The 232,466-nt window shown below is 47.0% G+C and overlaps 1 protein-coding gene and 1 long non-coding RNA gene across 4 annotated transcripts; one reads left to right on the top strand and one right to left on the bottom strand.

Moving 5' to 3' along the window:
* The first annotated feature begins 60,728 nt into the window (after nt 1–60,728).
* Nucleotides 60,729–66,496, top strand: LOC139264792 (uncharacterized). The gene is made up of 2 exons (XR_011593412.1): nt 60,729–63,082; nt 63,272–66,496. It is a non-coding gene; the product is annotated as an uncharacterized lncRNA (long non-coding RNA).
* Nucleotides 66,497–71,343: 4,847 nt separating this feature from the next.
* LOC139264790 (protein rapunzel-like) lies at nt 71,344–190,191 on the bottom strand. Of its 3 annotated transcripts, none has more exons than XM_070881929.1 (2): nt 189,964–190,191; nt 71,344–75,088 (listed from the first exon to the last, which is right to left on the bottom strand). In XM_070881929.1, exon 2 carries the CDS (start codon nt 75,038–75,040, stop codon nt 73,856–73,858), a length of 1,185 nt encoding a protein of 394 aa, XP_070738030.1. In that variant the 5' UTR covers nt 75,041–75,088; nt 189,964–190,191; the 3' UTR covers nt 71,344–73,855. The 3 variants fall into 3 exon arrangements, with proteins under 3 accessions (XP_070738030.1, XP_070738031.1, XP_070738032.1); XM_070881930.1 differs by lacking the exon at nt 189,964–190,191 and adding an exon at nt 136,256–136,339; XM_070881931.1 differs by lacking the exon at nt 189,964–190,191 and adding an exon at nt 80,798–80,849.
* Between the last annotated feature and the right edge of the window lie 42,275 nt (nt 190,192–232,466).

Here is a 232,466-nt window from a genome sequence, read left to right as displayed (position 1 = left end):
GCTTCCAGTTGAATGTGTTGCTCCCAGTTGAGTGTATTGCCCCAGTTGTCCGAATTGCTCCAGTTGACTTTATTGCCTCAGTTGCATGCATTGTCCCAGTTGACTGTATTACCCCAGTTGACTGTATTACCCCAGTTGACTCTATTAACCCAGGTGACTCTATTAGCCCAGGTGACTATATTTCCCTAGTTGACTGCATTGCCCCAATAGACTGCATTGCCCCAATTGACTTTATTGCCCCAATTGTCTCCATTGCCCCAGTTGACTGTATTGCTTCCAGTTGAATGTGTTGCTCCCAGTTGAGTGTATTGCCCCAGTTGTCCAAATTGCTCCTGTTGACTTTATTGCCTCAGTTGCATGCATTGTCCCAGTTGACTGTATTACCCCAGTTGACTGCATTGCCCCAGTTGACTGAATTGCCCCAGTTGACTGTATTGCCCCAGTTGACTGTATTGCCCCAGTTGACTCTATTGCCACAGTTGACTATAATGCCCCAGTTGATTGTATTATCCCAGTTGATTGTTTTTCCCCAGTTGACTGTATTGCCCCAGTTGACTGTATTGCCCCTGTTGACTCTATTGCCGCAGTTGACTATAATGCCACAGTTGATTGTATTATCCCAATTGATTGTATTTCCCCAGTTGACTGTATTGCTTCCAGTTGAATGTGTTGCTCCCAGTTGAGTGTATTGCCCCAGTTGTCCGAATTGCTCCAGTTGACTTTATTGCCTCAGTTGCATACATTGTCCCAGTTGACTGTATTACCCCAGTTGACTGTATTACCCCAGTTGACTCTATTAACCCAGGTGACTCTATTACCCCAGGTGACTATATTTCCCTAGTTGACTGCATTGCCCCACTTGACTGCATTGCCCCAGTTGACTGCATTGCCCCAGTTGACTGTATTGCCCCAGTTGACTGTATTGCCACAGTTGATTCTATTGCCCCAGTTGAATGAATTGCCCCAATTGACTGCATTGCCCCCGTTGACTGTATTGCCCCAGTTGATTCTATTGCCCCAGTTGACTCTATTTCCCCAGTTGACTGCATTGCCCCAATTGACTTTATTGCCCCAATTGTCTCCATTGCCCCAGTTGACTGTATTGCTTCCAGTTGAATGTGTTGCTCCCAGTTGAGTGTATTGCCCCAGTTGTCCGAATTGCTCCAGTTGACTTTATTGCCTCAGTTGCATGCATTGTCTCTGTTGACTATATTACCCCAGTTGACTGTATTACCCCAGTTGACTCTATTACCCCAGGTGACCCTATTACCACAGGTGACTATATTTCTCTAGTTGACTGTATTGCCCCAGTTGACTGCATTGCCCCACTTGACTGCATTGCCCCCGTTGACTGTATTGACCTAGTTGACTCTATTGCCCCAGTTGACTCTATTGACCAAGTTGACTGCATTGCCCCAATTGACTGCTTTGCCCCAATTTACTGTATTGCCCCAGTTGACTTTATTAACCTAGTTAACTCTATTACCCAAGCTTATTGTATTACCCCAGTTGATTGTATTACCCCAGTTGACTGTATTTCACCAGTTGACTGTCTTTCCCCAGTTGACTGTACTGCCCCAGTTGACTGTTTTGCCCCAGATGACTGTGTTGCCCCAGTTGACTCTATTGCCCCAGTTGACTCTATTTCCCCAGTTGACTGCATTGCCCCAATAGACTGCATTGCCCCAATTGACTTTATTGCCCCAATTGTCTCCATTGCCCCAGTTGACTGTATTGCTTCCAGTTGAATGTGTTGCTCCCAGTTGAGTGTATTGCCCCAGTTGTCCGAATTGCTGCAGTTGACTTTATTGCCTCAGTCGCATACATTGTCCAGGTTGACTGTATTACCCCAGTTGACTGTATTACCCCAGTTGACTCTTTTAACCCAGGTGACTCTATTAACCCAGGTGACTATATTTCCCTAGTTGACTGCATTGCCCCACTTGACTGAATTGCCCCAGTTGACTGAATTGCCCCAGTTGACTGTATTGCCCCAGTTGACTGTATTGCCCCAGTTGACTCTATTGCCACAGTTGACTATAATGCCCCAGTTGATTGTATTAGCCCAGTTGATTGTATTTCCCCAGTTGACTGTATTGCCCCAGTTGACTGTGTTGCCCCAGTTGACTGTATTGCCCCAGTTGACTCTATTGCCCCAGTTGACTCTATTGCCCCAGTTGACTATAATAGCCCAGTTGATTGTATTATCCCAGTTGATTGTATTTCCCCAGTTGACTGTATTGCTTCCAGTTGAATGTGTTGCTCCCAGTTGAGTGTATTGCCCCAGTTGTCCGAATTGCTTCAGTTGACTTTATTGCCTCAGTTGCATACATTGTCCCAGTTGACTGTATTACCCCAGTTGACTGTATTGCCCCAGTTGACTCTATTAACCCAGGTGACTCTATTAACCCAGGTGACTATATTTCCCTCGTTGACTGCATTGCCCCACTTGACTGCATTGCCCCAGTTGACTGCATTGCCCCAGTTGACTGTATTGTCACAGTTGACTCTATTGCCCCAGTTGACTCTATTGCTGCAGTTGACTATAATAGCCCAGTTGATTGTATTATCCCAGTTGATTGTATTTCCCCAGTTGACTGTATTGCTTCCAGTTGAATGTGTTGCTCCCAGTTGAGTGTATTGCCCCAGTTGTCCGAATTGCTCCAGTTGACTTTATTGCCTCAGTTGCATGCATTGTCCCAGTTGACTGTATTACCCCAGTTGACTGTATTACCCCAGTTGACTCTATTACCCCAGGTGACTCTATTACCCCAGGTGACTATATTTCTCTAGTTGACTGTATTGCCCCAGTTGAATGTATTGCCCCCGTTGACTGTATTGCCCCAGTTGACTCTATTGCCCCAGTTGACTCTATTGCTCCAGTTGACTCTATTGACCAAGTTGACTGCATTGCCCCAATTGACTGCATTGCCCCAATTTACTGTATTGCCCCAGTTGACTTTATTAACCTAGTTAACTCTATAACCCAAGCTGATTGTATTACCCCAGATGACTGTATTACCCCAGTTGACTGTATTTCACCAGTTGACTGTATTTCCCCAGTCGACTGTATTGCCCCAGTTGACTTTATTGCCCCAGGTGACTGTGTTGCCCCAGTTGACTCTATTGCCCCAGTTGACTCTATTTCCCCAGTTGACTGCATTGCCCCAATAGACTGCATTGCCCCAATTGACTTTATTGCCCCAATTGTCTCCATTGCCCCAGTTGACTGTATTGCTTCCAGTTGAATGTGTTGCTCCCAGTTGAGTGTATTGCCCCAGTTGTCCGAATTGCTCCAGTTGACTTTATTGCCTCAGTTGCATGCATTGTCTCAATTGACTATATTACCCCAGTTGACTGTATTACCCCAGTTGACTCTATTACCCCAGGTGACCCTATTACCACAGGTGACTATATTTCTCTAGTTGACTCTATTGCCCCAGTTGACTGCATTGCCCCTCTTGACTGCATTGCCCCCGTTGACTGTATTGACCTAGTTGACTCTATTGCCCCAGTTGACTCTATTGCCCCAGTTGACTCTATTGCTCCAGTTGACTCTATTGACCAAGTTGACTGCATTGCCCCAATTGACTGCATTGCCCCAATTTACTGTATTGCCCCAGTTGACTTTATTAACCTAGTTAACTCTATTACCCAAGCTTATTGTATTACCCCAGTTGATTGTATTACCCCAGTTGACTGTATTTCACCAGTTTTCTGTATTTCCCCAGTTGACTGTACTGCCCCAGTTGACTGTTTTGCCCCAGATGACTGTGTTGCCCCAGTTGACTCTATTTCCCCAGTTGACTGCATTGCCCCAATAGACTGCATTGCCCCAATTGACTTTATTGCCCCAATTGTCTCCATTACCCCAGTTGACTGTATTGCTTCCAGTTGAATGTGTTGCTCCCAGTTGAGTGTATTGCCCCAGTTGTCCGAATTGCTCCAGTTGACTTTATTGCCTCAGTTGCATACATTGTCCCAATTGACTGTATTACCCCAGTTGACTGTATTACCCCAGTTGACTCTATTAACCCTGGTGACTCTATTACCCCAGGTGACTATATTTCCCTCGTTGACTGCATTGCCCCACTTGACTGAATTGCCCCAGTTGACTGCATTGCCCCAGTTGACTTTATTGCCACTGTTGACTGTATTGCCCCAGTTGACTCTTTTGCCACAGTTGATTATAATGCCCCAGTTGATTGTATTATCCCAGTTGATTGTATTTCCCCAGTTGACTGTATTTCCCCAGTTGACTGCATTGCCCCAGTTGACTGAATTGCCCCAGTTGACTGTATTGCCCCAGTTGACTGTATTGCCCCAGTTGACTCTATTGCCACAGTTGACTATAATGCCCCAGTTGATTGTATTATCCCAGTTGATTGTTTTTCCCCAGTTGACTGTATTGCCCCAGTTGACTGTATTGCCCCAATTGACTGCATTGCCCCAATTTACTGTATTGCCCCAGTTGACTTTATTAACCTAGTTAACTCTATTACCCAAGCTTATTGTATTACCCCAGTTGATTGTATTACCCCAGTTGACTGTATTTCACCAGTTTTCTGTATTTCCCCAGTTGACTGTACTGCCCCAGTTGACTGTTTTGCCCCAGATGACTGTGTTGCCCCAGTTGACTCTATTTCCCCAGTTGACTGCATTGCCCCAATAGACTGCATTGCCCCAATTGACTTTATTGCCCCAATTGTCTCCATTACCCCAGTTGACTGTATTGCTTCCAGTTGAATGTGTTGCTCCCAGTTGAGTGTATTGCCCCAGTTGTCCGAATTGCTCCAGTTGACTTTATTGCCTCAGTTGCATACATTGTCCCAATTGACTGTATTACCCCAGTTGACTGTATTACCCCAGTTGACTCTATTAACCCTGGTGACTCTATTACCCCAGGTGACTATATTTCCCTCGTTGACTGCATTGCCCCACTTGACTGAATTGCCCCAGTTGACTGCATTGCCCCAGTTGACTTTATTGCCACTGTTGACTGTATTGCCCCAGTTGACTCTTTTGCCACAGTTGATTATAATGCCCCAGTTGATTGTATTATCCCAGTTGATTGTATTTCCCCAGTTGACTGTATTTCCCCAGTTGACTGCATTGCCCCAGTTGACTGAATTGCCCCAGTTGACTGTATTGCCCCAGTTGACTGTATTGCCCCAGTTGACTCTATTGCCACAGTTGACTATAATGCCCCAGTTGATTGTATTATCCCAGTTGATTGTTTTTCCCCAGTTGACTGTATTGCCCCAGTTGACTGTATTGCCACAATTGACTGCATTGCCCCAGTTGACTGCATTGCCCCAATAGACTGCATTGCCCCAATTGACTTTATTGCCCCAATTGACTCCATTGCCCCAGTTGACTATAATGCCCCAGTTGATTGTATTATCCCAGTTGATTGTATTTCCCCAGTTGACTGTATTGCCCCAGTTGACTGTATTGCCCCAGTTGACTGTATTGCCACAGTTGACTATAATGCCCCAGTTGATTGTATTGCCGCAGTTGACTATAATGCCCCAGTTGATTGTATTATCCCAGTTGATTGTATTTCCCCAGTTGACTGTATTGCTTCCAGTTGAATGTGTTGCTCCCAGTTGAGTGTATTGCCCCAGTTGTCCGAATTGCTCCAGTTGACTTTATTGCCTCAGTTGCATACATTGTCCCAGTTGACTGTATTACCCCAGTTGACTCTATTAACCCAGGTGACTCTATTGCCCCAGGTGACTATATTTCCCTAGTTGACTGCATTGCCCCACTTGACTACATTGCCCCAGTTGACTGCATTGCCCCAGTTGACTGTATTGCTCCAGTTGACTGCATTGCCCCAGTTGACTCTATTGCCACAGTTGACTATAATGCCCCAGTTGATTGTATTATCCCAGTTGATTGTATTTCCCCAGTTGACTGTATTGCCCCAGTTGACTGTATTGCCCCAGTTGACTGTATTGCCACAGTTGACTCTATTGCCCCAGTTGAATGAATTGCCCCAATTGACTGCATTGCCCCCGTTGACTGTATTGCCCCAGTTGATTCTATTGCCCCAGTTGACTCTATTGCTCCAGTTGTCGCAATTGACCGAGTTGACTGCATTGCCCCAATTGACTGCATTGCCCAAATTTACTGTATTGCCCCAGTTGACTTTATTAACCTAGTTAACTCTATTACCCAAGCTGATTGTATTACCCCAGTTGATTGTATTACCCCAGTTGACTGTATTTCACCAGTTTACTGTATTTCCCCAGTTGACTGTATTGCCCCAGTTGACTGTTTTGCCCCAGATGACTGTGTTGCCCCAGTTGACTCTATTTCCCCAGTTGACTCTACTTCCCCAGTTGATTGCATTGCCCCAATAGACTGCATTGCCCCAATTGACTTTATTGCCCCAATTGTCTCCATTGCACCAGTTGACTGTATTGCTTCCAGTTGAATGTGTTGCTCCCAGTTGAGTGTATTGCCCCAGTTGTCCGAATTGCTCCTGTTGACTTTATTGCCTCAGTTGCATGCATTGTCCCAGTTGACTGTATTACCCCAGTTGACTGCATTGCCCCAGTTGATTGAATTGCCCCAGTTGACTGTATTGCCCCAGTTGACTGTATTGCCCCAGTTGACTCTATTGCCACAGTTGACTATAATGCCCCAGTTGATTGTATTATCACAGTTGATTGTATTTCCCCAGTTGACTGTATTGCCCCAGTTGACTGTATTGCCACAGTTGACTCTATTGCCCCAGATGACGGTGTTGCCCCAGTTGACTCTGTTACCCCAGTTGACTCTATTTCCCCAGTTGACTGCATTGCCCCAATAGACTGCATTGCCCCAATTGACTTTTTTGCCCCAGTTGTCTCCATTGCCCCAGTTGACTGTATTGCTTCCAGTTGAATGTGTTGCTCCCAGTTGAGTGTATTGCCCCAGTTGTCCGAATTGCTCCAGTTGACTTTATTGCCTCAGTTGCATGCATTGTCCCAGTTGACTGTATTACCCCAGTTGACTGTATTACCCCAGTTGACTCTATTAACCCAGGTGACTCTATTAGCCCAGGTGACTATATTTCCCTAGTTGACTGCATTGCCCCAATAGACTGCATTGCCCCAATTGACTTTATTGCCCCAATTGTCTCCATTGCCCCAGTTGACTGTATTGCTTCCAGTTGAATGTGTTGCTCCCAGTTGAGTGTATTGCCCCAGTTGTCCAAATTGCTCCTGTTGACTTTATTGCCTCAGTTGCATGCATTGTCCCAGTTGACTGTATTACCCCAGTTGACTGCATTGCCCCAGTTGACTGAATTGCCCCAGTTGACTGTATTGCCCCAGTTGACTGTATTGCCCCAGTTGACTCTATTGCCACAGTTGACTATAATGCCCCAGTTGATTGTATTATCCCAGTTGATTGTTTTTCCCCAGTTGACTGTATTGCCCCAGTTGACTGTATTGCCCCTGTTGACTCTATTTCCGCAGTTGACTATAATGCCACAGTTGATTGTATTATCCCAATTGATTGTATTTCCCCAGTTGACTGTATTGCTTCCAGTTGAATGTGTTGCTCCCAGTTGAGTGTATTGCCCCAGTTGTCCGAATTGCTCCAGTTGACTTTATTGCCTCAGTTGCATACATTGTTCCAGTTGACTGTATTACCCCAGTTGACTGTATTACCCCAGTTGACTCTATTAACCCAGGTGACTCTATTACCCCAGGTGACTATATTTCCCTAGTTGACTGCATTGCCCCACTTGACTGCATTGCCCCAGTTGACTGCATTGCCCCAGTTGACTGTATTGCCCCAGTTGACTCTATTGCCCCAGTTGACTCTATTGCCACAGTTGACTATAATGCCCCAGTTGATTGTATTATTCCAGTTGATTGTATTTCCCCAGTTGACTGTATTGCCCCAGTTGACTGTATTGCCCCAGTTGACTGTATTGCCACAGTTGATTCTATTGCCCCAGTTGAATGAATTGCCCCAATTGACTGCATTGCCCCCGTTGACTGTATTGCCCCAGTTGATTCTATTGCCCCAGTTGACTCTATTTCCCCAGTTGACTGCATTGCCCCAATTGACTTTATTGCCCCAATTGTCTCCATTGCCCCAGTTGACTGTATTGCTTCCAGTTGAATGTGTTGCTCCCAGTTGAGTGTATTGCCCCAGTTGTCCGAATTGCTCCAGTTGACTTTATTGCCTCAGTTGCATGCATTGTCTCTGTTGACTATATTACCCCAGTTGACTGTATTACCCCAGTTGACTCTATTACCCCAGGTGACCCTATTACCACAGATGACTATATTTCTCTAGTTGACTGTATTGCCCCAGTTGACTGCATTGCCCCACTTGACTGCATTGCCCCCGTTGACTGTATTGACCTAGTTGACTCTATTGCCCCAGTTGACTCTATTGACCAAGTTGACTGCATTGCCCCAATTGACTGCTTTGCCCCAATTTACTGTATTGCCCCAGTTGACTTTATTAACCTAGTTAACTCTATTACCCAAGCTTATTGTATTACCCCAGTTGATTGTATTACCCCAGTTGACTGTATTTCACCAGTTGACTGTCTTTCCCCAGTTGACTGTACTGCCCCAGTTGACTGTTTTGCCCCAGATGACTGTGTTGCCCCAGTTGACTCTATTGCCCCAGTTGACTCTATTTCCCCAGTTGACTGCATTGCCCCAATAGACTGCATTGCCCCAATTGACTTTATTGCCCCAATTGTCTCCATTGCCCCAGTTGACTGTATTGCTTCCAGTTGAATGTGTTGCTCCCAGTTGAGTGTATTGCCCCAGTTGTCCGAATTGCTGCAGTTGACTTTATTGCCTCAGTCGCATACATTGTCCAGGTTGACTGTATTACCCCAGTTGACTGTATTACCCCAGTTGACTCTTTTAACCCAGGTGACTCTATTAACCCAGGTGACTATATTTCCCTAGTTGACTGCATTGCCCCACTTGACTGAATTGCCCCAGTTGACTGAATTGCCCCAGTTGACTGTATTGCCCCAGTTGACTGTATTGCCCCAGTTGACTCTATTGCCACAGTTGACTATAATGCCCCAGTTGATTGTATTAGCCCAGTTGATTGTATTTCCCCAGTTGACTGTATTGCCCCAGTTGACTGTGTTGCCCCAGTTGACTGTATTGCCCCAGTTGACTCTATTGCCCCAGTTGACTCTATTGCCCCAGTTGACTATAATAGCCCAGTTGATTGTATTATCCCAGTTGATTGTATTTCCCCAGTTGACTGTATTGCTTCCAGTTGAATGTGTTGCTCCCAGTTGAGTGTATTGCCCCAGTTGTCCGAATTGCTTCAGTTGACTTTATTGCCTCAGTTGCATACATTGTCCCAGTTGACTGTATTACCCCAGTTGACTGTATTGCCCCAGTTGACTCTATTAACCCAGGTGACTCTATTAACCCAGGTGACTATATTTCCCTCGTTGACTGCATTGCCCCACTTGACTGCATTGCCCCAGTTGACTGCATTGCCCCAGTTGACTGTATTGTCACAGTTGACTCTATTGCCCCAGTTGACTCTATTGCTGCAGTTGACTATAATAGCCCAGTTGATTGTATTATCCCAGTTGATTGTATTTCCCCAGTTGACTGTATTGCTTCCAGTTGAATGTGTTGCTCCCAGTTGAGTGTATTGCCCCAGTTGTCCGAATTGCTCCAGTTGACTTTATTGCCTCAGTTGCATGCATTGTCCCAGTTGACTGTATTACCCCAGTTGACTGTATTACCCCAGTTGACTCTATTACCCCAGGTGACTCTATTACCCCAGGTGACTATATTTCTCTAGTTGACTGTATTGCCCCAGTTGAATGTATTGCCCCCGTTGACTGTATTGCCCCAGTTGACTCTATTGCCCCAGTTGACTCTATTGCTCCAGTTGACTCTATTGACCAAGTTGACTGCATTGCCCCAATTGACTGCATTGCCCCAATTTACTGTATTGCCCCAGTTGACTTTATTAACCTAGTTAACTCTATTACCCAAGCTGATTGTATTACCCCAGATGACTGTATTACCCCAGTTGACTGTATTTCACCAGTTGACTGTATTTCCCCAGTCGACTGTATTGCCCCAGTTGACTTTATTGCCCCAGGTGACTGTGTTGCCCCAGTTGACTCTATTGCCCCAGTTGACTCTATTTCCCCAGTTGACTGCATTGCCCCAATAGACTGCATTGCCCCAATTGACTTTATTGCCCCAATTGTCTCCATTGCCCCAGTTGACTGTATTGCTTCCAGTTGAATGTGTTGCTCCCAGTTGAGTGTATTGCCCCAGTTGTCCGAATTGCTCCAGTTGACTTTATTGCCTCAGTTGCATGCATTGTCTCAATTGACTATATTACCCCAGTTGACTGTATTACCCCAGTTGACTCTATTACCCCAGGTGACCCTATTACCACAGGTGACTATATTTCTCTAGTTGACTGTATTGCCCCAGTTGACTGCATTGCCCCTCTTGACTGCATTGCCCCCGTTGACTGTATTGACCTAGTTGACTCTATTGCCCCAGTTGACTCTATTGCCCCAGTTGACTCTATTGCTCCAGTTGACTCTATTGACCAAGTTGACTGCATTGCCCCAATTGACTGCATTGCCCCAATTTACTGTATTGCCCCAGTTGACTTTATTAACCTAGTTAACTCTATTACCCAAGCTTATTGTATTACCCCAGTTGATTGTATTACCCCAGTTGACTGTATTTCACCAGTTTTCTGTATTTCCCCAGTTGACTGTACTGCCCCAGTTGACTGTTTTGCCCCAGATGACTGTGTTGCCCCAGTTGACTCTATTTCCCCAGTTGACTGCATTGCCCCAATAGACTGCATTGCCCCAATTGACTTTATTGCCCCAATTGTCTCCATTACCCCAGTTGACTGTATTGCTTCCAGTTGAATGTGTTGCTCCCAGTTGAGTGTATTGCCCCAGTTGTCCGAATTGCTCCAGTTGACTTTATTGCCTCAGTTGCATACATTGTCCCAATTGACTGTATTACCCCAGTTGACTGTATTACCCCAGTTGACTCTATTAACCCTGGTGACTCTATTACCCCAGGTGACTATATTTCCCTCGTTGACTGCATTGCCCCACTTGACTGAATTGCCCCAGTTGACTGCATTGCCCCAGTTGACTTTATTGCCACTGTTGACTGTATTGCCCCAGTTGACTCTTTTGCCACAGTTGATTATAATGCCCCAGTTGATTGTATTATCCCAGTTGATTGTATTTCCCCAGTTGACTGTATTTCCCCAGTTGACTGCATTGCCCCAGTTGACTGAATTGCCCCAGTTGACTGTATTGCCCCAGTTGACTGTATTGCCCCAGTTGACTCTATTGCCACAGTTGACTATAATGCCCCAGTTGATTGTATTATCCCAGTTGATTGTTTTTCCCCAGTTGACTGTATTGCCCCAGTTGACTGTATTGCCCCAATTGACTGCATTGCCCCAGTTGACTGCATTGCCCCAATAGACTGCATTGCCCCAATTGACTTTATTGCCCCAATTGACTCCATTGCCCCAGTTGACTATAATGCCCCAGTTGATTGTATTATCCCAGTTGATTGTATTTCCCCAGTTGACTGTATTGCCCCAGTTGACTGTATTGCCCCAGTTGACTGTATTGCCACAGTTGACTATAATGCCCCAGTTGATTGTATTGCCGCAGTTGACTATAATGCCCCAGTTGATTGTATTATCCCAGTTGATTGTATTTCCCCAGTTGACTGTATTGCTTCCAGTTGAATGTGTTGCTCCCAGTTGAGTGTATTGCCCCAGTTGTCCGAATTGCTCCAGTTGACTTTATTGCCTCAGTTGCATACATTGTCCCAGTGGACTGTATTACCCCAGTTGACTCTATTAACCCAGGTGACTCTATTGCCCCAGGTGACTATATTTCCCTAGTTGACTGCATTGCCCCACTTGACTGCATTGCCCCAGTTGACTGCATTGCCCCAGTTGACTGTATTGCTCCAGTTGACTGCATTGCCCCAGTTGACTCTATTGCCACAGTTGACTATAATGCCCCAGTTGATTGTATTATCCCAGTTGATTGTATTTCCCCAGTTGACTGTATTGCCCCAGTTGACTGTATTGCCCCAGTTGACTGTATTGCCACAGTTGACTCTATTGCCCCAGTTGAATGAATTGCCCCAATTGACTGCATTGCCCCCGTTGACTGTATTGCCCCAGTTGATTCTATTGCCCCAGTTGACTCTATTGCTCCAGTTGTCGCAATTGACCGAGTTGACTGCATTGCCCCAATTGACTGCATTGCCCAAATTTACTGTATTGCCCCAGTTGACTTTATTAACCTAGTTAACTCTATTACCCAAGCTGATTGTATTACCCCAGTTGATTGTATTACCCCAGTTGACTGTATTTCACCAGTTGACTGTATTTCCCCAGTTGACTGTATTGCCCCAGTTGACTGTTTTGCCCCAGATGACTGTGTTGCCCCAGTTGACTCTATTTCCCCAGTTGACTCTACTTCCCCAGTTGATTGCATTGCCCCAATAGACTGCATTGCCCCAATTGACTTTATTGCCCCAATTGTCTCCATTGCACCAGTTGACTGTATTGCTTCCAGTTGAATGTGTTGCTCCCAGTTGAGTGTATTGCCCCAGTTGTCCGAATTGCTCCTGTTGACTTTATTGCCTCAGTTGCATGCATTGTCCCAGTTGACTGTATTACCCCAGTTGACTGCATTGCCCCAGTTGATTGAATTGCCCCAGTTGACTGTATTGCCCCAGTTGACTGTATTGCCCCAGTTGACTCTATTGCCACAGTTGACTATAATGCCCCAGTTGATTGTATTATCACAGTTGATTGTATTTCCCCAGTTGACTGTATTGCCCCAGTTGACTGTATTGCCACAGTTGACTCTATTGCCCCAGATGACGGTGTTGCCCCAGTTGACTCTGTTACCCCAGTTGACTCTATTTCCCCAGTTGACTGCATTGCCCCAATAGACTGCATTGCCCCAATTGACTTTTTTGCCCCAGTTGTCTCCATTGCCCCAGTTGACTGTATTGCTTCCAGTTGAATGTGTTGCTCCCAGTTGAGTGTATTGCCCCAGTTGTCCGAATTGCTCCAGTTGACTTTATTGCCTCAGTTGCATGCATTGTCCCAGTTGACTGTATTACCCCAGTTGACTGTATCACCCCAGTTGACTCTATTAACCCAGGTGACTCTATTAGCCCAGGTGACTATATTTCCCTAGTTGACTGCATTGCCCCAATAGACTGCATTGCCCCAATTGACTTTATTGCCCCAATTGTCTCCATTGCCCCAGTTGACTGTATTGCTTCCAGTTGAATGTGTTGCTCCCAGTTGAGTGTATTGCCCCAGTTGTCCAAATTGCTCCTGTTGACTTTATTGCCTCAGTTGCATGCATTGTCCCAGTTGACTGTATTACCCCAGTTGACTGCATTGCCCCAGTTGACTGAATTGCCCCAGTTGACTGTATTGCCCCAGTTGACTGTATTGCCCCAGTTGACTCTATTGCCACAGTTGACTATAATGCCCCAGTTGATTGTATTATCCCAGTTGATTGTTTTTCCCCAGTTGACTGTATTGCCCCAGTTGACTGTATTGCCCCTGTTGACTCTATTTCCGCAGTTGACTATAATGCCACAGTTGATTGTATTATCCCAATTGATTGTATTTCCCCAGTTGACTGTATTGCTTCCAGTTGAATGTGTTGCTCCCAGTTGAGTGTATTGCCCCAGTTGTCCGAATTGCTCCAGTTGACTTTATTGCCTCAGTTGCATACATTGTCCCAGTTGACTATATTACCCCAGTTGACTGTATTACCCCAGTTGACTCTATTACCCCAGGTGACCCTATTACCACAGATGACTATATTTCTCTAGTTGACTGTATTGCCCCAGTTGACTGCATTGCCCCACTTGACTGCATTGCCCCCGTTGACTGTATTGACCTAGTTGACTCTATTGCCCCAGTTGACTCTATTGACCAAGTTGACTGCATTGCCCCAATTGACTGCTTTGCCCCAATTTACTGTATTGCCCCAGTTGACTTTATTAACCTAGTTAACTCTATTACCCAAGCTGATTGTATTACCCCAGATGACTGTATTACCCCAGTTGACTGTATTTCACCAGTTGACTGTATTTCCCCAGTCGACTGTATTGCCCCAGTTGACTTTATTGCCCCAGTTGACTGTATTGCTCCAGTTGACTGCATTGCCCCAGTTGACTCTATTGCCACAGTTGACTATAATGCCCCAGTTGATTGTATTATCCCAGTTGATTGTATTTCCCCAGTTGACTGTATTGCCCCAGTTGACTGTATTGCCCCAGTTGACTGTATTGCCACAGTTGACTCTATTGCCCCAGTTGAATGAATTGCCCCAATTGACTGCATTGCCCCCGTTGACTGTATTGCCCCAGTTGATTCTATTGCCCCAGTTGACTCTATTGCTCCAGTTGTCGCAATTGACCGAGTTGACTGCATTGCCCCAATTGACTGCATTGCCCAAATTTACTGTATTGCCCCAGTTGACTTTATTAACCTAGTTAACTCTATTACCCAAGCTGATTGTATTACCCCAGTTGATTGTATTACCCCAGTTGACTGTATTTCACCAGTTGACTGTATTTCCCCAGTTGACTGTATTGCCCCAGTTGACTGTTTTGCCCCAGATGACTGTGTTGCCCCAGTTGACTCTATTTCCCCAGTTGACTCTACTTCCCCAGTTGATTGCATTGCCCCAATAGACTGCATTGCCCCAATTGACTTTATTGCCCCAATTGTCTCCATTGCACCAGTTGACTGTATTGCTTCCAGTTGAATGTGTTGCTCCCAGTTGAGTGTATTGCCCCAGTTGTCCGAATTGCTCCTGTTGACTTTATTGCCTCAGTTGCATGCATTGTCCCAGTTGACTGTATTACCCCAGTTGACTGCATTGCCCCAGTTGATTGAATTGCCCCAGTTGACTGTATTGCCCCAGTTGACTGTATTGCCCCAGTTGACTCTATTGCCACAGTTGACTATAATGCCCCAGTTGATTGTATTATCACAGTTGATTGTATTTCCCCAGTTGACTGTATTGCCCCAGTTGACTGTATTGCCACAGTTGACTCTATTGCCCCAGATGACGGTGTTGCCCCAGTTGACTCTGTTACCCCAGTTGACTCTATTTCCCCAGTTGACTGCATTGCCCCAATAGACTGCATTGCCCCAATTGACTTTTTTGCCCCAGTTGTCTCCATTGCCCCAGTTGACTGTATTGCTTCCAGTTGAATGTGTTGCTCCCAGTTGAGTGTATTGCCCCAGTTGTCCGAATTGCTCCAGTTGACTTTATTGCCTCAGTTGCATGCATTGTCCCAGTTGACTGTATTACCCCAGTTGACTGTATCACCCCAGTTGACTCTATTAACCCAGGTGACTCTATTAGCCCAGGTGACTATATTTCCCTAGTTGACTGCATTGCCCCAATAGACTGCATTGCCCCAATTGACTTTATTGCCCCAATTGTCTCCATTGCCCCAGTTGACTGTATTGCTTCCAGTTGAATGTGTTGCTCCCAGTTGAGTGTATTGCCCCAGTTGTCCAAATTGCTCCTGTTGACTTTATTGCCTCAGTTGCATGCATTGTCCCAGTTGACTGTATTACCCCAGTTGACTGCATTGCCCCAGTTGACTGAATTGCCCCAGTTGACTGTATTGCCCCAGTTGACTGTATTGCCCCAGTTGACTCTATTGCCACAGTTGACTATAATGCCCCAGTTGATTGTATTATCCCAGTTGATTGTTTTTCCCCAGTTGACTGTATTGCCCCAGTTGACTGTATTGCCCCTGTTGACTCTATTTCCGCAGTTGACTATAATGCCACAGTTGATTGTATTATCCCAATTGATTGTATTTCCCCAGTTGACTGTATTGCTTCCAGTTGAATGTGTTGCTCCCAGTTGAGTGTATTGCCCCAGTTGTCCGAATTGCTCCAGTTGACTTTATTGCCTCAGTTGCATACATTGTCCCAGTTGACTATATTACCCCAGTTGACTGTATTACCCCAGTTGACTCTATTACCCCAGGTGACCCTATTACCACAGATGACTATATTTCTCTAGTTGACTGTATTGCCCCAGTTGACTGCATTGCCCCACTTGACTGCATTGCCCCCGTTGACTGTATTGACCTAGTTGACTCTATTGCCCCAGTTGACTCTATTGACCAAGTTGACTGCATTGCCCCAATTGACTGCTTTGCCCCAATTTACTGTATTGCCCCAGTTGACTTTATTAACCTAGTTAACTCTATTACCCAAGCTGATTGTATTACCCCAGATGACTGTATTACCCCAGTTGACTGTATTTCACCAGTTGACTGTATTTCCCCAGTCGACTGTATTGCCCCAGTTGACTTTATTGCCCCAGGTGACTGTGTTGCCCCAGTTGACTCTATTGCCCCAGTTGACTCTATTTCCCCAGTTGACTGCATTGCCCCAATAGACTGCATTGCCCCAATTGACTTTATTGCCCCAATTGTCTCCATTGCCCCAGTTGACTGTATTGCTTCCAGTTGAATGTGTTGCTCCCAGTTGAGTGTATTGCCCCAGTTGTCCGAATTGCTCCAGTTGACTTTATTGCCTCAGTTGCATGCATTGTCTCAATTGACTATATTACCCCAGTTGACTGTATTACCCCAGTTGACTCTATTACCCCAGGTGACCCTATTACCACAGGTGACTATATTTCTCTAGTTGACTGTATTGCCCCAGTTGACTGCATTGCCCCTCTTGACTGCATTGCCCCCGTTGACTGTATTGACCTAGTTGACTCTATTGCCCCAGTTGACTCTATTGCCCCAGTTGACTCTATTGCTCCAGTTGACTCTATTGACCAAGTTGACTGCATTGCCCCAATTGACTGCATTGCCCCAATTTACTGTATTGCCCCAGTTGACTTTATTAACCTAGTTAACTCTATTACCCAAGCTTATTGTATTACCCCAGTTGATTGTATTACCCCAGTTGACTGTATTTCACCAGTTTTCTGTATTTCCCCAGTTGACTGTACTGCCCCAGTTGACTGTTTTGCCCCAGATGACTGTGTTGCCCCAGTTGACTCTATTTCCCCAGTTGACTGCATTGCCCCAATAGACTGCATTGCCCCAATTGACTTTATTGCCCCAATTGTCTCCATTACCCCAGTTGACTGTATTGCTTCCAGTTGAATGTGTTGCTCCCAGTTGAGTGTATTGCCCCAGTTGACTGTATTGCCCCAGTTGACTGTATTGCCCCAGTTGACTGTATTGCCCCAGTTGACTGTATTGCCCCAGTTGACTGTATTGCCCCAGTTGACTGTATTGCCACAGTTGATTCTATTGCCCCAGTTGAATGAATTGCCCCAATTGACTGCATTTCCCCCGTTGACTGTATTGCCCCAGTTGATTCTATTGCCCCAGTTGACTCTATTGCTCCAGTTCACTCTATTGACCGAGTTGACTGCATTGCCCCAATTGACTGCATTGCCCCAATTTACTGTATTGCCCCAGTTGACTTTATTAACCTAGTTAACTCCATTACCCAAGCTAATTGTATTGCCCCAGTTGATTGTATTACCCCAGTTGACTGTATTTCACGAGTTGACTGTATTTCCCCAGTTGACTGTATTGCCCCAGTTGACTGTTTTGCCCCAGATGACTGTGTTGCCCCAGTTGACTCTATTGCCCCAGTTGACTCTATTTCCCCAGTTGACTGCATTGCCCCAATAGACTGCATTGCCCCAATTGACTTTATTGCCCCAATTGTCTCCATTGTCCCAGTTGACTGTATTACCCCAGTTGACTATTACCCCAGTTGACACTATTACCCCAGGTGACCCTATTACCACAGGTGACTATATTTCTCTAGTTGACAGTATTGCCCCAGTTGACTGTATTGCCCCACTTGACTGCATTGCCCCCGTTGACTGTATTGACCCAGTTAACTCTATTGCCCCAGTTGACTCCACTGCTCCAGTTGACTCTATTGACCAAGTTGACTGCATTGCCCCAATTGACTGCATTGCCCCAATTTACTGTATTGCCCCAGTTGACTTTATTAACCTAGTTAACTCTATTACCCAAGCTGATTGTATTACCCCAGTTGATTGTATTACCCCAGTTGACTGTATTTCACCAGTTGACTGTATTTCCCCAGTTGACTGTACTGCCCCAGTTGAATGTTTTGCCCCAGATGACTGTGTTGCCCCAGTTGACTCTATTGCCCCAGTTGACTCTATTTTCCCAGTTGACTGCATTGCCCCAATAGACTGCATTGCCCCAATTGACTTTATTGCCCCAATTGTCTCCATTGCCCCAGTTGACTGTATTGCTTCCAGTTGAATGTGTTGCTCCCAGTTGAGTGTATTGCCCCAGTTGGCCGAATTGCTCCAGTTGACTTTATTGCCTCAGTTGCATACATTGTCCAGGTTGACTGTATTACCCCAGTTGACTGTATTACCCCAGTTGACTCTATTAACCCAGGTGACTCTATTAACCCAGGTGACTATATTTCCCTAGTTGACTGCATTGCCCCACTTCACTGAATTGCCCCAGTTGATTCTATTGCCCCAGTTGACTCTATTGCTCCAGTTGACTCTATTGACTGAGTTGACTGCATTGCCCCAATTGACTGCATTGCCCCAATTTACTCTATTGCCCCAGTTGACTTTATTAACCTAGTTAACTCTATTACCCAAGCTAATTGTATTACCCCAGTTGATTGTATTACCCCAGTTGACTGTATTTCACCAGTTGACTGTATTTCTCCAGTTGACTGTATTGCCCCAGTTGACTGTTTTGCCCCAGATGACTGTGTTGCCCCAGTTGACTCTATTGCCCGAGTTGACTCTATTTCCCCAGTTGACTGCATTGCCCCAATAGACTGCATTGCCCCAATTGACTTTATTGCCCCAATTGTCTCCATTGCCCCAGTTGACTGTATTGCTTCCAGTTGAATGTGTTGCTCCCAGTTGAGTGTATTGCCCCAGTTGTCCGAATTGCTCCAGTTGACTTTATTGCCTCAGTTGCATGCATTGTCTCAGTTGACTGTATTACCCCAGTTGACTGTATTACCCCAGTTTACTCTATTACCCCAGGTAACCCTATTGCCACAGGTGACTATATTTCTCTAGTTGACTGTATTGCCCCAGTTGACTGCATTGCCCCACTTGACTGCATTGCCCCCGTTGACTGTATTGACCTAGTTGACTCTATTGCCCCAGTTGACTCTATTGCCCCAGTTGACTCTATTGACCAAGTTGACTGCATTGCCCCAATTGACTGCTTTGCCCCAATTTACTGTATTGCCCCAGTTGACTTTATTAACCTAGTTAACTCTATTACCCAAGCTTATTGTATTACCCCAGTTGATTGTATTACCCCAGTTGACTGTATTTCACCAGTTGACTGTATTTCCCCAGTTGACTGTACTGCCCCAGTTGACTGTATTGCCCCAGGTGACTGTGTTGCCCCAGTTGACTCTATTGCCCCAGTTGACTCTGTTTCCCCAGTTGACTGCATTGCCCCAATAGACTGCATTGCCCCAATTGACTTTATTGCCCCAATTGTCTCCATTGCCCCAGTTGACTGTATTGCTTCCAGTTGAATGTGTTGCTCCCAGTTGAGTGTATTGCCCCAGTTGTCCGAATTTCTCCAGTTGACTTTATTGCCTCAGTCGCATACATTGTCCAGGTTGACTGTATTACCCCAGTTGACTGTATTACCCCAGTTGACTCTATTAACCCAGGTGACTCTATTAACCCAGTTGACTATATTTCCCTAGTTGACTGCATTGCCCCACTTGACTGAATTGCCCCAGTTGACTGAATTGCCCCAGTTGACTGTATTGCCCCAGTTGACTGTATTGCCCCAGTTGACTCTATTGCCACAGTTGACTATAATGCCCCAGTTGATTGTATTAGCCCAGTTGATTGTATTTCCCCAGTTGACTGTATTGCCCCAGTTGACTGTATTGCCACAGTTGACTCTATTGCCCCAGTTGACTCTATTGCCCCAGTTGACTATAATAGCCCAGTTGATTGTATTATCCCAGTTGATTGTATTTCCCCAGTTGACTGTATTGCTTCCAGTTGAATGTGTTGCTCCCAGTTGAGTGTATTGCCCCAGTTGTCCGAATTGCTCCAGTTGACTTTATTGCCTCAGTTGCATACATTGTCCCAGTTGACTATATTACCCCAGTTGACTGTATTAACCCAGTTGACTCTATTAACCCAGGTGACTCTATTAACCCAGGTGACTATATTTCCCTAGTTGACTGCATTGCCCCACTTGACTGCATTGCCCCAGTTGACTGCATTGCCCGAGTTGACTGTATTGTCACAGTTGACTCTATTGCCCAGGTTGACTCTATTGCCGCAGTTGACTATAATAGCCCAGTTGATTGTATTATCCCAGTTGATTGTATTTCCCCAGTTGACTGTATTGCTTCCAGTTGAATGTGTTGCTCCCAGTTGAGTGTATTGCCCCAGTTGTCCGAATTGCTCCAGTTGACTTTATTGCCTCAGTTGCATGCATTGTCCCAGTTGACTGTATTACCCCAGTTGACTGTATTACCCCAGTTGACTCTATTACCCCAGGTGACTCTATTACCCCAGGTGACTATATTTCTCTAGTTGACTGTATTGCCCCAGTTGAATGTATTGCCCCCGTTGACTGTATTGCCCCAGTTGACTCTATTGCCCCAGTTGACTCTATTGCTCCAGTTGACTCTATTGACCAAGTTGACTGCATTGCCCCAATTGACTGCATTGCCCCAATTTACTGTATTGCCCCAGTTGACTTTATTAACCTTGTTAACTCTATTACCCAAGCTGATTGTATTACCCCAGATGACTGTATTACCCCAGTTGACTGTATTTCACCAGTTGACTGTATTTCCCCAGTTGACTGTATTGCCCCAGTTGACTTTATTGCCCCAGGTGACTGTGTTGCCCCAGTTGACTCTATTGCCCCTGTTGACTCTATTTCCCCAGTTGACTGCATTGCCCCAATTGACTTTATTGCCCCAATTGTCTCCATTGCCCCAGTTGACTGTACTGCTTCCAGTTGAATGTGTTGCTCCCAGTTGAGTGTATTGCCCCAGTTGTCCGAATTGCTCCACTTGACTTTATTGCCTCAGTTGCATACATTGTCCCAGTTGACTGTATTACCCCAGTTGACTGTATTACCCCAGTTGACTCTATTAACCCACGTGACTCTATTACCCCAGGTGACTATATTTCTCTAGTTGACTGTATTGCCCCAGTTGACTGCATTGCCCCACTTGACTGCATTGCCCCAGTTGACTGCATTGCCCCAATAGACTGCATTGCCCCAATTGAATTTATTGTCCCAATTGACTCCATTGCCCCAGTTGACTGTATTGCTTCCAGTTGAATGTGTTGCTCCCAGTTGAGTGTATTGCCCCAGTTGTCCGAATTGCTCCAGTTGACTTTATTGCCTCAGTTGCATGCATTGTCCCAGTTGACTGTATTACCCCAGTTGACTGTATTACCCCAGTTGACTCTATTATCCCAGGTGACTCTATTACCCCAGGTGACTATATTGCTCTAGTTAACTGTATTGCCCCAGTTGACTGCATTGCCCCACTTGACTGCATTGCCCCAGTTGACTGCATTGCCCCAATAGACTGCATTGCCCCAATTGACTTTATTGTCCCAATTGACTCCATTGCCGCAGTTGACTGTATTGCTTCCAGTTGAATGTGTTGCTCCCAGTTGAGTGTATTGCCCCAGTTGTCCGAATTGCTCCAGTTGACTTTATTGCCTCAGTTGCATGCATTGTCCCAGTTGACTGTATTACCCTAGTTGACTGTATTACCCCAGTTGACTCTATTAACCCAGGTGACTCTATTAACCCAGGTGACTATATTTCCCTAGTTGACTGCATTGCCCCTCTTGACTGCATTGCCCCAGTTGACTGCATTGCCCCAGTTGACTCTATTGCCCCAGTTGACTGTATTGCCCCTGTTGACTCTATTGCCACAGTTGACTATAATGCCCCAGTTGATTGTATTATACCAGTTGATTGTATTTCCCCAGTTGACTGTATTTCCCCAGTTGACTGTATTGCCCCAGTTGACTGTATTTCCCCAGTTGACTGTATTGCCCCAGTTGTCTGTATTGCCCCAGATGACTGTGTTGCCCCAGTTGACTCATTTGCCCCAGTTGACTCTATTGCCCCAGTTGACTGTATTGCTTCCAGTTGAATGTGTTGCTCCCAGTTGAGTGTATTGCCCCAGTTGTCCGAATTGCTCCAGTTGACTTTATTGCCTCAGTTGCATACATTGTCCCAGTTGACTGTATTACCCCAGTTGACTGTATTACCCCAGTTGACTCTATTAACCCAGGTGACTCAATTACCCCAGGTGACTATATTTCCCCAGTTGACTGCATTGCCCCACTTGACTGCATTGCCCCAGTTGACTGCATTGCCCCAGTTGACTCTATTGCCACAGTTGACTATAATGCCCCAGTTGATTGTATTATACCAGTTGATTGTATTTCCCCAGTTGACTGTATTTCCCCAGTTGACTGTATTGCCCCAGTTGACTGTATTTCCCCAGTTGACTGTATTGCCCCAGTTGTCTGTATTGCCCCAGATGACTGTGTTGCCCCAGTTGACTCATTTGCCCCAGTTGACTCTATTGCCCCAGTTGACTGTATTGCTTCCAGTTGAATGTGTTGCTCCCAGTTGAGTGTATTGCCCCAGTTGTCCGAATTGCTCCAGTTGACTTTATTGCCTCAGTTGCATACATTGTCCCAGTTGACTGTATTACCCCAGTTGACTGTATTACCCCAGTTGACTCTATTAACCCAGGTGACTCAATTACCCCAGGTGACTATATTTCCCTAGTTGACTGCATTGCCCCACTTGACTGCATTGCCCCAGTTGACTGCATTGCCCCAGTTGACTGTATTACCCCAGTTGACTCTATTAACCCAGGTGACTCTATTACCCCAGGTGACTATATTTCCCTAGTTGACTGCATTGCCCCACTTGACTGAATTGCCCCAGTTGACTTTATTGCCTCAGTTGCATACATTGTCCCAGTTGACTGTATTACCCCAGTTGACTGTATTACCCAAATTGACTCTATTAACCCAGGTGACTCTATTAACCCAGATGACTATATTTCCCTAGTTGACTGCATTGCCCCACTTGACTGAATTGCCCCAGTTGACTGTATTGCCCCAGTTGACTGTATTGCCCCAGTTGACTGTATTGCCCCAGTTGACTCTATTGCCACAGTTGACTATAATGCCCCAGTTGATTGTATTATCCCAGTTGATTGTATTTCCCCAGTTGACTGTATTGCCCCAGTTGACTGTATTGCCCCAGTTGACTGTATTGCCACAGTTGACTCTATTGCCCCAGTTGACTCTATTGCCGCAGTTGACTATAATGCCCCAGTTGATTGTATTATCCCAGTTGATTGTATTTCCCCAGTTGACTGTATTGCTTCCAGTTGAATGTGTTGCTCCCAGTTGAGTGTATTGCCCCAGTTATCCGAATTGCTCCAGTTGACTTTATTGCCTCAGTTGCATACATTGTCCCAGTTGTCTGTATTACCCCAGTTGACTGTATTACCCCAGTTGACTCTATTAACCCAGGTGACTCAATTACCCCAGGTGACGATATTTCCCTAGTTGACTGCATTGCCCCACTTGACTGCATTGCCCCAGTTGACTGCATTGCCCCAGTTGACTGTATTGCCCCAGTTGACTGTATTGCCCCAGTTGACTCTATTGCCACAGTTGAATGAATTGCCCCAATTGACTGTATTGCCCCCGTTGACTGTATTGCCCCAGTTGACTCTATTGGCCCAGTTGACTCTATTGCTCCAGTTGACTCGATTGACCAAGTTGACTGCATTGCCCCAATTGACTGCATTGCCCCAATTTACTGTATTGCCCCAGTTGACTTTATTAACCTAGTTAACTCTATTAGCCAAACTGATTGTATTAACCCAGTTGATTGTATTACCCCAGTTGACTGTATTTCACCAGTTGACTCTATTTCCCCAGTTGACTGTATTGCCCCAGTTGACTGTTTTGCCCCAGATGACTGTGTTGCCCCAGTTGACTCTATTGCCCCAGTTGACTCTATTTCCCCAGTTGACTACATTGCCCCAATAGACTGCATTGCCGCAATTGACTTTATTGCCCCAATTGTCTCCATTGCCCCTGTTGACTGTATTGCTTCCAGTTGAATGTGTTGCTCCCAGTTGAGTGTATTGCCCCAGTTGTCCGAATTGCTCCAGTTGATTTTATTGCCTCAGTTGCATGCATTGTCCCAGTTGACTGTATTACCCCAGTTGACTGTGTTACCCCAGTTGACTCTATTATCCCAGGTGACTCTATTACCCCAGGTGACTCTATTAACCCAGGTGACTATATTTCCCTAGTTGACTGCATTGCCCCAGTTGACTGCATTGCCCCAGTTGACTCTATTGCCCCAGTTGACTCTATTGCCACAGTTGACTATAATGCCCCAGTTGATTGTATAATCCCAGTTGATTGTATTTCCCCAGTTGTCAGTATTCCCCCAGTTGACTGTATTGCCACAGTTGACTCTATTGCCCCAGTTGAATGAATTGCCCCAATTGACTGCATTGCCCCCGTTGACTGTATTGCCCCAGTTGACTGTATTGCCCCAGTTGACTGTTTTGCCCCAGATGACTGTGTTGCCCCAGTTGACTCTATTGCCCCAGTTGACTCTATTTCCCCAGTTGACTGCATTGCCCCAATAGACTGCATTGCCGCAATTGACTTTATTGCCCCAATTGTCTCCATTGTCCCAGTTGACTGTATTGCTTCCAGTTGAATGTGTTGCTCCCAGTTGAGTGTATTGCCCCAGTTGTCCGAATTGCTCCAGTTGACTTTATTGCCTCAGTTGCATGCATTGTCCCAGTTGACTGTATTACCCCAGTTGACTGTGTTACCCCAGTTGACTCTATTATCCCAGGTGACTCTATTACCCCAGGTGACTATATTGCTCTAGTTAACTGTATTGCCCCAGTTGACTGCATTGCCCCACTTGACTGCATTGCCCCAGTTGACTGCATTGCCCCAATAGACTGCATTGCCCCAATTGACTTTATTGTCCCAATTGACTCCATTGCCGCAGTTGACTGTATTGCTTCCAGTTGAATGTGTTGCTCCCAGTTGAGTGTATTGCCCCAGTTGTCCGAATTGCTCCAGTTGACTTTATTGCCTCAGTTGCATGCATTGTCCCAGTTGACTGTATTACCCTAGTTGACTGTATTACCCCAGTTGACTCTATTAACCCAGGTGACTCTATTAACCCAGGTGACTATATTTCCCTAGTTGACTGCATTGCCCCTCTTGACTGCATTGCCCCAGTTGACTGCATTGCCCCAGTTGACTCTATTGCCCCAGTTGACTGTATTGCCCCTGTTGACTCTATTGCCACAGTTGACTATAATGCCCCAGTTGATTGTATTATACCAGTTGATTGTATTTCCCCAGTTGACTGTATTTCCCCAGTTGACTGTATTGCCCCAGTTGACTGTATTTCCCCAGTTGACTGTATTGCCCCAGTTGTCTGTATTGCCCCAGATGACTGTGTTGCCCCAGTTGACTCATTTGCCCCAGTTGACTCTATTGCCCCAGTTGACTGTATTGCTTCCAGTTGAATGTGTTGCTCCCAGTTGAGTGTATTGCCCCAGTTGTCCGAATTGCTCCAGTTGACTTTATTGCCTCAGTTGCATACATTGTCCCAGTTGACTGTATTACCCCAGTTGACTGTATTACCCCAGTTGACTCTATTAACCCAGGTGACTCAATTACCCCAGGTGACTATATTTCCCCAGTTGACTGCATTGCCCCACTTGACTGCATTGCCCCAGTTGACTGCATTGCCCCAGTTGACTCTATTGCCACAGTTGACTATAATGCCCCAGTTGATTGTATTATACCAGTTGATTGTATTTCCCCAGTTGACTGTATTTCCCCAGTTGACTGTATTGCCCCAGTTGACTGTATTTCCCCAGTTGACTGTATTGCCCCAGTTGTCTGTATTGCCCCAGATGACTGTGTTGCCCCAGTTGACTCATTTGCCCCAGTTGACTCTATTGCCCCAGTTGACTGTATTGCTTCCAGTTGAATGTGTTGCTCCCAGTTGAGTGTATTGCCCCAGTTGTCCGAATTGCTCCAGTTGACTTTATTGCCTCAGTTGCATACATTGTCCCAGTTGACTGTATTACCCCAGTTGACTGTATTACCCCAGTTGACTCTATTAACCCAGGTGACTCAATTACCCCAGGTGACTATATTTCCCTAGTTGACTGCATTGCCCCACTTGACTGCATTGCCCCAGTTGACTGCATTGCCCCAGTTGACTGTATTACCCCAGTTGACTCTATTAACCCAGGTGACTCTATTACCCCAGGTGACTATATTTCCCTAGTTGACTGCATTGCCCCACTTGACTGAATTGCCCCAGTTGACTTTATTGCCTCAGTTGCATACATTGTCCCAGTTGACTGTATTACCCCAGTTGACTGTATTACCCAAATTGACTCTATTAACCCAGGTGACTCTATTAACCCAGATGACTATATTTCCCTAGTTGACTGCATTGCCCCACTTGACTGAATTGCCCCAGTTGACTGTATTGCCCCAGTTGACTGTATTGCCCCAGTTGACTGTATTGCCCCAGTTGACTCTATTGCCACAGTTGACTATAATGCCCCAGTTGATTGTATTATCCCAGTTGATTGTATTTCCCCAGTTGACTGTATTGCCCCAGTTGACTGTATTGCCCCAGTTGACTGTATTGCCACAGTTGACTCTATTGCCCCAGTTGACTCTATTGCCGCAGTTGACTATAATGCCCCAGTTGATTGTATTATCCCAGTTGATTGTATTTCCCCAGTTGACTGTATTGCTTCCAGTTGAATGTGTTGCTCCCAGTTGAGTGTATTGCCCCAGTTATCCGAATTGCTCCAGTTGACTTTATTGCCTCAGTTGCATACATTGTCCCAGTTGTCTGTATTACCCCAGTTGACTGTATTACCCCAGTTGACTCTATTAACCCAGGTGACTCAATTACCCCAGGTGACGATATTTCCCTAGTTGACTGCATTGCCCCACTTGACTGCATTGCCCCAGTTGACTGCATTGCCCCAGTTGACTGTATTGCCCCAGTTGACTGTATTGCCCCAGTTGACTCTATTGCCACAGTTGAATGAATTGCCCCAATTGACTGCATTGCCCCCGTTGACTGTATTGCCCCAGTTGACTCTATTGCCCCAGTTGACTCTATTGCTCCAGTTGACTCTATTGACCGAGTTGACTGCATTGCCCCAATTGACTGCATTGCCCCAATTTACTGTATTGCCCCAGTTGACTTTATTAACCTAGTTAACTCTATTACCCAAGCTGATTGTATTACCCCAGTTGATTGTATTACCCCAGTTGACTGTATTTCACCAGTTGACTGTATTTCCCCAGTTGACTGTATTGCCCCAGTTGACTGTTTTGCCCCAGATGACTGTGTTGCCCCAGTTGACTCTATTGCCCCAGTTGACTCTACTTCCCCAGTTGACTGCATTGACCCAATAGACTGCATTGCCCCAATTGACTTTATTGCCCCAATTGTCTCCATTGCCCCAGTTGACTGTATTGCTTCCAGTTGAATGTGTTGCTCCTAGTTGAGTGTATTGCCCCAGTTGTCCGAATTGCTCCAGTTGACTTTATTGCCTCAGTTGCATGCATTGTCCCAGTTGACTTGATTGCCCCAGTTGACTCTATTGCCTCAGTTGTCTGCATGGCCCCAATTGACTGCACTGCCCCAATTGACTGTATTGCCCCAGTTGACTTTATTAACCTAGTTACCTCTATTACCCCAGTTGATTGTATTACCCCCAGTTTATTTTATTACCCCAGTTGCTTGTAATACCCCAGTTGACTGTATTACCCCAGTTGATTTTATTACCCTAGTTGACTGTATTTCCCCAGTTGACTGTATTACACCCGGTTGACTGTATTACCCTCGTTGACTGTATTACCCGCATTGACTGTATTACCCTCCTTGACTGTATTACACTCGTTAACTGTATTGCCCCAGTTAACTGTATTGCTCCAGTTGACTGTAATGCTGCAGTTCACTGTTTCATCCCAGATGCCAGTATTACCCCAGTTGACTGTATTACCCCAGTTGACGGTAGTACCACAGTTGACTCTATTTCCCAGTTGACTTTATTACCCCAGGTGTGTATATTTCCACAGTTGACTGTATTACCCCAGTTGACTGTATTACCCCAGTTGACTATATTACCTCAGTTGGCTGTATTGCTCCACTTGACTGTGTTGTCCCAGTTGACTGTATGCTCCAGCTGACTGTATGCTCCAGTTGACTGTATTGTCCCAGTTGATATTGCAACAGTTGACTGTATTGCCCCACTTGACTGTATCGCCCCAGATGACTGTATTGCCCGAGATGCCTCTCTTGCACCATTTGACTGTATTGCCCCAGTTAACATTATTGCCCTCGTTCACTGTATTACCCTCGTTGACTGTATTACAGTATTTGACTGTATTGCCCCAGTTGACTGCATTACCCCAGTTGACTGTATTACCCCAGTTGACTGTATTGCTTCCAGTTGACTGTGTTGCTCCCAGTTGAGTGTATTGCCCCAGGTGTCTGTATTGCTCCAGTTGACTTTTTTGCCTCAGTTGCATGCATTGTACCAGTTGACTTTATTACCCCAGTTGACTGTATTACCCCAGTTGACTGTATTACCCCAGTTGACTGTATTACCTCAGTTGGCTGTATTGCCACACTTTACTGTGTTGTCCCAGTTGACTGTAGACTCCAGTTGATTGTATTGTTCCAGTTGACTGTATTGTCCCAGTTGATATTGCAACAGTTGACTGTATTGCCCCAGATGACTGCATTGCCCCACTTGACTGCATTGCCCCAGTTGACTGCATTGCCCCAATAGACTGCATTGCCCCAATTGACTTTATTGTCCCAATTGACTCCATTGCCCCAGTTGACTGTATTGCTTCCAGTTGAATGTGTTGCTCCCAGTTGAGTGTATTGCCCCAGTTGTCCGAATTGCTCCAGTTGACTTTATTGCCTCAGTTGCATGCATTGTCCCAGTTGACTGTATTACCCCACTTGACTGTATTACCCCAGTCGACTCTATTAACCCAGGTGACTCTATTTTCCCAGGTGACTATATTTCCCTAGTTGACTGCATTGCCCCACTTGACTGCATTGCCCCAGTTGACTGCATTGCCCCAGTTGGCTCTATTGCCCCAGTTGAATGTATTGCCCAAGTTGACTCTATTGCCACAGTTGACTATAATGCCCCAGTTGATTGTATTATCCCAGTTGATTGTATTTCCCCAGTTGACTGTATTTCCCCAGTTGACTGTATTGCCCCAGTTGACTGTATTGCCCCAGATAACTGTGTTGCCCCAGTTGACTCTATTGCCCCAGTTGACTCTATTGCCCCAGTTGACTGTATTGCTTCCAGTTGAATATGTTGCTCCCAGTTGAGTGTATTGCCCCAGTTGTCCGAATTGCTCCAGTTGACTTTATTGCCTCAGTTGCATACATTGTCCCAGTTGACTGTATTACCCCAGTTGACTGTATTACCCCAGTTGACTCTATTAACCCAGGTGTCTCTATTAACCCAGGTGACTATATTTCCCTAGTTGACTGCATTGCCCCACTTGACTGAATTGCCCCAGTTGACTGAATTGCCCCAGTTGACTGTATTGCCCCAGTTGACTGTATTGCCCCAGTTGACTCTATTGCTTCCAGTTGAATGTGTTGCTCCCAGTTGAGTGTATTGTCCCAGTTGTCCGAATTGCTCCAGTTGACTTTATTGCCTCAGTTGCATACATTGTCGCAGTTGATTGTATTACCCCAGTTGACTGTATTACCCCAGTTGACTCTATTAACCCAGGTGACTCTATTACCCCAGGTGACTATATTTCCCTAGTTGACTGCATTGCACCACTTGACTGCATTGCCCCAGTTGACTGCATTGCCCCAGTTGACTGCATTGCCCCAGTTGACTGTATTGCCCCAGTTGACTCTATTGCCACAGTTGACTATAATGCCCCAGTTGATTGTATTATCCCAGTTGATAGTATTTCCCCAGTTGTCTGTATTGCCCCAGTTGACTGTATTGCCACAGTTGACTCTATTGCCCCAGTTGAATGAATTGCCCCAATTGACTGCATTGCCCCCGTTGACTGTATTGCCCCAGTTGACCCTATTGCCCCAGTTGACTCTATTGCTCCAGTTGACTCTATTGACCGAGTTGACTGCATTGCCCCAATTGACTGCATTGCCCCAATTTACTGTATTGCCCCAGTTGACTTTATTAACCTAGTTAACTCTATTACCCAAGCTGATTGTATTACCCCAGTTGATTGTATTACCCCAGTTGACTGTATTTCACCAGTTGACTGTATTTCCCCAGTTGACTGTATTGCCCCAGTTGACTGTTTTGCCCCAGATGACTGTGTTGCCCCAGTTGACTTTATTGCCCCAGTTGACTCTACTTCCCCAGTTGACTGCATTGACCCAATAGACTGCATTGCCCCAATTGACTTTATTGCCCCAATTGTCTCCATTGCCCCAGTTGACTGTATTGCTTGCAGTTGAATGTGTTGCTCCTAGTTGAGTGTATTGCCCCAGTTGTCCGAATTGCTCCAGTTGACTTTATTGCCTCAGTTGCATGCATTGTCCCAGTTGACTTGATTGCCCCAGTTGACTCTATTGCCTCAGTTGTCTGCATGGCCCCAATTGACTGCACTGCCCCAATTGACTGTATTGCCCCAGTTGACTTTATTAACCTAGTTACCTCTATTACCCCAGTTGATTGTATTACCCCCAGTTTATTTTATTACCCCAGTTGCTTGTAATACCCCAGTTGACTGTATTACCCCAGTTGATTTTATTACCCTAGTTGACTGTATTTCCCCAGTTGACTGTATTACACCCGGTTGACTGTATTACCCTCGTTGACTGTATTACCCGCATTGACTGTATTACCCTCCTTGACTGTATTACACTCGTTGACTGTATTGCCCCAGTTAACTGTATTGCTCCAGTTGACTGTAATGCTGCAGTTCACTGTTTCATCCCAGATGCCAGTATTACCCCAGTTGACTGTATTACCCCAGTTGACGGTAGTACCACAGTTGACTCTATTTCCCAGTCGACTTTATTACCCCAGGTGAGTATATTTCCCCAGTTGACTGTATTACCCCAGTTGACTGTATTACCCCAGTTGACTATATTACCTCAGTTGGCTGTATTGCTCCACTTGACTGTGTTGTCCCAGTTGACTGTATGCTCCAGCTGACTCTATGCTCCAGTTGACTGTATTGTCCCAGTTGATATTGCAACAGTTGACTGTATTGCACCACTTGACTGTATCGCCCCAGATGACTGTATTGCCCGAGATGCCTCTCTTGCACCATTTGACTGTATTGCCCCAGTTAACATTATTGCCCTCGTTCACTGTATTACCCTCGTTGACTGTATTACAGTATTTGACTGTATTGCCCAAGTTGACTGCATTACCCCAGTTGACTGTATTACCCCAGTTGACTGTATTGCTTCCAGTTGACTGTGTTGCTCCCAGTTGAGTGTATTGCCCCAGTTGTCTGTATTGCTCCAGTTGACTTTATTGCCTCAGTTGCATGCATTGTACCAGTTGACTGTATTACCCCAGTTGACTGTATTACCCCAGTTGACTGTATTACCCCAGTTGACTGTATTACCTCAGTTGGCTGTATTGCCACACTTTACTGTGTTGTCCCAGTTGACTGTAGACTCCAGTTGATTGTATTGTTCCAGTTGACTGTATTGTCCCAGTTGATATTGCAACAGTTGACTGTATTGCCCCAGATGACTTTATTGCCCGAGATGCCTCTCTTGCACCATTTAACTGTATTGCCCCATTTGACTGTATTGCCCCAGTACACTGTATTGCCCCAGTTGACGCTATTACACCTGTTGACTGTATTCTCCAGTTGCCTCTCTTGTACCATTTGACTGTATTACCCAGTTGACTGTATTACCTCAGTTGGCTGTATTACCCCAGTTGATCGTATGACCCAAGTTGACTGTATTACCCCAGTTGACTGTATTAGCCCCAGTTGACTGTATTTCTCCAGTTGGCTCAATTGCCCCAGTTGACTGCACTGCCCCAGATGAATGTACTGCTCCAGTTGACTGTCATGCCCCAGTTGATTGTATTACCCAAGTTGATTGTATTACCCCAGTTGACCATATTACTCCAGTTGTCTGTATTGCCCCAGTTGACTGTATTGCCCCAGTTGACTGTATTGCTCCATTTGACTGCATATCCCCAGTTTACACAATTGTCCCAGTTGACCTTATTTCCCCAGTTGACTGTATTTCCCCAGTTGACTGTATTTCCATAGTTGACTGTATTTCCCCAGTTGACTCCGTTGCCCCAGTTGACTGCATTGCCCCAATTGACTGTATTGCCCCAGTTGACTCTATTAACTGAGTTAACTCTATTACCCCAGTTGACAGTATTACCCAATTTACTGTATAACCCCAGTTCACTGTATTACCCAAGTTGACTCTATTGTTCCAGTTGTGTGTATTTCCCCAGTTGACTGTATTACCCGAGTTGACTGTATTACCCTAGGACTGTATTGCCCCAGTTGATTATATTACCCCAGTTGTCTGTAGTACCCCAGTTGACTGTATTACTCCAGTTGACTGCATTACCCCAGTTGACTGTATTACCCCAGTTGACTGTATTGCTTCCAGTTGACTGTGTTGCTCCCAGTTGAGTGTATTGCCCCAGGTGTCTGTATTGCTCAAGTTGACTTTATTGCCTCAGTTGAAGCATTTACCTAGTTGACTGTATTACCCCAGTTGACTGTTTTACCCCAGGTGACTCTATTACCCCAAATGACTATATTTAACCAGTTGACTGTATTACCCGAGTTGACTGTATTATCTCAGTTGAGTTGGCTGTATTGCCCCACTTGACTGTGTTTTCCCAGTTGACTGTAGGCGCCAGTTGACTGTATTGTCCCAGTTGACTGTATTATCCCAGTTGACAGTATTGCAACAGTTGACTGTATTGCCCCACTTGACTGTATTGCCCAAGATGCCTCTCCTGCACCATTTAACTGTATTGCCCCAGTTGACTGTATTGTCCCAGTTGACTGTATTGCCCCAGTTGACTGTATTGCTCTAGTTGACTGCCCCAATTGACTTTATTACACCAGTTGCCTCTCTTGTACCAGTTGTCTGTATTACCCCAGTTGACTCTATTATCCCAGTTGACTCAATTGCATCAGCTGACCGTGTTACCCCAGTTGAATGTATTGCTCCCAGTTCACTGTATTGCTCCCAGTTGACTGTGTTGCTCCCAGTTGACTGTATTTCCCCGTTGTTTGTATTGCTCCAGTTTACTTTATTGCCTCATTTGCATGTATTGTTCCAGTTGACTGTATTACCCCAGTTGACTGTATTACCCCAGCTGACTGTATTACCGCAGTTGACTCTATTTCCCAGTTCACAGTATTACCCCAGTGAGTATATTTCCCCAGTTGACTGTATTACCCCAGTTGACTGTATTACATGCATTGCAAGCATTGTCCCAGTTGACTGTGTTACCTCAGTTGGCTGTATTGTCCCACTTGACTGTGTTGTCCCCATTGACTGTATGCTCCAGTTGACTGTATGCTCCAGTTGACTGTTTTGTCCCAGTTGACAGTATTGCAACAGTTGACTGTATTGCCCCACTTGACTGTATTGCCCCACTTGACTGTATTGCCCGAGATGCCTCCCTTGCACCAGTTGACTGTATTGCCCCAGTTGACTGTATTGCTCTAGCTGACTGCCCCAATTGACTCTATTACATCAGTTGACTGTATTCTCCAGTTGCCTCTCTTGTACCAGTTGACTGTATTACCACAGTTGACTGTATTAGCCCCAGTTGACTGTATTGCCCCAGTTGACTCTATTGCCCCAGTTGGCTGTATTACCCCAGTTGACTGTATTACCCCAGTTGGCTGAATTGCCCCACTTGACTGTGTTGTCCCAGTTGACTGTATGCACCAATTGACTGTATACTCCAGTTGACTGTATTGTCCCAGTTGACAGTATTGCAACAGTTGACTTTATTGTCCCACTTGACTGTATGGAGCCAGATGACTGTATTGCCACAGTAGACTGTATTGCCCCAGTTGACTGTATTGCCCCAGTTGACTGTATTGCTCCATTTGACTGTATATCCCCAGTTTACTCAATTGCCCCAGTTGACCTTATTGCCCCAGTTGACAGTATTTCCCCAGTTGACTGTATTTCCATAGTTGACTGTATTTCTGCAGTTGACTCTATTGCCCCAGTTGACTGCATTGCCCCAATTGACTGCATTGCCCCAATTGACTGTCTTGCCCCAGTTGACTCTATTAACTGAGTTAACTCTATTACCCCAGTTGACAGTATTACCCAATTGACTGCGTAACCCCAGTTCACTGTATTACCCAAGTTGACTCTATTGTTCCAGTTGGGTGTATTTCCCCAGTTGACTGTATTACCCGAGTTGACTGTACTACCCTAGGACTGTATTGCCCCAGTTGATTATATTACCCCAGTTGTCTGTATTATCCCAGTTGACTGTATTACTCCAGTTGACTGCATTACCCCAGTTGACTGTATTATCCCAGTTGACTGCATTACCCCAGTTGACTATATTACCCCAGTTGATTGTATTGCTCCCAGTTGACTGTGTTGCTCCCAGTTGAGTGTATTGCTCCAGGTGTCTGTATTGCTCAAGTTGACTTTATTGCCTCAGTTGAAGCATTGTCCCAGTTGACTGTATTACCCCCGTTGACTGTATTACCCCAGGTGACTCTATTACCCCAGGTGACTATATTTCACCAGTTGACTGTATTACCCGAGTTGACTGTATTATCTCAGTTGAGTTGGCTGTATTGCCCCATTTGACTGTGTTTTCCCAGTTGACTGTAGGCGCCAGTTGACTGTATTGTCCCAGTTGACTGTATTGCCCAAGATGCCTCTCCTGCACCATTTAACTGTATTGCCCCAGTTGACTGTATTGCCCCAGTTGACTGTATTGCTCTAGTTGACTGCCCCAATTGACTTTATTACACCAGTTGCCTCTCTTGTACCAGTTGTCTGCATTACCCCAGTTGACTGTATTATCCCAGTTGACTCAATTGCATCAGCTGACCGTGTTACCCCAGTTGAATGTATTGCTCCCAGTTGCCTGTATTGCTCCCAGTTGACTGTGTTGCTCCCAGTTGACTGTATTTCCCAGTTGTCTGTATTGCTCCAGTTTACTTTATTGCCTCAGTTGCATGTATTGTCCCAGTTGACTGTATTACCCCAGTTGACTGTATTACATGCATTGCAAGCATTGTCCCAGTTGACTGTATTACCTCAGTTGGCTGTATTGCCCCACTTGACTGTGTTGCTCCAGTTGACTGTAATGCTCCAGTTCACTGTCTTACCCCAGATGCCTGTATTACCCCAGTTGACTGTATTACCCCAGTTCACAGTAGTACTGCAGTTGACTCTATTTCCCAGTTGACTGCATTAGCTCAGGTGAGTATATTTCCCCAGTTGACTGTATTACCCCAGTTGACTGTATTGCATGCATTGCAAGCATTGTTCCAGTTGACTGTATTACCTCAGTTGGCTGTATTGTCCCACTTGACTGTGTTGTCCCCATTGACTGTATACTCCAGTTGACTGTATGCTCCAGTTGACTGTATTGTCCCAGTTGACAGTATTGCAACAGTTGACTGTATTGTCCCACTTGACTGTATTGCCCCACTTGACTCTATTGCCCGAGATGCCTCCCTTGCACCAGTTGACTGTATTGCCCCAGTTGACTATATTGCTCTAGTTGACTGCCCCAATTGACTCTATTACATCAGTTGACTGTATTCTCCAGTTGCCTCTCTTGTACCAGTTGACTGTATTACCACAGTTGACTGTATTAGCCCCAGTTGACTGTATTGCCCCAGTTGACTCTATTTCCTCAGTTGGCTGTATTACTCCAGTTGACTGTATTACCCCAGTTGGCTGCATTGCCCCACTTGACTGTGTTGTCCCAGTTGACTGTATTGCCCAAGATGCCTCTCCTGCACCATTTAACTGTATTGCCCCAGTTGACTGTATTGCCCCAGTTGACTGTATTGCTCTAGTTGACTGCCCCAATTTACTTTATTACACCAGTTGCCTCTCTTGTACCAGTTGTCTGTATTACCCCAATTGACTGTATTATCCCAGTTGACTCAATTGCATCAGCTGGCCGTGTTACCCCAGTTGAATGTATTGCTCCCAGTTGACTGTATTGCCCCACTTGACTGTGTTGCTCCAGTTGACTGTAATGCTCCAGTTCACTGTCTTACCCCAGATGCCTGTATTACCCCAGTTGACTGTATTACCCCAGTTCACAGTAGTACTGCAGTTGACTCTATTTCCCAGTTGACTGCATTAGCCCAGGTGAGTATATTTTCCCAGTTGACTGTATTACCCCAGTTGACTGTATTGCATGCATTGCAAGCATTGTCCCAGTTGACTGTATTACCTCAGTTGGCTCTATTGTCCCACTTGACTGTGTTGTCCCCATTGACTGTATGCTCCAGTTGACTGTATGCTCCAGTTGACTGTATTGTCCCAGTTGACAGTATTGCAACAGTTGACTGTATTGCCCCACTTGACTGTATTGCCCCACTTGACTCTATTGCCCGAGATGCCTCCCTTGCACCAGTTGACTGTATTGCCCCAGTTGACTATATTGCTCTAGTTGACTGCCCCAATTGACTCTATTACATCAGTTGACTGTATTCTCCAGTTGCCTCTCTTGTACCAGTTGACTGTATTACCACAGTTGACTGTATTAGCCCCAGTTGACTGTATTGCCCCAGTTGACTCTATTTCCTCAGTTGGCTGTATTACTCCAGTTGACTGTATTACCCCAGTTGGCTGCATTGCCCCACTTGACTGTGTTGTCCCAGTTGACTGTATTGCCCAAGATGCCTCTCCTGCACCATTTAACTGTATTGCCCCAGTTGACTGTATTGCCCCAGTTGACTGTATTGCATGCATTGCAAGCATTGTCCCAGTTGACTGTATTACCTCAGTTGGCTCTATTGTCCCACTTGACTGTGTTGTCCCCATTGACTGTATGCTCCAGTTGACTGTATGCTCCAGTTGACTGTATTGTCCCAGTTGACAGTATTGCAACAGTTGACTGTATTGCCCCACTTGACTGTATTGCCCCACTTGACTCTATTGCCCGAGATGCCTCCCTTGCACCAGTTGACTGTATTGCCCCAGTTGACTATATTGCTCTAGTTGACTGCCCCAATTGACTCTATTACATCAGTTGACTGTATTCTCCAGTTGCCTCTCTTGTACCAGTTGACTGTATTACCACAGTTGACTGTATTAGCCCCAGTTGACTGTATTGCCCCAGTTGACTCTATTTCCTCATTTGGCTGTATTACCCCAGTTGACTGTATTACCCCAGTTGGCTGCATTGCCCCACTTGACTGTGTTGTCCCAGTTGACTGTATTGCCCAAGATGCTTCTCCTGCACCATTTAACTGTATTGCCCCAGTTGACTGTATTACCCAGTTGACTGTATTGCTCTAGTTGACTGCCCCAATTGACTTTATTAGACCAGTTGCCTCTCTTGTACCAGTTGTCTGTATTACCCCAATTGACTGTATTATCCCAGTTGACTCAATTGCATCAGCTGACCGTGTTACCCCAGTTGAATGTATTGCTCCCAGTTGACTGTATTGCTCCCAGTTGACTGTGTTGCTCCCAGTTGATTGTATTTCCCCGTTGTCTGTATTGCTCCAGTTTACTTTATTGCCTCAGTTGCATGTATTGTCCCTGTTGACTGTATTACCCCAGTTGACTGTATTACCCCAGCTGACTGTATTACCACAGTTGACTCTATTTCGCAGTTGACTGTATTACCCCAGGTGAGTATATTTCCCCAGTTGACTGTATTAACCCAGTTGACTGTATTACATGCATTGCAAGCATTGTCCCAGTTGACTGTATTACCTCAGTTGGCTGTATTGCCCCACTTGACTGTGTTGCTCCAGTTGACTGTAATGCTCCAGTTCACTGTTTTACCCCAGATGCCTGTATTACCCCAGTTGACTGTATTACCCCAGTTCACAGTAGTACCGCAGTTGACTCTATTTTCCAGTTGACTGTATTACCCCAGGTGAGTATATTTCCCCAGTTGACTGTATTACCCCAGTTGACTGTATTGCATGCATTGCAAGCATTGTGCCAGTTGACTGTATTACCTCAGTTGGCTGTATTGTCCCACTTGACTGTGTTGTCCCCATTGACTGTATGCTCCAGTTGACTGTATGCTCCAGTTGACTGTATTGTCCCAGTTGACAGTATTGCAACAGTTGACTGTATTGCCCCACTTGACTGTATTGCCCCACTTGACTCTATTGCCCGAGATGCCTCCCTTGCACCAGTTGACTGTATTGCCCCAGTTGACTGTATTGCTCTAGTTGACTGCCCAAATTGACTCTATTACATCAGTTGACTGTATTCTCCAGTTGCCTCTCTTGTACCAGTTGACTGTATTACCACAGTTGACTGTATTAGCCTCAGTTGACTGTATTGCCCCAGTTGACTTTATTTCATCAGTTGGCTGTATTACCCCAGTTGACTGTATTACCCCAGTTGACTGCATTGCCCCACTTTACTGTGTTGTCCCAGTTGACTGTATGCACCAATTGACTGCATACTCCAGTTGACTGTATTGTCCCAGTTGACAGTATTGCAACAGTTGACTGTATTGTCCCACTTGACTGTATGGAGCCAGATGACTGTATTGCCACAGTAGACTGTATTGCCCCAGTTGACTGTATTACCCAAGTTGATTGTATTACCCCAGTTTACCATATTACTCCAGTTGTCTGTAGTGCCCCAGTTGACTGTATTGCCCCAGTTGACTGTATTGCTCCATTTGGCTGTATATCCCCAGTTTACTCAATTGCCCCAGTTGACCTTATTGCCCCAGTTGACTGTATTTCCCCAGTTGACTTTATTTCCATAGTTGACTGTATTTCACCAGTTGACTCTATTGCCCCAGTTGACTGCATTGCCCCAATTGACTGCATTGCCCCAATTGACTGTATTGCCCCAGTTGACTCTATTAACTGAGTTAACTCTATTACCCCAGTTGACAGTATTACCCGAGTTGACTGTATTACCCGAGGACTGTATTGCCCCAGTTGATTATATTACACCAGTTGTCTGTATTACCCCAGTTGACTGTGTTACTTCAGTTGACTGCATTACCCCAGTTGACTGTATTACCCCAGTTGACTGTATTGCTTCCAGTTGACTGTGTTGCTCCCAGTTGAGTGTATTGCCCCAGTTGTCTGTATTGCTCAAGTTGACTTTATTGCCTCAGTTGAAGCATTGTCCCAGTTGACTGTATTACCCCCGTTGACTGTATTACCCCAGGTGACTCTATTACCCTAGGTGACTATATTTCACCAGTTGACTGTATTACCCGAGTTGACTGTATTATCTCAGTTGAGTTGGCTGTATTGCCCCATTTGACTGTGTTTTCCCAGTTGACTGTAGGCGCCAGTTGACTGTATTGTCCCAGTTGACTGTATTAGCCCAGTTGACAGTATTGCAACAGTTGACTGTATTGCCCCAGTTGACTGTATTGCCCCAGTTGACTGTATTGCTCTAGTTGACTGCCCCAATTCACTTTATTACACCAGTTGCCTCTCTTGTACCAGTTGTCTGTATTACCCCAGTTGACTGTATTATCCCAGTTGACTCAATTGCACCAGCTGACCGTGTTACCCCAGTTGAATGTATTGCTCCAAGTTGACTGTGTTGCTCCCAGTTGACTGTATTTCCCCGTTGTCTGTATTGCTCCAGTTTACTTTATTGCCTCAGTTGCATGTATTGTCCCAGTTGACTGTATTACCCCAGTTGACTGTATTACCTCAGTTGACTGTTTTACCGCAGTTGACTCTATTTCCCAGTTGACTGTATTACCCCAGGTGAGTATATTTCCCCAGTTGACTGTATTAACCCAGTTGACTCTATTGCATGCATTGCAAGCATTGTCCCATTTGAATGTATTACTTCAGTTGGCTGTATTGTCTCACTTGACTGTGTTGTCCCCGTTGACGATATGCTCCAGTTGACTATATGTTCCAGTTGACTGTATTGCTCCCAGTTGACTGTGTTGCAACAGTTGACTGTATTGCCCCACTTGACTGTATTTCCCGAGATGCCTCTCTTGCCCCAGTTGACTGTATTGCCCCAGTTGACTGTATTTCCCGAGATGCCTCTCTTGCACCAGTTGACTGTATTGCCCCAGTTGACTGTATTGCTCCATTGCTCCAGTTGACTGCCCCAATTGACTCTATTACATCAGTTGACTCTATTCTCCAGTTGCCTCTCTTACCACAGTTGACTGTATTAGCCCCAGTTGACTGTATTACCATAGTTGACTGTATTACCTTCGTTGACTGTATTAACCCAGTTGACTGGATTGCCCCAGTTGACTGTATTACTCAAGTTGGCTGGATTACCCAGTTAACTGTATTGCCCCAGGTGACTGTATTGCCTCAGTTGACTGTATTACCGTAGTTAACTCTATTACCGTAGTTGACTGTATTACCTTTGTTGACTGTATTATCGTCGTTGATTGTATTACCCCAGTTGACTGGATTGCCCCAGTTGACTGTATTACCCCAGTTGATTGTCTATCCCCAGTTGACTGTATTGCCCCAGTTGACTGTATTGCCCCATTTGACTGTATTGCCGCAGTTGACTGTATCACGCCATTTGACTGTATTGCTGCAGTTGACTCTCTTGCCCCAGTTGACTGTATTGCTTCGGTTCACTGTTTGACCCCAGATGTCTGTATTACCGTAGTTGACTGTGTTACCCCAGTTAACGCTATTACCCCAGTTGACTGTATTACCCCAGTTGACTCTATTGCCCTAGTTGACCGTGTCACCTCAATTGATTGTACTCCCCCAGTTGACTGTGTTGCCCCAGGTGACTGTGTTGCCCCAGTTGACTGTGTTGGCCCAGTTGACTGTATTGACCAAATGACTGTATTGCCCCAGTGGACTTTATGCCCCAGTTGGCTGTTCCTCTGTTGAATGTATTGCCCCAGTTGACTGCATTACCCCAAATTGAATTTATTCCCCCAGTTAAGTGTATTCCCCAGTTGACTGTATTCCCCAGTTGACTGTATTGCCCCAGTTGACTGTATTACCCCAGCTGACTGTATAGGCAGTTTACTGTATTGCCCCAGTTGTCTGTATTGTCCCAGTTATCTATATTGTCTCAGTTGCCTGTATTATCCCAGTTGACCGTATTACCCCAGGTGACTGTATTACCCCAGTTGACTCTATTTCCCTAATTGACCGTGTCACCTCAATTGATTGTACTCCCCCAATTGACTGTATTGCCCGAGTTGACTGTATTGCCCCAGTTGACTCTAATGCCCCAGTTGACTGTAATGCCCCAGTTGTCTTAATTGCTCCAGATAACTTTATTGCCTCAGCTGCATGCATTGTCCCAGTTGACTGTATTACCTCAGTTGACTGTATTACCCCAGTTAACTGTATTACCCCAGTTGACTCTATTACCCCAGGTGACTCCATTACCCCAGGTGACTATATTGCCCCAGTTGACTGTATTACTCAAGTTGGCTGGATTTCCCAGTTGACTGTATTGCCCCAGTTGACTGTATTACCCCAGTTGACTGTATTACCGTAGTTGACTGTATTACCATCGTTGACTATATTGCCCCAGTTGACTGTATTACTCAAGTTGGCTGGATTACCCAGTTAACTGTATTGGCCCAGGTGACTGTATTGCCCCAGTTGACTGTATTACCGTAATTGACTCTATTACCGTAGTTGACTGTATTACCTTTGTTGACTGTATTATCGTCGTTGATTGTATTACCCCAGTTGACTGGATTGCCCCAGTTGACTGAATTGCCCCAGTTGACTGTATTACCCCAGTTGATTGTCTATCCCCAGTTGACTGTATTGCCCCAGTTGACTGTATTGCCCCATTTGATTGTATTGCCGCAGTTGACTGTATCACCTCATTTGACTTTATTGCTGCAGTTGACTCTATTCCCCCAGTTGACTGTATTGCTTCGGTTCACTATTTGACCCCAGATGTCTGTATTACCGCAGTTGACTGTGTTACCCCAGTTAACGCTATTACCCCAGTTGACTGTATTACCCCAGTTGACTCTATTGCCCTAGTTGACCGTGTCACCTCAATTGATTGTACTTCCCCAGTTGACTATGTTGCCCCAGTTGATTGTGTTGCCCCAGTTGACTATGTTGGCCCAGTTGACTTTATTGACCAAATGACTGTATTGCCCCAGTGGACCTTTTGCCCCAGTTGGCTGTTCCTCTGTTGAATGTTTTGCCCCAGTTGACTGCATTACCCCCAAGTTGAATGTATTCCCCCAGTTGACTGTATTCCCGAGTTGACTGCATTACCCCCAAATTGAATGTATTCCTCCAGTTGACTGTATTCCCCAGTTGACTGTATTCCCCATTTGACTGTATTGCCCCAGTTGACTGTATTGCCCCAGATGACAGTATTACCCCAGGTGACAGTATTACCCCAGGTGTCTGTATTACCTCAGGTGACTGTATTGCCCCAGGTGACTGTATTACCCCAGGTGACTGTATTACCCCAGGTGACTGTATTGCCCCAGGTGACTGCATTGCCTCAGTTGACTGTATAGGCCATTTAATGTATTGGCACAGTTGACTGTATTTGCCCAGCTGACAGTATTGCCCATTTGACAGTATTACCCCAGTTGACTGTATTACCCCAGTTGACTCTATTGCCCTAGTTGGCCGTGTCACCTCAATTGATTGTACTTCCCCAGTTGACTGTGTTGCCCCAGTTGACTGTGTTGCCCCAGTTGACTGTGTTGCCCCAATTGACTTTATTGACCAAATTACTGTATTGTCCCAGTGGACTTTTTGCCTCAGTTGGCTGTTCCTCTGTTGAATGTTTTGCCCCAGTTGACTGCATTACCCCCAAGTTGAATGTATTCCACCAGTTGACTGTATTGCCCCAGTTGACTGTATTGCCCTAGGTGACAGTATTATCCCAGTTGACTGTATTACCCCAGGTGACGGTATTCCCCAGTTGGCTGTATTGCCCCAGTTGACTGTATTGCGCCAGTTGACTGTATTGCCCCAGGTGACAGTATTACCCCAGGTTGACTGTATTACCCCAGGTGATGGTATTACCCCAGGTGACTATATTGCCCCAGGTGACTGTATTGCCCCAGTTGACTGTATTGCCCCAGTTGACTGTATTTCCCCATCTGACAGTATTGCCGCAGTTGACAGTATTACCCCAGTTGACTGTATTAACCCAGCTGACTGTATAGGCAGTTTACTGTATTGCCCCAGTTTACTCTATTGGCCCAGTTGACTCTATTGGCCCAGTTGACTGTATTACCCCAGTTGACTGTATTGCCCCAGTTGACAGGATTGCCCCAGTTGACAGGATTGCCCAATCGACAGGATTACCCCAGTTGAATCTATTGCTCCAGTCGACTCTTTTGCCCAAGTCGATTCTATTGCCCTTGTTGACTCTATTGTCCCAGTTGACTCTATTGCCCCAGTTGACTCTATTACCCCAGTTGACTCTAATGTACCAGTTGACAGTATTGCACCAGTTGACTGTAATACCCTAGTTGGTGGTATTCCCCAGTTGAATGTATTACCCCAGTTGACACTATTACCCAGTTGACTGTATTGACCAGTGGACTTTTTGCCCCAGTCACAGTTCTAAGAAATCGCATGGAACAGGATGTTCAGCTGCGAGAATGTAAACCGCAGGCATCTGGGACTGCAAGATAAGCAGTTCTCCTTAATTGTCATAATATTGTGATTGATCATAGTCAACGTATTTACTGAGGTGTACAAAAGCATAGGCCTCGTGCTCGGTCGGTCCTTGATGATTTCTTGTAGTTTCCTTCACTACTCCATTTCTTTACTCCCCACCTCCGGCTGCTTGTGTCTGTCTGTGTTTGAGTCTGTGTTCTGCTGTTCGAATCTGTGTCCTGCTTTCTGTGTTCTGTTCCTTGGTAAAACTGGGAATAGATATACCCACCAAAGGCTTCCTTATCTCCCACCAAATCTCGCCCAGCTAACTGAAACTTGATTAAGTGGTTTTAATCTGGCGTTAATAGGCTTTTCGAAGTTGATGAGCTCTCCATTGTGCTAGTCTGGCCTGAGCCAGATATTTCTATGCCTGTTGAAAAGGTGTTGGAATATGTATTGGTTAAATGCTAATTGACCCCACCCCTTTTCTTGCAGACCCAACATACACCTTTTAAAAATCCCAAATTCGATTAAAGTTCATAGTTTCTTCCATGTGCACTTTAGGATTTCAAACTTTCTGGTAGATAGTTCCAAATTCAATTCCCTTTCCTATGAGTCCAAACACTGGGGGGGGGGGGTCTCCATGAATGCAACCCCTTTTATCCCCTGCAGGCCTCGTCTTCATTTGTGTCCCAAAGTTTTCCCTCCATTTTAAAAGTCCAGAAAGGGATTCTTCTCCTCTGCAGGGGAAAGGTATCTGGAATCTTTGTGAGATATTGGTAAATTCTACATTCCCCCCTGTGATACCATATCACTTATGGTATCATTCTTCGAGGTGAGCAAAGCTCCTGACTCCCAAGAAATAACCTTCCCCGTAAATTAGCTAAACTAATACCCAAAATGCATTACACTTATGCAACATCACCATAGATGCACACTTTTCCCTTTACAGGTACAAACTTTTTACATTTATACCCTCCCAGCTTGGAGGGGGTTCAATTACTACAATTGCATTTCAGCACAGTTACATTTTATTTCAGTTACATTATATTCACCAGCATATAGGTAACGTACAACCACATTACAGAAGGGAAAAAAACATAGATTAAAACTAAACAACATCAATTGGTCTCCTGAGGTTTGTCCATCACCCGGTAATGTCTAGATCCTGCCCTTGAGAACTGCTCTCAGGCTGGCTGAGGGGAAAGGTACCTGGAATCTTTGCAAGATATCGGTAAATTCTACAGCAGGCGAGCTGCTAGGCCTGCTAAAGCTGCAAACCACCACGTTGCAGAGAAGGACAGATCCACAGAGGATCACTACGAACCAGAATCTCAGATCGAGGAGGCAGAGGTACATGGGGTGCACACATTCACCATGAATTGTCCCCCGATAATGGTGAATGTTGAACGAAATGGACTCCTGGTGTAAATGGAGCTGGACACAGGCACGAGCCAGTCCATCATGGGCAAAAAGACTTTTGAAAGGTTGTGGTGCAACAAGGCCTCAAGGTCAGTCTTAACTCCAATTCGCATGAAGCAGTGCTACCGTAAAGGTCTCCTATGATGGAGCGGTGCACAAGTTACCACTCTGGGTGGTACCGTGTAGTTGTCCCATGCTGCTCGGCAGGAGCTGGCTGGGAAAGATACGCTGGAACTGGAACGACATCCAAGCACCATCGCCCGCTGACAACACTTCATGTGCACAGGTCTTAAACAAATTTCCTTCGCTATTCGAACCAGGCATCGGGAAATTCCAAGGAGCAAAAGTGCAGATCCACCAAATTCCGGGGCACAACCCATCCATCACAAGGTGAGAGCAGTACCGTACATGATGAGAGAAAGGGTAGAGATCGAGCTAGACTGGCTGCAACGAGAGGGCATCATCTCACCGATCGAGTTCAGCGAGTGGGCCAGTCCTATTGTCCCAGTCCTCAAGGGAGATGGCACCATCAGAATCTGTGGTGATTACAAAGTAACTATCAATCGTTTCTCCCTGCAGGATCAATACCCACTTCCAAAAGCCGACAACCTATTTGCAACGCTGGTGGGAAGAAAGATGTTCACGAAGCTGGATCTGACTTCAGCCTACATGACGCAGGAACTGGAGGAATCATCGAAGGCCCTCACCTGCATCAACATGCACAAAGGTTTTTTTGTTTATAACAGATGCCCGTTTGGAATTCGATCAGCGGCGGCGATATTCCAGAGAAACATGGAAAGTTTACTGAAGTCGGTCCCGCACACCGTTTGTCTTCCAGCACGACATCTTGGTCACACGTCGGAACACAGTCGAGCATCTGCAGAACCTGGAGGAGTTTCTTAGTCGACTCAACCGTGTGGGGCTCAGGTTAAAACTCTCAAAGTGTATCTTCCTGGCACCTGAAGTGGAGTTCCTGGGAAGGAGGATTGCGGTGGACGGCATCAGGCCCACAAACGCGAAGACGGAGACAATCGAGAACGCACCGAGGCCACAGAACGTGACGGAGCTGCGGTCATTCTTGGGACTCTTGAACTACTTTGGTAACTTCTGATCGGGCCTCAGCGCCCTGCGAGAACCACTACATGTTTTAATACGAAAAGGGGGCGAATGGGTTTGGGGCAAAAGCCAAGAAAATGCCTTTGTAAAAGCGAGAAAATTGTTATGCTCAAACAAATTGCTTGTGTTGTATGATCCATGTAAGCATTTGGTACGAGCATGTGATGCATCGTCATATGGCGTTGGGTGTGTATTGCAACAAGCTAATGCTTTCGGTAAACTGCAATCGGTTGCTTATGCATCCTGGAGTCTGTCGAAGGCTGAGAGAGCCTACAGCATGATTGAAAACAAAGCATTAGCATGTGTGTATGGGTAAAGAAAATGCATCAAAATGCAAATTCGAATTGGAAACTGACCATAAGCCATTTATATCCCTGTTTTCCGAGAGTAAAGGGTTCAATACCAATGCATCAGCCCGCATCCAGAGATGGGCGCTCACGTTTTTTTTTTGTTTTTTTTTTTAAATTCGTAGCCAATCGTTCCAATTCTTTGTCAAATCACAAACGCCAGAGGTCACCTTGCACACGCCAAGGATCACTCTGCGCCAATGCTCTTAGCCAAAAGGCCTAGAGCCACTGCACCTTCCTGGAAGTACTGCAATACCAGGTTCGTGCCATGGAGGTGGATGGGTCAGGTCCCCCACACACCTCCGTGGAGGTGGATGGGCACTCACGTTGTCCACATACAGCTACGCCATCCACCACAGGCCAAGCACAGAAAACTGCACCGATGCTCTCAGTAGGCTGCCATTGCCCACCATGCGGGTGGAAATGGCGCAGCCCACAGATCTATCCATGGTTATGGAAGCATTTGAGAGTGAGCAATCACCCGTCACTGCCCCGCAGATCAAAACCTGGACAAGCCAGGACCTATTATTATCTCAAGTCAAAGGCTGTGTGCTTCATGGGGGCTGGTCCAGTGTCCCAGTGGAAATGCAGGAAGAGATAAAGCCGGTCCAGTGGCGCAAAGATAAAATGTCTATACAGGCAGACTGCCTTCAGTGGGGCAATCGAGTAGTGGTCCCCAAGAAGGGCAGAGACACCTTCATCAATGACCTCCACAGTACCCACCCAGGCATCATAATGATGAAAGCGATAGCCAGATCCCACGTGTGGTGGCCCGGTATCGATGCGGACTTAGAGTCCTGCGGTCACAGATGTAAATCATGCTCGCAGTTCAGCAATGTACCCAGGGAGGCACTGCTAAGTTTATGGTCTTGGCCCTCCGAACCGTGGGCTAGGGTACACGTCGACTATGCAGGCCTGTTCTTGGGTAAAATGTTCCTTGTGGTTGTAGACGCGTACTCTAAGTGGATTGAATGTGAGATAATGCCGGCTAGCACGTCCGCTGCCACCACTGAAAGCCTGCGGGCCATGTTTGCTACACACGAATTACCCGATGTCCTGGTGAGCGACAACGGGCCATGTTTTACCAGTGCTGAGTTCAAAGAATTTATGACCTGTAACAGGATCAAACATGTCACATCTGCACCGTTTAAACCAGCGTCCAATGATCAGGCAGAGAGAGCAGTGCAAACCATCAAGCAAGGCTTGAAGAGGGTAACTGAAGGCTCACTGCAGACTCACCTATCCTGAGTCCTGCTTAGCTACCGCAGGAGACCACACTCACTCACTGGGATCCCACCTGCTGAACTGCTCATGAAAAGAGCACTTAAGACAAGGCTCTCGTTAGTTTACCCTGATCTACATGAACAGGTAGAGAGCAGGCGGCTTCAACAAAGTGCATACCATGACAGTGCAAATGTGTCATGCGAGATTGAAGTCAATGATCCTGTATTTGTGTTAAATTATGGGAAAGGTCCCAAGTGGCTTCCCGGCACTGTCGTGGCCAAAGTGGGGAGCAGGGTGTTTCGGGTCAAACTTTCAAATGGACTCATTCACCGGAAACACTTGGACCAAATCAAACTCAGATTCACGGACTACCCTGAGCATCCCACCTTGGACCCTACTTTTTTTGATCCCGCAACATACACACCAGTGGCAACCGACACCACGGTTGACCACGAAGCAGAACCCATCATCTACAGCAGCCCAGCAGGGCCCAACACACCAGGCAGCCCAGCAAGGCCAGCTGCACAGCAGCCCAGCGAGGGCCCAACACACCAGGCAGCCCAGCAAGGCCAGCTGCACAGCAGCCCAGCGAGGGCCCAACACACCAGGCAGCCCAGCGAGGCCCCAACAAATGGCTCAACAACACCAGCTTTCACACCGAGACGATCAACCAGGGCAAGAAGGGCCCCAGATTGACTCACACTGTAAATAGTTACACTATTGACTTTGGGGGGAATGTTGTTATGTATCTGGACTTGTATTTACTCTGTACAGCCACCAGAGGGCTCATTCCCCGGAGTCCCAAGGGATCTCATAATCCCTTGGGAGCACAAGTATTTAAGAGTGCCTCGGAGGTTGGAGAGGCACTCTGGAGACCTGCAATAAAAGACTAAGGTCACACTTTATTTTGAACTCACAGTGTTCAGTCTGACTCTTTCTCCAGACACTACAGTCGGGAATTCCACAGGTTCACAACTCTCTGAGTGAAGCGGTTTCTCCTCATCTCGGTCCTAAATGGCTTAACCCTTATCCTTAAACTGTGACCCCTGGTTCTGGATTTCCCCAACATCGGGAACATTCTACCCGCATCGAACCTGTCCCATCGCGTCAGAATCTGATACGTGTCTATGAGATCCTCTCTCATCCTTCCAAACTTCAGTGAATAAAGGCCCAGTTGATCTAGTCTCTCCTCATATGTCAGTCCAGCCATCCCGGGAATCGGTCTGGTGAACCTTCGCTGCACTCCCTCAATAGCAAGAGCATCCTTCCTCAGATTAGGAGACCAAAACTGAACACAATATTCCAGGCCTCACCAAGGCCCTGTACAACTACAGTAAGACCTCCGTGCTCCTATACTCAAACCCCCTCGTTATAAAGGCCAACATACCATTTGCCTTCTTCACCGCCTGCTGTACCTGCATGCCAACCTTCAATGACTGATGAATCATGACACCCAGGTCTCGTTGCACCTTCCCTTTTCCTAATCTGCCGCCATTCAGATAATATTCTGCCTTCGTGTTTTTGCCCCCAAAATGGATAACCTCACATTTATCCACATTATACTGCATCTGCCATGCATTTGCCCACTCACCTAACCTGTCCAAGTCACCCTGCAGCCTCTTAGCATCCTCCTTACAACTCACACCGCCACCCAGCTTAGTGTCATCTGCAAACTTGGAGATATTACATTCAATTCCTTCATCTAAATCATTAATGTATATTGTAAATAGCTGGGGTCCCAGCACTGAGCCCTGCAGCACTTCACTAGTCACTGCCTGCCATTCTGAAAAGGATCCATTTATCCCGACTCTCTGCTTCCATCCCCCATAGCCCACACAATACATTTGTGCACAAAACAATGAGACATGTCTATCCCAATAAACCGGGTAGAGTGGTCTGAATATTGGCCAACCCCAGCACCAACAACACCAGCCCCACAACAATTGTGTCCTCCCCTCCTCCATTGGAGTCTCCGATTGTTACCGACGGACCACCGAGAGGAGTGGTCTTGTGAGCGGAGGGAATCCAGTTGTATGATAATGTACACCATGAGATACTCCTGGTAATAGTCACTTAACTGACCTGAACTTACCAGAGAACTGTGATCCCAAGGTAAGGGCCCAATATACCAGAATGCTGGATATAGTGCTCAGGGAATCTATGGACGCCTCAGGGGCCTCCCAATACCGAGGACAAACAGGGTTCTGTCGCCACAAGCGAGGATTAGTCAATGACAGACTGACTGGTGTAAATACCAGCACATCCCTCGTTAGTGCCCTGGATATCCAATCGGTGAAAGCAAGCTCGGAGAGTTTGAAGCAGACCATGTGGATCTTGCTCCAGAGATACACGGGTGATGCCAGGATGGGAATAGATTTGGGACCTCCAAGATATTATTACAGGGACTTACGATACTAGAGGTCATGCTGCCAAAATTAACCATTTAATTGTTCAGAATACAAGGACGTCACCGATGGGGTGAAACGGGACATTAGTCACACCTATTGGGAATGGATGATAGGACAAGTCCAACATAACCTGGACCAGATGCAGGCAGGCAGGGTCTCCGATTGGATCAACAGCACCCACCTAATTCAGATAGCACAGCACCCGGGATCATAAGAACATAACATAAGAACATATGAATTAGGAACAGGAGTAGACCATCTAGCCCCTCGATCCTGCTCCGCCATTCAACAAGATCATGGCTGATCTGGCCGTGGACTCAGCTCCACTTACCCGCCCGCTCCCCATAACCCTTAATTCCCTTATTGGTTAAAAATCTATCTATCTGTGATTTGAATACATTCACAGAGCTAGCCTCAACTGCTTCCTTGGGCAGAGAATTCCACAGATTCACAACCCTCTGGGAGAAGAAATTCCTTCTCAACTCGGTTTTAAATTGGCTCCCCCGTATTTTGAGGCTGTGCCCCCTAGTTCTAATCTCCCCGACCAGTGGAAACAACCTCTCTGCCTCTATCTTGTCTATCCCTTTCATTATTTTAAATGTTTCTATAAGATCACCCCTCATCCTTCTGAACTCCAACGAGTAAAAACCCAGTCTACTCAATCTATCATAAGGTAACCCTCTCATCTCCGGATTCAGCCTATAAAATCGTCTCTGTACCCCCTCCAAAGCCAGTATATCCTTCCTTAAGTAAGGTGACCAAAACTGCATGCAGTACTCCAGGTGCGGCCTCACCAATACCCTGTATAGTTGCAGCAGGACCTCCCTGCTTTTGTACTCCATCCCTCTCGCAATGAAGGCCAACATTCCATTCGCCTTCCTGATTACCTGCTGCACCTGCAAACTAACTTTTTGGGATTCATGCACAAGGACCCCCAGGTCCCTCTGGACCGCAGCATGTAGTAATTTCTCCCCATTCAAATAATATTCCCTTTGACTGTTTTTTTTCCAAGGTGGATGAGCTCACATTTTCCGACATTGTATTCCATCTGCCAAACCTTAGCCCATTCGCTTAACCTATCTTAATCTCTTTGCAGCCTCTCTGTGTCCTCTACACAACCCGCTTTCCCACTAATTTTTGTGTCATCTGCAAATTTTTGTCACACTACACTCTGTCCCCTCTTCCATGTCATCTGTGTATATTGTAAATAGTTGTGGTCCCAGCACCGATCCCTGTGGCACACCACTAACCACCGATTTCCAACCCGAAAAGGACCCATTTATCCCGACTCTCTGCTTTCTGTTAGCCAGCCAATTCTCTATCCATGCTAATACATTTCCTCTGACTCCGCGTACCTTTATCTTCTGCGTGGCACCTTATCGAATGCCTTTTGGAAATCTAAATACATCACATCCATCGGTACACCTCTATCCACCATGCTCGTTATATCCCCAAAGTATTCCAGTAAATTAGTTGAACATGATTTCTGCTTCATGAATCCATGTCGGGTCTGCTTGATTGCACTATTCCTATCTAGATGTCCTGCTATTTCTTCCTTAATGATAGTTTCAAGCATTTTCCCCACTACAGATGTTAACTGGCCTTTTGTCTGCCCCCTTTTTTAAACAGAGGCGTTACATTAGCTGCTTTCCAATGCGATGGTACCTCCCCAGAGTCCAGAGACTTTTGGTAGATTATAACGAATGCATCTGCTATAACTTCCGCCATCTCTTTTAATACCCTGGGATGCATTTCATCCGGACCAGGGGACTTATCTACCTTGAGTCCCATTAGCCTGTCCAGCACTACCCCACTAGTGATAGTGATTATCTCAAGGTCCTCACTTCCCACATTCCCGTGACCAGCAATTTTTGGCATGGTTTTTTGTGTCTTCCACTGTGAAGACCGAAGCAAAATAATTGTTTAAGGTCTCAGCCATTTCCACATTTCCCATTATTAAATCCCCCTTCTCATCTTCTAAGGGACCAACATTTATTTTAGTCACTCTTTTCCGTTTTATATATGGTAAAAGCTTTTAATATCTGTTTTTATGTTTTGCGCAAGTTTACTTTCGTAATCTATCTTTCCTTTTTTATTGCATTCTTATTCATTCTTTGCTGTCGTTTAAAATTTTCCCAATCTTCTAGTTTCCCACTTAACTTGGCCACCTTATATGCATTGGTTTTTAATTTGATACTCTCCTTTATTTACTTGGTTTTCCACGGCTGGCTATCCCTTCTCTTCCCGCCCTTCTTTTTCACTGGAATATATTTTTGTTGAGCACTATGAAAGAGCTGCTTAAAGGTCCTCCACTGTTCCTCAATTGTGCCACTGTTTAGTCTGTGTTCCCAGTCTACTTTAGCCAACTCTGCCCTCATCCCACTGTAGTTCCCTTTGTTTAAGCATAGTATGCTCGTTTGAGACACTACTTCCTCACCCTCAATCTGTATTATGAATTCAACCATACTGTGATCACTCATTCCGAGAGGATCTTTTACGAGGAGATCGTTTATTATTCCTATCTCATTACACAGGACCAGATCTAAGATAGATTGCTCTCTTGTAGGTTCTGTAACATACTGTTCTAAGAAACAATCCCGTATGCATTCTATGAATTCCTCCTCAAGGCTAACCCGTACGATTTGATTTGACCAATCGATATGTAGGTTTAAATCCCTCATGATTACTGCCATTCTTTTTTCACATGCCTCCATTATTCCCTTGATAATTGCCCGCCCCACCGTGAAGTTATTATTTGGGGGCCTATAAACTACGTCCACCAGTGACTTTTTCTCCTTACTATCTCTAATCTCCACCCATAATGATTCAACATTAGAGCCAATATCGTCTCTCACAACTGCCCTGATATCATCCTTTATTAACAGAGCTACCCCACCTCCTTTCCCTTCTTGTTTATCTTTCCGAATTCTCAGATACCCCTGTATGTTTAATTCCCAGTCTTGGCCCCCCTGCAACCATGTTTCAGTAATGGCCACCAAATCATACCCATTGGCAATGATTTGTGCCGTCAACTCATTTACTTTATTTCGAATGCTGCATGTGTTTAGCTAGAGTGTTTTAATACTAGTTTTTAAACCATGATTTTTAGTTTTGACCCCTCCTGCAGCCCCTTTATATTCATACATATTGTCCCTTCCTATCACCTTGTGGTTTACACTTACCCCAGTGTTACTCTGCTCTGTTGCCTCCTGCCTTTTGCATTCGTTCTTGGGGTCCTGTTCACCTGAGCTCTCACCCACTCTAACTAGCTCAGAGCCCTCTCCTGGGTTCCGAATACTCCTCGCATTAAGGCACCGAGCTTTCAGGCTTGCCTTTTTATTGAACTTTGACCCTTTAGAGTTTTGCTGCACAGTGGCCCTTTTTGGTTTTTGCCTTGGGTTTCTCTGCCTTCCACTTTTACTCATCTCCTTTCTGTCTTTTGCTTTGGTCTCCATTTTGTTTCCCTCTGTCTCCCTGTATTGTTTCCCTTCCCCCTGCCATATTAGTTTAACTTTTCCCCAAAAGCACGAGCAAACACTCCCCCGAGGGCATTGGTTCCGGTCCTGCCAAGGTGCAGACCGTCTGGTTTGTACTGGTCCCACCTCCCCCAGAACCGGTTCCAATGCCCCAGGAATTTGAATCCCTCCCTGCTGCACCACTGCTCAGGTCACTGGCTGGCTGTATATTAAAGGGCATGACAAGAGTCTACCCTGCGATGGGTGTGTACACTGACTCCCACACCTCATTAGTAGGGATGGTGCTTATGATCCCGGTAATGGCCGGAAACATGAAACCATACCCTCAGTACGAGGTAGAGAATATAGGATTGATCAGGGAAAGGGACGACCTGCAGTACTACCCAATGGATCATTAGGCCATCAAAAGCAATGGAACCATGACAGGGGTCTCATCGATTGGGTACCACGGGGAAGGGAATCTAACAATCTGTCCACACCTGGTGTGGCAAGGCAGTGAGGATGGATACGGGTTCAATCAGACTATCGGATGGAAATAAGTCCAGCAGAACATGAAACGACCCACTCTGCTTACCGGGGAAAGGGCGAGTATTGTGTAGTAACAACCCAGCGGACGTACGACTATGGTAGATTGACATGTAACATCATTAACCTCAACTTCTGCTTTACACCCAACCTGCCCAGGACAATCGGGCATGCACGGATGACGTACATCCACGCACGGAAAACGGACATCAAACGGACGAGATAAGAGCGGGCCTGGGCTATACAGGGGACCTCATCCCACATCTTCCAGAGGATCTAAAGAACTCAGGGATCCTTTACAGGAGAACATTAAACGGTATCAGCTCCTAAAACAAGAATTACAGGAGCTAGACAAAGAGATTGAAACTGAACTCCGTAAGATGCCGTGTTATGAACAAGCTTAGAATTGGGGTTTAAATGTAAACATCTACCCTTGAATTCACATAATCTCACATACATTGGAGCATTTCAGGTGGTTTTGGCATTACGCTGGTTGGTGATGACACGCGCCGTTTGTTCGAGGCAAGGAAATAAAAAGAATGCTGAAGCAATAGTTAAAGATCAGGCGAGGCTACTTAGAGAAGATGTTCTTTGGAGCTTAAAAGGCACTGGAACTCCCCAACACTGCAGTGGCCACTACTCAAAGGGGGCGCGACGTACAAGGCTGAGAAGGCAGTAGGCTGTAGTTGTCTCCTTGGACGGGTTAGCCAAAGGCCAAAATGGGGGATTTAAGTAGGACTTTAGAATCCCACTGTAGTATGACCCTGGTGATAGTCAAAGGATGTCTAGGAACGGCTGCAGAGCATTCTGGAGAGGGAAGGTGAACAGCCAGTTGTCGTGCTACATGTAGGTACCAACGATATAGGTAAGAAGCGGGAAGAGGTCCTACAAGCTGAATTTAGGGAGCTCGGAGCTAAATTAAAAATAGGACCTCAAAGGTAGTAATCTCTGGATTGCTACCAGTGCCACGTGCTAATCACAGTAGAGGGAGCAGGATAGTTAGAATAAATACGTGGCTTGAGCAGTGGTGCAAGAGGCAGGGTTTCAAATTCTGGGACATTGGAACCAGTTCTGGGGGAGGTGGGACCTGTACAAAAGGGACGGTCTGCACTTGGCAGGACTGGAACTGATATCCTCGGGGTAACATTTGCTCATGCAGTTCGGGAGTGTTTAAACTAATATGGCAGGGGGATGGGAACCTATGCAGCGAGATAGGGCGAAATAATATGGAGTCAGAAACAGATGGTAGAAAGGTAAAAAGCAATAGTGGAAGGCCGAGTAAACAAAGGCAAGAAACAAAAAGGGCCACACTACATCATAATTCTAAAAGGACAAAGGGTGTTAAAAAAAACAAGCCTGAAGGCTTTGTGTCTCAATGCAAGGAGTATCCGTAATACGGTGGATGAATTAACTGTGCAAATAGATGTTAATGGATATGATGTGATTGGGATTACGGATACGTGGCTCCAGGATGATCAGGGCTTGGAACTCAACATCCAGGGGTATTCAACATTCAGAAGGATAGAATAAAAGAAAAAGGAGGTGGGGTAGCATTGCTGGTTAAAGAGGAGATTAATGCAATAGTTAGGAAGGACATTAGCTTGGATAACGTGGAATCTATATGGGTAGAGTTGCAGAACACCAAAGGGCAAAAAACATTAGTGGGAGTTGTGTACAGACTCCAAACAGTAGTAGTGATGTTGGGGAGGGCATCAAACAGGAAATTAGGGGTGCATGCAATAAAGGTGCAGCAGTTATCATGGGTGACTTTAATATGCATATAGATTGGGCTAACCAAACTGGAAGCAATACGGTGGAGGAGGATTTCCTGGAGTGAATAAGGGATGGTTTTCAAGACCAATATGTCGAGGAACCAACTAGGGGTGAGGCCATCTTAGACTGGGTGTTGTGTAATGAGAGAGGATTAATTAGCAATCTCATTGTGCGAGGCCCCTTGGGGAAGAGTGACCATAATATGGTGGAATTCTGCATTAGGATGGAGAATGAAACAGTTAATTCAGAGACCATGGTCCAGAACTAAAAGAAGGGTAACATTGAAGGTATGAGGCGTGAATTGGCTAGGATAGATTGGGGAATGATACTGAAGTAGTTGACAGTGGATGGGCAATGGCAGACATTTAGAGACCGCATGGATGAACTACAACAATTGTACATTCCTGTCTGGCGTAAAAATAAAAAAGGGAAGATGGCTCAACCGTGGCTATCTCGGGAAATCAGGGATAGTATTAAAGCCAAGGAAGTGGCATACAAATTGGCCAGAAATAGCAGCGAACCTGGGGACTGGGAGAAATTTAGAACTCAGCAGAGGAGGACAAAGGGTGTGATTAGGGCAGAGAAAATAGAGTACGAGAGGAAGCTTGCAGGGAACATTAAGACGGACTGCAAAAGTTTCCATAGATATATAAAGAGAAAAAGGTTAGTAAAGGCAAACGTAGGTCCCCTGCAGTCAGAATCAGGGGAAGTCATAACGGGGAACAAAGAAATGGCAGACCAATTGAACAAGTACTTTGGTTCGGTATTCACTAAGGAGGACACAAACAACCTTCCGGATATAAAAGGGGTCAGAGGGTCTAGTAAGAAGGAGGAACTGAGGGAAATCCTTATTAGTCGGGAAATTGTGTTGGGGAAATTGATGGGATTGAAGGCCGATAAATCTCCAGGGCCTGATGGACTGCATCCCAGAGTACTTAAGGAGGTGGCCTTGGAAATAGCGGATGCATTGACAGTCATTTTCCAAAATTCCATAGACTCTGGATCAGTTCCTATGGAGTGGAGGGTAGCCAATGCAACCCCACTTTTTAAAAAAGGAGGGAGAGAGAAAACAGGGAATTATAGACCGGTCAGCCTGACATCGGTCGTAGGGAAAATGATGGAATCAATTATTAAGGATGTCATAGCAGCACATTTGGAAAGAGGTGACATGATAGGTCCAAGTCAGCATGGATTTGTGAAAGGGAAATCATGCTTGACAAATCTTCTGGAATTTTTTGAGGATATTTCCAGTCGAGTGGACAAGGGAGAACCAGTTGATGTGGTATATTTGCACTTTCAAAAGGCTTTCGACAAGGTCCCACACAAGAGTTTAATGTGCAAAGTTAAAGCACATGGGATTGGGGGTAGTGTGCTGACATGAATTGAGAACTGGTTGTCAGACAGGAAGCAAAGAGTAGGAGTAAATGGCAAGCAGTAACTAGTGGGGTACCGCAAGGTTCTGTGCTGGGGCCCCAGCTGTTTACATTGTACATTGATGATTTGGACGAGGGGATTAAATGTAGTATCTCCAAATTTGCGGATGGCACTAAGTTGGGTGGCAGTGTGAGCTGCGAGGAGGATGCTATGAGGTTGCAGAGTGACTTGGATTGGTTAGGTGAGTGGGCAAATGCATGGTAGATGCAGTATAATGTGGATAAATGTGAGGTTATCGACTTTGGTGGTAAAAACAGAGAGACAGACTATTATCTGAATGGTGACAGATTGGGAAAAGGGAAGGTGCAACGAGACCTGGGTGTCATGGTACATCAGTCATTGAAGGTTGGCATGCAGTTACAGCAAATGGCATGTTGGCCTTCATAGCGAGGGGATTTGCGTACAGGGGCAAGGAGTTTTTGCCAGAGTTGTACAGGGCCTTGGTGAGGCCACACCTGGAGTATTGTGTACAGTGTTGGTCTCCTAACTTGAGGAAGGACATTCTTGCTATTGAGGGAGTGCAGCGAAGGTTCACCAGACTGATTCCCGGGATGGCGGGACTGACATATCAAGAAAGATTGGATCAACTGGGCTTGAGTTCAGAAGAATGAGAGGGGATCTCATAGAAACGTTTAAAATTCTGACGGGTTTAGACAGGTTAGATGCAGGAAGAATGTTCCCAATGTTGGGAAAGGTCAGAACCAAGGGTCACAGTCCAAGGATAACGGGTGAGCCATTTAGGACTGAAATGAGGAGAAGCTTCATCACCCAGAGAGTGGTGAACCTGTGGAATTCTCTACCACAGAAAGTTGTTGAGGCCAATTCACTAAATATATTCAAAAAGTAGTTAGATATAGTCCTTACTATTCGGGGGATCAAGGGGTATGGCGAGAAAGCAGGAATGGGGTACTGAGGTTGCATGTTCAGCCATGAACTCATTGAATGGCGGTGCAGGCTAGAAGGGCCGAATGGCCTACTCCTGCACCTATTTTCTATGTTTCTATGTTTTCTATGTTTCTATGTAACAGCAAACCCAACTTCCCTAGAAACAGTAGGGTAGAGCAGTAATAATAAAGTAGGCATGTTCACAGTTCCAAGAAATCGCATGGGACAGTATGTTCAGCTGCAAGAATGTGAACCGCAGTCATCTGGGACTGCAAGATAAGCAGTTTTCCTTAACTGTCATAATATTGTAGTTGATCATCGTCACCGTATTTACTGAGGTGACCTGAACTTACCAGAGAACTGTGATCCCAAGGGAAGGACCCTATATACCAGAATGCTGGATATAGTGCTCAGGGAATCTATGGACGCCTCAGGGGCCTCCCAATACCGAGGACAAATAGGGTTCCGTCGCCACAAGCGATGACAAACTGGCTGGTGTAAATACCAGCACATCCCTCGTTAGTGCCCTGGATATCCAATCGGTGAAAGCAAGCTCGGAGAGTTTGAAGCAGACCATGTGGATCTTGCTCCAGAGATACACGGGTGATGCCAGGATGGGAATAGACTTGGGACCTCCAAGATATTATTACAGGGACTTACGATACTAGAAGGCATGCTGCCAATATTAACCATTTAATTGTTCAGAATACAAGGACGGCACTGATGGGGTGAAACGGGACATTTGTCACACCTATTGGGAATGGATGATAGGACCAGTCCAACATAACCTGGACCAGATGCAGGCAGGCAGGGTCTCCGATTGGATCAACAGCACCCACCTAATTCAGTTAGCACAGCACCCGGGATCACTGGCTGGCTGTATATTAAAGGGCATGACAAGAGTCTACCCTGCGACGGGTGGGTACACTGACTCCCACACCTCATTAGTAGGGATGGTGCTTACGATCCCGGTAATGGCCGGAAACGTGAAACCATACCCTCAGTACGAGGTAGAGAATATAGGATTGATCAGGGAAAGGGACAACCTGCAGTACTACCCAATGGATCATTAGGCCATCAAAAGCAATGGAACCATGACAGAGGTCTCATCGATTGGGTACCGCGGGGAAGGGAATCTAACAATCTGCCCACACCTGGTGTGGCAAGGCAGTGAGGATGGATACGGGTTCAATCAGACTATCGGATGGAAATAAGTCCAGCAGAACATGAAACGACCCACTCTGCTTACCGGGGAAAGGGCGAGTATTGCGTAGTAACAACCCAGCGGACGTACGACTATGGTAGATTGACATGTAACATCATTAACCCCAACCTCTGCTTTACACCCAACCTGCCCGTGACAATCGGGCGTGCACGGATGACGTACATCCACGCATGGAAAACGGACATCAAACGGACGAGATAAGAGCGGACCTGGGCTATACAAGGGACCCCATCCCGGATCTTCCAGAGGATCTAAAGAACTCAGGGATCCTTTACAGGAGAATATTAAACGGTATCAGCTCCTAAAACAAGAATTACAAGAGCTAGACAAAGAGATTGAAACTGAACTCCGTAAGATGCCGTGGTATGAACAAGCCTAGAATTGGGGTTTAAATGTAAACATCTACCCTTGGATTCACATAATCTCACATACATTGGGGCAGTACAGGTGGTTTTGGCATTACGCTGGTTGGTGATGACACGCGCCGTTTGTTCGAAGCAAGGAAATAAAAAGAATGCTGAAGCAATAGTTAAAGATCAGGCGAGGCTACTTCGAGAAGACGTTATTTGGAGCTTAAAAGGCACTGGAACTCCCCAACACTGCAGTGGCCACTACACAAAGGGGGCGCGACGTACAAGGCTGAGAAGGCAGTCGGCTGTAGTTGTCTCCTTGGGCGGGTTAGCCAAGGGCCAAAATGGGGGATTGAAGTAGGACTTTAGAACCCCACTGTAGTATGACCCTGGTGATAGTCAAAGGAGGTCAACAGCAAACCCAACTACCCTAGAAACAGTAGGGTAGAGCAGTAATAATAAAGTAGGCACGTTCAGTGTTCCAAGAAATCGCATGGGACAGGATGTTCAGCTGTGAGAATGTAAACCGCAGTCATTTGGGACTGCAAGATAAGCAGTTCTCCTTAACTGTCATAATATTATGGTTGATCACAGTCAACGTATTTACTGAGGTGTACAAAAGCATAGGCCTTATGTTAAACATCCGTAAGACAAAGGTCCTCCACCAACCTGACCCCGCCACACAGCACTGCCCCCCAGTCATCAAGATCCATGGCGTGGCCCTGGACAACGTGGACCATTTCCCATATCTTGGGAGCCTCTTATCAACAAGAGCAGACATTGAGGACAAGATTCAACACCGCCTCCAGTGCGCCAGTGCAGCCTTCGGCCGCCTGAGGAAAAGAATGTTTGAAGACCAGGCCCCCAAAACTACCACCAAGCTCATGGTCTACAGAGCTGTAATAATACCCGCCCTCCTGCATGGCTCAGAGACATGGACCATGTACAGCAAACGCCTTAAGTCGCTGGAGAAATACCAACAACGATATCTCCTCAAGATCCTACAAATGCCCTGGGAGGACAGATGCACCAATGTTAGCGTCCTCGGCCAGGCCAACAGCTCCAGCATTGAAGCACTGACATCGAAAGATAGAAACATAGAAAGTAGGTGCAGGAGTAGGCCATTCGGCCCTTTGAGTCTGCACCACCATTCCACCATTCAACATGATCATGGCTGATCATGCAACTTCAGTACCCCATTCCTGCTTTCGCTCCTTACCCCTTGATCCCTTTAGCCATAAGGGCCACATCGAACTCCCTTTTGAATATATCTAACAAACTGGCCTCAACAACTTTCTGTGGTAGGTGTCATGTTTCTGGACTTGTATATAATCTGTACAGCCACCAGAGGGTTCATTCCCCGGAGTCCCAAGGGATCTCATAATCCCTTGGCAGCACTGTATTTAAGGAGGCCTCACAGGCTGGAGAGGCACTCTGGAGACCTGCAATAAAAGACTAAGGTCACACTTTACTTTGAGCTCACAGTGTTCAGTCTGACTCTTTCTCCATACACTACAACTGGCGACGAGATACATGTCGAGAACCCAAAGCTGCAGGGAACAGTGGGCATCCTGGAGAAATTCTCAGAGGGAGATGATTGGGAAACTTTTGTGGAGCGACTCGACCAATACTTCGTGGCCAACGAGCTCGATGGGGAAGAGAGCGCTGCCAAACGAAGTGCGATCCTCCTCACCGTCTGTGGGTCACCAACGTATGGCCTCATGAAGATTCAGCTCACTCCAGCGAAACCCACGGAGAAATCGTATGACGACTTGTGCAGACTGGTCCAAGAGCATTTGAACCCGAAGGAAAGTGTTCTGATGGTGAGGTATCGGTTCTGCACCTAAAAAAGGTCTGAAGGCCAGGAAGTGGCGAGTTATGTCGCTGAGCTAAGACGTCTTGCAGGATATTGCAAATTTGAAAGACATTTGGAGCACATGCTCAGAGACTTTTTCATACTTGGCATTGGCCATGAAACTATACTTCTCAAACGTTTGACTGTAGAGACCCCAACCTTGAGTAAGGCCATAGCGATAGCCCAGGCGTTCATTGCCACCAGTGACAATACTAAGAAAATCTCTCAGCACACAAATGCTGCTACAAGTACTGTGAACAAAGTGATGTTGTTTTCGAATCGTAATGGACAAGGCAGGTCACACATACCTGCAGCTACACGTCCGCAGATGTCTCAGAGTCCACCATCAAGGGTGATGAATGCAAGGCCATTAACACCTTGTTGGCACTGCGGGGGTGATCATCGTTTCCATTCATGCCGATTCAAAGGATACATTTGCAAGGGCAGCGCAACAATGGGACACCTCCAACGAGTGTGCAGGCGAGCTGCTAGGCCTGCTAAACCTGCAAACCACCACATTGCAGAAAAGGACAGATCCACAGAGGATCACTACGAACCAGAGTCTCAGATCGAGGAGGCAGAGGTACATGGGGTGCACACATTCACCATGAATTGCCCCCTGATAATGGTGAATGTTGAACTAAATGGACTCCTGGTGTCAATGGAGCTGGACACGGGCACGAGCCAGTCCATCACAGGCAAAAAGACTTTCGGAAAATTGTGGTGCAACAAGGCCTCAAGGTCAGTCTTAACTTCAATTCGCATGAAGCTAAGAACTTACATGAAGAAACTGATTCCTGTAATCGGCAGTGCTACGTAAAGGTCTCCTATGATGGAGCGTTGCACAAGCTACCACTCTGGGTGGTACCGGGCGATGGTCCCATGCTGCTCGGCAGGAGCTGGCTGGGAAAGATACGCTGGAACTGGGACGACATCCGAGCGCCATCGCCCGCTGACGACACTTCGTGTGCCCAGGTCTTAAACAAATTTGCTTCGCTACTCGAACCAGGCATCGGGAAATTCCAAGAAGCAAAAGTGCAGATCCACCAAATTACGGGGCACAACCCATCCATCACAAGGTGAGAGCAGTACCGTACATGATGAGAGAAAGGGTAGAGATCGAGCTAGACTTGCTGCAACGAGAGGGCATCATCTCACCGATCGAGTTCAGCGAGTGGGCCAGTCCTATTGTCCCAGTCCTCAAGGGAGACGGCACCGTCAGAATCTGTGGTGATTACAAAGTAACTATCAATCGTTTCTCCCTGCAGGACCAATACCCACTACCAAAGACCGACGACCTATTTGCAACACTGGCGGGAAGAAAGATGTTCACGAAGCTGGATCTGACTTCAGCCTACATGACGCAGGAACTGGAGGAATCATCGAAGGCCCTCACCTGCATTAACAAGCACAAAGGTCTTTTTGTTTATAACAGATGCCCGTTTGGAATTCGATCAGCGGTGGCGATATTCCAGAGAAACATGGAAAGTTTACTGAAGTCGGTTCCGCACACCGTTTGTCTTCCAGCACGACATCTTGGTCACACGTCGGAACACAGTCGAGCATCTGCAGAACCTGGAGGAGTTTCTTAGTCGACTTAACCGTGTGGGGCTCAGGTTAAAACTCTCAAAGTGTGTCTTCCTGGCACCTGAAGTGGAGTTCCTGGGAAGGAGGATTGCGGTGGACGGCATCAGGCCCACAAACACGAAGACGGAGGTAATCGAGAACGCACCGAGGCCACAGAACGTGACGGAGCTGCGGTCATTCTTGGGACTGCTGAACTACTTTGGTAACTTCTGACCGGGTCTCAGCACCCTGCTAGAACCATTCCACGTCTTACTACGAAAAGGGGGCGAATGGGTTTGGGGCAAAAGCCAAGAAAATGCCTTTGTAAAAGCGAGAAAATTGTTATGATCAAGCAAATTGCTTGTGTTGTATGATCCATGTAAGCGTTTGGATCGAGCATGTGATGCGTCGTCATATGGCGTTGGGTGTGTATTGCAACAAGCTAATGATTTCAGGAAACTGCAATCGGTTGCTTATGCATCCTGGAGTCTGTCGCAGGCTGAGAGAGCCGACAGCATGATTGAGAAAGAAGCGTTAGCATGTGTCTATGGGCAAAGAAAATGCACAAAATGTAAATTCGAATTGGAAACTGACCATAAGCCATTTATATCCTTGTTTTCCGAGAGTAAAGGGATAAATACCAATGCATCAGCCCGCATCCAGAGATGGGCGCTCACGTTGTCCGCATACAACTCTGCCATCTGCCAGGCACAGAAAACTGCGCCGATGTTCTCAGTAGGCCGCTATTGCCCACCACGGGGGTGGAAATGGTGCAGCCCACAGATCTAGCCATGGTTATGGAAGCATTTGAGAGTGAGCAATCACCCGTCACTGCCCCGCAGATCAAAACCTGGACAAACCAGGACCCCTTATTATCTCTCGTCAAAAGCTGTGTGCTTCATGGGGGCTGGTCCAGTGTCCCAGTGGAAATGCAGGAAGAGATAAAGCCGTTCCAGTGGCGCAAAAATGAAATGTCTATACAGGCAGACTGCCTTCAGTGGGGCAATCGAGTAGTGATCCCCAAGAAGGGCAGAGACACCTTCGTCAATGACCTCCACAGTACCCACCCAGGCATCGTAATGATGAAAGCGATAGCCAGATCCCATGTGTGGTGGCTCGGTATCGATGCAGACTTAGAGTCCTGCGGTCACAGGTGTAATACATGCTCGCAGTTCAGCAATGTACTCAGGGAGGCGCCGCTAAGTTTATGGTCTTGGCCCTCCAAACCGTGGTCTAGGGTACACGTCGACGCTGCAGGCCCGTTTTGGGTAAAATGTTCCTTGTGGTTGTAGACACGTACTCGAAGTGGATTGAATGTGAGATAATGTCGGCTAGCATGTCCGCTGCCACCACTGAAAGCCTGCGGGCCATGTTTGCCACACACAACTTACCCGATGTCCTGGTGAGCGACAATGGGTCATGTTTTACCAGTGCTGAGTTCAAAGAATTTATGACCCGTAACAGGATCAAACATGTCACATCTGCCCCGTTTAAACCAGCGTCCAATGGTCAGGCAGAGAGAGCAGTGCAAACCATCAAGCAAAGCTTGAAGAGGGTAACTGAAGGCTCACTGCAGACTCACCGATCCTGAGTCCTGCTTAGCTACCGCAGGAGACCACACTCACTCACTGGGATTCCATCTGCTGAACTGCTCATGAAAAGAGCACTGAAGACAAGGCTCTCGTTAGTTCACCCTGATCTATATGAACAAGTAGAGAGCAGGCAGCTTCAACAAAGTGCATACCATGATAGCGCAAATGTGTCACGTGAGATTGAAGTCAATGATCCTGTATTTGTATTAAATTATGGGCAAGGTCCCAAGTGGCTTCCTGGCACTGTCGTGGCCAAAGAGGGGAGCAGGGTGTTCCGGGTCAAACTTTCAAATGGACTCATTCACCGGAAACACTTGGACCAAATCAAACTCAGATTCACGGACTACCCTGAGCAACCCACCTTGGATCCTACCTTTTTTGATCCCCCAACATACACACCAGGGGCAACCAACACCACGGTTGACCACGAAGCAGAACCCATCATCCACAGCAGCCCAGCAGGGCCCAACACACCAGGCAGCCCAGCAAGGCCAGCAGCACAGCAGCCCAGCGAGGGCCCAACAAATGATTCAACAACACCAGCCTTCAAACCGAGACGCTCAACCAGGGCAAGAAGGGCCCCAGATCGACTCACATTGTAAATAGTTACACTATTGACTTTGCGGGGGAATGTTGTTATATATCTGGACTTGTATTTACTCTGTACATGCACCAGAGGGCTCATTCCCCGGAGTCCCAAGGGATCCCATAATCCCTTGGGAGCACAAGTATTTAAGACTGCTTCACAGGTTGGAGAGGCACTCTGGAGACCTGCAATAAGGTCACACTTTATTTTGAGCTCACAGTGTTCAGTCTGATTCTTTCTCCATACACTGCGGCAGGGAATTCCAGGTTCACAATTCTCTGAGTGAAGCGGTTTCTCCTCATCTCGGTCCTGAATGGCTTATCCCTTCTCCTAAGACTGTCGTCCCTGGTTCTGGACTTCCGCAACATCGGGAACATTCTTCTTCCACCTGACCTATCCAATCCCATCAGAATTTGAGATGTTTCTATGAGACCACACTTGATCAGCTCCGCTGGGCAGGCTGCAACGTTTGCATGCCAGACGTGAGACTCCCAAAGCAAGCGCTCTACTCAGAACTCCTTCACGGGAAGCAAGCCAAAGGTGGGCAGCGGAAACGTTACAAGGACACCTTCAAAGCCTCCCTGATAAAGAGCAACATCCCCACTGACACCTGGGAGTCCCTGGCCCAAGACCGCCCTCAGTGGAGGAAGTGCATCCGAGAGGGCACTGAGCCAAGCGCACGCAGAAATCAAGCGTCATCAGCGGAAACAGCGCGCGGAAAATCTGTCCCACCCTCCCTTACCCTCAAAGACTATCTGTCCCACCTGTGACAGAGAATGTGACTCTCATATTGGACTGTTCAGCCACCGAAGGATTCATTTTTAGAGTGGAAGCAAGTCTAACTCAATTTCGAGGGACTGCCTGTGATGATGTGGTTGAGATGTACAGACCACACAATTCAAGCGAACATGTCAGCACGATGTTTTTCAATCCAATGTTCAATGTCATGAACCTTGCGGACGAGCTGAGCAGGTGACTCTCTAACCGAAATAGATCAATGCAGTGATATAATTGAAGGAACAATGTTATGTTCAGTGAGAGTGAGCGGCGGAAAGCCTGGGTAAGGACTCAGCAAGATCGCTCTCCCCTGCAGGTATAGAAATAAATGATTCTTTGACTTTCAACAGACTTCGAGTGGTGTATTCATTTCTTATACTACATAAAAACCCCAACACCAAATACCCGGCTAAACCCAGCCCCAACCCCAAATACACCGCTAAACCCAGCCCCAACCCAAATACACCCCTAAACCCAGCCCCACCCCAAATACACTCCTAAACCCAGCACCAAATCCAAATACAACCCTAAACCCAGCCCCAACCCCAAATACACCCCTAAACCCAGCCCCAACCCCAAATACATTCCTAAATGTAGCCCCAACCCCAGATACACCCATAAACCCAGCCCCAAATCCAAATACACCCCCAAACCAAGCCCCAACCCCAAATACACCCCTAAACCCAGCCCCAACCCCAAATACACCGATAAACCCAGCCCCAAATCCAAATACATCCCTAAACCAAGCCCCAACCCCAAATACACCCCTACATCTAGTCCCAAATCCAAATACACCCCTAAACCCAGCCCCAAATCGAAATACACCCCTAAACCCAGCCCCAAATCCAAATACACCCCTAAACCCAGCCCCAACCCCAAATACACACCTAAACCCAGCCCCAAATCCAAATATACCCCTAAACCCAGCCCCAACCCCAAATACACCCCTAAACCCAGCCCCAAATCCAAATACTCCCCTAAACCCAGCCCCAAATCCAAATACACCCCTAAACCCAGCCCCAACCTCAAATACACCCCTAAACCCAGCCCCAAATCCAAATACACCCCTAAACCAAGCCCCAACCTCAAGTAACCCCCTAACCCCAGCACCAACCCCAATACACCCCTAAACCCAGCCCCAAATCCAAATACACCCCTAAACCCAGCCCCAACCCCAACTACATCCTGACACCAATCCCAACCCCAAATACACCCCTAAACCCAAACCCAAATACACTCCTAAATCCAACCCTAAACCCAAATACACCCTTAAATCCAACCCAAAATACATCTCTAAACCCAACCCCAACCAAAAATACACCCCTAACCCCAACCACAAATACACCCCTAAGCCCCATAATATGGCAGAATTCTTTATTAAGATGGAGAGTGACAGAGTTAATTCGGAAACTTGGGTCCTGAACTTAAGGAAAGGTAACTTCGATGGTATGAGGTGTGAATTGGCTAGAATAGATTGGCAAAGGATGCTCAACGGGTTGACGTTGGATAAGCAATGGCAAACATTTAAAGATCACATGGATGAACTTCAGCAATTGCATATCCCCGTCTGTAGTAAAAATAAAACTGGGAAGGTGGCTCAAACTTGACTAACAAGGGAAATTGAGGATAGTGTTAAAGCCAAGGAAGAGGCATATAATTTGGCAAGAAAAAGCAACAAACCTGAGGACTGGAAGAAAGTTAGAATGCAACAGAGGAAGACTAAGGGTTTAATTAAGACGGGGAAAATAGAGTACGAGAGGAAGCTTGCAGGGAACATAAAAACTGACTGCAAAAGCTTCTATAAATATGTGAACAGAAAAAGATTTGTGAAGACAAACGTAGGTCCCTTGCAGTCGGATTCAGGTGAATTTATAATGGAGAACAAAGAAATGGCAGACCAATTGAACAAATACTTCGATTCTGTCTTCACTGATGAAGACACAAATAAGCTTCCAATTGTACTAGGGGAAAGTCTAATGAGAAGGAGGAATTGAAGGATATCCTTACTAGGCGGGAAATTGTGTTCGGGAAATTGATGGGATTGAAGGTCGATAAATCCCTGGGGCCCGATAGTCTGCATCCCAGAGTACTTAAGGAATTGGCCCTAAAAATAGTGGATGCATTAGTGATCATTTTCCAACAGTCAATCGACTCTGGATCAGTTCCTATGGACTAGAAGGTAGCTAATGTAACACCACTTTTTAAAAAAGGAGAGAGAGAGAGAGAAAATGGGTAATTATAGACCGGTTAGCCTGACATCAGTAGTGCGGAAAATGTTGGAATCAATTATTAAGGATGAAATAGCAACGCATTTGGAAAGCAGTGACAGGACCGGACCAAGTCAGCATAGATTTATGAAACGGAAATCCTGCTTGACGAATCTTCTGGAATTTTTTGAGGATGTAACTAGATGACAAGGGAGAACCAGTGGATGTGGTGTATTTGGACTTTCAAAAGGCTTTTGACAAGGTCCCGCACAAGAAATTGGTGTGCAAAATCACGGCGCATGGTAATGTACTGACGTGGATAGAGAACTGTTTGGCAGACAGGAAGCAGAGAGTCGGGATAATCGGGTCCTTTTCAGAATGGCAGGCAGTGACTAGTGGAGTGCCGCAGGGCTCAGTGCTGGGACCCCAGCTCTTTACAATATACATTAATGATTGAGATGAAGGAATTGAGTGTAATATCTCCAGGTTTGCGGATGACACTAAACTGGGTGGCGGTGTGAGCTGTGAGGAGGATGCTAAGAGGCTCCAGGGTGACTTGGACAGGTTCGGTGAGTGAGCAAATGCATGGCAGATGCAGTATAATGTGGATAAATGTGAGGTTATCTATTTTGGGGGCAGAAACACGAAGGCAGAATATTATCTGGATGGCGGCAGATTAGGAAAAGTGGAGGTGCAACGAGACCTGGGTGTCATGGTTCATCAGTCACTGAAAGTGGGCATGCAGGTACAGCATGCGGTGAAGAAGGCAAATGGCATGTTGGCCTTCATAGCAGGGGGATTTGAGTATAGGAGCAGGGAGGTCTTACTGCAGTTGTACAGGGCCTTGGTGAGGCCTCACCTGGAATATTGTGTTCAGGTTTGGTCTCCTAATCTGAGGAAAGACATTCTTGCTGTTAAGGGAGTGCAGCGAAGGTTCACCAGACTGATTCCAGGGATAGCTGGACTGTCATATGAGGAGAGACTGGATCAACTGAGCCTTTATTCACTGGAGTTTAGAAGGATGAGAGGGGATCACAAAGAAACATGTAAGATTCTGACGGGAGGTGACAGGTTAGATGCAGGAAGAATGTTCCTGATGTTGGGGAAGTCCAGAACCAGGGGACATAATCTTAGGATGAGGGGTAGGCCATTTAGGACCGAGATGAGGAGAAACTTCTTCACTCAGAGAGTTGTTAACCTATGGAATTCCCTGCCACAGAGTTGTTGAAGCCAGTTCATTGGATATATGCAAGAGGGAGTTAGATTTGGCTCTTACGGCTAAAGGGATCAAGGGGTATGGAGAGAAAGCATTAAAGGGGTACTGAGGGAATGATCAGCCATGATCTCATTAATTGGTGGTGCATGCTCGAAGGGCCGAATAGCCTACTCCTGCACCTATTTTCTATGTATGATTCTATGTTACATTGACTGCCATGTGACTGGTTACATTGCCTGCCATCTGATTGGTTACACAGACGGCCATCTGATTAGTTACACTGACTGCCATGTGATTGGTTATATTGCCTGTCCTCTGTCATTGGTTACATTGCCTTCCACGTGATTGGTTTATACTGCCTGCCATGTTATTGGTTACATTGTGTTTCATGTGATTGGTTACATTGCTTGCATTTGACTGGTTACACTGACTGCCATGTGACTGGTTACACTACCAGGCATGTGATTGGTTACACTGATGGCCATGTGATTGGTTACAGACTGCCCTGAATTTGGTTACACTGACGGCCATGTGACTGGTTGCAGTGCCTGCCATGTGTTTGTTTACTTTGCCTGCCATGTGATTGTTTACAATGCGTGCCTCATGATTGGTTACACCGATAACCATGTGATTGGATACTTACCTGCCATGTGATTGGTTACAATGATGGCCATGTGACTAGTTACACTGACTGCCATATGACTGCTTACATTGCCTGCCATGTGATTGGTTACAATGCTGCCATGTGATTGGCTACACTGACTGGCATGTGACTGGTTACACTGACTGCCCTGAATTTGGTTACATTGCCTGCCATGTGACTGGTTACACTGACTGCCCTGTGATTGGTTACACTGACTGCCATATGATTGGTTACATTGACTGCCATGTGACTGGTTATACTCACTGCCATGTGACTGGTTACACTGACTGCCATGTGATTGGTTACACTGACTGCCCTGAATTTGGTTGCACTGACTGCTATGTGATTGGTTACATTGACTGCTATGTGATTGGTTACACTGACTGCTATGTGATTGGTTACACTGACTGCCATGTGACTGGTTACATTGACTGCTATGTGATTGGTTACACTGACTGCTATGTGATTGGTTACACTGACTGCCATGTGACTGGTTACATTGACTGCCATGTGACTGGTTACATTGACTGCCATGTGATTGGTTACATTGACTGCCATGTGACTGGTTACATTGACTGCCATGTGACTGGTTACATTGACTGCCATGTGACTGGTTACACTGATGGCCATGTGATGTGGATTCGCTGCATCATGTGTTACACACAGTGCCTCACCCTCAGTGCGTGAGTGTAGAGATTATGGAAGCAATGTATATAATAGTTTACTCACAACAGCACAGAGAGTAGCAGCCTGTTATCTGACTGAGTTTATTCAGCACATTGCAGTGTACAGTCAGAAGCTTTATTTCAACAATTCCAATCAATTACTTTAAGCAAAAGCCAGTAATTATAATAATTAAGAGTCCCAGATATCAGAGTGTAACTCGGTGAGAGTTCCTATTACAGAGGGACCTTCAGTGTTACAGACTGAGTGATAGAGATCAGATAATTACACGTCTGTTCATCAGAAATCATTGTATTAGTGAGTTATTGCAATACATGTCACTGATCACACAACATGAGGCCGTGTAGCATATAATGTTCAGTTTCATCTGCAGTTAGGGCAATCTGCTTTGTCCATGTAAAAACCTTTGTATCTTCCCTCAGCCACACCATTCTTCATTAGTTTCAGCAGGTTTGGCAAATCTTTGGCCAATGATGGGGGTTAAAATGCATCAACTTCAACAACAACAACAACAACTGACATTTATCTAGCACCTGTAACGTAGTGCAACGTCTCAAGGCGCTTCACAGGAATATTGTGAGATTTTTTTTTTAATTGGCACCGAGTCACATCTGGAGTTAGGCAGCTGGAGGCAGGGCCACCAATGGTACCGTGATTATAATCAGTGATGCTCAGGCGGGCAGAGTTAGAGGGGTGCAGGTGGGTTATGGGGCTGGAAACAGGGCCACCAATGGTACAGTGATTATAATCAGTGATGCTCAGGAGGGCAGAGTTAGAGGGGTGCAGATGGGTTATGGGGCTGGAAACAGGGCCACCAATGGTACAGTGATTATAATCAGTGATTCTCAGGCGGGCAGAGTTAGAGGGGTGCAGGTGGGTTATGGGGCTGGAGGAGATTACAGAGATAGAGAGGGGTGCGGCTAAAACAGTGCAAACGTGATCTGGTCCAAATACTGTGTTTGGTTATGTGCCAGTACACTTCACACAGGAGAAGGAATCTTTCAGATAAAGAACAAACCCCTGCAGTTCCAGGCTAACCCAGACCATGCTCTGTGATTTACAATCCTCCCACAGACTCGTTCTCCATTACACTGTCCCACTGTGGGGTCAGACTAACCCAGACCATGCTCTGAGATTTACAATCCTCCCACAGACTCGTTCTCCATTACACTGTCCCACTGTGGGGTCAGACTAACCCAGACCATGCTCTGTGATTTACAATCCTGCCACAGACATTATCAATCTGTAACTCTTACTGCATTTCTTTGTAACCAGCACGGTAGATAATGGGCAACCAGTGGATGTAGTATATTTGGATTTTCAGAAGGCATTTGATAAGGTGCCATACAGGAGGCTATTACACAAGATAAGGGCTCATGGGATTAGGGGTAATATACCAGCATGGATTGAGGATTGGTTAAAGGGCAGAAAACAGAGTAAGAATAAACGGGTTATTTGTGGGATGGAAGACTGTAACTAGTGGGGTACCGCAAGGATCAATGCTTGGGCCTCAGCTATTCACAATTTATGTCAGTGTAGAATGGGCCCATACTCTCTGTAGTTTGGGAGGATGAGAGGTGATCTCATTGAAACATACACAATTCTTACAGGGCTTGACAGGGTAGATGGTTCCCCGGGGCTGGGGAGTCTAGAACCAGGGGTCACAGTCTCAGGATAAGGGGTCGGCCATTTAGGACTGAGATGAGGAGGAATTTCTTGTGAATCTTTGGAATTCTCTGCCCCAGTCGATGAGTATATTCAAGGCTGAGATCGATAGATTTTTGGACTCTTGGGGAATCGAGGGATATGGGGATTGGGCAGGAAAGTGGAGCTGAGATCAAAGATCAGTCATGATCTTTTTGAATGGCGGAGCAGGGTCAAGGGGTCGAATGGCCTCCTGCTCCTTGTGGGTTTATTTCAGTACAGTATTGAACAGGTAGGGAAGGTGCTGGAAATGGACTGTGAATGAATTGTAACATGGTGTGGGGATTTCTCGTGGAGCAGTGTCATTTAGCAGTGGTGGGCTCTCTGAGCTCTGTCTGTTGTCGATATTCTCCTCACTGACTGACGGTTCCATTAAATGAGAGCTGGGCTGGTTGATGACAAGTGGACCCACCTCAGACACAATCCCCGAGTGTTTGAGCAGCATGTCTGCCATTGAGAACCATTGGCCAGTCTGTCCCCTAACTCCCTGTAGAATGAGATGGCCTGTGTTGGGCTGTGTGCACTAGCCTCCGTGTGCCCATTGATTGCAAGTGATCCCAGTCAGGTCATCAAACGTCTCCTTGCTCAGTGTCCTGAGCTCCGGCTGACCACACGGCACAGCACACTGGAACCACCTGCCTACCCTCACAGTCCCAGACCGTGGCTCTGGTGTGTGAGACTGAGCTGCTTCTGAGTGGGTCTGATTGGCTGCTCAGCTTCCAGTAAAGGCGGGTTCAGTATCAAAATCACATTCATTTGTATTTATTGGTTAGAAGCAGCAGAGACGGTGTTAAACGATAGCGTATTGTATGCAAAAATCAAAAGCACATATCCCCGAGAACAGCAGAATTGACTCAGGGGAAGGTCAGCAGGAGGGTTAGGTAGAGTGGACACACAGGGTGACTCCACTGTAATTCTCCCAGAAATGGCAACTGCTGGGAAAGTTCCAGTTACCCCACAGGCCCTTGAGGCGCCTCACCGTGTGCACAACATGCCCAGAGGGAAGGCCCTGAGCCACATGGACAGCAACTTCTCTTGCATGATCCCAGCCACCCTTCCCATCCATTAACTGCCTGATGCGCCCTGCATCAATTGGCTTTGAATCAATGGCGTAGGACACAACAACATTAACATTATTCTCTCTGAAAAAGTAAAAATAATTAGGACCCATTATACAGTGATTGTCAAAGCCAGCGACATCGTTATAGACCCGCACAGACCATGTAACCCAGTCATATTTCTTGATTAAACTCTCTCTTATGTAAGATACACATTCCTTGTTATCTCTCCCACCTTTTCCCTGTATCAGTTTTTTAACATCTATTTCTGCCTGCTCTGCAAACTCATTTATGCACCGATCTATCATGGATGTCATTTTATCCTCAACTTTGGCCATTTTCTCATTCCATTCTCTCTTTAACGCCTCTACATCATTCCCAGTGAGTGCAGCATGACCCATCAGGGCGATCAGGCCGACACAGAGGAGCTCCTTCAGACGGGAGCAGAGACCTTCCATGAGGCGCCGATTCCTCTGGTCATAGCCCATGGCGGTTTCCAGGATGGGTTTGCCAAAGATGGCAGAATATCCCATCACACCATCAAAGAGAGTGTGAAGGTTCTGGTCACCTTTAGTCACCTCAAAGTGTGTGAGGAACTCTTGTTTCTCCTTCTCCCGGAACTCTGGCGCTGCATTGATGAGTTCCATGTACTTCCTGAACTGGTTTTTCAGGTTCTCTTCAATGGTGAAATATTGATTATTAACCGTGCTTCTCTCTAGCTCCTGAAGCACCTGCTTAATCTGATCAGAAATGATATCTAGCTGGTTCCTGACTACCTGGAACTGCTCCTTCATGTATGCGAGTTCTGGACTGTCCACATTTCCCATGATCAGTTTAACAATTGCTGCCGCTACCCCAATCAAAGCACCGATGAATCCCGCTGAAGCGGCAATTTGTTCTAAACTAGAAACTGCTGACAGGACATTTTTCACAACAACCGCGGCCTGTGACAGCTCTGTGGCACTTTTTGCCAGTTCCAATGCATCGTTGGCAGTGTCAGCCATGTTGGGAATCCGACACTGTGATTGGTCGATTGCTTCCTTCAGTAGTCCCTGGAAAGAAAGCAACAATATCTGATGAAGGAATCTGAATGTTATTATTGGGAATCATCTGTTCATAGCTCTCAAAGCCCCCTCAGAACATGACTGGACCTCATTCCTCTCTCAGTCTGTAACAGAGCACAGATACACACAGCACAGTTTCTAATCAGGCATCAAGTTATCAAGTGTTGTGTATGCAATAACTGTTAGACTGAGTACTGTTTAACTCCAAGAGGTATAACCTTGGCTCTGCTTCATTAAGGACCAAAGTGACAAATATACAAAATGGCTGGCCTTTTATACTTGGGCTGCACACATGTGCGTGCAGCCCAATGGCCTCCAACAGTGATGCCATCTAGTGGCTAGTGAAACCAAAAGTACATACATGACATCAATATGCCAAGCTCAGACAGGCAGCTCTCCATAAACAGCTGAGCCAAGCTTAACACAATGACCCGGGAGTGAGTGACAGGCTGGAATCTAATCGAGGGGTTCGGGTGGGGATTATATAGGGAATAACAGATAACTGCAATTTAATCGAGGGGGTCGGAGGTTTATATATAAAATGACAGATAGCTGGGAGTGAGTTACAGGATGGAATTTAATCGCGGTGTCTGGATTGGTTGAAATAAAGAATAATGGAGACATGTATCAGACTTGGAGCAGAGAGTGTGGAGTCATTAATACTGGATCAGTCCTACAGTAGAGAGAGTGTGGAGTCACTAATACTGGATCAGTCCTGGAGTAGAGAGAGTGTGGAGTCACAAATACTGGATCAGTCCTGCAGCAGAGAGAGTGTGGAATTACAAATACTGGATCAGTCCTGTAGCAGAGAGAGTGTGGAGTCAGTAATACTGGATCAGTCCTGGAGTAGAGAGAGTGTGGAGTCACTAATACTGGATCAGTCCTGCAGCAGAGAGAGTGTGGAATTACAAATACTGGATCAGTCCTGTAGCAGAGAGAGTGTGGAGTCACTAATACTGGATCAGTCCTGGAGTAGAGCGAGTGTGGAGTCACGAAAACTGGATCAGTCCTGGAGTAGAGAGAGTGTGGAGTCACTATTACTGCATCAGTTCTGGAATATAGAGAGGGTGGAGTCACTATTACTGGATCAGTCCTGGAGTAGAGAGACTGTGGCGTAACTAATAATGGATCAGTACTGGAGCAGAGAGAGTGTGGAGTGACTAATACTGGATTAGTCCTGGAGCACAGAGCGTGGAATCACTAATATGGCTCAGTCCTGGATTAGAGAGCGTGGAGTCACTAATACTGGATCAATCATGGAGCAGAGAAAAGGTGTAGTCACAAATACTGGATCAGTCCTGAAGCAGAGAGAGTATGGATTCACTAATACTGGATCAGTCCTGGAGTAGAGAGTATGGAGCCACTAATACTGGAGCAGAGAGAATGGGGAGTGACTAATACTGGATCAGTCCTGGAGTAGAGAGAGTGTGGAGTCACTAATACTGGATCAGTCCCGGAGTAGAGAGAGTGCATAGTCACTAATACTGGATCAGTCCTGGAGCAGAGAATGTGGAGTCACTAATACTGGATCAGTCCTGGAGTAGATAGAGTGTGGAGTCACGAATACTGGATCAGTCCTGGAGCAGAGACAGTGGAGTCACTAATACGGGATCAGTCCTGGAGCAGAGAGAGTATGGATTCACTAATACTGGATCAGTCCTGGAGTAGAGAGAGTGGAATCACTAATATTGGATCAGTCCTGGAGTAGAGAGAGTGTGGAGTCACTAACATTGGATCAGTCCTGGAGTAAAGAGAGTGTGGAGTCACAAATACTGGATCAGTCCTGGAGCAGAGAGAGTGTGGAGTCATGAATATTGGATCAGTCATGGAGCACAGAGTGTGGAGTCACTAATACTTGATCAATCCTGGAGCAGAGAAAGTGTTGTCACAAATACTGGATCAGTCCTGAAGCAGAGAGAGCATGGATTCACTTATACTGGGGAGGTCCTGGAGCATCGAGTGTGGAGTCACTAATACTGGATCAGTCCTGGAGTAGAGAGAGCGTGGAGTCACTAATACTGGATCAGTCCTGGAGCTGAGAGAGTGTGCAGTCACTAATACAGGATCAGTCCTGCAGCAGAGTGAGGGAGTAGTGTCACTAATATTGGATCAGTCCTGGAGTTCAGAGCGTGGAGTCACGAATACTGGATTAGTCCTGGAGCACAAAGCGTGGAGTCACGAATACTGGATCAATCCTGGAGCAGAGAAAGTGTGCAGTCACAAGTACTGGATCAGTCCTGAAGCAGAGAGAGTGTGGAGTCACAAATACTGGATCAGTCCTGGAGCAGAGAGAGTGTGGAGTCACTAATACTGGATCAGTCCTGAAGCAGAGAGAGTGTGGAGTCACCAATACTGGATCAGTCCTGGAGCTGAGAGAGCGTGCAGTCACTAATACTGGATCAGTTCTGGAGCTGAGAGTGTGTGCAGTCACTAATACTGGATCAGTCGTGGAGCTGAGTGAGGGTGTAGTCAATAATACTGGATCAGTCCTGGAGTAGAGAGAGTGTGAAGTCACTAATACTGGATCAGTCCTGGAGCAGATTGAGGGTGTAGTCACTAATACTGGATCAGTCATGAAATAGAGTGTGGAGTCACTAATACTGGATCCGTTCTCGTGCAGTGAGTGTGGAGTCAGTAATACTGGATCAGTCCTGGATTAGAGAGAGTACAGAGTCACTAATACTGGATCAGTGCTGGAGAAGAGAGAGTGTGGATTCACGAATACTGGATCAGTGCTGGAGTAGAGGGTTTGTGGATTCACTAAGACTGGATCAGTCCTGGTACAGAGAGAGTGTGGAGTCACTAATGCTGGATCAGTTCTGGAACAGAGAGCGCGTGGTGTCAGGAATAATGGATCCGTACCGGAGTAGAGAGAATGTGGAGTCACTAATACTGGATCAGTCCTGGAGTAGAGAGTATGGAGTCACGAATGCTGGATCAGTCCTGGAACAGAGAATGTGTGGGGTAACTCATAATGGATCAGTACTGGAGTAGAGAGGGTGTGGAGTCACTAATTCTGGATCAGTCCTGGAGTAGAGAGATTGTGGAGTCACTAATACTGGATCAGTCCTGGAGGAGAGAGAGTGTGGAGTCACTAATACTGGATCAGTCCTGGAGTAGAGAGATTGTGGCGTCACTAATACTGGATCAGTCCTGGAGGAGAGAGAGTGTGGAGTCACCAATATTGAATCAATCCTGGAGTAGAGAGAGTGTGGAGTCACTAATACTGGGTCAGTCCTGGAGTAGAGAGAGTGTGGATTCACTAATACGGGATCAGTCCTGGAGCAGAATGAGTGTGGAGTCACTAATTCTGGATCAGTCCTGGAGGAGAGAGAGTGTGGAGTCACCAATACTGAATCAAACCTGGAGTAGAGAGAGTGTGGAGTCACTAATACTGAATCAGTCCTGGAGTAGAGAGAGTGTGGATTCAGTAATACTGGATCAGTCCTGGAGCAGAATGAGTGTGGAGTCACTAATTCTGGATCAGTCCTGGAGCAGAGAGATTGTGGAGTCACTAAAACTGCATCAGTCCTGGAGCAGAGAGATTGTGGACTCATGAATACTGGATTATCCTGGAGCAGAGAGAGTGTGGAGTCACTAATTCTGGATCAGTCCTGGAGTAGAGTGTGTGTGGAGTCAATAATACTGAATCAATCCTGGAGTAGAGAGAGTGTGGAGTCACTAATACTGGATCAGTCCTGGAGTAGAGAGAGTGTGGAGTCACTAATACTGGATCAGTCCCGGAGCAGAGAGACTGTGAAGTCACTAATACTGGATCAGTCCTGAAGTGGAGAGAGTGTGGAGTCACTAATACTGGATCAGTTCTGGAGTAGAGAGAGTGTGGAGTCACTAATACTGGTTCAGTGCTGGAACAGAGAGATTGTGGAGTCACTAATACTGGATCAGTCCTGGAGCAGAGTGAGGGTGTAGTCATTAATACTGGATCAGTCATGGAATAGAGTGTGGAATCACTAATACAGGATGCGTCCTGGAGCAGTGAGTGTAGAGTCAGAAATACTGGATCAGTCCTGGACTAGAGATAGTACAGAGTCACCAATACTGGATCAATGCTGGAGTAGAGAGAGTGTGGAGTCACTAGTACTGGATCAGTCCTGGTAGAGAGAGAGTGCGGAGTCACTAATGCTGGATCAGTCCTGGAGTGGAGAGAGTGTGGAGTCACTAATGCTGGGTCAGTCCTGGAGTAGAGAGAGTGTGGATTCACTAATACGGGATCAGTCCTGGAGCAGAATGAGTGTGGAGTCACTAATTCTGGATCAGTCCTGGAGGAGAGAGAGTGTGGAGTCACCAATACTGAATCAATCCTGGAGTAGAGAGAGTGTGGATTCAGTAATATTGGATCAGTCCTGGAGCAGAATGAGTGTGGAGTCACTAATTCTGGATCAGTCCTGGAGCAGAGAGATTGTGGAGTCACTAAAACTGCATCAGTCCTGGAGCAGAGAGATTGTGGACTCATGAATACTGGATTATCCTGGAGCAGAGAGAGTGTGGAGTCACTAATTCTGGATCAGTCCTGGAGTAGAGTGTGTGTGGAGTCAATAATACTGAATCAATCCTGGAGTAGAGAAAGTGTGGAGTCACTAATACTGGATCAGTCCTGGAGTAGAGAGAGTGTGGAGTCACTAATACTGGATCAGTCCCGGAGCAGAGAGACTGTGAAGTCACTAATACTGGATCAGTCCTGGAGTGGAGAGAGTGTGGAGTCACTAATACTGGATCAGTTCTGGAGTAGAGAGAGTGTGGAGTCACTAATACTGGTTCAGTGCTGGAGCAGAGAGATTGTGGAGTCACTAATACTGGATCAGTCCTGGAGCAGAGTGAGGGTGTAGTCATTAATACTGGATCAGTCATGGAATAGAGTGTGGAATCACTAATACAGGATGCGTCCTGGAGCAGTGAGTGTAGAGTCAGAAATACTGGATCAGTCCTGGACTAGAGATAGTACAGAGTCACCAATACTGGATCAATGCTGGAGTAGAGAGAGTGTGGAGTCACTAGTACTGGATCAGTCCTGGTAGAGAGAGAGTGCGGAGTCACTAATGCTGGATCAGTCCTGGAGTGGAGAGAGTGTGGAGTCACTAATGCTGGGTCAGTGGAGCAGAGAGATTGTGGAGTCACTAAATCTGGATCAGTCATGGAGTAGAGAGATTGTGGAGTCACTAATACTGGATCAGTCCTGGAGTACAGAGATTGTGGACTCACGAATACTGGATTATCCTGGAGCAGAGAAAGTGTGGAGTCACTAATTCTGGATCACTCCTGGAGTAGAGTGTGTGTGGAGTCAATAATACTGGTTCCGTCCTTGAACAGAGAGAGTGTGGAGTCACTAATACTGGATCAGTCCCGGAGCAGAGATCTATGAAGTCACTAATACTGGATCAGTCGTGGAGTGGAGAGAGTGTGGAGTCACTAATACTGGATCAGTTCTGGAGTAGAGAGAGTGTGGAGTCACTAATACTGGTTCAGTCCTGGAGCAGAGAGATTGTGGAGTCACTAATACTGGATCAGTCCTGGATTAGAGAGAGTACAGAGTCACCAATACTGGATCAGTGCTGAAGTGGAGAGAGTGTGGATTCACTCATACTGGATCAGTCCTGGTAGAGAGAGAGTGCTGAGTCACGAATGCTGGATCAGTCCTGGAACATAGAACGCGTGGTGTCACGAATAATGGCTCCGTACCGGAGTAGAGAGATTGTGGAGTCACTAATACTGGATCACTCCTGGAGTAGAGAGTATGGAATGCTGGATCAGTCCTGGAACAGAGAGCATGTGGGGTCACTCATAATGGATCAGTACTGGAGTAGAGAGAGTGTGGAGTCACTAATTCTGGATCAGTCCTGGAGTAGAGAGATTTTGGCATCACTAATACTGAATCAGTCCTGGAGCAGAGAGAGTGTGGAGTCACGAATAGTGGATCCGTCCAGGAGCATCGAGTGTGGAGTCACTAATACTGGATCAGTCCTGGAGTAGAGAGAGCGTGGACTCACTAATACTGGATCAGTCCTGGAGCAGAGAGAGTGTGGAGTCACTAATAGTGGATCAGTCCTGGAGCAGATAGGATGTGGATTCACTAATACTGGATCAGTCCTGGAACTGAGAGAGTGTGCAGTCACTAATACTGGATCAGTCCTGGAGCAGAGTGAGGGAGTAGTGTCACTAATATTGGATCAGTCCTGGAGTTCAGAGCGTGGAGTCACTCATACTGGATTAGTCCTGGATCACAAAGCGTGGAGTCACAAATACTGGATCAATCCTGGAGCAGACAAAGTGTGTAGTCACAATACTGGATCAGTCCTGAAGCAGAGAGAGTGCGGAGTCACTAATGCTGGGTCAGTCCTGGAACAGAGAGAGTGCAGAGTCACTAATGCTGGCTCAGTCCTGGAACAGAGAACGCGTGGTGTCAGGAATAATGGCTCCGTACCGGAGTAGAGAGATTGTGGATTCACTCATTCTGGATCACTCCTGGAGTAGAGAGTGTGTGGAGTCAATAATACTGGTTCCGTCCTTGAACAGAGAGAGTGTGGAGTCACAAATACTGGATCAGTCCTGGAGCAGAGAGTGTGTGGAGTCACTAATACTGGATCAGTCCTGGAGCAGAGAGATTGTGGAGTCACTGATACTGGATTAGTCCTGGAGCAGAGAGATTGTGGAGATACTAAAACTGTATCAGTCCTGGTGCAGAGAGATTGTGGACTCAAGAATACTGGATTATCCTGGAGCAGAGAGAATCTGGAGTCATTAATTCTGGATCACTCCTGGAGTAGAGAGTGTGTGGAGTCAATAATACTGGTTCCGTCCTTGAACAGAGAGAGTGTGGAGTCACAAATACTGGATCAGTCCTGGAGCAGAGAGATTGTGGAGTCAATAATACTGGATCAATCCTGGAGCAGAGAGAGTGTGGAGTCACTAATACTGCATCAGGCCTGGAAGAGAGAGGGTGTGGAGTCACTAATTCTTGATCAGTCCTGGAGTAGAGAGAGTGTGGAGTCACTAATACTGGATCAGTACTGGAGTAGAGAGAGTTTGGAGTCACTAATACTGGATCAGTCCTGGAGGAGAGAGAGTGTGGAGTCACTAATACTGGATCAGTTTTGGAGGAGAGAGTGTTTGGAGTCATTAATACTGGATCAGTCCTGGAGGAGAGAGAGTGTGGAGTCACTAATACTGGATCAGTCCTGGAGTGAAGAGAGTGTGGAGTCACTAATACTGGATCAGTTCTGGAGTAGAGAGAGTGTGGAGTCACTAATACTGGTTCAGTCCTGAAGCAGAGAGATTGTGGAGTCACTAATACTGGATCAGTCCTGGATTAGAGAGAGTACAGAGTCACCAATACTGGATCAGTGCTGAAGTGGAGAGAGTGTGGATTCACTCGTACTGGATCAGTCCTGGTAGAGAGAGAGTGCTGAGTCACGAATGCTGGATCAGTCCTGGAACATAGAACGCGTGGTGTCACGAATAATGGCTCCGTACCGGAGTAGAGAGATTGTGGAGTCACTAATACTGGATCACTCCTGGAGTAGAGAGTATGGAATGCTGGATCAGTCCTGGAACAGAGAGCATGTGGGGTCACTCATAATGGATCAGTACTGGAGTAGAGAGAGTGTGGAGTCACTAATTCTGGATCAGTCCTGGAGTAGAGAGATTTTGGCATCACTAATACTGGATCAGTCCTGGAGGAGAGAGAGTGTGGGGTCACTAATACTGAATCAATCCTGGAGTAGAGAGTGAGTGGAATCACTAATACTGAATCAGTCCTGGAGCAGAGAGAGTGTGGAGTCACGAATAGTGGATCCGTCCAGGAGCATCGAGTGTGGAGTCACTAATACTGGATCAGTCCTGGAGTAGAGAGAGCGTGGACTCACTAATACTGGATCAGTCCTGGAGCAGAGAGAGTGTGGAGTCACTAATAGTGGATCACTCCTGGAGCAGATAGGATGTGGATTCACTAATACTGGATCAGTCCTGGAACTGAGAGAGTGTGCAGTCACTAATACTGGATCAGTCCTGGAGCAGAGTGAGGGAGTAGTGTCACTAATATTGGATCAGTCCTGGAGTTCAGAGCGTGGAGTCACTCATACTGGATTAGTCCTGGATCACAAAGTGTGGAGTCACAAATACTGGATCAATCCTGGAGCAGACAAAGTGTGTAGTCACAATACTGGATCAGTCCTGAAGCAGAGAGAGTGCGGAGTCACTAATGCTGGGTCAGTCCTGGAACAGAGAGAGTGCGGAGTCACTAATGCTGGCTCAGTCCTGGAACAGAGAACGCGTGGTGTCAGGAATAATGGCTCCGTACCGGAGTAGAGAGATTGTGGATTCACTCATTCTGGATCACTCCTGGAGTAGAGAGTGTGTGGAGTCAATAATACTGGTTCCGTCCTTGAACAGAGAGAGTGTGGAATCACAAATACTGGATCAGTCCTGGAGCAGAGAGTGTGTGGAGTCACTAATACTGGATCAGTCCTGGAGCAGAGAGATTGTGGAGTCACTGATACTGGATTAGTCCTGGAGCAGAGAGATTGTGGAGACACTAAAACTGTATCAGTCCTGGTGCAGAGAGATTGTGGACTCAAGAATACTGGATTATCCTGGAGCAGAGAGAATCTGGAGTCATTAATTCTGGATCACTCCTGGAGTAGAGAGTGTGTGGAGTCAATAATACTGGTTCCGTCCTTGAACAGAGAGAGTGTGGAGTCACAAATACTGGATCAGTCCTGGAGCAGAGAGATTGTGGAGTCAATAATACTGGATCAATCCTGGAGCAGAGAGAGTGTGGAGTCACTAATACTGGATCAGGCCTGGAGGAGAGAGGGTGTGGAGTCACTAATTCTTGATCAGTCCTGGAGTAGAGAGAGTGTGGAGTCACTAATACTGGATCAGTACTGGAGTAGAGAGAGTTTGGAGTCACTAATACTGGATCAGTCCTGGAGGAGAGAGAGTGTGGAGTCACTAATAATGGATCAGTTTTGGAGGAGAGAGTGTTTGGAGTCATTAATACTGGATCAGTCCTGGAGGAGAGAGAATGTGGAGTCACTAATACTGGATCAGTCCTGGAGTGGAGAGAGTGTGGAGTCACTAATACTGGATCAGTTCTGGAGTAGAGAGTATGGAATGCTGGATCAGTCCTGGAACACAGAGCATGTGGGGTCACTCATAATGGATCAGTACTGGAGTAGAGAGAGTGTGGAGTCACTAATTCTGGATCAGTCCTGGAGTAGAGAGATTTTGGCATCACTAATACTGGATCAGTCCTGGAGGAGAGAGAGTGTGGGGTCACTAATACTGAATCAATCCTGGAGTAGAGAGTGAGTGGAGTCACTAATACTGAATCAGTCCTGGAGCAGAGAGAGTGTGGAGTCACGAATAGTGGATCCGTCCAGGAGCATCGAGTGTGGAGTCACTAATACTGGATCAGTCCTGGAGTAGAGAGAGCGTGGACTCACTAATACTGGATCAGTCCTGGAGCAGAGAGAGTGTGGAGTCACTAATAGTGGATCAGTCCTGGAGCAGATAGGATGTGGATTCACTAATACTGGATCAGTCCTGGAACTGAGAGAGTGTGCAGTCACTAATACTGGATCAGTCCTGGAGCAGAGTGAGGGAGTAGTGTCACTAATATTGGATCAGTCCTGGAGTTCAGAGCGTGGAGTCACTCATACTGGATTAGTCCTGGATCACAAAGCGTGGAGTCACAAATACTGGATCAATCCTGGAGCAGACAAAGTGTGTAGTCACAATACTGGATCAGTCCTGAAGCAGAGAGAGTGCGGAGTCACTAATGCTGGGTCAGTCCTGGAACAGAGAGAGTGCGGAGTCACTAATGCTGGCTCAGTCCTGGAACAGAGAACGCGTGGTGTCAGGAATAATGGCTCCGTACCGGAGTAGAGAGATTGTGGATTCACTCATTCTGGATCACTCCTGGAGTAGAGAGTGTGTGGAGTCAATAATACTGGTTCCGTCCTTGAACAGAGAGAGTGTGGAGTCACAAATACTGGATCAGTCCTGGAGCAGAGAGTGTGTGGAGTCACTAATACTGGATCAGTCCTGGAGCAGAGAGATTGTGGAGTCACTGATACTGGATTAGTCCTGGAGCAGAGAGATTGTGGAGACACTAAAACTGTATCAGTCCTGGTGCAGAGAGATTGTGGACTCAAGAATACTGGATTATCCTGGAGCAGAGAGAATCTGGAGTCATTAATTCTGGATCACTCCTGGAGTAGAGAGTGTGTGGAGTCAATAATACTGGTTCCGTCCTTGAACAGAGAGAGTGTGGAGTCACAAATACTGGATCAGTCCTGGAGCAGAGAGATTGTGGAGTCAATAATACTGGATCAATCCTGGAGCAGAGAGAGTGTGGAGTCACTAATACTGCATCAGGCCTGGAAGAGAGAGGGTGTGGAGTCACTAATTCTTGATCAGTCCTGGAGTAGAGAGAGTGTGGAGTCACTAATACTGGATCAGTACTGGAGTAGAGAGAGTTTGGAGTCACTAATACTGGATCAGTCCTGGAGGAGAGAGAGTGTGGAGTCACAAATACTGGATCAGTCCTGGAGCAGAGAGTGTGTGGAGTCACTAATACTGGATCAGTCCTGGAGCAGAGAGATTGTGGAGTAACTGATACTGGATTAGTCCTGGAGCAGAGAGATTGTGGAGACACTAAAACTGTATCAGTCCTGGTGCAGAGAGATTGTGGACTCAAGAATACTGGATTATCCTGGAGCAGAGAGAATCTGGAGTCATTAATTCTGGATCACTCCTGGAGTAGAGAGTGTGTGGAGTCAATAATACTGGTTCCGTCCTTGAACAGAGAGAGTGTGGAGTCACAAATACTGGATCAGTCCTGGAGCAGAGAGATTGTGGAGTCAATAATACTGGATCAATCCTGGAGCAGAGAGAGTGTGGAGTCACTAATACTGCATCAGGCCTGGAGGAGAGAGGGTGTGGAGTCACTAATTCTTGATCAGTCCTGGAGTAGAGAGAGTGTGGAGTCACTAATACTGGATCAGTACTGGAGTAGAGAGAGTTTGGAGTCACTAATACTGGATCAGTCCTGGAGGAGAGAGAGTGTGGAGTCACTAATACTGGATCAGTTTTGGAGGAGAGAGTGTTTGGAGTCATTAATACTGGATCAGTCCTGGAGGAGAGAGAGTGTGGAGTCACTAATACTGGATCAGTCCTGGAGTGAAGAGAGTGTGGAGTCACTAATACTGGATCAGTTCTGGAGTAGAGAGAGTGTGTAGTCACTAATACTGGTTCAGTCCTGAAGCAGAGAGATTGTGGAGTCACTAATACTAGATCAGTCCTGGAGCAGAGAGATTGTGGAGTCACTAATACTGGATCAGTCCTGGAGCAGAGTGAGGGTGTAGTCACTAATATTGGATCAGTCATGGAATAGAGTGTGGAATCACTAATACAGGATCCGTCCTGGAGCAGTGAGTGTGGAGTCAATAATAGTACAGAATCACCAATACTGGATCAATGCTGGAATAGAGAGCGTGTGGATTCACTAGTACAGGATCAGTCCTGGTAGAGAGAGAGTGCAGAGTCACTAATGCTGGGTCAGTCCTGGAACAGAGAACGCGTGGTGTCAGGAATAATGGCTCCGTACCGGAGTAGAGAGATTGTGGATTCACTCATTCTGGATCACTCCTGGAGTAGAGAGTGTGTGGAGTCAATAATACTGGTTCCGTCCTTGAACAGAGAGAGTGTGGAATCACAAATACTGGATCAGTCCAGGAGCAGAGAGTGTGTGGAGTCACTAATACTGGATCAGTCCTGGAGCAGAGAGATTGTGGAGTCACTGATACTGGATTAGTCCTGGAGCAGAGAGATTGTGGAGACACTAAAACTGTATCAGTCCTGGTGCAGAGAGATTGTGGACTCAAGAATACTGGATTATCCTGGAGCAGAGAGAATCTGGAGTCATTAATTCTGGATCACTCCTGGAGTAGAGAGTGTGTGGAGTCAATAATACTGGTTCCGTCCTTGAACAGAGAGAGTGTGGAGTCACAAATACTGGATCAGTCCTGGAGCAGAGAGATTGTGGAGTCAATAATACTGGATCAATCCTGGAGCAGAGAGAGTGTGGAGTCACTAATACTGGATCAGGCCTGGAGGAGAGAGGGTGTGGAGTCACTAATTCTTGATCAGTCCTGGAGTAGAGAGAGTGTGGAGTCACTAATACTGGATCAGTACTGGAGTAGAGAGAGTTTGGAGTCACTAATACTGGATCAGTCCTGGAGGAGAGAGAGTGTGGAGTCACTAATAATGGATCAGTTTTGGAGGAGAGAGTGTTTTGAGTCATTAATACTGCATCAGTCCTGGAGGAGAGAGAATGTGGAGTCACTAATACTGGATCAGTCCTGGAGTGGAGAGAGTGTCGAGTCACTAATACCGGATCAGTTCTGGAGTAGAGAGTATGGAATGCTGGATCAGTCCTGGAACAGAGAGCATGTGGGGTCACTCATAATGGATCAGTACTGGAGTAGAGAGAGTGTGGAGTCACTAATTCTGGATCAGTCCTGGAGTAGAGAGATTTTGGCATCACTAATACTGGATCAGTCCTGGAGGAGAGAGAGTGTGGGGTCACTAATACTGAATCAATCCTGGAGTAGAGAGTGAGTGGAGTCACTAATACTGAATCAGTCCTGGAGCAGAGAGAGTGTGGAGTCACGAATAGTGGATCCGTCCAGGAGCATCGAGTGTGGAGTCACTAATACTGGATCAGTCCTGGAGTAGAGAGAGCGTGGACTCACTAATACTGGATCAGTCCTGGAGCAGAGAGAGTGTGGAGTCACTAATAGTGGATCAGTCCTGGAGCAGATAGGATGTGGATTCACTAATACTGGATCAGTCCTGGAACTGAGAGAGTGTGCAGTCACTAATACTGGATCAGTCCTGGAGCAGAGTGAGGGAGTAGTGTCACTAATATTGGATCAGTCCTGGAGTTCAGAGCGTGGAGTCACTCATACTGGATTAGTCCTGGATCACAAAGCGTGGAGTCACAAATACTGGATCAATCCTGGAGCAGACAAAGTGTGTAGTCACAATACTGGATCAGTCCTGAAGCAGAGAGAGTGCGGAGTCACTAATGCTGGGTCAGTCCTGGAACAGAGAGAGTGCGGAGTCACTAATGCTGGCTCAGTCCTGGAACAGAGAACGCGTGGTGTCAGGAATAATGGCTCCGTACCGGAGTAGAGAGATTGTGGATTCACTCATTCTGGATCACTCCTGGAGTAGAGAGTGTGTGGAGTCAATAATACTGGTTCCGTCCTTGAACAGAGAGAGTGTGGAGTCACAAATACTGGATCAGTCCTGGAGCAGAGAGTGTGTGGAGTCACTAATACTGGATCAGTCCTGGAGCAGAGAGATTGTGGAGTCACTGATACTGGATTATTCCTGGAGCAGAGAGATTGTGGAGACACTAAAACTGTATCAGTCCTGGTGCAGAGAGATTGTGGACTCAAGAATACTGGATTATCCTGGAGCAGAGAGAATCTGGAGTCATTAATTCTGGATCACTCCTGGAGTAGAGAGTGTGTGGAGTCAATAATACTGGTTCCGTCCTTGAACAGAGAGAGTGTGGAGTCACAAATACTGGATCAGTCCTGGAGCAGAGAGATTGTGGAGTCAATAATACTGGATCAATCCTGGAGCAGAGAGAGTGTGGAGTCACTAATACTGCATCAGGCCTGGAGGAGAGAGGGTGTGGAGTCACTAATTCTTGATCAGTCCTGGAGTAGAGAGAGTGTGGAGTCACTAATACTGGATCAGTACTGGAGTAGAGAGAGTTTGGAGTCACTAATACTGGATCAGTCCTGGAGGAGAGAGAGTGTGGAGTCACTAATACTGGATCAGTTTTGGAGGAGAGAGTGTTTGGAGTCATTAATACTGGATCAGTCCTGGAGGAGAGAGAATGTGGAGTCACTAATACTGGATCAGTCCTGGAGTGAAGAGAGTGTGGAGTCACTAATACTGGATCAGTTCTGGAGTAGAGAGAGTGTGGAGTCACTAATACTGGTTCAGTCCTGAAGCAGAGAGATTGTGGAGTCACTAATACTGGATCAGTCCTGGAGCAGAGAGATTGTGGAGTCACTAATACTGGATCAGTCCTGGAGCAGAGTGAGGGTGTAGTCACTAATATTGGATCAGTCATGGAATAGAGTGTGGAATCACTAATACAGGATCCGTCCTGGAGCAGTGAGTGTGGAGTCAATAATAGTACAGAATCACCAATACTGGATCAATGCTGGAATAGAGAGCGTGTGGATTCACTAGTACAGGATCAGTCCTGGTAGAGAGAGAGTGCAGAGTCACTAATGCTGGGTCAGTCCTGGAACAGAGAACGCGTGGTGTCACGAATAATGGCTCTGTACCGGAGTAGAGAGATTGTGGAGTCACTAATACTGGATCAATCCTGGAGTAGAGAGTATGGAATGCTGGATCAGTCCTGGAACAGAGTGCATGTGGGGTCACTCATAATGGATCAGCACTGGAGTAGAGAGATTGTGGAGTCACTAATACTGGATCAGTCCTGGAGGATAGAGAGTGTGGAGTCACTAATACTGGATCAGTCCTGGAGGAGAGAGAGTGTGGAGTCACTAATACTGAATCAATCCTGGAGCAGAGAGAGAGTCGAGTCACTAATACTGGATCAGTCCTGGAGCAGAGTGAGGGAGTAGTGTCACTAATATTGGATCAGTCCTGGAGTAGAGAGAGCGTGGACTCACTAATACTGGATCAGTCCTGGAGCAGAGAGAGTGTGGAGTCACTAATAGTGGATCAGTCCTGGAGCAGATAGGGTGTGGATTCACTAATACTGGATCAGTCCTGCAGCTGAGAGAGTGTGCAGTCACTAATACTGGATCAGTCCTGGAGCAGAGGGAGGGAGTAGTGTCACTAATATTGAATCAGTCCTGGAGTTCAGAGCGTGGAGTCACTCATACTGGATTAGTCCTGGAGCACAAAGCGTGGAGTCACTAATACTGGATCAATCTGGAGCAGAGAAAGTGTGTAGTCACAACTACTGGATCAGTCCTGAAGCAGAGAGAGTGCGGAGTCACTAATGCTGGGTCAGTCCTGGAACAGAGAACGCGTGGTGTCAGGAATAATGGCTCCGTACCGGAGTATAGAGATTGTGGAGTCACTAATACTGGATCACTCCTGGAGTAGGGAGTATGGAATGCTGGATCAGTCCTGGAACAGACAGCATGTGGGGTCACTCATAATGGATCAGCACTGGAGTAGAGAGAATGTGGAGTCACTAATTCTGGATCAGTCCTGGAGTAGAGAGATTTTTGCATCACTAATACTGGATCAGTCCTGGAATAGAGAGAGAGTGGAGTCACTAATACTGGATCAGTCCTGGAGTAGAGAGAGAGTGTTGTCACTAATACTGGATCAGTCCTGGAGCAGAGAGATTATGGAGTCACGAATAGTGGATCCGTCCTGGAGCATCGAGTGTGGAGTCACTAATACTGGATCAGTCCTGGAGCAGAGTGAGGGAGTAGTGTCACTAATATTGGATCAGTCCTGGAGTAGAGAGAGCGTGGAGTCACTAATACTGGATCAGTCCTGGAGCAGAGAGAGTTTGGACTCACTAATACTGGATCAGTCCTGGAGCAGAGAGAGTGTGGAGTCACTAATAGTGGATCAGTCCTGGAGCAGATAGGGTGTGGATTCACTAATACTGGATCAGTCCTGGAGCTGAGAGAGTGTGCAGTCACTAATACTGGATCAGTCCTGGAGCACAGTGAGGGAATAGTGTCACTAATATTGGATCAGTCCTGGAGTACAGAGCGTGGAGTCACTCATACTGGATTAGTCCTGGAGCACAAAGCGTGGAGTCACTAATACTGGATCAATCCTGGAGCAGAGAAAGTGTGTAGTCACAAGTACTGGATCAGTCCTGAAGCAGAGAGATTGTGGAGTCACTAATACTGGATCAGTCCTGGAGCCGAGAGATTGTGGAGTCACTAATACTGGATCAGTCCTGGAGCAGAGAGAGTGTGGAGTCACTAATACTGGATCAGTCATCGAACAGAGAGAGTCTGGAGTCACCAATACTGGATCAGTCCTGGAGCAGAGTGAGGATTTAGTCACTAATACTGGATCCGTCATGGAATAGAGTGTGGAGTCACTAATACTGGATCAGTCCTGTAGTAGAGAGAGTGTGGACTCACTAATACTGGATCAGTCCTGGAGCAGAGAGAGTGTGGAGTCACTAATAGTGGATCAGTCCTGGAGCAGATAGGGTGTGGATTCACTAATACTGGATCAGTCCTGGAGCTGAGAGAGTGTGCAGTCACTAATACTGGATCAGTCCTGGAGCACAGTGAGGGAATAGTGTCACTAATATTGGATCAGTCCTGGAGTACAGAGCTTGGAGTCACTCATACTGGATTAGTCCTGGAGCACAAAGCGTGGAGTCACTAATACTGGATCAATCCTGGAGCAGCGAAAGTGTATAGTCACAAGTACTGGATCAGTCCTGAAGCAGAGAGAGTGCGGAGTCACTAATACTGGGTCAGTCCTGGAACAGAGAACGCGTGGTGTCAGGAATAATGGCTCCGTACCGGAGTTGAGAGATTGTGGAGTCACTAATACTGGATCACTCCTGGAGTAGATAGCATGGAATGCTGGATCAATCCTGGAATAGATAGCATGTGGGGTCACTCATAATGGATCAGTACTGGAGTAATGAGAGTGTGGAGTCACTAATTCTGGATCAGTCCTGGAGCAGAGAGAGCGTGGAGTCACAAGCACTGGATCAGTCCTGAAGCAGAGAGCGAGTGGATTCACTAATACTGTATTGGTCCTGGAGCAGAGAGAGTGTGGTGTCACTAATACTGGATCAGTCCTTGAGCAGAGAGGGTGTGGAGTCACAAATACTGGATCAATCCTGAAGTAGAGAGAGAGTGGAGTCACTAATACTGGATCAGTCCTGCAGCAGAGAGATTGTGGAGTCACTAAAACTGGATCAGTCCTGGAGCAGAGAGATTGTGGACTCACGAATACTGGATTATCCTGGAGAAGAGAGAGTGTGGAGTCACTAATTCTGGATCAGTCCTGGAGTAGAGCGATTGTCGAGTCACTAATACTGAATCAGTCCTGGAGCAGAGAGATTGTGGAGTCACCAAAACTGGATCAGTCCTGGAGGAGAGAGAGTGTGGAGTCGCTAATTCTGGATCAGTCCTGGAGTAGAGAGAGTGTGGAATCACTAATACTGGATCAGCCATGGAGTAGAGAGAGTTTGGAGTCACTAATAATGGATCAGTCAAGGAGGAGAGAGAGTGTGCAGTCACTAATACTGGATCAGTCCTGGAGGAGAGAGAGTTTGGTGTCACTAATAATGGATCAGTCCTGGAACAGAGAGAGTGTGGAATCACTAATACTGTATCAGTCCTGGAGCAGAGAGAGTGTGGAATCACTAATACCGAATCAGTCCTGGAGCAGAGAGATTGTGGGGTCACTAATACTGGATCAGTCCTGGAGGAGAGAGAGTTTGGAGTCACCAATACTGGATCAGGCCTGGAGGAGAGAGAGTGTGGAGTCATTAATACTGTATCAGTCCAGGAGGAGAGAGATTGTGGAGTCACTAATTCTGGATCAGTCCTGGAGTAGAGAGAGTGTGGACACACTAATACTGGATCAGTCCTGGAGGAGAGAGAGTGTGGCATCACTAATACTGGATCAGTCCTGGAGGAGAGAGAGTGTGGAGTCACTAATACTGGATCAGTCCTGGAGGAGAGAGAGTGTGGAGTCACTAATACTGGATCAGTCCTGAAGGAGAGACAGTGTGGAGTCACTAATACTGGATCAGTCTAGGAGGAGAGAGATTGTGGAGTCACTAATTCTGGATCAGTCCTGGAGTAGAGAGAGTTTGGTCACACTAATACTGGATCAGTCCTGGAGGTGAGAGAGTGTGGAATCACTAATACTGGATCAGTCCTGGAGGAGAGAGATTGTGGAGTCACTAATACTGGATCAGTCCTCGAGTAGAGAAAGTGTGGAGTCACTAATACTGGATCAGTCCTGGAGCAGGGAGATTGTGGAGGCACTAAAACTGGATCAGTCCTGGAGCAGGGAGATTGTGGAGGCACTAAAACTGGATCAGTCCTGGAGCAGAGAGATTGTGGACTCATGAATACTGGATTGTCCTGGAGCAGAGAGAGTCTGGAGTCACTAATTCTGGATCACTCCTGGAGTAGAGTGTGTGTGGAGTCAATAACACTGGTTCCGTCCTTGAACAGAGAGAGTGTGGAGTCACGAATACTGGATCAGTCCCGGTGCAGAGAGATTGTGAAGTCACTAATACTGGATCAGTCCTGGTGTGCATAGAGTGTGGAGTCACTTATACTGGATCAGTTCTTGAGTAGAGAGAGTGTGGTGTCACTAATACTGGATCAGTCCTGGAGCAGAGAGATTGTGGAGTCTCTAATACTGGATCAGTCCTCGAGCAGAGAAATTGTGGTGTTATCAAAAGTGGATCAGCCCAAGAGCAGAGAGAGTGTGGAGTCACTAATACTGGATCAGTCCTGGAGGAGAGAGAGTGTGGAGTCACTAATTCTGTATCTGTCCTGGAGTAGATAGAGTGTGGTATCACTAATACTGGATCAGCCATGGAGTAGAGAGAGTGTGGAGTCACGAATACTGCATCACTCCTGGAGGAGAGAGAGTGTGGAATCACTAATTCTGGATCACTCCTGGAGTAGAGTGTGAGTAGAGTCAATAATACTGGTTCCGTCCTTCAACAGAGAGAGTGAGGAGTCACGAATACTGGATCAGTCCCGGAGCAGATAGATTGTGGTGTCACCAAAAGTGGATCAGCCCTGGAGCAGAGAGAGTGTGGAGTCACGAATACTGGATCAGTCCTGGAGGAGAGAGAGTTTGGTGTCACTAATAATGGATCAGTCCTGGAACAGAGAGAGTGTGGAATCACTAATACTGTATCAGTCCTGGAGCAGAGAGCGTGTGGAATCACTAATACTGTATCAGTCCTGGAGCAGAGAGATTGTGGGGTCACTAATACTGGATCAGTCCTGGAGGAGAGAGACTTTGGAGTCACCAATACTGGATCAGTCCTGGAGGAGAGACAGTGTGGAGTCACTAATACTGGATCAGTCTAGGAGAAGAGAGATTGTGGAGTCACTAATTCTGGATCAGTCCTGGAGCAGAGAGATTTTGGACACACTAATACTGGATCAGTCCTGGAGGAGAGAGAGTGTGGAATCACTAATACTGGATCAGTCCTGGAGGAGAGAGATTGTGGAGTCACTAATACTGGATCAGTCCTCGAGTAGAGAAAGTGTGGAGTCACTAATACTGGATCAGTCCTGGAGCAGGGAGATTGTGGAGGCACTAAAACTGGATCAGTCCTGGAGCAGGGAGATTGTGGAGGCAATAAAACTGGATCAGTCCTGGAGCAGAGAGATTGTGGACTCATGAATACTGGATTGTCCTGGAGCAGAGAGAGTCTGGAGTCACTAATTCTGGATCACTCCTGGAGTAGAGTGTGTGTGGAGTCAATAACTCTGGTTCCATCCTTGAACAGAGAGAGTGCGGAGTCACGAATACTGGAGCAGTCCCGGTGCAGAGAGATTGTGAAGTCACTAATACTGGATCAGTCCTGGTGTGCATAGAGTGTGGAGTCACTTATACTGGATCAGTTCTTGAGTAGAGAGAGTGTGGTGTCACTAATACTGGATCAGTCCTGGAGCAGAGAGATTGTGGAGTCTCTAATACTGAATCAGTCCTGGAGCAGAGAAATTGTGGTGTTACCAAAAGTGGATCAGCCCAAGAGCAGAGAGAGTGTGGAGTCACTAATACTGGATCAGTACTGGAGGAGGGAGAGTGTGGAGTCACTAATTCTGTATCTGTCCTGGAGTAGAGAGAGTGTGGTATCACTAATACTGGATCAGCCATGGAGTAGAGAGAGTTTGAAGTCACTAATAATGGATCAGTCCAGGAGGAGAGAGAGTGTGGAGTCACTAATACTGGATCAGTCCTGGAGGAGAGAGAGTGTGGAATCACTAATACTGGATCAGTGCTGGAAGAGAGAGTGTGTGGAATCACTAATACTGGATCAGCCATGGAGTAGAGAGAGTTTGAAGTCACTAATAATGGATCAGTCCATGAGGAGAGAGAGTGTGGAGTCACTAATACTGGATCAGTCCTGGAGGAGAGAGAGTTTGGTGTCACTAATAATGGATCAGTCCTGGAGGAGAGAGAGTGTGGAGTCACTAATACTGGATCAGTCCTGGAGTAGAGAGAGTGTGGAGTCACTAATACTGGATCAGTCCAGGAGGAGAGAGATTGTGGAGTCACTAATTCTGGATCAGTCCTGGAGTAGAGAGAGTGTGGAGTCACTAATACTGGATCAGTCCTGGAGGAGAGAGAGTTTGGAGTCACTAATACTGGATCAGTCCTGGAGGAGAGAGAGTGTGGAGTCACTCATACTGGATCAGTCCTGGAGGAGAGAGAGTGTGGAATCACTAATACTGGATCAGTCCTGGAGTAGAGAGTGTTTGGAGTCACTAATAATGGATCAGTCCAGGAGGAGAGAGAGTGCGGAGTCACTAATTCTGGTCAGTCCTGGAGCAGAGAGAGTGTGGACTCACTAATACTGGATCAGTCCTGGAGGAGAGAGAGAGTGGAATCACTAATACTGGATCAGCCATGGAGTAGAGAGAGTTTGGAGTCACTAATAATGGATCAGTCCAGGAGGAGAGAGAGTGTGGGGTCACTAATACTGGATCAGTCCTGGAGGAGAGAGAGTTTGGTGTCACTAATAATGGATCAGTCCTGGAGTAGAGAGAGTGTGGAGTCACTAATACTGGGTCAGTCCTGGAGGAGAGAGATTGTGGAGTCACTAATACTGGATCAGTCCTGAAGGAGAGACAGTGTGGAGTCACTAATACTGAATCAGTCCTGGAGGAGAGAGATTGTGGAGTCACTAATTCTGGATCAGTCCTGGAGTAGAGAGATTGTGGACACACTAATACTGGTTCAGTCCTGGAGGAGAGAGAGTGTGGAATCACTAATACTGGATCAGTCCTGGAGGAGAGTGATTGTGGAGTCACTAAAACTGGATCAGTCCTCGCGTAGAGAGAGTGTGGAGTCACTATTACTGCATCAGTCCTGGAGCAGGGAGATTGTGGAGGCACTAAAACTGGATCAGTCCTGGAGGAGAGAGAGTTTGGAGTCACCAATACTGGATCAGTCCTGGAGGAGAGAGAGTGTGGAATCACTAATACTGGATCAGTCCTGGAGAAGAGAGAGTGTGGAATCACTAATACTGGATCAGCCATGGAGTAGAGAGAGTTTGGAGTCACTAATAATGGATCAGTCCAGGAGGAGAGAGAGTGTGGAGTCACTAATACTGGATCAGTCCTGGAGGAGAGAGAGTATGGACTCACTAATACTGGATCAGTCCTGGAGGAGAGAGATTGTGGAATCACTAATACTGGATCAGACATGGAGTAGAGAGAGTTTGAAGTCACGAATAATGGATCAGTCCAGGAGGAGAGAGAGTGTGGAGTCACTAATACTGGATCAGTCCTGGAGGAGAGAGAGTTTGGTGTCACGAATAATGGATCAGTCCTGGAGTAGAGAGAGTGTGGAGTCACTAATACAGTATCAGTCCTGGAGCAGAGAGATTGTGGAGTCACTAATACTGGATCAGTCCTGGAGGAGAGAGAGTGTGGAGTCACTAATACTGGATCAGTCCAGGAGGAGAGAGATTGTGGAGTCACTAATTCTGGATCAGTCCTGGAGTAGAGAGAGTGTGGAGTCACTAATACTGGATCAGTCCTGGAGGAAAGAGAGTGTGGAATCACTAATACTGGATCAGCCATGGAGTAGAGAGAGTTTGGAGTCAATAATAATGGATCAGTCCAGGAGGAGAGAGAGTGTGGAGTCACTAATTCTGGTCAGTCCTGGAGCAGAGAGAGTGTGGAGTCACTAATACTGGGTCAGTCCTGGAGGAGAGAGATTGTGGGGTCACTAATTCTGGATCAGTCCTGGAGCAGAGAGATTGTGGAGTCACTAATACTGTATCAATCCTGGAGCAGAGAGATTGTGGGGTCACTAATTCTGGATCAGTCCTGGAGGAGAGAGAGATTGGAGTCACTAATACTGGATCAGTCCTGGAGGAGAGTGAGTGTGGAGTCACTAATACTGGGTCAGTCCTGGAGGAGAGAGATTGTGGAGTCACTAATACTGGATCAGTCCTGAAGGAGAGACAGTGTTGAGTCACTAATACTGGATCAGTCCTGGAGGAGAGAGATTGTGGAGTCACTTATTCTGGATCAGTCCTGGAGTAGAGAGAGTGTGGACACACTAATACTGGATCAGTCCTGGAGGAGAGAGAGTGTGGAATCACTAATACTGGATCAGTCCTGGAGGAGAGAGATTGTGGAGTCACTAAAACTGGATCAGTCCTGTAGTAGAGAGATTGTGGAGTCACTAATACTGGATCAGTCCTCGAGTAGAGAGAGTGTGGAGTCACCAATACTGCATCAGTCCTGGAGCAGGGAGATTGTGGAGTCACTAATACTGGATCAGTCCTGGAGCAGAGAGATTGTGGACTCATGAATACTGGATTGTCCTGGAGCAGAGAGAGTCTGGAGTCACTAATTCTGGATCACTCCTGGAGTAGAGTGTGTGTGGAGTCAATAACACTGGTTCCGTCCTTGAACAGAGAGAGTGTGGAGTCACGAATACTGGATCAGTCCCGGTACAGAGAGATTGTGGAGTCACTAATACTGGATCAGTCCTGGTGTGCATAGAGTGTGGAGTCACTTATACTGGATCAGTTCTTGAGTAGAGAGAGTGTGGTGTCACTAATACTGGATCAGTCCTGGAGCAGAGAGATTGTGGAGTCTCTAATACTGGATCGGTCCTGGAGCAGAGAGATTGTGGTGTTACCAAAAGTGGATCAGCCCAAGAGCAGAGAGAGTATGGAGTCACTAATACTGGATCAGTCCTGGAGGAGAGAGAGTGTGGAGTCACTAATTCTGTATCTGTCCTGGAGTAGAGAGAGTGTGGAATCACTAATACTGGATCAGCCAAGGAGTAGAGAGAGTTTGAAGTCACTAATAATGGATCAGTCCAGGAGGAGAGAGAGTGTGGAGTCACTAATACTGGATCAGTCCTGGAGGAGAGAGAGTGTGGAATCACTAATACTGGATCAGTCCTGGAGAAGAGAGAGTGTGGAATCACTAATACTGGATCAGTCCAGGAGAAGAGAGAGTGTGGAATCACTAATACTGGATCAGTCCTGGAGAAGAGAGAGTGTGGAATCACTAATACTGGATCAGTCCTGGAGAAGAGAGAGTGTGGAATCACTAATACTGGATCAGCCATGGAGTAGAGAGAGTTTGGAGTCACTAATAATGGATCAGTCCAGGAGGAGAGAGAGTGTGGAGTCACTAATACTGGATCAGTCCTGGAGGAGAGAGAGTGTGGACTCACTAATACTGGATCAGTCCTGGAGGAGAGAGATTGTGGAATCACTAATACTGGATCAGCCATGGAGTAGAGAGAGTTTGGTATCACTAATACTGGATCAGCCATGGAGTAGAGAGTGTTTGAAGTCACTAATAATGGATCAGTCCAGGAGGAGAGAGAGTGTGGAGTCACTAATACTGGATCAGTCCTGGAGCTGAGAGAGTGTGGAATCACTAATACTGGATCAGTCCTGGAGAAGAGAGAGTGTGGAATCACTAATACTGGATCAGCCATGGAGTAGAGAGAGTTTGGAGTCACTAATAATGGATCAGTCCAGGAGGAGAGAGAGTGTGGAGTCACTAATACTGGATCAGTCCTGGAGGAGAGAGAGTGTGGACTCACTAATACTGGATCAGTCCTGGAGGAGAGAGATTGTGGAATCACGAATACTGGATCAGACATGGAGTAGAGAGAGTTTGAAGTCACTAATAATGGATCAGTCCAGGAGGAGGGAGAGTGTGGAATCACTAATACTGGATCAGCCATGGAGTAGAGAGAGTTTGGAGTCACTAATAATGGATCAGTCCAGGAGGAGAGAGAGTGTGGAGTCACTAATTCTGGTCAGTCCTGGAGCAGAGAGAGTGTGGACTCACTAATACTGGATCAGTCCTGGAGGAGAGAGAGTGTGGAATCACTAATACTGGATCAGCCATGGAGTAGAGAGAGTTTGGAGTCACTAATAATGGATCAGTCCAGGAGGAGAGAGAGTGTGGAGTCACTAATTCTGGTCAGTCCTGGAGCAGAGAGAGTGTGGACTCACTAATACAGGATCAGTCCTGGAGGAGAGAGAGAGTGGAATCACTAATACTGGATCAGCCATGGAGTAGAGAGAGTTTGGAGTCACTAATAATGGATCAGTCCAGGAGGAGAGAGACTGTGGAGTCACTAATACTGGATCAGTCCTGGAGGAGAGAGAGTTTGGTGTCACTAATAATGGATCAGTCCTGGAGTAGAGAGAGTGTGGAGTCACTAATACTGGGTCAGTCCTGGAGGAGAGAGATTGTGGGGTCACTAATTCTGGATCAGTCCTGGAGCAGAGAGATTGTGGAGTCACTAATACTGTATCAGTCCTGGAGCAGAGAGATTGTGGGGTCACTAATTCTGGATCAGTCCTGGAGGAGAGAGAGTGTGGAGTCACTAATACTGGGTCAGTCCTGGAGGAGAGAGATTGTGGAGTCACTAATACTGGATCAGTGCTGAAGGAGAGACAGTGTGGAGTCACTAATACTGGATCAGTCCTGGAGGAGAGAGATTGTGGAGTCACTTATTCTGGATCAGTCCTGGAGTAGAGAGAGTGTGGACACACTAATACTGGATCAGTCCTGGAGGAGAGAGAGTTTGGAATCACTAATACTGGATCAGTCCTGGAGGAGAGAGATTGTGGAGTCACTAAAACTGGATCAGTCCTGTAGTAGAGAGATTGTGGAGTCACTAATACTGGATCAGTCCTCGAGTAGAGAGAGTGTGGAGTCACCAATACTGCATCAGTCCTGGAGCAGGGAGATTGTGGAGGCACTAAAACTGGATCAGTCCTGGAGCAGAGAGATTGTGGACTCATGAATACTGGATTGTCCTGGAGCAGAGAGAGTCTGGAGTCACTAATTCTGGATCACTCCTGGCGTAGAGTGTGTGTGGAGTCAATAACACTGGTTTCGTCCTTGAACAGAGAGAGTGTGGAGTCACGAATACTGGATCAGTCCCGGTACAGAGAGATTGTGAAGTCACTAATACTGGATCAGTCCTGGTGTGCATAGAGTGTGGAGTCACTTATACTGGATCAGTTCTTGAGTAGAGAGAGTGTGGTGTTACTAATACTGGATCAGTCCTGGAGCAGAGAGATTGTGGAGTCTCTAATACTGGATCGGTCCTGGAGCAGAGAGATTGTGGTGTTACCAAAAGTGGATCATCCCAAGAGCAGAGAGAATGTGGAGTCACTAATACTGGATCAGTCCTGGAGGAGAGAGAGTGTGGAGTCACTAATTCTGCATCTGTCCTGGAGTAGAGAGAGTGTGGAATCACTAATACTGGATCAGCCAAGGAGTAGAGAGAGTGTGTAGTCACTAATACTGGATCAGTCCTGGAGGAGAGAGAGTGTGGACTCACTAATACTGGATCAGTCCTGGAGGAGAGAGATTGTGGAATCACTAATACTGGATCAGCCATGGAGTAGAGAGAATTTGAAGTCACTAATAATGGATCAGTCCAGGAGGAGAGAGAGTGTGGAGTCACTAATACTGGATCAGTCCTGGAGGAGAGAGAGTTTGGTGTCACTAATAATGGATCAGTCCTGGAGTAGAGAGTGTGGAGTCACTAATACTGTATTAGTCCTGGAGCAGAGAGATTGTGGAGTCACTAATACTGGATCATTCCAGGAGGAGAGAGATTGTGGAGTCACTAATTCTGGATCAGTCCTGGATTGGAGAGAGTGTGGAGTCACAAATACTGGATCAGTCCTGGAGGAAAGAGAGTGTGGAGTCACTAATACTGGATCAGTCCTGGAGGAGAGAGGGTGTGGAGTCACTAATACTGGATCAGTCCTGGAGGAGAGAGAGTGTGGAATCACTAATACTGGATCAGCCATGGAGTAGAGAGAGTTTGGAGTCACTAATAATGGATCAGTCCAGGAGGAGAGAGAGTGTGGAGTCACTAATTCTGGTCAGTCCTGGAGCAGAGAGAGTGTGGACTCACTAATACTGGATCAGTCCTGGAGGAGAGAGAGAGTGGAATCACTAATACTGGGTCAGCCATGGAGCAGAGAGAGTTTGGAGTCACTAATAATGGATCAGTCCAGGAGGAGAGAGACTGTGGAGTCACTAATACTGGATCAGTCCTGGAGGAGAGAGAGTTTGGTGTCACTAATAATGGATCAGTCCTGGAGTAGAGAGAGTGTGGAGTCACTAATACTGGGTCAGTCCTGGAGGAGAGAGATTGTGGGGTCACTAATTCTGGATCAGTCCTGGAGCAGAGAGATTGTGGAGTCACTAATACTGTATCAGTCCTGGAGCAGAGAGATTGTGGGGTCACTAATTCTGGATCAGTCCTGGAGGAGAGAGAGATTGGAGTCACTAATACTGGATCAGTCCTGGAGGAGAGAGAGTGTGGAGTCACTAATACTAGGTCAGTCCTGGAGGAGAGAGATTGTGGAGTTACTAATACTGGATCAGTCCTGAAGGAGAGACAGTGAGGAGTCACTAATACTGGATCAGTCCTGGAGGAGAGAGATTGTGGAGTCACTTATTCTGGATCAGTCCTGGAGTAGAGAGAGTGTGGACACACTAATACTGGATCAGTCCTGGAGGAGAGAGAGTGTGGAATCACTAATACTGGATCAGTCCTGGAGGAGAGAGATTGTGGAGTCACTAAAACTGGATCAGTCCTGTAGTAGAGAGATTGTGGAGTCACTAATACTGGATCAGTCCTCGAGTAGAGAGAGTGTGGAGTCACTAATACTGCATCAGTCCTGGAGCAGGGAGATTGTGGAGGCACTAAAACTGGATCAGTCCTGGAGCAGAGAGATTGTGGACTCATGAATACTGGATTGTCCTGGAGCAGAGAGAGTCTGGAGTCACTAATTCTGGATCACTCCTGGAGTAGAGTGTGTGTGGAGTCAATAACACTGGTTCCGTTCTTGAATAGAGAGAGTGTGGAGTCACGAATACTGGATCAGTCCCGGTACAGAGAGATTGTGAAGTCACTAATACTGGATCAGTCCTGGTGTGCATAGAGTGTGGAGTCACTTATACTGGATCAGTTCTTGAGTAGAGAGAGTGTGGTGTCACTAATACTGGATCAGTCCTGGAGCAGAGAGATTGTGGAGTCTCTAATACTGGATCGGTCCTGGAGCAGAGAGATTGTGGTGTTACCAAAAGTGGATCAGCCCAAGAGCAGAGAGAGTGTGGAGTCACTAATATTGGATCAGTCCTGGAGGAGAGAGAGGGTGGAGTCACTAATTCTGTATCTGTCCTGGAGTAGAGAGAGTGTGGAATCACTAATACTGGATCAGCCATGGAGTAGAGAGAGTGTGGAGTCACGAATACTGGATCAGTCCTGGAGGAGAGAGAGTGTGGAGTCACTAATACTGGTTCAGTGCTGGAGTAGAGAGAGTGTGGAGTCACTAATACTGGATCAGCCATGGAGTAGAGAGAGTTTGAAGTCACTAATAATGGATCAGTCCAGGAGGAGAGAGAGTGTGGAGTCACTAATACTGGATCAGTCCTGGAGGAGAGAGAGTTTGGTGTCACTAATAATGGATCAGTCCTGGAGTAGAGAGAGTGTGGAATCACTAATACTGCATCAGTCCTGGAGCAGAGAGATTGTGGAGTCACTAATACTGTATCAGTCCTGGAGCAGAGAGATTGTGGAGTCACGAATACTGGATCAGTCCTGGAGGAGAGAGAGTTTGGAGTCACTAATACTGGAGCAGTCCTGGAGGAGAGAGAGTGTGGAGTCACTAATACTGGATCAGTCCAGGAGGAGAGAGATTGTGGAGTCACTAATACTGGGTCAGTCCTGGAGTAGAGAGAGTGTGGAGTCACTAATACTGGATCAGTCCGGGAGGAGAGAGAGTGTGGAGTCACTAATACTGGTTCAGTGCTGGAGTAGAGAGAGTGTGGAGTCACTAATACTGGATCAGCCATGGAGTAGAGAGAGTTTGAAGTCACTAATAATGGATCAGTCCAGGAGGAGAGAGAGTGTGGAGTCACTAATACTGGATCAGTCCTGGAGGAGAGAGAGTTTGGTGTCACTAATAATGGATCAGTCCTGGAGTAGAGAGAGTGTGGAATCACTAATACTGCATCAGTCCTGGAGCAGAGAGATTGTGGAGTCACTAATACTGGATCAGTCCTGGAGGAGAGAGATTGTGGAGTCACTAATTCTGGATCAGTCCTGGAGTAGAGAGAGTGTGGACTCACTAATACTGGATCAGTCCTGGAGGAGAGAGAGTGTGGAATCACTAATACTGGATCAGTCCTGGAGGTGAGAGATTGTGGAGTCACTAATACAGGATCAGTCATCGAACAGAGAGAGTCTGGAGTCACCAATACTGTATCAGTCCTGGAGCAGAGTGAGGATGTAGTCACTAATACTGGATCAGTCATGGAATAGAGTGTGGAATCATTAATCCAGGATCCGTCCTGGAGCAGTGAGTGTGGAGTCAGTAATACTGGATCAGTCCTGGTTTAGAGAGAGTACAGAGTCACCAATACTGGATCAGTGCTGGAGTGGAGAGAGTGTGGATTCAGTCGTACTGGATCAGTCCTGGTAGAGAGAGAGTGCGGAGTCACTAATGCTGGATCAGTTCTGGAACAGAGAACGCTTGGTGTCACGAATAATGGCTCCGTACCGGAGTAGAGAGATTGTGGAGTCACTAATACTGGATCACTCCTGGAGTAGAGAGTATGGAATGCTGGATCAGTCCTGGAACAGAGAGCATGTGGGGCCACTCATAATGAATCAGTACTGGAGCAGAGAGAGTGTGGAGTCACTAATTCTGGATCAGTCCTGGACTAGAGAGATTTTGGCATCACTAATACTGGATCAGTCCTAAAGGAGAGAGAGTGTGGAGTCACTATTACTGAATCAATCCTGGAGTTGAGAGAGCGTGGAATCACTAATACTGGATCAGTCCTGGAGCAGAGAGAGTGTGGAGTCACGAATAGTGGATCCGTCCTGGAGCATCGAGTGTGGAGTCACTAATACTGGATCAGTCCTGGAGTAGAGAGAGTGTGGATTCACTAATACTGGATCAGTCCTGGAGCAGAGAGAGTGTGGAGTCACTAATAGTGGATCAGTCCTGGAGCAGATAGGGTGTGGATTCACGAATACTGGATCAGTCCTGGAGCTGAGAGAGTGTGCAGTCACTAATACTGGATCAGTCCTGGAGCAGAGTGAGGGAGTAGTGTCACTAATATTGGATCAGTCCTGGAGTACAGAGCGTGGAGTCACTCATACTGGATTAGTCCTGGAGCACAAAGCGTGGAGTCACTAATACTGGTTCAATCCTGGAGCAGCGAAAGTGTATAATCACAAGTACTGGATCAGTCCTGAAGCAGAGACAGTGCGGAGTCACTAATGCTGGGTCAGTCCTGGAACAGAGAACGCGTGGTGTCAGGAATAATGGCTCCGTACCGGAGTTGAGAGATTGTGGAGTCACTAATACTGGATCACTCCTGGAGTAGAGAGTATGGAATGCTGGATCAATCCTGGAACAGATAGCATGTGGGATCACTCATAATGGATCAGTACTGGAGTAGAGAGAGTGTGGAGTCACTAATTCTGGATCAGTCCTGGAGCAGAGAGAGCTTGGAGTCACAAGCACTGGATCAGTCCTGAAGCAGAGAGAGAGTGGATTCACTAATACTGGATCAGTCATGGAATAGAGTGTGGAGTCATTAATACTTTATCCGTCCTCGAGCAGTGAGTGTGGAGTCAGTAATACTGGATCAGTCCTGGATTAGAGACCGTACAGAGTCACTAATATTGGATCAGTGCTGGAGTAGAGAGAGAGTGGATTCACTAATACTGGATCAGTCCTGGAACAGAGAGAGTGTGGAGTCACTAATGCTGGATCAGTCCTGGTACAGAGAGAGTGTGGAGTCACTAATGCTGGATCAGTCCTGGAGAAGAGAGTTATGGAGTCACGAATGCTGGATCAGTAATGGAACAGAGAACGCGTGGTGTCACGCATAATGGATCCGTACCGGAGTCGAGAGATTGTGGAGTCACTAATACAGGATCAGTCCTGGAGTAGAGAATATGGAGTCATGAATGCTGGATCAGTCCTGGAACAGAGAATGTGTGGCGTAACTCATAATGGATCAGTACTGGATTAGAGAGAGTGTGGCGTCACGAATTCTGGATCAGTCCTGGAGTAGAGAGAGTGTGGAGTCACTAAGACTGAATCAATCCTGGAGTAGAGAGAGTGTGGAGTCACTAATTCTGGATCAGTCCTGGAGTAGAGTGATTTTGGAGTCACTAATGCTGGATCAGTCCTGGAGAAGAGAGTTATGGAGTCACGAATGCTGGATCAGTAATGGAACAGAGAACGCGTGGTGTCACGCATAATGGATCCGTACCGGAGTCGAGAGATTGTGGAGTCACTATTACAGGATCAGTCCTGGAGTAGAGAATATGGAGTCATGAATGCTGGATCAGTCCTGGAACAGAGAATGTGTGGGGTAACTCATAATGGATCAGTACTGGATTAGAGAGAGTGTGGCGTCACGAATTCTGGATCAGTCCTGGAGTAGAGAGATTGTGGAGTCACTAATACTGGATCAGTCCTGGAGGAGAGAGAGTGTGGAGTCACTAAGACTGAATCAATCCTGGAGTAGAGAGAGTGTGGAGTCACTAATTCTGGATCAGTCCTGGAGTAGAGTGATTTTGGAGTCACTAATACTGGATCAGTCCTGGAGCAGAGAGATTGTGGAGTCACAAAACTGGATCAATCATGGAGTAGAGAGATTGTGGAGTCACTAATACTGGATCAGTCGTGGAGTAGAGAGAGTGTGGAGTCACTAATACTGGATCAGTCCTGGAGCAGAGAGATTGTGGAGTTACTAAAACTGGATCAGTCCTGGAGCAGAGAGATTGTGGACTCACGAATACTGGATTATCCTGGAACAGAGAGAGTGTGGAGTCACTAATTCTGGATCACTCCTGGAGTAGAGTGTTTGTGGAGTCAATAATACTGGTTCCATCCTTGAACAGAGAGAGTGTGGAGTCACTAATACTGGATCAGTCCCGGAGCAGAAAGACTGTGAAGTGACTAATACTGGATCAGTCCTGGAGTGCAGAGATTATGGAGTCACTAATGCTGGATCAGTTCTGGAGTAGAGAGAGTGTGGAGTCACTAATACTGGTTCAGTCCTCGAGCAGAGAGATTGTGGAGTCACTAATACTGAATCAATCCTGGAGTAGAGAGAGTGTGGAGTCACTAATTCTGGATCGGTCCTGGAGCAGAGAGATTGTGGAGTCACTAAAACCGGATCAGTCATGGAGTAGAGAGATTGTGGAGTCACTAATACTGTATAAGTCCTGGAGTAGAGAGAGTGTGGAGTCACTAACACTGGATCAGTCCTGGAGCAGAGAGATTGTGGTGTCACCAAAAGTGGATCAGCCCTGGAGCAGAGAGAGTGTGGAGTCACTAATACTGGATCAGTCCTGGAGGAGAGAGAGTGTGGAGTCACTAATACAGGATCAGTCCTGGAGGAGAGAGTGTGTGGAGTCACTAATTCTGGATCAGTCCTGGAGTAGAGAGAGTGTGGAATCACTAATACTGGATCAGCCATGGAGTAGAGAGAGTTTGGAGTCACTCATAATGGATCAGTCCTGGAGTAGAGAGAGTGTGGAGTCACAAAAACTGGATCAGTCATGGAGTAGAGAGATTGTGGAGTCACTAATACTGGATCACTCCTGGAGTAGAGAGTATGGAATGCTGGATCAATCCTGGAACAGATAGCATGTGGGATCACTCATAATGGATCAGTACTGGAGTAGAGAGAGTGTGGAGTCACTAATTCTGGATCAGTCCTGGAGCAGAGAGAGCTTGGAGTCACAAGCACTGGATCAGTCCTGAAGCAGAGAGAGAGTGGATTCACTAATACTGGATCAGTCATGGAATAGAGTGTGGAGTCATTAATACTTTATCCGTCCTCGAGCAGTGAGTGTGGAGTCAGTAATACTGGATCAGTCCTGGATTAGAGACCGTACAGAGTCACTAATATTGGATCAGTGCTGGAGTAGAGAGAGAGTGGATTCACTAATACTGGATCAGTCCTGGAACAGAGAGAGTGTGGAGTCACTAATGCTGGATCAGTCCTGGTACAGAGAGAGTGTGGAGTCACTAATGCTGGATCAGTCCTGGAGAAGAGAGTTATGGAGTCACGAATGCTGGATCAGTAATGGAACAGAGAACGCGTGGTGTCACGCATAATGGATCCGTACCGGAGTCGAGAGATTGTGGAGTCACTAATACAGGATCAGTCCTGGAGTAGAGAATATGGAGTCATGAATGCTGGATCAGTCCTGGAACAGAGAATGTGTGGGGTAACTCATAATGGATCAGTACTGGATTAGAGACCGTACAGAGTCACTAATATTGGATCAGTGCTGGAGTAGAGAGAGAGTGGATTCAATAATACTGGATCAGTCCTGGAACAGAGAGAGTGTGGAGTCACTAATGCTGGATCAGTCCTGGTACAGAGAGAGTGTGGAGTCACTAATGCTGGATCAGTCCTGGAGAAGAGAGTTATGGAGTCACGAATGCTGGATCAGTCCTGGAGGAGAGAGAGTGTGGAGTCACTAAGACTGAATCAATCCTGGAGTAGAGAGAGTGTGCAGTCACTAATTCTGGATTAGTCCTGGAGTAGAGTGATTTTGGAGTCACTAATACTGGATCAGTCCTGGAGCAGAGAGATTGTGGAGTCACAGAACTGGATCAATCATGGAGTAGAGAGATTGTGGAGTCACTAATACTGGATCAGTCGTGGAGTAGAGAGAGTGTGGAGTCACTAATACTGGATCAGTCCTGGAGCAGAGAGATTGTGGAGTTACTAAAACTGGATCAGTCCTGGAGCAGAGAGATTGTGGACTCACGAATACTGGATTATCCTGGAACAGAGAGAGTGTGGAGTCACTAATTCTGGATCACTCCTGGAGTAGAGTGTTTGTGGAGTCAATAATACTGGTTCCATCCTTGAACAGAGAGAGTGTGGAGTCACTAATACTGGATCAGTCCCGGAGCAGAAAGACTGTGAAGTGACTAATACTGGATCAGTCCTGGAGTGCAGAGATTATGGAGTCACTAATGCTGGATCAGTTCTGGAGTAGAGAGAGTGTGGAGTCACTAATACTGGTTCAGTCCTCGAGCAGAGAGATTGTGGAGTCACTAATACTGAATCAATCCTGGAGTAGAGAGAGTGTGGAGTCACTAATTCTGGATCAGTCCTGGAGCAGAGAGATTGTGGAGTCACTAAAACCGGATCAGTCATGGAGTAGAGAGATTGTGGAGTCACTAATACTGGATCAGTCCTGGAGTAGAGAGAGTGTGGAGTCACTAACACTGGATCAGTCCTGGAGCAGAGAGATTGTGGTGTCACCAAAAGTGGATCAGCCCTGGAGCAGAGAGAGTGTGGAGTCACTAATACTGGATCAGTCCTGGAGGAGAGAGAGTGTGGAGTCACTAATACAGGATCAGTCCTGGAGTAGAGAGTGTGTGGAGTCACTAATTCTGGATCAGTCCTGGAGTAGAGAGAGTGTGGAATCACTAATACTGGATCAGCCATGGAGTAGAGAGAGTTTGGAGTCACTCATAATGGATCAGTCCTGGAGTAGAGAGAGTGTGGAGTCACAAAAACTGGATCAGTCATGGAGTAGAGAGATTGTGGAGTCACTAATACTGGATCACTCCTGGAGTAGAGAGTATGGAATGCTGGATCAATCCTGGAACAGATAGCATGTGGGATCACTCATAATGGATCAGTACTGGAGTAGAGAGAGTGTGGAGTCACTAATTCTGGATCAGTCCTGGAGCAGAGAGAGCTTGGAGTCACAAGCACTGGATCAGTCCTGAAGCAGAGAGAGAGTGGATTCACTAATACTGGATCAGTCATGGAATAGAGTGTGGAGTCATTAATACTTTATCCGTCCTCGAGCAGTGAGTGTGGAGTCAGTAATACTGGATCAGTCCTGGATTAGAGACCGTACAGAGTCACTAATATTGGATCAGTGCTGGAGTAGAGAGAGAGTGGATTCACTAATACTGGATCAGTCCTGGAACAGAGAGAGTGTGGAGTCACTAATGCTGGATCAGTCCTGGTACAGAGAGAGTGTGGAGTCACTAATGCTGGATCAGTCCTGGAGAAGAGAGTTATGGAGTCACGAATGCTGGATCAGTAATGGAACAGAGAACGCGTGGTGTCACGCATAATGGATCCGTACCGGAGTCGAGAGATTGTGGAGTCACTAATACAGGATCAGTCCTGGAGTAGAGAATATGGAGTCATGAATGCTGGATCAGTCCTGGAACAGAGAATGTGTGGGGTAACTCATAATGGATCAGTACTGGATTAGAGACCGTACAGAGTCACTAATATTGGATCAGTGCTGGAGTAGAGAGAGAGTGGATTCACTAATACTGGATCAGTCCTGGAACAGAGAGAGTGTGGAGTCACTAATGCTGGATCAGTCCTGGTACAGAGAGAGTGTGGAGTCACTAATGCTGGATCAGTCCTGGAGAAGAGAGTTATGGAGTCACGAATGCTGGATCAGTCCTGGAGGAGAGAGAGTGTGGAGTCACTAAGACTGAATCAATCCTGGAGTAGAGAGAGTGTGGAGTCACTAATTCTGGATCAGTCCTGGAGTAGATTGATTTTGGAGTCACTAATACTGGATCAGTCCTGGAGCAGAGAGATTGTGGAGTCACAAAACTGGATCAATCATGGAGTAGAGAGATTGTGGAGTCACTAATACTGGATCAGTCGTGGAGTAGAGAGAGTGTGGAGTCACAAATACTGGATCAGTCCTGGAGCAGAGAGATTGTGGAGTTACTAAAACTGGATCAGTCCTGGAGCAGAGAGATTGTGGACTCACGAATACTGGATTATCCTGGAACAGAGAGAGTGTGGAGTCACTAATTCTGGATCACTCCTGGAGTAGAGTGTTTGTGGAGTCAATAATACTGGTTCCATCCTTGAACAGAGAGAGTGTGGAGTCACTAATACTGGATCAGTCCCGGAGCAGAAAGACTGTGAAGTGACTAATACTGGATCAGTCCTGGAGTGCAGAGATTATGGAGTCACTAATGCTGGATCAGTTCTGGAGTAGAGAGAGTGTGGAGTCACTAATACTGGTTCAGTCCTCGAGCAGAGAGATTGTGGAGTCACTAATACTGAATCAATCCTGGAGTAGAGAGAGTGTGGAGTCACTAATTCTGGATCAGTCCTGGAGCAGAGAGATTGTGGAGTCACTAATACTTGGTCAGTCCTGGAGGAGAGAGAGTGTGGAGTCACTAAAACTGGATCAGTCCTGGAGCAGAGAGATTGTGGACTCACGAATACTGGATTATTCTGGAGCAGAGAGAGTGTGGAGGCATTAATTCTGGATCACTCCTGGAGTAGAGTGTTTGTGGAGTCAATAATACTGGTTCCTTCCTTGAACAGAGAGAGTGTGGAGTCACTAATACTGCATCAGTCCTGGAGTAGAGAGAGTGTGGACTCACTAATACTGGATCAGTCCTGGAGGAGAGAGTGTGGAGTCACTAATACTGGATCAGTCCTGGAGGAGAGAGAGTGTGGAGTCACTAATACTTGGTCAGTCCTGGAGGAGAGAGAGTGTGGAGTCACTAATACTGGGTCAGTCCTGGAGGAGAGAGAGTGTGGAGTCACTAATTCTGGACCAGTCCTGGAGTAGAGAGAGTGTGGAGTCACTAATACTGTATCAGTCCTGGAGCAGAGAGATTGTGGAGTCAATAATACTGGATCAGTCCTGGAGGAGAGAGAGTGTGGAATCACTAATACTGGATCAGTCCTGGAGTAGAGAGATTGTGGAGTCACGAATACTGGATCAGTCCTCGAGTAGAGAGAGTGTGGAGTCACTAATACTTGATCAGTCCTGGAGTAGAGAGAGTGTGGAGTCACTAATACTGCATCAGTCCTGGAGCAGAGAGATTGTGGAGGCACTAAAAGTGGATCAGTCCTAGAGCAGAGAGATTGTGGACTCATGAATACTGGATCAGTTCTTGAGGAGAGAGAGTGTGGAGTCACTAATACTGGATCAGTCCTGGAGGAGAGAGATTGTGGAGTCACTAATACTGGATCAGTCCTGGAGGAGAGAGAGTGTGGAGTCACTAAGACTGAATCAATCCTGGAGTAGAGAGAGTGTGGAGTCACTAATTCTGGATCAGTCCTGGAGTAGAGTGATTTTGGAGTCACTAATACTGGATCAGTCCTGGAGCAGAGAGATTGTGGAGTCACTAATTCTGGATCAGTCCTGGAGTAGAGAGAGTGTGGACTCACTAATGCTGGATCAGTCCTGGAGGAGAGAGTGTGGAGTCACTAATACTGGATCAGTCCTCGAGTAGAGAGAGTGTGGAGTCACGAATACTGCATCAGTCCTGGAGCAGAGAAATTGTGGAGGCACTAAAACTGGATCAGTCCTGGAGCAGAGAGATTGTGGACTCATGAATACTGGATTGTCCTGGAGCAGAGAGAATCTGGAGTTACTAATTCTGGATCACTCCTGGAGTAGAGTGTGTGTGGAGTCAATAACATTGTTTCCGTCCTTGAACAGAGAGAATGTGGTGTCACGAATACTGGATCAGTCGCTGTGTAGAGAGATTGTGAAGTCACTAATACTGGATCAGTCTTGGTGTGCATAGAGTGTGGAGTCACTTATACTGGATCAGTTCTGGAGTAGAGAGAGTGTGGTGTCACTAATACTGGATCAGTCCTGGAGCAGAGAGATTGTGGAGTCTCTAATACTGGATCAGTCCTGGAGCAGAAAGATTGTGGTGTCACCAAAAGTGGATCAGCCCTGGAGCAGAGAGAGTGTGGAGTCACTCATACCGGATCATTCCTGGAGGAGAGAGAGTGTGGAGTCAATAATTCTGGATCAGTCCTGGAGTAGAGAGAGTGTGGAATCACTAATACTGGATCAGCCATGGAGTAGAAAGAGTTTGAAGTGACTAATAATGGATCAGTCCAGGAGGAGAGAGAGTGTGGAGTCACTAATACTGGATCAGTCCTGGAGGAGAGAGAGTTTGGTGTCACTGATAATGGATCAGTCCTGGAGTAGAGAGAGTGTGGAATCACTAATACTGCATCAGTCCTGGAGCAGAGAGATTGTGGAGTCACGAATACTGTATCAGTCCTGGAGGAGAGAGAGTGTGGAGTCACTAATACTGGGTCAGTCCTGGAGGAGAGAGATTGTGGAGTCACTAATTCTGGATCAGTCCTGGAGTAGAGAGAGTGTGGACTCACTAATGCTGGATCAGTCCTGGAGGAGAGAGTGTGGAGTCACTAATACTGGATCAGTCCTCGAGTAGAGAGAGTGTGGAGTCACGAATACTGCATCAGTCCTGGAGCAGAGAAATTGTGGAGGCACTAAAACTGGATCAGTCCTGGAGCAGAGAGATTGTGGACTCATGAATACTGGATTGTCCTGGAGCAGAGAGAATCTGGAGTTACTAATTCTGGATCACTACTGGAGTAGAGTGTGTGTGGAGTCAATAACATTGTTTCCGTCCTTGAACAGAGAGAATGTGGTGTCACGAATACTGGATCAGTCGCTGTGTAGAGAGATTGTGAAGTCACTAATACTGGATCAGTCTTGGTGTGCATAGAGTGTGGAGTCACTTATACTGGATCAGTTCTGGAGTAGAGAGAGTGTGGTGTCACTAATACTGGATCAGTCCTGGAGCAGAGAGATTGTGGAGTCTCTAATACTGGATCAGTCCTGGAGCAGAAAGATTGTGGTGTCACCAAAAGTGGATCAGCCCTGGAGCAGAGAGAGTGTGGAGTCACTCATACCGGATCATTCCTGGAGGAGAGAGAGTGTGGAGTCAATAATTCTGGATCAGTCCTGGAGTAGAGAGAGTGTGGAATCACTAATACTGGATCAGCCATGGAGTAGAAAGAGTTTGAAGTCACTAATAATGGATCAGTCCAGGAGGAGAGAGAGTGTGGAGTCACTAATACTGGATCAGTCCTGGAGGAGAGAGAGTTTGGTGTCACTGATAATGGATCAGTCCTGGAGTAGAGAGAGTGTGGAATCACTAATACTGCATCAGTCCTGGAGCAGAGAGATTGTGGAGTCACGAATACTGTATCAGTCCTGGAGGAGAGAGAGTGTGGAGTCACTAATACTGGGTCAGTCCTGGAGGAGAGAGATTGTGGAGTCACTAATTCTGGATCAGTCCTGGAGTAGAGAGAGTGTGGACTCACTAATGCTGGATCAGTCCTGGAGGAGAGAGTGTGGAGTCACTAATACTGGATCAGTCCTCGAGTAGAGAGAGTGTGGAGTCACGAATACTGCATCAGTCCTGGAGCAGAGAAATTGTGGAGGCACTAAAACTGGATCAGTCCTGGAGCAGAGAGATTGTGGACTCATGAATACTGGATTGTCCTGGAGCAGAGAGAATCTGGAGTTACTAATTCTGGATCACTCCTGGAGTAGAGTGTGTGTGGAGTCAATAACATTGTTTCCGTCCTTGAACAGAGAGAATGTGGTGTCACGAATACTGGATCAGTCGCTGTGTAGAGAGATTGTGAAGTCACTAATACTGGATCAGTCTTGGTGTGCATAGAGTGTGGAGTCACTTATACTGGATCAGTTCTGGAGTAGAGAGAGTGTGGTGTCACTAATACTGGATCAGTCCTGGAGCAGAGAGATTGTGGAGTCTCTAATACTGGATCAGTCCTGGAGCAGAAAGATTGTGGTGTCACCAAAAGTGGATCAGCCCTGGAGCAGAGAGAGTGTGGAGTCACTCATACCGGATCATTCCTGGAGGAGAGAGAGTGTGGAGTCAATAATTCTGGATCAATCCTGGAGTAGAGAGAGTGTGGAATCACTAATACTGGATCAGCCATGGAGTAGAAAGAGTTTGAAGTCACTAATAATGGATCAGTCCAGGAGGAGAGAGAGTGTGGAGTCACTAATACTGGATCAGTCCTGGAGGAGAGAGAGTTTGGTGTCACTGATAATGGATCAGTCCTGGAGTAGAGAGAGTGTGGAATCACTAATACTGCATCAGTCCTGGAGCAGAGAGATTGTGGAGTCACGAATACTGTATCAGTCCTGGAGGAGAGAGAGTGTGGAGTCACTAATACTGGGTCAGTCCTGGAGGAGAGAGATTGTGGAGTCACTAATTCTGGATCAGTCCTGGAGTAGAGAGAGTGTGGACTCACTAATGCTGGATCAGTCCTGGAGGAGAGAGTGTGGAGTCACTAATACTGGATCAGTCCTCGAGTAGAGAGAGTGTGGAGTCACGAATACTGCATCAGTCCTGGAGCAGAGAAATTGTGGAGGCACTAAAACTGGATCAGTCCTGGAGCAGAGAGATTGTGGACTCATGAATACTGGATTGTCCTGGAGCAGAGAGAATCTGGAGTTACTAATTCTGGATCACTCCTGGAGTAGAGTGTGTGTGGAGTCAATAACATTGTTTCCGTCCTTGAACAGAGAGAATGTGGTGTCACGAATACTGGATCAGTCGCTGTGTAGAGAGATTGTGAAGTCACTAATACTGGATCAGTCTTGGTGTGCATAGAGTGTGGAGTCACTTATACTGGATCAGTTCTGGAGTAGAGAGAGTGTGGTGTCACTAATACTGGATCAGTCCTGGAGCAGAGAGATTGTGGAGTCTCTAATACTGGATCAGTCCTGGAGCAGAAAGATTGTGGTGTCACCAAAAGTGGATCAGCCCTGGAGCAGAGAGAGTGTGGAGTCACTCATACCGGATCATTCCTGGAGGAGAGAGAGTGTGGAGTCAATAATTCTGGATCAGTCCTGGAGTAGAGAGAGTGTGGAATAACTAATACTGGATCAGCCATGGAGTAGAAAGAGTTTGAAGTCACTAATAATGGATCAGTCCAGGAGGAGAGAGAGTGTGGAGTCACTAATACTGGATCAGTCCTGGAGGAGAGAGAGTTTGGTGTCACTGATAATGGATCAGTCCTGGAGTAGAGAGAGTGTGGAATCACTAATACTGCATCAGTCCTGGAGCAGAGAGATTGTGGAGTCACGAATACTGTATCAGTCCTGGAGGAGAGAGAGTGTGGAGTCACTAATACTGGGTCAGTCCTGGAGGAGAGAGATTGTGGAGTCACTAATTCTGGATCAGTCCTGGAGTAGAGAGAGTGTGGACTCACTAATGCTGGATCAGTCCTGGAGGAGAGAGTGTGGAGTCACTAATACTGGATCAGTCCTCGAGTAGAGAGAGTGTGGAGTCACGAATACTGCATCAGTCCTGGAGCAGAGAAATTGTGGAGGCACTAAAACTGGATCAGTCCTGGAGCAGAGAGATTGTGGACTCATGAATACTGGATTGTCCTGGAGCAGAGAGAATCTGGAGTTACTAATTCTGGATCACTCCTGGAGTAGAGTGTGTGTGGAGTCAATAACATTGTTTCCGTCCTTGAACAGAGAGAATGTGGTGTCACGAATACTGGATCAGTCGCTGTGTAGAGAGATTGTGAAGTCACTAATACTGGATCAGTCTTGGTGTGCATAGAGTGTGGAGTCACTTATACTGGATCAGTTCTGGAGTAGAGAGAGTGTGGTGTCACTAATACTGGATCAGTCCTGGAGCAGAGAGATTGTGGAGTCTCTAATACTGGATCAGTCCTGGAGCAGAAAGATTGTGGTGTCACCAAAAGTGGATCAGCCCTGGAGCAGAGAGAGTGTGGAGTCACTCATACCGGATCATTCCTGGAGGAGAGAGAGTGTGGAGTCAATAATTCTGGATCAGTCCTGGAGTAGAGAGAGTGTGGAATCACTAATACTGGATCAGCCATGGAGTAGAAAGAGTTTGAAGTCACTAATAATGGATCAGTCCAGGAGGAGAGAGAGTGTGGAGTCACTAATACTGGATCAGTCCTGGAGGAGAGAGAGTTTGGTGTCACTGATAATGGATCAGTCCTGGAGTAGAGAGAGTGTGGAATCACTAATACTGCATCAGTCCTGGAGCAGAGAGATTGTGGAGTCACGAATACTGTATCAGTCCTGGAGGAGAGAGAGTGTGGAGTCACTAATACTGGGTCAGTCCTGGAGGAGAGAGATTGTGGAGTCACTAATTCTGGATCAGTCCTGGAGTAGAGAGAGTGTGGACTCACTAATGCTGGATCAGTCCTGGAGGAGAGAGTGTGGAGTCACTAATACTGGATCAGTCCTCGAGTAGAGAGAGTGTGGAGTCACGAATACTGCATCAGTCCTGGAGCAGAGAAATTGTGGAGGCACTAAAACTGGATCAGTCCTGGAGCAGAGAGATTGTGGACTCATGAATACTGGATTGTCCTGGAGCAGAGAGAATCTGGAGTTACTAATTCTGGATCACTCCTGGAGTAGAGTGTGTGTGGAGTCAATAACATTGTTTCCGTCCTTGAACAGAGAGAATGTGGTGTCACGAATACTGGATCAGTCGCTCTGTAGAGAGATTGTGAAGTCACTAATACTGGATCAGTCTTGGTGTGCATAGAGTGTGGAGTCACTTATACTGGATCAGTTCTGGAGTAGAGAGAGTGTGGTGTCACTAATACTGGATCAGTCCTGGAGCAGAGAGATTGTGGAGTCTCTAATACTGGATCAGTCCTGGAGCAGAAAGATTGTGGTGTCACCAAAAGTGGATCAGCCCTGGAGCAGAGAGAGTGTGGAGTCACTCATACCGGATCATTCCTGGAGGAGAGAGAGTGTGGAGTCAATAATTCTGGATCAGTCCTGGAGTAGAGAGAGTGTGGAATCACTAATACTGGATCAGCCATGGAGTAGAAAGAGTTTGAAGTCACTAATAATGGATCAGTCCAGGAGGAGAGAGAGTGTGGAGTCACTAATACTGGATCAGTCCTGGAGGAGAGAGAGTTTGGTGTCACTGATAATGGATCAGTCCTGGAGTAGAGAGAGTGTGGAATCACTAATACTGCATCAGTCCTGGAGCAGAGAGATTGTGGAGTCACGAATACTGTATCAGTCCTGGAGGAGAGAGAGTGTGGAGTCACTAATACTGGGTCAGTCCTGGAGGAGAGAGATTGTGGAGTCACTAATTCTGGATCAGTCCTGGAGTAGAGAGAGTGTGGACTCACTAATGCTGGATCAGTCCTGGAGGAGAGAGTGTGGAGTCACTAATACTGGATCAGTCCTCGAGTAGAGAGAGTGTGGAGTCACGAATACTGCATCAGTCCTGGAGCAGAGAAATTGTGGAGGCACTAAAACTGGATCAGTCCTGGAGCAGAGAGATTGTGGACTCATGAATACTGGATTGTCCTGGAGCAGAGAGAATCTGGAGTTACTAATTCTGGATCACTCCTGGAGTAGAGTGTGTGTGGAGTCAATAACATTGTTTCCGTCCTTGAACAGAGAGAATGTGGTGTCACGAATACTGGATCAGTCGCTGTGTAGAGAGATTGTGAAGTCACTAATACTGGATCAGTCTTGGTGTGCATAGAGTGTGGAGTCACTTATACTGGATCAGTTCTGGAGTAGAGAGAGTGTGGTGTCACTAATACTGGATCAGTCCTGGAGCAGAGAGATTGTGGAGTCTCTAATACTGGATCAGTCCTGGAGCAGAAAGATTGTGGTGTCACCAAAAGTGGATCAGCCCTGGAGCAGAGAGAGTGTGGAGTCACTCATACCGGATCATTCCTGGAGGAGAGAGAGTGTGGAGTCAATAATTCTGGATCAGTCCTGGAGTAGAGAGAGTGTGGAATCACTAATACTGGATCAGCCATGGAGTAGAAAGAGTTTGAAGTCACTAATAATGGATCAGTCCAGGAGGAGAGAGAGTGTGGAGTCACTAATACTGGATCAGTCCTGGAGGAGAGAGAGTTTGGTGTCACTGATAATGGATCAGTCCTGGAGTAGAGAGAGTGTGGAATCACTAATACTGCATCAGTCCTGGAGCAGAGAGATTGTGGAGTCACGAATACTGTATCAGTCCTGGAGGAGAGAGAGTGTGGAGTCACTAATACTGGGTCAGTCCTGGAGGAGAGAGATTGTGGAGTCACTAATTCTGGATCAGTCCTGGAGTAGAGAGAGTGTGGACTCACGAATGCTGGATCAGTCCTGGAGGAGAGAGTGTGGAGTCACTAATACTGGATCAGTCCTGGAGGAGAGAGAGTGTGGAGTCACTAATACTGGGTCAGTCCTGGAGGAGAGAGAGTGTGGAGTCACTAATTCTGGATCAGTCCTGGAGGAGAGAGAGTGTGGAGTCACTAATACTGGATCAGTTCTGGAGTAGGGAGAGTGTGGTGTCACTAATACCAGATCAGTCCTGGTGCAGAGAGATTGTGGAGTCTCTAATACTGGATCAGTCCTGTAGCAGAGAGATTGTGGTGTCACCAAAAGTGGATCAGCCCTGGAGCAGAGTGAGTGTGGAGTCACTAATACTGGATCAGTCCTGGACGAGGGAGAGTGTGGAGTCACAAATTCTGGATCAGTCCTGGAGTAGAGAGAGTGTGGAATGACTAATACTGGATCAGTCCTGGAGTAGATTGTCTTTGGAGTCACTAATAATGGATCAGTCCTGGAGGAGAGAGAGTGTGGAGTCACTCATTCTGGATCAGTCCTGGAGTAGAGTGAGTGTGGAGTCACTAATACTGGTTCAGTCCTGGAGCAGAATGGTAGTGGAGTCACTAATACTGTATCAGTCCTGGAGCAGAGAGATTGTGGAGTCACGAATACTGGATCAGTCCTGGAGCAGAGAGAGTGTGGAGTCACTGATGCAGGCTTCGTCCTGGAGCAGAGTGATTGTGGAGACACTAAAACTGTATCAGTCCTGGAGCAGAGAGATTGTGGACTCACGAATACTGGATTACCTTGGAGCAGAGAGAGTTTGGAGTCACTAATTCTGGATAACTCCTGGAGTAGAGAGTATGTGGTGTCAATAATACTGGTTCCGTTCTTGAACAGAGAGAGTGTGGAGTCACGAATACTGGATCAGTCCTGGAGCAGAGAAATTGTGGAGTCACCAATACTGGATCAATCCTGGAGCAGAGAGAGTGTGGATTCACAAATACTGGATCAGGCCTGGAGGAGAGAGAGTGTGGAGTCACTAATTCTGGATCAGTCCTGGAGTAGAGAGAGTGTGGACTCACTAATACTGGATCAGTCCTGGAGGAGAGAGAGTGTGGAATCACTAATACTGGATCAGTCCTCGAGTAGAGAGATTGTGGAGTCACTAATACTGGATCAGTCCTCGAGTACAGAGATTGTGGAGTCACTAATACTGGATCAGTCCTGGAGTAGAGAGAGTGTGGAGTCACTAATACTGCATCAGTCCTGGAGCAGAGAGATTGTGGAGGCACGAAAACTGGATCAGTCCTAGAGCAGAGAGATTGTGGACTCATGAATACTGGATCAGTCCTGGAGGAGAGAGAGTGTGGAGTCACTAAAACTGGATCAGTCCTGGAGTAGAGAGAGTGTGGAATCACTAATGCTGGATCAGTCCTGGAGGAGAGAGATTGTGGAGTCACTAAAACTGGATCAGTCCTGGAGCAGAGAGATTGTGGACTCATGAATACTGGATAATCCTGGAGCAGAGAGAGTCTGGAGTCACTAATTCTGGATCACTCCTGGAGTACCATGTGTGTGGAGTCAATAACACTGGTTCCGTCCTTGAATAGAGAGAGTGTGGAGTCACTAATACTGCATCAGTCCCGGTGCAGAGAGAGTGTGGAGTCACTAATACTGGATCAGTACTGGAGTCGAGAGTGTGTGGAGTCACTAATACTGTATCAGTCCTGGAGCATAGTGAGGGTGTAGTCACTCATACTGGATCTGTCCTGGAGTAGAGATAGTGCGAAGTCACTAATACTGGATCAGTCCTGGAGCAGAGTGAGGGTGTAGTCACTAATACTGGATCAATCATGGAATAGAGTGTGGAGTCACTAATGCTGGATCAGTCCTGGAGGAGAGCGTATGGATTCACTAATACTGGATCAGTACTGGAGTAGAGAGTATGGAGTCACTAATGCTGGTTAAGTCCTGGAGCAGAGAGTGAGGATTCACTAATACTGGATCAGGGCAGCAGCAGAGAGAATGTGGAGTCACTAATACTGGATCAGTCCTGGAGTCGAGAGAGTGTAGAGTCACTATACTGCATCAGTCCTGGAGCAGAGAGAGCGTGGACTCACTAATATTGGATCAGTCCAGGAGTAGAGTTAGTGTGGAGTCACTAATACTGGATCAGTCCTGGAGCAGAGAGAGTGTGGAGTCACTAATACTGGATCAGTCCTGGAGCAGAGAGAGTGTGGAGTCACTAATATTGGATCAGTCCAGGAGTAGAGTTAGTGTGGAGTCACTAATACTGGATCAGTCCTGGAGTAGAGAGAGTGTGGAGTCACTAATACTGGATCAGTCCTGGAGTAGAGAGAGTGTGGAGTCACTAATACTGGATCAGTCCTGGAGCAGAGAGAGTGTGGAGTCACTAATATTGGATCAGTCCAGGAGTAGAGTTAGTGTGGAGTCACTAATACTGGATCAGTCCTGGAGCAGAGAGAGTGTGGAGTCACTAATATTGGATGAGTCCTGGAGTTCAGAGCGTGGAGTCACTAATACTGGATTAGTCCTGGAGAAGAGAAAGTGTGTAGTCAGAAGTACTGGATCAGTCCTGAAGCAGAGAGAGTGTGGATTCACTAATACTGGATCGGTCCTGGAGCAGAGAGAGTGTGGAGTCACTAATAATGGATCAGTCCTTGAGCAGAGAGGGTGTGGAATCACTCATACTGGATCAGTCCTGGAGCTGAGAGAGTGTGCAGTCACTAATACTGGATCAGTCCAGGAGCAGAGTGAGGGTGTAGTCACTAATACTGGATCAGTCCTGGAGTAGAGAGATTGTGAAGTCACTAATACTGGATCAGTCCTGGTGTGCATAGAGTGTGGAGTCACGAATACTGGATCAGTTCTGGAGTAGGGAGAGTGTGGTCTCACTAATACCAGATCAGTCCTGGTGCAGAGAGATTGTGGAGTCTCTAATACTGGATCAGTCCTGGAGCAGAGAGATTGTGGTGTCACCAAAAGTGGATCAGCCCTGGAGCAGAGAGAGTGTGGAGTCACCAATACTGGATCAGTCCTGGAGGAGGGAGAGTGTGGAGTCACAAATGATGGATCAGTCCTGGTGTGGATAGAGTGTGGAGTCACGAATACTGGATCAGTTCTGGAGTAGGGAGAGTGTGGTGTCACTAATACCAGATCAGTCCTGGTGCAGAGAGATTGTGGAGTCTCTAATACTGGATCAGTCCTGGAGCAGAGAGATTGTGGTGTCACCAAAGGTGGATCAGCCCTGGAGCAGAGAGAGTGTGGAGTCACCAATACTGGATCAGTCCTGGAGGAGGGAGAGTGTGGAGTCACAAATGATGGATCAGTCCTGGAGTAGAGAGAGTGTGGAATCACTAATACTGGATCAGTCCTGGAGTAGAGTGTGTTTGGAGTCACTAATAATGGATCAGTCCTGGAGCAGAATGGTTGTGGAGTCACTAATACTGTAGCAGTCCTGGAGCAGAGAGATTGTGGAGTCACGAATGCTGGATCAGTCCTGGAGCAGAGAGAGTGTGGAGTCACTGATGCAGGATTAGTCCTGGAGCAGAGAGATTGTGGAGCCACTAAAACTGTATCAGTCCTGGAGCAGAGAGATTGTGGACTCACGAAAACTGGATTACCTTGGAGCAGAGAGAGTCTGGAGTCACTAATACTGGATCAGTCCTGAAGCAGAGAGAGTGCGGAGTCACTAATACTGGATCAGTCCTGGAGTAGAGAGAGTGTGGAATCACTAATACTGGATCAGTCCTGGAGTAGAGAGAATTTGGAGTCACTAATAATGGGTCAGTCCTGGAGGAGAGAGAGTGTGGAGTCACTAATACTGGATCAGTCCTGGAGGAGAGAGAGTGTGGAGTCACTGATACTGGATCAGTCCTGGAGGAGAGAGAGTTTGGTGTCACTAATACTGGATCAGTCCTGGAGGAGAGAGAGTGTGGAGTCACTAATACTGGATCAGTCCTGGAGGAGACAGAGTTTGGAGTCACTAATACTGGATCAGTCCTGGAGGAGAGAGAGTGTGGAGTCACTAATACTGGATCAGTCCTGGAGGAGAGAGAGTTTGGAGTCACTAATACTGCATCAGTCCTGGAGGAGAGAGATTGTGGAGTCACTAATTCTGGATCAGTCCTGGAGTAGAGAGAATGTGGAATCACAAATACTGTATCAGTCCTGGAGCAGAGAGAGTGCGGAGTCACTGATACTGGATTAGTCCTGGAGCAGAGAGATTGTGGAGACACTAAAACTGTATCAGTCCTGGGGCAGAGAGATTCTGGACTCACGAATACTGGATTACCCTGGAGCAGAGAGCGTCTGGAGTCACTAATTCTGGATCACTCCTGGAGTGGAGAGTATGTGGAGTCAAGAATACTGGTTCCGTCCTTGAACAGAGAGAGTGTGGAGCCACGAATACTGGATCAGTCCTGGAGCAGTGAGAGAGTGGAGTCACGAATACTGGATCAGTACTGGAGTAGAGAGTGTTTGGAGTCAGTAATACAGGATCAGTCCTGGAGGAGAGAGATTTTGGAGTCACTAATACTGGATCAGTCCTGGAGGAGAGAGAGTTTGGAGTCACTAATACTGGATCAGTCCTGGAGGAGTGAGAGTGTGGAGTCACTAATACTGGATCAGTCCTGGAGGAGAGAGATTGTGGAGTCACTAATTCTGGATCAGTCCTGGAGTAGAGAGAGTGTGGAGTCACTAATACTGGATCAGTCCTGGAGGCGAGAGAGTGTGGAATCACTAATACTGGATCAGTCCTGGAGGAGAGAGATTGTGGAGTCACTAAAACTGGATCAGTCATGGAGTGGAGAGATTGTGGAATCACTAATACTGGATCAATCCTGGAGCAGAGTGTGGAGTCACTAATACTGCATCAGTCCTGGAACAGAGAGATTGTGGAGTCTCTAATACTGGATCAGTCCTGGAGCAGAGAGATTGTGGTGTCACCAAAAGTGGATCAGCCCTGGAGCAGAGAGAGTGTGGAGTCACTAATACTGGATCAGTCCTGGAGGAGAGAGAGTGTGGAGTCACTAATTCTGGATCAGTCCTGGAGTAGAGAGAGTGTGGAATCACTAATACTGGATCCGTCCTGGAGTAGAGAGAGTTTGGAGTCACTAATAATGGATCAGTCCTGGAGGAGAGAGAGTGTGGAGTCACTAATACTGCATCAGTCCTGGAACAGAGAGATTGTGGAGTCTCTAATACTGGATCAGTCCTGGAGCAGAGAGATTGTGGTGTCACCAAAAGTGGATCAGCCCTGGAGCAGAGAGAGTGTGGAGTCACTAATACTGGATCAGTCCTGGAAGAGAGAGAGTGTGGAGTCACTATACTGCATCAGTCCAGGAGTAGAGAGAGAGTGGACTCACTAATATTGGATCAGTCCTGGAGTAGAGTTAGTGTGGAGTCACTAATACTGGATCAGTCCTGGAGTAGAAAGAGTGTGGAGTCACTAATACTGGATCAGTCCTGGAGTAGAGAGAGTGTGGAGTCACTAATACTGGATCAGTCCTGGAGTAGAAAGAGTGTGGAGTCACTAATACTGGATCAGTCCTGGAGCAGAGAAATTGTGGAGTCACTAATACTGTATCAGTCCTGGAGCAGAGAGATTATGGATTCACGAATACTGGATCAGTCCTGGAGCAGAGAGAGTGCGGAGTCACATATACTGGATTAGTCCTGGAGCAGAGAGATTGTGGAGACACTAAAACTGGATTACCCTGCATCAGAGAGAGTCTGGAGTCACTAATTCTGGATCACTCCTGGAGTAGAGAGTATGTGGAGTCAATAATACTGGTTCCGTCCTTGAACAGAGAGAGTGTGGAGCCACGAATACTGGATCAGTCCTGGAGCAGAGAGATTGTGAAGTCACTAATACTGGATCAGGCCTGGAGGAGAGAGAGTGTGGAGTCACTAATTTTGGATCAGTCCAGGAGTAGAGAGAGTGTGGAGTCAATAATACTGGATCAGTACTGGATTAGAGAGTTTTTGGAGTCACTAACACTGGATCAGTCCTGGAGGAGAGAGAGTTTGGAGTCACTCATACTGGATCAGTCCTGGAGGAGAGAGATTGTGGATTCACTAATTCTGGATCAGTCCTGGAGTACAGAGAATGTGGAGTCACTAATACTGGATCAGTCCTGGAGGAGAGAGAGTGTGGAGTCACTAATACTGGATCAGTCCTGGAGGAGAGAGAGTGTGGAGTCACTAATACCGAATCAGTCCTGGTGGAGAGAGATTGTGGAGTCGCTAATTCGGGTCAGTCCTGGAGTAGAGAGAGTGTGGAGTCACTAATACTGGATCAGTGCTGGAGGAGAGAGATTGTGGAGTCACTAATACTGGAATAGTCCTGGAGTAGAGAGAGTGTGGAGTCACTAATACAGGATCAGTCCTGGAGGAGAGAGATTGTGGAGTCACTGAAACTGGATCAGTCCTGGAGCAGAGAGATTGTGGAGTCACTGAAACTGGATCAGTCCTGGAGCAGAGAGATTGTGGACTCATGAATACTGGATTGTCCTGGAGCAGAGAGAGTCTGGAGTCACTAATTCTGGATCAGTCCTGGAGTAGAGTGTGTGTGGAGTCAATAACACTGGTTCCGTCCTTGAACAGAGAGAGTGTGGAGTCACGAATACTGGATCAGTCCTGGAGGAGAGAGATTGTGGAGTCACTAAAACTGGATCAGTCATGGAGTAGAGAGATTGTGGAGTCACTAATACTGGATCCGTCCTGGAGTAGAGAGAGTGTGGAGTCACTAAAACTGGATCAGTCCTGGAGCAGAGAGATTGTGGACTCATGAATACTGGATTGTCCTGGAGCAGAGAGAGTCTGGAGTCACTAATTCTGGATCACTCCTGGAGTAGAGTGCGTGTGGAGTCAATAACACTGGTTCCGTCCTTGAACAGAGAGAGTGTGGAGTCACGAATACTGGATCAGTCCCGGTGCAGAGAGATTGTGAAGTCACTAATACTGGATCAGTCCTGGTGTCCATAGAGCGTGGTGTCCCTAATACTGGATCAGTCCCGGTGCAGAGAGATTGTGGAGTCTCTAACACTGGATCAGTCCTGAAGCAGAGAGATTGTGGTGTCACCAAAACTGGATCAGCCCTGGAGGAGAGAGAATGTGGAGTCACTAATACTAGATCAGTCCTGGAGGAGAGAGATTGTGGAGTCACTAAAACTGGATCAGTCCTGGAGCAGAGAGATTGTGGACTCATGAATACTGGATTACTCTGGAGCAGAGAGCGTCTGGAGTCACTAATTCTGGATCACTCCTGGAGTGGAGAGTATGTGGAGTCAAGAATACTGGTTCCGTCCTTGAACAGAGAGAGTGTGGAGCCACGAATACTGGATCAGTCCTGGAGCAGTGAGAGAGTGGAGTCACTAATACTGGATCAGTACTGGAGTAGAGAGTGTTTGGAGTCAGTAATACAGGATCAGTCCTGGAGGAGAGAGATTTTGGAGTCACTAATACTGGATCAGTCCTGGAGGAGAGAGAGTTTGGAGTCACTAATACTGGATCAGTCCTGGAGGAGTGAGAGTGTGGAGTCACTAATACTGGATCAGTCCTGGAGGAGAGAGATTGTGGAGTCACTAATTCTGGATCAGTCCTGGAGTAGAGAGAGTGTGGAGTCACTAATACTGGATCAGTCCTGGAGGCGAGAGAGTGTGGAATCACTAATACTGGATCAGTCCTGGAGGAGAGAGATTGTGGAGTCACTGAAACTGGATCAGTCATGGAGTGTAGAGATTGTATAATCACTAATACTGGATCAATCCTGGAGTAGAGTGTGGAGTCACTAATACTGCATCAGTCCTGGAACAGAGAGATTGTGGAGTCTCTAATACTGGATCAGTCCTGGAGCAGAGAGATTGTGGTGTCACCAAAAGTGGATCAGCCCTGGAGCAGAGAGAGTGTGGAGTCACTAATACTGGATCAGTCCTGGAGGAGAGAGAGTGTGGAGTCACTAATTCTGGATCAGTCCTGGAGTAGAGAGAGTGTGGAATCACTAATACTGGATCCGTCCTGGAGTAGAGAGAGTTTGGAGTCACTAATAATGGATCAGTCCTGGAGGAGAGAGAGTGTGGAGTCACTAATACTGCATCAGTCCTGGAACAGAGAGATTGTGGAGTCTCTAATACTGGATCAGTCCTGGAGCAGAGAGATTGTGGTGTCACCAAAAGTGGATCAGCCCTGGAGCAGAGAGAGTGTGGAGTCACTAATACTGGATCAGTCCTGGAGGAGAGAGAGTGTGGAGTCACTATACTGCATCAGTCCAGGAGTAGAGAGAGAGTGGACTCACTAATATTGGATCAGTCCTGGAGTAGAGTTAGTGTGGAGTCACTAATACTGGATCAGTCCTGGAGTAGAAAGAGTGTGGAGTCACTAATACTGGATCAGTCCTGGAGTAGAGAGAGTGTGGAGTCACTAATACTGGATCAGTCCTGAAGTAGAAAGAGTGTGGAGTCACTAATACTGGATCAGTCCTGGAGCAGAGAAATTGTGGAGTCACTAATACTGTATCAGTCCTGGAGCAGAGAGATTATGGATTCACGAATACTGGATCAGTCCTGGAGCAGAGAGAGTGCGGAGTCACATATACTGGATTAGTCCTGGAGCAGAGAGATTGTGGAGACACTAAAACTGGATTACCCTGCATCAGAGAGAGTCTGGAGTCACTAATTCTGGATCACTCCTGGAGTAGAGAGTATGTGGAGTCAATAATACTGGTTCCGTCCTTGAACAGAGAGAGTGTGGAGCCACGAATACTGGATCAGTCCTGGAGCAGAGAGATTGTGAAGTCACTAATACTGGATCAGGCCTGGAGGAGAGAGAGTGTGGAGTCACTAATTTTGGATCAGTCCAGGAGTAGAGAGAGTGTGGAGTCAATAATACTGGATCAGTACTGGATTAGAGAGTTTTTGGAGTCACTAACACTGGATCAGTCCTGGAGGAGAGAGAGTTTGGAGTCACTCATACTGGATCAGTCCTGGAGGAGAGAGATTGTGGATTCACTAATTCTGGATCAGTCCTGGAGTACAGAGAATGTGGAGTCACTAATACTGGATCAGTCCTGGAGGAGAGAGAGTGTGGAGTCACTAATACTGGATCAGTCCTGGAGGAGAGAGAGTGTGGAGTCACTAATACCGAATCAGTCCTGGTGGAGAGAGATTGTGGAGTCGCTAATTCGGGTCAGTCCTGGAGTAGAGAGAGTGTGGAGTCACTAATACTGGATCAGTGCTGGAGGAGAGAGATTGTGGAGTCACTAATACTGGAATAGTCCTGGAGTAGAGAGAGTGTGGAGTCACTAATACTGGATCAGTCCTGGAGGAGAGAGATTGTGGAGTCACTGAAACTGGATCAGTCCTGGAGCAGAGAGATTGTGGAGTCACTGAAACTGGATCAGTCCTGGAGCAGAGAGATTGTGGACTCATGAATACTGGATTGTCCTGGAGCAGAGAGAGTCTGGAGTCACTAATTCTGGATCAGTCCTGGAGTAGAGTGTGTGTGGAGTCAATAACACTGGTTCCGTCCTTGAACAGAGAGAGTGTGGAGTCACGAATACTGGATCAGTCCTGGAGGAGAGAGATTGTGGAGTCACTAAAACTGGATCAGTCATGGAGTAGAGAGATTGTGGAGTCACTAATACTGGATCCGTCCTGGAGTAGAGAGAGTGTGGAATCACTAATACTGGATCCGTCCTGGAGTAGAGAGAGTTTGGAGTCACTAATAATGGATCAGTCCTGGAGGAGAGAGAGTGTGGAGTCACTAATACTGCATCAGTCCTGGAACAGAGAGATTGTGGAGTCACGAATACTGGATCAGTCCTGGAGGAGAGAGATTGTGGAGTCACTAAAACTGGATCAGTCATGGAGTAGAGAGATTGTGGAGTCACTAATACTGGATCCGTCCTGGAGTAGAGAGAGTGTGGAGTCACTAAAACTGGATCAGTCCTGGAGCAGAGAGATTGTGGACTCATGAATACTGGATTGTCCTGGAGCAGAGAGAGTCTGGAGTCACTAATTCTGGATCACTCCTGGAGTAGAGTGCGTGTGGAGTCAATAACACTGGTTTCGTCCTTGAACAGAGAGAGTGTGGAGTCACGAATACTGGATCAGTCCCGGTGCAGAGAGATTGTGAAGTCACTAATGCTGGATAAGTCCTGGTGTCCATAGAGCGTGGTGTCCCTAATACTGGATCAGTCCCGGTGCAGAGAGATTGTGGAGTCTCTAACACTGGATCAGTCCTGAAGCAGAGAGATTGTGGTGTCACCAAAACTGGATCAGCCCTGGAGGAGAGAGAGTGTGGAGTCACTAATACTAGATCAGTCCTGGAGGAGAGAGATTGTGGAGTCACTAATAATGGATCAGTCCTGGAGCAGAGAGAGTGTGGAGTCACTAATACTGCATCAGTCCTGGAGGAGAGAGAGTGTGGAGTCACTAATTCTGGATCAGTCCTGGAGTAGAGAGAGTGTGGAATCACTAATACTGGATCCGTCCTGGAGTAGAGAGAGTTTGGAGTCACTAATAATGGATCAGTCCTGGAGGAGAGAGAGTGTGGAGTCACTAATACTGCATCAGTCCTGGAACAGAGAGATTGTGGAGTCTCTAATACTGGATCAGTCCTGGAGCAGAGAGATTGTGGTGTCACCAAAAGTGGATCAGCCCTGGAGCAGAGAGAGTGTGGAGTCACTAATACTGGATCAGTCCTGGAAGAGAGAGAGTGTGGAGTCACTATACTGCATCAGTCCAGGAGTAGAGAGAGAGTGGACTCACTAATATTGGATCAGTCCTGGAGTAGAGTTAGTGTGGAGTCACTAATACTGGATCAGTCCTGGAGTAGAAAGAGTGTGGAGTCACTAATACTGGATCAGTCCTGGAGTAGAGAGAGTGTGGAGTCACTAATACTGGATCAGTCCTGGAGTAGAAAGAGTGTGGAGTCACTAATACTGGATCAGTCCTGGAGCAGAGAAATTGTGGAGTCACTAATACTGGATCAGTCCTGGAGCAGAGAGAGTGCGGAGTCACATATACTGGATTAGTCCTGGAGCAGAGAGATTGTGGAGACACTAAAACTGGATTACCCTGCATCAGAGAGAGTCTGGAGTCACTAATTCTGGATCACTCCTGGAGTAGAGAGTATGTGGAGTCAATAATACTGGTTCCGTCCTTGAACAGAGAGAGTGTGGAGCCACGAATACTGGATCAGTCCTGGAGCAGAGAGATTGTGAAGTCACTAATACTGGATCAGGCCTGGAGGAGAGAGAGTGTGGAGTCACTAATTTTGGATCAGTCCAGGAGTAGAGAGAGTGTGGAGTCAATAATACTGGATCAGTACTGGATTAGAGAGTTTTTGGAGTCACTAACACTGGATCAGTCCTGGAGGAGAGAGAGTTTGGAGTCACTCATACTGGATCAGTCCTGGAGGAGAGAGATTGTGGATTCACTAATTCTGGATCAGTCCTGGAGTACAGAGAATGTGGAGTCACTAATACTGGATCAGTCCTGGAGGAGAGAGAGTGTGGAGTCACTAATACTGGATCAGTCCTGGAGGAGAGAGAGTGTGGAGTCACTAATACCGAATCAGTCCTGGTGGAGAGAGATTGTGGAGTCGCTAATTCGGGTCAGTCCTGGAGTAGAGAGAGTGTGGAGTCACTAATACTGGATCAGTGCTGGAGGAGAGAGATTGTGGAGTCACTAATACTGGAATAGTCCTGGAGTAGAGAGAGTGTGGAGTCACTAATACTGGATCAGTCCTGGAGGAGAGAGATTGTGGAGTCACTGAAACTGGATCAGTCCTGGAGCAGAGAGATTGTGGAGTCACTGAAACTGGATCAGTCCTGGAGCAGAGAGATTGTGGACTCATGAATACTGGATTGTCCTGGAGCAGAGAGAGTCTGGAGTCACTAATTCTGGATCAGTCCTGGAGTAGAGTGTGTGTGGAGTCAATAACACTGGTTCCGTCCTTGAACAGAGAGAGTGTGGAGTCACGAATACTGGATCAGTCCTGGAGGAGAGAGATTGTGGAGTCACTAAAACTGGATCAGTCATGGAGTAGAGAGATTGTGGAGTCACTAATACTGGATCCGTCCTGGAGTAGAGAGAGTGTGGAGTCACTAAAACTGGATCAGTCCTGGAGCAGAGAGATTGTGGACTCATGAATACTGGATTGTCCTGGAGCAGAGAGAGTCTGGAGTCACTAATTCTGGATCACTCCTGGAGTAGAGTGCGTGTGGAGTCAATAACACTGGTTCCGTCCTTGAACAGAGAGAGTGTGGAGTCACGAATACTGGATCAGTCCCGGTGCAGAGAGATTGTGAAGTCACTAATACTGGATCAGTCCTGGTGTCCATAGAGCGTGGTGTCCCTAATACTGGATCAGTCCCGGTGCAGAGAGATTGTGGAGTCTCTAACACTGGATCAGTCCTGAAGCAGAGAGATTGTGGTGTCACCAAAACTGGATCAGCCCTGGAGGAGAGAGAATGTGGAGTCACTAATACTAGATCAGTCCTGGAGGAGAGAGATTGTGGAGTCACTAAAACTGGATCAGTCCTGGAGCAGAGAGATTGTGGACTCATGAATACTGGATTACCCTGGAGCAGAGAGCGTCTGGAGTCACTAATTCTGGATCACTCCTGGAGTGGAGAGTATGTGGAGTCAAGAATACTGGTTCCGTCCTTGAACAGAGAGAGTGTGGAGCCACGAATACTGGATCAGTCCTGGAGCAGTGAGAGAGTGGAGTCACTAATACTGGATCAGTACTGGAGTAGAGAGTGTTTGGAGTCAGTAATACAGGATCAGTCCTGGAGGAGAGAGATTTTGGAGTCACTAATACTGGATCAGTCCTGGAGGAGAGAGAGTTTGGAGTCACTAATACTGGATCAGTCCTGGAGGAGTGAGAGTGTGGAGTCACTAATACTGGATCAGTCCTGGAGGAGAGAGATTGTGGAGTCACTAATTCTGGATCAGTCCTGGAGTAGAGAGAGTGTGGAGTCACTAATACTGGATCAGTCCTGGAGGCGAGAGAGTGTGGAATCACTAATACTGGATCAGTCCTGGAGGAGAGAGATTGTGGAGTCACTGAAACTGGATCAGTCATGGAGTGGAGAGATTGTGGAATCACTAATACTGGATCAATCCTGGAGTAGAGTGTGGAGTCACTAATACTGCATCAGTCCTGGAACAGAGAGATTGTGGAGTCTCTAATACTGGATCAGTCCTGGAGCAGAGAGATTGTGGTGTCACCAAAAGTGGATCAGCCCTGGAGCAGAGAGAGTGTGGAGTCACTAATACTGGATCAGTCCTGGAGGAGAGAGAGTGTGGAGTCACTAATTCTGGATCAGTCCTGGAGTAGAGAGAGTGTGGAATCACTAATACTGGATCCGTCCTGGAGTAGAGAGAGTTTGGAGTCACTAATAATGGATCAGTCCTGGAGGAGAGAGAGTGTGGAGTCACTAATACTGCATCAGTCCTGGAACAGAGAGATTGTGGAGTCTCTAATACTGGATCAGTCCTGGAGCAGAGAGATTGTGGTGTCACCAAAAGTGGATCAGCCCTGGAGCAGAGAGAGTGTGGAGTCACTAATACTGGATCAGTCCTGGAGGAGAGAGAGTGTGGAGTCACTATACTGCATCAGTCCAGGAGTAGAGAGAGAGTGGACTCACTAATATTGGATCAGTCCTGGAGTAGAGTTAGTGTGGAGTCACTAATACTGGATCAGTCCTGGAGTAGAAAGAGTGTGGAGTCACTAATACTGGATCAGTCCTGGAGTAGAGAGAGTGTGGAGTCACTAATACTGGATCAGTCCTGAAGTAGAAAGAGTGTGGAGTCACTAATACTGGATCAGTCCTGGAGCAGAGAAATTGTGGAGTCACTAATACTGTATCAGTCCTGGAGCAGAGAGATTATGGATTCACGAATACTGGATCAGTCCTGGAGCAGAGAGAGTGCGGAGTCACATATACTGGATTAGTCCTGGAGCAGAGAGATTGTGGAGACACTAAAACTGGATTACCCTGCATCAGAGAGAGTCTGGAGTCACTAATTCTGGATCACTCCTGGAGTAGAGAGTATGTGGAGTCAATAATACTGGTTCCGTCCTTGAACAGAGAGAGTGTGGAGCCACGAATACTGGATCAGTCCTGGAGCAGAGAGATTGTGAAGTCACTAATACTGGATCAGGCCTGGAGGAGAGAGAGTGTGGAGTCACTAATTTTGGATCAGTCCAGGAGTAGAGAGAGTGTGGAGTCAATAATACTGGATCAGTACTGGATTAGAGAGTTTTTGGAGTCACTAACACTGGATCAGTCCTGGAGGAGAGAGAGTTTGGAGTCACTCATACTGGATCAGTCCTGGAGGAGAGAGATTGTGGATTCACTAATTCTGGATCAGTCCTGGAGTACAGAGAATGTGGAGTCACTAATACTGGATCAGTCCTGGAGGAGAGAGAGTGTGGAGTCACTAATACTGGATCAGTCCTGGAGGAGAGAGAGTGTGGAGTCACTAATACCGAATCAGTCCTGGTGGAGAGAGATTGTGGAGTCGCTAATTCGGGTCAGTCCTGGAGTAGAGAGAGTGTGGAGTCACTAATACTGGATCAGTGCTGGAGGAGAGAGATTGTAGAGTCACTAATACTGGAATAGTCCTGGAGTAGAGAGAGTGTGGAGTCACTAATACTGGATCAGTCCTGGAGGAGAGAGATTGTGGAGTCACTGAAACTGGATCAGTCCTGGAGCAGAGAGATTGTGGAGTCACTGAAACTGGATCAGTCCTGGAGCAGAGAGATTGTGGACTCATGAATACTGGATTGTCCTGGAGCAGAGAGAGTCTGGAGTCACTAATTCTGGATCAGTCCTGGAGTAGAGTGTGTGTGGAGTCAATAACACTGGTTCCGTCCTTGAACAGAGAGAGTGTGGAGTCACGAATACTGGATCAGTCCTGGAGGAGAGAGATTGTGGAGTCACTAAAACTGGATCAGTCATGGAGTAGAGAGATTGTGGAGTCACTAATACTGGATCCGTCCTGGAGTAGAGAGAGTGTGGAGTCACTAAAACTGGATCAGTCCTGGAGCAGAGAGATTGTGGACTCATGAATACTGGATTGTCCTGGAGCAGAGAGAGTCTGGAGTCACTAATTCTGGATCACTCCTGGAGTAGAGTGCGTGTGGAGTCAATAACACTGGTTTCGTCCTTGAACAGAGAGAGTGTGGAGTCACGAATACTGGATCAGTCCCGGTGCAGAGAGATTGTGAAGTCACTAATACTGGATCAGTCCTGGTGTCCATAGAGCGTGGTGTCCCTAATACTGGATCAGTCCCGGTGCAGAGAGATTGTGGAGTCTCTAACACTGGATCAGTCCTGAAGCAGAGAGATTGTGGTGTCACCAAAACTGGATCAGCCCTGGAGGAGAGAGAGTGTGGAGTCACTAATACTAGATCAGTCCTGGAGGAGAGAGATTGTGGAGTCACTAATAATGGATCAGTCCTGGAGCAGAGAGAGTGTGGAGTCACTAATACTGCATCAGTCCTGGAGAAGAGAGAGTGTGGAGTCACTCTTTCTGGATCAGTCCTGGAGTAGAGTGAGTGTGGAGTCACTAATAATGTATCAGTCCTGGAGCAGAGAGATTGTGGAGTCACTGATACTGGATCAGTCCTGGAGAAGAGAAAGTGTGTAGTCACAAGTACTGGATCAGTCCTGAAGCAGAGAGAGTGTGGATTCACTAATACTGGATCAGTCCTGGAGCAGAGAGAGTGTGGAGTCACTGATGCTGGATTAGTCCTGGAGCAGAGAGATTGTGGAGACAATAAAATTGTATCAGTCCTGGAGCAGAGAGATTGTGGACTCACGAATACTTGATTACCCTGGATTAGGGTGTCTGGAGTCACTAATTCTGGATCACTCCTGGAGTAGAGAATATGTGGTGTCAATAATTCTGGTTCCGTCCTTGAACAGAGAGAGTGTGGAGTCACGAATACTGGATCAGTCCTGGAGCAGATAGATTGTGGAGTCACCAATACTGGATCAATCCTGGAGCAGAGAGAGTGTGGAGTCACAAATACTGGATCAGTACTGGAGTCGAGAGTGTGTGGAGTTACTAATACTGGATCAGTCCTGGAGCAGAGTGAGGGTGTAGTCACTAATACTGGATCTGTCCTGGAGTAGAGAGAGTGTGAAGTCACTAATACTGGATCAGTCCTGGAGCAGTGTGAGGGTGTAGTCACTAATACTGGATCAACCATGGAATAAAGTGTGGAGTCACTAATGCTGGATCAGTCCTGGAGGAGAGAGTATGGATTCACTAATACTGGATCAATGCTGGAGTAGAGAGAGAGTGGACTCACTAATATTGGATCAGTCCTGGAGAAGAGAAAGTGTGTAGTCACAAGTACTGGATCAGTCCTGAAGCAGAGAGAGTGTGGAGTCACAAATACTGGATCAGTCCTTGAGCATAGAGGGTGTGGAATCACTAATACTGGATCAGTCCTGGAGCTGAGAGAGTGTGCAGTCACTAATACTGGATCAGTCCAGGAGCAGAGTGAAGGTGTAGTCACCAATACTGGATCAGTCCTTCAGCAGAGTGAGGGTGTAGTCACTAATACTGGATCAGTCATGGAATAGAGTGTGGAGTCACTAATACAGGATCCGTCCTCGAGCAGTGAGTGTGGAGTCAGTAATACTGGATCAGTCCTGGATTAGAGAGAGTACAGAGTCACTAATACTGGATCAATGCTGGAGTAGAGAGAGTGTGGATTCACTAATACTGGATCAGTCCTGGTACAGAGAGAATGTGGAGTGACGAATGCTGGATCAGTCCTGGAGAAGGTAATTATGGAGTCACGAATGCTGGATTAGTCCTGGAACAGAGAGCACATGGTGTCACGAATAATGGATCCGTACCGGAGTAGAGAGATTGTGGAGTCACTAATACTGGATCAGTCCTGGAGTAGAGAGTATGGAGTGATGAATGCTGGATCTGTCCTGCAACAGAGAGTGTGTGGGGTCACTCATAATCGATCAGTACTGGAGTAGAGAGATTGTGGAATCACACATTCTGGATCAGTCCTGGAGTAGAGAGATTGTGGAGTCACGAAAACAGGATCAGTCCTGGAGGAGAGAGAGTGTGGAGTCACTAATACTGGATCAGTCCTGGAGTAGAGAGAGTGTGGATTCACTAATACTGGATCAGTCCTGGAGTAGAGACTATGGAGTCACTAATGCTGGATCAGTCCTGGAACAGAGACCGTGTGGAGTCGGTCATACTGGATCAGTCCTGGAGCAGAGAGATTGTGGAGTCACTAATAATGGATCAGTCCCGGAGAAGAGAGACTGTGAAGTGAATAATACTGGATCAGTCCTGGAGTGGAGCGAGTGTGGAGTCACTAATACTGGATCAGTTCTGGAGTAGAGAGAGTGTGGATTCACTAATACAGGAACAGTCCTGGAGCAGAGAGATTGTGGAGTCACTAATACTGGATCAGTCCTGGAGCAGAGAGATTGTGGAGTCACCAATACTGGATCAGTCCTGGAGCAGAGAGAGTGTGAAGTCACGAATACTGGATCAGTCATCGAACAGAGAGAGAGTCTGGAGTCACTCATACTGGATCATTCCTGGAGCAGAGTGAGGATGTAGTCACTAATACTGGATCAGTCATGGATTAGAGTGTGGATTCCCAAATACTGAATCCGTCCTGGAGCAGTGAGTGTGGAGTCAGTAATACTGGATCAGTCCTGGATTAGAGAGAGTACAGACACTAATACTGGATCAGTGCTGGAGTAGAGAGAGTGTGGATTCATCAGTACTGGATCAGTCCTGGTAGAGAGAGAGTGCGAAGTCACTAATTCTGGATCAGTCCTGGAACAGAGAACGCGTGGTGTCACGAATAATGGATCCGTACCGGTGTAGAGAGATTGTGGAGTCACTAATACTGGATCACTCCTGGACTAGCAAGTATGGAGTCACGAATGCTGGATCAGTCCTGGAACAGAGCGCGTGTGGGGTCACTCACAATGGATCAGTACTGGAGTAGAGAGAGTGTGGAGTCACTAATTCTGGATCAGTCCTGGAGTAGAGAGATTGTGGCGTCACTAATACTGGATTAGTCCTGGAGGAGAGAGAGTGTGGAGTCACTAATACTGAATCAATCCTGGAGTAGAGAGAATGTGGAATCATGAATACTGCATTATCATGGAGCAGAGAGAGTGTGGAGTCACTAATTCTGGATCAGTCCTGGAGCAGAGAGATTGTGGACTCACAAATACTGGATTATCATGGAGCAGAGAGAGTGTGGAGTCACGAATTGTGGACCACTCCTGGAGTAGAGACTGTGTGGAGTGAATAATACTGGTTCCGTCCTTGAACATAGAGAGTTTGGAGTCACTAATACTCGATCAGTCCTGGAGTAGAGAGAGTGTGGAGTCACTAATACTGGATCAGTCCTGGAGCAGAGAGATTGTGGAGTCACTAATACTGGATCAGTGCTGCAGCAGAGAGAGTGTGGAGTCACTAATAGTGGATCCGTCCTGGAGCAGAGAGAGTGTGGAGTCACTAATACTGGATCCGTCCTGGAGCAGAGTGAGTGTGGAGTCACTAATATTGGATCAGTCCTGGAGCAGAGAGATTGTGGAGTCACTAATACTGGATCAGTCCTGGAGGAGAGAGAGTTTGGTGTCACTAATACTGGATCAGTCCTGGAGGAGAGAGAGTGTGGAGTCACTCATACTGGATCAGTCCTGGAGGAGAGAGAGTTTGGAGTCACTAATACTGGATCAGTCCTGGAGTAGAGAGAGTGTGGAGTCACTAATACTGGACCAGTCCTGGAGGAGAGAGAGTTTGGAGTCACTCATACTGCATCAGTCCTGGAGGAGAGAGATTGAGGAGTCACTAATTCTGGATCAGTCCTGGAGTAGATAGAGTGAGGAATCACAAATACTGTATCAGTCCTGGAGCAGAGAGAGTGCGGAGTCACTGACACTGGATTAGTCCTGGAGCAGAGAGATTGTGGAGACACTAAAACTGTATCAGTCCTGGGGCAGAGAGATTCTGGACTCACGAATACTGGATTACCCTGGAGCAGAGAGCGTCTGGAGTCACTAATTCTGGATCACTCCTGGAGTAGAGAGTATGCGGAGTCAAGAATACTGGTTCCGTCCTTGAACAGAGAGAGTGTGGAGCCACGAATACTGGATCAGTCCTGGAGCAGAGAGATTGTGGAGTCACCAATACTGGAGCAATCCTGGAGCAGTGAGAGTGTGGAGTCACTAATACTGGATCAGGCCTGGAGGAGAGAGAGTGTGGAGTCACTAATTCTGGATCAGTGCTGGAGTAGAGAGAGAGTGGAGTCACTAATACTGGATCAGTACTGGAGTAGAGAGTGTTTGGAGTCAGTAATACAGGATCAGTCCTGGAGGAGAGAGAGTTTGGAGTCACTAATACTGGATCAGTCCTGGAGGAGAGAGAGTTTGGAGTCACTAATACTGGATCAGTCCTGGAGGAGAGAGAGTGTGGAGTCACTAATACTGGATCAGTCCTGGAGGAGAGAGATTGTGGAGTCACTAATTCTGGATCAGTCCTGGAGTAGAGAGAGTGTGGAGTCACTCATACTGGATCAGTCCTGGAGGAGAGAGAGTGTGGAATCACTAATAATGGATCAGTCCTGGAGGAGAGAGATTGTGGAGTCACTAAAACTGGATCAGTCATGGAGTAGAGAGATTGTGGAATCACTAATACTGGATCAATCCTGGAGTAGAGTGTGGAGTCACTAATACTGCATCAGTCCTGGAACAGAGAGATTGTGGAGTCTCTAATACCGGATCAGTCCTGGAGCAGAGAGATTGTGGTGTCACCAAAAGTGGATCAGCCCTGGAGCAGAGAGAGTGTGGAGTCACGAATACTGGATCAGTCCTGGAGGAGAGAGAGTGTGGAGTCACTAATTCTGGATCAGTCCTGGAGTAGAGAGAGTATGGAATCAATAATACTGGATCAGTCCTGGAGTAGAGAGAGTTTGGAGTCACTAATACTGGATCAGTCCTGGAGGAGAGAGAGTTTGGAGTCACTAATACTGGATCAGTCCTGGAGGAGAGAGAGTGTGGAGTCACTAATACTGGATCAGTCCTGGAGGAGAGAGATTGTGGAGTCACTAATTCTGGATCAGTCCTGGAGTAGAGAGATTGTGGCGTCACTAATACTGGATCAGTCCTGGAGGAGAGAGTGTGGAGTCACGAATACTGAATCAATCCTGGAGTAGAGAGAATGTGGAGTCACTGATAGTGGATCAGTCCTGGAGAAAATACATTGTGGAGTCAATAATACTGGATCAGTCCTGGAGTAGAGAGAGCGTGGCATCACTAATACTGGATCAGTCCTGGAGCAGAGAGATTGTAGAGTCACTAAAACTGCATCAGTCCTTGAGCAGAGAGATTGTGGAATCACGAATACTGCATTATCATGGAGCAGAGAGAGTGTGGAGTCACTAATTCTGGCTCGGTCCTGGAGCAGAGAGATTGTGGACTCACAAATACTGGATTATCATGGAGCAGAGAGAGTGTGGAGTCACTAATTGTGGACCACTCCTGGAGTAGAGACTGTGTGGAGTGAATAATACTGGTTCCGTCCTTGAACATAGAGAGTTTGGAGTCACTAATACTGGATCAGTCCTGGAGTAGAGAGAGTGTGGAGTCACTAATACTGGATCAATCCCGGAGCAGTGAGACAGTGAAGTCACTAATGCTGGATCAGTCCTGCAGTGGAGCGAGTGTAGAGACACTAATACTGGATCAGTTCTGGAGTAGAGAGAGTGTGGAGTCACTAATACTGGATCAGTCCTGGAGCAGAGAGATTGTGGAGTCACTAATACTGGATCAGTCATGCAGCAGAGAGAGTGTGTAGTCACTAAGAGTGGATCCGTCCTGGAGCAGAGATAGTGTGGAGTCACTAATACTGGATCCGTCCTGGAGCAGAGTGAGTGTGGAGTCACTAATACTGGATCAGACCTTGAACAGAGAGAGTGTGGATTCACTAATATTGGATCAGTCCTGGAGCAGAGAGATTGTGGAGTCCCGAAAATTGGTTCAGTACTGGAGGAGAGAGAGTGTGGAGTCACAAATACTGGATCAGTCCTGGAGTAGAGAGAGTGTGGATTCACTAATACTGGATCCGTCCTGGAGTAGAGAGATTGTGGAGTCACTAAAACTGGATCAGTCCTGGAGCAGAGAGAGTGTGGAGTCACTAAAACCGGATCAGTCATGGAGTAGAGAGATTGTGGAGTCACTAATACGAGATCAGTCCTGGAGCAGAGAGAGTGTGGAGTCACTAAAACTGGATCAGTCCTGGAGAGAGAGATTGTGGACTCATGAATACTGGATTGTCCTGGAGCAGAGAGAGTCTGGAGTCACTAATTCTGGATCACTCCTGGAGTAGAGTGTGTGTGGAGTCAATAACACTGGTTCCGCCCTTGAACAGAGAGAGTGTGGAGTCACTAATACTGGATCAGACCTTGAACAGAGAGAGTGTGGATTCACTAATATTGGATCAGTCCTGGAGCAGAGAGATTGTGGAGTCACTAAAACTGGATCAGTCATGGAGTAGAGAGATTGTGGAGTCAATACTACTGGATCCGTCCTGGAGTAGAGAGAGTGTGGAGTCACTAATACTGGATCAGTCCTGGAGCAGAGAGAGTGTGGAGTCACTAATACTGGATCAGTCCTGGAGCAGAGAGAGTGTAGAGTCACTAATTCTGGATCACTCCTGGAGTAGATAGTGTGGAATCAATAATACTGGTTCCGTCCTTGAACAAAGAGAGTTTGGAGTCACTAATACTGGATCAGAACTTGAACAGAGAGAGTGTGGAGTCAGTAATACTGGATCAGTCCTGGATTAGAGAGAGTACAGAGTCACGAATACTGGATCAGTGCTGGAGTAGAGAGAGTGTGGATTCACTAATACTGGATCAGTCCTGGCACAGAGAGAGTGTGGAGTCACTAATACTGGATCAGTCCTTGAGCAGAGAGGGTGTGGAATCACTAATACTGGATCAGTCCTGGAGCTGACAGAGTGTGCAGTCACTAATACTGGATCAGTCCAGGAGCAGAGTGAGGGTGTAGTCACTAATACTGGATCAGTCCTGCAGCAGAGTGAGGGTGTAGTCACTAATACTGGATCAGTCATGGAATAGAGTGTGGAGTCACTAATACAGGATCCGTCCTCGAGCAGTGAGTGTGGAGTCAGTAATACTGGATCAGTCCTGGATTAGAGAGAGTACAGAGTCACTAATACTGGATCAGTGCTGGAGTAGAGAAAGTGTGGATTCACTAATACTGGATCAGTCCTGGCACAGAGAGAGTGTGGAGTGACGAATGCTGGATCAGTCCTGGAGAAGGTAGTTATGGAGTCACGAATGCTGGATTAGACTTAAAACAGAGAGCACATGGTGTCACGAATAATGGATCCGTACCGGAGGAGAGAGATTGTGGAGTCACTAATACTGGATCAGTCCTGGAGCAGAGATTATGGAGTGACGAATGCTGGATCTGTCCTGCAACAGAGTGTGTGTGGGGTCACTCATAATCGATCAGTACTGGAGTAGAGAGATTGTGGAATCACAAATTCTGGATCAGTCCTGGAGTAGAGAGATTGTGGAGTCACGAAAATTGGTTCAGTACTGGAGGAGAGAGAGTGTGGAGTCACTAAAACTGGATCAGTCCTGGAGAGAGAGATTGTGGACTCATGAATACTGGATTTTCCTGGAGCAGAGAGAGTCTGGAGTCACTAATTCTGGATCACTCCTGGAGTAGAGTGTGTGTGGAGTCAATAATACTGGTTCCGTCCTTGAACAGAGAGAGTGTGGAGTCACTAATACTGGATCAGTCCTGGAGGAGAGAGAGTGTGGAGTCACTAATACGAGATCAGTCCTGGAGCAGAGAGAGTGTGGAGTCACTAATACTGGATCAGTCCTGGAGAGAGAGATTGTGGACTCATGAATACTGGATTTTCCTGGAGCAGAGAGAGTCTGGAGTCACTAATTCTGGATCACTCCTGGAGTAGAGTGTGTGTGGAGTCAATAATACTGGTTCCGTCCTTGAACAGAGAGAGTGTGGAGTCACGAATACTGGATCAGTCCCGGTGCAGATAGATTGTGAAGTCACAAATACTGGATCAGTCCTGGGGTGCATAGAGTGTGGAGTCACTAAGACTGGATCAGTTCTGGAGTAGAGAGTGTGTGGTGTCGCTAATACTGGATCAGTCCTGGAGCAGAGAGATTGTGGAGTCTCTAATACTGGATCAGTCCTGGAGCAGAGAGATTGTGGTGTCACCAAAAGTGGATCAGCCCTGGAGCAGAGAGAGTGTGGAGTCACTAATTCTTGATCAGTCCTGGAGTAGAGAGAGTGTGGAATCACTAATACTGGATCAGTCCTGGAGTAGAGAGAATTTGGAGTCACTAATAATGGATCAGTCCTGGAGGAGAGAGAGTGTGGAGTCGCTAATACTGGATCAGTCCTGGAGGAGAGAGAGTGTGGAGTCACTAATACATGATCAGTCCTGGAGGAGAGAGAGTTTGGTGTCACTAATACTGGATCAGTCCTGGAGGAGAGAGAGTGTGGAGTCACTAATACTGGATCAGTCCTGGAGGAGAGAGAGTTTAGAGTCACTAATACTGGATCAGTCCTGGAGGAGAGAGAGTGTGGAGTCACTAATACTGGACCAGTCCTGGAGGAGAGAGAGTTTGGAGTCACTAATACTGCATCAGACCTGGAGGAGAGAGATTGTGGAGTCACTAATTCTGGATCAGTCCTGGAGTAGAGAGAGTGTGGAATCACAAATACTGTATCAGTCCTGGAGCAGAGAGAGTGCGGAGTCACTGATACTGGATTAGTCCTGGAGCAGAGAGATTGTGGAGACACTAAAACTGTATCAGTCCTGGGGCAGAGAGATTCTGGACTCATGAATACTGGATTACCCTGGAGCAGAGAGCATCTGGAGTCAATAATTCTGGATCACTCCTGGAGTAGAGAGTATGTGGAGTCAAGAATACTGTTTCCGTCCTTGAACAGAGAGAGTGTGGAGCCACGAATACTGAATCAGTCCTGGAGCAGAGAGATTGTGGAGTCACCAATACTGGATCAATCCTGGAGCAGTGAGAGTGTGGAGTCACTCATACTGGATCAGGCCTGGGGGAGAGAGAGTGTGGAGTCACTAATTCTGGATCAGTGCTGGAGTAGAGAGAGAGTGGAGTCACTAATACTGGATCAGTACTGGAGTAGAGAGTGTTTGGAGTCAGTAATACAGGATCAGTCCTGGAGGAGAGAGAGTTTGGAGTCACTAATACTGGATCAGTCCTGGAGGAGAGAGAGTTTGGAGTCACTAATACTGGATCAGTCCTGGAGGAGAGAGAGTGTGGAGTCACAAATACTGGATCAGTCCTGGAGTAGAGAGAGTGTGGAATCACAAATACTGTATCAGTCCTGGAGCAGAGAGAGTGCGGAGTCACTGATACTGGATTATTCCTGGAGCAGAGAGATTGTGGAGACACTAAAACTGTATCAGTCCTGGGGCAGAGAGATTCTGGACTCATGAATACTGGATTACCCTGGAGCAGAGAGCGTCTGGAGTCACTAATTCTGGATCAATCCTGGAGTAGAGAGTATGTGGAGTCAAGAATACTGGTTCCGTCCTTGAACAGAGAGAGTGTGGAGCCACGAATACGGGATCAGTACTGGAGCAGAGAGATTGTGGAGTCACCAATACTGGATCAATCCTGGAGCAGTGAGAGTGTGGAGTCACTCATACTGGATCAGGCCTGGAGGAGAGAGAGTGTGGAGTCACTAACTCTGGATCAGTGCTGGAGTAGAGAGAGAGTGGAGTCACTAATACTGGATCAGTACTGGAGTAGAGAGTGTTTGGAGTCAGTAATACAGGATCAGTCCTGGAGGAGAGAGAGTTTGGAGTCACTAATACTGGATCAGTCCTGGAGGAGAGAGAGTTTGGAGTCACTAATACTGGATCAGTCCTGGAGGAGAGAGAGTTTGGAGTCACTAATACTGGATCAGTCCTGGAGGAGAGATAGTTTGGAGTCACTAATACTGGATCAGTCCTGGAGGAGAGAGAGTTTAGAGTCACTAATACTGGATCAGTCCTGGAGGAGAGAGAGTGTGGAGTCACTAATACTGGATCAGTCCTGGAGGAGAGAGAGTTTGGAGTCACTAATACTGCATCAGACCTGGAGGAGAGAGATTGTGGAGTCACTAATTCTGGATCAGTCCTGGAGTAGAGAGAGTGTGGAATCACAAATACTGTATCAGTCCTGGAGCAGAGAGAGTGCGGAGTCACTGATACTGGATTAGTCCTGGAGCAGAGAGATTGTGGAGACACTAAAACTGTATCAGTCCTGGGGCAGAGAGATTCTGGACTCATGAATACTGGATTACCCTGGAGCAGAGAGCGTCTGGAGTCACTAATTCTGGATCAATCCTGGAGTAGAGAGTATGTGGAGTCAAGAATACTGGTTCCGTCCTTGAACAGAGAGAGTGTGGAGCCACGAATACGGGATCAGTACTGGAGCAGAGAGATTGTGGAGTCACCAATACTGGATCAATCCTGGAGCAGTGAGAGTGTGGAGTCACTCATACTGGATCAGTCCTGGAGGAGAGAGAGTGTGGAGTCACTAACTCTGGATCAGTGCTGGAGTAGAGAGAGAGTGGAGTCACTAATACTGGATCAGTACTGGAGTAGAGAGTGTTTGGAGTCAGTAATACAGGATCAGTCCTGGAGGAGAGAGAGTTTGGAGTCACTAATACTGGATCAGTCCTGGAGGAGAGAGAGTTTGGAGTCACTAATACTGGATCAGTCCTGGAGGAGAGAGAGTTTGGAGTCACTAATACTGGATCAGTCCTGGAGGAGAGATAGTTTGGAGTCACTAATACTGGATCAGTCCTGGAGGAGAGAGAGTTTGGAGTCACTAATACTGGATCAGTCCTGGAGGAGAGAGAGTGTGGAGTCACAAATACTGGATCAGTCCTGGAGCAGAGAGATTGTGGAGTCACTAATTCTGGATCAGTCCTGGAGTAGAGAGATTGTGGCGTCACTAATACTGGATCAGTCCTGGAGGAGAGAGAGTGTGGAGTCACTAATACTGAATCAATCCTGGAGTAGAGAGAATGTGGAGTCACTAATAGTGGATAAGTCCTGGAGAAAATACATTGTGGAGTGACTAAAACTGGATCAGTCATGGAGTAGAGAGATTGTGGAGGCAATAATACTGGATCAGTCCTGGAGCAGAGAGATTGTAGAGTCACTAAAACTGCATCAGTCCTTGAGCAGAGAGATTGTGGAATCACGAATACTGCATTATCATGGAGCAGAGAGAGTGTGGAGTCACTAATTCTGGATCAGTCCTGGAGCAGAGAGATTGTGGACTCACAAATACTGGATTATCATGGAGCAGAGAGAGTGTGGAGTCACTAATTGTGGACCACTCCTGGAGTAGAGACTGTGTGGAGTGAATAATACTGGTTCCGTCCTTGAACATAGAGAGTTTGGAGTCACTAATACTGGATCAGTCCTGGAGTAGAGAGAGTGTGGAGTCACGAATACTGGATCAGTCCCGGAGCAGTGAGACAGTGAAGTCACTAATGCTGGATCAGTCATGCAGTGGAGCGAGTGTAGAGATACTAATACTGGATCAGTTCTGGAGTAGAGAGAGTGTGGAGTCACTAATAGTGGATCCGTCCTGGAGCAGAGAGAGTGTGGAGTCACTAATACTGGATCCGTCCTGGAGCAGAGTGAGTGTGGAGTCACTAATACTGGATCAGACCTTGAACAGAGAGAGTGTGGATTCACTAATATTGGATCAGTCCTGGAGCAGAGAGATTGTGGAGTCACTAAAACTGGATCAGTCATGGAGTAGAGAGATTGTGGAGTCAATACTACTGGATCCGTCCTGGAGTAGAGAGAGTGTGGAGTCACTAATACTGGATCAGTCCTGGAGCAGAGAGAGTGTGGAGTCACTAATACTGGATCACTCCTGGAGAAGATAGTGTGGAATCAATAATACTGGTTCCGTCCTTGAACAAAGAGAGTTTGGAGTCACTAATACTGGATCAGAACTTGAACAGAGAGAGTGTGGAGTCAGTAATACTGGATCAGTCCTGGATTAGAGAGAGTACAGAGTGACTAATACTGGATCAGTGCTGGAGTAGAGAGAGTGTGGATTCACTAATACTGGATCAGTCCTGGCACAGAGAGAGTGTGGAGTGACGAATGCTGGATCAGTCCTGGAGAAGGTAGTTATGGAGTCACGAATGCTGGATTCGTCCTAAAACAGAGAGCACATGGTGTCACGAATAATGGATCCGTACCGGAGTAGAGAGATTGTGGAGTCACTAATACTGGATCAGTCCTGTAGCAGAGAGTATGGAGTGACGAATGCTGGATCTGTCCTGCAACAGAGTGTGTGTGGGGTCACTCATAATCGATCAGTACTGGAGTAGAGAGATTGTGGAATCACAAATTCTGGATCAGTCCTGGAGTAGAGAGATTGTGGAATCACAAATTCTGGATCAGTCCTGGAGCAGAGAGAGTGTGGAGTCACTAATACTGGATCAGTCCTGGAGCAGAGAGAGTGTGGAGTCACTAAAACTGGATCAGTCATGGAGTAGAGAGATTGTGGAGTCACTAATACTGGATCAGTCCTGGAGCAGAGAGAGTGTGGAGTCACTAATACTGGATCAGTCCTGAAGGAGAGAGAGTGTGGAGTCACTAATACTGGATCAGTCCTGAAGGAGAGAGAGTGTGGAGTCACTAATTCTAAATCAGTCCTGGAGTAGAGAGAGTGTGGACTCATGAATACTGGATTGTCCTGGAGCAGAGAGAGTCTGGAGTCACTAATTCTGGATCACTCCTGGAGTACCGTGTGTGTGGACTCAATAACACTGGTTCCGTCCTTGAACAGAGAGAGTGTGGAGTCACTAATACTGCATCAGTCCCGGTGCAGAGAGAGTGTGGAGTCACTAATACTGGATCAGTCCCGGTGCAGAGAGATTGTGAAGTCACTAATACTGGATCAGTCCTGGTGTGCATAGAGTGTGGAGTCACGAATACTGGATCAGTTCTGGAGTAGGGAGAGTGTGGTGTCACTAACACCAGATCAGTCCTGGTGCAGAGAGATTGTGGAGTCTCTAATACTGGATCAGTCCTGGAGCAGAGAGATTGTGGTGTCACCAAAAGTGGATCAGCCCTGGAGCAGAGAGAGTGTGGAGTCACCAATACTGGATCAGTCCTGGAGGAGGGAGAGTGTGGAGTCACAAATTATGGATCAGTCCTGGAGTAGAGAGAGTGTGGAATCACTAATACTGGATCAGTCCTGGAGTAGAGTGTGTTTGGAGTCACTAATAATGGATCAGTCCTGGAGGAGAGAGAGTGTGGAGTCACTCATTCTGGATCAGTCCTGGAGTAGAGTGAGTGTGGAGTCACGAATACTGGTTCAGTCCTGGAGCAGAATGGTTGTGGAGTCACTAATACTGTAGCAGTCCTGGAGCAGAGAGATTGTGGAGTCACTAATACTGGATCAGTCCTGGAGCAGAGATTATGGAGTGACGAATGCTGGATCTGTCCTGCAACAGAGTGTGTGTGGGGTCACTCATAATCGATCAGTACTGGAGTAGAGAGATTGTGGAATCACAAATTCTGGATCAGTCCTGGAGTAGAGAGATTGTGGAGTCACGAAAATTGGTTCAGTACTGGAGGAGAGAGAGTGTGGAGTCACTAATACTGGATCAGTCCTGGAACAGAGAACGAGTGGTGTCAGGATCAATGGCTCCGTACCGGAGTAGAGATATTGTGGAGTCATAATACTGGATTACTCCTGGAGTAGGGAGTGTTTGGAGTCACTAAAACTGGATCAGTCCTGGAGCAGAGAGAGTGTGGAGTCACTAAAACCGGATCAGTCATGGAGTAGAGAGATTGTGGAGTCACTAATACGAGATCAGTCCTGGAGCAGAGAGAGTGTGGAGTCACTAATACTGAATCAATCCTGGAGTAGAGAGAATGTGGAGTCACTAATAGTGGATAAGTCCTGGAGAAAATACATTGTGGAGTGACTAAAACTGGATCAGTCATGGAGTAGAGAGATTGTGGAGGCAATAATACTGGATCAGTCCTGGAGCAGAGAGATTGTAGAGTCACTAAAACTGCATCAGTCCTTGAGCAGAGAGATTGTGGAATCACGAATACTGCATTATCATGGAGCAGAGAGAGTGTGGAGTCACTAATTCTGGATCAGTCCTGGAGCAGAGAGATTGTGGACTCACAAATACTGGATTATCATGGAGCAGAGAGAGTGTGGAGTCACTAATTGTGGACCACTCCTGGAGTAGAGACTGTGTGGAGTGAATAATACTGGTTCCGTCCTTGAACATAGAGAGTTTGGAGTCACTAATACTGGATCAGTCCTGGAGTAGAGAGAGTGTGGAGTCACGAATACTGGATCAGTCCCGGAGCAGTGAGACAGTGAAGTCACTAATGCTGGATCAGTCATGCAGTGGAGCGAGTGTAGAGATACTAATACTGGATCAGTTCTGGAGTAGAGAGAGTGTGGAGTCACTAATAGTGGATCCGTCCTGGAGCAGAGAGAGTGTGGAGTCACTAATACTGGATCCGTCCTGGAGCAGAGTGAGTGTGGAGTCACTAATACTGGATCAGACCTTGAACAGAGAGAGTGTGGATTCACTAATATTGGATCAGTCCTGGAGCAGAGAGATTGTGGAGTCACTAAAACTGGATCAGTCATGGAGTAGAGAGATTGTGGAGTCAATACTACTGGATCCGTCCTGGAGTAGAGAGAGTGTGGAGTCACTAATACTGGATCAGTCCTGGAGCAGAGAGAGTGTGGAGTCACTAATACTGGATCACTCCTGGAGAAGATAGTGTGGAATCAATAATACTGGTTCCGTCCTTGAACAAAGAGAGTTTGGAGTCACTAATACTGGATCAGAACTTGAACAGAGAGAGTGTGGAGTCAGTAATACTGGATCAGTCCTGGATTAGAGAGAGTACAGAGTGACTAATACTGGATCAGTGCTGGAGTAGAGAGAGTGTGGATTCACTAATACTGGATCAGTCCTGGCACAGAGAGAGTGTGGAGTGACGAATGCTGGATCAGTCCTGGAGAAGGTAGTTATGGAGTCACGAATGCTGGATTCGTCCTAAAACAGAGAGCACATGGTGTCACGAATAATGGATCCGTACCGGAGTAGAGAGATTGTGGAGTCACTAATACTGGATCAGTCCTGTAGCAGAGAGTATGGAGTGACGAATGCTGGATCTGTCCTGCAACAGAGTGTGTGTGGGGTCACTCATAATCGATCAGTACTGGAGTAGAGAGATTGTGGAATCACAAATTCTGGATCAGTCCTGGAGTAGAGAGATTGTGGAATCACAAATTCTGGATCAGTCCTGGAGCAGAGAGAGTGTGGAGTCACTAATACTGGATCAGTCCTGGAGCAGAGAGAGTGTGGAGTCACTAAAACTGGATCAGTCATGGAGTAGAGAGATTGTGGAGTCACTAATACTGGATCAGTCCTGGAGCAGAGAGAGTGTGGAGTCACTAATACTGGATCAGTCCTGAAGGAGAGAGAGTGTGGAGTCACTAATACTGGATCAGTCCTGAAGGAGAGAGAGTGTGGAGTCACTAATTCTAAATCAGTCCTGGAGTAGAGAGAGTGTGGACTCATGAATACTGGATTGTCCTGGAGCAGAGAGAGTCTGGAGTCACTAATTCTGGATCACTCCTGGAGTACCGTGTGTGTGGACTCAATAACACTGGTTCCGTCCTTGAACAGAGAGAGTGTGGAGTCACTAATACTGCATCAGTCCCGGTGCAGAGAGAGTGTGGAGTCACTAATACTGGATCAGTCCCGGTGCAGAGAGATTGTGAAGTCACTAATACTGGATCAGTCCTGGTGTGCATAGAGTGTGGAGTCACGAATACTGGATCAGTTCTGGAGTAGGGAGAGTGTGGTGTCACTAACACCAGATCAGTCCTGGTGCAGAGAGATTGTGGAGTCTCTAATACTGGATCAGTCCTGGAGCAGAGAGATTGTGGTGTCACCAAAGGTGGATCAGCCCTGGAGCAGAGAGAGTGTGGAGTCACCAATACTGGATCAGTCCTGGAGGAGGGAGAGTGTGGAGTCACAAATTATGGATCAGTCCTGGAGTAGAGAGAGTGTGGAATCACTAATACTGGATCAGTCCTGGAGTAGAGTGTGTTTGGAGTCACTAATAATGGATCAGTCCTGGAGGAGAGAGAGTGTGGAGTCACTCATTCTGGATCAGTCCTGGAGTAGAGTGAGTGTGGAGTCACGAATACTGGTTCAGTCCTGGAGCAGAATGGTTGTGGAGTCACTAATACTGTAGCAGTCCTGGAGCAGAGAGATTGTGGAGTCACTAATACTGGATCAGTCCTGGAGCAGAGATTATGGAGTGACGAATGCTGGATCTGTCCTGCAACAGAGTGTGTGTGGGGTCACTCATAATCGATCAGTACTGGAGTAGAGAGATTGTGGAATCACAAATTCTGGATCAGTCCTGGAGTAGAGAGATTGTGGAGTCACGAAAATTGGTTCAGTACTGGAGGAGAGAGAGTGTGGAGTCACTAATACTGGATCAGTCCTGGAACAGAGAACGAGTGGTGTCAGGATCAATGGCTCCGTACCGGAGTAGAGATATTGTGGAGTCATAATACTGGATTACTCCTGGAGTAGGGAGTGTTTGGAGTCACTAAAACTGGATCAGTCCTGGAGCAGAGAGAGTGTGGAGTCACTAAAACCGGATCAGTCATGGAGTAGAGAGATTGTGGAGTCACTAATACGAGATCAGTCCTGGAGCAGAGAGAGTGTGGAGTCACTAAAACTGGATCAGTCCTGGAGAGAGAGATTGTGGACTCATGAATACTGGATTGTCCTGGAGCAGAGAGAGTCTGGAGTCACTAATTCTGGATCACTCCTGGAGTAGAGTGTGTGTGGAGTCAATAATACTGGTTCCGTCCTTGAACAGAGAGAGTGTGGAGTCATGAATACTGGATCAGTCCCGGTGCAGATAGATTGTGAAGTCACAAATACTGGATCAGTCCTGGAGTGCATAGAGTGTGGAGTCACTAAGACTGGATCAGTTCTGGAGTAGAGAGTGTGTGGTGTCGCTAATACTGGATCAGTCCTGGAGCAGAGAGATTGTGGAGTCTCTAATACTGGATCAGTCCTGGAGCAGAGAGATTGTGGTGTCACCAAAAGTGGATCAGCCCTGGAGCAGAGAGAGTGTGGAGTCACTAATTCTTGATCAGTCCTGGAGTAGAGAGAGTGTGGAATCACTAATACTGGATCAGTCCTGGAGTAGAGAGAATTTGGAGTCACTAATAATGGATCAGTCCTGGAGGAGAGAGAGTGTGGAGTCACTAATACTGGATCAGTCCTGGAGGAGAGAGAGTGTGGAGTCACTAATACTGGATCAGTCCTGGAGGAGAGAGAGTTTGGTGTCACTAATACTGGATCAGTCCTGGAGGAGAGAGAGTGTGGAGTCACTAATACTGGATCAGTCCTGGAGGAGAGAGAGTTTAGAGTCACTAATACTGGATCAGTCCTGGAGGAGAGAGAGTGTGGAGTCACTAATACTGGATCAGTCCTGGAGGAGAGAGAGTTTGGAGTCACTAATACTGCATCAGTCCTGGAGCAGAGAGATTGTGGAGACACTAAAACTGTATCAGTCCTGGGGCAGAGAGATTCTGGACTCATGAATACTGGATTACCCTGGAGCAGAGAGCGTCTGGAGTCAATAATTCTGGATCACTCCTGGAGTAGAGAGTATGTGGAGTCAAGAATACTGTTTCCGTCCTTGAACAGAGAGAGTGTGGAGCCACGAATACTGGATCAGTCCTGGAGCAGAGAGATTGTGGAGTCACCAATACTGGATCAATCCTGGAGCAGTGAGAGTGTGGAGTCACTCATACTGGATCAGGCCTGGGGGAGAGAGAGTGTGGAGTCACTAATTCTGGATCAGTGCTGGAGTAGAGAGAGAGTGGAGTCACTAATACTGGATCAGTACTGGAGTAGAGAGTGTTTGGAGTCAGTAATACAGGATCAGTCCTGGAGGAGAGAGAGTTTGGAGTCACTAATACTGGATCAGTCCTGGATGAGAGAGAGTTTGGAGTCACTAATACTGGATCAGTCCTGGAGGAGAGAGAGTGTGGAGTCACAAATACTGGATCAGTCCTGGAGTAGAGAGAGTGTGGAATCACAAATACTGTATCAGTCCTGGAGCAGAGAGAGTGCGGAGTCACTGATACTGGATTAGTCCTGGAGCAGAGAGATTGTGGAGACACTAAAACTGTATCAGTCCTGGGGCAGAGAGATTCTGGACTCATGAATACTGGATTACCCTGGAGCAGAGAGCGTCTGGAGTCACTAATTCTGGATCACTCCTGGAGTAGAGAGTATGTGGAGTCAAGAATACTGGTTCCGTCCTTGAACAGAGAGAGTGTGGAGCCACGAATACGGGATCAGTCCTGGAGCAGAGAGATTGTGGAGTCACCAATACTGGATCAATCCTGGAGCAGTGAGAGTGTGGAGTCACTCATACTGGATCAGGCCTGGAGGAGAGAGAGTGTGGAGTCACTAATTCTGGATCAGTGCTGGAGTAGAGAGAGAGTGGAGTCACTAATACTGGATCAGTACTGGAGCAGAGAGTGTTTGGAGTCAGTAATACAGGATCAGTCCTGGAGGAGAGAGAGTTTGGAGTCACTAATACTGGATCAGTCCTGGAGGAGAGAGAGTTTGGAGTCACTAATACTGGATCAGTCCTGGAGGAGAGAGAGTTTGGAGTCACTAATACTGGATCAGTCCTGGAGGAGAGATAGTTTGGAGTCACTAATACTGGATCAGTCCTGGAGGAGAGAGAGTTTGGAGTCACTAATACTGGATCAGTCCTGGAGGAGAGAGAGTGTGGAGTCACAAATACTGGATCAGTCCTGGAGCAGAGAGATTGTGGAGTCACTAATTCTGGATCAGTCCTGGAGTAGAGAGATTGTGGCGTCACTAATACTGGATCAGTCCTGGAGGAGAGAGAGTGTGGAGTCACTAATACTGAATCAATCCTGGAGTAGAGAGAATGTGGAGTCACTAATACTGGATCAGTCCTGGAGAAAATACATTGTGGAGTCACTAAAACTGGATCAGTCATGGAGTAGAGAGATTGTGGAGTCACTAATACTGGATCAGTCCTGGAGGAGAGAGAGTGTGGAGTCACAAATACTGGATCAGTCCTGGAGTAGAGAGAGTGTGGAATCACAAATACTGTATCAGTCCTGGAGCAGAGAGAGTGCGGAGTCACTGATACTGGATTAGTCCTGGAGCAGAGAGATTGTGGAGACACTAAAACTGTATCAGTCCTGGGGCAGAGAGATTCTGGACTCATGAATACTGGATTACCCTGGAGCAGAGAGCGTCTGGAGTCACTAATTCTGGATCACTCCTGGAGTAGAGAGTATGTGGAGTCAAGAATACTGGTTCCGTCCTTGAACAGAGAGAGTGTGGAGCCACGAATACGGGATCAGTCCTGGAGCAGAGAGATTGTGGAGTCACCAATACTGGATCAATCCTGGAGCAGTGAGAGTGTGGAGTCACTCATACTGGATCAGGCCTGGAGGAGAGAGAGTGTGGAGTCACTAATTCTGGATCAGTGCTGGAGTAGAGAGAGAGTGGAGTCACTAATACTGGATCAGTACTGGAGCAGAGAGTGTTTGGAGTCAGTAATACAGGATCAGTCCTGGAGGAGAGAGAGTTTGGAGTCACTAATACTGGATCAGTCCTGGAGCAGAGAGAGTTTGGAGTCACTAATACTGGATCAGTCCTGGAGGAGAGAGAGTTTGGAGTCACTAATACTGGATCAGTCCTGGAGGAGAGATAGTTTGGAGTCACTAATACTGGATCAGTCCTGGAGGAGAGAGAGTTTGGAGTCACTAATACTGGATCAGTCCTGGAGGAGAGAGAGTGTGGAGTCACAAATACTGGATCAGTCCTGGAGGAGAGAGATTGTGGAGTCACTAATTCTGGATCAGTCCTGGAGTAGAGAGATTGTGGCGTCACTAATACTGGATCAGTCCTGGAGGAGAGAGAGTGTGGAGTCACTAATACTGAATCAATCCTGGAGTAGAGAGAATGTGGAGTCACTAATAGTGGATAAGTCCTGGAGAAAATACATTGTGGAGTGACTAAAACTGGATCAGTCATGGAGTAGAGAGATTGTGGAGTCAATAATACTGGATCAGTCCTGGAGCAGAGAGATTGTAGAGTCACTAAAACTGCATCAGTCCTTGAGCAGAGAGATTGTGGAATCACGAATACTGCATTATCATGGAGCAGAGAGAGTGTGGAGTCACTAATTCTGGATCAGTCCTGGAGCAGAGAGATTGTGGACTCACAAATACTGGATTATCATGGAGCAGAGAGAGTGTGGAGTCACTAATTGTGGACCACTCCTGGAGTAGAGACTGTGTGGAGTGAATAATACTGGTTCCGTCCTTGAACATAGAGAGTTTGGAGTCACTAATACTGGATCAGTCCTGGAGTAGAGAGAGTGTGGAGTCACGAATACTGGATCAGTCCCGGAGCAGTGAGACAGTGAAGTCACTAATGCTGGATCAGTCATGCAGTGGAGCGAGTGTAGAGATACTAATACTGGATCAGTTCTGGAGTAGAGAGAGTGTGCAGTCACTAATAGTGGATCCGTCCTGGAGCAGAGAGAGTGTGGAGTCACTAATACTGGATCCGTCCTGGAGCAGAGTGAGTGTGGAGTCACTAATTCTGAATCAGTCCTGGAGTAGAGAGAGTGTGGACTCATGAATACTGGATTGTCCTGGAGCAGAGAGAGTCTGGAGTCACTAATTCTGGATCACTCCTGGAGTACCGTGTGTGTGGACTCAATAACACTGGTTCCGTCCTTGAACAGAGAGAGTGTGGAGTCACTAATACTGCATCAGTCCCGGTGCAGAGAGAGTGTGGAGTCACTAATACTGGATCAGTCCTGGTGTGCATAGAGTGTGGAGTCACGAATACTGGATCAGTTCTGGAGTAGGGAGAGTGTGGTGTCACTAATACCAGATCAGTCCTGGTGCAGAGAGATTGTGGAGTCTCTAATACTGGATCAGTCCTGGAGCAGAGAGATTGTGGTGTCACCAAAAGTGGATCAGCCCTGGAGCAGAGAGAGTGTGGAGTCACCAATACTGGATCAGTCCTGGAGGAGGGAGAGTGTGGAGTCACAAATTATGGATCAGTCCTGGAGGAGAGAGAGTGTGGATTCACTCATTCTGGATCAGTCCTGGAGTAGAGTGAGTGTGGAGTCACTAATACTGGTTCAGTCCTGGAGCAGAATGGTTGTGGAGTCACTAATACTGTAGCAGTCCTGGAGCAGAGAGATTGTGGAGTCACGAATGCTGGATCAGTCCTGGAGCAGAGAGAGTGTGGAGTCACTGATGCAGGATTAGTCCTGGAGCAGAGAGATTGTGGAGCCACTAAAACTGTATCAGTCCTGGAGCAGAGAGATTGTGGACTCACGAATACTGGATTACCTTGGAGCAGAGAGAGTCTGGAGTCACTAATACTGGATCAGTCCTGAAGCAGAGAGAGTGCGGAGTCACTAATACTGGATCAGTCCTGGAACAGAGAACGCGTGGTGTCAGGAACAATGGCTCCGTACCGGAGTAGAGATATTGTGGAGTCATAATACTGGATTACTCCTGGAGTAGAGAGTGTTTGGAGTCACTAATAATGGATCAGTCCTGGAGGAGAGAGAGTGTGGAGTCACTAATACTGGATCAGTCCTGGAGGAGAGAGAGTGTGGTGTCACTAATACTGGATCAGTCCTGGAGGAGAGAGAGTTTGGTGTCACAAATAATGGATCAGTCCTGGAGGAGAGAGGGTGTGGAATCACTAATACTGCATCAGTCCTGGAGGAGAGAGAGTGTGGAGTCACTAATACTGGATCAGTCCTGGAGCAGAGAGAGTGTGGAGTCACTGATGCTGGATTAGTCCTGGAGCAGAGAGATTGTGGAGATACTAAAACTGTATCAGTCCTGGAGCAGAGAGATTGTGGACTCATGAATACTGGATTATCCTGGAGCAGAGAGAGTCTGGAGTCACTAATTCTGGATAACCCCTGGAGTAGAGAGTATGTGGTGTCAATAATACTGGTTCCATCCTTGAACAGAGAGAGTGTGGAGTCACAAATACTGGATCAGGCCTGGAGGAGAGAGAGTGTGGAGTCACTAATTCTGGATCAGTCCTGGAGTAAAGAGAGTGTGGAGTCACTAACACTGGATCAGTACTGGAGTAGAGAGTGTTTGGAGTCACTAATACTGGATCAGTCCTGGAGGAGAGAGAGTGTGGAGTCACTAATACTGGATCAGTCCTGGAGGAGAGAGAGTGTGGAGTCACTAATACTGGATCAGTCCTGGAGGAGAGAGAGTGTCGAGTCACTAATACTGGATCAGTCCTGGAGGAGTGAGATTGTGGAGTTACTAATTCTGGATCAGTCATGGAGTAGAGAGAGTATGGAGTCACTAATACTGGATCAGTCCTGGAGGAGAGAGAGTGTGGAGTCACTAATACTGGATCAGTACTGGAGTAGAGAGTGTGTGGAGTCACTAATACTGTATCAGTCCTGGAGCATAGTGAGGGTGTAGTCACTCACTCTGGATCTGTCCTGGAGTAGAGATAGTGTGAAGTCACTAATACTGGATCAGTCCTGGAGCAGAGTGAAGGTGTAGTCACTAATACTGGATCAATCATGGAATAGAGTGTGGAGTCACTAATGCTGGATCAGTCCTGGAGGAGAGAGTATGGATTCACTAATACTGGATCAGTCCTGGAGTAGAGAGATTGTGGAGTCACGAAAATTGGTTCAGTACTGGAGGAGAGAGAGTGTGGAGTCACTAATACTGGATCAGTCCTGGAGGAGAGAGAGTGTGAAGTCACAAATACTGGATCAGTCCTGGAGTAGAGAGAGTGTGGATTCACTAATACTGGATCCGTCCTGGAGTAGAGAGATTGTGGAGTCACTAAAACTGGATCAGTCCTGGAGCAGAGAGAGTGTGGAGTCACTAAAACCGGATCAGTCATGGAGTAGAGAGATTGTGGAGTCACTAATACGAGATCAGTCCTGAAGCAGAGAGAGTGTGGAGTCACTAAAACTGGATCAGTCCTGGAGAGAGAGATTGTGGACTCATGAATACTGGATTGTCCTGGAGCAGAGAGAGTCTGGAGTCACTAGTCCTGGATCACTCCTGGAGTAGAGTGTGTGTGGAGTCAATAATACTGGTTCCGTCCTTGAACAGAGAGAGTGTGGAGTCACGAATACTGGATCAGTCCCGGTGCAGATAGATTGTGAAGTCACAAATACTGGATCAGTCCTGGAGTGCATAGAGTGTGGAGTCACTAAGACTGGATCAGTTCTGGAGTAGAGAGTGTGTGGTGTCGCTAATACTGGATCAGTCCTGGAGCAGAGAGATTGTGGAGTCTCTATTACTGGATCAGTCCTGGAGCAGAGAGATTGTGGTGTCACCAAAAGTGGATCAGCCCTGGAGCAGAGAGAGTGTGGAGTCACTAATTCTTGATCAGTCCTGGAGTAGAGAGAGTGTGGAATCACTAATACTGGATCAGTCCTGGAGTAGAGAGAATTTGGAGTCACTAATAATGGATCAGTCCTGGAGGAGAGAGAGTGTGGAGTCACTAATACTGGATCAGTCCTGGAGGAGAGAGAGTGTGGAGTCACTAATACTGGATCAGTCCTGGAGGAGAGAGAGTTTGGTGTCACTAATACTGGATCAGTCCTGGAGGAGAGAGAGTGTTGAGTCACTAATACTGGATCAGTCCTGGAGGAGAGAGAGTTTAGAGTCACTAATACTGGATCAGTCCTGGAGGAGAGAGAGTGTGGAGTCACTAATACTGGATCAGTCCTGGAGGAGAGAGAGTTTGGAGTCACTAATACTGCATCAGTCCTGGAGCAGAGAGATTGTGGAGACACTAAAACTGTATCAGTCCTGGGGCAGAGAGATTCTGGACACATGAATACTGGATTACCCTGGAGCAGAGAGCGTCTGGAGTCAATAATTCTGGATCACTCCTGGAGTAGAGAGTATGTGGAGTCAAGAATACTGTTTCCGTCCTTGAACAGAGAGAGTGTGGAGCCACGAATACTGGATCAGTCCTGGAGCAGAGAGATTGTGGAGTCACCAATACTGGATCAATCCTGGAGCAGTGAGAGTGTGGAGTCACTCATACTGGATCAGGCCTGGGGGAGAGAGAGTGTGGAGTCACTAATTCTGGATCAGTGCTGGAGTAGAGAGAGAGTGGAGTCACTAATACTGGATCAGTACTGGAGTAGAGAGTGTTTGGAGTCAGTAATACAGGATCAGTCCTGGAGGAGAGAGAGTTTGGAGTCACTAATACTGGATCAGTCCTGGAGGAGAGAGAGTTTGGAGTCACTAATACTGGATCAGTCCTGGAGGAGAGAGAGTGTGGAGTCACAAATACTGGATCAGTCCTGGAGTAGAGAGAGTGTGGAATCACAAATACTGTATCAGTCCTGGAGCAGAGAGAGTGCGGAGTCACTGATACTGGATTATTCCTGGAGCAGAGAGATTGTGGAGACACTAAAACTGTATCAGTCCTGGGGCAGAGAGATTCTGGACTCATGAATACTGGATTACCCTGGAGCAGAGAGCGTCTGGAGTCACTAATTCTGGATCACTCCTGGAGTAGAGAGTATGTGGAGTCAAGAATACTGGTTCCGTCCTTGAACAGAGAGAGTGTGGAGCCACGAATACGGGATCAGTCCTGGAGCAGAGAGATTGTGGAGTCACCAATACTGGATCAATCCTGGAGCAGTGAGAGTGTGGAGTCACTCATACTGGATCAGGCCTGGAGGAGAGAGAGTGTGGAGTCACTAATTCTGGATCAGTGCTGGAGTAGAGAGAGAGTGGAGTCACTAATACTGGATCAGTACTGGAGCAGAGAGTGTTTGGAGTCAGTAATACAGGATAAGTCCTGGAGGAGAGAGAGTTTGGAGTCACTAATACTGGATCAGTCCTGGAGGAGAGAGAGTTTGGAGTCACTAATACTGGATCAGTCCTGGAGGAGAGAGAGTTTGGAGTCACTAATACTGGATCAGTCCTGGAGGAGAGATAGTTTGGAGTCACTAATACTGGATCAGTCCTGGAGGAGAGAGAGTTTGGAGTCACTAATACTGGATCAGTCCTGGAGGAGAGAGAGTGTGGAGTCACAAATACTGGATCAGTCCTGGAGGAGAGAGATTGTGGAGTCACTAATTCTGGATCAGTCCTGGAGTAGAGAGATTGTGGCGTCACTAATACTGGATCAGTCCTGGAGGAGAGAGAGTGTGGAGTCACTAATACTGAATCAATCCTGGAGTAGAGAGAATGTGGAGTCACTAATAGTGGATAAGTCCTGGAGAAAATACATTGTGGAGTGACTAAAACTGGATCAGTCATGGAGTAGAGAGATTGTGGAGTCAATAATACTGGATCAGTCCTGGAGCAGAGAGATTGTAGAGTCACTAAAACTGCATCAGTCCTTGAGCAGAGAGATTGTGGAATCATGAATACTGCATTATCATGGAGCAGAGAGAGTGTGGAGTCACTAATTCTGGATCAGTCCTGGAGCAGAGAGATTGTGGACTCACAAATACTGGATTATCATGGAGCAGAGAGAGTGTGGAGTCACTAATTGTGGACCACTCCTGGAGTAGAGACTGTGTGGAGTGAATAATACTGGTTCCGTCCTTGAACATAGAGAGTTTGGAGTCACTAATACTGGATCAGTCCTGGAGTAGAGAGAGTGTGGAGTCACGAATACTGGATCAGTCATGGAGCAGTGAGACAGTGAAGTCACTAATGCTGGATCAGTCATGCAGTGGAGCGAGTGTGGAGTCACTAATACTGGATCAGTCCTGGAGCAGAGAGAGTGTGGAGTCACTAATACTGGATCAGTCCTGGAGCAGAGAGAGTGTAGAGTCACTAATTCTGGATCACTCCTGGAGAAGATAGTGTGGAATCAATAATACTGGTTCCGTCCTTGAACAAAGAGTGTTTGGAGTCACTAATACTGGATCAGAACTTGAACAGAGAGAGTGTGGAGTCAGTAATACTGGATCAGTCCTGGATTAGAGAGAGTACAGAGTGACTAATACTGGATCAGTGCTGGAGTAGAGAGAGTGTGGATTCACTAATACTGGATCAGTCCTGGCACAGAGAGAGTGTGGAGTGACGAATGCTGGATCAGTCCTGGAGAAGGTAGTTATGGAGTCACGAATGCTGGATTAGTCCTAAAACAGAGAGCACATGGTGTCACGAATAATGGATCCGTACCGGAGTAGAGAGATTGTGGAGTCACTAATACTGGATCAGTCCTGGAGCAGAGAGTATGGAGTGACGAATGCTGGATCTGTCCTGCAACAGAGTGTGTGTGGGGTCACTCATAATCGATCAGTACTGGAGTAGAGAGATTGTGGAATCACAAATTCTGGATCAGTCCTGGAGTAGAGAGATTGTGGAATCACAAATTCTGGATCAGTCCTGGAGTAGAGAGATTGTGGAGTCATGAAAATTGGATCAGTACTGGAGGAGAGAGAGTGTGGAGTCACTAATACTGGATCAGTCCTGGAGCAGAGAGAGTGTGGAGTCACTAAAACTGGATCAGTCATGGAGTAGAGAGATTGTGGAGTCACTAATACTGGATCAGTCCTGGAGCAGAGAGAGTGTGGAGTCACTAATACTGGATCAGTCCTGGAGCAGAGAGATTGTGGAGTCACTGATACTGGATTGTCCTGGAGCAGAGAGAGTCTGGAGTCACTAATTCTGGATCACTCCTGGAGTACCGTGTGTGTGGACTCAATAACACTGGTTCCGTCCTTGAACAGAGAGAGTGTGGAGTCACTAATACTGCATCAGTCCCGGTGCAGAGAGAGTGTGGAGTCACTAATACTGGATCAGTCCTGGTGTGCATAGAGTGTGGAGTCACGAATACTGGATCAGTTCTGGAGTAGGGAGAGTGTGGTGTCACTAATACCAGATCAGTCCTGGTGCAGAGAGATTGTGGAGTCTCTAATACTGGATCAGTCCTGGAGCAGAGAGATTGTGGTGTCACCAAAAGTGGATCAGCCCTGGAGCAGAGAGAGTGTGGAGTCACCAATACTGGATCAGTCCTGGAGGAGGGAGAGTGTGGAGTCACAAATTATGGATCAGTCCTGGAGGAGAGAGAGTGTGGATTCACTCATTCTGGATCAGTCCTGGAGTAGAGTGAGTGTGGAGTCACTAATACTGGTTCAGTCCTGGAGCAGAATGGTTGTGGAGTCACTAATACTGTAGCAGTCCTGGAGCAGAGAGATTGTGGAGTCACGAATGCTGGATCAGTCCTGGAGCAGAGAGAGTGTGGAGTCACTGATGCAGGATTAGTCCTGGAGCAGAGAGATTGTGGAGCCACTAAAACTGTATCAGTCCTGGAGCAGAGAGATTGTGGACTCACGAATACTGGATTACCTTGGAGCAGAGAGAGTCTGGAGTCACTAATACTGGATCAGTCCTGAAGCAGAGAGAGTGCGGAGTCACTAATACTGGATCAGTCCTGGAACAGAGAACGCGTGGTGTCAGGAACAATGGCTCCGTACCGGAGTAGAGATATTGTGGAGTCATAATACTGGATTACTCCTGGAGTAGAGAGTGTTTGGAGTCACTAATAATGGATCAGTCCTGGACGAGAGAGAGTGTGGAGTCACTAATACTGGATCAGTCCTGGAGGAGAGAGAGTGTGGTGTCACTGATACTGGATCAGTCCTGGAGGAGAGAGAGTTTGGTGTCACAAATAATGGATCAGTCCTGGAGGAGAGAGGGTGTGGAATCACTAATACTGCATCAGTCCTGGAGGAGAGAGAGTGTGGAGTCACTAATACTGGATCAGTCCTGGAGCAGAGAGAGTGTGGAGTCACTGATGCTGGATTAGTCCTGGAGCAGAGAGATTGTGGAGACACTAAAACTGTATCAGTCCTGGAGCAGAGAGATTGTGGACTCATGAATACTGGATTATCCTGGAGCAGAGAGAGTCTGGAGTCACTAATTCTGGATAACTCCTGGAGTAGAGAGTATGTGGTGTCAATAATACTGGTTCCATCCTTGAACAGAGTGTGGAGTCACAAATACTGGATCAGGCCTGGAGGAGAGAGAGTGTGGAGTCACTAATTCTGGATCAGTCCTGGAGTAAAGAGAGTGTGGAGTCACTAACACTGGATCAGTACTGGAGTAGAGAGTGTTTGGAGTCACTAATACTGGATCAGTCCTGGAGGAGAGAGAGTGTGGAGTCACTAATACTGGATCAGTCCTGGAGGAGAGAGAGTGTGGAGTCACTAATACTGGATCAGTCCTGGAGGAGAGAGAGTGTCGAGTCACTAATACTGGATCAGTCCTGGAGGAGTGAGATTGTGGAGTTACTAATTCTGGATCAGTCATGGAGTAGAGAGAGTATGGAGTCACTAATACTGGATCAGTCCTGGAGGAGAGAGAGTGTGGAGTCACTAATACTGGATCAGTACTGGAGTAGAGAGTGTGTGGAGTCACTAATACTGTATCAGTCCTGGAGCATAGTGAGGGTGTAGTCACTCACTCTGGATCTGTCCTGGAGTAGAGATAGTGTGAAGTCACTAATACTGGATCAGTCCTGGAGCAGAGTGAAGGTGTAGTCACTAATACTGGATCAATCATGGAATAGAGTGTGGAGTCACTAATGCTGGATCAGTCCTGGAGGAGAGAGTATGGATTCACTAATACTGGATCAGTCCTGGAGTAGAGAGATTGTGGAGTCACGAAAATTGGTTCAGTACTGGAGGAGAGAGAGTGTGGAGTCACTAATACTGGATCAGTCCTGGAGGAGAGAGAGTGTGAAGTCACAAATACTGGATCAGTCCTGGAGTAGAGAGAGTGTGGATTCACTAATACTGGATCCGTCCTGGAGTAGAGAGATTGTGGAGTCACTAAAACTGGATCAGTCCTGGAGCAGAGAGAGTGTGGAGTCACTAAAACCGGATCAGTCATGGAGTAGAGAGATTGTGGAGTCACTAATACGAGATCAGTCCTGAAGCAGAGAGAGTGTGGAGTCACTAAAACTGGATCAGTCCTGGAGAGAGAGATTGTGGACTCATGAATACTGGATTGTCCTGGAGCAGAGAGAGTCTGGAGTCACTAGTCCTGGATCACTCCTGGAGTAGAGTGTGTGTGGAGTCAATAATACTGGTTCCGTCCTTGAACAGAGAGAGTGTGGAGTCACGAATACTGGATCAGTCCCGGTGCAGATAGATTGTGAAGTCACAAATACTGGATCAGTCCTGGAGTGCATAGAGTGTGGAGTCACTAAGACTGGATCAGTTCTGGAGTAGAGAGTGTGTGGTGTCGCTAATACTGGATCAGTCCTGGAGCAGAGAGATTGTGGAGTCTCTAATACTGGATCAGTCCTGGAGCAGAGAGATTGTGGTGTCACCAAAAGTGGATCAGCCCTGGAGCAGAGAGAGTGTGGAGTCACTGATTCTTGATCAGTCCTGGAGTAGAGAGAGTGTAGAATCACTAATACTGGATCAGTCCTGGAGTAGAGAGAATTTGGAGTCACTAATAATGGATCAGTCCTGGAGGAGAGAGAGTGTGGAGTCACTAATACTGGATCAGTCCTGGAGGAGAGAGAGTGTGGAGTCACTAATACTGGATCAGTCCTGGAGGAGAGAGAGTTTGGTGTCACTAATACTGGATCATGCCTGGAGGAGAGAGAGTGTGGAGTCACTAATACTGTATCAGTCCTGGAGGAGAGAGAGTTTGGAGTCACTAATACTGCATCAGTCCTGGAGGAGAGAGATTGTGGAGTCACTAATTCTGGATCAGTCCTGGAGTAGAGAGAGTGTAGAATCACAAATACTGTATCAGTCCTGGAGCAGAGAGAGTGCGGAGTCACTGATACTGGATTCGTCCTGGAGCAGAGAGATTGTGGAGACACTAAAACTGTATCAGTCCTGGGGCAGAGAGATTCTGGACTCATGAATACTGGATTACCCTGGAGCAGAGAGCGTCTGGAGTCACTAATAGTGGATCCGTCCTGGAGCAGAGAGAGTGTGGAGTCACTAATACTGGATCCGTCCTGGAGCAGAGTGAGTGTGGAGTCACTAATACTGGATCAGACCTTGAACAGAGAGAGTGTGGATTCACTAATATTGGATCAGTCCTGGAGCAGAGAGATTGTGGAGTCACTAAAACTGGATCAGTCATGGAGTAGAGAGATTGTGGAGTCAATACTACTGGATCCGTCCTGGAGTAGAGAGAGTGTGGAGTCACTAATACTGGATCAGTCCTGGAGCAGAGAGAGTGTGGAGTCACTAATACTGGATCAGTCCTGGAGCAGAGAGAGTGTAGAGTCACTAATTCTGGATCACTCCTGGAGAAGATAGTGTGGAATCAATAATACTGGTTCCGTCCTTGAACAAAGAGAGTTTGGAGTCACTAATACTGGATCAGAACTTGAACAGAGAGAGTGTGGAGTCAGTAATACTGGATCAGTCCTGGATTAGAGAGAGTACAGAGTGACTAATACTGGATCAGTGCTGGAGTAGAGAGAGTGTGGATTCACTAATACTGGATCAGTCCTGGCACAGAGAGAGTGTGGAGTGACGAATGCTGGATCAGTCCTGGAGAAGGTAGTTATGGAGTCACGAATGCTGGATTAGTCCTAAAACAGAGAGCACATGGTGTCACGAATAATGGATCCGTACCGGAGTAGAGAGAGTGTGGAGTCACTAAAACTGGATCAGTCCTGGAGAGAGAGATTGTGGACTCATGAATACTGGATTGTCCTGGAGCAGAGAGAGTCTGGAGTCACTAGTCCTGGATCACTCCTGGAGTAGAGTGTGTGTGGAGTCAATAATACTGGTTCCGTCCTTGAACAGAGAGAGTGTGGAGTCACGAATACTGGATCAGTCCCGGTGCAGATAGATTGTGAAGTCACAAATACTGGATCAGTCCTGGAGTGCATAGAGTGTGGAGTCACTAAGACTGGATCAGTTCTGCAGTAGAGAGTGTGTGGTGTCGCTAATACTGGATCAGTCCTGGAGCAGAGAGATTGTGGAGTCTCTAATACTGGATCAGTCCTGGAGCAGAGAGATTGTGGTGTCACCAAAAGTGGATCAGCCCTGGAGCAGAGAGAGTGTGGAGTCACTAATTCTTGATCAGTCCTGGAGTAGAGAGAGTGTGGAATCACTAATACTGGATCAGTCCTGGAGTAGAGAGAATTTGGAGTCACTAATAATGGATCAGTCCTGGAGGAGAGAGAGTGTGGAGTCACTAATACTGGATCAGTCCTGGAGGAGAGAGAGTGTAGAGTCACTAATACTGGATCAGTCCTGGAGGAGAGAGAGTTTGGTGTCACTAATACTGGATCAGTCCTGGAGGAGAGAGAGTGTGGAGTCACTAATACTGGATCAGTCCTGGAGGAGAGAGAGTTTGGAGTCACTAATACTGCATCAGTCCTGGAGGAGAGAGATTGTGGAGTCACTAATTCTGGATCAGTCCTGGAGTAGAGAGAGTGTGGAATCACAAATACTGTATCAGTCCTGGAGCAGAGAGAGTGCGGAGTCACTGATACTGGATTAGTCCTGGAGCAGAGAGATTGTGGAGACACTAAAACTGTATCAGTCCTGGGGCAGAGAGATTCTGGACTCATGAATACTGGATTACCCTGGAGCAGAGAGCGTCTGGAGTCACTAATAGTGGATCCGTCCTGGAGCAGAGAGAGTGTGGAGTCACTAATACTGGATCCGTCCTGGAGCAGAGTGAGTGTGGAGTCACTAATACTGGATCAGACCTTGAACAGAGAGAGTGTGGATTCACTAATATTGGATCAGTCCTGGAGCAGAGAGATTGTGGAGTCACTAAAACTGGATCAGTCATGGAGTAGAGAGATTGTGGAGTCAATACTACTGGATCAGTCCTGGAGTAGAGAGAGTGTGGAGTCACTAACACTGGATCAGTACTGGAGTAGAGAGTGTTTGGAGTCACTAATACTGGATCAGTCCTGGAGGAGAGAGAGTGTGGAGTCACTAATACTGGATCAGTCCTGAAGGAGAGAGAGTGTGGAGTCACTAATACTGGATCAGTCCTGGAGGAGAGAGAATGTCGAGTCACTAATACTGGGTCAGTCCTGGAGGAGTGAGATTGTGGAGTTACTAATTCTGGATCAGTCATGGAGTAGAGAGAGTATGGAGTCACTAATACTGGATCAGTCCTGGAGGAGAGAGAGTGTGGAGTCACTAATACTGGATCAGTACTGGAGTAGAGAGTGTGTGGAGTCACTAATACTATATCAGTCCTGGAGCATAGTGAGGGTTTAGTCACTCACTCTGGATCTGTCCTGGAGTAGAGATAGTGTGAAGTCACGAATACTGGATCAGTCCTGGAGCAGAGTGAGGGTGTAGTCACTAATACTGGATCAATCATGGAATAGAGTGTGGAGTCACTAATGCTGGATCAGTCCTGGAGGAGAGAGTATGGATTCACTAATACTGGATCAGTCCTGGAGTAGAGAGATTGTGGAGTCACGAAAATTGGTTCAGTACTGGAGGAGAGAGAGTGTGGAGTCACTAATACTGGATCAGTCCTGGAGGAGAGAGAGTGTGGTGTCACAAATACTGGATCAGTCCTGGAGTAGAGAGAGTGTGGATTCACTAATACTGGATCCGTCCTGGAGTAGAGAGATTGTGGAGTCACTAAAACTGGATCAGTCCTGGAGCAGAGAGAGTGTGGAGTCACTAAAACCGGATCAGTCATGGAGTAGAGAGATTGTGGAGTCACTAATACGAGATCAGTCCTGGAGCAGAGAGAGTGTGGAGTCACTAAAACTGGATCAGTCCTGGAGAGAGACATTGTGGACTCATGAATACTGGATTGTCCTGGAGCAGAGAGAGTCTGGAGTCACTAATTCTGGATCACTCCTGGAGTAGAGTGTGTGTGGAGTCAATAATACTGGTTCCGTCCTTGAACAGAGAGAGTGTGGAGTCACGAATACTGGATCAGTCCCGGTGCAGATAGATTGTGAAGTCACAAATACTGGATCAGTCCTGGAGTGCATAGAGTGTGGAGTCACTAAGACTGGATCAGTTCTGGAGTAGAGAGTGTGTGGTGTCGCTAATACTGGATCAGTCCTGGAGCAGAGAGATTGTGGAGTCTCTAATACTGGATCAGTCCTGGAGCAGAGAGATTGTGGTGTCACCAAAAGTGGATCAGCCCTGGAGCAGAGAGAGTGTGGAGTCACTAATTCTTGATCAGTCCTGGAGTAGAGAGAGTGTGGAATCACTAATACTGGATCAGTCCTGGAGTAGAGGGAATTTGGAGTCACTAATAATGGATCAGTCCTGGAGGAGAGAGAGTGTGGAGTCACTAATACTGGATCAGTCCTGGAGGAGAGAGAGTGTGGAGTCACTAATACTGGATCAGTCCTGGAGCAGAGAGAGTGTGGAGTCACTAAAACCGGATCAGTCATGGAGTAGAGAGATTGTGGAGTCACTAATACGAGATCAGTCCTGGAGCAGAGAGAGTGTGGAGTCACTAAAACTGGATCAGTCCTGGGGCAGAGAGATTCTGGACTCATGAATACTGGATTACCCTGGAGCAGAGAGCGTCTGGAGTCACTAATTCTGGATCACTCCTGGAGTAGAGAGTATGTGGAGTCAAGAATACTGGTTCCGTCCTTGAACAGAGAGAGTGTGGAGCCACGAATATGGGATCAGTCCTGGAGCAGAGAGATTGTGGAGTCACCAATACTGGATCAATCCTGGAGCAGTGAGAGTGTGGAGTCACTCATACTGGATCAGGCCTGGAGGAGAGAGAGTGTGGAGTCACTAATTCTGGATCAGTGCTGGAGTAGAGAGAGAGTGGAGTCACTAATACTGGATCAGTACTGGAGTAGAGAGTGTTTGGAGTCAGTAATACAGGATCAGTCCTGGAGGAGAGAGAGTTTGGAGTCACTAATACTGGATCAGTCCTGGAGGAGAGAGAGTTTGGAGTCACTAATACTGGATCAGTCCTGGAGGAGAGAGAGTGTGGAGTCACAAATACTGGATCAGTCCTGGAGGAGAGAGATTGTGGAGTCACTAATTCTGGATCAGTCCTGGAGTAGAGAGATTGTGGCGTCACTAATACTGGATCAGTCCTGGAGGAGAGAGAGTGTGGAGTCACTAATACTGAATCAATCCTGGAGTAGAGAGAATGTGGAGTCACTAATAGTGGATAAGTCCTGGAGAAAATACATTATGGAGTGACTAAAACTGGATCAGTCATGGAGTAGAGAGATTGTGGAGTCAATAATACTGGATCAGTCCTGGAGCAGAGAGATTGTAGAGTCACTAAAACTGCATCAGTCCTTGAGCAGAGAGATTGTGGAATCACGAATACTGCATTATCATGGAGCAGAGAGAGTGTGGAGTCACTAATTCTGGATCAGTCCTGGAGCAGAGAGATTGTGGACTCACAAATACTGGATTATCATGGAGCAGAGAGAGTGTGGAGTCACTAATTGTGGACCACTCCTGGAGTAGAGACTGTGTGGAGTGAATAATACTGGTTCCGTCCTTGAACATAGAGAGTTTGGAGTCACTAATACTGGATCAGTCCTGGAGTAGAGAGAGTGTGGAGTCACGAATACTGGATCAGTCCCGGAGCAGTGAGACAGTGAAGTCACTAATGCTGGATCAGTCATGCAGTGGAGCGAGTGTAGAGATACTAATACTGGATCAGTTCTGGAGTAGAGAGAGTGTGGAGTCACTAATAGTGGATCCGTCCTGGAGCAGAGAGAGTGTGGATTCACTAATATTGGATCAGTCCTGGAGCAGAGAGATTGTGGAGTCACTAAAACTGGATCAGTCATGGAGTAGAGAGATTGTGGAGTCAATACTACTGGATCCGTCCTGGAGAAGATAGTGTGGAATCAATAATACTGGTTCCGTCCTTGAACAAAGAGAGTTTGGAGTCACTAATACTGGATCAGAACTTGAACAGAGAGAGTGTGGAGTCAGTAATACTGGATCAGTCCTGGATTAGAGAGAGTACAGAGTGACTAATACTGGATCAGTGCTGGAGTAGAGAGAGTGTGGATTCACTAATACTGGATCAGTCCTGGCACAGAGAGAGTGTGGAGTGACGAATGCTGGATCAGTCCTGGAGAAGGTAGTTATGGAGTCACGAATGCTGGATTAGTCCTAAAACAGAGAGCACATGGTGTCACGAATAATGGATCCGTACCGGAGTAGAGAGATTGTGGAGTCACTAATACTGGATCAGTCCTGGAGCAGAGAGTATGGAGTGACGAATGCTGGATCTGTCCTGCAACAGAGTGTGTGTGGGGTCACTCATAATCGATCAGTACTGGAGTAGAGAGATTGTGGAATCACAAATTCTGGATCAGTCCTGGAGTAGAGAGATTGTGGAATCACAAATTCTGGATCAGTCCTGGAGTAGAGAGATTGTGGAGTCACGAAAATTGGATCAGTACTGGAGGAGAGAGAGTGTGGAGTCACTAATACTGGATCAGTCCTGGAGCAGAGAGAGTGTGGAGTCACTAAAACTGGATCAGTCATGGAGTAGAGAGATTGTGGAGTCACTAATACTGGATCAGTCCTGGAGCAGAGAGAGTGTGGAGTCACTAATACTGGATCAGTCCTGAAGGAGAGAGAGTGTGGAGTCACTAATACTGGATCAGTCCTGAAGGAGAGAGAGTGTGGAGTCACTAATACTGGATCAGTCCTGGAGCAGAGAGAGTGTGGAGTCACTAATTCTGAATCAGTCCTGGAGTAGAGAGAGTGTGGACTCATGAATACTGGATTGTCCTGGAGCAGAGAGAGTCTGGAGTCACTAATTCTGGATCACTCCTGGAGTACCGTGTGTGTGGACTCAATAACACTGGTTCCGTCCTTGAACAGAGAGAGTGTGGAGTCACGAATACTGCATCAGTCCCGGTGCAGAGAGAGTGTGGAGTCACTAATACTGGATCAGTCCCGGTGCAGAGAGATTGTGAAGTCACTAATACTGGATCAGTCCTGGTGTGCATAGAGTGTGGAGTCACGAATACTGGATCAGTTCTGGAGTAGGGAGAGTGTGGTGTCACTAATACCAGATCAGTCCTGGTGCAGAGAGATTGTGGAGTCTCTAATACTGGATCAGTCCTGGAGCAGAGAGTTAGTGGTGTCACCAAAAGTGGATCAGCCCTGGAGCAGAGAGAGTGTGGAGTCACCAATACTGGATCAGTCCTGGAGGAGGGAGAGTGTAGAGTCACAAATTATGGATCAGTCCTGGAGTAGAGAGAGTGTGGAATCACTAATACTGGATCAGTCCTGGAGTAGAGTGTGTTTGGAGTCACTAATAATGGATCAGTCCTGGAGGAGAGAGAGTGTGGAGTCACTCATTCTGGATCAGTCCTGGAGTAGAGTGAGTGTGGAGTCACTAATACTGGTTCAGTCCTGGAGCAGAATGGTTGTGGAGTCACTAATACTGTAGCAGTCCTGGAGCAGAGAGATTGTGGTGTCACTGATGCAGGATTAGTCCTGGAGCAGAGAGATTGTGGAGCCACTAAAACTGTATCAGTCCTGGAGCAGAGAGATTGTGGACTCACGAATACTGGATTACCTTGGAGCAGAGAGAGTCTGGAGTCACTAATACTGGATCAGTCCTGAAGCAGAGAGAGTGCGGAGTCACTAATACTGGATCAGTCCTGGAACAGAGAACGCGTGGTGTCAGGAACAATGGCTCCGTACCGGAGTAGAGATATTGTGGAGTCATAATACTGGATCACTCCTGGAGTAGAGAGTGTTTGGAGTCACTAATAATGGATCAGTCCTGGAGGAGAGAGAGTGTGGAGTCACGAATACTGGATCAGTCCTGGAGGAGAGAGAGTGTGGTGTCACTAATACTGGATCAGTCCTGGAGGAGAGAGAGTTTGGTGTCACAAATAATGGATCAGTCCTGGAGGAGAGAGGGTGTGGAATCACTAATACTGCATCAGTCCTGGAGGAGAGAGAGTGTGGAGTCACTAATACTGGATCAGTCCTGGAGCAGAGAGAGTGTGGAGTCACTGATGCTGGATTAGTCCTGGAGCAGAGAGATTGTGGAGACACTAAAACTGTATCAGTCCTGGAGCAGAGAGATTGTGGACTCATGAATATTGGATTATCCTGGAGCAGAGAGAGTCTGGAGTCACTAATTCTGGATAACTCCTGGAGTAGAGAGTATGTGGTGTCAATAATACTGGTTACATCCTTGAACAGAGAGAGTGTGGAGTAACAAATACTGGATCAGTCCTGGAGGAGAGAGAGTTTGGTGTCACTAATACTGGATCAGTCCTGGAGGAGAGAGAGTGTGGAGTCACTAATACTGGATCAGTCCTGGAGGAGAGAGAGTTTGGAGTCACTAATACTGCATCAGTCCTGGAGGAGAGAGATTGTGGAGTCACTAATTCTGGATCAGTCCTGGAGTAGAGAGAGTGTGGAATCACAAATACTGTATCAGTCCTGGAGCAGAGAGAGTGCGGAGTCACTGATACTGGATTAGTCCTGGAGCAGAGAGATTGTGGAGACACTAAAACTGTATCAGTCCTGGGGCAGAGAGATTCTGGACTCATGAATACTGGATTACCCTGGAGCAGAGAGCGTCTGGAGTCACTAATTCTGGATCACTCCTGGAGTAGAGAGTATGTGGAGTCAAGAATACTGGTTCCGTCCTTGAACAGAGAGAGTGTGGAGCCACGAATATGGGATCAGTCCTGGAGCAGAGAGATTGTGGAGTCACCAATACTGGATCAATCCTGGAGCAGTGAGAGTGTGGAGTCACTCATACTGGATCAGGCCTGGAGGAGAGAGAGTGTGGAGTCACTAATTCTGGATCAGTGCTGGAGTAGAGAGAGAGTGGAGTCACTAATACTGGATCAGTACTGGAGTAGAGAGTGTTTGGAGTCAGTAATACAGGATCAGTCCTGGAGGAGAGAGAGTTTGGAGTCACTAATACTGGATCAGTCCTGGAGGAGAGAGAGTTTGGAGTCACTAATACTGGATCAGTCCTGGAGGAGAGAGAGTGTGGAGTCACAAATACTGGATCAGTCCTGGAGGAGAGAGATTGTGGAGTCACTAATTCTGGATCAGTCCTGGAGTAGAGAGATTGTGGCGTCACTAATACTGGATCAGTCCTGGAGGAGAGAGAGTGTGGAGTCACTAATACTGAATCAATCCTGGAGTAGAGAGAATGTGGAGTCACTAATAGTGGATAAGTCCTGGAGAAAATACATTATGGAGTGACTAAAACTGGATCAGTCATGGAGTAGAGAGATTGTGGAGTCAATAATACTGGATCAGTCCTGGAGCAGAGAGATTGTAGAGTCACTAAAACTGCATCAGTCCTTGAGCAGAGAGATTGTGGAATCACGAATACTGCATTATCATGGAGCAGAGAGAGTGTGGAGTCACTAATTCTGGATCAGTCCTGGAGCAGAGAGATTGTGGACTCACAAATACTGGATTATCATGGAGCAGAGAGAGTGTGGAGTCACTAATTGTGGACCACTCCTGGAGTAGAGACTGTGTGGAGTGAATAATACTGGTTCCGTCCTTGAACATAGAGAGTTTGGAGTCACTAATACTGGATCAGTCCTGGAGTAGAGAGAGTGTGGAGTCACGAATACTGGATCAGTCCCGGAGCAGTGAGACAGTGAAGTCACTAATGCTGGATCAGTCATGCAGTGGAGCGAGTGTAGAGATACTAATACTGGATCAGTTCTGGAGTAGAGAGAGTGTGGAGTCACTAATAGTGGATCCGTCCTGGAGCAGAGAGAGTGTGGATTCACTAATATTGGATCAGTCCTGGAGCAGAGAGATTGTGGAGTCACTAAAACTGGATCAGTCATGGAGTAGAGAGATTGTGGAGTCAATACTACTGGATCCGTCCTGGAGAAGATAGTGTGGAATCAATAATACTGGTTCCGTCCTTGAACAAAGAGAGTTTGGAGTCACTAATACTGGATCAGAACTTGAACAGAGAGAGTGTGGAGTCAGTAATACTGGATCAGTCCTGGATTAGAGAGAGTACAGAGTGACTAATACTGGATCAGTGCTGGAGTAGAGAGAGTGTGGATTCACTAATACTGGATCAGTCCTGGCACAGAGAGAGTGTGGAGTGACGAATGCTGGATCAGTCCTGGAGAAGGTAGTTATGGAGTCACGAATGCTGGATTAGTCCTAAAACAGAGAGCACATGGTGTCACGAATAATGGATCCGTACCGGAGTAGAGAGATTGTGGAGTCACTAATACTGGATCAGTCCTGGAGCAGAGAGTATGGAGTGACGAATGCTGGATCTGTCCTGCAACAGAGTGTGTGTGGGGTCACTCATAATCGATCAGTACTGGAGTAGAGAGATTGTGGAATCACAAATTCTGGATCAGTCCTGGAGTAGAGAGATTGTGGAATCACAAATTCTGGATCAGTCCTGGAGTAGAGAGATTGTGGAGTCACGAAAATTGGATCAGTACTGGAGGAGAGAGAGTGTGGAGTCACTAATACTGGATCAGTCCTGGAGCAGAGAGAGTGTGGAGTCACTAAAACTGGATCAGTCATGGAGTAGAGAGATTGTGGAGTCACTAATACTGGATCAGTCCTGGAGCAGAGAGAGTGTGGAGTCACTAATACTGGATCAGTCCTGAAGGAGAGAGAGTGTGGAGTCACTAATACTGGATCAGTCCTGAAGGAGAGAGAGTGTGGAGTCACTAATACTGGATCAGTCCTGGAGCAGAGAGAGTGTGGAGTCACTAATTCTGAATCAGTCCTGGAGTAGAGAGAGTGTGGACTCATGAATACTGGATTGTCCTGGAGCAGAGAGAGTCTGGAGTCACTAATTCTGGATCACTCCTGGAGTACCGTGTGTGTGGACTCAATAACACTGGTTCCGTCCTTGAACAGAGAGAGTGTGGAGTCACGAATACTGCATCAGTCCCGGTGCAGAGAGAGTGTGGAGTCACTAATACTGGATCAGTCCCGGTGCAGAGAGATTGTGAAGTCACTAATACTGGATCAGTCCTGGTGTGCATAGAGTGTGGAGTCACGAATACTGGATCAGTTCTGGAGTAGGGAGAGTGTGGTGTCACTAATACCAGATCAGTCCTGGTGCAGAGAGATTGTGGAGTCTCTAATACTGGATCAGTCCTGGAGCAGAGAGTTAGTGGTGTCACCAAAAGTGGATCAGCCCTGGAGCAGAGAGAGTGTGGAGTCACCAATACTGGATCAGTCCTGGAGGAGGGAGAGTGTAGAGTCACAAATTATGGATCAGTCCTGGAGTAGAGAGAGTGTGGAATCACTAATACTGGATCAGTCCTGGAGTAGAGTGTGTTTGGAGTCACTAATAATGGATCAGTCCTGGAGGAGAGAGAGTGTGGAGTCACTCATTCTGGATCAGTCCTGGAGTAGAGTGAGTGTGGAGTCACTAATACTGGTTCAGTCCTGGAGCAGAATGGTTGTGGAGTCACTAATACTGTAGCAGTCCTGGAGCAGAGAGATTGTGGTGTCACTGATGCAGGATTAGTCCTGGAGCAGAGAGATTGTGGAGCCACTAAAACTGTATCAGTCCTGGAGCAGAGAGATTGTGGACTCACGAATACTGGATTACCTTGGAGCAGAGAGAGTCTGGAGTCACTAATACTGGATCAGTCCTGAAGCAGAGAGAGTGCGGAGTCACTAATACTGGATCAGTCCTGGAACAGAGAACGCGTGGTGTCAGGAACAATGGCTCCGTACCGGAGTAGAGATATTGTGGAGTCATAATACTGGATCACTCCTGGAGTAGAGAGTGTTTGGAGTCACTAATAATGGATCAGTCCTGGAGGAGAGAGAGTGTGGAGTCACGAATACTGGATCAGTCCTGGAGGAGAGAGAGTGTGGTGTCACTAATACTGGATCAGTCCTGGAGGAGAGAGAGTTTGGTGTCACAAATAATGGATCAGTCCTGGAGGAGAGAGGGTGTGGAATCACTAATACTGCATCAGTCCTGGAGGAGAGAGAGTGTGGAGTCACTAATACTGGATCAGTCCTGGAGCAGAGAGAGTGTGGAGTCACTGATGCTGGATTAGTCCTGGAGCAGAGAGATTGTGGAGACACTAAAACTGTATCAGTCCTGGAGCAGAGAGATTGTGGACTCATGAATATTGGATTATCCTGGAGCAGAGAGAGTCTGGAGTCACTAATTCTGGATAACTCCTGGAGTAGAGAGGATGTGGTGTCAATAATACTGGTTACATCCTTGAACAGAGAGAGTGTGGAGTAACAAATACTGGATCAGGCCTGGAGGAGAGAGAGTGTGGAGTCACTAACACTGGATCAGTACTGGAGTAGAGAGTGTTTGGAGTCACTAATACTGGATCAGTCCTGGAGGAGAGAGAGTGTGGAGTCACTAATACTGGATCAGTCCTGGAGGAGAGAGAGTGTGGAGTCACTAATACTGGATCAGTCCTGGAGGAGAGAGAGTGTGGTGTCACTAATACTGGATCAGACCTGGAGGAGAGAGAGTTTGGAGTCACTAATACTGGATCAGTCCTGGAGGAGAGAGAGTGTCGAGTCACTAATACTGGATCAGTCCTGGAGGAGTGAGATTGTGGAGTTACTAATTCTGGATCAGTCATGGAGTAGAGAGAGTATGGAGTCACTAATACTGGATCAGTCCTGGAGGAGAGAGAGTGTGGAGTCACTAATACTGGATCAGTACTGGAGTAGAGAGTGTGTGGAGTCACTAATACTGTATCAGTCCTGGAGCATAGTGAGGGTGTAGTCACTCATACTGGATCTGTCCTGGAGTAGAGATAGTGTGAAGTCACTAATACTGGATCAGTCCTGGAGCAGAGTGAGGGTGTAGTCACTAATACTGGATCAATCATGGAATAGAGTGTGGAGTCACTAATGCTGGATCAGTCCTGGAGGAGAGAGTATGGATTCACTAATACTGGATCAGTACTGGAGTAGAGAGTGTGGAGTCACTGATGCAGGTTAAGTCCTGGAGCAGAGAGTGAGGATTCACTAATACTGGATCAGGGCAGCAGCAGAGAGAATGTGGAGTCACTAATACTGGATCAGTCCTGGAGTCGAGAGAGTGTGGAGTCACTATACTGCATCAGTCCTGGAGCAGAGAGTATGGAGTGACGAATGCTGGATCTGTCCTACAATAGAGTGTGTGTGGGGTCACTCATAATCGATCAGTACTGGAGTGGAGAGATTGTGGAATCACAAATTCTGGATCAGTCCTGGAGTAGAGAGATTGTGGAGTCACTATTACTGGATCAGTCCTGGAGGAGAGAGAGTGTGGAGTCACTAATGCTGGATCAGTCCTGGAGTAGAGAGAGTGTGGATTCACTAATACTGGATCCGTCCTGGAGTAGAGAGATTGTGGAGTCACTAAAACTGCATCAGTCCTGGAGCAGAGAGAGTGTGGAGTCACTAAAACCGTATCAGTCATGGAGTAGAGAGATTGTGGAGTCACTAATACTAGATCAGTCCTGGAGCAGAGAGAGTGTGGAGTCACTAAAACTGGATCAGTCCTGGAGAGAGAGATTGTGGACTCATGAATACTGGATTGGCCTGGAGCAGAGAGAGTCAGGAGTCACTAATTCTGGATCACTCCTGGAGTAGAGTATGTGTGGAGTCAATAATACTGGTTCCGTCCTTGAACAGAGAGAGTGTGGAGTCACGAATACTGGATCAGTCCCGGTGCAGATAAATTGTGAAGTCACAAATACTGGATCAGTCCTGGAGTGCATAGAGTGTGGAGTCACTAAGACTGGATCAGTTCTGGAGTAGAGAGTGTGTGGTGTCACTAATACTGGATCAGTCCTGGAGCAGAGAGATTGTGGAGTCTCTAATACTGGATCAGTCCTGGAGCAGAGAGATTGTGGTGTCACCAAAAGTGGATCAGCCCTGGAGCAGAGAGAGTGTGGAGTCACTACTTCTTGATCAGTCCTGGAGTAGAGAGAGTGTGGAATCACTAATACTGGATCAGTCCTGGAGTAGAGAGAATTTGGAGTCACTAATAATGGATCAGTCCTGTAGGAGAGAGAGTGTGGAGTCACTAATACTGGATCAGTCCTGGAGGAGAGAGAGTGTGGAGTCACTAATACTGGATCAGTCCTGGAGGAGAGAGAGTTTGGTGTCACTAATACTGGATCAGTCCTGGAGGAGAGAGAGTGTGGATTCACCAATACTGGATCGGGCCTGGAGCAGAGAGAGTGTGGAGTCAGTAATACTGGATCAGTCCTTGAGCAGAGAGGGTGTGGAATCACTAATACTGGATCAGTCCTGGAGCTGAGAGAGTGTGCAGTCACTAATACTGGATCAGTCCTGCAGCAGATTGAGGGTGTAGTCACTAATACTGGATCAGTCATGGAATAGAGTGTGGAGTCACTAATACAGGATCCGTCCTCGAGCAGTGACTGAGGAGTCATAATACTGGATCAGTCCTGGATTAGAGAGAGTACAGAGTCACTAATACTGGATCAATGCGGGAGTAGAGAGAGTGTGGATTCACTAATACTGGATCAGTCCTGGAGGAGAGAGAGTGTGGAGTCACTAATACTGGATCAGTCCTGGAGTAGAGAGAGTGTGGATTCACTAATACTGGATCCGTCCTGGAGTAGAGAGATTGTGGAGTCACTAAAACTGGATCAGTCCTGGAGCAGAGAGAGTGTGGAGTCACTAAAACCGGATCAGTCATGGAGTAGAGAGATTGTGGAGTCACTAATACCAGATCAGTCCTGGAGCAGAGAGAGTGTGGAGTCACTAAAACTGGATCAGTCCTGGAGAGAGAGATTGTGGACTCATGAATACTGGATTGGCCTGGAGCAGAGAGAGTCAGGAGTCACTAATTCTGGATCACTCCTGGAGTAGAGTATGTGTGGAGTCAATAATACTGGTTCCGTCCTTGAACAGAGAGAGTGTGGAGTCACGAATACTGGATCAGTCCCGGTGCAGATAAATTGTGAAGTCACAAATACTGGATCAGTCCTGGAGTGCATAGAGTGTGGAGTCACTAAGACTGGATCAGTTCTGGAGTAGAGAGTGTGTGGTGTCACTAATACTGGATCAGTCCTGGAGCAGAGAGATTGTGGAGTCTCTAATACTGGATCAGTCCTGGAGCAGAGAGATTGTGGTGTCACCAAAAGTGGATCAGCCCTGGAGCAGAGAGAGTGTGGAGTCATTACTTCTTGATCAGTCCTGGAGTAGAGAGAGTGTGGAATCACTAATACTGGATCAGTCCTGGAGTAGAGAGAATTTGGAGTCACTAATAATGGATCAGTCCTGTAGGAGAGAGAGTGTGGAGTCACTAATACTGGATCAGTCCTGGAGGAGAGAGAGTGTGGAGTCACTAATACTGGATCAGTCCTGGAGGAGAGAGAGTTTGGTGTCACTAATACTGGATCAGTCCTGGAGGAGAGAGAGTGTGGATTCACCAATACTGGATCGGGCCTGGAGCAGAGAGAGTGTGGAGTCAGTAATACTGGATCAGTCCTTGAGCAGAGAGGGTGTGGAATCACTAATACTGGATCAGTCCTGGAGCTGAGAGAGTGTGCAGTCACTAATACTGGATCAGTCCTGCAGCAGATTGAGGGTGTAGTCACTAATACTGGATCAGTCATGGAATAGAGTGTGGAGTCACTAATACAGGATCCGTCCTCGAGCAGTGACTGAGGAGTCATAATACTGGATCAGTCCTGGATTAGAGAGAGTACAGAGTCACTAATACTGGATCAATGCGGGAGTAGAGAGAGTGTGGATTCACTAATACTGGATCAGTCCTGGAGGAGAGAGAGTGTGGAGTCACTAATACTGGATCAGTCCTGGAGTAGAGAGAGTGTGGATTCACTAATACTGGATCCGTCCTGGAGTAGAGAGATTGTGGAGTCACTAAAACTGGATCAGTCCTGGAGCAGAGAGAGTGTGGAGTCACTAAAACCGGATCAGTCATGGAGTAGAGAGATTGTGGAGTCACTAATACCAGATCAGTCCTGGAGCAGAGAGAGTGTGGAGTCACTAAAACTGGATCAGTCCTGGAGAGAGAGATTGTGGACTCATGAATACTGGATTGTCCTGGAGCAGAGAGAGTCTGGAGTCACTAATTCTGGATCACTCCTGGAGTAGAGTGTGTGTGGAGTCAATAATACTGGTTCCGTCCTTGAACAGAGAGAGTGTGGAGTCACGAATACTGGATCAGTCCCGGTGCAGATAAATTGTGAAGTCACAAATACTGGATCAGTCCTGGAGTGCATAGAGCGTGGAGTCACTAAGACTGGATCAGTTCTGGAGTAGAGAGTGTGTGGTGTCACTAATACTGGATCAGTCCTGGAGCAGAGAGATTGTGGAGTCTCTAATACTGGATCAGCCCTGGAGCAGAGAGAGTGTGGAGTCACTACTTCTTGATCAGTCCTGGAGTAGAGAGAGTGTGGAATCACTAATACTGGATCAGTCCTGGAGTAGAGAGAATTTGGAGTCACTAATAATGGATCAGTCCTGGAGGAGAGAGAGTGTGGAGTCACTAATACTGGATCAGTCCTGGAGGAGAGAGAGTGTGGAGTCACTAATACTGGATCAGTCCTGGAGGAGAGAGAGTTTGGTGTCACTAATACTGGATCAGTCCTGGAGGAGAGAGAGTGTGGATTCACCAATACTGGATCGGTCCTGGAGCAGAGAGAGTGTGGAGTCAGTAATACTGGATCAGTCCTTGAGCAGAGAGGGTGTGGAATCACTAATACTGGATCAGTCCTGGAGCTGAGAGAGTGTGCAGTCACTAATACTGGATCAGTCCTGCAGCAGATTGAGGGTGTAGTCACTAATACTGGATCAGTCATGGAATAGAGTGTGGAGTCACTAATATAGGATCCGTCCTCGAGCAGTGAGTGTGGAGTCATAATACTGGATCAGTCCTGGATTAGAGAGAGTACAGAGACACTAATACTGGATCAGTGCTGGAGTAGAGAGAGTGTGGATTCACTAATACTGGATCAGTCCTGGAGCAGAGAGAGTGCGGAGTCACTGATACTGGATTAGTCCTGGAGCAGAGAGATTGTGGAGACACTAAAACTGTATCAGTCCTGGGGCAGAGAGATTCTGGACTCACGAATACTGGATTACCCTGGAGCAGAGAGCGTCTGGAGTCACTAATTCTGGATCACTCCTGGAGTAGAGAGTATGTGGAGTCAAGAATACTGGTTCCGTCCTTGAACAGAGAGAGTGTGGAGCCACGAATACTGGATCAGTTCTGGAGCAGAGAGATTGTGGAGTCACCAATACTGGATCAATCCTGGAGCAGTGAGAGTGTGGAGTCACTAATACTGGATCAGTCCTGGAGGAGAGAGATTGTGGAGTCACTAATTCTGGATCAGTCCTGGAGTAGAGAGAGTGTGGAGTCACTAATACTGGATCAGTCCTGGAGGAGAGAGAGTGTGGAATCACGAATACTGGATCAGTCCTGGAGGAGAGAGAGTGTGGAGTCACTAATTCTGGATCAGTCCTGGAGTAGAGAGAGTGTGGAATCACTAATACTGGATCAGTCCTGGAGTAGAGAGAGTTTGGAGTCACTAATAATGGATCAGTCCTGGAGGAGAGAGAGTGTGGAGTCACTAATACTGCATCAGTCCTGGAGGAGAGAGAGTGTGGAGTCACTAATTCTGGATCAGTCCTGGAGTAGAGATAGTGTGGAGTCACTAATACTGGTTCAGTCCTGGAGCAGAGAAATTGTGGAGTCACTAATATTGTATCAGTCCTGGAGCAGAGAGATTATGGAGTCACGAATACTGGATCAGTCCTGGAGCAGAGAGTGTCCGGAGTCACGAATACTGCATCAGTCCTGGAGGAGAGAGATTGTGGAGTCACTAATACTGCATCAGTCCTGGAGCTGAGAGAGTGTGGACTCATGAATACTGGATTGTCCTGGAGCAGAGAGAGTCTGGAGTCACTAATTCTGGATCACTCCTGGAGTAGAGTATGTGTGGAGTCAATAACACTGGTTCCGTCCTTGAACAGAGAGAGTGTGGAGTCACGAATACTGGATCAGTCCTGGAGGAGAGAGATTGTGGAGTCACTAAAACTGGATCAGTCCTGGAGCAGAGAGATTGTGGACTCATGAATACTGGATTGTCCTGGAGCAGTGAGAGTCTGGAGTCACTAATTCTGGATCACTCCTGGAGTAGAGTGCGTATGGAGTCAATAACACTGGTTCCGTCCTTGAACAGAGAGAGTGTGGAGTCACGAATACTGGATCAGTCCCGGTGCAGAGAGATTGTGAAGTCACTAATACTGGATCAGTCCTGGAGCAGAGAGATTGTGGAGTCTCTAACACTGGATCAGTCCTGGAGCAGAGAGATTGTGGAGTCTCTAACACTGGATCAGTCCTGGAGCAGAGAGATTGTGGTGTCACCAAAAGTGGATCAGCCCTGGAGCAGAGAGAGTTTGGAGTCACTAATACTGGATCAGTCCTGGAGGAGAGAGAGTGTGGAGTCACTAATTCTGGATCAGTCCTGGAGTAGATAGAGTGTGGAATCACTAATACTGGATCAGTCCTGGAGTAGAGAAAGTTTGGAGTCACTAATAATGGATCAGTCCTGGAGCAGAGAGAGTGTGGAGTCACTAATACTGCATCAGTCCTGGAGAAGAGAGAGTGTGGAGTCACTCTTTCTGGATCAGTCCTGGAGCAGAGAGATTGTGGAGTCACTAATACTGGATCAGTACTGGAGCAGAGAGAGTGTGGAGTCACTGATGCAGGATTAGTCCCGGAGCAGAGAGATTGTAGAGACACTAAAACTGTATCAGTCCTGGAGCAGATAGATTGTGGACTCACGAATACTGGATTATCCTGGAGCAGAGAGATTGTGGAGTCACAAATACTGGATCAGTCCTGGAGAAGAGAAAGAATGTAGTCACAAGTACTGGATCAGTCCTGGAGCAGAGAGAGTGTGGAGTCACTGATGCTGGATTAGTCCTGGAGCAGAGAGATTGTGGAGACAATAAAACTGTATCAGTCCTGGAGCAGAGAGATTGTGGACTCACGAATACTTGATTACCCTGGAGCAGAGAGTGTCTGGAGTCACTAATTCTGGATCACTCCTGGAGTAGAGAATATGTGGTGTCAATAATTCTGGTTCCGTCCTTGAACAGAGAGAGTGTGGAGTCACGAATACTGGATCAGTCCTGGAGCAGAGAGATTGTGGAGTCACCAATACTGGATCAATCCTGGAGCAGAGAGAGTGTGGAGTCACAAATACAAGATCAGTAGTGGAGTCGAGAGTGTGTGGAGTTACTAATACTGGATCAGTCCTGGAGCAGTGTGACGGTGTAGTCACTAATACTGCATCAATCATGGAATAAAGTGTGGAGTCACTAATGCTGGATCAGTCCTGGAGGAGAGAGTATGGATTCACTAATACTGGATCAATGCTGGAGTAGAGAGAGTGCGAAGTCACTAATACTGGATCAGGGCAGCAGCAGAGTGAGGGTGTAGTCACTAATACTGGATCAGTCATGGAATAGAGTGTGGAGTCACTAATACAGGATCCGTCCTCGAGCAGTGAGTGTGGAGTCAGTAATACTGGATCAGTCCTGGATTAGAGAGAGTACAGAGTCACTAATACTGGATCAATGCTGGAGTAGAGAGAGTGTGGATTCACTAATACTGGATCAGTCCTGGTACAGAGAGAGTGTGGAGTGACGAATGCTGGAATAGTCCTGGAACAGAGAGCACGTGGTGTCACGAATAATGGATCCGTACCGGAGTAGAGAGATTGTGGAGTCACTAATACTGGATCACTCCTGGAGTAGAGAGTATGGAGTCACTAATGCTGGATCAGTCCTGGAACAGAGACCGTGTGGGGTCACTAATACTGGATCAGTACTGGAGTAGAGAGAGTGTGGACTCATTAATACTGGAACAGTCCTGGAGAAGAGAGACTGTGAAGTCAATAATACTGGATCAGTCCTGGAGTGGAGCGAGTGTGGAGTCACTAATACTGGATCAGTTCTGGAGTAGAGAGAGTGTGGACTCATTAATACTGGAACAGTCCTGGAGCAGAGAGATTGTGGAGTCAGTAATACTGGATCAGTCCTGGAGCAGAGAGATTGTGGAGTCACTAATACTGGATCAGTCCCGGAGCAGAGAGATTGTGGAGTCACCAATACTGGATCAGTCCTGGAGCAGAGAGAGTGTGAAGTCACGAATACTGGATCAGTCATCGAACAGAGAGAGAGTCTGGAGTCACTCATACTGGATCATTCCTGGAGCAGAGTGAGGATGTAATCACGAATACTGGATCAGTCATGGATTAGAGTGTGGAGTCCCAAATACTGAATCCGTCCTGGAGCAGTGAGTGTGGAGTCAGTAATACTGGATCAGACCTGGATTAGAGAGAGTACAGACACTAATACTGGATCAGTGCTGGAGCAGAGAGAGTGTGGATTCATTAGTACTGGATCAGTCCTGGTAGAGAGAGAGTGCGAAGTCACTAATTCTGGATCAGTCCTGGAACAGAGAACGCATGGTGTCACGAATAATGGATCCGTACCGGTGTAGAGAGATTGTGGAGTCACTAATGCTGGATCACTCCTGGACTAGCGAGTATGGAGTCATGAATGCTGGATCAGTCCTGGAACCGAGAGCGTGTGGGGTCACTCACAATGGATCAGTACTGGAGTAGAGAGAGTGTGGAGTCACTAATTCTGGATCAGTCCTGGAGTAGAGAGATTGTGGCGTCACTAATACTGGATCAGTCCTGGAGGAGAGAGAGTGTGGAGTCACTAATACTGAATCAATCCTGGAGTAGAGAGAATGTGGAGTCACTAATAGTGGATCAGTCCTGGAGAAAATACATTGTGGAGTGACTAAAACTGGATCAGTCATGGAGTAGAGAGATTGTGGAGTCAATAATACTGGATCAGTCCTGGAGTAGAGAGAGTGTGGCGTCACTAATACTGGATCAGTCCTGGAGCAGAGAGATTGTAGAGTCACTAAAACTGCATCAGTCCTTGAGCAGAGAGATTGTGGAATCACGAATACTGCATTATCATGGAGCAGAGAGAGTGTGGAATCACTAATTCTGGATCAGTCCTGGAGCAGAGAGATTGTGGACTCACAAATACTGGATTATCATGGAGCAGAGAGAGTGTGGAGTCACTAATTGTGGACCACTCCTGGAGTAGAGACTGTGTGGAGTGAATAATACTGGTTCCGTCCTTGAACATAGAGAGTTTGGAGTCACTAATACTGGATCAGTCCTGGAGTAGAGAGAGTGTGGAGTCACTAATACTGGATCAGTCCCGGAGCAGTGAGACAGTGAAGTCACTAATGCTGGATCAGTCCTGCAGTGGAGAGAGTATAGAGACACTAATACTGGATCAGTTCTGGAGTAGAGAGAGTGTGGAGTCACTAATACTGGATCAGTCCTGGAGCAGAGAGATTGTGGAGTCACTAAAACTGGATCAGTCATGGAGTAGAGAGATTGTGGAGTCAATACTACTGGATCCGTCCTGGAGTGGAGAGAGTGTGGAGTCACTAATACTGGATCAGTCCTGGAGCAGAGAGAGTGTGGAGTCACTAATACTGGATCAGTCCTGGAGCAGAGAGAGTGTAGAGTCACTAATTCTGGATCACTCCTGGAGTAGATAGTGTGGAATCAATAATACTGTTTCCGTCCTTGAACAAAGAGAGTTTGGAGTCACTAATACTGGATCAGAACGTGAACAGAGAGAGTGTGGAGTCACTAATTCTGGATCAGTCCTGGAGTCGAGAGAGTGTGGAGTCACTAATACTGGATCAGACCTGGAGCAGAGAGATTGTGGAGTCACTAAAACTGCATCAGTCCTGGAGCAGAGAGATTGTGGACTCACGAATACTGGATTATACTGGAGCAGACAGAGTCTGGAGTTACTAATTCTGGATCACTACTGGAGTAGAGAGTGTGTGGAGTCAATAATACTGGTTCCGTCCTGGAGTAGAGAGAGTGTGGAGTCACTAATACTGGATTAGTCCTGGAGCAGAGAGATTGTGGAGTGACTAAAACTGGATCAGTCCTGGAGTAGAGAGTATGGAGTGACGAATGCTGGATCTGTCCTGCAACAGAGTGTGTGTGGGGTCACTCATAATCAATCAGTACTGGAGTAGAGAGATTGTGGAGTCACAAATTCTGGATCAGTCCTGGAGTAGAGAGATTGTGGAATCACGAATTCTGGATCAGTCCTGGAGTAGAGAGATTGTGGAGTCACTAATTCTGGATTAGTCCTGGAGTAGAGAGATTGTGGAGTCACTAATACTGAATCAATCCTGGAGCAGAGAGATGCTGGAGGTACTAAAACTGGTTCAGTCATGGAGTAGAGAGATTGTGGAGTCACTAATACTGGACCAGTTCTGGAGTAGAGAGAGTGTGGATTCACTAATACTGGATCAGTCCTGGTAGAGAGAGAGTGCGGCGTCACGAATGCTGGATCAGTTCTGGAGTAGAGAGATTGTGGAGTCAATACTACTGGATCCGTCCTGGAGTGGAGAGAGTGTGGAGTCACTAATACTGGATCAGTCCTGGAGCAGAGAGAGTGTGGAGTCACTAATACTGGATCAGTCCTGGAGCAGAGAGAGTGTAGAGTCACTAATTCTGGATCACTCCTGGAGTAGATAGTGTGGAATCAATAATACTGTTTCCGTCCTTGAACAAAGAGAGTTTGGAGTCACTAATACTGGATCAGAACGTGAACAGAGAGAGTGTGGAGTCACTAATTCTGGATCAGTCCTGGAGTCGAGAGAGTGTGGAGTCACTAATACTGGATCAGACCTGGAGCAGAGAGATTGTGGAGTCACTAAAACTGCATCAGTCCTGGAGCAGAGAGATTGTGGACTCACGAATACTGGATTATACTGGAGCAGACAGAGTCTGGAGTTACTAATTCTGGATCACTACTGGAGTAGAGAGTGTGTGGAGTCAATAATACTGGTTCCGTCCTGGAGTAGAGAGAGTGTGGAGTCACTAATACTGGATTAGTCCTGGAGCAGAGAGATTGTGGAGTGACTAAAACTGGATCAGTCCTGGAGTAGAGAGTATGGAGTGACGAATGCTGGATCTGTCCTGCAACAGAGTGTGTGTGGGGTCACTCATAATCAATCAGTACTGGAGTAGAGAGATTGTGGAGTCACAAATTCTGGATCAGTCCTGGAGTAGAGAGATTGTGGAATCACGAATTCTGGATCAGTCCTGGAGTAGAGAGATTGTGGAGTCACTAATTCTGGATTAGTCCTGGAGTAGAGAGATTGTGGAGTCACTAATACTGAATCAATCCTGGAGCAGAGAGATGCTGGAGGTACTAAAACTGGTTCAGTCATGGAGTAGAGAGATTGTGGAGTCACTAATACTGGACCAGTTCTGGAGTAGAGAGAGTGTGGATTCACTAATACTGGATCAGTCCTGGTAGAGAGAGAGTGCGGCGTCACGAATGCTGGATCAGTTCTGGAACAGAGAACGCCTGGTGTCACGAATAAGGGATCTGTACCGGAGTAGAGAGATTGTGGAGTCACTAATACTGGATCACTCCTGGAGTAGAGAGTATGGAGTCACGAATGCTGGATCAGTCCTGGAACAGAGAGCGTGTGGGGTCACTCATCATGGATCAGTACTGGAGTAGAATGAGTGTGGAGTCACTAATTCTGGATCAGTCCTAGAGTAGAGAGATTGTGGATACACTGATACTGGATCAGTCCTGGAGCAGAGAGATTGTAGAGTCACTAAAACTGGATCCGTCCTGGAGTAGAGAGAGTTTGGAGTCACTAATATTGGATCAGTCCTGGAGTATAGAGAGTTTGGAGTCACTAATAGTGGATCCGTCCTGGAGAAGAGAGAGTGTGGAGTCACTAATACTGGATCAGACCTTGAACAGAGAGAGTGTGGAGTCACTAATTCTGGATCAGTCCTGGAGTAGAGAGAGTGTGGATACACTGATACTGGATCAGTCCTGGAGCAGAGAGATTGTAGAGTCACTAAAACTGGATCCGTCCTGGAGTAGAGAGAGTTTGGAGTCACTAATATTGGATCAGTCCTGGAGTATAGAGAGTTTGGAGTCACTAATTCTGGATCAGTCCTGGAGTAGAGAGAGTGTGGAGTCACTAATACTGGATCAAGCCTGGAGCAGAGAGAGTGTGGAGTCACTAATACTGGATCAAGCCTGGAGCAGAGAGAGTGTGGATTCACTAATCCTGGATCTGTCCTGGAGTAAAGAGATTGTGGAGTCACTAATACTGGAAAATATCTGAAGCAGTGAGAGGGTGGATTCACTAAAACTGGATCAGTCCTGGAGAAGAGAGAGTCTCGAGTCACTAATTCTGCATCATTCCTGGAGTAGAGAGAGTGTGGATTCACTAATACTGGATCAGTCCTGGAGTAGAAATTGTAGAGTCACTAGTACCGGATCAGTCCTAAAGTAGAGAGAGTGTGGATACACTGATACTGGATCAGTCCTGGGGTAGAGAGATTGCGGAGTCACTAATACTGGATCAGTCCTGGGGTAGAGAGAGTGCGGAGTCACTAATACCTGATCAGTCCTGGAGCAGAGAGTGTGTTAAGTCACTGATATTGGATCAGTCCTGAAGTAGAGAGACTGTGGCGTAACTAATACTGGATCAGTCCAGGAGTAGAGAAGATGTGGAGTCACTAATACTGGATCAGTCCTGAGTAGAGAAAGTGTGGAGTCACTAATACTGGATCAGTCTTGGAACAGTGAGTGTGGAGTCACTAATTTTGGATCAGTCCTGGAGTAGAGAGAGAGTGGAGTCACTTTTTCTGGAACATCCTGGAGTAGATTGATGTATCACTTTGCAGATGATACAATAATTGTCTGTGTGGTTGATAATGAAGAAGAAAGTTGCAAACTGCGGGAGAATATCCCGTAACTGGTCAGGGGGACAGAACAGTGGCAAATGGAATTCAATCCGAATAAATGGGAGACTGTGCATTTGGGAGGTCTAACAAGGGAAGACACATCAAATGTTGGGACACTGAGAGGTATAGTTCAACAGAAGTGTTGGACTAACAAATCTAGAGCCCGTTGGATGTTTAGGGACATACAGGGTAGGATAAAGTAAAAAAGGGAAGCTGATAACAGATACCGAGTGCTAAATACTGCAGAATCTCTCGAGGAGTACAGAAAGTCCAGGGATGAAAAATTCTTGCCAAGTAAAATCAAGTAAAATATATTAAGTGCAAGAGATAACTAAAAGGGCAGGGCCTATTCGAGACCATGAGGGTAATCTGTGTGTGGAGACGGAAGATGTGGGTATGGTCCTTAATGAATACTTTGCGTCTGCTTTCACTAAAGAGAGGAGTGATGCTGAAATTGCTTCCAGGGAGGAGGAGTGTGAAATATTAGATGAAATAAATATAGTAAGAGAGGAAGTATTAAGGTTTGACAGTGGATAAATCCCCAGGCCCAGATGAAATGTATTCCTGCCTGTTAAGAGAAGCAAAAGAGGAAATAGCAGAGGCTCTAACCATCATTTTCCAGTCCTCTCTGGCTACAGGCGTGGTGCTGAATGACTGGAGGACAGCTAACGGGGTACTCTTGATTAAAAATGGAGAAAGGGATAGACTGAGTAATTACAGGCCAGTCAGCTAACCTCGGTGTGGTAAAATTATTGGAACAAATTCTGATTGACAGGATAAATCTTCATTTAGAAAGACATGGATTAATCAAGGACAGACAGCATGAATTTGTGAAGGAAAGTTGTGTCTGACAAGCTTGATTGAATTTCTCGAGGAGGTAACCAGGAGGGTCGATGAGGGCAGTGCGTATATGGACTTTAGCAAAGCTTTTGATAAGGTCCCACATGGCAGACTGGTCATGAAAGTAAAAGCCCATGGGATCCAGGGCAAAGTGGCAAGTTGGATCCAAAATTGTCTCAGAGGCAGGAAGCAAAGGGTAATGGTTGATGGGTGTTTTTGTGATTGTAAGGCTGTATCCAGTGCGGTTCCGCAGGGCTCAGTACTGGGTCCCTTGCTTTTTGTGGCATTTATCAATGATTAAGACTTGAATATAGGGGGTATGATTAAGAAGTTTGCAAATTATACAATAATTGGCTGTGTGGTTGATAATGAAGAAGAAAGCTGCAGACTGCAAGAAGATATCAATGAACTGGTCAGGTGGGCAGAACAGTGACAAATGGAATTCAATTGGGAGAAGTGTGAGGTAATGCAAATGGGGAAGGCAAACAGGCAACGGAATACACATTAAATGGTAGGACACTGAGAAGTATAGAGGAACAGAGGGACCTGGGACTGCATGTCCACAGATCCCTGAAGGAAGCAGGCCAGGTAGATAAGGTGATTAAGAAGACATACGGAATACATGCCTTTATTAGCGAGGCATATAATACAAGAGCAGGGAGGTTATGCTTGAACTGTATAAAACACTGGTTAGGTCACAGCTGGAGTACTGCGTGCAGTTCTGGTCACCACATTACAGGAAAGATGTGATTGCATTGGAGAGGGTACAGAGGAGATTTACAAAATTGTTGCCTGGACTGGAGAATTTTAACAATTATGAGAGATTGGATAGGCTGAGCGGGGACCGTATTGAGGTGTATAAAATTATGAGGGGTCTGGGTAGAGTGGATCGGACGGAATATTTCCCTTAGCAGAGAGGTCAACAACCCGGGGCTATATATTTAAGTTTAAATAGGGGGAGGTTTAGAGGGGATTTGAAGGGAAATGTCTTCACCCAGAGGGTAGTGAGGGTCTGGAACTCACTGCCTGAAAGGGTGGTAGAGACAGAAACCCTCACCACATTTAAACAGTACCTGGATGTGCATCTGAAGTGCTGTAACCTGCAGGGCTACGGACCGAGAGCTGGAAAGTGGGATTAGGCTGGGTAGCTCTTGGTCGGCCGGTGCGGACACGATGGGCCGAAAATGTTGCATGTGCTTAAATTTGTATGAGTCAATGATTCAGTAAGATCACCTCTCATTCTTCTAAATTCCAATGAGTATAGGCCAAACCTGCTAAAACTTTCCTCATAAGATAACCCCTTCATCTCCGAGAAATCAACCTGGTCAACCTTCTCTGTACAGCCGCCAATGCAAGTATATCCCTCCTTAAATACACAGACCAAAACTGTACGCAGTACTCCAGGTGTGGCCTCACCAATACCCTGTACCGTTGTAGCAGGACTTCTCTGCTTTTATACTCTATCCCCCTTGCAATAAAGGCAAACATTCCATTTGCCCTACTGATTATTACTGTACCTGCATACTAACTTTTTGTGCTCCACATACAAGGATACCCAGATCCCTCTGATCCTCATCATTCTGTTATCTCTCTCCATTTATATAATATTTTATTTTCCTATTCTTGCGACCAAAGTGGATAACCTCACATTTCCCACATTATACCGTGTAACCGATTGATCGCGATCGAGGAACAAGAGCGATTGAAAGGAGTTGGACTTCACCTGTCTGCCGTTGGACGCACTGCTCTGTCCTGGGGAAGGTCAGCACGGATCCGGCTCTCGCTCTGCTCCGGCTCCGGGTCTCTCTCGCTCTGCTCCGGCTCCGGGTCTCTCTCTCTCTCTGCTCCGGCTCCGGGTCTCTCTCTCTCTCTGCTCCGGCTCCAGTCTCTCTCTCTCTGCTCCGGCTGCGGGTTCTGTGACCTCTCTCGCTCTGAGCTGAGCCTTTTCTAGCACAGAGCCCCCGCCCTGACATTTAAACAATGATCCTGTCAGCAGCTTCCATTCCAGATAACTCAGTGACAGGAGGTGGAGCCGTACCAGAGAAATATTTGCCGAAAGCAAGAATCAATAGCAGCCCCAGTCTGCATCAAACCTTGACGTAAACCCTAAACCCAACCAGACTCTAACCCTAATCCGCACAATAACCAGCAAAGCCCGGAGCCCAACATAACCCTCAACTCTAATCCCAAACCCAACTTAAATACACACACAAACCCAACCACAACTCCAAGTACACCCCAAAACCCAACTTCAACAGCAAATACACCCCTAAACACAACTCCAACCCCAAATCTACCCCTATTTTCTATTGCCCGAGTTGACTGTATTGCCACAGTTGACTATATTGCCCCATTTGACTCTATTGACCCAGTTGACTGCATTGCCCCAATTGACTGCATTGCCCCAATTTACTGTATTGCCCCAGTTCACTTTATTAACCTAGTTAACTCTATTACCCAAGCTGATTGTATTACCCCAGTTGATTGTATTACCCTAGTTGACTGTATTTCCCCAGTTGACTGTATTGCCCCAGTTGACTGTATTGCCCCAGATGACTGTGTTGCCCCAGTTGACTCTATTGCCCCAGTTGACTGTATTGCCCCAGTTGACTCGATTTCCCCAGTTGACTGCATTGCCCCAATAGACTGCATTGCCCCAATTGACTTTATTGCCCCAATTGACTCCATTGCCCCAGTTGACTTTATTGCTTCCAGTTGAATGTGTTGCTCCCAGTTGAGTGTATTGCCCCAGTTGTCCGAATTGTTCCAGTTGACTTTATTGCCTCAGTTGCATGCATTGTCCCAGTTGACTGTATTACCCCAGTTGACTGTATTACCCCAGTTGACTCTATTACCCCAGGTGACTCTATTACCCCAGGTGACTATATTTCCCCAGGTGACTGTATTACCCCAGTTTACTGTATTACCTCAGTTGACTGTATTATCCCATTTGACTGTATTGTCCCAGTTGACAGTGTTGCAACAGTTGACTGTATTGCCCGACTTGACTGTATTTTCCCAGATGACTGTATTGCCCGAGATGCCTCTCTTGCACCATTTAACTGCATTGCCACAGTTGACTGTATTGCCCCAGTTGACTATATTGCCCCAGTTGACTACATGTGCGGGAAGTGTATCCTCCTCCAGCTCCTGACGGTCCGCGTTACGGAGTTGGAGCTGAGGGTGGATTCACTCTGGAGCATCCACAATACTGAGAATGACGTGAGTAGCACGTGGAGCGAGTTGGTTGTACCGCAGGGAAAGGGTCCACAGCCAGATAGGGAATGGAAGACCAACAGGAAGAGCACTGCAAGGAAGGTAGTGCAGGGGCCCCCTGTGGTCATCCCCCTGCAAAACAGATACACTGCTTTTGGTACTGTTGGGGGAGATGACTCATCAGGGGAGAGCAGCAGCAGCCAAGTTCATGGCACCGTGGCTGGCTCTGTTGCACAGGAGGGCAGGAAAAAGAGTGGGAGAGCGATAGTGATAGGGGATTCAATTGTAAGGGGAATAGATAGGCGTTTCTGCGGCCGCAACCGAGACTCCAGGATGGTATGTTGCCTCCCTGGTGCAAGGGTCAAGGATGTCTTGGAGCGGGTGCAGGACATTCTAAAAAGGGAGGGAGATAAGCCAGTTGTCGTGGTGCACATTGGTACCAACGACATAGGTAAAAAAAGGGATGAGGTCCTACGAAATGAATTTAAGGAGCTAGGAGCTAAATTAAAAAGTAGGACCTCAAAAGTAGTAATCTCGGGATTGCTACCAGTGCCACGTGCTAGTCAGAGCAGGAATCGCAGGATAGCGCAGATGAATGTGTGGCTTGAGCAGTGGTGCAGCAGGGAGGGATTCAAATTCCTGGGGCATTGGAACCGGTTCTGGGGGAGGTGGAACCAGTACAAACCGGACGGTCTGCACCTGGACAAGACCGGAACCAATGTCCTAGGGGGAGTGTTTGCTAGTGCTGTTGGGGAGGAGTTAAACTAATATGGCAGGGGGATGGGAACCAAGGCAGGGAGAAAGAGGGAAACAAAAAGGAGGCAAAAGACAGAAAGGAGTTGAGGAAAAGTGGAGGGCAGGGAAACCCAAGGCAAAGAACAAAAAGGGCCATTGTACAGCAAAATTCTAAAAGGACAAAGGGTGTTAAAATAACAAGCCTGAAGGCTTTGTGTCTTAATGCAAGGAGTATCCGCAATAAGGTGGATGAATTAACTGTGCAAATAGATGTTAACAAATATGATGTGATTGGGATTACGGAGACGTGGCTCCAGGATGATCAGGGCTGGGAACTCAACATCCAGGGGTATTCAACATTCAGGAAAGATAGAATAAAAGGAAAAGGAGGTGGGGTAGCATTGCTGGTTAAGGAGGAGATTAAGGCAATAGTTAGGAAGGACATTAGCTTGGATGATGTGGAATCTATATGGGTAGAGCTACAGAATACCAAAGGGCAAAAAACGTTAGTGGGAGTTGTGTACAGACCTCCAAACAGTAGTAGTGATGTTGGGGAGGGCATCAAACAGGAAATTAGGGTTGCATGCAATAAAGGTGCAGCAGTTATAATGGGTGACTTTAATATGCACATAGATTGGGTTAACCAAACTGGAAGCAATACGGTGGAGGCGGATTTCCTGGAGTGCATAAGGGATGTTTTTTTAGACCAATATGTTGAGGAACCAACTAGGGGGGAGGCCATCTTAGACTGGGTGTTGTGTAATGAGAGAGGATTAATTAGCAATCTCGTTGTGTGAGGCCCCTTGGGTAAGAGTGACCATAATATGGTGGAATTCTGCATTAGGATGGAGAATGAAACAGTTAATTCAGAGACCATGGTCCAGAACTTAAAGAAGGGTAACTTTGAAGGTATGAGGCGTGAATTGGCTAGGATAGATTGGCGAATGATACTTAAGGGGTTGACTGTGGATGGGCAATGGCAGACATTTAGAGACCGCATGGATGAACTACAACAATTGTACATTCCTGTCTGCCGTAAAAATAAAAAAGGGAAGGTGGCTCAACCGTGGCTATCAAGGGAAATCAGGGATAGTATTAAAGCCAAGGAAGTGGCATACAAATTGGCCAGAAATAGCAGCGAACCCGGGTACTGGGAGAAATTTAGAACTCAGCCGAGGAGGACAAAGGGTTTGATTAGGGCAGGGAAAATGAAGTACGAGAAGAAGCTTGCAGGGAACATTAAGACGGATTGCAAAAGTTTCTATAGATATGTAAAGAGAAAAAGGTTCGTAAAGACAAACGTAGGTCCCCTGCAGTCAGAATCAGGGGAAGTCATAACGGGGAACAAAGAACTGGCGGACCAATTGAACAAGTACTTTGGTTCGGTATTCACTAAGGAGGACACAAACAACCTTCCGGATATAAAAGGAGTCAGAGGGTCTAGTAAGGAGGAGGAACTGAGGGAAATCCTTATTAGTCGGGAAATTGTGTTGGGGAAATTGATGGGATTGAAGGCCGATAAGTCCCCAGGGCCTGATGGACTGCATCCCAGAGTACTTAAGGAGGTGGCCTTGGAAATAGTGGATGCATTGACAGTCATTTTCCAACATTCCATTGACTCTGGATCAGTTCCTATGGAGTGGAGGGTAGACAATGTAACCCCACTTTTTAAAAAAGGAGGGAGAGAGAAAACAGGGAATTATCGACCGGTCAGCCTGACATCGGTAGTGGGTAAAATGATGGAATCAATTATTAAGGATGTCATAGCAGTGCATTTGGAAAGAGGTGACATGATAGGTCCAAGTCAGCATGGATTTGTGAAAGGGAAATCATGCTTGACAAATCTTTTGGAATTTTTTGAGGATGTTTCCAGTAGAGTGGACAAGGGAGAACCAGTTGATGTGGTATATTTGGACTTTCAGAAGGCTTTCGACAAGGTTCCACACAAGAGATTAATGTGCAAAGTTAAAGCACATGGGATTGGGGGTAGTGTGCTGACATGGATTGAGAACTGGTTGTCAGACAGGAAACAAAGAGTAGGAGTAAATGGGAACTTTTCAGAATGGCAGGCAGTGACTAGTGGGGTACCGCAAGGTTCTCTGCTGGGGCCCCAGCTGTTTACACTGTACATTAATGATTTAGACGAGGGGATTAAATGTAGTATCTCCAAATTTGCGGATGACACTAAGTTAGGTGGCAGTGTGAGCTGCGAGGAGGATGCTGTGAGGCTGCAGAGTGACTTGGATAGGTTAGGTGAGTGGGCAAATGCATGGCAGATGAAGTATAATGTGGATAAATGTGAGGTTATCCACTTTGGTGGTAAAAACAGAGAGACAGACTATTATCTGAATGGTGACAGATTAGGAAAAGGGGAGGTGCAACGAGACCTGGGTGTCATGGTACATCAGTCATTGAAGGTTGGCATGCAGGTACAGCAGGCGGTTAAGAAAGCAAATGGGATGTTGGCCTTCATAGCGAGGGGATTTGAGTACAGGGGCAGGGAGGTGTTGCTACAGTTGTACAGGGCCTTGGTGAGGCCACACCTGGAGTATTGTGTACAGTTTTGGTCTCCTAACCTGAGGAAGGACATTCTTGCTATTGAGGGAGTGCAGCGTAGGTTCACCAGACTGATTCCCGGGATGGCGGGACTGACATATCAAGAAAGACTGGATCAACTGGGCTTGTATTCACTGGAGTTCAGAAGAATGAGAGGGGACCTCATAGAAACGTTTAAGATTCTGACGGGGTTAGATAGGTTGGATGCAGGAATAATGTTCCCAATGTTGGGGAAGTCCAGAACCAGGGGACACAGTCTAAGGATAAGGGGTAAGCCATTTAGGACCGAGATGAGGAGGAACTTCTTCGCCCAGAGAGTGGTGAACCTGTGGAATTCTCTGCCACAGAAAGTTGTTGAGGCCAATTCACTAAATATATTCAAAAAGGAGTTAGATGTAGTCCTTACTAGTAGGGGGATCAAGGGGTATGGCGAGAAAGCAGGAATGGGGTACTGAAGTTGCATGTTCAGCCATGAACTCATTGAATGGCGGTGCAGGCTAGAAGGGCCGAATGGCCTACTCCTGCACCTATTTTCTATGTTTCTATGTTTCCATTGCCCCAGTTGACTGTATTGCCCCAGTTGACTCTATTGCCCTCGTTGACTTATTGCCCCAGTTGACTCGATTGCCCCAGTTGACTGCATTGCCCCAATTGACTGTATTGCCCCAGTTGACTGTATTGCCCCAGTTGTCTGTATCGCCCCAGTTGACTCTATCTTCCCAATTGACTGTATTACCCCTGTTGACTGTAATGCCCCAGTTGACTGTATTGTCTCAGGTCAATGTATTACCCCTGTTGACTGTATTGCCACAGTTGACAGTATTTCTCCAGTTGACTGTACTGCCCCAGTTGACTGTACTGTCCCAGTTGACTGTACTGGCCTATTTGACTGTATTTCCCAAGTTGACTCTATTGCCCCAGTTGACTGTATTGCCCGAGTTGACTGTACTGCCCCAGCTGACTGCATTTCCCCAGCTGACTGCATTGCCCCAGCTAACTGCATTCCCCCAGTTGACTGCATTGCCCCAGCTGACTGCATTTCCCTAGCTGACTGCATTGCCCCAGTTGACTGCATTGCTCCAATTGACTGTACTGACCCATTTGACTGTATTGCCCCAGATGACTCTCTTGCCCTAGTTGACTGTAATGACCCAGTTGACTATATTTCCCAAGTTGACTCTATTGCTCCAATTGACTCTATTGCCCCAGTTGACTGTCTCCAGTTGATTGTATGTCCCCAGCTGACTGTATTGCTCGAGTTGACTGTATTGCCCCAGTTGACTCTATTTACCCAGTTGTCTATATTACCCCAATTGACTGTGTTACCCCAGTTTCCTCTCTTGTCCCAGTTGACTGTATTATCGCAGTTGACTCTATTGTCCGAGTTGACTGTATTGCCCGAGTTGACTGTATTGACCAAGTTGACTGTATTGCTCCATTTCACTGTATTGCCCCAGTTGACTGTTTATCCCAATTGATTGTATCGCCCCAGTTGACTTTATTACACCAGTTGGTTGTATTGTACCCATTGACTGTACGGTACCCATTGACTGTATTGACCCAGTTGACTGTATTGCCCCAGTTGACTGTACTGCCCCAGTTGACTCTATTGCCCCAGGTGACTGTATTTTCCCAGTTGATTGTATTGCCCCACTTGACTGTATTACCCTCATTTACTGTATTTCCCCAGTTGATGATATTGTCCCAGTTGACTGTATTATCCCAGTTGACTGTGTTGCCCCACTTGACTGTATTGCCCCTGTTGACTGTATTGGACCAATTGACTGTATTGCCCAAGTTGCCTCTATTGCCCCAGTTGCCTCTCTTGCCCCAGTTGCTTCTCTTGCCCCAATTGCCTCTCTCGCCCCAGTTGACTGTATTGCCCCAGTTGACTCTATTACCCCAGTTGACTGTGTTTCCCAAGTTGACTGTATTACCCCAGTTGATTGTATTGCCCCAGTTAACTGCATTTCCCCAGTTGACTGTATTACACCAGTTAACTGTATTGTCCCAGTTGACTGTGTTGCCCCAGTTGACTGTATTGCTCCAGTTGACTGTATTGCCCAAGTTGACTGTGTTGCCCCAGTTGACTGTATTGCCCCAGTTGACTCTGTTGCCTCAGTTGACTGTATTGCCCCAGTTGACTGTATTACCAGAGTTGACTGTATTGCCCCTGTTAACTGCATTTCCCAAGTTGACTGTATTACCAGAGTTGACTGTATTACCAGAATTGACTGCATTGCCCCTGTTGACTGCATTGCCCCAGTTGACTGCATTGCTCCAGTTGTCTGTGTTGCCCCAGTTGTCTGTGTTGCCCCAGTTGACTGCATTACCCCAGTTGATTGTATTACCCAAGCTGACTGTATTACTCCAATTGACTCAATTACCCCAGTTGACTGTATTCCCCAGTTGACTGTATTCCCAGCTGGCTGCATTGCCCCAGTTAACTGCATTGCCCCACTTGACTGTATTGCCCCAGTTGACTGTATTACCCTAGTTCATTGTATTTCCCCAGTTAACTGCATTGCCCAAGTTAACTGCATTGCCCCAGTTGACTGTGTTGCCGCAGTCGTCTGTATTTCCGCAGTTGTCTGTATTGCCCTAGTTGACTGTATTGCCCCAGTTGACTGTATTCCCCCAGTTGACTGTATTGCCCCAGTTGACTCTATTACCCCAGTTGACTGTATTACCAGAGTTGACTGTATTACCAGAGTTGACTGCATTGCCCATGTTGACCGTATTGCCCCAGTTGACTGTATTGCCCCACTTGACTGTATTACCCTCATTTACTGTATTCCCCCAGTTGATGATATTGTCCCAGTTGACTGTATTATCTCTGTTGACCGCATTGCCCCAGTTGACTGTATTGTCCCTGTTGACTGTGTTGCCCCACTTGACTGTATTGCCCCTGTTGACTGTACTGCCCCAGTTGACTCTATTGCCCCAGGTGGCTGTATTTTCCCAGTTGATTGTATTTCCCCACTTGACTGTATTGCCCTCGTTTACTGTATTTCCCCAGTTGATGATATTGTCCCAGTTGACTGTATTGCCCCAGTTGACTGTATTGCCACAGTTGACTCTATTACCCCAGTTGACTGTATTACCAGAGTTGACTGTATTACCAGAGTTGACTGCATTGCCCATGTTGACCGTATTGCCCCAGTTGACTGTATTGCCCCACTTGACTGTATTACCCTCATTTACTGTATTTCCCCAGTTGATGATATTGTCCCAGTTGACTGTATTATCTCTGTTGACCGCATTGCCCCAGTTGACTGTATTGTCCCAGTTGACTGTGTTGCCCCACTTGACTGTTTTGCCCCTGTTGACTGTACTGCCCCAGTTGACTCTATTGCCCCAGGTGACTGTATTTTCCCAGTTGATTGTATTTCCCCACTTGCCTGTATTACCCTCGTTTACTGTATTTCCCCAGTTGATGATATTGTCCCAGTTGACTGTATTGCCCCAGTTGACTGTATTGCCACAGTTGAATGCATTGTCCCAGGCCAATGTATTTCCCCAGTTGACTGTATTGCCACAGTTGACCGTATTTCTCCAGTTGACTGTTGTGGAAAGTATTTTTATCTAAGCTGATACCATACGGTATTTGTGTGCCTTTTGATTAAAATGGAGTCCTGGCCCTTCCAGAACTTTCTGCATTTTAGCAGTCAGCTTGCATAAACAGCTAAACCTGCTGTTAGATGGCTGATGGCCATCAGACAGCTAGGAGACAAGTCATGCTGAGACAAGTAACCTCCCATGGTGCTCTCCTATTGTCTACACTACAGGAGTTCCATGTCACCCCACCCTTATCTTCTAGCCATTATCTCTTTCCGAGACCTCATCCATTTCTGATGCAAACAGATAAACTGACCAGGAAATTGAAACAATCCTGACACAATACAAGACAGGTGATAGCCCATTACCTATGACTCATGGAGTAATGGCCGTTTGGCTTTCTGATAACCCTGACAAAAGGAAATATCTGGACACCATGTCAGGACCAGGATATAGTAATTAACTCTTTATCTGTATTCACTGACTGTGAGACAGAGCAATACACAGGGAGAGGCCAGAACTTTGGTTTTACTGTATAAATATCTTGTTAAACTGAACCATTTCGGAGGTGTTCACTTAGCCCTTGACTGAGTGAAACCTACCCCTTGCGAGCAAGTAAATTAAAAAGGAAACTTCTACCGGAGCTGTAAGTGTCGGAGTCATTCTTTTCGGAGGTCGAGATTTTGACAGTTATTGGAGGTTCCACCGAGATGCATACTCTCTGTTCTGTGAGTAAAACGGATACAGGCATAGTGCCTCTCCAGTGAAAGGCTTTGGTGGCCAAACAAGGTGAGCCTTTGCTCACAAGAGGTTTCTTCACTGTTGAATCGCAGATGTAATCTGTTGTCCACAGCTGTGGTACTGCATCTACAAGACTCGGCATTTAAAAGTTAAAGGTATTTATTTTTATAACCATTTCTTTCTCAGCTCGCCAGCAGAAGAGAACAGGTTCTGGAAAAAACCTCGAGACAGCCCGGGGAAGGTTTCAGTAGGTAAGGGAGCGCTAGTCGATCGAAAAGGGTTCCAGGTTCTTATGTGATAAGATTTTTATTGTTTTTAATTCGGAAGGGGTTCTTATGTGATAAGACTATTAAAAAAAAAAGAAAAAAGAAAGCGCTAATCGATCGAAGGTTCTTATGTGATAAGATTTTTATTGTTTTTAATTCGGAAGGGGTTCTTATGTGATAAGACTATTAAAAAAAAGAGCGCAATCGATCAAAGAGTTTGGGTACGGAACCTTAAGTTTTATCAGCTGTTATTGGGATAAGTTAAGGACTCGGTCTGTAGTGGCGTACAACGCAGACTGAGAATTTGTTTAGAGGTTATGATTTGTGTACTCACGGGAATATTGTTTGTTGTCCTTGCATTACTGTTGGGTGCAATACCTTTGTGAGTCATTGCCATTAGAGAAACGGGAAGAGTCACTAGGGAAAATTGTGATTCGAAAAAAAAAACACAAGGATTGATTAGGAAAAAAAACAGTAACTGATTGATCAACTACGATTGGTTCGTGCCAACATATCTCACACACCCAGACTGAGCCCGAATTAAGAGCCTTTTCAGGCCACGTAACGGCCAGGAGAAGTGGGCGTAGAGAACTCGGTTGGCCGAAAGGATTGTGAGATCAGAAACTGTGGGAAAATCTTAAATCATCCAGAATGGGGGCTGGAGCAAGTAAACCACCACCAAAAGGGACCCCAGCCCATTTTATGCTCCAGAATTGTGGTCAGTCTTCAATTGACCACCTAAGAGAATGGGTAAAATGGACTAAGGGTGAAAACAGGCCATTTCCACTCGATGGTTCATTCAATTTAGAGAGAATAACCTGTCTAGAAGAATGCCTCATAGACAGAGACCCAGGTAGAAGAGGAAAAAAAAAAAGTGAATTGGTCAGCGTTTGGAGATTGGAAAAGGGAAGCTGAGGAACGACACGAGAAGAGCCTAAGAGTTAGCAAGCAGTGTACTAGAGGGAGAAAGCAGGGGGATGAACGGGTAGAGCAGGTGAATCGCCCTCGACATAACAAACACCCATCCGTTATGGTTGCTAAAGAGACAAAGGCACACTCACCTAGGGCTCCTGAGGGTTGGGATAAGGATGAGGATGAGGATTGGACTCCCTACAGCCATCGACCACCGCCGTATGTTCCATCCCCGGGGGGTGCTCCAGGCCAAGGAGGAGACGATCCTCAGGCCGGAGTACAGGGAAACGGGGTAACACCCGCTCCCAACAATACAGGTGCGGCTGCAGGAAATATAAGTCAGTCACAAGGGAATCAATACCGTGACGGCCCTGCAGGGGGCACACGAAGTCTTACCCGTGGACCAGAGCCCGTTGCCCTGGAGCCATCATCATCTGCATACCCAGTAAGTCTTACCCGTGGACCAGGGCCCGGTGCCCTGGAGCCATCATCATCTGCATACCCAGTAAGACTTTTTCCCAGTCCACTCTCTGGGGGGGGGCTCCGGTCCCTATTTATCGACCATGGTCACCAAGTGAATTAAGAATAATTGTGGAAGGATTGGCAGACCCCAAAACCAATATTGAAAAGGCCACAGACCAGTTAAAAGTGATCATCTTGTGCCACGAACCCAGTATATTAGATGGTCAAATCTTACTGAAAGCATGGTTAAAGGACACAAAATTTGCCGAACTTGAGATAAAATTCAAAGATTTTAAAACCCATCGAGAGTCTCCGGATGCAGGTCCCAGCATGAAGCCAGGAGACGGGTTCTGGGGAAGATGTTGGGAAGCCTTACATTCGGTGTTCCCGAGGAAAACGAATTGGTCCAAAATTATGGAAACTACACAAAGAAAGGAGGAGGATGTTGAGGATTATGTAGAAAGAGTACGAGAGATCATGAACCAATGTTCAGGCATGAAAATGGAGGAGGTAGAAGCTCCTATGATCAGCGCCGTGGTAAACGGGCTACGGCCCGAACTCAGAGATCCCTTTAAACTAGTTTGTCTCGGATGGCGACAGGAATTGCTATCCAAGGTTGTATCTATGTTAAAGGACATACAAGAGCGAAATAGAGAATCTAGAAGCAAGGTCACCATGTTTGTAGGACAAGCAGCTCCAATAACACCCACCCCAGCGACACCGTCCTACGCCCCACCCCAGGGTAGAGGAAGAGGGCGAGCCAGAGGAGGATATTACAGGGGAAGAGGGAGAGGAGGTGCAGGGCAGGAACAATATGATACCTGTCACAATTGTGGTCAGATTGGACACTGGGCTAGAACTTGCCGGGCAAAACAGCAACAACCAAATCATGATTGGACTCAACAGGCAGGTAATAGAGCACACCCTCCCCCTTCAGAACCCAACCCGTATGCGACCCAAGTCCAGGTACATGCTAGACCTCAGACTCATTTCTCTGTGCAAGATCCATTTGGATCACAGAATCAAAAGCAATTGGGCCAACCACCAAATTGCCCGTATAATGATCAATGACGCCCAATCCCAGACCCGAGTGCTGCGAACAAACAGCTACCTGTCGTTTCGTTAAATGCCATAGGAGAACCTGAAGTAAAAATACGAATACAAGGAAAGGATGTCCCATTCCTAGTGGATACTGGTGCCACCTATTCGGTCCTTTCAAGGGAGGATACGAGGGGAATTCCCACTTCCACTAATCAAACCTCAGTGATTGGACTATCTGGACAGCAAATGTTTTTCTCCAACCCTATCAATGTACAATTAGAGGATTACGAAGATAGTCATTCATTCCTACTGTCTAAAGAGGTTCCAGTGAATCTGTGTGGACGTGACCTGTTATGTAAAATGAATGCCACGATCCTCTGTTCCCCAGCTGGTCTGGAGGTTCGAGTTACCATAGATAAATGTGGCGCATATCCACTACTTCAACCCACAACTCCCATATTGTATGCCTGGGAAAATTTGGACCCCACACTAAGCAAAACCCTATCCTATTTGGTTGGTTCATATTGGTGTGTAACAAGGTTAATCACAGACTACCTCAAATCTCAAACCTTGGGCAAGTGGTACGAAACATTACACTGCACAGCATATTGTGACAACACGGGATCAGACGCTACAGCACAAATCTTTTATCAACCATTCCTGCACCAGAAACATCAATTGATGATCGAAAAAATCTTTATCGGACCCGAAGGGATAGCGGCAGGGGTTGAATTATTCTCCCACAGTCAGAGCTTGTTTAGGGTTAAAGGGAGCGTTCCACACTGCACCCTTGCGGTTGCAGGCACACATAAACCCCAGGATTTAGGACGAATGGTTAAAAGAATGCAAGGATCCCCAGTACAAGAGGAATGGCACACACGTAATGGAACTTTGGGGCAACATGAAAGGGGGGGAGGCTATTCGGTCAAGTTGAATGGGAAAATATACTTCGATGCTGTCTTAGAAGAAAGGATGCTCTCAGCCATTAGCTTCCCAGTACGACAAAGCACAGCAGAGCTTCTTGCTAAAGTTCCAGAACAACTATGGTCTACACACGCTAATGAAGTAGGAAGGATGCTCACCGCACAACCCTATAAGGTAGCAATCAATTCAACCGCCCTGCTCCCCAAGAAGCCTCAATACCCCTTGTCCCCAGTCGCAGAACAAGGTATTGAGCCAGTCATTAAGTCCCTGCTGGCCCAGGGAGTAATCGTTCCAACTAGAAGTCCATGTAACACACCGATCTTTCCGGTGCAGAAGCCCAATAGTGACAAATGGAGATTTGTCCAAGACCTACGAGCCGTGAATCATTCGGTATTCCCAACTTATCCAGTGGTACCCAACCCGGCAATTATACTTGCCAGTATTCCGGCATCATCAACGTATTACACAGTAGTTGATCTGTGTTCAGCATTTTTCTCAATACCCATTCACCCAGAGTCCCAATTCCTGTTTGCCTTCACGTATAAAGGACGCCAATATACGTGGACAAGACTCCCGCAGGGATTTACCGAGAGCCCTACCATATTCTCACAATGCCTAAAGAGGGATCTGGAAGATGTAATTTTACCAGCAGGTTCTACACTTGTGCCGTATGTTGACGACTTATTGCTCGCCTCACCCTCCAAATTGGCCTGCGAAACGGACTCCCTTGTGTTATTAAAAGCTCTGGCCTCGAAAGGACACAAGGTGTCAAAGGCAAAGTTACAATTTGTCTCAGAAAAGGTTCGGTATCTAGGGCACGAATTGGTCAGAGATACGAGACAATTGACACAAGACCGAGTAAAAGCAATCTGCTCTGCCCCACTACCAGTAACCAAGAGAGAAATGAAACACCTCCTCGGCATGACAGGATACTGCCGGCAATGGGTTACGAGTTATTCCGAGATTGTTAGACCACTGTTAGACATGTCCATGCCCGCACTACCAGAGAAGTTGATTTGGAATGAGGTATCCCGGAATGCTTTTCAGAACCTTAAACAGTCCCACACTTCAGCACCCGCCTTACCAGATTACACTAAGCTATTCAACTTATTTGTGCATCACAAGTCGGGTTTTGCACAATCTGTTTTGACTCAGTTACATGGGGACAGGCAGCGACCGGTAGCGTATTTCAGTACCCAACTAGACCCAGTGGCACGCGGACTACCAGAATGTCTTCCTTCGTTGGCAGCAGCTTATTATGCTATGCAACAGGCTCAGACAATCAAAAATGCAGAACAAGTGGAAAATCTCCTGCGAGCCATTCAATGCCCCTTAAAACTTGCCATTATCAAATGCCAAGCACATACAGGCCAGTCGAATGAGGTGGCACTTGGGAATGCCAGAGCTGATAATGCAGCTAAGTCAGCAGCTCTGTCAAAAGGGGGGATGCAGGTGTCATTGTTCCCACTAAGGAAAGATAATTGCTCAGACCCGCCACCCACTATTAATGACGTGCTGGCCTTTCAGACACAGGCCAGTACGGAGGAGGTGGAGACAGACCCGCCACCCACTATTAATGACGTGCTGGCCTTTCAGACACAGGCCAGTACGGAGGAGGTGGTGACCTGGACGAAGGATCAATGTTATAAAAATCCAGAAGGAATATGGGTTCACCATGACGGCCGCGTGGTGGCCCCTAGATCCTTACTTCCATGGATTGCCCGATGTGTTCATACATTCACACATGCAGGCAAAGGGGGATTGGCAGATTATATTTTGGCAACTTGGTATGCACCAGGTATTTCGGCAATTGCAAAACAAATCTGTGAAAATTGTGTTACCTGTCAGACAATGAATCCGGGTAAGACGGAAAAAGTAGAATCTGCCTCCCACCCAAATCCAGTCGGGCCTTTTGTACATTTACAAATGGATTTTATTGAATTACCTATGTGTATGGGATTCAAGTATGTATTAGTTATTGTAGATGTGTTCTCTAGATGGATTGAAGCCTTTCCATGTAAAAAGGCCGATGCCACTACTGTTGCTAAATGTTTGTTAAAAGAAATTGTACCGCGCTTCGGAATCCCTGTTAAGCTTTCCAGTGATAACGGGTCACATTTCACGGGAACTGTTATAAGAGAAATGTGTAAAGCTTTACAGATTAATCAACGTTTTCATTGCAGTTATCATCCACAATCAGCTGGACTTGTTGAAAGATATAATGGAATGCTTAAAAATAAGCTGGCAAAACTATGCAATGACACTGGACTGAAATGGACAGAACTGCTGCCCTTAGCTTTGATGGTAATGCGATCTGCAACCAACAGAACAACAGGCCTGTCACCGCATGAGATAGTTATGGGACGTCCCCAACGACTACCTTTTACAGCACCATTTACTGCAAAACAGATGGACATCCACAAAATGGAGGAAAATATGTTGAATTATTGTATTGCACAAACCAAATGTATTTCCAGCTTTCATTCACAGGTAAAGGAAGCCCAAGTCAAGCCAGCGGAAGGGAAGTGTCATAACCTGGAGCCAGGGGAATTAGTTTACATCAAGATTTTTAAAAGAAAAAGCAGTCTACAGCCAAGATTCGAAGGACCATACCAGGTCTTGCTGGCGACCAATACTGCAATCAAGGTAAAGGAAAGACCAACATGGATCCACGCATCCCATTGCAAACGGGCACCCGACCAGGAGGAAGGGACGAAGGAATCAGAGGAACAGAAAAAGGAAGACTGAATAAGGAACTGTATGGACTATGGGGACTGATGGTGCTGGGCTTGACAGGGTTTTACTTCACATTATTGATTACACCAGGGGTACAGACCCGCCACCGAAGAGAATTGCACGTAAACGTATTTATGGCACTGAGTCATAGGTATGCTCAAGAAAGAAACTTGTCGAGTTGTTGGATATGTTCCCATGTACCTGTCCACTCCAGGGGGGGTATTCCCTTGAGATCTGTCCCCTTTAACGAATCAGAAATGGTAGAATGGTTGACAGTGCAAAACAGGACAAAACTAACTAAGGGGCCAGAAACGAAGGAGCAAACAGAATGGAGGTCGGCAGGGTATAAACTTACAGTCTTCCAGGGATGGTACCAGCCCAATTATGATAATAACCATCAGCCTCCCTTCCTAAGCATTACTCCCAGAATAGGAAATCCTGAAGGTATAATATGCCTAGTGAGTAATGAAACTAAAGGAAATGGAAATGGAGAGACTGTACAAGATCAGAATGGATTGAGTTGTCCTTGTGAAGGACAAAATGGGGGAATGTGGAAAGTATTTTTATCTAAGCTGATACCATACGGTATTTGTGTGCCTTTTGATTAAAATGGAGTCCTGGCCCTTCCAGAACTTTCTGCATTTTAGCAGTCAGCTTGCATAAACAGCTAAACCTGCTGTTAGATGGCTGATGGCCATCAGACAGCTAGGAGACAAGTCATGCTGAGACAAGTAACCTCCCATGGTGCTCTCCTATTGTCTACACTACAGGAGTTCCATGTCACCCCACCCTTATCTTCTAGCCATTATCTCTTTCCGAGACCTCATCCATTTGATGCAAACAGATAAACTGACCAGGAAATTGAAACAATCCTGACACAATACAAGACAGGTGATAGCCCATTACCTATGACTCATGGAGTAATGGCCGTTTGGCTTTCTGATAACCCTGACAAAAGGAAATATCTGGACACCATGTCAGGACCAGGATATAGTAATTAACTCTTTATCTGTATTCACTGACTGTGAGACAGAGCAATACACAGGGAGAGGCCAGAACTTTGGTTTTACTGTATAAATATCTTGTTAAACTGAACCATTTCGGAGGTGATCACTTAGCCCTTGACTGAGTGAAACCTACCCCTTGCGAGCAAGTAAATTAAAAAGGAAACTTCTACCGGAGCTGTAAGTGTCGGAGTCATTCTTTTCGGAGGTCGAGATTTCGACACTGTACTGCCGCAGCTGACTGCATTGTCCCAGCTGACTGTATTGCCCTAATTGACTGTATTGCCCCAGTTGACTGTATTACCCCAGTTGACTGTTTTATCCAAGTTGACTGTTTTGCCCCAGTTGACTGTATTCCCCCAGCTGGCTGTATTGCTCCATTTGACTGTATTACCCCAACTGACTGTATTACTTCAGTGGACTGTATTGCCCCAGTTGACGGTCTTGCCCCAGTTGACTGTGTTACCCCAGTTGACTGTATTCCCCCAGCTGGCTGCATTGCCCCAGTTGACAGTATTACCCCAGCTGACTGTATTACTTCAGTGGACTGTATTGCCCCATTTGACTGTATTCCCCCAGCTGGCTGTATTGCCCCAGTTCACTGTAATACCCAAGCTGACTGTATTACTCCAATTGACTCAATTAACCCAGTAGACAGTATTACTCCAGTTGACTGTATTACCCCAGTTGATTGTATTACCCAAGCTGACTGTATTACTCCAATTGACTCAATTACCCCAGTTGACTGTATTCCCCCAGTTGACTGTATTCCCCCAGAGGGCTGCATTGCCCCAGTTAACTGCATTGTCCCACTTGACTGTATTGCCGCAGTTGACTGTATTACCCTAGTTCATTGTATTTCCCCAGTTAACTGCATTGCCCCAGTTGACTGTATTGCCCCAGTTGACTGTGTTGCTGCAGTTGTCTGTGTTGCTGCAGTTGTCTGTGTTGCCGCAGTGGTCTGTATTGCCCCAGTTGACTGTATTGGACCAGTTGACTGTATTGCCCAAGTTGCCTCTATTGCCCCAGTTGCCTCTCTTGCCCCAGTTGCCTCTCTTGCCCCAATTGCCTCTCTCACCCCAGTTGACTGCATTGCCCGAGTTGACTGTATTACCCCAGTTGACTGTATTGCCACAGTTGACAGTATAGGCCCAGTTGACTGTATCGCCCCAGTTGAATGCATTGTCCCAGGTCAATGTATTTCCCCAGTTGACTGTATTGCCACAGTTGACCGTATTTCTCCAGTTGACTGTACTGCTCCAGCTGACTGCATTGCCCCAGCTGACTGCATTGTCCCAGCTGACTGCATTGCCCCAGTTGATTGTATTGCCCTAATTGACTGTATTGCCCCAGTTGACTGTATTACCCCAGTTGACTGTTTTATCCATGTTGACTGTTTTGCCCCAGTTGCCTGTATTCCCCCAGCTGGCTGTATTGCTCCATTTGACTGTATTACCCCAACTGACTGTATTACTTCAGTGGACTGTATTGCCCCAGTTGACTGTATTCCCCCAGCTGGCTGTATTGCTCCATTTGACTGTATTACCCCAACTGACTGTATTACTTCAGTGGACTGTATTGCCCCAGTTGACTGTATTACCCAAGCTGACTGTATTACTCCAATTGACTCAATTAACCCAGTTGACAGTATTACTCCAGTTGACTGTATTACCCCAGTTGATTGTATTACCCAAGCTGACTGTATTACTCCAATTGACTCAATTACCCCAGTTGACTGTATTCCCCCAGTTGACTGTATTCCCCCACATGGCTGCATTGCCCCAGTTAACTGCATTGTCCCACTTGACTGTATTGCCCCAGTTGACTGTGTTGCCGCAGTTGTCTGTGTTGCCGCAGTTGTCTGTATTGCCCCAGTTGACTGTATTGCCCCAGTTGACTGTATTCCCCCAGTTGACTCTATTGCCCCAGTTGACTCTATTACCCCAGTTGACTGTATTACCAGAGTTGACTGTATTACCAGAGTTGACTGTATTGCCCCAGTTAACTGCATTTCCCAAGTTGACTGTATTACCCCAGTTGACTGTATTGCCGAAGTTTACTCTGTTGCCACAGTTGACTCTATTACCCCAGTTGACTGTATTACCAGAGTTGATTGTATTACCAGAGTTGACTGTATTGCCCCAGTTAACTGCATTACCCGAGTTCATTGTATTTCCCCAGTTAACTGCATTGCCCCAGTTGACTGTATTGCCCCAGTTGACTGTGTTGCCGCAGTTGTCTGTGTTGCCGCAGTTGTCTGTATTGCCCCAGTTGACTGTATTGCCCCAGTTGACTGTATTCCCCCAGTTGACTGTATTGCCCCAGTTGACTGTATTACCAGAGTTGACTGTATTACCAGAATTGCCTGTATTGCCCCAGTTAACTGCATTTCCCAAGTTGACTGTATTGCCCCAGTTGACTGTATTGCCCCAGTTGACTCTATTGCCCCAGGTGACTGCATTTTCCCAGTTGATTGTATTTCCCCACTTGACTGTATTACACTCGTTTACTGTATTTCCCCAATTGATGATATTGTCCCAGTTGACTGTATTGCCCCAGTTGACTGTATCGCCCCAGTTGAATGCATTGTCCCAGGTCAATGTATTTCCCCAGTTGACTGTATTGCCACAGTTGACCGTATTTCTCCAGTTGACTGTACTGCCCCAGCTGACTGCATTGTCCCAGCTGACTGCATTGCCCCAGTTAACTGCATTGCCCCACTTGACTGTATTGCCCCAGTTGACTGTATTACCCGAGTTCATTGTATTTCCCCAGTTAACTGCATTGCCCCAGTTGACTGTATTGCCCCAGTTGACTGTGTTGCCGCAGTTGTCTGTGTTGCTGCAGTTGTCCGTGTTGCCGCAGTTGTCTATATTGCCCCAGTTGACTGTATTGCCCCAGTTGACTGTATTCCCCCAGTTGACTGTATTGCCCCAGTTGACTCTATTACCCCAGTTGACTGTATTACCAGAGTTGACTGTATTACCAGAATTGCCTGTATTGCCCCAGTTAACTGCATTTCCCAAGTTGACTGTATTACCCCAGTTAACTGTATTGTCCCAGTTGACTGTGTTGCCCCAGTTGACTGTATTGCCCCAGTTGACTGTATTGCCCAAGTTGACTGTGTTGCCCCAGTTGACTGTATTGCCCCAGTTGACTGTGTTGCCCCAGTTGACTGTATTACCCCAGTTGACTGTATTGCCCAAGTTGACAGCATTGCCCCAGTTGACTGTATTGCCCCAGTTGACTGTATGTCCCCCAGTTGACTGTATTGCCCCAGTTGACGCTATTACCCCAGTTAACTCTATTTCCCCAGTTGACTGCATTGCCCCAATAGACTGCATTACCCCAATTGACTTTATTGCCCCAATTGTCTCCATTGCCCCAGTTGACTGTATTGCTTCCAGTTGAATGTGTTGCTCCCAGTTGAGTGTATTGCCCCAGTTGTCCGAATTGTTCCAGTTGACTTTATTCCCCCAGCTGACTGTATTACTCCAATTGACTCAATTAACCCAGTTGACAGTATTACTCCAGTTGACTGTATTACCCCAGTTGATTGTATTACCCAAGCTGACTGTATCACTCCAATTGACTCAATTACCCCAGTTGACTGTATTCCCCCAGTTGACTGTATTCCCCCAGATGGCTGCATTGCCCCAGTTAACTGCATTGCCCCACTTGACTGTATTGCCCCAGTTGACTGTATTACCCTAGTTCATTGTATTTCCCCAGTTAACTGCATTGCCCAAGTTAACTGCATTGCCCCAGTTGACTGTGTTGCCGCAGTTGTCTGTATTGCCGCAGTTGTCTGTATTGCCCCAGTTGACTGTATTGCCCCAGTTGACTGTATTCCCCCAGTTGACTGTATTGCCCGAGTTGACTCTGTTACCCCAGTTGACTGTATTACCAGAGTTGACTGTGTTGCCCCAGTTGATTGTATTGCCCGAGTTAACTGCATTTCCCAAGTTGACTGTAATACCCCAGTTAACTCTATTGTCCCATTTGACTGTGTTGCCCCAGTTGACTGTATTGCCCCAGTTGACTGCATTGCCCAAGTTGTCTGTGTTGCCCCAGTTGACTGTATTGCCCCAGTTGACTGTGTTGCCCCAGTTGACTGTATTTCCCCAGCTGGCTGCATTGCCCCAGTTAACTGCATTGCCCCACTTGACTGTATTGCCCCAGTTGACTGTATTACCCGAGTTCATTGTATTTCCCCAGTTAACTGCATTGCCCCAGTTGACTGTATTGCCCCAGTTGACTGTGTTGCCGCAGTTGTTTGTATTGCCCCAGTTGACTGTATTGCCCCAGTTGACTGTATTCCCCCAGTTGACTGCATTGCCCCAGTTGACTCTATTACCCCAGTTGACTGTATTACCAAAGTTGACTGTATTACCAGAGTTGCCTGTAATGCCCCAGTTAACTGCATTTCCCAAGTTGACTGCATTACCCCAGTTGATTGTATTGTCCCAGTTGACTGTGTTGCCCCAGTTGACTGTATTGCCCCAGTTGACTGTATTGACCAAGTTGACTCTATTGCCCCAGTTGACTGTATTGCCCAAGTTGACTGTGTTGCCCCAGTTGACTGTATTACCCCAGTTGACTGTAGTGCCCAAGTTGACTGCATTGCCCCAGTTGACTGTATTGTCCCAGTTGACTGTATTTCCCCCAGTTGACTGTATTGCCCCAGTTGACTCTATTACCCCAGTTGACTGTATTACCAGAGTTGACTGTATTAACAGAGTTGACTGTATTGCCCCAGTTAACTGCATTTCCCAAGTTGACTGTATTACCAGAGTTGACTGTATTACCAGAGTTGACTGCATTGCCCCAGTTGACTTTATTGCCCCAGTTGACTGCATTGCTCCAGTTGACTGCATTGCTCCAGTTGTCTGTGTTTCCCAAGTTGACTGCATTGCCACAGTTGCTGTATTGTCCCAGTTGACTGTATTACTCCAATTGACTCAATTAACCCAGTTGACAGTATTACTCCAGTTGACTGTATTACCCCAGTTGATTGTATTACCCAGTTGACTGTATTCTCAGCTTGCTGCATTGCCCCAGTTAACTGCATTGCCCACTTGACTGTATTGCCCGAGTTAACTGTATTACCCTAGTTCATTGTATTTCCCCAGTTAACTGCATTGCCCAACTTAACTGCATTGCCCCAGTTGACTGTGTTGCCGCAGTTGTCTGTATTGCCGCAGTTGTCTGTATTGCCCCAGTTGACTGTATTGCCCCAGTTGACTGTATTGCCCTAGTTGACTGTGTTGCCCCAGCTGACTCTATTAGCCCAGTTGACTGTATTACCAGAGTTGACTGTATTACCAGAGTTGACTGTATTGCCCCAGTTAACTGCATTTCCCAAGTTGACTGTATTGCCCCAGTTAACTGGGTTGCCCCAGTTGACTGTATTGCCCAAGTTGACTGCATTGCCCCAGTTGACTGCATTGCCCCAGTTGACTGTATTGCCCCAGTTGACTGCATTGCCCCAGTTGACTGCTTTTCCCCAATTGACTGTATTTCCCAAGTTGACTGCATTGCCCCAGTTGACTGCATTGCCAAAGTTGACTGCTTTGCCCCAATTGACTGTATTTCCCATGTTGACTGCATTGCCCCAGTTGACTGCATTGCTCCAGTTGTCTGTGTTGCCCCAGTTGACTGCATTGCCGCAGTTGCTGTATTGTCCCTGTTGTCAGTATTACCCCAGTGGACTGTGTTTTCTAAGTTGACTGTATTACCCAAGTTGACTGCATTGCCCCAGTTGACTGTATTGCCCCAGTTGACTGCATTGCCCCAGTTGACTGCTTTGCCCCAATTGACTGTATTTCCCAAGTTGACTGCATTGCCCCAGTTGACTGCATTGCTCCAGTTGTCTGTGTTACCCCAGTTGACTGTATTACCCCAGTTAACTGTATTACCCAAGTTGACTGTCTTACCCCAGTTGACTGCATTGCCCCAGTTGACTATTGCCCCAGTTGACTGCTTTTCCCCAATTGACTGTATTTCCCAAGTTGACTGCATTGCCCCAGTTGACTGCATTGCTCCAGTTGTCTGTGTTGCCCCAGTTGACTGTATTACCCCAGTTGACTGTATTGCCCCAGTTGACTGCATTGCCCCAGTTGACTGCTTTGCCCCAATTGACTGTATTTCCCAAGTTGACTGCATTTCCCCAGTTGACTGCATTGCTCCAGTTGTCTGTGTTGCCCCAGTTGACTGTATTACCCCAGTTAACTGTATTACCCAAGTTGACTGTATTGCCCCAGTTGACTGCATTGCCCCAATTGACTGTATTGCCCAAGTTGACTGCATTGCCCCAGTTGATTGTGTTGCCCAAGTTGACTGCATTGCCCCAGTTGGCTGCGTTGCCCCAGTTCCTGTATTGTCCCAGTTGTCTGTATTGCCCCACTTGACTGTATTGCCCCACTTGACTTTATTGCCCCAGTTGTCTGTATTGCCCAAGTTGACTGCATTGCCCCAGTTGACTGCGTTGCCCCAGTTGTCTGTATTGCCGCAGTTGCTGTATTGTCCCAGTTGACTGTATTGCCCCACTTGACTGCATTACCCCAGTTGACTGCATTACCCCAGTTGAGTATATTGCCCCAGTTGACTGTATACTGTATATTGGACCTATCATGTCACCTCTTTCCAAATGCGCTGCTATGACATCCTTAATAATTGATTCCATCATTTTACCCACTGCCGATGTCAGGCTGACCGGTCAAAAATTCCCTGTTTTTCTCTCCCTCCTTTTTTAAAAAGTGGGGTTACATTGGCTACCCTACACTCCATAGGAACTGATCCAGAGTCTATGGAATGTTGGAAAATGACTGTCAATGCATCGGCTATTTCCAAGGCCACCTCCTTAAGTTCTCTGGGATGCAGTCCATCAGGCCCTGGGGATTTATTGGCCTTCAATCCCATCAATTTCCCCAACACAATTTCCCGACTAATAAGGATTTCCCTAAGTTCCTCCATCTTACTAGACCCTCTGACCCCTTTTATATCCGGAAGGTTGTTTGTGTCCTCCTTAGTGAATACTGAACCAAAGTACTTGTTCAATTGGTCTGCCATTTCTTTGTTCCACGTTATGACTTCCCCTGATTCTGACTGCAGGGGACTTACATTTGTCTTTACTAACCTTTTTCTCTTTACATATCTATCAAAGCTTTTGCAGTCCGTCTTAATGTTCCCTACAAGCTTCCTCTCGTACTCTATTTTCCCTGCCCTAATGAAAACCTTTGTCCTCCTCTGCTGAGTTCTAAATTTCTCCCAGTCCCCGGGTTCGCTGCTATTTCTGGCCAATTTGTATGCCACTTCCTTGGCTTTAATACTATCCCTGATTTCCCTTGATAGCCACGGTTGAGCCACCTTCCCTTTTTTATTTTTACGCCAGGCAGGGGTGTACAATTGTTTTGGTTCATCCATGTGGTCTCTAAATGTCTGCCATTGCCCATCCACAGTCACCCCCTTAAGTATCATTCGCCAATCTATCCGAGCCAATTCATGTCTCATACCTTCAAAGTTAGCCTTCTTTCAGTTCTGGACCATGGTCTCTGAATTAACTGTTTCATTCTCCATCCTAATGTAGAATTCCACCATATTATGGTCACTCTTCCCCAAGAGGCCTCGCACAGCAAGAATGCTAATTAATCCTCTCTCATTACACAACACCCAGTCTAAGATGACCTCCCCCCAAGTTGGTTCCTCGACATATTGGTCTAGAAAACCATTCCTTTTGCACTCCAGGAAATCCTCCTCCACTTTATTGCTTCCAGTTTGGTTAGCCCAATCTATATGCATATTAAAGTCACCCATGATAACTGCTGCACCTTTATTGCATGCACCCCTAATTTCCTATTTGATGCCCTCTCCAACATCACTACTACTGTTTGGAGTCTGTGCACAACTCCCACTAACGTTTTTTGCCCTTTGGTGTTCTGCAACTATGCCCATATAGACTCCACATCATCCAAGCTAATGTCCTTCCTAACTATTGCATTAATCTCCTCTTTAACCAGCAATGCTACCCCACCTCCTTTTCCTTTTATTCGATCCTTCCTCAATGTAAGTGCCATATCTAACTCCCTCTTGAATATATCCAATGAACTGGCATCAACAACTCTCTGCGGCAGGGAATTCCATAGGTTAACAACTCTCTGAGTGAAGAAGTTTCTCCTCATCGCAGTCGTGAATGGCTTAACCCTTATCCTAAGACTATGTCCCCTGGTTCTGGACTTCCCCAACATCGGGAACATTCTTCCCGCATCTAACCTGTCCAGTCCTGTCAGAATCTTATACGTTTCTACGAGATCCCCACTCATTCTTCTAAACTCCATTGAATAAAGGCCCAGTTGATCCAGTCTCTCCTCATATGACAGTCCAGCCATCCCTGGAATCAGTCTGGTGAACCTTCGCTGCACTCGTTCAATAGCAAGAATGTCCTTCCTCAGATTAGGAGACCAAAACTGAAGACAATATTCCAGGTGAGGCCTCACTAAGGCCCTGTACAACTGCAGTAAGACCTCCCTGCCCCTGTATTCAAATCCCCTAGCTATGAAGGCCAACATACCATTTGCCTTCTTCACCACCTGCTGTACCTGCATGCCCACTTTCAATGACTGATGAACCATGACACCCAGGTCTCGTTGCACCTCCCCTTTTCCTAATCTGCCGCCATTCAGATAATATTCTGCCTCCTTGTTTTTGCCCCCAAAGCGGATAACCTCACATTTGTCCACATTATACTGCATCTGCCATGTATTTGCCCACTCACCTAACCTGTCCAAGTCACCCTGCAGCCTCTTAGCATCCTCCTCACAGCTCACACCGCCACCCAGTTTAGTGTCATCAGCAAACTTGGAGATATTACACTCAATTCCCATATCTAAATCATTAATATATATTGTAAAAAGCTGGGGTCCTGGCACTGAGCCCTGTGGTACTCCACTAGTCACTGCCTGCCATTCTGAAAAGGACCCGTTTATCCCGACTCTCTGCTTCCTGTCTGCCAACCAGTTCTCTATCCACGTCAGTACATTACCCCCCAATACCTTGTGCTTTGATTTTGTACACCAATCTCCTGTGTGGGACCTTGTCAAAAGTCTTTTGAAAGTCCAAATACACCACATACACTGGTTCTCCCTTGTCCACTCTACTCGTTACATCCTCAAAAAATTCCAGTAGATTTTTCAAGCATGATTTCCCTTTCATAAATCCATGCTGACTTGGACCGATCCTATCACTGCTTTCCAAATGCACTGCTATTTCATTCTTCATGTTTGATTCCAACATTTTCCCCACAGCTGATGCCAGGCTAACCGATCTATAATTACCCATTTTCTCTCTCCCTCCTTTTTTAAAAAGTGGTGTTACATTACCTACCCTCCAGTCCATAGGAACTGATCCTGAGTCAACAGACTGTTGGAAAATGATCACCAATGCATCCACTATTTCTCGGGCCACTTCCTCAAGTATTCTGGGATGTCGACTATCAGGCCCTGGGGATTTATCGGCCTTCAATCCCATCAATTTCCCTTACACAATTTCCTGCCTAATAAGGATATCCTTCAGTTCCTCCTTCTCTCTAGACCCTCGGTCCCCGAGTACATTCGGAAAGTTATTTGTGTCTTCCTTTGTGAAAACAGAACCAAAGTGTTTGTTCAATTGGTCTGCCATTTCTTTGTTCCCCATTATAAATTCATTAAGATGGAGAGGGACAAAGTTAATTCAGAAACTAGGGTCCTGAACTTAAAGAAAGGTAACTTTGATGGTATGAGACGTGAATTAGCTAGAATAGACTGGCAAACGATACTGAAAGGGTTGATGGTGGATAGGCAATGGCAAACATTTAAAGATCACATGGATGAACTTCAATAATTGTACATCCCTGTCTGGAGTAAAAATAAAACGGGGAAGGTGGCTCAACCGTGGCTAACAAGGGAAATTAAGGATAGTGTTAAATCCAAGAAAGAGGCATATAAATTGGCCAGAAAAAGCAACAAACCGGAGGACTGGGAGAAATTTAGAATTCAGCAGAGGAGGACAAAGGGTTTAATTAGGAGGGGGAAAAAGAGTACGAGAGGAAGTTTGCCGGAAACTTAAAAACTGACTGCAAAAGCTTCTATAGATATGTGAAGAGAAAAAGATTAGTGAAGACAAACATAGGTCCCTTGCAGTCAGATTTGGGTGAATTTATAAGGGAACAAAGAAATGGCAGACCAATTGAACAAGTACTTTGGTTTTGTCTTCACAAAGGAAGACACAAATAACCTTCTGGATGTACGAGGGGACTGAAGGTCGAGTGAGAAAGTGGAACTGAAGGATATCCTTATTAGATGGGAAATTGTGTTAGGTAAATTGACGGGTTTGAAGGCCGATAAATCCCCAGGGCCTGATAGTCTACATCCAAGAGTACTAAAGGAAGTGGATGCATAGGTGATAATTTTCCAACAGTCTGTTGACTCTGGATCAGTTCCTATGGTCTGGAGGGTTGCTAATGTAAGTTATAGCAGATGCATCCGTTATAATCTACCAAAATTCTCTGGACTCTGGGGAGGTACCAACAGATTGGAAAGCAGCTAATGTAACGCCTCTGTTTAAAAAAGGGGGCAGACAAAAGGCAGGTAATTATAGGCTGGTTAGTTTAACATCTGTAGTGGGGAAAATGCTTGAAGCTATCATGAAGGAAGAAATAGCGGGACATCTAGATAGGAATAGTGCAATCAAGCAGATGCAATATGGATTCATGAAGGGGAAATCATGTTTAACTAATTTACTGGAATTCTTTCACGATATAACGAGCATGGTGGATAGAGGTGTACTGATGGATGTGGTGTATTTAGATTTCCAAAAGGCCTTCGATAAGGTGCCTCACAAAAGGTTACTGCAGAAGAAAAGGTACGCGGAGTCAGAGGAAATGTATTAGCATGGATCGAAAATTGGCTGGCTAACAGAAAGCAGAGAGTCAGGATAAATGGGTTCTTTTCGGGTTGGAAATCGGTGGTTAGTGGTGTGCCACAGGGATCGGTGCTGGGACCACAACTGTTTACAATATACATAGATGACCTAGAAGAGGGGACAGAGTGTAGTGCAACAAAATTTGCAGATGACACAAAGATTAGTGGGAAAGCGGGTTGTGTAGAGGACATAGAGAGGCTGCAAAGATATTTAGATAGGTTAAGGGAATGGGCTAAGGTTTCGCAGATGGAATACAATGTTGGAAAATGTGAGGTCATCCACCTTGGAAAAAAAAAGTAAAAGGGAATATTATTTGAATGGGGAGAAATTACAACATGCTGCGGTGCAGAGGGACCTGGGGGTCCTTGTGCATGAATCCCAAAAAGTTAGTTTGCAGGTGTAGCTGGTAATCAGGAAGGTGAATGGAATGTTGGCCTTCATTGCGAGAGGGATGGAGTACAAAAGCAGGGAGGTCCTGCTGCAACTGTTTAGGATATTGGTGAGACCGCACCTGGAGTACTGTGTGCAGTTTTGGTCACCTTACTTAAGGAAGGATATACTAGCTTTGGAGGGGGTACAGAGACGATTCACTAGGCTGATTCCGGAGATGAGGGGGGTTACCTTATGATGATAGATTGAGTAGACTGGGTCTTTACTCGTTGGAGTTCAGAAGGATGAGGGGTGATCTTATAGAAACAGTTAAAATAATGAAAGGGATAGACAAGATAGAGGCAGAGAGGTTGTTTCCACTGGTAGATGAGACTAGAACTAGGGGGCACAGCCTCAAAATACGGGGGAGCCAATTTAAAACCGAGTTGAGAAGGAATTTCTTCTCCCAGAGGGTTGTGAATCTGTGGAATTCTCTGCCCAAGGAAGCAGTTGAGGCTAGCTCATTGAATGTATTCAAGTCACAGATAGATAGATTTTTAACCAATAAGGGAATTAAGGGATACGGGGAGCGGGCGGGTAAGTGGAGCTGAGTTCACGGCCAGATCAGCCATGATCTTATTGAATGGCGGAGCAGGCTCGAGGGGCTGGATGGCCTACTCCTGTTCCTAATTCTTTTGTTCTTATGTTCTTATGTCCTACTTTTTAATTTAACTCCTAGCTCCCTAAATTCAGCTTGTAGGACCTCTTCCCGCTTCTTAGCTATATCGTTGGCACCTACATGTACCACGACAACTGGCTGCTCACCCTCCCTCTCCAGAATGCTCTGCAGCCGCTCCGAAACATCCTTGACCCTTGCACCAAGGAGGCAATATACCATCTGGGAGTCTCGGTTGCGGCCGCAGAAACTCCTATCTATTCCCCTTACAATAGAGTCCCCTATCACTGTAGCTCTCCCCCTCTAGTGTGCTCCCCCCTCCCCCACTGCCCCCCTCTAGTGTGCTCACCCCTCCCCCCACTGCCCCCCTCTAGTGTGCTCACCCTTCCCCCCACTGTCCCCCTCTAGGTGCTCACCCTTCCCCCCACTGTCCCCCTCTAGGTGCTCACCCCTACCCCCACTGCCCCCCTCGAGTGTGCTCCCCCCTCCCCCCACTGCCCCCCTCTAGTGTGATCACCCCTCCCCCACTGCCCCCCTCTAGTGTGCTCACCCCTCCCCCACTGCCCCCCTCTCGTGTGCTCCTCCCTCCCCCCATTTCCGCCCCCCATTATGAACAACTTCCTGTCACTGGGAAGAAATGCCAAAGAGCGGAATTTCGCTCAAGAGGCCACCTCAAGCAGCGCGTCGGTGAAATCACCAGAAACAGGGTGCTTGCGCCCCCCTTCAGGCCGAAGGTAATTTCTGCCCCTTGGGGCATATGTCCACAAATCTTTGAAGGTGGCAGGGCAGGTTGAGAAAATGGTTAAAAAAGCTTACGGGATCCTGGGCTTCATAAATAGAGGCATATGCAAAATCAAGGAAGTTATAATGAACCTTTATAAAACACTGTTTCGGCCTCAACTGGGTCTTGTGTCCAATTCTGGCCAATGCACTTTAGGAACATAAGAACATTGAAAATCAGAGCAGGAGTCAGCCATTCGTCCCCTCGAACCTGCTCTGCCATGCTACAACATCACGGCTGATCTCCCACCTCAACCCCACTTTCCTGCACTATTCCCTTGATTCCCTTAATATCCAAAAATCTATCGATCTCGGTCTAATCAACGACTGAGCCTCCACATCCCTCTGGGTAAAGAATTCCAAAGATTCACCATCCTCTGCGTGAAGTACTTCTGCATGGAACACAAAAGGTTAGTATGCAGGCACAGCAAGTGGTAGAAACATCGAAACATAGAAAATAGGTGCAGGAGTAGGCCATTCGGCCCTTCTAGCCTGCACCGCCATTCAATGAGTTCATGGTTAAACATGAAACTTCAGTACCCCATTCCTGCTTTCTCGCCATACCCCTTGATCCCCCGAGTAGTAAGGACTATAGAAACATAGAAACGTAGATCAGGAAGGCCATTGGAATCTTGGCCTTTATTGCAAAGGGGATGGAGTATAAAAGCAGGAAATTCTTGCTCCAGTTCATTATATTCCAGGGTATTAGTGAGGCCACACCTGGAGTACTGCGTGCAGTTTTGGTTTCCATGTTTACGAAAAGATATATTTACTTTGGAGTTCAGAAAAGGTTCATTCGGTTGATTCCGGGAATGCGTAGGTTAACTTATGAAGAAAGATTGAGTAGGTTGGGCCTCTACTCATTGGAATTAAAAAGAATGAGAGGTGATCATATCGAAACGTATAAGATTATGAGGGAGCTTGCCAAGGTGGATACAGAGAGGATGTTTCCACTGATGGGGGAGACTAGAACTAGGGGGCATGATCTTAGAATAAGGGGCCGTCCATTTCTTATGTTCTTATGTTCTTAAAGATATGTTAAAGGTTCAAAGTCCAAGCCGAGCGAAAGGTATTATTTGAGTGCCAGAGATTTGAAGTGTTGACATAAGGAGTTACTGAACAATATCAGTCAGATTGCCAGCAAGGAGTATCTATTAGGGGAAGGAAGATCCCATCTCCTGGACCAAGTGACACATTGATTGAACGATGAGAATTGTTTGCTGTATCCAGACCGGCAAGGCACAGGAATGTTCCAAATTAAAGACTTTTACTTCAATTCAAAGCTGTGGGGAATTGAGTGTAAATCTTGGGTATGGAAAATAAAGAGAGATCAAGGATAGGAGAGGTGTTCGGGTCACATGATCAGAGTCCGAGGGGTTGTATTGGCCGAGATTGGGTCTAAAATCTAATCTCATTGTGTCAAACTTGGCATTGTTTTCGGAGGAACAAAAGAATGGGAAAGCACAGAACTTACAATTAGTTGGACAAAGTGAGTGGGTGAAACAATATTAAAAAGCAGGTGAGAAACTGGGCAACGGACAAACTAGAATTAGATAACAGGAACTTAAGAGCCCCGGGGGCTGAGATTGCCCCTTTCCTGAAGGTCTGTCACCCCTCCCCCCAGTTCTCCCCTCAAGTGTGCTCATCCCTTTCCCCATTGCCCCCCTCTAGTGTGCTCCCCCTCCCCCCACTGCCCCCCTCGAGTGTGCTCCCCCCTCCCCCCACTGCCCCACTCGAGTGTGCTCCCCCTCCCCCCACTGCCCCCCTCTAGTGTGCTCACCCCTCCCCCCACTCCCCCCCTCTAGTGTGCTCACCCCTCCCCCCACTGCCCCCCTTGAGTGTGCTCACCCCTCCCCCCACTGCCCCCCTCGAGTGTGTTAACCCCTCCCCCCACTGCCCCCTCTTGTGTGCTCACCCCTCCCCCCACTGCCCCCATCTCGTGTGCTCACCACCCCCGCATTGAGGGGCCTTGGAGAGGCGGGCAGTGAGGGGCCAGGGTCGGGTGTGGGGCAATGAGGGGCCGGGGTGGGTGTGGGGCAATGAGGGGCCAGGGAGGGGGGGGCAGTGAGGGGCCGGGGTGGGTGTGGGGCAATGAGGGGCCAGGGAGGGGGGGGCAGTGAGGGGCCGGGGTGGGTGGGATAGACCAAGTCGGAGCCAACACGGGGCGGGAAGTTGGGAGGTACTGGGGAATAGACCAGTACTGAGTCAACATGGTGGGGGTAACATAGAAACATAGAAACATAGAAAATAGGTGCAGGAGTAGGCCATTCGGCCCTTCGAGCCTGCACCACCATTCAATAAGATCATGGCTGAACATTCCCTCAGTACCCCTTTCCTGCTTTCTCTCCATACCTCTTGATCCCTTTAGCCATAAGGGCCATATCTAACTCCCTCTTGAATATATCCAATGAACTGGCATCAACAACTCTCTGCGGTCGGGAATTTCACAGATTAACAACTCTCTGAGTGAAGAAGTTTCTCCTCATCTCGGTCCTAAATGGCTTACCCCTTATCCTTAGACTGTGACACCTGGTTCTGGACTTCCCCAACATCGGGGACATTCTTCCTGCATCTAACCTGTCCAGTCCCGTCAGAATTTTATATGTTTCTATGAGATCCCCTCTCATCCTTCTAAACTCCAGTGAATACAGGCCCAGTCGATCCAGTCTCCACTCATGTATCAATCCTGCCATCCCGAGAATCAGTCTGGTGATCCTTCGCTGCATACCATCAATAGCAAGAACGTCCTTCCTCAGATTAGGAGACCAAAACTGAACACAATATTCCAGGTGAGGCCTCACCAATGTACTGTACAACTGCAGGTAGACCTCCCTGCTCCTATACTCAAATCCCCTAGCTATGAAGGCCAACATACCATTTGCCTTCTTCACCACCTGCTGTACCTGTATGCCAACTTTCAATGACTGATGAACCATGACACCCAGGTCTAGTTGCACCTCCCCTTTTCCTAATCTGCCGCCATTCAGATAATATTCTGCCTTTGTGTTTTTGCCATCAAAGTGGATAACCTCACATTTATCCACATTATACTGCATCTGCCATGCATTTGCCCACTCACCTAACCTGTCCAAGTCACCCTGCAGCCTCTTAGCATTCTCCTTACAACTCTCAGTGCCATCCAGTTTAGGGTCATCTGCAAACTTGGAGATATTACACTCAATTCCTTCATCTAAATCATGAATGTATATTGTAAAGAGCTGGGTTCCCAGCACTGAGCCCTGCAGCACTCCACTAGTCACTGCCTGCCATTCTGAAAAGGACCCGTTTAGCCCGACTCTCTGCTTCCTGTCTGCCAACGAGTTCTCTATCCACGTCAGTACATTATCCCCAATACCATGTGCTTTTATTTTGCACACCAATCACTTTTGTGGAACCTTGTCAAAAGATTTTTGAAAGTCCAAATACACCACATCCACTGGTTCTCCCTTGTCCACTCCACGAGTTTCATCCTCAAAAAATTCTAGAAGATTTGTCAAGCATGATTTCCCTTTCATAAATCCATGCTGACTTGGACCGATCCTGTCACTGCTTTCCAAAAGCGCTGGTATTTCATCCTTAATAATTAATTCCAACAATTTCCCCACTACTGATGTCAGGCTAACCGGTCTATAATTACACATTTTCTCTCTCCCACCTTTCTTAAAAAGTGATGTTCCATTAGCTACCCTCCAGTCCATAGGAACTGATCCAGAGTCGATAGACTGTTGGAAAATGATCACCAATGCATCCACTATTTCTAGGGCCACTTCCTTAAGTACTCTGGGATGCAGACTATCAGGCCCCAGGGATTTAATCGGCCTTCAATCCCATCAATTTCCCGAAAACAATTTCCCGCCTAATAAGTATTTCCTTCAGTTCGTCCTTCTCACTCGACCCTCGGTCCCCGAGTACTTCTGGAATATTATTTGTGTCTTCCTTCGTGAAGATAAAACCAGGACTGAGCTAACAGGGTGGTGGGCAGAGGGGAACAGACCACAACTGAGATAACAGGGTGGGCGGGTGGGTGGAACGGGGGAATAGACCAGGACTGAGCTTACACAGTTCGGGGGAGGGACAGAGGGCAGTGTGTCTGGTACAGAGGGCAGCTCCCAATGTGTGTCTGGTACAGAGAGCAGCTCCCAATGTGTTTCTGGTACAGAGAGCAGCTCCCAATATGTGTCTGGTCCAGAATGCAGCTCCCAATATGTGTCTGGTACAGAGAGCAGCTCCCAATGTGTGTCTGGTACAGAGAGCAGCTCTCAATGTGTGACTGGTACAGAGAGCAGCTCCCAATGTGTGTCTATTACAGAGAGCAGCTCCCAATGTGTGACTGGTACAGAGAGCAGCTCCCAATGTGTGTCTGGTACAGAGAGCAGCTCCCAATGTGTTTCTGGTACAGAGAGCAGCTCCCAATATGTGTCTGGTCCAGAATGCAGCTCCCAATATGTGTCTATTACAGAGAGCAGCTCCCAATGTGTGACTGGTACAGAGGGCAGCTCTCAATGTGTGTCTGGTACAGGGGGCAGCTCCCAATGTGTGTCTGGTACAGAGAGCAGCTCCCAATGTGTGTCTGGTACAGAGAGCAGCTCCCAATGTGTGTCTGGTACAGAGATCAGCTCCCAATGTGTGTCTGGTACAGAGAGCAGCTCCCAATGTGTGTCTGGTACAGGGGGCAGTCCCCAATGTGTGTCTGGTACAGAGGGCAGCTCCCAATGTGTGTCTGGTCAACATCCACCGCCTGCTCCACAATGACATGCAGGTCGTGATCTTTACCAACGGATTCATTACAGACCCAATCCACATCCGGACCGGAGTCAAACAGGGCTGTGTCATCGCCCCAACCCTCTTCTCAATCTTCCTCGCTGCCATGCTCCACCTCACAGTCAACAAGCTCCCCGCTGGAGTGGAACTAAACTACAGAACCAGTGGGAAGCTGTTTAACCTTCACCCTCTCCAGGCCAGGCCCATGACCACCCCAACCTCTGTCGTCGAACTACAGTACACGGACGATGCCTGCGTCTGCGCACATACAGAGGCTGAACTCCAGGATATAGTCGATGTATTTACTGAGACGTATGAAAGCATGGGCCTTACGCTAAACATCAGCAAGACAAAGGTCCTCCACAGCCTGTTCTCACCGCACAGCACTGCCCCTGTCAAGGTCCATGGCGTGGCCCTGGACAACGTGGACCATTTCCCATATCTCGGGAGTCTCCTATCAACAAGAGCAGGCATTGACGATGAGATTCAACACCGCCTCCAGTGCACCAGTGCAGCCTTCGGCCACCTGAGGAAAAGAGTGTTTGAAGACCAGGACCTCAAACCTGCCGCCAAGCTCATGGTCAACAGGGCTGTAGTAATACCCGCCCTCCTGTATGGCTCAGAGACATGGACCATGTACAGTAGACACCTCAAGTCGCTGGAGAAATACCACCAACGATGTCTCCGCAAGATCCTACAAATCCCCTGGGAGGACAGATGCACCAATGTTAGCGACCTCGACCAGGCCAACATCCCCAGCATCGAAGCACTGAGCACACTTGATCAGCTCCGCTGGGCTGGCCACAACGTTTGCATGCCAGACACGAGTCTCCCAAATCAAGCGCTCGACTGGGAACACCTTCACGGCAAACGAGCCATAGGTGGGCAGAGGAAACATTACAAGGACACCCTCAAAGTCTCCCTGATAAAGTGCAACATCCCCATCGACGCCTGGGAGTCCCTGGCCAAAGACCGCCCTAATTGGAGGAAGTGCATCCGGGAGGGCGCTGAGCACCTCGAGTCTCATCGCCGAGAGCATACAGAAACCAAGCGCAGGCAGCGGAAGGAGCGTGCGGCAAACCTGTCCCACCCACCCCTTCCCTCAACCACTGTCTGTCCCACCTGTGACAGGGACTGTGGCTCTCGTATTGGACTGTTCAGCCATCTAAGGACTCATTTTTAGAGTGGAGGCAAGTCTTCCTCGATTCCGAGGGGCTGCCTATGATGATGATTATCCAACAGACACATCTACAGTTCCAGAGAGCTGCACTCGGAGCCCACCCTGTGGCGATGGTCCATTTTCCACATGGCGACAGTCCCAACCAACAGGGCCACGGAGAGCAGCACTACCCCAACCGCTACTCCAGGAAGGACACGGGAGGGGGAATCAGCAGCAGTATCTGTGGGGAGAAGCCAGGGTTAGAGGGGATTTTGAAGCCACAATGTTGAGCATGCAGGAAACATACCGAGACCAGCAAACTCCGACATGAGCTGGCACGGGCCAGGGGAAGTAACATCAAGTGATTTGTACAAATCCTACTGAGGGGGAAGAGATTGGTGGAAATTGAGATATTGTCCCTGTGAACATGTTCAACAAGACGAGAACAGGTTATCAGCAGACAGAGCAGTGCATTCAGTACTTGAACAGCAAGAGCAAGAGGGCTGTACACTACATATTCTGCAGCAGGACACAAGTATTTGCAAGGGAAGATGACAATGTGCCCTCTTTAGCTAAATCGGGCAAAATAAAGATCAATACAAGTTAAAGATATTCCAACCGTGGATAGTCAAGGGGCTATAGGGAGGGAGGAACTTAACACAATCACAATCACTCAGGAGGTGGTACTCAGTAAGATAATGGGACAAAAGGCAGATAAATCCCCTGGACCTGATGGCTTGCATCCTAGGTTCTTAACAGAAGTAACGGCAGGGATTTTGGATGCATTGGTTGTAATTTACCAAAATTCCCGGGATTCTGGGGAGGCCCCAACAGATTGGAAAACTGCAAATGTAACAACCCCATTTAATAAAGAAGGCAGACAAAAAGCAGGAAACTATAGACCAGTTCGCCTAACATCTGTAGTTGGGAAAATGTTGGAGTCCATTATTAAAGAAGCAGTAGCAGGACATTTGGAAAAGCAAGATTCGATCAGGCAGAGTCAGCATGGATTTATGAAAGGGAAGTCATGTTTGACAAATTTGCTGGAATTTTTTGAGGATGTACCGAACAGGATGGATAAAGGGGAACCAGTGGATGTGGTGTATTTGGACTTCCAGAAGGCATTTGACAAGGTGCCACATAAAAGGTTACTGCACAAGATAAAAGTTCACGGGGTTCGGGGTTATATATTAGCATGGATAGAGGATTGGCTAACTAACAGAAAACAGAGAGTCGGGATAAATGGTACATTCTTGGGTTGGCAATCAGTAACTAGTGGGGTGCCGCAGGGATCAGTGCTGGGACCCCAACTATTTACAATCTATATTAACGACTTGGAAGAAGGGACTGAGTGTAATGTAGCCAAGTTTGCTGATGATACAAAGATGGGAGGAGGACACAAAAAATCTGCAAAAGGATATAGACAGGCTAAGTGAGCGGGCAAAAATTTGGCAGAAGGAATATAATGTTAGCAAGTGTGAAGTCATGCACTTTTGCAGAAAAAAATCAAAGAACAAGTTATTATTTAAATGGAGAAAGATTGCAAAGTGCTGCAGTACAGCGGGACCTGGGGGTTACTTGTGCATGGAACACAAAAGGATAGTATGCAGGTACAGCAAGTGATCAGGAAGGCCAATGGAATCTTGGTCTTTATTGAAAAGGGGATGGAGTATAAAAGCAGGGAAGTCTTGCGACAGTTATACAGGGTATTGGTGAGGCCACACCTGGAATACTGCGTGCAGGTTTGGTTTCCATGTTTACGAAAAGATATATTTGCTTTGGAGGCAGTTCAGAGAAGGTTCACTCGGTTGATTCCAGAGAAGAGGGTGTTGACTTATGAGGAAAGGTTGAGTATGTTGGTCCTCTACTCATTGGAATTCAGAAGAATGAGAGGTGATCTTATCGAAATGTATAAGATTATGAGGGGGCTTGAAAAGGTGGATACAGAGAGGATGTTTCCACTGATGGGGGAGACTAGAACTAGGGGGCATGGTCTTAGAATAAGGGGCCGCCCATTTCTTTTGTTCTTATGTTCTTAAAAATAGGTTAAAGGTTCAAAGTCCAAGCCGAACGAAAGGTATTATTTGAGTGCCAGAGATTTGAAGTGTTGACACTTCACTGAACAATATCAGTCAGATTGCCAGCAAGTAGTATCTATTAGGGGAAGGAACATCCCGTCTCCTGGACCAAGTGACACATCGATTGAATGATGAGAATTGTTTACTGTATCCCCCCACTGCCCCCCTCTAGTGTGCTCCCCCCTCCCCCCACTGCCCCCCTCTAGTGTGCTCCCCCCTCCCCCCACTTCCCCCCTCTAGTGTGCTCACCCCTCCCCCCACTGCCCCCCTCGAGTGTGCTCACCCCTGCCCCCACTTCCCCCCTCTAGTGTGCTCACCCCTCCCCCCACTGCCCCCCTCTAGTGTGCTCACACCTCCCCCCACTGCCCCCTCTAGTGTGCTCACCCCTCCCCCCACTGCCCCCTCTAGTGTGCTCACTCCTCCCCCCACTGCCCCCTCTAGTGTGCTCCCCCCTCCCCCCACTGCCCCCTCTAGTGTGCTCACTCCTCCCCCCACTGCCCCCCTTTAGTGTGCTCACCCCACCTCCCACTGCCCCCCTCTAGTGTGCTCACCCCACCTCCCACTGCCCCCTCTAGTGTGCTCACTCCTCCCCCCACTGCCCCCCTTTAGTGTGCTCACCCCTCCCCCCACTGCCCCCCTCTAGTGTGCTCACCCCACCTCCCACTGCCCCTTCTAGTGTGCTCCCCCCTCCCCCCACTGCCCCCTCTAGTGTGCTCACCACTCCCCCCACTGCCCCCCTCTAGTGTGCTCACCCCTCCCCCCACTGCCCCCTCTAGTGTGGTCACCCCTCCCCCCACTGCCCCCTCTAGTGTGCTCACCCCTCCCCCCACTGTCCCCCTCTAGTGTGCTCCCCCCTCCCCCCACTGCCCTCCTCTAGTGTGTTCACCCATCCCCCCACTGTCCCCGACTAGTGTGTTCACCCCCTCCCCCCACTGCCCCCCTCTAGTGTCCTCCCCCCTCCCCCCACTGTCCCCCTCTAGTGTGCTCACCCCTCCCCCCACTCTCCCCCACTAGTGTGCTCACCCCTCCCCCACTGTCCCCCACTAGTGGCCTCCCCTCTTCCCCCACTGCCCCCCTCTAGTGTCCTCCCCCCTCCCCCCACTGTCCCTCTCTCGTGTGCTCACCCCTCCCCCACTGCCCCCCTCTAGTGTGCTCACCACCCCCACATTGAGGGGCCTGGGAGAGGCGGGCAGTGAGGGGCCAGGGTAGGTGTGTGGGGCAATGAGGGGCCAGGGAGGGGGGGGCAGTGAGGGGCCGCAGTGGGTGTGGGGCAATGAGGGGCCAGGGAGGGGGGGGCAGTGAGGGGCCGGGGTGGGTGTGGGGCAATGAGGGACCAGGGAGGGGGGGCAGTGAGGGGCCGGGGTGGGTGTGGGGCAATGAGGGACCAGGGAGGGGGGGCAGTGAGGGGCCAGGGAGGGGGGGGCAGTGAGGGGCCGGGGTGGGTGTGGGGCAATGAGGGGCCAGGGAGGGGGGGGCAGTGAGGGGCCGGGGTGGGTGTGGGGCAATGAGGGACCAGGGAGGGGGGGCAGTGAGGGGCCGGGGTGGGTGGGAAAGACCAAGGCGGAGCCAACACGGGGCGGGAGGGTGGGAGGGACTGGGGAATAGACCAGTACTGAGTCAACACGGTGGGGGTAACATAGAAACATAGAAACATAGAAAATAGGTGCAGCAGTCGGCCATTCGACCCTTCGAGCCTGCACCGCCATTCAATACGATCATGGCTGAACATTCACCTCAGTACCCCTTTCCTGCTTTCTCTCCATACCCCTTGAGCCCTTTAGCCACAAGGGCCATATCTAACTCCCTCTTGAATATATCCAAAGAACTGGCATCAACAACTCTCTGCGGCAGGGAATTCCACAGGTTAACAACTCTCTGGGTGAAGAAGTTTCTCCTCATCTCAGTCCTAAATGGCTTACCACTTATCCTTAGACTGTGACCCCTGGTTCTGTACTTCCCCAACATCGGGAACATTCTTCCCGCATCTAACCTGTCCAGTCCCGTCAGAATTTTATATGTTTCTATGAGATCCCCTCTCAACCTTCTAAACTCCAGTGAATAAAGGCCCAGTCGATCCAGTCTCCCCTCATGTATCAATCCTGCCATCCCGAGAATCAGTCTGGTGAACCTTCGCTGCACTCCCTCAATAGCAAGAATGTCCTTCCTCAGATTAGGAGACCAAAACTGAACACAATATTCCAGGTGTGGCCTCACCAAGGCCCTGTTCAACTGTAGTAAGACCTCCCTGCTCCAATACTCCAATCCCCGAGCTATGAAGGCCAACATACCATTTGCCTTCTTCACCACCTGCTGTACCCGCATGCCAACTTTCAATGACTGATGTACCATGACACCCAGGTCTCGTTGCACCTCCCCTTTTCCTAATCTGCCGCCATTCAGATAATATGCTGCCTTCATGTTTTTGCCACCAAAGTGGATAACCTCACATTTATCCACATTATACTGCATCTGCCATGCATTTGCCCATCCACCTAACCTGTCAAACTCACTCTGCAGCCTCTTAGGAAACTCCTCACAGCTCACACCGCCACATAGCTCCATATCATCTGCAAACTTGGAGATATTACACTCAATTCCTTCATCTAAATCATGAATGTATATTGTAAAGAGCTGGGTTCCCAGCACTGAGCCCTGCAGCACTCCACTAGTCACTGCCTGCCATTCTGAAAAAGACCCGTTCATCCCGACTCTCTGCTTCCTGTCTGCCAACCAGTTCTCTATCCACGTCAGTACATTAACCCCAATACCATGTGCTTTTATTTTGCACACCAATCACTTTTGTGCAACCTTGTCAAAAGATTTTTGAAAGTCCAAATACACCACATCCACTGGTTCTCCCTTGTCCACTCTATTGGTTTCATCCTCAAAAAATTCCAGAAGATTTGTCAAGCATGATTTCCCTTTCTTAAATCCACGCTGACTTGGACCGATCCTGTCACTGCTTTCCAAATGTGCTGCTATTTCATCTTTAATAATTAATTCCAACATTTTCCCCACTACTGATGTCAGGCTAACTGGTCTATAATTACCCATTTTCTCTCTCCCTCCTTTTTTAAAAAGTGGTGTTACATTAGCTACCATCGGAACTGCTCCAGAGTTGATAGAAAAAGTGATCACAAATGCAGCCACTATTTCTGGGGCTACTTCCTTCATACTCTGGGATGCAGACTATCAGGCCCTGGGGATTTAATCGGCCTTCAATCCCATCAATTTCCCGAACACAATTTCCCGCCTAATAAGGTTTTCCTTCAGTTCCTATTTCTCACGAGACCTCGGTCTCCGAGTACATCTGGAATATTATTTGCGTCTTCCTTCGTGAAGACAAAACCAGGACTGAGCTATCAGGGTCCAGGGGAGAGGGAAGGGAATAGACCACAACTGATCTCACACAGTTTGGCTAAGGTCCAGAGCGCAGTGTGTCTGGTACAGAGAGCAGCTCCCAATGTGTGTCTCGTACAGAGAGCAGCTCCCAATGTGTGTCTGGTACAGAGAGTAGCTCCCAATGTGTGTCTGGTACAGAGAGCAGCTCCCAATGTGTGTCTGGTACAGAGAGCAGCTCCCAATGTGTGTCTGATACAGAAAGCAGCTCCCAATGTGTGTCTGATACAGAAAGTAGCTCCCAATGTGTGTCTGGTACAGAGAGCAGCTCCCAATGTGTGTCTGGTACAGGGGGCAGCTCCCAATGTGTGTCTGGTACAGAGAGCAGGTCCCAATGTGTGTCTGGTACAGAAAGTAGCTCCCAATGTGTGTCTGGTACAGAGAGCAGCTCCCAATGTGTGTCTGGTACAGAGAGCAGCTCCCAATGTGTGTCTGGTACAGAGAGCAGCTCCCAATGTGTGTCTGGTACAGAGAGTAGCTCCCAATGTGTGTCTGGTACAGAGAGCAGCTCCCAATGTGTGTCTGGTACAGAGAGCAGCTCCCAATGTGTGTCTGGTACAGAGAGCAGCTCCCAATGTGTGTCTGGTACAGAGAGCAGCTCCCAATGTGTGTCTGGTACAGAGAGCAGCTCCCAATGTGTGTCTGGTACAGAGAGCAGCTCCCAATGTGTGTCTGGTACAGAGGGCATCTCCCAATGTGTGTCTGGTACAGAGAGCAGCTCCCAATGTGTGTCTGGTACAGAGAGCAGCTCCCAATGTGTGTCTGGTACAGAGAGCAGCTCCCAATGTGTGTCTGGTACAGAGAGTAGCTCCCAATGAGTGTCTGGTACAGAGGGCCGCTCCCAATGAGTGTCTGGTACAGAGAGCAGCTCCCAATGTGTGTCTGGTAAAGAGAGCAGCTCCCAATGTGTCTCTGGTACAGAGAGCAGCTCCCAATGTGTGTCTGGTACAGAGAGTAGCTCCCAATGTGTGTCTGGTACAGAGAGCAGCTCCCAATGTGTGTCTGGTACAGAGAGCAGCTCCCAATGTGTGTCTGGTACAGAGAGCAGTTCCCAATGTGTGTCTGGTCCAGAACGCAGCTCCCAATATGTGTCTGGTACAGAGAGCAGCTCCCAATGTGTGACTGGTACAGAGAGCAGCTCCCAATGTGTGTCTGGTACAGGGGGCAGCTCCCAATGTGTGTCTGGTACAGAGAGCAGCTCCCAATGTGTGCCTGGTACAGAGAGCAGCTCCCAATGTGTGCCTGGTACAGAGAGCAGCTCCCAATGTGTGTCTGGTACAGAGAGCAGCTCCCAATGTGTGTCTGGTACAGAGAGCAGCTCCCAATGTGTGTCTGGTACAGAGAGCAGCTCCCAATGTGTGTCTGGTACAGAGAGCAGCTCCCAATGTGTGTCTGGTACAGAGAGCAGCACCCAATGTGTGTCTGGTACAGAGAGCAGCTCCCAATATGTGTCTGGTACAGAGAGCAGCTCCCAATGTGTGTCTGGTACAGAGAGCAGCTCCCAATGTGTGTCTGGTACAGAGAGCAGCTCCCAATGTGTGTCTGGTACAGAGAGCAGCTCCCAATGTGTGGCTGGTACAGAGAGCAGCTCCCAATGTGTGTCTGGTACAGGGGGCAGCTCCCAATGTGTGTCTGGTACAGAGAGCAGCTCCCAATGTGTGTCTGGTACAGAGAGCAGCTCCCAATGTGTGCCTGGTACAGAGAGCAGCTCCCAATGTGTGTCTGGTACAGAGAGCAGCTCCCAATGTGTGCCTGGTACAGAGAGCAGCTCCCAATGTGTGTCTGGTACAGAGAGCAGCTCCCAATGTGTGTCTGGTACAGAGAGCAGCTCCCAATGTGTGTCTGGTACAGGGGGCAGTCCCCAATGTGTGTCTGGTACAGAGAGCAGCACCCAATG

This window comes from Pristiophorus japonicus, chromosome 5, assembly GCF_044704955.1.
Source record: "Pristiophorus japonicus isolate sPriJap1 chromosome 5, sPriJap1.hap1, whole genome shotgun sequence".
Lineage (NCBI taxonomy): Eukaryota > Metazoa > Chordata > Chondrichthyes > Pristiophoridae > Pristiophorus > Pristiophorus japonicus.
The sequence above is the reverse complement of the archived record's forward strand: the minus strand, read 5'-3'. Positions and strand labels throughout refer to the sequence as shown.

Bases quoted from the DNA above. Each gene is read 5' to 3' on its own strand.
- LOC139264790 (XM_070881929.1), bottom strand. From the start codon at position 75,040: ATGGCTGACACTGCCAACGATGCATTGGAACTGGCAAAAAGTGCCACA.